This window comes from Schistocerca cancellata, chromosome 1, assembly GCF_023864275.1.
Source record: "Schistocerca cancellata isolate TAMUIC-IGC-003103 chromosome 1, iqSchCanc2.1, whole genome shotgun sequence".
In the NCBI taxonomy this organism is placed as follows: Eukaryota; Metazoa; Arthropoda; class Insecta; order Orthoptera; family Acrididae; genus Schistocerca; species Schistocerca cancellata.
In genome coordinates, this window is record NC_064626.1 from 951,292,304 (window position 1) to 951,580,661 (window position 288,358).

Sequence of the window (288,358 nt, forward strand, 5' to 3'; positions counted from 1 at the left end):
GCGCACGGAAGAGAGAGTATTCCTGCTAACGAGGCTCCCTGGCTGGCAGTTGACTGTTCGCTACTTTGGACGAGAGTGCATTAAATACGTGAGATGTATTCCGTGGCCAATATGAATTCAGCAAATATAGCTCGCGACTTCAATAAACACAGACACTAAACTTATTACAGTGAACAGAGACGTCAATGAACGAACGGACAGATCATAACTTTGCGAAAATAAAGGAAGCAAACTTTTCACTCGAGGGAAGACATGAACCAAGAACCTCTCGTTCCGCAGCTGCTTACACTAACCACGGGACCACGGCGCTCCTGAGTTCATAATATCCTTGATGTTGCCTATCTTGCGCATGGACTAAAAAATGGTTCAAATGGCTCTGAGCACTATGGGACTTAACATCTATGGTCATCAGTCCCCTAGAACTTAGAACGATTTAAACCTAACTAACCTAAGGACAGCACACAACACCCAGTCATCACGAGGCAGAGGAAATCCCTGACCCCGCCGGGAATCGAACCCGGGAACCCGGGCGTGGGAAGCGAGAACGCTTACGCACGACCACGAGCTGCGGACGCGCATGGACTACTCAGTTTGTATATTTTACTTATTTTTTTCATAGTTCCATATAACTTCTTCCTGTTTTCTCGATTGATCTGTTTTTCAAGGCCTATCCACTGTGCCAACTTATAAGAACAGCTGAGGGGGGTGCGATGAGGAGTTTCCCTTGTTAGAGTCGAAGGTACTGAGCATCGTTTTTCACCACTCTGCTTGTAGCGGGTTGTCTAAACTTTCATGAAGAAAACAAATGCTCTGAATTTGTAGACCTTCGCAGCACTTCTCTGAATGCTGAAGCCTCTGCTGGTGAGACAATATATGCAACTTATATTTCAGAAAACTGCATAATTGTCTTAATCGCTAGAATTTTAAGAAACATCCGAATGTAAACGCATCAAACACAAAATCTCCAGCTACCTGTGAGCATCAGCCAGGCTTACCAACAAAACTGACTAAATGGATGGGAGGAGGACTAGTAGCTCCTTTGAAGCATTCTCTCCGTAGTGTTTGATTCTTTGAAGCATCCTTTTAAAGTACAACCGAATGTCTCGTGTGAATTCGGGGAGCACCATCGAATGTTAGCACCTGGGGTGTTCCATAAACAATCATAGCATTGAAACAATAATTCCGGGATACGACAGTACAGTAACGGCCTATTAGTTCTGTTGTATGGTTAACACTTGTAAACTAAGTCTTCTGAGGTATTTCAGGAACAAAAGTTCTAAATGTAATGATGTATTTTCCTTAATATCGCTCAGGAACTACTGAACTAGTAGAAAAGTGTGTTAAATATTACTTAACTACCGAGGCTGTTAACATACTGCAGTTTCGCCTTAACTGATACGCAAACATCATGTAACAGCCCTTGGAGCTATGCATTGACCTGCCGTTAATATGTAAGTGTATTAAGTCAACGGAACCAACAGCCGTGCCACAGTGGTAACGCCGGTTCCCGTCGGATCACCGAAGTTAAGCGCTGTCGGGCTGGGCTAGTACTTGTATGGGTGACCATCCGGTCTGCTGACCGCTAATGGTAAGCGGGATGCACTTAGACCTTGTGAGACAACTGAGGAGCTACTTGACTGAGAAGCACCAAACTGACAAAATAGTCGGGAGAATGATGTGCTGATCACATGCCCCTCGATATCCTCATCCAGTAACGCCTGTGGCTGAGGGTGATATGGCGGCCGGTCGGTAACGTTGGGCATTCATTGTCCGTTCGGTAGAGTTTTTTAATTGAGCCAACGTAAGGATGAAAACACGAAACGTGCCATGGTATAAGTAAAGTTCTATAGAAAGTGTCTAGTTGCTATATTCAGCTAATGCTAAATATCGCACAATGGATTTTTCACTCTGCAGCGGAGTGTGCGTAATATGAAACTTATTAACACCTTAAAACAGTGTGTTTGGAAGGCAGGTGAGAAGGTACTGGCGGAATGAAACCTGTGATGCTGAATGTCCTGAGTCGTGCTTGGATAGCTCAGAGTTCTTGTTCGCGAAAGGCAAAGGTCCCAGTTTCGAGTCCCGGTCCGGCATATAGGTTTTGTCTGCCAAGAAGGCTCAGGTCAGCGAACACTCCGCTGCAGAGTGGAAATTCGTTCTGGAAACACTGGTCCAATCTGTTGCTAAGCCATTTCTAGGCCATATTCTTTGTTCCGGGAATAGTAAACCTGCAACGTATGCGACAGAACTGTGAAGTTTGGAAGATAGAAGAGATGGTACTGGAGGAAGTAATATGAGAGCGGCATATGAGCTGTGCTTCATAGTCGATTCGATCGAACAGTTGCCTGCGAAAAGCAAAGGTCCCAGGTCCTAGTTCTGGCCCACCAAATATAATTATAATTTGCCAGGAAGTTACCCTGGTGAATATTGTCGAAAGCTATAATTTGTGTACATAAAAGCGTGACGCGTACACAGATAACATTTAATACAATGAATCCGTTGTGAAAGACATCATGGCTATGTTACAGGTTTCACTGTTAAGAGTCTACATCTACGTCTACATCTATGTGACACGGAAGTGCCTGGCAAGGGGTTCATATAACGACCTTGAGATTATTTCTCAGCCGTTGCTCTCTAGAACTGTGTGCGGGAAAACGAACATTTAAATCTTACGGTGCAATCTCTGATTTATTTTATTACGAAGATCATTTCTCCGTATGTAGGTTGGTGTCAAGAAAATATTTTCGCATTCGGAAGAGAAGGTTGGTTATTGAAATTTCGTGAAAGCATTTCGCCACGACAACAAAGTCTTTGTTTTAATAATTGCCACTGCAGCTCGCATATCATATTCGTGACATCTCTCCCGTATTTTGCGATAATACAAAACTAGCTGCTCTGAACTTTTTCGGTGTCCTCCGTCAATCCTCTCTGACGCGGGTGCCATAAAGCCCAGTAGTACTCCAGAAGAGGACGTACAGGCGTGATGTAAACAGCCCCTCTTGTAGTCCTGTATGCGTCTTCTAAGTGTTCTGTCAGTAAAACTCATCCCTTGGTTCCCCTTCTCCAAAATCATTCCAGTTTAAGTTGATCATAAGTGTAACCCCTGGTCTACAGACGTTATATCACTGTTTTCATGAATTTTGTTAAAAGGATCTACATATTTGCCTTAAAAACCACTGTTTCTTGCATATTTTGGTAGATGAAATAAGAGCATTGACTGTATAGAAAAGCATTTACTTCTTGCTCTCTTCATGTCTGAGAATTGGTTTCTATAAAAGAAATCGTTGACAAAATAATGTGGAGGTGCATTATTTGTTAAATTTGTTTAGAAGATACCAGCTAGAGCTTTGTTTCTGGAAACATTTAGCGTAATTGCTGTTGGAGACGAATTTCGTATCTATTTACTTCAGCTGTACTTGACGTTGCTCAAATATATTTTTACTATTAGGCAAGGGACCCTTGTAAACATCCTGTTTCCCCTGGAGGAAATTATTATGAAAGATTCAGGAAATGCCCCACTAAGATAAATAATTATTCTGTTAATGATCACGTTTGTAATATTATATTTTGAGTCAAATAGAGCTGTACGTTTTTACAATATGGAAATGCGGGACGTTTCTGAAACTTCCTCCTCCGAAGTTCCCTACGTCTCTCCACTCAAGCTCTACCGATTTTCTGTTCTGAAAGGGGAATTTCATACGATGTCTGTTTAATGTTATCAATTCATTTAATAAGAAGTTATTCGTATTTTTTTATTTCGCTGTCTAATATTATTAAGTCATGCTTACTTACTTATCTGAAGATAACATCGTCTTTGATATCTCTGCCAAGTTTATTACTTTACAGTCGAGTACCGAATACCTAAGCTATCTTCGTGTCTCTGTCCACGTCGTGTCACCTATAAAGAAACGCAAAACGCCGTGACTGTAAGGACTGGAAAACACGTCGAGGATTTGCGAGAGTGCGAATATGGCTCGGCGTTTCACGTTGATATACTGTACTTGTGTCGGCCACAGTTTGGCGAGAGGGGGGGAGGAGGAGGGGGGTGGCTGAACGCTGTAGAGGTACATCTGCGCCAAGCCGCTGTTCCTGGGAGGGGGAGGGCTGTGGCCTCCTATGAATAAACCAACCGCGGGAATCCTACGGCTCCACTGGGGATATAGCTTTCCGAGCAGTCTTTATACAGCCCCGAACCACATACGGACGCATCATTCTTACGTTCCCGAACTGAATATTGTGCTTCGCTACCCCACAGCTCCGTCCTCAGAAAACCGCGGATGTTCCTGTTGTATTTCAGGAACATCTGCCATCCAATCTTGTAGTCAGTGCTAGTGCATAAAAGAACAAAATATTCAGTTTCAAAGCCTACGTCCATCTTTTACATCGAAATCCGATCTTGTATCAAAAATGCGGCGAAGATAGCTGCCAATGGGTCGAACAGATAGAGAAGATACGAGTAAACCGTACTGCTAGTCGACCCTAACGGGCTTAGGCGCTTAGCAGTAGTTCAGTTTTCGTAAATAGTGTGTCGTTAAGCTAATGTACAACTTTCTTGAGAGCAGTAATACACAGCAGGGATAAAGCTTACCTCTACGGAACTTTGAAAGAAAAGTAAGAAAGGTCAGAGTTTAACGGCGTGTAGACATTGCGGTCATTAGATGCTGATCACGGACTTTGAATGAGGGTGAAATCACCCGAATCATTGAAGGAACCATACCGATATTGATAGGCGAATTTTCTCTGGCAGATGTTTGAAATTCCGTTTTTGCAGTGTAGCTGGAATCACTCCAAACAAATAATGCTTATCACGTCTTTCAGGAGTCGCCCAGTATCAACGGATCGTCGACTTTGTTCCCATTACAAATTATTTTTAAATCTAAATTTTGCGTGTCCATTCGATGGAGCGGTCCCAAGTTAGTTTAGTGCGATATTCGTTTTATCGATGTATATTAAAATAGACTACAGGGAGAATGAAACACGCAGAACAGCCAGTACTTCAGAGGTAACTGAGCAACGCCCTGACCCTCGCTAACTGCTTCCACCGTGCATCAGCGTTGCTTACACCCGAACCTCGAGATGTCAGACACTCAGATCTGGAACAAACGTTGTAGAATAATCATCCAAACTCCGATTTAGTTCGTACTATGCGCTGTCGTCCAGCAGAACAGACGTAGGCGTTAATTACAAGTAACACCAGGACTATCACAAAACATGAAAACCATATCTGTAACAGCTTGTAAATGTAGCTTCCGTGGTTGAGTTGGTAGGGCGATAGTTCGTTGTCCCAAGTTCCTGGATTCAAATACCGATGGTGACAATATTTTTTTTTACTGTCTTACTTGTGAAAGTGTTATCTGGGACAACATTTTCCTGACATGTAAAAGGACTTTTTGGGGTTGACAGAAATGTTCTCTTGGCAGTCCGCTTTCGCTTTGTATCTTTGAAAGAAGTAAATCTGTAGAGTTCATTTGTAATTTCGCGGAATATACAATCAGAGCGCAAAAATACAGAAACAGTTACATCACACGTTCGAAAGTAATAGTAATCGTAATAATAATAATACACATAATAAAACTAACGGTAGTAAACATAAAAAAAATAATACATCTAGTGTACGCGGTGCTGCCATCTGCAGAGTATTACTATTATTATTATTACTCCCGCAAGTGTGATGCAATTGTTTCTTTATTCTAGTGTCCCATTGTTTCTGTTTATTCTGTGAAACTACAAAGGCACTAGCTGCTTTATCACGAGTGGTGTCAGTTCTGTTGCACATGTCCAACAGAACACCACATCTATCTATACAGATGTACTCTATAGGTTTAAAATGTTGTCCCATATAACACTTTCACACACAATACTGTAAAAAAAAAAGTAAGTCATTATTCCGATTTGAACTCAGGACCCTGGGTACAAGGATCTACCGCTCTACCAATTCACACACTGAAGCCACATGCTATATTTCTCATGGATATACTTTTCATGTGGTCTGGTAGTTCTGATGTTACTTTTAACTAATTTTTACGCCCTTTCTTCTAGACACGAGTACATAGTACGAACTAAATCGGGATTTTGGATGACATTCTACCGACATACAGCGTTTGATCCAGATACGAGTGTCTGACATCTGGAGGTTTGGATGTTGGCCACTGCTGGGGTACGGCTTATTCTTCATGTTTTACTGTCCCTCTCATTACACATTGATAACACGAATATCGGACTAGACTAATTTGGCACTCTTCTACCGAATGGGCACGTAAAATTGCGCATTAAAATTAATTTTGTTTGTAACTGGAAACAAACCGACGCTTTTCGTTGACACTGAGCGTCCTATAAAAGACGTGATGAGCGGTTGTTTGTTTGGGCTGACTACAGACACAAACCGCAAAAACGAATTTGTAGATACCTGTCGAAATACTAGAAAAAATGCGCCTTAAGAACGCTTACGAGAGAGACGCGGGGAGGGGAGAGAGAGTTTTTGAGATCTTGAAAATTTGCAGAGACTGAGGTTTTAAGACGAAGCCTCGCATATTTTTTATGTTTTTAATTTCGTAAGGTATTTCTCCTCCTCCTGGAGAAATTAGTTAAAGCTGACTGAAACACATTTGCAGATGTCTTTATTTTTCTTGAGCTGTGAAAAGCAGGACTGCGTTCCACTTACATTGCACGCTACACTTCGCGCTGCGAACACTTCTTACAGTGATTGTGGAATGAAGAGCCTCACAACGTAGTTTTACGTATTAAAAAGGGGCGCTGCAGGCTGAACTTTTTATCAGAACGTGCACTTCTCCCAAAATTCTATCTTCACTCACGTTCGAGGGGGTACCGTATTTCTTGATTGATTTTTCACAATAGATTGAGAAGCTTTCAACATCGAAACTTTTTTTCTTATTTTCTTGTGGGTTCCCGCTAAATACAGTTACTGTTTTGGAAACCACTTTTATATGGCCTTACTACACACGTTAATGGTTTTTTCTCTATTCGGCAGATCATTATTCTAAATACCCAATATAAACCTTAATGCAAAGATTTTGCAGTGGTGGGAAACAGAAGAAAGTTGTTGCTTTTTTTAACTCTATAAGTAATGCTTACCGCAGGAAGAACCACGCACAATTGTAAGTCTGATTTCCAAAATGTGAACCGTATGGAGATATTCATTCAATTCATGTTTGATCAGCTACTTCTCTCTACAACTGCTATGAAAAGAATGATGAAACAATACGAAGTTCACGCCTCCACAGGTTCTTCTCTATCATGCTGTTGGAGAAAACTTGCAGGCCGTTGTCGCCGCATACTTTCTGTAAATTAACACATTACTCTGCCACGAACCATGATGTAGCTTCTCACGCGCATAGTCAGGAGAGTGGTGCATAGACGGTATGTTTAACTTTCTACTGCTCACATCAGGTTGAGCTGAGTTAAAAGAAACTATTCCCCCTTCTTCCCAAAAATTTCTAGCGTAAGCTGAAAGAAAACCATTTTAAGAACCTGGGAACCCATTCTCCCCAACTATCACGAGACAAAGGATCATCACGTTATTCTTAATGACTACGTCCCATATGTATTAAGGTCGGTTAAGTGGTCGCCCGCAATTAGTTTTCAGGTTCGTACATGTTTGGCAGCAGTAAAAAGTGAGAACGTATCCATTATTTAAGTTTTATGTAATCGAAATACACAATATCCCTGATTGATACCGTCGTCAGTAACATGAAAAAGTAGGGAAAGTTAACGTAGTTATTTCCGTAGTTAGGAGCTGTGTTTCATGGCTCGTTGCCTCCTCTCCGAACCCGATGATGCAACAGGATATACTACTCCACTGTATATCTTACTCTTAGAGTTTACGCTTATTTGTTTTGTCGCAGAAAACCCCTGCTACCTCTCACCGCGTTTTGTGGAATGCTATACACAAGACACCTTCGATTGTGTTTCACACACAACTGCTGTAAAGGATCGTATGTGTACTTTCGATTCGAAGTTTTCAAGTGAACATAACATCATGTATAAGCCAGAGAATTTCCAAACGTCAGTTACATGTTCAGTGTGTATTTGCGAAAATAGACTGGTGAACAAGTCATGGTTTTGCCTTTCGTTTTACCGTTCCATCGTGACTTTGGAACATATCTCGTGATAAAAAGTGGCTGAATGAGGTGTAACAGTCCATGTAAACAGTCAAGGACTGACCGGGGTCTTCGTTCTACAACATGCATGCCCTCCAGGACTGAGAATGGACATAGGTTGCGGTGCTCATAATCGGTACCGAATAAACTTCTTCAGATGAAAAATGCAGAACCGCATGAAGAGAATACTTTCACTGAGTTAGATCTTGTATCTGAATATTGGCAGCGAACGTCCTCGTTGGAGCACTTCTGCGTCGACGAGGTTTAACTGGTTTTACAGTGTGGTGGAAACTCAGAATTTACGCAGCCAGATTATTTTATCGCTGAGCCCTAATGTAAACTTTTATGTTTGTGACGCGGCCGAGTGAATATACAGGGTAGGAAAAATAAAACATGCGTAAAAAGTTGTTTTCGGCATACCGTAAAAAACTAATGTAAACAACAAGAGCTCAACTAGTAATTTCTTGACATCTAGATTACAGTTTGAGACGCCACAGAAGGTAGGGGAGAGGATCACATACTAGACTTACAAAAACTTTCCCTGCAGTTCTGTCTATAGTACGAATCATCTTTCGTTTTTGCCGAAGTTTTCTAAATGTTTGTGTCAGACAACAGCTTTTAAATGGCACGGCTTTCATTTTGATAATGCGAAAAATCTTGACGGATCTCTCTATAATAAAAAATTTGACGGTGCTGCGGCAGCCAACATATCAATGTCCCTGCAGTTTTAGTGTAGTAGCTTCGTAAGGCTAAATGAATCTCCTCTACGACCTTCTTCTACAAGAAACATCTGAAGCAACCGCCGGCACTCGAGTAGTAATGGACAGATAAGACCTCCAGGAGGAACGAATTGTTTTCAGTAACCTCTGCCCGACTTCCTGTTGATTGTGACATTTTAACCTTTTGTCTTCGGAACAATGACTTAATAACTTTAAGAAGTCCTTAGCGCGATGAAATGTCTCTCCTGATTAATGGAATAATTCACGTCTGTCGCAACAGATTTATTCTCAAACTTTCACTTCATGTTTAATCATCTTGTAATGTAATTAATCTTACCGCTTGTTAAGACTGGATCAATTCTAAAATATGCTTTGTCTCTCATTTATAACACGAGAACTCGGAGTTTAAAAGTGCTGAAGTTTCTCCTTTTGTGTAATTATTTATTACTTCCAAGATTATCTTTCATTTCTCCTCCTTAATGAATTACGATCTTCAAGCGAAAAGTGGATTCGCTCTTTGCTACATTTGTCGTTGGAGCGTTACCTTCGTCCAAACCAAAATTCCTGGAATTTTCGCAGCCTCCTTTCTTGTAGAAGAGACAAGCAGCAATTGTTCTGTTAATAGAACAACAATGGCGGAATAAGGTAACTGCAGGAAAATCAGCGTGGAGTATTGCATTAGCTTTCTTAATGGAGAAAGAAAACTACTTCAGACATTCCGAGGACTCGATCTGAAGTATTGATTGCAGCATGGGGAGTTACTTTTGGTTAAACTGTCGCAGCAGCGTGAAGGATTGTCAGAAACTGACCTACATCTGTTACTCTGTTTGGAGAATGCTGCATTGACGGCGTCTGTGGAATAGATAACTTTTGAAAAGACTAAGTCGTGTCGGCGATGATAGTTACTGCCTCTATTATGATTCAGTTCATGTGATACTAGGTGAGGTTCTGGGAATTTAGACACTTTTGATACTGACATGGAGTACAAGTACCCAAGTGAATTTTACACCCGGAATATAGACACATCAAGAAAAGTTTTGCGTCACCTCGGATCCGAGAGTTCTGGAACCTGTACAGAAAATTGGAATAGAGATCAACATAAACATCATTTCTGCCCTTTTTATTGCTCATGAAAACCACACATTGCATGTTATACCACCATACAGGGAGACCTTCAGAGATGTGACCCATATTGCTGTACACACCGCTATCTCTAATACCCAGTATCACGTCCTCTTGCATTGATGCATGCCTGTATTCGTCATGGCATACTATCCACAAGTTCATTAAGGTACTGTTGGTCCAGATTGTCCCACTCCTCAACGGCGATTCGGCGTAGATTCCTCAGAGTGGTTGGTGGGTCAAGTCGTCCATAAACAGCCCATTTCAGTCTATCCCAGGCATGTTCGGTAGGGTTCATGTCTGGAGAACATACTGGCCACACTAGTCGAGCGATGTCGTTATCCTGAAGGAAGTCATTCACGTGAAGTGCACGACGGGGGCGAGATCTGTCGTCCATGAAGACGAATGCCTCGCCAATATGCTACCAATATGGTTGCACTATCGGTCGGAGGATGGCATTCACGTATCGTACGGCCGTTACGGCGCCGCCCATGACCACCAGCGGCGTGCGTCGGCCCCACGTATTGCCACCCCAAAACAGCTGGGTACCTCCACCTTGCTGCACTCGCTGGACAATGTTTCTAAGGCGTTCAGTGTGACCGGGTTGCCTCCAAACAAGTCTTTGGCGATTGTCTGGTTGACAGCATTTGCGACACTCATCGGTGAGGAGAGTAATAATGCCAATCCTGAGCGGTTCATTCTGCATATTGTTGGGCCCATTTGCACTCCGCTGCATGGTGTCGTGGTTGCAAAAATGGACCTCGCCATGGACGTCAGGAGTGAAGTTGCGCATCATGCAGCCTGTTGCGCACAGTTTGAGTCGTAACACGACGTCCTGTGGCTGCACGAAAAGCATTATTCAACATGGTGGCGTTGCTGTGAGGGTTCCTCCGAGCCATAATCCGGAGGTAACGGTCATCCACTGCAGTAGTACCCCTTGGGCGGCCTGAGCGAGGCATGTCATCGATAGTTCCTGTCTCTCTGTATCTCCTCCGTGTCCGAACAACATCGCTGTCGTTCAGTCCGAGACGCCGGGACACTTCCCTTGCTGAGAGCCCATCCTGGCACAAGGTAACAATGCGGACGTCACCGAACCGCGGTATTGACCGTCTAGGCACGGTTGAACTACAGACAACACGAGCCGTGTACCTCCTTCCTCATGGAATGACTGAAAATGATCGGCTGTCGGACCCCTCCGTCTAATAGGTGCTACTCATACATGGTTGTTTACATCTTTGGTGGGTGTTAGTCAAAGGGACTGCGTCTGTGATACAATATCCACAGTCAATGTCTATCTTCAGGAGTTCTGGGAACCGGGTGATCCAAAACTCTTTTTGATGTGTGTGTAAATGCAACTGTGAATGAAAATAACAACGGGCACCTAATGTTATTTTCTATCTTCATTGATGTATGAGGTATATTCTTGTGAAACGGTATGCACTATGTGAGCAAAAGTATCCGGACACCTGGCTGAAAATGACTTACAAGTTCATGACGCCCTTCATCGTTAATGCTGGAATTCAGTATGGTGTTGGCCCACATTTAGTCTTGATGACAGCTTCCACTCTCGCGCAAGCGTACGTTCAATCACGTGCTGGAAGGTTTCTCGAGGAATGGCAGCCCATTCTTCACGGAGTCCTGCACTGAGGAGAGGTATCGAGGTATCGATGTCGGTCGGTGAGGCCTGGCATGAAGTTGGCTTTCCAAAACATCCCAAAGGTCTTCTGTAGGATCCAGGTCAGGACTCTGTGCAGGCCAGTCCATTACAGACATGTTATTGTATTGTAACGACTCCGCACAGGTCATTCATTATGAACAGGTGCTCGATTGTGTTGAAAGATGCAATCGCCATCCACGAACTGCTCGTCAACAGTGGGAAGCAAGAAGGTGCTTAAAACATCAGTGTAGGCCTGTGCTGTGATAGAGCCACGCAGAACAACAAGGGGTGCAAACCGCCGCCATGAAAAACACGACCACACCATAACACCACCGCCTCAGTATTGGCACTACACACACTGACAGATGACGTTCACCGGGAGGAATTCGCCATACCCACACCCTGCCATCGGATCGCCACACTGTGTACCGTGATTCGTCACTCCACACAACGTTTTTCCACTGTTCAACCGTCCAATATTTACGCTCCTCACACAAAGAGAGGCGTCGTTTTTCATTTACCGGCGTGATGTGTGGCTCATGAGCAGCCGCTCGGCCGTGAAATCCAAGTTTTCGCACTTGCTGTCTAAATGTCATAGTACTTGTAGTGGATCCTCACGCAGTTTGGAATTCCTGTGTGATGGCCTGGATTGATGTGTGCCTATTAAACATTGCGACCCTCTTCAACTGTCGGCGGTCTCTGTCAGTCAACAGACGAGGTAGCCCTGTACGCTTTTGTGCTGCACGTGTCCCCTCACGTTTCCATTCGACTATCTCATCGGAAACAATGGACCTAGGGATGTTTAGGAGTGTGGAAATCTCGCGTACAGACTTACAAGTGACACCCAATCACCTGACCAAGTTCGTAGTCCGTGTGTTACGCGGAGCGCCCCATTCTACTCTCTGACGATGTCTAATGACTACTGAGGTCGCTGATATGCAGTATCTGGCAGTAGGTGGCAGCACAATGCACCTAATATGAAAAACGTATGTTTTTGGGGGTGTCCGGATACTTTCGATCACATAGTGTAAATCTTCTTAAAATGCCATGCATGTTTGTGGTTCGCGTTGCGACGCATCCAGTAGTGGTTTCTCCTCGTGAAAAGTACAATGGAAATGAAACAAACGCGCAGCGCACAGCTAAGCACTTTAATGTAAACATTTCATAACCTTTCTTCACTACTCAAAATTTTAGAAAGCATTCTGTGATTGGAGCTCAGTGGACGGTATAAAATGCTAAAAATCAAATGAAATCAGTCTCTATTATCTTTTCATATTTTTTATTTGTTAGCAATCTGTTCAGACCCTTTCCTGAAACCATCTTCAGGCGTTTCAGCGCCATTGTGGCTGCTGGTGGCGGCAGACGAAGCGAGATCTGTAGAAGTACGGTTGGTACTGCTGCAGTCAGGCAGTGCGCGTGCTGTGTCACGACAGTTGGACATCCTGTGGTCCACTGTACGGAAGGTGTTTCGAACCATTCTCAAATGGTATCCGTGCAAGATCCATATCGTAAAGCAGCTTGCACCACAGGACGAACAACGACGTGTTGACTTCGCCCTCGACTTAATGTTACGATGTACCGTATCAGCGCATTAAAAGTGTTTCAATTGAATTGATTCTGCATTATTTCTCTTCCTCATGTCCTTGACTATAATGCTACGGTAATTAGGTTCCGTGTAATAATGTGTTACATCAGGAAAGTTTACTTAAAACCACCCGGTAAATTAATCAACACTTTCTTACCTCAGAGTGATTGATGTCGTTTCTCTGAAGTAAAGTATTCTCTCGTGTTCGTATTACGCTTCATTACGGCTAGAGAATGTACTCCACTAAATCACTATAGCATTGTTCAATTAATCTAGAAACAGCTACGAATTTCGAACATTTCTATTGCAGCTCCTTTGCTATTACAAGAAACTGACAATTCACGTCAATTTTTAATGTGTGCATGAAAGAATGTATTCGTTTTGTCTTTGGTCTGAGCTATTAACACAATAACACTCATTCTCTAGGACTGAATCTCAACTTGACACGCAGAGTGCAACAAAAAGACGCTCGAGCACCTCAAAGTTCGCATACAACTGTAGTTTCTGTCCGTTCATTTGGAGATTTAGATCGCCTACCAGTTCCGTTTCTATTAGCAGCTCCGTGTGCGAGCAGCCTTCCCCTCTTTGCATGTTTTATTTTACTGAAACTGAGAGAAGTAAAAGTGATGTCAAAACGTTCAATAGCTGCCCAGTGTAAACGGGAACTGGAGAACCCACAAGTGAGTCCCTACGTGAGCTCCCTCGGTTGAGCGACATTCGCGCTCAGATATTTGCAGGTGAACAGCCCTCGAAGAGTCTGTTCCGCAGCCCCTGACGCGCGGAAGTTCCTTCGCCTCGTTTGATCGCCGGCACGGTGTTCGCAGCGACACATGGGGGACTGGCGGCAGCTCGACGAGGAGCGAGGAACGTGGACCGTAAACGGCGTTCATTAGACAGGCGTTAGGGCGGCTGGCGCCAGCCGGGGGAGGTGGCTGTAGGGGCGGGGGGTGTCTGCAACAGCCGGCAAAGCTGGGCCCTTCCTAACCCTCACCTAACAGGCTCTCCGTCTGGGCCACAGTGCTCCCAGTTCCTAACCAGCCGCATTTACTTGTTTGGCTTTACAAGGAAATTCGCCGTCGCGTGTTTCGCTAATTTAATTTACTGGGAAACTTGACGTTGCCTGACCACGATATCGACATTATGGATGTGGCGGTCTACTGTTTCCTCGTTTAAGAGGAGGGCGAAATTCTACTGTATTTCACTCAAAAGGTACAAAGTCACGACACACTTTAGGAATGGAGTGATACGCTATCGCGACAGAGGTACAGAAATTTATTGCCTGTTAATATAGCATGCCGCTATTGTAAGTCTCTGGACGCAGCTAACCTTAAAAACCAAAGAAGTCTCAGTTATTAAAATTATTTACGTAAACTATTACAGAACGTTTCCTCGTTGGACTGGTTTTGTAAATACAGGTTGACCCCAATTTGTAGAGACAGTATGAAACAGCTTGCACGGGCCCCTAAACTGAGTAATTCAAGATGGGCACAAATGAATACTTACTTTTTTATTGACAGAAATAACTTACACTTTCGCCAACATTTTAAGCTCAAAGCAGATGTTGAAAGTGACGACCACCAGTCTCAGTACACGGTTACACAGCACAAAAAAATTTACAGCGCTTGTAGACATCGCTACTGCCTGTTTCACAGTAGTACGGGCAGTTGCGACTGTGCTAGGCAGTTCTTCGTCGTTTCTACCGGGGTTTGTCTATCTCAAAACCGCTCATGTAAATAAATAAAGAATATCGTAACAGTATTTGGTGAATGATTGTTCACTCCCCTCTGGTTAGTGTACTAGTAGTAAGCAGCATGTTCTCAGACCCAGATGTAATTTTGCTGTAGAGATGTCTGAAATTATGTCGATACCCACTTTATATGATTTGAGATGTACTAGTAATCAATGACATCCTTATATCAGCAATATCTTAGATTTATCTAAATTATAAATATTCTTGGTAACCAAGGCCATAGTGCTCAGACCACCATTCCAAACTGTGGGCCGGCCGTAGTGGCCGTGCGGTTCTAGGCGCTACAGTCTGGAACCGCGTGACCGCTACGGTCGCAGGTTCGAATCCTGCCTCGGGCATGGATGTGTGTGATGTCCTTAGGTTAGTTAGGCTTAAGTAGTTCTAAGTTCTAGGGGACTGGTGACCTCAGAAGTTAAGTCCCATAGCGCTCAGAGCCACTTGAACCATTTGAACCAAACTGTGCTTTATTACCATTTCCACACATTCAACAAGCGTGTAAGTGATGTGACAGTGTAGAAGTTCCCCTTTCATTTCGGCCGGCCGGAGTGGCCGAGCGGTTAAAGGCGCTACAGTCTGGAACCGCACGACCGCTACGGTCGCAGGTTCTAATCCTGCCTCGGGCATGGATGTGTGTGATGTCCTTAGGTTAGTTAGGTTTAAGTAGTTCTAAGTTCTAGGGGACTTATGACCACAGCAGTTGAGTCCCATAGTGCTCAGAGCCATTTGAACCCCTTTCATTTCATTACAAATTACTTGTGCCACCTTAGGAATATCACTACAAGCACCGTAATAGGAGTTAGCACCCTTTTTCACTGACTAGTGTAATAACATAACGTAATAAATGTTTCGTAAATCGTAAGCCCCAAGTTTTATCCCAGAGTAGTTTGAGGATTAGCGCCCAAAATCTTCACCTCTCTAAATTCTGCGATGATCTACCGAATCGGAGGTGACGTTTGGAGCTTATCACTGAGAGTAGAGTGCAGCTGACGTCACACGCCCGTCACTGCCTTTCATTGTACGAATGCGTGGTGTCTGTTCTTTGGGACATGTCCGAAAGAACAGACACCACGCATTCAGTTAACTGATTCGCCTAGATGGGTAATGGATCCACCTTCTGCAGTGCGGATGCACAAGTACGTCTGACCTCCGACGGGAATCTCAGAGCAGCGAGCTCGACGAAATGGACAGCGACCGCGAACTGGTGGCGCTCGCTGTGAATATGGGTCGGCCGTGAGGCATGCAGATATAGTTCGCGCATTTGCGGTAACGCTGTTCCCTGGGTGGCGCAGTGGTCAATGCACCTGCCTAGTAAGCAGGACGTCCAGGGTTCGAATCCCGATCCGACCCACATTTTCACTCGTCGCCTCTGATTCCGCGTGTAGTCCCGATGCAGTGACATCAGTAGTCCCTTCCCTTTCATTTTCTTTCTCCCCCTTCCTCCTTCAATTTACGTATACTGTCTTTCATCTCGCTCCATATGTTCACCGAAGAAGTGCGCTGGGTAACTGAATTTCTGCCAATCCTGTTGTGCATTCGCCGTCACACAAAATCTGTGGAGCATTACTTTTTATGATCTGGTTTCAAGCTGCCACAGTTTCTTCAGTGAAGCCAGAAAGGTTTACATTCGCACTCTGTCAGTCATCGGATTACATCTGTTCACATGATGCATCTGTCTCCATTCAAACAAATCTGTCTCGGTTCCTAATGCTCTTCTTTGATTATGCCCGAGATTCTGATATGCATCCCAGGCGTTTCAGGAGTATTGCTGTAGAGATCCTGCAAGTGATTAATAAGTAATCTCTTCCGTAAACGAATTTTGATTTCCAGGTATTGCACCAGTGAATCGTACCGAGTCATTTGCCTTATGTATAACTGAGCGCCTGTAATCGTTCCACTTCATATCTACACGCTTGGTTAATCAGGAGGCGATACGAAATGTCCGGCCGCAGTTTTGATTCCATGACTGTAATGGGCTATTACTATAATATTTTTATGCTTCGTGAAGTGCACAACCATACATATTTATGCATTTAGGCCTGATTAGCAAGCTTCAGCGACTTTTTGTTCGTGTGTCACGATATGACTGAAAATAATTACTGCTGCTTGCGAGCATAGGCTGAATGTTCGAGCTTATATCAGTGCATCCACTTTCGAAGTCTTGAGGACATTCAGCGCCAATGCCATGCATGTACCATTAATATTACTTTGAAATATTTACCATCACCCTAACCAAATTGAACTGGTACTTCCGGCTGAACAATTGGCGTCTCTTCATCTTCTTACAAAACATGAAGTTGTTAGGTCAACATGTTTTACTCGTATATTTATTGTCCGTTACTTAGGTTGGTTAAGTCACTTGTGACCAAATTGTACTGTGGCCGTATTTGCCACTGAAAGGCTGTTTTTAGTGTCTGCTACATACGTTTCATTGATCTTCTCTGGTGACTTACTGCTATCGCTTCTTTAAATATTAGTTGCGCTGGCACTTTTTGAAACTGGTTCATATAGTGCACCAGGCTGTTGCATTTCAGAGCTCTTAAACCAAACGTGCCACGTTTACAACTGTAGATGTGTGATTTCTTTTTCGCTAATTGAGTAGCCACCAACTTGCCGACATACTGATACCGGGACGTTCTTGGAGAACGAAGGTTAGCTACTAACTGCTCGTAAACACAGAGAGGATTTTTTTTTCACTATGGGACTTAACTTTTGAGGTCATCAGTCCCCAAGAACTTAGAACTACTTAAACCTAACTAACCTAAGGACATCACACACATCCTTGCCCGAGGCAGGATTCGAACCTGCGGCCGTAGTGGTCGCGCGGTTCCAGACTGTAGTGCCTAGAACCGCTCGGCCACCACGGCCGGCACAGAGAGAATTAATGACGTGCCAGGTTTAGAGATGTAGAGGGCGAAGGAATCGAATATGGTTCGTTTGTAGAACTGCTCAAACTTTCCGCTGGAGTAGTCTCCGGCACTCTTTAATCTTAGTGGCTGGATAGCGCGTTGCTTCGCTTTCCTCTCAAATAAGAGTTCGTATCGTATCTTGTCCCCGATAGATCTTTCGATGCCTTCGCGATTTTTCAATGAGGGATCGCAAGAACTCCTGACTCCTTGGCCGAGATCAGTTACAGTGCCATGTAAAGTCTCTGTAAAGATGTGAGGGATATTCTTGTAATTTGTAAGAGCCACGTAACTTCACAGTTCCGTTCCATCGAACCCTAGTGATTTCCTATGCTTCGTGACTGTACTGAGGTGGAAGAAAATCAGACCACAAACAACGCCTTTGTCACCTCCTACACATTGCAAATTCTGAAATTCTATGACAGTCATAGCTAACTGCTCATGGTTAACTACCTCATTTTCCACATGTATTTAGTGTCATTGAGAGTTTTGAATGCGTGTGTGTCGTTCACCATGTTTACAAAATGATTCAAATGGCTCTGAGCACTATGGGACTTAACTTCTGAGGTCATCAGTCCCCTAGAACTTAGAACTACTTAAACCTAACTAACCTAAGGACATCACACACATCCATGCCCGAGGCAGGATTAGAACCTGCGACCGTCGCGGTCGCGCGATTCCAGACTGCAACGCCTAGAACCTCTCGGTCACGCCGGGCGGCTCACCATGTTTACATCCTCTCAGAATTATAAGACTGTCGTCACCAGGGGACAAGTACTTGTACATCCACACTCGGCAAACCACCTTACGGTGTATGACGCTAAGTTTCTCTGGTATCAGTAACATCCCCCGCCACTTTCCATTTGCGAATGATGCGTGAGAAGAATGACTGTCGATAAACATCTGTATTAGCTCTGATACCGAGGTGTTCACTTCACGAAACTTACGTTAGAGGAAGTAATATGGTGCCCAGCTCTTCTTAGAACGTACGCTCTCGGAATTTCAACAGTAAACTTCTCTATGTCAGACAACGACTCTCATGTGTCATCTGCCACTGAAGTTTCTTGAGCATCTCCGTAATGATCTCGCAGTTGTTAAACGATCCCGTGTCAATGCATACCCCTACTCTTTACATCTCCTCTAACTCCAACTGATAAGGGTCCCCGACTGATGAACACCACAAGAGTCGATGAAACAACTAGTAGTAAGTCCCAGAATTCGTTTTGTGTTGTCATTCCATTATCCGCAGTTTTTTCTGCGTTTCGATATCTTCCTGCGTTGCAACCTTCCTATCGACATCAACATCGCTGCGAACATCCTCACTGAGCCTGTCTACTATATGATTTACATATATTGCAAACTTATACTGTAACACTCCCTTGGGGTACTCCCAAAGTAACATTAAAGCTCTCTATTTTGTCCCGTTAAGAGCAACGTGTTGAGTTCTGTCTGTAAGGAAGTCATGAATCTGGGCACAAACACAGTCCAATACTCGGTAGGGTCGTATTTTGCTCAGTAAAGTACAGAACTGTAAGGAATGCCTTTCAGAAGTCGAAGAACACACCATCAACCTGGGCTCTATTACGGATGGCAGTGTGTATTTCATGAACGAACAGAGCGAGGTAAGTTTCGCAAGATCTCTGCTTATGGAATCCGCGTTCATCTTAACAATGAAGATATTAGTTCTCTAAAGGCGTCAAAGTGCATGAGCACAAAACACGTTCCGTAAGTAGAGCCAGGAACAGCACTGGCGTGCGGGCTCCTGCCGGGACTACTGCCTTAGCTCTGTTGGCTTTCTCGTGCCAGTAAGCTACGCATGCGCAGACGGTGAGCACGCAGCTCTTCTAGTGCGCATGCGCTCGGCCGACGGCGTGTGTTTCGCGTGCCGCATGCCGCGTGCTCAAAGTGCGTGCCCGCCTCGGTGGCAGTGCGTGGTAGACCGGAGGTGCGAGGTGCGTGGGTGCGTGGCGCGTGGTGTCTCGGAAGAGCGGCGAAGCGCGCGGCGCGCCGGCTGTGCTGCGGTCAGCATGGGAGGCGGCCATGGGAGCCCGGCTGTCCAAGTCCAGCCGCGTGAGTCCGCCTACACGCATCTGCTTGCAGTACAGTCAACAGTATACATTCTCGACTCGGCGAGAGTACCTCGACAGTGTTATGGTCGTGTTACAGAAACATAAAGCGTTACCAGGTGCACTCACACATGTTTACTCACCGACTGTCATTTGCAACAGAGCTGTTAACGAGCATGGAAAGTTACGATTTTCTCTTTGAAATCATATTCCACTAAACGTGGAAAGTGTAAAAAGGTCGGCTATAGTAATCAGAATACACATCTGTTAAACATAGGTCTTCTGCGTCATATAGCGTTGTTGTTGCTGTTGGTGGACGTTAAAGAGGAGGATGGAAAATGCACGTACGGAAATCTGCGTACGACGGACAAGTAGAAATTAACAATGTTTTACGCTGACACTGCGTAAATTTCTACGGAGCGCTTACCGATGCTAACGAGCCACCGGTCTCCGTACACAGTAACAGCAGCACATTTTTATTATTATTTGCAGCCACTCGTCCTCGGTTACCAGGTCAACGCTGCTTATCTGGTGCTTAAGAGTAACAGTTATTCGCCACTTGGCCGGCCCATGTGGCCGAGCGGTTATAGGCGCTTCAGTCTGGAACCGCGCGACCGCTACGGTCGCAAGTTCGAATCCTGCCTCGGCCATGGATGTGTCTGGTGTCCGTAGGTAGTTAGGTTTAAGTAGTACTAAGTTCTAGGGGACTGATGACCTCAGATGTTAAGTCCCATAGTGCTCAGAGCCATTTTTTTTTATTCGCCACTTGGAACTGAAAACATTTACTGAAGACGAGCAAGAGTTACACTTACGTACAAGATGGAAATTCAGTTCTTCTAATGAACCACAGAACCAGAAGTTTGCGGAATCATGCCGTACATATGGACCATAACGCTAGCCTCCGTTTGACCTCACCAAGCCCGGTAACACTTACACGTGTCGTCAAAACAACACTAACGCCCGATTCCATTAGTCAGAAATTTATTTTAACTCATGCAGCAGTTGGGAAAATTAACAGATTCGTTTTCGGAAGCCGGCCGCGGTGGTCTAGCGGTTCTGGCGCTGCAGTCCGGAACCGCGGGACTGCTACGGTCGCAGGTTCGAATCCTGCCTCGGGCATGGGTGTGTGTGACGTCCTTAGGTTAGTTAGGTTTAAGTAGTTCTAAGTTCTAGGGGACTTATGACCTAAGATGTTGAGTCCCATAGTGCTCAGAGCCGTTTTCGGATAATGCTGCTATATCTTCATTTAACCGCAAATTTAATGAATGAAGAATTAATTAGAGTTAAATGTTATCAAAGTATGCGTATCCACACACACACACACACACACACACACCACCTAGAATGTACGCGACGAATTAAAAGCTAAACCTTGAACTACGGTCTTCGTGTATGAGATGTGTCACGAAGTTCCATTTTGTGCTAATACTACACGAAATTGACAGTCTTGCAATTGTAAGAGCTATTCTACAATAATCTTGACGCAATGTTGCGTCTCTCACGGAGGCATTGCTACCGCCAGCATTCTAAAGGTAGAATCGAAAACTTCAGTTTATTGGTACTGAAAGCTTGTCTTCATGACGTGGCGCCACAGGACTTGCATTAAATTCCCCCCTTTAAGAGCGTTCTTGTTTTTCACGTGAATTACTCTAGTATGGCTTTGCATTTTGGAGGAGCGTAGATTGATCCCATTTGTAATCATCCACATTTAGTATCTTTATGGTCTTCTAAATCACTATAGGCGAATGTCATGAGTGTTTTGAAAGAAATGGCCAATTCTGTCCCCCAACGGGCCGGCCAGTGTGGCCGAGCGGTTCTAGGCGCTTCAGTCTGGGACCGCGCGACCGCTACGGTCGCAGGTTCGAATCCTGCCTCGGCCATGGATGTGTGTGATGTCCTTAGGTGAGTTAGGTTTAAGTAGTTCTAGGGGACTGATGACCTCAGACGTTAAATCCCATAGTGCTCAGAGCCTTTTGAACCATTTTTTTGTCCCCAACGTTTCCCAGCTAAAGTGGTGCTCCACCCGTGAAAACTAAGATGTCGACGCAACAAGATTGTTTATCCCGGCGAATTCAAATGTCATGTTGGGTGTTCGTCTTTATATGGCATGTGCTGGCTCTCGATTGTCGTGCTACTAAGGCCATTACTACTATTTCTGTAACCACCACCACAACTTACACTCCTACTGCTACCACTGCTACTACTTTTTGTAGTAATAATAATAATAATAATAATAATAATAATAATAATTATTATTATTATAATTATAATTATAATTATTATTATTATTATTATTATTATTTATTACTCTGATTGCCAATCAGCCGCTTGAATGTTGGAATATCCGAGAAAGCATGCTGTTAGCTGTTCTGCACGAAACGTCTACAGTTTACGCCGTAATAATTAAATTCAATTAATGATGAAATATCTGTTTGAGCGCAACACCAAAATAGAAGTACAGGGGATGAACATATCCTCCGTGTAAAGAATGGCAGCTTGCCTTAAATGTGGATTAATGCAGGATAATGCACGTGAGACTGAGGAAGAACTCAGTAGTTTCCGAGAATGATATTAACACTCGGCCGCGACAATCGATCATTTAGTGTAAATAGAGGTACGAACCGGTACGAAGTCGAATGAACATAGAGCAATTTGCAGGGAGAGTAAAATGATAACAGAGATTTATTGGAAGAATTATGGGAAAGGGTGGCGCCTGCACAAAGGGGACGGTGTACGATATCATCAGTGACCTATTCTTGGTGTACTGCTAGTGTATTTGGTATCCTTGCCAGCTCGAAATAGAGGAGGAAATCTGATCGTAGGAGTTGTGCGGCAATGTGCTTTGTTTATATCTGTCCGCACCAGCGAGCACGAGATTATTAGAGAGATGTTGACTGAGTTCGTATGCAAATCTTTGTGAGAGGCGACGTTCTTTCGTCAAAGTGCCATGGGACTCCATTAGGAAGATAAATGTTTCAGACAAACTGTACAGCAATTCTGCTGCCTCCATCGCAAATAGTGCGGAAGGAGCACACGCAAGCCGCTTCTTACCATATCCAGTTTTATGAGCCGTGTTCTACACGCAAGGGGGCGACGATTCTCGCTGATGACGTGTTATACCATCAGAGTTTTCGCGTATGCAAGGGGTAGACCAACGGCCAATCTGCACGAGAAATCGCGTGATATGCCACGGTAACTCCCGGTGTTTTGTTTAATAAATTACGGCAGCACGCCGTTCTTCATCATAGGAGACAGCACGGCAGCAAACTGTCATCATTGCCAACCTTCTGGCTCGTACACGCTGCCTCGTAAAGTTGCAGCCCACGGCTGAATGTGACACAGAGGTAAAATATTTTCTTCCTTTTGAGAAGGGTAACTTCTAAACATTTCTGTAACAAGACATCGATCGAGGTGACTAGGGGTAAGGCACTGGGTTCGCATTCTGGGGGACGGTAGTTCAAATACTCGTCGGGCAATCTAGGTTCAGATTTTCCCTAAACCATTTAAGGCGAATGCCAGGATGGCTCCTTTGTAAAAGACACGGCTGAGTTCCTTTCCCATCATACCCCACCTGTGCACGTGTTCCATCTGTAATGACATCGTCGCCGACAAGACGTTAAATATTACAACCGTGGTATTGATTTACATGTTAGTCTGATGGAAATCATGTAACCTTTCACCGAGTCGTTTAAGGCGGTGTGGTGCAACTCAGGGGCTATTCTAAGAAGGAGCACTGACTGTCGTTACGTTTTCCTTGCCAGATACTACAATTAACATACTCGTTGTTGACTACGGCAGCATGACATGAAGAATTTGACTGGCCAAGGAATGTAATCTAGATTTTTCCAGTGCACTGTCGGTAGGAGGCGACCGCTTCAGACGCTGTGAACTACCTGTTTCACTGATATTGTAAAGCTATAGCTGTAGTATGTAGAGTGCATGTACTAATTCAGTCACAACGTACGCTTCTCATCCAGACTGCGTAACTGACCTTGCGTTGACGTGACTGTATGGTAGACGTGACAAAAGGATTGCAATGTAATACCTGTTTCTAGGTCCGCAGCTCGTGGTCGTGCGGTAGCGTTCTCGCTTCCCGCGCCCGGGTTCCCGGGTTCGATTCCCGGCGGGGTCAGGGATTTTCTCTGCCTCGTGATGACTGGGTGTTGTGTGATGTCTTTAGGTTAGTTAGGTTTAAGTGGTTCTAAGTTCTAGGGGACTGATGACCATAGATGTTAAGTCCCATAGTGCTCAGAACCATTTGAACCTATTTCTAAACCTAAACTATAAATAACCATTTGAAATTATCTCGGTGTACGTCAAACAGCCTTTCAGTATCTATAAGCCAAAACATTACGACCTTTGCCCACCGTGACGTTGGATGCCGCCTGGTAGCGTTGCGGGCACGTGACGTGGTGACAAAAGTAAATAAGCGGACCAGACACGGACAGGGAATCACTCTAGCGAGGATACGGGCTCAAATGAGAGGTAAGCGACTTTGGCAAAGAGCAGATTATTATTACTCAGAGACTGCGAACGAGTATCTCCAGCCGCGCGGGATTAGCCGAACGGTTCGGGGTCCTGCAGTCATGGACTGTGCGGCTGGTCCTGGCGGAGGTTCGAGTCCTCCCTCGGGCATGGGTGTATGTGTTTGTCCTTATGATAATTTAGGTTAAGTAGTGTGTAAGCTTAGGGACTGATGACCTTAGCAGTTAAGTCCCATAAGATTTCACACACATTTGAACATTTGAGTATCTCGAAAACGGCGAAACTGGTCGAATGTTCACGTGCTACTGACGTAAGCGGAAAGAAGTAGGAGGACAGTGAAATTACCACTAGGCGCTAAATGGTTGAACGTCCACGACTCTTCACAGAACTTGAGAGGTCTGTAGCACTGTCCGCTCTGTAAAGTAGGAGACTTGCTGATGTTTGGCTTCTCTGCCAAAAGAGTACAATACTGGTGCACGCACAAGTGTTTCTGAGTACACCGTTCATCGTACATTGCTGAACATGGAGCTCCGCAGCAGACCACCCTTACATGTCCACATGTTGATCCAACGACGTCGTCAATTACGATTGCAGCGGGCACGGGGCCATCGGCATTCGACAGTCGATCAATGAAAACGTGTCGGCTCTTCGGGTGAATCACATTTATTCAACACTAGGTCGATGGTCGTCCCCACAAACACCGTCATCGAGGTGAGCGGCGGCTCGAAACGTGCAGCACGCACGGGCGCAGGTTGATGGGAGCAGTATCGCGCTATAGGAGCCATTGTCCTGCGCTCGCATAGGACCTGTCGTAATGAAAGACACACAGAGCTGCGAACCACCTGCATCCCTTCAGTTTGATGTATTCCCCGACGGCGAAGTCAACTTCCAGCGGTGTTGGATCAAATGGCTCTGAGCACTATGGGACTCAACATCTGAGGTCATCAGTCCCCTAGAACATAGAACCAGTTAAACCTAACTAACCTAAGGACATCACTCACATCCATGGCCGAGGCAGGATTCGAACCTGCGACCGTAGCAGTCGCGCGGTTCCGGACTGAGCGCCTAGAACCGCATAGCCACCGCGGCCGGCTCCAGCAGTGTAATTCTCCGTGTCTCCGAGCCAGAACCGTGCTACCGTGGGTTGAGAAGCATTATAGTCAACTCACGTTGATGTCTCGGCGACCAAATTCGCCTGATCTAAATATTGCGGAACTCATCTGGAGCGTTATCGTGCGCCATCACCGCGCACGCAAATCAGAGGACCTTATTTACGAGAATTACATGACCTGTTCGTAGGCATCCAATACCACATACCTCCACAAACATACCAACAAACTGACGGATCCCCGCTACGCACAATCAGTGATGTATTTCGTTCCAAAAACGGACAAACAAGCTATTAAGCAGGTGTTCGTAATCTTTTGGATCATCTGTGCGTAATTTTTAAATTATAACTGCTGAAGATAAGGTGGGTAGATCACGTAACTAATGAGGAGGTATTGAATAGGATTGGGGAGAAGAGAAGGTTGTGGCACAACTTGACTAGAAGAAGGGATCGGTTGGTAGGACATGTTTTGAGGCATCAAGGGATCACAAATTTAGCATTGGAGGGCAGTGTGGAGGGTAAAAATCGTAGAGGGAGACCAAGAGATGAATACACTAAGCAGATTCAGAAGGATGTAGGTTGCAGTAGATACTGGGAGATGAAGAAGCTTGCACAGGATAGAGTAGCATGGAGAGCTGCATCAAACCAGTCTCAGGACTGAAGACCACAACAACAACAACAACTGATTAAAAACGCTTTAGTGATGGTGGTGTAACCATTTGTTTTTTCGGTAACGACTTTGAACTTCTGACGTCTTTGTTAAGCAATAATGTGTAACTCAATACCTGGTTTATTGTATTTTGTATGTAGGTTCAAAAAATGGCTCAAATGGCTCTGAGCACTATGGGACTTAACATCTATGGTCATCAGTCCCCTAGAACTTAGAACTACTTAAACCTAACTAACCTAAGAACATCCCACACATCCATGCCCGAGGCAGGATTCGAACCTGCGACCGTAGCAGTCGCGCGGCTCCGGACTGAGCGCCTAGAACCGCTAGACCACCGCGGCCGGCTTGTATGTAGGAATTCACTGCTTATAATCCATGTACAGAGACTAAAGTTTGGAATTATTGCAACAGACTAAGCACCAAGTACATTTCGTGTACAGTGGAAAACAAGATTAGTTAGTAAATAGGTAGTTGAAGGCGACATGTTGAAAGTAATACGGTATCTATGATGTGTTTGTGAGAGATGTACGAGCGTCTCTCTCTCTCTCTCTCTCTCTCTCTGTCTCTCTCTCTCTCTGTGTGTGTGTGTGTGTGTGTGTGTGTGTGTGTGTGTTAGTGTGTGTTAGAGAGAGAGAGAGAGAGAGAGAGAGAGAGAGAGATAGAGAGAGGGGGGGGAGGGAGAGAGAGAGAGTGTGTTGAGCCTTCTTGAAATTTGACTTAAGCACTCCTGAGAGTAACTGAAGTCCTGTCTGGAACTTAAACCTGCGTCGTTAAACATCATGGAAAATGAAAGAGCTTGCTGCTTGAAAGGCTAGGGAAGGTAAACTGGCACTACGCATTTTTAGAAAGTCGCCCTATGCTCATGCTCGGCTTGAGTGGTTGAAGTATAGATTTTTCCTGCGAAAGCTAGAAGTAAGGGTTCCTATGTCCGTCCAACACACTTTAAAAAAATTTAACACAAAATATTCATTGTTTCATACGCTGCAATACAAAGAGAGATTTTCATTTAAGGACCTGTATATTTTATTTGTGTAGTTAACATTAAAAAAATGGTTCAAATGGCTCTGAGCACTATGGGACTCAACTGCTGTGGTCATAAGTCCCCTAGAACTTAGAACTACTTAAACCTAACTAACCTAAGGACAGCACACAACACCCAGCCATCACGAGGCAGAGAAAATCCCTGACCCCGCCGGGAATCGAACCCGGGAACCCGGGCGTGGGAAGCGAGAACGCTACCGCACGACCAAGAGATGCGGGCAGTTAACATCATTAATGATGTTAAGAGAGTGACAAGGAAACGTGTCACAAAAGTTCCCTGCATTTTGAGTAGATACAGCCTTTTTTCCGTTCTAATTACTGAGAGTGCATTTCACACGCAGGGAGACGCGTTCCGTGATAGGAGCGCATCGCTGGCCGGTGTTTGCGCTTGTCAGAGTGTTGACTGAAGCGGGAGACTGACGGGGTGGTATGGGCGCCAGGCGGGAAGCGGCGCCTACACCGCTGTGTCCTGTGTGCTCTGTGGCGCAGAGGAGGCACCTACTCTGCGGGGAGTAGTTCGTCCCAGCTCACTAGTTTTATGCGTATAAACTGGCGTCAGATGTATGTACCGCGATTTACCCATACTGGGTATGTATTCACACATTATTTTGTGCTTCACATAAGAACCATTTAAACTTTTCAAGAATGTTTTAATGTTACAGAAATCAGCATCGTGGGTTGGGGGAGGGGGGGTTACACGTAAAGAGTACCTTATAGTAAGGAAAGGCGTTTTATTTGTTTGTTTTACATAATGCCAAATTTAGCTGAAAGGAAAAACAGGTAGAAGCCAACCTCTGGGAAGATCGGATTCTGAAGATAAGCAGGAGCATGCGAGGCAATACTGAACCCACGACTTACCTCAGAGGATAGAATAATCAAACTTATGTTTAGAGTTTGTGGTCTTAGAGAAACCTTTTGACAGTGTTAACTGGAATCACCTATTTAGTATTGGAGGTAATTGTGAGGGGTAAAAATAGTAGAGGGAGACCAAGAGAGGAGTGTAGTAAGGAGATTCGGAAGGCTGTAGGTTGTAGGTGCTACTCGGAGATAGATCAGCATGGAGAGCAGCATGAAACCAATCTTGGGACTGAATACAACAACAGCATCTGAAATCGATACATGAAACAATATCACAAGTAAGATAAATAAGCTATAAGACTGATCGAGAACAAGAGAAGTTTAAGTTCTTGCGGTGCTCTTTCAACAGAAATGACTGAATTTGAAATCCTTACTCTGTGAAAAGGATTTATGTTTCACGTATTTTCTGAGAACCATTTGTGGCGAATTTTAAGATGGTTCAAACTTCACCCCTAATCTTTGTCATCTTTCCATCCCTAGCGACCCGCGTTTTGATGACACATGAACTTAAACTGAAAATAAAAATTCCTATTTTGCAAAGAGAACTTATAGATCGTGACACTACATCAAATGCAGTCCTACATGCAGATGAGATACTACTGACTGCGGAGACTGAAGATGATCTTCAAATGGGAGTCTATAATTTGCAGCAGATGGTATCAGAATATAACCTAAAATTGTCTGTAAATAAAACAAAACTGATGGCATTTCAGGACATACAACCAGTAAGATCGAAAGTAGTCTTGAATAACAAAATTTTGGAGCAAGTTAAATATTTTAAGTATCTAGGATGCGACATCGCATATGAGCACATCTATGACGTGGAGAAAACATTAAATGAATTGGAACGATTGCGAAAACACAGCAGAAGAAGCTCAGGATGTAAACCAAACATTTGAAAGCGAAGAATAGGTGACAACAAGATCCCAAGAAGGTAGAGTACAGGACTGTCACGTTGGCTTGAATGTCGATTTGCCGTCAAAGCACTGACATTTCGTGTGAATTTCTGCACTTAGTTTTTGTTAGCTTCGTATTGATACAACCAAGTTTTTGTCATTCGTGGTACTATTTTTAAAAAAAGAACTGTCGGCGCTTTGAATTTCAGTCAAGTCGCGGCAGACGTCCACCCGACGTTGCTTTTGTTCGGGCATCAAGATGTGCGGGTCAAATTTTTGAGGCACTTTCTTCTTCTTCAAAACATGCCGGAGAATGTCTTGAACACGATACAGGGATGTCGCTCCATTCCGACTGTGACACCAACGCTGGCACAGTACGGTCACACGTGCACTAGTTGAGACCGTCTGCTCACAACTGGCTGGTCGAATGCTCATCTGTTGTTTACAGTTGTCAGTTGTAGCTGCTGCCTAGTTGCGGCGGCGATATTACTTGTACGCCAGGAATAAAATCAGTCTCCGAACTTTTTGGACGAAACCTACGCAGAGATTGGGTCAAATGGCTCTGAGCACTATGCGACTTAACTTCTGAGGTCATCAGTCGCCTAGAACTTAGAACTAATTAAACCTAACTAACCTAAGGACATCACACACATCCATGCCCGAGGCAGGATTCGAACCTGTGACCGTAGCGGTCGCTCGGCTCCAGACTGTAGCGCCTAGAACCGCACGGCCACTCCGTCCGGCAACGCAGAAATGAAGAGGCTTTCACGGGAGAGTGTAGTGAGGAAAGATGCATCAAACCAGTATTTGGACTGAAGACCGCAGCTGCTAAAACAACACTTCTGTGACATAATGGCATTCCAGTCGACACATTATTTTCACTCTATGATAAGGAAGGGAAAATCATGTAAGCAACCTCTCTGCAGTTCGCATAGTTTTATTCGCGTTGTTCTAATTTATCCAGTGTTTTAACCGAGCAGGGTGGCACACTGGAAACGTAGTGGACTCGCATTCTGGATGATTTCAGTTCAAATCCCCCTGCAGTCATTCAGATCAGGGTTTTCGGTGGTTTACCTAAATCACTTCTGGCTAATTCTGAAATGTTTCCTTCGAAAAGGATGGGGATGATTGACCTCGTCCTCGACCGGATATTACACTAACTTTCTTCGTTCCAGCTTGTCGTCCTGATTAAGTTACACGTGTCTGGGCTCGTAGCTGCGCTGTTCATTTTCTAGATGAAAAGAATCCACCAAACGGCTACCGTTTCTTTCCGTACTTTATTTGCAGATCGATTTCGGAAAGTTTATTTCAGTTCTCAGTGTTTTGTGATGTATTTCGTTTCTGGTCTACGGTTAGGGAGCCGCCACATCATTTGTTCAGGTTGTTATGGGTGGTCAATGTACAAGAGTAGACATCGTTAATACCGCTGCGTAGACTTGACCCGGGAAGTTTGCTGCATTTCGCAGGTCTTTTCTCTATGGATTTTCCTGTACAAATTTCTAATCAGGCTGTTTGAAGCGTTGTCGCCGTACAACCCTGGAGGCTGTACAGCAATTTCATAGGAGGAACGTACTGTATAGTCACGGCTGCTGCCTTTTCCCTGTAACTCGTGGCAGCAGCAGCAGCCGTGCCCTCTTCAGTGATTGACGCGGTACGCTGTCTATGCCGCCGCCGCCGCCACCACCACCACAGGCTTTGATGAGGAGCCGGTGGCTCCTGTGCATAGCAGCCGCTTTCATGTCCTATCTTGGCAGCCTCCGGTCGCCGCCACACAGAGCCGACGCCCTTCCCTTTGTGTCAAACGCTGCCGGTTCGCGACCCCGCTAGCGATACCACTGTCTGCACTAGCCTACGCTGCGCGTCTACGCGCCCATCGAGAGGAAAACAGGACTTCATATCATCCTAGGTAGCTTTATTTCGTCCAGTCCGGTTTATTAACCGTCTGCCCCACGACGGCAACACGTGGCAACATTCTACTAGTAGCAAGTATCGTCGATCTATGTCATTGGAAGAACAGTAAGTCACCTGTAAAAAGGTAGGAGAGATGCAATTTGTGACTCGTAACCACCTATTAGTGTATCGGCGTCCTAGCTCAACACACAAAAGTCTTCTTAGTTTCCTGTAAAGTGAAGCATTAGAGTAAAGTTAGAGTTTACTGTTACATCCAGAGCGCAGTCATTTGAGAGGGAGCAGTACAGTAGTGCAACTGACTAGGATCGAGGAGGAACTTGATCCAAGGTTATTGATAGAAAGAAATTTTCGACATTGATGGAAAACGATATATGAAAAGTTTAAATGAAGATTCTGTTTTCAGTACAGAATGTTGCTCCATCCGAAAATAGGAAAAGGGAACTTCTTGTCATTAAGATTTTTGACTTCAGCGTATCGAATTCGTTTGCAGCTACGGTAACATACAGCGACTCTTTAACCTCTCGACTACAAAGAAATTCCACATATCATATATGTCGAAATTTAATTACTGAGTTCTAGCTTATGCAAAGTTTCAAAAATTGTTCAAATGGCTCTGAGCACTATGGGACTTAACATCTGAGGTCATCAGTCCCTTAGAACTTAGAACTACTTAAACCTAACTAACCTAAGGACATCACACACATCCATGCCCGAGGCAGGCAGGATTCTAACCTGCGACCGTAGCGATCGCGCGGTTCCAGACTGTAGCGCCTAGAACCGCTCGGCCACTCCGGCCGGCTATGCAGAGTTTATTGTTGATTATAGACCTTAGCTGTTATTTGTAAAAATAAACTGGTAAGAATGTACAACGCGCATAGTCTTGGCAAGCGCTATGGTCACAAGAACAAAGATGACCACACCACATGCCACCGGCATAGTTGTACTCTTTTGTTAAATGTTTTTGTACTGTCACTGTAGTCTGATGGTGAGGCCTATCCTCGAAAGGTGTTGCTAATTAAACGTTTTAAGTAGTCAACAAATTTTGTGACTGGTAGCGGTATTTATGAAACATTTCCATAATTTTTAAACACTCACAGTAGATTAACAGTTAGTATGTCTTTAAACTGATTCAGTTAACGCAGTCCAGTTGTTCGTCGAAAAATCTCTGTTCCGATTTATCGCGTACTGACTATCTGCACTCCGCCATTTTCCATCTCCCAGTTATGGTTGTAAGAGAAAAGATCTATAACCAATGCCGTTAATATCGACTCTTCTTTTACGGCACCACGAACTGTTATTGCTGACACCTCACATGTCTCACATACAAACCTCTCTCTTTCCCATCTTTAAAAGAAAAGTGGGAAAAGTAAACAATACAATAATGATAGACAAGACAACGTACGTACTAACCGTATGAAACACACGCCTACTTGGACTCACTGTGAATAAGACTATGAGAAAAATGGTAAAGAACATCAGGACAGTGAAGTTCCCTTAGTCGATATAACACAGTAGGCCAGCCAAGGTTATCAAATGTGACAGCATATCAGAGAGTGACTGTCGCCACAGGAACTCTAACATAGCCAACAGGTCGCTGTAATGTTCACCCGCCGGTGACCAAATCTCCGAGGCAGATTGGTTCTCCACAACCGGCCCTTAAACTGGACGGATTGTATTAAATACCTCGGACTCTTTCTAGAGCTAGATTTCCCAATGTTTGTTTCTGCTCGCCAACACACAACTACATACCAGAACTAAGCTATGACTGTGCTCAGCAACTTTCTACACGCGCCAATATAAGGTTGCTAAACGCGGGACACCGTCAGCCTCTTCAAACTACCCAGAGCAGGTGCTCCTGCATACTACTTTTATGTACCCAAGTGGGCCAGACTCTAGAGCTTCACTGGCCACTCATAAAGGAATGTATCCAAGCATCAACCAGAAGACTTCTCGACAAATTGAAGAACTTGGCCCAACATCAAGGCACTTGGAATACGCTGGCTCCGTGGCATCAAAACGGTGACACAGGGTAAAGGTACGTCGTGCTATAGCGAAGGACCCTCAGTAAACAAAAATAAAATAAGGATAAAGTAACCACCATCATGGTAGGGTCTAGGGACCTCTGAACCCAAGACCGTGTTCAAGAGCAAGTAAAGATGAGCCTGAATCATTCACCTACTTGCCCCAGAAATCGATCCACACAGGTGGTAGAGCTTTGAAGATTACACAAATAAGGTCCCCACCAACTACTGAGAACAGGATTGATCTCGCGAGTATACATAAGTACCAGCAATAATTTTCTTGACCTTTACTTCATGCACGTCATCTGTTAATGACATATATTTCATGTGAATCTAATCAGCTGTGAGACGTAGCAGCATCCAAGAAAGTACATCCGCTTTGAATCACTGCTGTAGATTTCCTGTGGTGGTCGTGCGATGATCACCTGTCACGGAGCACCTACACTGTTAATGACAATAGTTAGTTCAGGAACAGTGCCTTGCCGACTTAGCTGCGACGATAAAGGGCGCGCAGCTGGTCGGGCGGAGCTGCTACCCGGCTGTGCGGTGCGTACAAAAAGCGGGCGGATGCGCGCTTCCTTTTTGCCGCGCCTGGCCGCAGGAAGTGCGTGCACCGTGGACAACCCTGCGGCCTGCGCAGCCGTCTGTGACGTCACCCTTCGCCGAAGCATTGCCCTCGTAGCAGCCAGTCACTCGTGGTGCGGCCGCCGTTCGCTGAGCGCTAATGAAACGGGCCGTCGGATACACTATAAAGAAAGTGTACTTGCCTGACATTGTGTCCAAAGGCTTCCTTAGTTAAACGATAAAAATGCTGTCTCGTGGAAAGAAGTAACCAGTTTACGGGCTTGGCCCATTTACACTGCTTTGTGGTCGATAAATACTTCTATTGGCCACTGACATATTAGTATTTCATGACCGCTCATATACTTCATTAAAATTTCCCTAAAATTCTTGGATATTAAGACTGCAATAATGAACAGGGATACCACCCTTATAATATTGACAAAAATGGCGATGAATTTATTTTAAAACTAGGCAACAATATTTCCGTTACACTGCACAGCGAATTCTAGAGCACCAGACATTTGAGTAAATTTCTTGAGGATGATTCTGGACTGCGGAATGTCTTCATTACTGTTACTGTTAAGAAAAAAACCTCAAACACTAGAAAAATAAAATACACGTTCTGGAAAGGAACCACATGCTCCTCTTAATAAACTAGCACATGATAGTAATGGGTAAATTGGGAGGGTTGGACAAAAATATAGACACAAGAAAAACACGTTACAGTGTCTAATACGGCGGCTTTCAAAATCGTTTCCAGTCGTCTCGAAATGGTTGAACACAGGTGTTGCATGGTTTCCAAACGAATCTTATAGCATTCTTCCTTCAAAACAGTAGCAAGTTCAGGTAACGACGGTGGATGCAGATAGCGCACTATTCTCTCCAAATTAGATCACAAATGCTCAGTAATGCAGAGATCTGTTGACTGTGGAGGCTAGGGAAGATGCAACAGTTCCTTGTGTCCACAAAACCAGTCGTGGGAGATTTGAACTGCGTGAACAGGGGTTTTGTCGTCAGCGTCACCATAGCGGAACAAACATCGTACCATGTGTGTGTGTGAAATCTTATGGGACTTAACTGCTAAGGTCATCAGTTCCTAAGCTTACACACTACTTAACCTAAATTATCCTGAGGACAAACACACACACCCATGCCCGAGGGAGGACTCGAACCTCCGCCGGGACCAGCCGCACAGTCCATGACTGCAGCGCCTAAGACCGCTCGGCTAATCCCGCGCGGCTCATCGTACCATGGGATGGACTTGGATCAGCCAAAATGGACACATTGCAGAGTAACTACGGGGCCCATGGAATTCCACGATTTAGCCGCCCAAATCATCACCGAACTCCCTCCATGTTTCACTCTTGGGGGTCTGGTCGTGGGTCGTGCTCGGATAGCCTAATTGTAAGACGATCGCTCGCGATAAGGGGGAAATACGGGTTCGGAACCCTGTCCGGCACAAACTTTCACTGTCGGCATTCCATTATACAGTTGATGGTTGTCCACATTCGAAGCTGCGAACACATTCTGTGTGCCTCAAATTCACGTTACCTTAGATTGCCAATTATCACATTACTTCATGCATTGTAATAACCATGCAGCTATCTGGGCAAGAAGAGAACCACAGTTAAAACGTACACTCCACTATATTGCTACCATGACTCTGCTCAGTAACTTCTCCCAGCAGAAAGACCACGAGCAGCATGGGCCTTGTCACTTCTCGCGCCAGCTACTTGTGCCACAGTTACAATAGAGAAAGCAATTTTTCCAAAATTACAATAAATATACAAATTCCGCATTCTAAGATAGTCTTAAATGCTAAATGTAATTATTGTCAATAAAACACAATTAATTCTCTTTTACTCAAAATCTGTGACGCATTGACACCATTACGCTCACAAAACCTAAGATCTCAGAATTTCCAGAGGAGACAACTGACGTGCGCAACTAATACATTGAGATCTTCAGTCTCTAGAGGTGTCGCCTGCTAAAAGTTACCGATATTCTTGAAATGTTGTTGTGTGAAAGGTCGCATTTGCTTAGGAATTGAACAATTACCTTGCCTTATTGTGAGGTATAGGTATAGCTCATTTCTATTCTAAATTAGAACCTACTGCCTAATCAGCAGTCTATTAAATAACCGCTGATATTCTGAACACGAATTGCTCACGAACAGCAAACGCTACTGTTGAAAGTGTCTACATTGCGAAACATGTTTCATGCGTGTAAGTTCGTAACAGCCTAAGCGGAATGTGTGTCAGTGACAGTCGAAACTGAGCGCTACTGTTCTCACTGTGCACTGGCAATCAGCTGGTGAAACGCCCCGCTGTCGCTTCATGGTGCCCATCGCAGGGGCTAACTGGGCTGCGGAACAGCGTTTCGCTCATGACTGCAGATGGCGCCCCTGGCCGAGCATTTAATAGAGTTTTCACGTGTCACATGAAAAGTTCACAAAGCTTTCGTTTTTTAATCGTTATTTCCTTTAATAGTAGTGTTATGCTAAAATGGCCAGTGATGCCAAATGTGTAGCAATCGTCGCCTGCTCAATAGCATTTAACGTGTATGCATCTGGACAGCTTTTAACGCTGCACGTCGCTGTCGTGCCGGTAAAACCTGCCACAATACCAGTAAAATACTCACCATTAAAAGCAGTAATGTGTTTAGTCGTCGCTGCTTGTCCCAGCAGATACCTCTTCATTCGTTTAACGGATGTACAAAAGATTCTGAAATTCCCATTTTCTAAATATACAAAGAACTAAGTCAAGTAGAAGGAATGTCATACCTGTAGAAGTAAATTTGACAGACGACACACAATACGTATTATTTCCCAAAAGACTGAAGATTTTCAAGTGACTTTTTTTTGTTCGCCAGACTACTTTGATATCTAAAAGGTAATCAAGATAAATATATAACTAAGTAGTAACATATACTATTCAAATAATTATGGATGCCACCTTCTTTAACTTTTGAGCAGTGCTCATACCCTATTATGGTTCAGTCGTGCACATATCCAACAAAATGATAAAGTTATGAGTCCGTGCCAATAGCCAATTTGTGTGTCATTTCTCCCTTTTATCTAAGCAAATGCTGGGCCGGAGTTACACTCTAAACAAGCAACACTTGAAAAATTTAATTTTTAACAAACATTTAGCGTAGCCAGTCAAAGTTAAAAATAGAGAACAGGTGCTGATGGACACTTGCCATCATGAGAAAATGTTTTTGAGCCGGTCTCGTAATCCTCTACTAAAACTAGTTTAGGAGGATTAGGGCCGCTGCATCATCCGGCTGGAAGAATCCATCTTAACTCAGATACCGAGGACTGGCTCTAACGTACACAATAGCCACGGGACGCGCGCACTGGCCCTGATACGAAATGATGTGCAACAACTTTGCTCCGACAGAGATTCGGCTCACCAGTCAGCCAAAGAGACATCGCCAGAGTTGAAACTAAATTTTGGTACTACAAAAAAAATCTTGTGTACAACCGGAAGGCTTGCTCGCGAGGCAGTTTTTAGTATCTTTGCGCAGGGGAATCCCCAAGAGTGCAGCGTAGCGGGCCGTAGCGGTGGCGTACGGCGAACTGCCGTGACGAACGGCCATCCGTCTGACTCGACACGCAGGGCCGCCAACCCCCGACACCCGAGTTTCGTTTCCCGTTGTAATCGCCCGCGACCACGAGGGCTTTACCGTGTCACCCTGCGAGCGGGCGCTGCACTGGAATAATTTCTTCGACGTTATCTGATCTCGGTCCGCATTTAAGGCTCACAGACGCGACATTTCGGAATGCTGAACAGCATTTTTTACATCTCTTTTTATCGTGTAAGCCGACACCACTCTGATATTGGTACTTCAAACCTGCTGCGTTTCCTGCAACCATCTGCAACAGACTGTCGCATTAGGAAGTGAAGAGCACAGAAAAGTTTCTGTGGCCTAACTGCTAACATTGCTTCTGTCAGTTTACAACCTGTCCCCTTATGTGTAGCTACCATTTAGCATGTGACAGGGCGAAGAGACCATCCCGTCTGAGAGGATCAGAAATGTAAAAACCTGTGTACAGGGCTCACACGTAGCCTAAATTCAAATTAGGATGGATCAAATCAAATAACATTGCCCACTTCCGACTGAGCACCAAGACATAACCAGTCAGATTTCACAAACTTTGTTATTCATGAATAAGTGAAGATGGATAACTTGTATCTGAACAGGAAAAAAAACTAAAGACCACTGGATAATCGCGGTATCATAGGAATGCTCTGTGAAGTTGCTTCACCGCATAGTGTCTGGCAGGAGGGATTTCAGTCAATCGAAAACCACTCAAGTTACAGAATAAAACACATAACTTTTTTTTTATAAAAGACTTGTTGTGCACCGTGTGCTTCACTTTAAAAGTATTCAGTTGACAGACTGGTATTCGGCCACATACGCATAATCAGTGGCATCTGATACAGAAGACAAACAAACAACTATGTACGTATCAACGTCGACTACACAAGAACGTTTTGAACAGACTACAGTACGAATATGATGTTCGTTAGATTCTGTGTACGTTTATATCAAACGACGTGTGTGATATGTATGAATTCTTCTTGATAGTTAAATTGATGTAGGGCTAGTTATGGAAAACATGTAACCCTGAGGATATATACAATGTAATAATAATTATAACCTGTACATAACCATGTCTCTATGATCACGGTAGAATCCATTATCTGCCTTACCTCTGTGGTACACAGATCGTGGTGTGTACAAATGGTTCAAATGGCTCTGAGCACTATGGGACTTTACCCTCTGAGGTCATCAGTCCCCTAGAACTTAGAACTACTTAAACCTAACTAATCTAAGGACATCACACACATCCATGCCCGAGGCATGATCGAACCTGCGACCGTAGCGGTCGCGCGGTTGCAGACTGTAGCGCCTAGAACAGCTAGGCCACTGCGGCCGGCTAGTGTGTACAGGTCACAGCTGTGAAACGCTAAAGGGTCACATTTGTAAGTCATTCAGACAGTTCCGTCACAGGATGAAACCGTGGAACTAGTGGTCGGGGCAAAGAGTCTCATAGTACAGTGTCCTATTATCCGTGAGACCATACCTAGATACATCTGTGGCCTGCACCCACTATGTACATTGAATATGACGTTTGGAAAAATAATATATAACACCAGAATATATAAATAATACATCCATTATAGACTATATTGAGAGGACAGTATGTTGTGGAGACTGTGATTGTCAATTAAAATAAACAGGTACGAGGGGCGTTCAATAAGTAAGGCATCACAATTTTTTCTCGGCCAGTTTCGATTGAAAAAATGGAGAATTTGTCGTGGAACATCGCGAAATATTCCCGCTTGAGCCCCTATAGCTTCGTGAAGTTACGATTAGTGGCGGCGCTCTACGTAGCCTTCAAAATTGTGTCTGTAACGAAGGTGTGTTCCAAGCAGAGTTGTTATTGAGTTCTTGCGGCGGAAAACCACACATTCGCAGATATTCTTGGGCGCTTGCAGAATGTCTACGAAGATCTGGCAATGAACAAAAGCACGGTGAGTCGTTGGACGAAGCGTCTATCATCACGGCAATAAGGTTGCGCAAACCTGTCCGATCTCCCGCGTGCAGACCGGACGCAAACAGCGGAGACAATTTAATGTTGGCACGTGCTGACACTCTCACTGGAGATGATCGAAGGATCACAAACACCTCGCTGCACAAATGAACGTCTCTGTTGGTGGTGCTCACATACTCGTCAACCATTTGGGGTACTCAAAGATATGTGCCAGCTGGGGTCCACCCTACAGTCCGGATCTCGCACCTTCTTATTTATGTCTGTCTGGTCAATGAAGGATGTACCCTGCGGGAAGCAGTACGTGGATGATGAGGAAGTTATTTATGCAGCAAGACGTTGTCTCGACGTCGAATACTAGAGTGGTACCGTGCGGGTATACGACCCGTCCCAGTAAGGTAGTGTAATGCTATTGCATTGAACCGAGATTACACGGAAAAATGGTGGTTTGCAGCCAAAAGAGTTGGGAATAATATGGTGTAATGTAATTTTCAATAAAACCAAACTGCTTTCAGAAGAAATAGTGTTGCACTATTTACTGAAAGTCCCTCGTATTATTTCTGCACCAGTCACAAGATTTTTATTTCATCCACTACAGGCTTCAGTGGTTAACTGTCGTCATGAGGTGTGAGGCTCGGCTTTTCTTAGTGGTAATAATTGGTGAGTTCTTGCTGCGGCATGTGAAGTGGGCAAGAGATTAGGTTTTTAGATTTACTATGAGTGTTAAGAAATTCGCGATTCTGAATTACTATACCAACTCGCATAAACTGAGAGCGTGACCAGATTAAGGTGATTTGAAACGATCAGAGTCCTAGAAAGAAGTGTACCAGCAATAGAATCACGGATGAGACAGCTGATGTAGCCACAAATGTGACGCACAAGAGCATTGATAGGTGCTTATGAGAACAATTCTGCACTGATTTAATATGTTCATCCGTGGAAGAAAAAGTGTGCGTCATGCCCACACGAGCAAAAACGAAGGAAACAATAACAAGCTTGCGTAGGTTATGCGGCAGCCACACAGCTGATAGCAGCGGGGGTTGGCCTAACAGGCCGGATTGGCGGCTCCTTTTGATCCTATTTCTGCTTTGTAACTGCACATTCAGTGGGGGCGCGTTCGCCATTCAGCGGCGCCATCCGATCGCATAAGCCGACAGACGCGAGGCCGAACATGTCAGTCACCATGGCAACGGCGGCGCCGCCGAGGAGGCGAAACGAAGCCACCTTACGCGGCTGGCTTAACTTCAAAGGCGCCCTAAGCAGCTGGGTGCGGCACGCAGTAATGAAGGCGGCGAGGCCCGCGGGAGCGCCGTCCCTGCCCGGCTGCGTCACGTTACAGCGACAACGAGCGCCTTCCGCAGTGCACGCCGGCCGGCGGAGAGGAGAGGAGAGGGCAGCGGAGTAGGCCCACCTCACATGCCGAGCGTCTGGAATAGAACAATTGTTACAGTACTGCAGTACCTCCTTGTTCAGAAATACGATGTGGTGCTCGGATCGCCTAATGGTAAGGCGAGAGCTCGCGATAAGCGGGAACTCTGGGTGCGAGTCATTCCATTGTACAGCTCGCGGTTGTCCATATTCGCAACTGCGAATACGTTTCATGTAGTCCAACTATTGCTTCGGTGGGAAAGCGCTTCAGATCCCTCTCTGGCAATCCTGACATACACTACTGGCAATTAAAATTGCTAGACTAAGAAGAAATGCATATGATAAACGGGTATTCATTGGAAAAATATATTATACTAGAACTGACATGTGATTACATTTTCACGCAATTTGGGTGCATAGATCCTCAGAAATCAGTACCCAGAACAACCACCTCTGGCCGTAATAACGGCCCTGATACGCCTCGACATTGAGTAAAACAGAGCTTGGATGACGTGTGCAGGTACAGTTGCCCATGCAGCTTCAACACGATACCACAGTTCATCAAGAGTAGTGACTGGCGTATTGTGACGAGCCAGTTGCTCGGCCACCATTGGCCAGACGTTTCCAATTGGCGAGAGATCTGGAGAAAGTACTGGCCAGAGCAGCAGTCGAGCATTTACTGTATCCAGAAAGACCCATACAGTATCTGCAACATGCGGTCGTTCATTATCCTGCTGAAATGTAGGGTTTCGCAGGGATCGAATGAAGGGTAGAGTCACTATCGTAACACATCTGAAATGTAACGTCCACTGTTCAAAGTGCCGTCAATGCGGAGAAGAGGTGGCCGAGACGTGTAACCAATGGCACCCCAGTATTTCGATGACGAATACACGCTTCCAATGTGCGTTCACCGCGATGTCGCCAAACACGGATGTGACCATCATGACGCTGTAAACAGAAAATCCGAAAAAATGACATTTTGCCTTTCGTGCACCCAGGTTCGTCGTTGAGTACACCATCGCAGGCGCTCCTGTCTGTGATGCAACGTCAAGGGTAACCGCAGCCACGGTCTCCGAGCTAATAGTCCATACTGCTGCAAACGTCGTCGAACTGTTCGTGCAGATGGTTGTTGTCTTGCAAACGTCCCCGTCTGTTGACTCAGGGATCGAGACGTGGCTGCACGATCCGTTACAGCCATGCGGATAAGATTCCTGTCATCTCGACTGCTAGTGATACGAGGCCGTTGGATCCAGCACGGCGTTCCGTATTACCCTCCTGAACCCACAGATTCCATATTCTGCTAACAATCATTGGATCTCGACTAACGCGAGCAGCAATGTCGCGATACGATAAACCGCAATCGCGACAGGCTACAATCCGACCTTTATCAAAGTCGGAAACGAGATGGTACGCATTTCTCCTCCTTACACGAGGCATCACTAGAACGATTCACCAGGCGACGCCGGTCAACTGCTGTTTGTGTATGAGAAATCGGTTGGAAACTTCCTCATGTCAGCACGTTGTAGGTGTTGCCACCGGCGCCAACCTTGTGTGAATGCTCTAAAAAGCTAATCATTTGCATATCACAGCATCTTCTTCCTGTCGGTTAAATTTCGCGTCCGTAGCACGTCATCTTCGTGGTGTAGCAATTTTAATGGCCAGTAGTGTAGTTTGCGCTACGGAAATCTAGCTGAGTGGTACTACGACAACTTTTGTTTAAAACGACATAACAACTGAATTTTGCGGGACCATGACTAAGAGTACCACGACGTGTAGCTAGGTGCCTTCTCAAAGATATTTAGCGAAAGGCACCGACCAGAGCGGTTCGAGTTTTCTTTGGTGAAGGTATTTCAGCTTTTGGGTTCGTAAATTTACTATGTTGCCAGGGACGAGTTGAAAAAAAGATCAAGTCCGTTTTGTTTTAATAATAAGTCTGCGACTGAAAATACTAAGTGTGGTAGTAAAATAACGGGACGATTATCGTAAAACATTTTATTTCAAAAACATACATATTTAATTACTTTCACTCACAAGAAAAAGTGTGCGTCATCCTCACACGAGCAAAAACGCAGAAAACAATAACAAGCTTGCGTAGGTTTCTGCGGCAGCCGCACAGCTGTTATCAGCGGGGGTTGGCTTAACAGGCCATGCGAATTTTCCCTTGATGGAAACACTGCTGGAAGTCTTTTTCTGTGAGCTCCTTGATGATGCGTGCCGCTTTTTCTTTCACTACATCAACGGACCGAAATCTAGTTCCTTTTAACGAAGATTTGACCTCGGGGAATAGATAAGTCACATGGTGCTAGGTTAGGCGAATAAGGTGGGTGGTCCGACACTGGAATGCTGTACGTCAATAGGAACATCTAATTCGGTACTTACTGATGCGTTGTCTTGGTGCAGAACGCATTACTTACTCCAAAGTTCAGGTCGTTTATTTTTCTTATTTTCTCACGGAGTTGAGCAAGAACCTCAAGATACTAATGTTAATTGATAGTTTGACGTCCGCAGCTCGTGGTCGTTTGGTAGCGTTCTCGCTTCCCACGCACGGGTTCCCGGGTTCGATTCCCGGCGGGTCAGGGATTTTCTCTGCCTCGTGATGACTGGGTGTTGTGTGATGTCCTTAGGTTAGTTAGGTTTAAGTAGTTCTAAGTTCTAGGGGACTGATGACCATAGATGTTAAGTCCCATAGTGCTCAGAGCCATTTTTAATAGTTTGACCTCCAGAAATCCACTGGAGATTCACAATTCATCATCGCTTTGTATATTAATTTGCTCATACGAGCTTTTTTTGCTCTCGGCGAAGTTGGGCCCTTCCGTAGCGTGGATTGGCGCTTAGTCTGGATTATAAGTGAAAAACCAAGTTTCGTCACATGTTATCACTTTTTCCACGAAATTAGGATCGTTTTTCATCGTATTCAAAGTGTCAGTACAAACATTTTTAGGAGCTCTTTTTTTGTTCGATCGTGAGAATTTTCTGAATCTGTTTCGCAAATACTTTTTTGATGTTAAAGTGGTTGCGTAAAAATTGCCTTAAGCACTCTTGGTCAATTGCTACAGTTTCAGCAGTCGATCGAGTACTCAACCGACGTTCAAATCGCATCAGATTACCTACTTTTTCCATATTTTCATCCTTTTTTATGTTGAGATCGAGACTATATGGAAGATGTGCAAGGGCTTCCCAGTGAAATTTCTGCAGCGTACTCGAAACAACCTTGACAGTATGTGGCAGAAGCAACCGCAAACATTTTTCCATGAGGGTATTGACTGTCCTGTCTCACAGTGGATACATGTCTTAACAATTATGGTGGTTACTTTTGAAATAATGAACAGTTCACTTTCTTTTTTTCCATCCGTCTCGTTTTTACTTGACTGCTCCTTATATTACTCGAGATGAGCAATATTTTATATCGCCAAGAAACACAAATTAAACGTCTGCCGCCTCATAAATTTCATTTTGTTGATGTGTAGACTAAGGGTGATTGTGCCTCCTTTATCCACGAGCCTATGTTTATGCCGCCGCCGCCGTCGTCGTCGTCGTCGTTATCATCGCAGTTGCTGTTTCTGTCGACGACTACGTAACAAATACTCGAGCACCAACAGGCTGATGACGATGGTGTTATAAAGTTATCAACAGACGGATGTAAGCTCTGTTACCACGTTTCTTTTTTTTAAAAAAATGGTTGGGCAGTTTACGCTACTATAACTGCCGTTAGCTAAATCATAACGCGTTAGTTTCACACAGTAGTCCTTTGATTACCGATGACTTTGTTTACCTGGTTTGAAATATTTTCGATTCTTACCCTGAGTGGATCACAAAGATTTGTTTGCTTAAAGTTTGATGGAGACAGCCCGATCTGGAAACAGACTCACGTTCTGTAAGGCTCCTCTCGCGAGTAACACTCTGCGGTGGGAAGCGGCGACTCGTGGGCTGCGGCAACTGCTGCTCAGGTAATAAAGCGTAGATAAAAATTCATTCTTTGCGTATGCAAATTTTTACGGCAATGGAAGTTGCGAACGGCGAGCTGTTATCCATGCAAAACCTCGGTCGCGCGCTGGGGCGCACGAATTACCGGAAATCATATTAAACCTGGTGCCTCCCAAAGGCGCTCTGCCGCGTTAGCCTACGTGTGCGTCTGCGACTGCGGGGTAGCGCGCCGCTGTTAGGACTGCTCCTCCACTGGACTGCGTTATCGTCCATCTCTACTTATGCGGCGCTGTTTTACCTAACTGAGGCTCATAAAGCAGTTTTCCAGTCGCCGCTCTACCTCAGGTGCTCCCCAAGCTTATTGCTTAAAAACCAGCATATCTCACGAGGATGTTAATCTCAGTATTACCTTCGTTCCGAGAACGGCTTTGCTTATTCTACTATAATTCACATCTTAAAGTTGATATTTCAGTGTTTCGTTTAATATGCGCTGTGGCGTAGTTAAACGGATGCAGAACCATGTCATTTAACTGGTTTTTACTGTTTTCTGCTAGCTGTATTGAAACTCCACTCGCTCCTTGTCCCATTTTTCAGTTGTACTGAATGTCTTCGTGAATTTACTACTTGGTAAAATTTACTCTTCTTGTGTCGATATGTTATGGCTGTGAGACATGGAGTATCTGGAAACAGGACTTCCATAAGCTCCTTGTTTTTGAGAGAAAAGTGCTTCGGAAGATCTTCGGTCCGGTTCTGGATGCAGATACAGGGGAATGGAGGATCAGATACAACCTAGAGCCTGAGGAGCTATACCAGCGTCGGCCGGTGTGGTCGACCGGTTCTAGGCGCTTCAGTATGGAACCGCGCGACCGCTACGGTCGCAGGTTCGAATCCTGCGTCGGGCTTGGATGTGTGTGATGTCCTTAGGTTAGTTAGGTTTAAGTAGTTCTAAGTTCTAGGGGACTGATAACCTCAGATGTTAAGTCCCATAGTGCTCAGAGCCAACTATACCAGCAGCCCAACATAGCAGGAACTTTCAAAGCCAAACGAATGCAGTGGGCCGGCCATGTGACCCGGATGGAGGATCACAGATGGCCTCGGAAGCTCCTGGATTTCACACCTAGAGGAAAGAGGTCGCCAGGGAGACCCAAGAATCGTTGGAGGGAAGGACTCCATGAAGATTTAAACCAAATGTGAATAGATGTGAACGGATGGCGGATAGCAGCAATGGACAGAATACAGTGGAGGAGGAAACTTGTAGATGCGTGCGGTCCACTGGGCCTGATCACGTAGTAGTAGTAGTAGTAGTAGTAATAGTAGTAGTGTCAATATGTGGTTCTCGTCCGTTATAAGCCCTGTTCTTGCAGCAGAATAATCCTCTATATAGTTCCCCATTTATCCGCTCGTCGAAACGATTTTAATTTTGTCGCGACAGTGACAATTCGAAGGTTAGCGCAATGTAGAAAATCGTTTCAGTAACATAGTTACTGGCTTCACAGTGTGTTTCAAAGTCTTTGCATCAAAAGTCTATTGAATTCGCCGGTCCAGGCATGACAAGATTACGTTGAACTAGCAGGGCCTACTAACAAGGCGTGCTGCATCCGCATGTTACCTACCCCAGAAAAATTTATCGAATAATTTTCAACAGGGAAACCGGAAGAATAAGTGCGTATAATCGGAGAACGATATTTTGGAAGCCAATCAGGAACTCGACCTATCCCCTTTTACGTGGAGCAGATCACTGGATCATAGGCAACACACACTGCATACAGGGTGCGTACGTTCTTCCGCTTCTCAGGAGCATAATCAGTAATAAGACGCCTAGCGTCAATAGGAAGGGTCAGCGGACACTTTGTTCCCAACAAAAGTTGTTCCCCTTGACGTGGTCTATCAGCCCTAGACGTTTGAAGCAATAACTTCGAATCACCCTGTGTAGTGTACTTTCATTCGGCACACACACACCATCATGGAGGTACGGAATATTGAATCATTTTCGATAGCGTTATGTTAAAATTTTTCATAGGCAGATTTGCCACATTGCATTTATATTAGTGAATTCGCGCCCTCTCCTCCCCTTGTTACAACACACTTTTCAGGAGCGTTATTATTTCGACTCACGTTGCTTTAATCAGTCTCTCCCTCTTTTGTTGAAACCGACCGAGATAGTTCTGGACTGGGATTCGGGATGAGCAAGTTTAAAAGAGCCATCACTGTATCAGTCGAATCTCAGGATACTTGGTCAATAAGATTACGACAAGTTTACGCACACAATCCTTGCACAACTACCGTGACCTCTTCTTCGACGACGTGTTGAAATGGTTGTTAAAAAGAGATCCAGCAAAAGGAGGTGAAATGTACGATACGCTAACTCCAGCCGTTCCATCGCATGCTGATCTGTACACCGTTGAGTGAAATACGGTGCTTCGTCGAAAGCGGATATATGCCTTCACTTACTAGCAAATTCGTTGAGTCTGTTCTGTTAATATATGATGAACACAGTGACTTCATTCACTTTTATATACATAAAAACATAGATTTATACGGGATGTTAAGCTACTTCAAAAAAATCATGACCCGCGTTTTGTCTTCTGATGCTGGAGATATAATCAGAGATTATTAATATGGCTCTGAGCACTATGGGACTCAACTGCTGTGGTCATCAGTCCCCTAGAACTTAGAACTCCTTAAACCTAACTAACCTAAGGACATCACACACACCCATGCCCGAGGCAGGATTCGAACCTGCGACCGTAGCAGCAGCGCGGCTCCGGACTGGAGCGCCTAGAACCGCACGGCCACCGCGGTCGGCGGGTCGGCTGGTACAGCATCACAAGAGAGACAGAGCTCTCTTTGAATATTTCTGTATTGCGAACAATTCCGTATACGAACAACAACAACGGAGATCACCGTAGATTTATGTCGACTTAGCTGCACCTGATAATCTTCATTTCTGGAAAATCTTACTGGTAGCCGCCGTGGCCAGGGAGATACGTGTATCTGAAAGTCAAACACAGTTGTTAGTGTCACAGCATGGGTCGACACACTGCAGGCTCAAACGCAGACATGTCGTTCAGCCATCTCCGAAAGCTTCTAGAAGACTACCGGCACTTGGGTCAACATTTCGTTACTCCAGTTTGGGAATGTTACTGACTCCGCTTCCCAGTCGTATTCGGTCGCGACTGCGCCAGTTCGCTGCGCGGCTGTAAAGGAAGCCATTTGGCGAGATGTTACGTCCTGAGTTATCCGCACCTCTGCCTGTCCTCTTCCAGACACTCCTGCGTCCACGTTGTTCCTGGAAACGCGCTATACTTTGCTTTCATTTCACATTCCCCCGCATGGCTAGTCTGTAACCAAGAGGCTCTGTTTCCGTGCGCAAAAAACTCAGGCGTTACTATACTCAACAGCTACCACACGCAATGCGCTCGGTTGCACGGCAGCGTTTTCGTCTTCCCAGCTGAATGCCACGTTAGAACAGAGAAATATTTCAAAGCTGAACATACCTAAGCCGTCTTGAACGACACACACACACACACACACACACACACACACACACACACACACACACACGAACGAATGAACATAAACACAAGCCAAGTACTTTCTACTACTAATTCTTCCACCCTTGTCCTTCTTAAGTACTCAAGCACTCTTTCTACATAGCATTTCTTCGTACTGTTACATCATAGGCTTTTGCTGGTACATTTTCGCGTTTAGCGAAGTTTTAAAAATAACCGTACATTGGAAAGTCTTCATAAACTATTAGCTAATACGTCTTCAATAAGACGTTCTTGCGATCCAGATAGCTGTTCAGATCTGTATATAGACTACTGGCCATTAAAATTTCTACTCCAAGAACAAATGCAGATGATAAACAAGTATTCATTGGCCAAACATATTATACAGAAAGGCCCGTACAGGACCTGTAACATGCGGTCGTGCATTATCCTGCTGAAATGTAGGGTTTCGCAAAGATTGAATGAAGGGTACAGCCCCGGGTCGTAACACATCTGAAATGTAACATCCACTGTTCAAAGTGCCGTCAATGCGGAGAAGAGGTGGCCGAGACGTGTGAACAATCGCACCCCATACCATCACGCCGGGTGATACGCCAGTAAGGCGATGACGAATACACGCTTCCAATGTCCGTTCACCGCGATGTCGCCAAACACGGATGCGACCATCATGATGCTGTAAACAGCACCTGGATTCTCCGAAAAAATGACATTTTGCCATTCGTGCACCCAGGTTCGTCGCTGAGTACACCATCGCAGGTGCTGCTGGCTGTGATGCAGCGTCAAGGGTAACTGCAGCCATGGTCTCACAGCTGATAGTCCGTGCTGCTGCAAACGTCGTCGAACTGTTCGTGCAGATGGTTGTTGCCTGCAAACTTCCCCCTCGTACGTGGCTGCACGGTCCTTTACAGCCATGCGGATAAGATGCCTGTCATCTCGACTGCTAGTGATACGAGGCCGTTGGGATCCAGCACGGCGCTCCGTATTACCCTCCTGAACCCACATATTCCATATTCTGCTAACAGTCATTGGATCTCGACCAACGCGAGCAGCAATGTCGCGATACGATAAACCGCAATCGGAACAGGCTACAATCCGACCTTTATCAAAGTCGGAAACGTGATGGTACGCATTTCTCCTCCTTACACGAGGCATCACAACAACGTTTCACCAGGCAACACCGGTCAACTGCTGTTTGTGTATGGGAAATCAGTTGGAAACTTTCCTCGTGTCAGCACCGGCTGCGAAACTTGTGTGAATGCTCTAAAAAGCTAATCATTTGCATATCACAGCATCTTCTTCCTGTCTGTTTAATTTCGCGTCTGTAGCACGTCATCTTCGTGGTGCAGCAATTTTAATGGCCAGTAGTGTGTTATTCGCGGTTCAGACGGCCCCATCAAGGTGTCGATTAGTACCTTGTGTACTCGTAATTTTGGGAACCCTTATGTAAACATTACCAGTGTGTTTGCCGTAGTGGTCACACCGGTTCCCGTCAGACCATCGAAATTATGCGCTGTCGGGCTTGGTTAGCACTTGGATGGGTGACCGTTCAGGTCTGCCGAGCGCTGTTGGCAACCGGGCTGTACACAGCCCTTGTGAAGCCAATTGACGAGCTACTTTATTGAGAAGTAGCGGCTTCGGACACGAAAGCTCAGAACGTACGGAGACCGGTGTGCTGACCACATGCCCCTCCATGTCCATCAACCAGTGGCGCCTTCAGCTGAGAATGGCACGGCGGTCGGTTGATACCTTTGGGCCCTGTGAGGTCTGCTCGGACGGAGTTTTAGATACAGTTCGCGCAGAGCGTTGAGGTAACTTACAATGCAGTTAACCGTGTCTTCAAAATCACTCATATTTACACACCAATTTTTGAAGTGAGACAGCAACGAGGCGTGATATAAGCAATTAAAAGGAACACTTCCGATGATTTTTGATAGTGAGAAAAGATCGAATTTCCATAGACGACACTGAAGCAAGAACTTGTTAATACTAAAACATCAGAATGGAGTAGCGTTTTGTATGTATCTGAGCTGCTACCGCACTAAGGAGATAGTTTTGATGAGAATCTACTGAGGGAAACGGTGCAGTGATTATCACGATGGACTTTCATTCATAAAGAGCAGGGTTCAAATAATCGGCCGGCCATCCTGATGTAGACTATCTTTGGTTTCTCTAAACAGATTAAGGTGAAATATGGATTGGTTCCTTCGAATAAAATGCTACAGATTTCCCTCGCCACCTTTGTCCTCTCCTAGGTCGTGCTCCATCTCTAAACTCATCGGCTACGTTCTTCATTTCTTTCAGTCCGATACGCTTCTGAACAATAAATAGTCTACTATAAAATAAATTATTTTGCGCGTAAGTCTTAGGCCAATTTGCAGGTCAAGGAAGAAGCTACATGTGCTGAGCTACATTGGCACCTTCCAGATTCCGGTCAACTTGGGTTCGGTTCTCTTTCTTGCATAGAGCTGCAGAAAGGGTTGAGTATGTCTTCTGAAACTTCGCAAATGAGGAACAGCCTCACGTTATGAAAATTTATCCCGGAAAATCATCAAACTTCGACGAGGGCGCTTTAGAAGTAAGTTTGCACATTATTATGGCAGGCTAATACTGCACTACACCACATAGTGACACAGATACTTGACTATTTGTCAACATAGCCACCAAGCCTTTGTAAACAATAGTCGAAACAATCTGTCAATCGTACAATTCTTCTACGACATAAATCCACGCCTTGGTCACGGAACCATTCGAGAATCGCTTTATGAACGTCCTCACAGTTGGGAAACCTCTCCCCCCACCCCCTCCTCCCCATCCCCAATCTCAGACGTTCTTCCAGCTGGCCGAAAAGACCGATTAATCGTGCAACGACTCGGAAAACGCCCGAAAGCACACTATTAATCGATCGCACCGAGAAAACCTGAGGTGGAAATCGTATGGTGCGAGGTTTGGAATTCCCGATGTGCATTAATCACGTCTGTACCGCCTTGGTCAAATTGTTGGCACCATTTCGTACAGGTGGATGCGATATTGAATTTGGTCCACATACCGCCAGAATTTCACAGTGAGTCTGTGTGAAATTTAGACGTTTCACCCACAAGAATTATTCCGGCCCGCGTACCTCAACTTTGGAGTGAGTTTCCAATTACCGCGCCACTTCAGTCGCACACTGTGCGCCCATGTTATCCGTACCGCAGCAGAACTGCCTATGCACCAAACCCGGAACACGTACTCTCTTCTGGCAATGCTCCACTCCTGTTGCGCTATGGTTTTAGTGTAGGACGATATGCGTAACTAGCTTTCTGAAGTCTCTAACTACACTCCTGGAAATTGAAATAAGAACACCGTGAATTCATTGTCCCAGGAAGGGGAAACTTTATTGACACATTCCTGGGGTCAGATACGTCACATGATCACACTGACAGAACCACAGGCACATAGACACAGGCAACAGAGCATGCACAATGTCGGCACTAGTACAGTGTATATCCACCTTTCGCAGCAATGCAGGCTGCTATTCTCCCATGGAGACGATCGTAGAGATGCTGGATGTAGTCCTGTGGAACGGCTTGCCATGCCATTTCCACCTGGCGCCTCAGTTGGACCAGCGTTCGTGCTGGACGTGCAGACCGCGTGAGACGACGCTTCATCCAGTCCCAAACATGCTCAATGGGGGACAGATCCGGAGAGCTTGCTGGCCAGGGTAGTTGACTTACACCTTCTAGAGCACGTTGGGTGGCACGGGATACATGCGGACGTGCATTGTCCTGTTGGAACAGCAAGTTCCCTTGCCGGTCTAGGAATGGTAGAACCATGGGTTCGATGACGGTTTGGATGTACCGTGCACTATTTAGTGTCCGCTCGACGATCACCAGTGGTGTACGGCCAGTGTAGGAGATCGCTCCCCACACCATGATGCCGGGTGTTGGCCCTGTGTGCCTCGGTCGTATGCAGTCCTGATTGTGGCGCTCACCTGCACGGCGCCAAACACGCATACGACCATCATTGGCACCAAGGCAGAAGCGACTCTCATCGCTGAAGACGACACGTCTCCATTCGTCCCTCCATTCACGCCTGTCGCGACACCACTGGAGGCGGGCTGCACGATGTTGGGGCGTGAGCGGAAGACGGCCTAACGGTGTGCGGGACCGTAGCCCAGCTTCATGGAGACGGTTGCGAATGGTCCTCGCCGATACCCCAGGAGCAACAGTGTCCCTAATTTGCTGGGAAGTGGCGGTGCGGTCCCCTACGGCACTGCGTAGGATCCTACGGTCTTGGTGTGCATCCGTGCGTCGCTGCGGTCCGGTACCAGGTCGACGGGCACGTGCACCTTCCGCCGACCACTGGCGACAACATCGATGTACTGTGGAGACCTCACGCCCCACGTGTTGAGCAATTCGGCGGTACGTCCACCCGGCCTCCCGCATGCCCACTATACGCCCTCGCTCAAAGTCCGTCAGCTGCACATACGGTTCACGTCCACGCTGTCGCGGCATGCTACCAGTGTTAAAGACTGCGATGGAGCTCCGTATGCCACGGAAAACTGGCTGACACTGACGGCGGCGGTGCACAAATGCTGCGCAGCTAGCGCCATTCGACGGCCAACACCGCGGTTCCTGGTGTGTCCGCTGTGCCGTGCGTGTGATCATTGCTTGTACAGCCCTCTCGCGGTGTCCGGAGCAAGTATGGTGGGTCTGACACACCTGTATCAATGTGTTCTTTTTTCCATTTCCAGGAGTGTATATTCACCCTGCGCTATTGTCGATAATCATTTGACGAAATTCGGATATTACAAATACGAAAGGAACTTGAGCAGGAAAAGCCGTACGCTTGTCTCAGCATAGACGTGCAAGCAGGCTTCTCTACTACTCTTACACGTAGCGAATGTGATGTCGCACATCATAGTTATGAGTCATAGTATGTTTCAACCTTAGTTTGATTGTGTATTGGTACGTATGCACTACCACGTCATTTGATGCTCGATAGTTTACACAGTCGTCTTTTGAGGTGGAACAGGGCGAGAAAAATAATGCTGCTGGTTAAAATTACTGAAGCTGTCGTAATATAGTTTCTCATTGTCCACGTTGGTTAGACAACAAAAGAGAATACCAAATATTGTGCATCGCTCAACGAATCTCTGGCTTGTGCGCTAGCACTCAAATTTGGACTCAAATATGTTCGATCTTTATGTATTGGTAGTTACTCTTCAGTCAATCGAAGTACAATAACTTTCGTGCACATTCAGTCAGTATATCACTCTGTCTTCAAAAACACCACATACCCTTTCGGAAATATATATTGGCGATCTATTTCACAGCAAAGACACCACTCATACTCCTTTGCTACTTTTCTTTTTAAATGTCTCTCTTCTCTGCTTTTCATGTAAGTAAGCAGATGATTAAATATTTATCAAGCCACAATTTAAAATAAATTTCTTGATAAATAATTCAGGAAACCTGTTACCGGTATTAATTTTTACCTGCACAATCACTTCAGACTGATTTATTTAATGTCCAAGCCGGCCGTGGTGGCCAAGCGGTTAAAGGCGCTACAGTCTGGAACCGCGCGACCGCTACGGTCGCAGGTTCGAATCCTGCCTCGGGCATGGATGTGTGTGATGTCTTTAGGTTAGTTAGGTTTAAGTAGTTCTAAGTTCTAGGGGACTGATGACCTTAGAAGTTGAGTCCCATATTGCTCCGAGCCATTTGAACCATTTCATTTGCTGCGCGAAGAACACCCCTCAGTACACACCTGGTCACCGCGACCCAGAAAAAAAATTCTAGTTTCACTTTAAGCCATTATTACTATGAAGAAAAGTCATTCATGTCAATATACAACGTATCATAGATCGTACTTTAACATATATCGTATAGACACAAAAGCTGTGTCACTACACTCCCAGAAATAAAACTGCCGAGCACATGGTGATTACAGCGTAAGTCACTATGTATGTGATAACGCGTATGGCTTTTTGTGATTCCTTAGATGCCACCTCAGTACCTCATCAGTATCAACGAGCTATGAACTGAGGCCAATATAGTTGATACGCGCACAAATTAGTGAGTACTAGTTTAACGCCGTATTTTAGTCACGTTATGGAGTGTCCTTCGTCATAATTGAACTTTAGAGAAAGACTTCAGACCGAAAAGAATTTTTAGTAAGATAGCGAACGAAATGGCTCTGAGCACTATGGGACTTAACTTCTGAGGTCATCAGTCCCCTAGAACTTAGAACTACTTAAACCTAACGAACCTAAGGACATCACACACATCCATACCCGAGGCAGGATTCGAACCTGCGACCGTAGCGGTCGCGCGGTTCCAGACTGTAGCGCCTAGAACCGCTCGGCCACTGCGGCTGGCAGATTGTGAACGAGGGACTCATAAAGTGAAAAGGAATGCGTGTATCCCCATTGCTGAATTCGGTGCTTTGAGAAAGGGCTGAGCGTGGTGGAAACCTTGCGTCGGACGCCGTAGACTGTGACAGGCAGTGTCCGCAGATGCGAGCTGTTGTCACGCCCCAGCTGTACGCCACGCCACGCCTACGCAATACGACTGCAGCGCAGCGTCGCTTCCGCCGTGAGTCACGTGTTATCGTCCGGCTCTCAGCGGCAATTATCGGTCGTTGACGCCGAGGGCGCTGTCTGCCAATGTCGACTCATGTCTGCCTTCTTTCCGCGGTGGTAGTTGCTTTTCTTGTTTTCTCTCTCTCCTTACCTGCAAAGAGGTCATTTACCCCTTTCGACCCTTATTTCTTTCGTTCAGAACTAGCGGATAAGTGCTACACGTTATCGCGTATATAAGTCGTAGTTCGCGGAGGAAACCAGTATTACAACTTAGCGAATACGAGCCGCATGTGAACAAGTTCGGTGAACTGGTCTGCACATAACTGCATGCAATGTATGTGCAAGGAGAGAGATGTCGAGAATCGCCACCCGGTTAGAGACAGGACTGGTGTCGTGATGGAAAGTGAACACAATCTCTAACTAGCTAATGGCTATACGCTCTTCCTACGGAATACTTGCAAAGTCACCTATAGGTAACAATCGTCTAGAGAAACTGAAAAAGGACTAAACAGAATTCCATGCCCGCGCACGGGGACGCCCTTCCGACTCTTGTAATCTTTCCGGATTTAAAAAACGACTTTGTTTACCACGGATGATCAGTTAAACACCTTAAAATACCAGCTCCTTCCGACAGTGCACACGATTTGTAATCTCAACTCCGTGAGGACTGTCGGTCGTCCACTATCAATTTCTCGAGCTGCAAACCACTCTATTTTCAGGCCCTTCTGCCAGCCATACTCCATAGACACATACAGGCAATTTCGTCGGTCATTTAGCACTCGCACTAATAACACGCCACTAAAAATTCTGTTTCCCTCCGGGGCCTTTCAGCTTGATTTCCAGCAGGTGTTGGACAACAGCTGCGCCGGCCGATGTGGCCGAGCGGTTCTAGGCCCTTCAGTCCGGAACCGCGCTGCTGCTAAGGTCGCAGATTCGAATCCTCCCTCGTCATGGATGTGTGTGATATCCTTAGGTTAGTTAGGTTTAATAGTTCTAAGTCTAGGGAACTAATGACCTCAGATGTTAAGTCTCATAGTGCTCATAGCCTTAGATTAGGGAGTCACCGGCGCATAATCTCAGAGACGGAGAAAGCCTCGTTCCCTCAGATACTACATACCGGCGCTATCAAGAGAACAGTCACGGGGTGAGGACACAGATGGCGCCAGAAAATAATAGGTATGTAATAACTTTCCGACATTGGCACAAAAATTTGTTCGGCTTTGACTGAAAGAAACTTTTTCATTTCGTTAAGTATAACATCTCAGCCGAAAATCAGCTCTATAATAGTGGCGTTAATTGTGGACACTTTGTAGAAATTCATTGAAAATTGCGTTCAGGACTTTATTTTAGTTGAAATATACAATACAATCCACTACAAATTTTCATAAGACGGGCCTTATTGTCCGATATTTGAAAATTAAAGTTTAAATATAAAAAATCATTAAAGGTTTTCAAAAAATCAAACAATATTTTCATAATCCAACAATTTCAGAAAGCTACAAATTACGTGGCACAAAAGTTGCTACAATATTTCTTAGTATTTTGTTGGATGTCGAAGGTCTTCTCGTCTGATCTCTCTGCTCCACGAACTGACGATAGCTTCTAGGTACTCCCTCTTGTTACTGGGATTCCGTTGTCAAACGACGTGTCTGAGCACTATGGGTACTTAACATCTGAGGTAATCAGTCCCCTAGAACTTAGAACTACTTAAACCTAACTAACCTAAGGACTTCACACACATCCATGCCCGAGGGAGGATTCGAACCTGCGACCGTAGCGGTCGCGCGGTTCCAGACTCAAGCGCCTAGAATCGCTCGGACACACCGTCCGGCGTCAAACCACGATTTTAAGCCTTGACTACAAGTGTTTAATTGGATTGAGGTCGGGACTGCTGACAGGTCAAGGCAACACGCTAATCTGCTGCCCGTCGAACCATTTCTTATCGATTTTCGCGGTATGACATGGCGCACTGTCTTGCTGAAAGATGCAGTGGTGGTTGTTGCCTTCAAATTGCGGGTAGAGGGCAGCAATTTAAACACTAAGGCTTCGTCTTGCGATAGTGCTGCCTTGTAACACTGCCAGACGCCCAGTGCCATGACTTGCCGTGCAGCCCCGCACCGTGACACCGATGAGACGCTTCATATTGGCAGTGGCGTACTGGGTTAGTAAGTCTTCACCTGGTCGACGCCGAAAGAACTTAACTCCACCATATTCAAAGATGCTGTGTTTACCAAAAGATTCTGGGCCAGTCTGCATTCATCCATTCCTTGTGTGCTAATGCCCACTGCACACGTTTCTCCCTCTGCATTTTGTTCAGATAAGGCTTCTTCCTTGGAGTTCTCGCTAGCAAACCATTTTCGAAAAGTTTCTGTCTGGCGGTTTTAGATCAGAATGTTTAACCCTTGAAGTCTTCATGACTACATTTATGCACTTCGCGGTACGCCAACGATCCTGCAGAGAAAGACAGTAGATTCTACGACCGTGTTGATTAGTCAGTTTTCGTTTTCTGCCTGTTTTTGGAGCAGTTTTGATTGACTCAGTTTCTTCATACCGGCTACAAACTTTCCTCACACCCGACTTTGTAGCGTTGTTTCTGCAAACGTATAACCTTCTTCGCGGAATGTTACTGCGTTTTGCCGTTAACTTGACCAATCAGAACGTTTCAGTGCAAGAGACATTATTTTCAATCCCTCATCCATCTCAACTAAGCTCACACAAAGAGAACCTTACATTTTAATAACAACAACAACAGTGCATTGCTGCTACTGGAGTTACAGCAATGATTAGAACCCTTTTTCTCAGCGGATAAGGCAACAATAACACGCTTCTCTTGATTGATTTGTTGGAACAGACCAAATTACAAACAGCTGCACAAGCATATAAAACAGAGAAATTCTTTAATCGTTTTCAGTTAAGCCTGTTTGTCCATTTTTAATAAAAAATATAGCATCACATTCTCTAAAAATGACAAATATTCAGTAGGACGTATCGTAACAAAAAATAAAAGCATAATTTATTAATTTAGTATACCAAAAATTACTAACATATCTCGTGATATTAAAATGAATGAACATTTCATCCAAGTGCCCAGAACTAATGCCAATACTGCAGTAAGAGTTTGAGTGCCACTGTGTAGTTTCTTGCGTGTGAAAACCTCTCCCCGCATTGCGAGAGGCAGTGAGGGCTGGGCGACGTCAGTCCCGTTAAAGACGTGGCTGCTCAGTCCGGCCGGGGCTTTCAATGTAAGAGGGCCCGGACGCCCAGGGCCGATAATTTAGTGCGGCCGGCGAGGTAGCGCATTACCGAGGTCGTACATCACCCGCTCCGCCCGATCCGCCGAACTGCGGAAACCCACAGGGCGCCGCTGGTGCGCTGAGATACAGTGGAAAGGCGGGCGACCGGCTTGTAGGCGCCCAGCGAAGGCGTCACATCGCGACACCCACAACTGTTTTCAGCGTATGGCAGTTCGGAGCAAGTGCAGCATTGTAAACAAAAGGGTACTGGCTGTTATTAAACCTGGATCATGAATGCCGGTGAAGTACACTACTGGTCATTAAAATTGCTACACCAAGAAGAAATGCAGATGATAAACGGATATTCGTTGGACAAATATATTATACTAGAACTGACTTGTGATTATATTTTCACGCAATTTGGGTGCATAGATCCTGAGAAATCAGTACCCAGAACAACCACCTCTGGCGTTAATAACGGCCTTGATATGCCTGGGCATTGAGCTTGGATGGCGTGTACACCTACAGCTGCCCATGCAGCCACAGTTCATCAAGAGTAGTGACTGGCGTATTGTGACGAGCCAGTTGCTCGGCCACCATTGACCAGACGTTTTCAATTGGTGAGAGATCTGGAGAATGTGCTGGCCAGAGCAGCAGTCGAACATTTTCTGTATCCAGAAAGGCCCGTACGGGACCTGCAACATGCGGTCGTGCATTATCCTGCTGAAATGTAGGGATTCGCAGGGATCGAATGAAGGGTAGAGCCACGGGTCGTAACATATCTGAAATGTAACGTCCACTGTTCAAAATGCCGTCAATGCGAACAAGAGGTGACCGAGATGTGTAACCAAAGGCACTCCAAACCATCACGCCAGGTGATACGCCAGTATGGCGATAACGAATACACGCTTCCAATGTGCGTTCACCGTGATGTCGCCAAACACGGATGCGACCATCATGATGGTGTACACAGAACCTGGATTCATCCGAAAAAATGACGTTTTGCCATTGGTGCACGCTGGTTCGTCGTTGAGTACACCAGCGCAGGCGCTCCTGTCTGTGATGCAACGTCAAGGGTAACCGCAGCCATCGTCTCCGAGCTGATAGTCCATGCTGCTGCAAACTACGTCGAACTGTTCGTGCAGATGGTTGTTGTCTTGCAAATGTCCCCATCTGTTGACTCAGGGATCGAGACGTGGCTGCACGATCCGTTACAGCCATGCGGATAAGATGCCTGTCATCTCGACTGCTAGTGATACGAGGCCTTCATCAAAGTCGGAAACGTGATGGTACGCATTTCTCCTCCTTACACGAGGCATCACAACAACGTTTCACCAGGCAACGCCGGTCAACTGCCGTTTGTGTATGAGAAATCGGTTGGAAACTTTCCTCATGTCAGCACGTTGTAGGTTTCGCCACCGGCGCCAACCTTGTGTGAATGCTCTGAAAAGCTAATCATTTGCATATCACGGCATCTTCTTCCTGTCGGATAAATTTCGTGTCTGTAGTACTTCATCTTCGTGGTGTAGCAATTTTAATGGCCAGTAGTGTAGTTAATTGCCTTGCCGATGAATTACCGTGGCTTTTCATACGTACACACGTCTGTGTGGTCTGTAATAGGGTAACAATTTGCTTTAAGTGAACGTCTTACGAGTACTTGTTATAAAGAGCGAGGTAACGCATCATGAAGACAGAGGACTCGTATTCGGGCGTAACTGGTATCAAATCTCAGTCTGACAATTCATATTTAGTTTTTCCGTTATCTTCCAAAATAGCTTGAGGCAATACCAGGGTGGTTCCCTTGAAACGTACATAGTCGATATTCTTCCGTGTCCTTCCTAGTCCGAGTTTCTGATCCATCTCTAATGAACACATTACCAACGATATGTGATACCCTAATCGTTCTTCTTCCGTATAGTTGTGTTCTTACGGCATCAGTCCATGATATGTGCTTTACAGTGCAGCGAAAGTACTTGAGAACAATGTTATAACAATTCGCTAGTGATACTGTTCATAGGTAACGAGTTTTGGGACATTATGAAATAGCTGACTGAACGAGTCAAAAGTACTTCTTAAATTTTTGTTTTAGTGACGTAACCGGTTTCTAGCTACGTTACTCATCTTTAGATGGCTAATATTTTCAGTTACATAGATGTTTTCATCCACAGCATGTAGTCTACTCCTACACTGCACAAGTATATTAGAATATTTAGTGGCACTTCGTAACTTGTTTCATGAATAAAAACAAGGAGAAGTGCTTGCATCTATTTAGATGTAATTTGAAATAGTTGTATTCACTTACGTAAGTTCCAGTAGATGGCGTTTTGTTTTGTTGTGGTCTTCTTTGGTGCAGATAGACAGCGGAGCAGCCATGATTAACAGTACGGCAGCGATAACAAAACTAACCTAACAGCTTCAAAATTGCAAAGATATAACAGCAAATAAACAAAGCATGCGTCATTAACGTAAAATGACAGTACTACCAAAATAAACAAAAATATAACTAAATTGATTGCAATACAATTTTATATATACTTTGCGGATAATAATTGACTTACCGTCGTATAATGTTCTTGTGCAGTGTATGAGCAGATGACATGCTGTTGACTAAAATATCTGTGTAACTGAAAATATTAACCATCTGAAGATGGGTATCGTAGCCCTAAACCGATTATGGCGCTAAAATAAAACATTTAAGCCGTTTTTGTGGCTGGTTGTGAAATTCACCTACTATCATTAACGACAGCGCAGTTCACAAGATTCAACAGGGATAAAATAAAATTATGCAATAGTATTTGGAAACTCTATGGTTACTTCTCATGTATGATTACTTTTAGTCAAAATGTTTTCCTGTTACCAACCATTTTTATGTATCTATATTGCGCTAACAAAAAGGCATTTCCAGAACTTACTCTATTTGACGCATACTTCTAGAAATTCCTACGCAAACACCGTCTGCGTAAATTACAGACTCCCCTGAAATTATTTATCAAATCCCGACATGACACTGCTCAGGCACACGGGGTAAAACTTGTTTGGATTTAGTATAATTCAAAAATATCCTTAAACCCGATCAGCGCAGCGTTGAACAGGTTCTCACAAGTGGAGATGACGTGAATTAGTGCGGATTGCTGGTGACAGTTTTAGAAAATGAATCTCTAAGCGATTCTGAACGATTGGGGGGAGTAGTACTAATTGAATATAGTTGAAATTAAGAGGATCTGTATGTGTTAGAAACGCCCTTAGAGATTTCGTAATTTGCTGTATTAATATAGATATGATTGAAATCGAAATTAAAGAAAAAAGAAATGAGAAGCAGTCTCCACACATTTCATCAACATCAACATACATACTCCGCAATCCACCATACGGCGCGTGGCGGAGGGTACCTCGTACCACAATTAGCATCTTCTCTCCCTGTTCCACACCCAAACAGAACGATGGAAAAATGACTGCCTATATGCCTCTGTACGAGCCCTAATCTCTCTTATCTTATCTTTGTAATCTTTCCGCGAAATGTAAGTTGGCGACAGTAAAATTGTACTGCAGTCAGCCTCAAATGCTGGTTCTCTAAATTTCCTCCGTAGCGATTCACGAAAAGAACGCCTCCTTTCCTCCAGAGACTCCCACCCGAGTTCCTGAAGCATTTCCGTAACACTCGCGTGATGATCAAACCTACCAGTAACAAATCTAGCAGCCCGCCTCTGAATTGCTTCTATGTCCTCCCTGAGTCCGACCTGATAGGGGTCCCAAACGCTGGAGCAGTACTCAAGAATAGGTCGTATTAGTGTTTTATAAGCGGTCTCCTTTACAGATGACCCACATCTTCCCAAAATTCTACCAATGAACCGAAGACAACTATCCGCCTTCCGCACAACTGTCATTGCATGCTTGTCCCACTTCATATCGCTTTGCAATGTTACGCCCAAATATTTAATCAACGTGACTGTGTCAATCGCTACACTACTAATGGAATATTCAACATTACGGGAGTCTTTTCCCTATTCATCTGCATTAATTTACATTTATCTATATTTAGAGTTAGCTGCCATTGTTTACACCAATCACAAATCCTGTTAAAGTCATCTTGTATTCTCCTACAGTCACTCAACGATGACACCTTCCCGTACGCCACAGCATCATCAGCAAACAGCCGCACATTGCTATCCACCCAATCCAAAAGATGATTTATGTGGATAGAAAACAATAGCGGACCTACCACACTTCCCTGGGGCACTCAAATGGTTCAAATGGCTCTGAGCACTATGGGACTTAACAGCTCAGGTCATCAGTCCCCTAGAACTTAGAACTACTTAAACTTAACTAACGTAAGGACATCACACACACCCATGCCCGAGGCAGGATTTGAACCTGCGATCGTAGCGGTCGCGCGGTGCCTGACTGAAGCGCCTAGAACCGCTCGGCCACTCCGGCCGGCCTGGGGCACTCTAGATGATACCCTCACCTCCGATGAGCACATTTAAAAACATATTCGTTCCCTACATGTTCGCGGAATGGACAGGTGCTAAACTTATGTCGTCTAATATATAACCGAGGAAGGGTCGGACCTCACTTTGTCGCACCGTTAAAGTTTGAGCGAATATCAGGAACATTACGTGAGGCAAACAAGGGCCGCCCTTCCTTCCTCTGTATATTGGATACACTGGCTGTGTTTAAGATCGGCTGACGGAGCGGCGCTCAGATCTCAGCTGGTGGCTCGAGGAGGAGCCGGACGCGCCTTGTAGGAGGCGCGGGAGCGTAACCGTAGCCGCCCTTTGATGGCCTTTGTGGTTATCTGCCAGCGGCACCAAGTTGCAGCGGAAGCCGCCGCCTGCAGAGAGGCCGTGCCGCGCAGCTCATCCCCACCCGTCCACATCACAGGGCGCCCCGGCCGGCTCCGGTTCCCTGCAGGCGGCGGGCTGCTGGCCGTCTCGCCAGACACTTATCCTATCCTTAAGTACTGGCGCTTTGTTTTAGTGGCTTACAGTCAGCACACTTTTTCCAACAGCGATTAAGTGTGCGGCTAGCAGAGAACACGCGACCAGAGAGTCAGTGCGCTCTGTGTAGACACAGGTAGAATACTGCTCAAGTGAGAAAGACCCGCATCAAACAGGACTAACGAGAGACATCGAACGAATACAGAAGAGTACAGCACAAATGGTCGTAGGTTTGTTTGACCCGTGGAAGAGTGTCACGGATGTGCTGAAAGAATTGAACTGGCCGTCTTTTGAAGACAAGAGAAAACTATCGCGAGAAATTCTCTTTAAAAAGATTTAAGAACAGGAATATACTGCAACCCCGTACGTGAGGACAAGATTAGATTAATTCGGCACGGACAGAAGCATTCAGACACTCATTTTTCGAACGCTCGACAAGTGAATGGAAAGGGAGAAAGCTCTAAAAACTGGTACAATGGAATGTACCCTCTGCCACATGCTTCTCAGTGGTTTGCAGAGTATACGTGTGGATGGAGAGTATGGCTTCTTCATGGAATGCCGTTGTCCCAGCACAAGAGTAGTACATTGCTCTTGGTACGTTGCTCTTTATGAGAGGTTTTTATGGAATTTCAATGAAACAGCTTTTCTGTCGTCTATATATTGAAGTTGATAAGTCGTAGGAATTTTTGTTATGAATATATTGCTTTAGGGAAATATGGATTCTACAACGTTACGCAACCATACATACGCTTATCACGTTCATACAATTAACAACTGTTCATTCGTACTAGTCTAAATTCAGTCGCTTATCACTTTCTAACATATCACAATACAAATTAAACATCTCTGAACTCATAACATAATTTGCTTTGCTCGTAGATGGCCGAGCTTAACCGCACACTTTCTATATATTATGCCACCACAGTTAACACAAGCTAGTAGGACAAACCACTTCGCCGAGCTGTCATTCGTTACACTGCCGATGTCGCACGAAGTGAGTCGTTTCTCCGTGGTATATCATGTATTTATCTAAATTTACTGTAAAATGATATTTCAACTGCTTCATAATACTAAAGTGCTGAGAAGGCCTTCTATGATTGCCGGCCGGGGTGGCCGACCGGTTCTAGGCGCTTCAGTCTGGAACCGTGCGCCCGCTACGATCGCAGGTTCGAATCCTGCCTCGGGCATGGATGTGTGAGATGTCGTTAGGTTAGTTAGGTTTAAGTAGTTCTAACTTCTAGGGGACTGATGACCTCAGAAATTAAGTCCCGTAGTGCTCAGAGCCATTTGAACAATTTTTGAACCTCCTTTACACCCTTCTTAACACGCTTTTTTTGACCTTTCATCATTGTTACTCGTACTTGTGTAGTGTAGATTCCGATTATTCACTATTTGTGTTTTCGCATTCTCTCTACAAAGAATTGTGAAACTCTAACTTGTAACCTCCCCCTCACTTACCGACCTTAATGACAGTGAAAGATGAAACCGAGTGTACCTAATGGGAGTTTCGTAAAAGCAATCGTCACCGAAGTTAAGCTGTCGATAAAGAGGGAGGAAAGGGTTACATCTAAATGAAAGGAAATGTGCTAATGAAACTGGTGGAAATTAATTTTGAAAAGGGGTAAAGTTAATAAAGAAAGTAAATGTGCAGCCGTTACGTTAACAATTAACTAGCGGTAATTAGGTATTTGAGATTTGGGGGAAATCACGGTCGCCAGTCCTATGGACAATTACTATAGTAACTGAAAAAGAAAGGTTATTACACATATAATTAGCACTAGAAGCGTGGCAACTGAAGGTTGACACGTGTAGTGTGAAAGCTGAAAGTTTGTCAGAAGTAATAAATTTCGCTACACCCTGACTTAATTTAGCAAAGAATTAATAAATCCGGAAAATCGAAAGTTAATTTAGTGACTGAAGTTAATAGTGAGCTTTCTTTCTGAAGCACATCGAAATTCAGTAAAATACGGTTAGTCTTGGACTACCTCAACAATCATTTCAAAAAACTACTTGAATCTACGCAATTTGGAAATAAGAGATTTAACTTTGAACTTGACTTAAATGATTCTGAACAATTAACAATAGTAAAATTTAGTACGTACCAAGCTGAGCTGCAGTCACAGGTAAGCAAAAATACGATAACAAAACTCGCACTCTTAATTTGTGCTTGTGTAATCTGAATATTGTAGCCAGCTAACTGAACTTTGAAATTAAAGCAGTGAAATAGAATTAGCTATATTACTTTAGTGCTGGCGTTTAAATTTCAACGACACTCGGGTTCATTTCGGAAAAGGAAGGGACCCTGCTTGGTAATGCAATTGGGACAATGAGCAACAAAGGTTCATGCTAAGTTGCTGTTATTATAGTTACGAAAATGGTACAGTTTGAAAAGCTGAGGTCTGCCATACAGTTCTAAAACTTTACTTGCTTCCAGTCTTCCTTGATGGTTGATTGAAGGTTTGAAGCCGTCGATCGAGGAGGTGGCGACAGTCACTCATTGTCGGCCGTCGCTGTTGCAGAAGCTGGATGTTGGCGCGCCTTCTTCTCGACACGGTCACCAGACGAAACGGGCTCTTGATGTGCGCTAGTTAATGTTTCCCGTCCGCGACACCATGTCAGAAACTATCATCGCAAGTCGAGCGCAATTACATGCTGCCAAACCCCGAAAGCGCGGCAACTCGCGGGAGCTTCACACAACACACCTGCTCCACTCGCTACTCCCGCCAGACTCCTTCCCTCAGCCCGCGCTCCACGCGGCAGAGTCAACACTACCAAAGATCCTACACACTTTGATTCTTCACACGACCTATCGACGTAATCGTTCGATAGCAGTTTTCCCTAGGCAAGACCCAGCGTAAAAATACAAATAATATTTACGAAACAAACCAATTATACATCGACATAAATGCATAAATATACAAATAGTAAAACAATTACAATATACAAAGAGACAGAAATGTCATATCTTGAGGTAACAAAGCAAGAAAAAAAAATAGTACAATAGATGGAAATAGGAGGATATGCATTTCCGGCGTTACAAACTTTCCATCTCATCACGAATTTTGATATGCTGAAGACACCTTTGCTCTTTTCATTACGTTACTTCAAATGATTAACAGAATTTGTTTCGGTTCCTCATGATGAATGTATTTCCTAACTAATGACTAAAAACTGTTATTAACTCGAAATATAGTTTTTTAGATTGACTCAGACGTTTCGTTCTTCAGTGTTCGTAAATATAGCCATGTGACGGAACTAGAGTGGACCTCTTATGAGAAATTAGTTATCACTCTTAGTCAACAAAGAAATATGACAGCGTGGAGCAGCTGTAAAGCCAGGAATTTCATTTGTGTCGTAAACCGTACGTCGCGTCAATGGAGCAGCGTGGCGCGGCGAGTTAAGGCAGACGGCCTTAATTTGTCGTGATATAGCCGCTGTCATTTGTGGCTGCTCGGTAATCCCGGCAGGCCAGCGGCGCTGCCTGCTAAATGAAATTCTGCGCGTCGCGCGCGGGTCCGGCTGCCGCCGTCTCCCGCGTCCTGCGCCTTGCGCCCGCCCGCCTTCCTTTTTAATATTGGGCACAGTTATGAAAAGTTGCCGGCGAGACGAGTTTTGTCGCAGCCTCGCACGCTTGAAAATACTTTCGCACCGTCCCGGCGTGTTGCTTCAGTACCGCGTGGAACTGCTCAGCGAAACCTGGCCGTTTTCATTTACTGCGAGAGGACTGTTGACTTGAAATTTACAATCATTTTCTAGTGCCTGATCAAAATGTGTTTGTTGAAATAACAATATTTGCCCTGTAACTATTGTTTGGTATGAAAAGATGTGTACACACAAAAATGGTTCAAATGGCTCTGAGCACTATGGGACTCAACATCTGAGGTCATCAGTCCCCTAGAACTTAGAAATAATTAAACCTAAGTAACCTAAGGACATCACACAGATCCATGCCCGAGGCAGGATTCGAACCCGCGAAAGTAGCGATCCCGCGGTTCCAGACTGAAGCGCCTAGAACCCCTCGGCCACACCTGCCGCCATTATCTGAGAACTTTAGTGGTGTTAGGACCTCGTCTGCATTGAATTTTTGTTTATAATCCAATCTTAGCATCGTTGTATTTGGCCCGATCTGAGCTGTAACAAGTTTGTGTTTCTGTTCCAAACATGTTCTGTGTGTCTTTTTGTTGACTGTGAGTATCGGTAAAAATTTGTTACGCTTAAGTATGGAGAACTATTACGTGCAGTTCGTTAATGATGGATCATTTTCCGTATTTTGATAGTGTTTACTCACGTTATCTTTACTATGATTTGTGAACACAACGTATTGTTAGATTGTTGGGGCTTGTACACACGGTTCGCTGCACACATTTACGTTTCTGATGCGATTCCGACTGTCGTTTGTTTACTGTTTTGTTTTGGACGTCAAAACTTCCTAACATCCCCCGTTTTAGCAGACGACTGATTTCAGTTGGCGGCCACAGGACACTGAAAATGTAAAATAAACGGTAAAGTGCACGTATAATTTAAATAACAACAAAATATCATGTAACATATTTCGTAACCTAAACATAATCATAATGCGTGCATGTATGTGCTTCAGGAAAATAAAAGGAAAAAAAAACACTGAGGATGCCACAAGTGTGATGAAAGATGGTTGTTGTTAAAACAAAACAATAATTTCTTGTACCTGCAAAAAGGCGAAACCATCCTAATTCAGCATTATTTTGTACAAGCACGGAAACAGATTTCAGAACTCCGATATCAGTTTGAAAATGGAGGAGGAAGAAATACACACTAAGCGAAAAATGTGTCTGGGAGAAGGAAAACTGCTGATTTAGAGGGCGCGGTAAATATGGGAAGAAATGGAGCGAGCAGCCAGCCCTGACACTGGCCGCTGGCTGCCCCATGCCCCGTGCCGCGACCCTCGCTGGCTGCATTTTACGGCCGCTTTACGCGCGCGCCATCGATACCGCCTGCCGCCACAACTGCAGGCGCCAGGCAGCGACCCCTCTCCCCAAATCTCTGCCTCGCCATGCTCTCTTCAACGCTCCAGGTAATAACTTCTCCAGTGCTCATCGAATAGGAAGTCTAACACACCAGTGGAAAGACAGCAAAAATGAATGTCTTACAAATTGACATCATCAGCAGTAACTAGGTCTATGTTTATTTCGTCATTATCAGCGTCAATCGTGGGCGAAGCCCCAGTCTGCACTTAAGTCTATACTCTGCAAAACTTCTGCAATACGAGTGAGAAGAATCCAGACGTTATGCTTTTTTCTCCTCTTTTTCTTCTTTCGTTGGCATTATTTGCTTATGCAGTTATGAATTGGGATTTGTCAGATTTTGTTCACTTGTGTTATTGCTAAGGCCGGTATTACACTACCAAATTTCTTTGTCAAAGATTTGATCAAAGATGTGATCAAATACTCAGTCAAATATATTTGACAAAGATCTTTGACGTAGCGCTAGAAGGCGTATTACACTGTCATCATATTTTTCGTCAAAGTTCAAGATGGCTGACAACAACAACTTGTTATTAACAGCAGCAGTTGCATGTACCACAATTGCACTGTGTGCACATGCGGAAGAGAAGCGGGGGAAAAAAGGAAACATACCTGGGTGAAGCCGTGGGTTTTACGACACGATAAAAGCATTCAACAAAACTTGTTACGTGAGCTTATAGTGGCGGACGTAAAGTCGTACATAAATTACTTAAGAATGGATGAGGATACATTTCTGTATGTGCTCAATGAAGCGTATCCTAATATCACAAAGAACAATATTCACTTAACAACTGCTACATCTGCAGAAGACAGGCTCACTGTAACACATTACAGTAGAGGGTTAGGTTAGGTTAGGACAGGTCTCCAATCTTCGTAATCTATTTTTGTATTCAGAGTGCCTCACGTTGTAAAGCGCCCCATCAGCTTCATACATCTCTATTAATTTTGTAGTTGTCGGCACACACCAATTGTATTTGCCGGCAATGCTTATAAAAACACTACAGACGACAGAATGCAGCGATGCTAGCGCCACATGTGGTAACATGACACATTGCAGTGAACAGAAGACAAGCGACTTCTTTGATCAAATCTACAGCGAGGCCCTAGATTTGATCAAATACTGGACGACATTTGACAAAGTTCCCTATTACACCATCAAATATGTTTGACAAAGATATTTCACAAAGAAATTTGATAGTGTAATACCGGCCTAATGTGTACCGCAGCAATCGATACGTAAACTTGGAAATAATAGGTATTCAGTACATTGAGGTGAAAAAAAAAGTTAGCTGGCCGCGGTGGCCGAGCGGTTCTACGTGCTTCAGTCCGGAACCGCGCGACTGCTACGGTCGCAGGTTCGAGTCCTGCCTCGGGCATGGATGTGTGTGATGTCCTTAGGTTAGTTAGGTGTAAGTAGTTCTAAGTTCTAGGGTACTGATGAGCTCAGATGTTAAGTCCCATAGGGCTCAGAGCCATTTGAACCATTTGAAAAAAGTTATGCGATACCTCCTAATATCATGTCGGTCCTCCTTTTGCCCGACGTAGTGCAGTAACTTGGCTATCATGGACTCTGTTCATTAGGCCGTGCTGTTCCTAATCTAAATTGCAAAGAGGATCGGTCTAGACCGAGGTGATCTCTCAGACCGAGGTGATCTCTCAGATTTTCTTGACGTGATTGATTAATGGCTTCTGGGTATACATCCGAGATACTTCCGTCTTATTTCCAGTATTTGGACAACCAAACCACTCAGTCTTCCTCAATGCTGCGAGTTCTGCTGTCCTGCGTTCTCCCGCCTGTACTCCGACCAGAAAGGCCGGCGTACACGTAGATATTATGCAAGAAGATATGCACGCTATTGGTCTATAACTGCCTGTGGCAAGAATATTTTGTCCATCCGGATGTACGTCATTGCTATTCCACACTTCAATAATGCAACAACACTTTCTAGTTAACGTCTGGCATTAGCTGATACTACCACACATCATTTTTTCCTGCGTAGTTACACAAATAGCGTTGAGACTCGGTATTCTCTCATCTCATTGCAGATTATGAAAATAGCAGAAAGGACAGCATGCAAATGAGAATGTTCATCTGCCTGCGTGTGCGACGTCGCTAACTGACCGTTCCTCAGTGACGCGTGACCGGGAAGCAGCTGTTTCGAACGTTAGTCATGTAAGCTAATTTATTCGTCGCAGTTCGTGTGACAGAGAAAGGGGAGACTGTTCGCCAGAAATTGCGTCAACGTCGTGGAGTAAACTCCACTCTACTATTTTTTCAGAGTAAAGGATAAAGCCCTGCCACTGATGTTACAAGACACTAACTAAGAAGTTAATTTGGTACCGATTCGAGCACCATGCAATGTGAAGATTTTTTACATTTAAATGTAGCTACATGTAGTGAGCTTAGTAGCCCGTTAATATGCAAATGTATAAATTCATTTGGCACTTCCATTCTTGTCCTCAGAAGTAAGCAAAAATATTTCTTGTTCTTAAAAGTTTACAAAACTATTTTTCGGTAATATAATTGGTTCGAAGAAAATGCATTTTCAGTTGATGGAAGTACGAGGATGCATTGGTAAGTCTGATAAATTTCCATGAAAGAATGCTAGTAACCTTCATTATTCCGAGGATCGTATACAGAATGTCAACAATGTACAGCATGCAGTTCATTGTTCACAGCTATCCGAATCGGTCAGTGTGTCGACTATGATTGAAAACAGAGAAAACTGAGTTTTGCTCTGTTATTAAACCTTTCAATTTGAAGGTCTGGACTGCCGCACAAATCAAAATAGAATGCGATAAAGTTCACGTGGACTCTGCACCATCATTGAAGATCATTTACTTTTGGATTAATGAATTTAAAAGTGGTCGGACAAGCCCCGAAGACGAACCGCGCTCCGCCCGTCCAGATGAGGTCACAACTAAGGAAACCATTGACAGAATCAACGACATGCTAATGCAAGACCGCCGAATAAAAGTTTGTGAGATTGCAAGTATCTCAACCGAGCGAGTGCATAATATCCTGCACGGAGAATTGGATATGAAGAACCTGTGTGCGAGGTTGATGCCACGGTCGCTCACAATCGACGCATCCGGTTCAGCATTTCAACAAAAAGGTCTGGTCATGTTTAACAGCAATCCGCAAGACGTTTTGGCCATTTGTGACAGTTGACAAAACTTGGATTCATCATTACGCAAACAGCAGCCAAAACAATGGACAACGTCTGGTGAAAGTGTACCGAAGAAGGCAGAAACAGTTTTGTCATCCAGTAAAGTGATGGCCACTGTTTTTGAGAAATTCCCAGGAGATAATCCTCATGGATTACTTGGAAAAGAGAGAGCCGTAACTGGATCCCATTATGCTTCTCTGTTGCATCGTTTGAAACTTGGATTGGCCGAAAAAAAGACAAGGATGAACGGAAAAAGTGCTCTTTCACCAGGATAATGTACCAACCCACACATCAGGGGCAGAAACGTTGAAAGTACATGCACTGGGCTTTGAATTGTTTCTTCATCCACCGTTCTTCATCCACCTTATTCACCAGACTTAGCTCCAAGTGACTTCTTCCTGTTTCCTACCTTGATACTTGGGCTTGCTGGGAATAAATTTTCATCGAATGAGGAAGTGGTAGTTGCAATCAACGAGTGTTTTTTCAGTCTGAAAATGGCTCTGAGCACTATGGGACTCAACTTCTGAGGTCATTAGTCTCCTAGAACTTAGAACTAGTTAAACCTAACTAACCTAAGGACATCACACACATCTACGCCCGAGGCAGGATTCGAACCTGCGGCCGTAGCGGTCTCGCGGTTCCAGACAGCAGCGCCTAGAACCGCACGGCCATTTCGGCCGGCTTTTCAGTCTGACAGAAGCTCTTTTTCCGATGGGATGAATAAGCTTGAGGATTGATGGACCGAGAGTATATCTCTCAGAGGAGACAATGTCGAGAAGTAGGGTGAGTTGTTCGCGATACAAACTTTTTTCTTCCTTTTTTACCAGACTTTTCAAACCACACTCGTATGTAATAGGTATTTCAGGAAGCAGAGCGAGAAATGATCAGAAGGAATGTAAACAATGTCTCCTCTACAGATTTTGCTGACAATCACTCCGTTTCAATTACATTAAGAGATCTGATCTTCATTACCCCACCTCACTTACTCCTTTCACTTTCTTTGTTCGTGTTTACCTAATCCTCTTCGTTGAAGTCACTGTGCGCAGAATAATTTCGGACTGTGTATGCCACCAGAAGCGTGTTTATGTGATATGAAGGGAGAAAATCATAAGCAGAATGGTAGTGTTTACGGAAGAACGCTGCATTATTGGCAAAAAGCAGTTAGGAGGCATGAGGCGGCTGCATCAACAACGGATGCTGCGCGTCAAGACAAGAAGGTGGTGAGTCAGCGCCTCGCCGCACGTGACGGCCACTTGGTCGTGCCTCCGCCTGGGATTGTCGGACACCGTTCTGTAGCCTAACGGCTAAAACCGAAAACAATGGAGCCGTCGCCGGCTGATAAAGGCGGCGTATCTCCTCGTTAGCTGGCATGATTGCAGCAGCCGGCTGCCGGCGATGAATATTTATGCGGTGCTCGGGGCCCAGCTGTCCTCTCGCGGAGGAACTGCGCAATAGCGGCCAGTCGGTTAACGGGACAATCACCGAGGCGCCTGCCTGTCTTCTCGAGATCGCATAAACACACGGTCACGCGCGCACGTACGAGAACAAGGCACGCAATTTCTCCTCGGTCAGGCGTTAACAGCCAAAGCCACTAAAGGCCACGTACTGAGAGCACTCCATTCGGAGTGATGTTATCTGACAGCTTCTCCGGCTTTGTAATATGCTACATTACGTGACATGTCCTTACCTAAGATAGAAAAAATACACTCTCAATTAAAATTACTGCACATTTCCGTGGTTGTGAAAAGCAAGATTAGAAATAAGATATTCGTTACAGGAAAACTGCCTTTCGGGGACCCGCTTGACTCGTTAGGAGATAGTATTTACTTCGACGTTTTCCTATGTTACCTAACGTGTTCGGGTAACTTTCAGTAGGAACCAAGCCCGTACATTTTGTGGTATTTCGCATTTGAAAATCCACTACCAATGACTGCCAGGGACTCGCATTAGCATGTCTGAACCAGATTGAATTGCTAGGGCAACAGTGTGGTAAATTCGCCGACAACGACCAAGCATGCTCCGTGGACATAAAATGAGATAGAACATCGGCTTCGCGTTCTGGATTCTAGGGTTTCAAATGCCCTCCAGGCCAATGTTAATTGTAATTAGGATTTTCCGTACTTTTCCTCAGTCCAATAAGGTGAACAGGGAATGGGTTCTTAGAAACAGACTCGGTCGATTCCATTAACCATCCTTCTCGTATTTTTGCACGTGCTCCGCCTCCAATGACCTCATCGTCGCCGGCCTTGGTGGCCGAGTGGTTCTAGGCGCTACAGTCTGGAACCGCGCGACCGCTGCGGTTGCAGGTTCGAATCCGGCCTCGGGTATGGATGTGTGTGACGTCCTTCGGTTAATTAGGTTTAAGTAGTTCTAAGTTCTAGGGCACTGATGACCTCAGCAGTTAAGTCCCATAGTGCTCAGAGCCATCTGAACCATTTTTGAACCTCATCTTCCAGGGGACGATATACCTCAGTTCTTTCGTATTCGGTCGAATCACGGTTACAATTGTCGGCACGTCGTGTTTTAGGTGCTTTCCCAAAACCTCTTGACCTAGTTCCAGGATGATATATTAACTCGTCAAGTTCGGTTCCCTTCCTCATACGAGCTTGTGATTTGTACCAACCTAAGACCTTGTGCTTTGTACATAATATCTTCATCAATTCTCTCTCTCTCTCTCTCGCTCTCTCCCCCCTGTGAAAACAGTAAAGACAACAAATATTTTGTGTGTCAGATGTGGAATATAAGCTTTTGTTTCTTCTAGTCACGGGTATCCTTTCGCATTTATTTCGAATAACGCACGTTTTTATGTACCAGATAATGTGAACATATGATATGTAATGACTGGAGATAGTAAAACTTTTGGTTCAGTTGCTGGGAGAATCTCTTTTGGTTCAGTTGCTGGGAGAATCTCGCAGAAGATTAATGTGGTCTGAATATGTGTAGCAGAAACTTTCAGTTAAAACTGGAAATCCTAACCTTCAAATGTAAGAAATTAATGATTCCTTCCAGTCCAGTGCAGAAAGGTCCGAATTACTTTACTTTCGTGAAATCTGATGTCCTACTGTATTTCTGACTGCAGAAGACCAGGTGAAGGCAGCCCTACCTGTAGTCTCTCATGTCACCACAGCTCCCTCGCAATATTTTTGTCTATGGATTTCCGCGGTCCAGTCATATTAATGTGACCACCGCCCATGACCGACATCAGCGTAGAATAACGACTCGCAGATGGCACAACTAGCATTGGAGGGTATATAAAGCGTATCGCGCGGAAAATAGCGCAGGCTTTCGGGCTAACGGTAGAAGCATTTCCGAAACGGCTGAGACTGCACTCTGTTTCCTTGTTGCCATAGTTAAAGCATATCGTCCATGGCAAAATGGCGCTATACAAAACCGGCGCCGACGCAACTATTGTGCAGTACGGGCCATAGGTAACAGGGGTGAACGACGGCTGCGAAGATGTCTCGGGTGAATAGACGTGCAACTGTTGAGCAACTGACCGCCTGGATGAACCAAAGGCTACCAACGCTGTCTCAACGAACTTCCAGCGAACCTTGATACGTATGGGACACTGCAGCAGGCGGTTGGTTCAAGCACACGTGCTTACTACTGTTCTTCGGGAACGAAGGTTGGAATTTGCACGTCGATGCCACAACCGGACGTCGACTGAATAGCTACAGGTGGGCTTTCGACAAGAATCACGTTTTATGCTCCATGGGACAAATGACCTTTGGCGTGTACAGCCCTACAAAAATCTTCAGATGGGTCCAGGCCGATGAGGGAGCTTGTAAGGTGCCTCTTACGTGAGGGAGACATTTTTAACAGTTTTAATAAATTCTTATTGATGTATTCACGATAGTTTGGAAGTGCTGTAGTCCGTAGCCGGCCATGAGTCGGAGAGCATTTCCCCCGCTGGCTGGCTAGGTGACGAAGTGACCATATGTCGCGCGTAGTGGGGTGGGGCTCGGCGCTGGACCGTAGCAACAAGCGTCAGCCTGGGAAATATACATGACGGGAAGTACTACCATCTTGGCGCAAAATTCACTGATTTTGTTTATTTATATTGAATAATTAGTCATTTATGACAACATGAATACTAGGACGAGCCTCTGGATGTTTAAAACTATTTATCATAATTTTGCCTCGTTAAAATTCACATCCGTTCATTAACAAATGCATATCATAGTAAGTACGAACTTGATCGGAAATCCACGAACTGTGACGAAACTAGTAAGAGATACGGATTGCGCGCCAAAGTCGGCAGTCGGCGTTAAGAGCTCTTCCTGTCTTGCTCAATGGTAGCTATGCTCTCGGTTACGAGTAGTTTGTGACACGAGTGTTTCATTATTGATTTAATAGGAATAAAAGTGATATTACGACATTCTGAATATTAATTTTGAGTAAATAGGTACCCCAAAGTTGATTGACAGCAATTTCAGATAATTAGCTTCCACCGACAGAGACATCCAATGCGCCAATGAAGAATCTGCACGGGCACATTTACGAGAGCTGTACCGCGCACAGGTAGGAGGAAATTCGACGACACGATCCACCAAGGCGCATTAAGGAAGGTCCGACTTACACTCGCAAATTCCGGGTGGAAATGCTGACCAGTTATACTGTACGTCACATATACCACCCTCTACGGACTCGCGGCTAAGCTGAGTAATAACAGTATCAGTTTAGAAGCGAGGGGATCTTGCAAGCTCTATAGTGTGGAGAATGTTTTCGTGGCATTCCCTGGGAGATTTCGTAATTGTGGACGGCACAGTGGATCAACACAAGTATGCAAGTATCTTTGGGGACCACGTCCACCTCTACTTGCAGTTTGTTTCTCCTCGGTACGATGACATGTAACAGCAGGACAATGTAAGGTGTCACACAGCTCGCAGAGTTCGTGCGTGAATGAGTTTAGCCTACTCTCCTGACCACAAACCCCCGGATTTTCAGCCAATCGAGAATTTGCGGGACCAGTTCGATCGGGCTGTTCGCGGCATGGTTCCTCCGTAGCGCACTGGCCACGGCGCTGCAGTCGGCATAGCTACACTCCCCTATGGGGTCGGCCGGTGTGGCCGTGCGGTTCTAGGCGCTTCAGTTTGGAACCGCGTGACCGCTACGGTCGCAGGTTCGAATCCTGCCTCGGGCATGGATGTGTATGATGTCCTTAGGTTAGTTAGGTTTAAGTAGTTCTAAGTTCTAGGGGACTGATGACCACAGATGTTAAGTCCCATAGTGCTCAGAGCCATTTGTACACTCCCCTATGGGCACGGGTCGCGTACGTTTCACACTACTTTTTGCAAGAACTGACGTAATCGTGACGTAGTGGCGCTGTGATGGCAACCAGAAATGGGGCTATCGATTTGTCGACCGCTATAGCACCGAGTTGAGGTCTATGGATATGTTAGTGAGAGGAGAATCGCACAGTTGTAGCGATAACTGTTTACAGGAATGTGTTTGTGGTTGTACAACATGAGGAATATTTGTGACGAGGAAGAATATGACTGTTACTGCTCGTCCTTTCACTCGCAGCAATTTAAACTGTCCTCTTAGGTTCCTACGTAACCACACACTCGAAAATCACTACATATTCGGTAATAAACACCCAAATACAGAGTGCATTCCTTAAGTAATGCGACCAATTTTTTTCTGACGCAGCGGTACACCACAGCGTGTTGTAACCGGCTGGGCTAAACGCTCTTTGTCTCATTTGGCTGCGAGCTGCCTGACAGTCAGGACGAGCGTTTCTGTCAACCCCGTTTTGAGTTTATGTAACACGGCACAATGGATCATTCTGTAGAGCAACGGTGCGCTATCAAATTTTGCGTTAAACGTGGGAAGTCCGCCACCGAAACGTTTCCATTACTTCAGCGTGCCTTTGAGGCTGATTGCTTGTCCAAGTCACAAGTTTTCCGATGGCACAAGCCGTTCATGGTGGGCCGAGAGGAGATCACCGACGAACCTCTCACGAGTCGACGAAGGTGTGACGCGCGTGAGCGATTGTTTGAACTCTGACAGACGGCTGAGCCTTCAATTGAAAGCACAAGCTCTAACCTTGTCAAAAACAACAGTTTTCCTCATTCTGACCCAAGATTTGAACATGAGAAACGTGTGTGCCAAACTCGTCCCAAAAGTGTTGGCCGACGAACACAAGCACATGCGAGTGCTTCTGTGCCGAGAAACGTTGGAAATGTGTGAAAATGATCCTTATTTTTTAAACTCAGTTATCACTGGTGATGAGTCGTGGATTTTTGAGTACGACCCTAAGACAAAAAGGCAGTGTTCAGAGTGGCACACCCTATCGTCGCCCCGTTCCAAGAAGGCACGCATGAGCAAGTCCAGGATCAAAACCGTGCTCATTGTCTTCTTTGACGTCAGAGGCATTGTCCACCACGAATTCGTACCTACCGGGACTACAGTGAACTCAGCTTTCTACTTGGAAGTGCTCAAAAGACTGAAAAGGAGGGTCTCGCACTGCCGAAGCGACATCAAGGACACGTGGGAAGTTCACCATGACAACGCGTAGAGTCACAGCGCCTTCATTGGCATCTACTTCCTGGCCAGGACGAAGATCCCATTGGTTCCCCAGCCTTCCTACAGTCCTGACCTGGCTCCCACTGACATTTTTTTGTTTACTCGATTAAAAGGAGTCATGAAACGACTAGTGTCTCAAGTCGTATTTATCATTTTTTCAAACCTTGTATGGTTGCTGCATTATTAGCTGACATTTAATGATAAAGATGACGTGTATATCATACCTTTTCATTGCGCCATTGTTTCGAAACAGCGCACTGCAGGGCACATACACTACTAAGTAAATGAATAATCGAAATGCTTACATTTCACACAGGGGTCGTTGACAGGCGCTCGCAAAAGTGATAGACGAAAGCTCCAAAACAGTAAAAAGTGGTGGGAAGTTTATTCGACCCCTGCTGGTACCTCTCACAACCTCACTGACTCTCTTTCTTCATGTCTGCTTTGCTAAAAGTGGTTATTCAGGCATACGGCGGGTGGTCACGTTAATGTGCATGGACCATGTGTGTGAATGGTGAGGTGTTTGTCGAATATAGTAAGTGATGATGATGATGATGTTTGGTTTGTGGGGCGCTCAACTGCGTGGTTATCAGCGCCCGTACAATTATCCAATCTTTGCTCAGTCCAATTTCGCCACTTTCCTGGATGATGATGAAATGATGAGGACAACACAAACACCCAGTCATCTCGAGGCAGGTGAAAATCCCTGACCCCGCCGGGAATCGAACCCGGGACCCCGTGCTCGGGAAGCGAGAACGCTACCGCGAGACCACGAGCGGCGGACTCGAATGTAGTAAGTGTAGAGATATTCGAATTAATGCGTAAGGTATTGAACACGCTTGCGTAGATTGCTTTAATTCACAAGAGGTGCCTCCTACCAATCCATACTCAAATTTTACTTGTAAAACATTTACGTATTTAATAAAATAAAAAAAAACTGTATTTGTTGGTTGATATAAATATTTATTTGTATGGTGTTACTTTTTATAAAGCACAATCCGAGCGTGAGATAAGAAGTCGAATGGTGCAAGGTATTGATTTAGTATCGTATTTCATTATTACAAATTATTAATGAATGTAAACTGAGAATAACTTTCATAAAGAAACACGTAGGCTACAAATGTACTTATGTGAACTATCATTCGTACTCAGGAAGTTTTCAAACTATTCCATTAGTGAACATGTCTGTACTATATGCTGTATTGTCCAACTTTCTCCTCCACAGTCGGAGTTGAAGATGTGCTTAGTTTCCATTTACATAACAGATCCGCTCATTTGCCGTGGTTGGATCTCTTTCGGTTTAGAGTTGTCCACGATTTTCTAGGGAGATCAAAGACTGTCGGGTTTTCAGAGATAAGTAGAAATTTTTTGAGATTCACAGATATAGTATCTTCGCAGGTTTTCTTCAGTATTGCACAATTGAGTTACTATTTTCTGAGCATATAGATGGTTTTCTAGAGCAGAATCATTTAACATTTATATAGTAGGAGAACGAATGAAGGGAAGTAGTTGATTGCTATGAATTTTTTCTAAATTCTCTAAGCAGTGTACATGGCCTTCACATTGGAGGTACATGACTTAGGAATGGTAGCCAGAAGGTGGGAGTACTCTTAATTGCACCAAAAATCATTCTCGTAACGTAATTTGGTTTCTTCGATGTCTATTTTCTTGGTGTGGAAGCTGTTAAGCAAGACGAGACAGCAGTAGCCTGCTACATAATAAACAAGAGTCAAACTTGCTCGCATCGTAGACGTCAAAGACGTGGTACCACATAGCTTCTCTTTGAGGTTTTTCTTTTTGCTGAGTTTTGCAGCTGTCTTTGTCACGTGTACCTTATAGCTTAATATTCTGCCTAAAGTAACTCCGAGACAAAGGAATTTCATTGTGAGCTACTGTGACATTGTTAAAAGGAATTCTGTATTCCATGTTTGCAAATTTATTTTCAGGTGAAAGCATGTAACCTCCGTCTTAGTTGAACAAGGCTGGAGCCTCCATTTATGGAAATAGGTACCCACTGCAACAAATCATTTGTCAAAATATACGGTTTTTTTAATCTCCTTCTGTTGTGTAGCTAGTTCCCACTCATCAGCTTATTGGTATCAGAGATGTTGTTGCAGGCATATCAGCAATATACATGCTAAAGAGTAGAGGTATTAAGACGGAGCCTTGAGGAAGACTGTTATTCAGTTTCATTTGATTGCTTCACGTATTCCCAGTAGTCAGTTGGAACTCTATATTACTAAGCATATTACCTAGCAGTCTTGCAGTCTCACAACAGCGAATAATACGAAGGAACTTACATATTAATCCCTTATTACATGCAGCTTTTAAATCTAAAAAGTCACAGATGATTCCAGTTGCATTTAGAACCAATTTCAACAAGAAGTAGTTAAAGAGAGAACCTGGCGTGAACAGGTTCGGTTTACTCGGCAGCTGGTTTGCTTAAGCGGAATTTATTCCCGTATTTTATTGATAATACTATTGAGGGTGATCCTTTATTACAAGTTGTACGTTATGCTGAGCACGGTAACTGGACGATAGCTTTGATGCCTTTTACTTTCTCTCCCAGGTTTTAATAAGGCTATAATTTTCGACTTTTTAATTTGATGTGGTATGTTCCTGTTAGCAGTATATCGAAAAGAATGCAGGGAATCATTTTTTCCCTCTGAATGAATGAGCCTTAGAGAGCAGCATTTCCTCCAGAATATTTTCTAACAATTCATGTGTGAGCAGCACCTATAAAGGCTATATTATATACTAGTAGCCCCTACAAAGGCTGCAATATAATATCATGTTGTTGTGGTTGTTGTTGTTGTTGTTGTTAGTCCAAAGACCGATTTGATGGAGCTCTTCAAGCTATCCTATTCTATACAAGCCTTTTCATCTCTGAATAACTGCTGCAGCCTACATGAATTTCAACCTTTTTACTTTATTCATTCCTCGGTCTCTCTCTACAGCTTACCCCCCCCCCCCCCCTATACTTCCCTCCAATACCAAACTGATGATTTCTTGATGCCTCAGAATGTTTCCTATCAACCGGCCCCTTATTTTAACCAAGTTGCGCCATGAATGTTCTTTCTCTTGTATGCGACTCAGCGCCTCCTCGTCACTTAACCGATTTCCCCATCTAATCTAGAGCATTCTTCACTAGTATCACATTTCAGAAACTTCTGTTCTCTTTTTGTCTGAACTTTTTATCATTCCTGTTTCGCTTCCCTACAAGGTCACTCTCCAGACTCATACCTTGGGGAAACACTTCTTAATACTTACATTTATATCAGTGCGGCCTTGGTGGTCTAACGGGTAGGGCACTCATCACTGATCCTAATGGTCCTGGGTTGAATCCAGAATAGGGGCGGGGATTGTTCCTCGTTCCAGTACCTCCAGGACGGCCCCAGACCCACTCATCCGGTTGTCAGATAAGTATCGCTGGTCTTTTCATGGGGTGGAAGGCGACTGGAGCGATGGGCGCCCCAGCCTCCCCCTCCGAGTGACGAAGAAAGGCTGCACTCTGCCTGAGTCAATCAATAGACCGATCACGTGCTTGCGCCACAGATTTAATGCTTTGCTAAGTTTATATGTTAACGAGTTCGTCCTTTCCAGAAATTCTTTTTTGGCTATTGCCAGTCTGCAGTCAACAATTATTTCACTGTACAAAACGCATATACCACCTTTAGTGGCTCATTAGCTAATCTACTTCCCTAAGCATCACTTGATATCATTCAAGTACATTCCACTACTCTTGCTTTAATTTGGTTGATGTTCGTCTTATAATATTTTTGCAAGATACGATCCATTCCATTCAACTACTCTTCCAATTCCATTGCCGTCTGTGACAAACTTACGATGTCATAAGCAAATTTCAAAGGTTTTATTTCTTCTCCCTGAACTTTAATGCCCTTTACAAACTTCTCCTTGGTTTTATTCACTGCTTACTCAGTGTACAAATTAAATAACGTCAAGGACAGGCTACACTCTGTCTCACTCCCTACCCAACCACTGCTTCTCTTTAATGGCCCTCGACTCTTTTAATTGCAGTCTGCTTACTGCGCAAGTTGTAAATAAGCTTTCGTTTCCTCTATTTTATCCCTTGTACCTTCAAATCTTGTAGTATAGTCAAAATTGTCGACAGATTTCTCTAAATCTACAAATGCTCTAAACGTATCTTGTAAAATAAGTCGTAGGGTGAGCATTACATAGTGTGCTCCCGAGATTTCTCCGGAACCAAAACTGATCTTCCCCGAGTTTAACTTCTACCAGTTCTTCCATTCTTTTATAAAGAATTCGTGTTAGTATTTTGCAAACATGACATAGTAAACTGATATTCTGTAATGTCCACACTTGTCAACACTTGCTTTGGAATTGGAATTATTATAGGCTTCTTGAAGTCTGAGCGCATTTCTGCTGTCTCATACAACTTGCACACCAGATGGAATAGTTTCGCCATGGTCGGCTCTCTCAGGATCTCAATAATTCTGATGGAATGTCGTCAGGTGTTTTGTTTCCACTTAGTTCTTACAGTGTTCTCGCACTATTGTATGACCTACCTATTCCCCCTTTCCTTTCTATAACGTTGTCATCAAGTTTATCTCCTTTGTGTAGCCCCTCTATACACCCCTTCCACCTCTTCAGCTTTCTTTGTTTAGTATTGGCTTGCTATATGAGCTCTTTATATTCATACTGTTGCTTCTCATTTCTCCAAAAGTCCTCTTAATCTTGCTAAAGGCTGTATCTATCTTTTCGCTACCTATACTTGCTTCTACAGCTTTGAATTTGTCCTGTAGCCAGTCGTCCTTAACCATATTGCACTTTCTCTCCATCTCATTTGTAGACGTATATATTCCCTCTAATTTGCTTCATTTGCTGCGTTTTTATTTTTCTTCCTTTCCTGTGTTATCCAAGGATTCCTGCAAGGCCTTGCCACTGTACCTGCTTGATCCTCTGCTAGCTTCCCTATATAAAAATGGTTCAAATGGCTCTGAGCACTATGGGACTTAACTTCTGAGGTCATCACTCCCCTAGAACTTAGAACTACTTAAACCTAACTAACCTAAGGACATCACACACATCCATGCCCGAGGCAGGATTCGAATCTGCGACCGTAGCAGCAGCGCGGTCCCGCACTGAAGCGCCTAGAACCGCTCGGCCACAACGACCGGTGCGGAGCTAGTTGAGAGATAATTTATTATACTGTGGTGGATATTGGACTCGTGTCTACCTTGGGGCATATATATCGCTTTAGTCGAAATGAGTGGCCACTAAATGTCTATTTTGGTCAGACGAAAAGCAGTCTAAACCGGACGTGTGTCAGCGAACTGTTTATTTGTGGCAGTAATTCACGTACCCCATCTCGCCTGTCACGTGGATCGGTGATTGTCCAGTCGGCCGTCACAACGTGGCATCAGTATTCCGTTTGATTCGCAGTTATCAGTTATTTGCTTTTTCGCTGGCGTTGACGTTAATGAGATCGTCAACAACCGCAAGTGACACGCAGGGGAAACGCTGTATGAGTTCCAGCGCGCTGCGTGCCCACAGATAATTACAGCCTGTCCGGCGCGAAGAGCCGTCCTGCGGTGCGCGACCTCAGGCCGCGGCCGCAATAAGTTTTATCATTTCGACTAGTGTGAAGAGTTTGCACCGTAACACAGGAACGCTAATAGCAACCTCATATTTTTCACCTACACTCAGCTAAGAGTGCTATTGCAAGATTGGTAATCATTTTATCAGTGTCTATAATTGCTGAAGTAATTTTCAAGATCTGTATGCGCATTACCAGTGGCGGATTTACCAGCAGACTAGGGCCTAGCAGACTGCCTAGGGCGGCAGATTTTAGGGGCGCCAAATTTAGTGTCAATTTTTTTTATGGCTTACAGAAATTAAAAGGATTCATGTTTATACAGGGTGAAGAGTATTTAAACCGACAAATTCTGGGAGGTTGTAGGGGACACCAAAACAAATATTTTTCCCTAATGTCATTTTTCCCTATGAGGATTATTTAAATCGGTGCAGCCCGTATTACGCTCTTCAGTTGTTAGAGGCCATTTTAAGATCTTCAGTTGTTAGAGGGCGTATTACGCTCTTCAGTTGTAGGCAACTGCTGTCCAGTGTAGTAGTGCATTGTCTCTGTTTACTTGTGGAGCGATACACCTGGAGTGAATGCACTGATATGGTTAGTGCGTACTACGTAGCGCACCACAACGGACGAGCTGCACAGTGGGTTTATCAACAACAATATCCTAATCGCCGTATCCCGCATCATACGACCTTTGCTGCTGTTTACCAACGTCTGCGTGAGACCAGGTCATTTAGCAGATTACCTGGACAGGGACGCCGTCGCACGGTAAGAACGCTGCAATTTGAGGAAGCTGTCTTGCAGCATGTGGAGCGGGATCCTTCAGTCAGCACTTGTGCAATTGCCGTAACATGGGGACGAATCAGACGAATGTAAGAACAGTCCTTCGAGAGCAGTCGTTACGTCCATTTCACTTACAGCGTGTCCACAACCTGGAACCAGTTGATTATCCACCCAGAGCATTGCCAGAATTGCTGGAAGACATCCCGCTCCCTACAAGACAACGCTTGTGGTTCCAACATGACGGGGCGCCGGCACATTTCAGCCGTCGTGTCCGTCGATTCCTGGACCGACGGTTCCCAGAAACGTGGATTGGCAGAGGTGGTCCTGTGCCATGGCCTGCTCGACCCGCAGATATGTCCCCTCTGGACTTTCTTTGGGGGGAGAGATGCGCAACCTTGTTTACGCAACTCCTGTTGCATCAGAAGAGGTTCTGGTTGCCCGGATAGCAGCAGCAGCAGGAACAATTCAGTATACTCCTGGGGTTTTTGTCCGTGTCAGACAGAACATGATCCGACGGTGTAACCTTTGTTTAAGTGTCAATGGAGGCATTCTTGAAAATCTACTGTAATAGAAATTGGGTTGTGTTAATGTGTTGTCTCTTAGTCATAAAAAAAATGGAAAAGTGTTTCTTGGTTTAATTAATTTGCCGTCAGAGAAATCTTCAAAAAAATGGCTCTGAGCACTATGGGACTAAACATCTTAGGTCATAAGTCCCCTAGAACTTAGAACTACTTAAACCTAACTAACCTAAGGACATCACATACACCCATGCCCGAGGCAGGATTCGAACCTGCGACCGAAGCAGTCCCGCGGTTCCGGACTGCAGCGCCAGAACCGCTAGACCACCGCGGCCGGCAGAAATCTTCCTCTACCGGTTTAAATACTCCTCATAGGAAAAAATGACAATAGGGAAAAATATTTGTTTTGATGTCCCCTACAACCCAGTATACCTAATGTCATTAGGTCTGCACAAACAATTCAACATTTAAGATGTTTCACCAACTAGTTAACTTTTTCTACAATTTGCGTAGTCGCGTCACGTTTTATGGCGGCCCGGGAACGAGTGACCTGACCGTGCGCTAAGTGTGTCTAGGCGAATTGACGGCTGACTGCACGAGCGCGGGGGGGGGGGGGGAGGGAGGGCTGGGGGGGCGACCGCCGCGGGGAGCCGAAGCGGGCTCGTGCCGTTGTAGGTACCCGCCGGATAGTGGCACTGAGTACGATTGGGATGGATGTAGAGCGGCTATACAAACGGGGAAGTCCTGTCCCGTATTTACTTAAAAAAAAAAAAAAAGCCTCGTCAGTTGGTTGCATCCTGCAACTTCTGATGCTATCTGACCATGATAACGTGACGATTTGCGCGGTGGCTGCTGGGAACTGCCTTGCCTCCACATTAAAGCTGTCGGGTGGAGAGGAACGGTGAGGGGAAGGCAGCGTCTGCTGCTTGCAACAATGCTACCACCATTATCCTTAACAATATGTACAATACCACTTCGCTTCCACTGGCAGATTAAAGTTGGCAGCGCTCGGAGGCTAATGAATATCTTTCATCTAGTGTCGATTTTCTCTGCATGCGCCAGCAGAAGCGCAATCGTCAAGTTATCGCGGCCAAATAATAAGTCCGAATATTTCTCTGGCACATTGGTTGTGTGCTGTAATTTTTCAAAATGCTTCGTGGATTGTATGAATAACTTAATAAAATAACATCACCGGAGCGTACAAATTTGTAGTAGGTAAGTATGCATAGTATATTACAATTAAACATCTGTAACGAATCAGTAAGACATAATTTAACTTGATAAATAGCTGTTTCGGAAGCTAAGCTAGAAATTTAGATTTTTTTAAAGTTATATCGTACATAAATAAATTTCTTGTACTTATGTTAGGTAATTATTCAATATCTGAACTCTGAACAAAGGATACTGATAATTACGTACGAGAAATAAAACTTGCAATGTAAAATTGTGTATTAAAGTTCTTGGATCAAAAACTGTTGGAATGAGTGATGGAATGCCGCGAACGTGTCTGTTGTATGCAATAGCGTACAGGCTAAAATTCAAAGCCAAGCACTTTTTGCTTTTTTCGTTTCTTGCTCTGCCCACTCTTTAAATTTAGTGGCAGCTACAGCTGCGAAATCTTGCATAGAAGTTTGTTGCTTCAGGAAATTACGCTTTTTTTGTAAGTTCGACACGAAGCTGGGAAAAATTAATGACTGAAATCGAGAAAGATAAAACGCTAAAGAGAGTAAATCTGACACGTTGGTCAGCTAGACAGGACGCATGTAAGAGCCTGAGACATTCTTGGTAGGAAGTTCTTAAAACTTTGGAATTAATCAAGGATGATTGTACAGAAAAACCTGTAACGCGAAACGAAGCGACGGGAATACATTTGAATTTATAAAAATTGGAAACGGCGATAATGGTTGTTACCTGAATTTTTTTGTTTGTTTTTGTTTTGAAAAAAAAAAAAAAATGGGTCTGAGCACTATGCAACTTAACTTCTGAGGTCATCAGTCGCCTAGAACTTAGAACTAATTAAACCTAACTAACCTAAGGACATCACACACATCCATGCCCGAGGCAGGATTCGAACCTGCGACCGTAGCGGTCGCTCGGCTCCAGACTGTAGCGCCTAGAACCGCAAGGCCACTCCCGCCGGCTTGTTTTGAAAAAATAAACAAAGTCAGTGTTCAGATTCAGGCTTCTACCGCAGGTTTGATCACTGTTGTCGATCTTTCCGAATCTTTCTGCAAGTTTTACGTAGCTCAACGAGAAAATTTTAAGTATTTCGAAGAAAAACGATAGAATTAAGCGTGTCGAAGCAATATACAAAAGACGTGGCAAAAAGAATACCGAAAAGGAAAGAAAATTATAACGTAACACCTGATGAGGAAATGAGAATGACTGCGAGTGATGCAGCCGGCCGGAGTGGCCGAGCGCTTAAAGGCGCTACAGTCTGGAACCGCACGACCGCTACGGTCGCAGGTTCGAATCCTGCCTCGGGCATGGATGTGTGTGATGTCCTTAGGTTAGTTAGATTTAAGTAGTTCTAAGTTCTAGGGGACTTATGACCACAGCAGTTGAGTCCCATAGTGCTCAGAGCCATTTGAACCATTTTGCGAGTGATGCTTTCAGGATTGACACATTTCTCGTTCTTATTGACAGAATCATATCCGAATTAAAAAAGAAAAAAAAAGGCAGAAGACCTGCAAAAGATTCAATGAAAAGTTTTTATTTCCGACTAAAATGTGTGAATTGTCATCATCAACCCTAACGTAAAAGCCTTTTTCATGAAAGAAATGTATCTTGGCGATTTAGAGACTGTCTTATTTCAAGTACGCGTATATTTTCAATGCTACCATTCTTCTGAAAGAATTTTAGTAAAATTAGATTCTGGATCACTGAAAAGTCTATCGTCTTCCCTGCGAAAACAGAGTTTGTAAAACGTTTATCCAAAGTTATATATAGCAGTTTGCATGGCTCTATGTATTCAAGCGACGAACCAGAACTAATGAACAAGATTTCATACGACGAAATAATTGATGTTTTTGCGAATATACAATCGCGTAAAAAGGTATTGTAAAACTTTCATATCTCAGTTAATTGAATTTCCTTTTAATATCTCAGAGAAATACGCAAAACTTTATCTTGCGCAATCTTAACTAAATCTATGGGTTGTAAAAAAATCTAGGAACTGACGCCTCGATCCACTAAGTTCACAGTCACACTAATTTCGGGAAACACGTGGTGTAATTAATATGATTGTGGTGTAGGGTATCGAACTGTAGAGGTCGTTAGGGGCGTCAAAATTTGAATAGCCTACTGGGGGCAAATGTGTAAATCAGGCAGTGTATATTGTGCATTATACTTGAAGTTACTTATTTTGAATTGATAACTTCTCGCTGCGTAGATAAAAATTCGAGTTTGAGATAGGATTTTATTTTTCAATCTTTTAGACTGTATTGTGAATTTGGTTGAGATCCTTCACTCGGCTCCAAACCAAAGGATTACGACCAAGTCTGGGAACAATGCTGAAAACTGAGAGCTCTGCTTGCACCCCGCATGCCAGGCCAGCAGCCTTCACCACCTCCGCTAGCCGTCTGTATGAACTGAGGTTGGCCTCAGAACGCATGCGATAGGTATCGTTGGTGCGAACGTTAGCCACAACTTGCTGACAACTGCACCCTGCAAGCTGGACGGCCGCAGGCAGGACCGCCTCCTCATCTCGGATGAAGCCCTTTGCAGACATACCGAGTGCACATTGGCATAGTTTCCAGCCTTGACAGGTGTCTGTCTAAGGTCTTCATAATGCGCCTAATGTTGGAGCCCCTGATAACTAGGAAACCCCATCCCTCGTGTACCTGTTCGGACCCTGCTGAAACATCGGTCACATGTCCACTTACAGGGTCAACGACTAACGACAGATGGCCAGTCTCCACATTGGCCCTCTGCCACAAGCGACGAGAACGTGTTACCATCCGCCGCTCACTCTGCTGTGAGGGCGGATCCGCTGCGTTGAGTACACTGGGAGGTAAGTGCCTCGGCAGCGAAGCCCGTGGGCGATACAAGCGACGTCTGGGGTATCCCATGCAACGCGCCAAATTTTCTACCACCGCTAAACCCCAGTCAGCAGCCTGAAAGCTTCTGACCGTAACCAAAGCGCATTCAGCTGTTCGTGAACTGCGGCCAGCTCCTCCAGCGTCCACAAACAGCATGCTCACATCCTATCAAGCCTAGCAAGACCAAAGAAGTAAAGTGCAAAACCAGACAGAAATCTAGATATGCAAATTTCTACCCTCCTGATGTGTCACCAATGGACGCTGATGCCTTAACGAGCTATGCAGCTGACTGTTCAAACGAAATGAAATCTACGCTACAGACTGGCTGAATTTACACTTACAAAACGCGAGCTTAAAGCTTTTAAATAGAAAAACAAGCACGAAATTTATGAAACACATACCGTACATTGAATGGACAGCAGAAGATAAACACATGGCATGCCGCTATGGAGATGTTTATCAGCTGGAAGGTGGGGCCTGTAGGCGGCTCGCGCATGCGCTGCTGATGCGCTGGCGTAACGGAATGTTCTTTGGTTTATTGGGAGAACGCATGAGTGGTGAATGAGAACAAGGAATATTTGGATATCCAGTTACAAAACATTTTGAAAAAAAAATAGGTAGTAGCTAATAGTTACAGCTGACATTTATTTTCATTATTAAGGCCTTTGGATTACGATAACCTAAATGAAACTCTTAAACCATGGGTGTTTAATGACTTAAAAGAGCAGCACCGGATGCGTGTATTACGGAAAGCTTCAAAAGATTTTTAAAAAACTTTTTAAAGATCTTAAAATATTTTTAGAAAATTATCGTATCTGTAGATGTCTTAGGGTTGTTATTCCTTCTTTATTTATTGTGATGGATATGCTCATCTGAAGGTGTGACGCCTAGTGCGACGAAACCAGTAGTGATCAAAAAATAAAGGACTAAACACAGCTGAAGCGGTTTGTTAAACCGAATATCTTACGTAGATATTTATAATTTAATTTTTCGTGCAGTGTGGTCAACCCAATCAGAATTATTAGACTAATAACGAAAATTGTCCATTAACGTCAACTCTTCGACATAATATGCCCCTATTTCTGAAGAAAATGCATGAGTAGCTGAAACCAAAAGTCTTGTCGCAGAATTAAGTTAACGGATCTTAAAGTCTCTGCTGAAATTCTGTGCAGTTCTATAGAAGACAAAGAAATTCTTTAGAGACTGACGTAAAACTGACGTAAAACTGACGTAAAACTGACGTCAGTTGCTTTTGTGATATAAATGGTGTCCCAGAAATGTTGCGAAAAACTTTGAGGGGTTGTAGAGGGTGTCTTGAGGAACAAAGCGAGGACAGGAAGCCGCGTCTGGAAACGTCATACAACGACGCTACATTGCGTTGATGTTACAGGCTTCGGCGCCCGCCGCTAGGCCATTCCTTCGGCGGTAAAAGTGACTTCGTTCGCTGACGGACCGTATGCGGAACATCTCGTAATTTTGTCTGTTATTCAGTTGTCGCGACTGATTGCCACGATCGAAGTCGGAGCCTAGTCTGATATGAATGCAATGCTCCGTTGCCTCGGTTTTTGACGGTTTTTGAAACTGGTTCCCATCTACAGTTTATTTTTCTGCTGGAACCTCTCCTGTCTCCAAGGTTTTTCGGTATACAGGAACAAAATAAACTGCATATGGAAACCCGTGTCCCAAACGATCATCCCAGAGCAACGAGCATGGCATTCATAGGAGACAAGGTGTTTCAAAGCAGCTACTAACTCCATCTTCTCCATTGGCGATCGTGGCAATTAGTCGCGATCACTGAATAATAAATAACACTGCAAGACGTTCCGCCTACGGGCTTCCAGGGTACAAAGTCACGTTTGCTGCTGAAGGAGTGGCGCCATTCTCTATAACTTCGGCACTCTGTAGCGTCGTTGGATGTCGTTTATGAACACGGGTTCCTATCCTCGATTTGTTCCTCAAGACACCCTGTACGGCGCCTCGAAGTTGACCTCAACAGTTCCGAGACAACCTGTATACGAACACTGTTTTTTCGGAATCTTCGGTTCATTTCAGTTTTCCTCACCACAGATGCTCGGTAACATCGTTTTCTTTGAGTAACTGATTGCACTAAAGGTCTCTACGTACCCTGTTCTACCAATTAATGAGTTCGACAACTGATCGATTGGAGCATCTAGCAATAACAATGTGGTGACACATTAATTGATCCTCACGCATTTTACATAGTGCTGCTACATCAGAAAAATGGATAAAAGCTAACTTATGATTACACAAATAAGTCTGCACAGAGATTGCCACACATTTCTTATGAATGAATAATAATTTACTAAGTGTTTAAAAAGTAAGCTTTCTGTCAGCTGTTCATCCTATTCACGGTGCACGTTTTTTTTTTTTTTTTTCTTTTTTGTCAGAGCGTATAAACGAAACATGCAAACAGTCTGTTTACCGAACAGCTGGTCATGGTATCGGGCAGGGACTGTGCGGCGCGACATGTGCAGCAGGGTGGTGGCCGGCTTCCGTGTGGAGGTGAGCCGCGTGGCGTGTCGAGCGCACACGCGGTGATTCACTGCTGGGGCTGCGGGCTTACCGCGTGCGAGGGGCTGCCTGTCTCCCGAGGGCGCGGCTCATGCGGAAGCAGCGCACACGGTGCCAACTGCGAGAGGTGACTCCAAAACCCGCCCTCACTCAACGTGCTTCAGCGTGTGTGGCACAGTAGCTACGTTCATCCGATACGTACAGTTTGCCTTAGTGGAAGTACAGTCTGTACCCTTCAGAAAAATTCCAGTGAAGCGTTTTATGCTGAAAGAATAGTCAAGCCACTTCAGGAAAGCGTGAAAGATCGTTGACACACAAACTGATAGGAAATGTGGAAACTTGGACATACCTAAAGACGTGACGTAGAAACATAATATTCTGTCCAACAAAACTAGGGAAGCATGCAGAAGTGGAGCAGGAAATGAAATGAAACTTCACGGCTTGCGATAGTATGTGATATTATTTCGGTGATTCCAAAATCAAGCCAGTCGGGTGAAACAGCGATTTTAGCAGACGAGTTATCCGTCGGGGAGAAATAGGAACCGTTCTATTCTACTGTGTATCCGTGCGCAGTAGTGGAAGGAGGTATAGGCTCGCAAGCGCTAAACCCAGCGTTTCTAGTCGTCTTTCAGCTTGTCACTATTTTCACTTGTGCTCAGCAGACCAGCAATGCGTGAGCTCGTGAGGACTCTTCTGGCTGTTGCACGAAATATTGTGCACTTTCTTCAGTGAGTATTTTTGTTTGTTTGTAAATACAGTAATAAAATACACATGAAAATTTTGTTTTTTGTTTTGCCGTTGAGAAAAGTTGTGTATGTAATGATAGTTCCTTATTGTAGAAATGGAATGTAACAAAGAAAACAGAAACTTGCTTATTGAACCTTACAACAAGTAAAAGTGTGTCTGTAATCCATATGATACGCTGTACCATAATAAAGCACGTCTACAAATGTTTACTTATTAGTTTATATGTTTTACGTTAATGTGCAGATAATTTTACTCTCGATATGAGTACGTGTCACCTAAATTAGTGAAAGCACCGCACATGCCTCATATAATTGCATCTTTTGCGTTATGTCAGAATGCTAGAAATAATAGCGTTGAGAGAATAGCCACAGGCGCCACAGCAGTTGTGCCGGCCGTGACCACTGGCGACTGTATGAGCCGTTTGGTATCTTTGCGGTCGCACTGTTGTGAAATACCTTTCCTCATTACTGTCACTTGTGCGAATCGCTTCACGTACTATCAACAGCAGCCTGTCAAAAGAAGTCACATCCATTCTGACGAAGTTCTTAGATTTCTGTGTCTCCTTGGGCCTCAACTCCTTCATTAACAGGAAATTTTTACCCCTGCCATCACCCCTTCTTCCTAGCCACATCGAACCCAATTTCTGTTCCTGACGCTACGTCGTCGTTCTGCCCTTCTCCTAATAACGAAAGCGAACATAGTCACGGCAAATGTTGCAACACAATAGCGTCCTCCAAGTTAAAAATGCTGCGACACACAAACATAGATAACCATTTGGTTGTCCAACATGACATAAAATGAACACTTTAATCCAGCTGCAAGGTAACAATAACTGCTTGAGAAATACGAACCTGGAGCTCTCAGAAGGTTCATTGCGAGTGACTAGCAGCTTTACAAAAATATTAACTTTCACACTCAACGACGTAAACAAGGAATATAAGCCAGCAGTTCCGATTACAATGAGATGACGAAAGTCATGGGATAACGACATGCACATATACAGGCGTTGCGTACACATGGTATAAGATGGCAATGCATTGGCAGAGCTGTCATTCGTTCTTAGGTAGTTCATGTGTAAGGATTTCCGACGCGATTAGGGCCGCACGCTGGGAATTAACGGACTTTGAACGCGGGATGGTAGTTGACACTTGACACATGGAACATTCCATTTCGGAAATCTTTAGGGAATTCAATATTCCGAGATCCACAGTGTCAAGAGTATGCCGAGAATACCAAGTTTCAGGCATTGGCTGTCACCACGGACAACGCTGTGGCCGACGGCCTCCACTTAACGACCGAGAGCAGCGGTCAGTTCAAAAAGACAAGCAACGCTACGGAAGTAATCGCAGAGATAAATGTGGAACGTGCGACGAAAGTATTCGTTAGGACAGTGCGGCGAAATTTGGCGTTAATGGGCTTTGGCAGCAGACGACCAACGCGAGTGCCTTTGCTAACAGCACGACATCGCCTGCACGTCTCTCCTGGGCTCTTAACCGTAACGGACTAGGCGGCTGGAAAACCGTGGGCTGGTCAGGTGAGTCCCGATTTCACTTGGTAAGAGTTGATGGTAGGTTTCGAGTGTGGCGTAGAGCACACGAAGCCATGGACCCAAGTTGTCAACAAGGCACTGTGCAAGCTGGTGGTAGCTCCTTAATAGTATGGGCTTTGCTTACATGAAATGGACTGGGTCCTCTGATCCAACTGAACCGATCATTGACTGGAAATGGTTATGTTCGGCTACTTGGAGATCATTTGTGGCCATCAATGGACTTTATGTTCCCAGACAAAGATGGAATTCTTATGAACGACGGTGCGCCATGTAATTAGGCCACAATTGTTGGCGACTGGTTTCAAGAACATTCTGGACAAATCGAGAGAATGATTTAGCCACCCATCTGAAGTTTATGGGATATAATCGATAAATCAGTTTTTGCGCAAAATGCTGCGCCGGCACACTTTCGCAGTTATGGACGGCTACAGAAGCAGCATGGCTCAATATCTCTGCAGGGGAAAGCCAAAGATTTGTTGAGTCCATACCACGGCGAGCTACTGCACTCACCAGGCAAAAAGAGGTCCCAGACACTAGTAGGAGGTAGCCCATGGCTTCTGTCAGTCAATGTATGTGCCCTTCGGGTGCTGGTGCAGAGTTGTGTAGGACAGACGTGTTGCGTAACACCAGCTTAATACATGAGTTATTGATTTTGTTAGCTTTGACCAGCGTATCTGGAATCAGAAGCCTGGCTGGACCAGTTACACTGATCCGACCTTCGCTTATTCTTAGATTCACAAATTTGTATTCGCGTCTGGAAGAGTGTCCTCGGAATGTGGATCCTATTTCACTGCGCTCTACGCTCTACTACATCCGCGCCGCTACCGTCCTGCGCTTTACGTGACTGTGTCGGACTGCACGGCAGGCGAGCAGGAAGACGCTGCCACTTGAGGAGATGGACGGAGCTGCTGCTGCCGCCTTATCTGAGAGCGCCGGTGGCACTGCCTCCACCGTCGGCGGGGATTGCCGGCGGAAATGGAACGATTTAGTGGTGGCGCGCGTCCCCGCTGTATCCGCTCGCGCGATCGGACGCCTGCCACTCCTGCCGCAGCGCCAGCTGCCCCGCCCTCTCTCCTCCTATTCTCGCAGACACACTCGCCCAAAATTCCAGGCACCGACCCCATCTTGCGGAACATCCTCTTGCTTCCTCCGCTGCAGGACTTTCACCGTTTCCGGGCTTAATCCTCTGTTAATTAACGCGGATTCCGCGCAGCTCTTCCACTTTTGCCGACTGGGCGAGCAGGGCGCTTTAGACTCGATCTTCTTTGCACTGAGATATCTGGTGCTTCAGTAACTTCATTTGCAGAAACTTTACACTTCATTCTTACGCGACCCAGCCTGTCAAAACGCTATTCGCCCAGTGTCGTTAACAATACAGCGACCAAATGGAAATGTAGTTATCGCTCTTAAATTCATTACGACCATCCTTTAATTACTGAATTTCTTATCTAAGTTTAATACACAAAGGTTACTGCTTCTAAACCAGAGTCTGAAGTTCACCTTCCCATCCTGTTAAGTCTGATTCTGATTATAATTAACCTTCTGTCGACTGAGAATTCGGGTAGCGGCAGCTCTACCCTTAAATATTATTATATTGGCCCTAACAGGTATCACCGTTCAGATCGCCGTAACAGCGGAGCCCAGTTAGTGCAGACCACTAACCCCACCCCCGATTCTTTAAAGCATCCAGCACTAGATAAGTACAGTCTGAGTAATTTGCGCTCCGTTTTAAGAGAACCTAGTTTTTCACACACCTCAATGTTTATGACGTCATATCTCACGAACCGTGTATCGTACAGTGATACAAAGGGCGTTCAATAACTAATGCAAAACATACTTTTTCTATGCCAATTTCCGCTGGAAAAGAGCAGAATTTGTCGTGGCACATGGTGGAATAATTTCCGCTTCAGCTCTTATAGTTTCATGAAGTTCCAACAGGTGGCGACGCTTTACATAGCCTTCAAAATGGCCTCTGTAACGGAGGTGAGTTCCAAACAGAAATCTGTCATTGAGTTTCTTTTAGCGAAAACCCAGAGCATCGAAGATATTCATATACATTTGAATAATGTCTACAGAGACTTGGCCAGTCAACAAAAGTACAGGAAGTCGTTAGGCGAGGCATCTGACACCATCGCAACAAGGTTGCGCCAACGCTTCCGATCTCCCGCTTGCTGGCCGGCTGCAGCAACTGTGACTCCTGCAATGTTGGAACGTGCGGGCACATTCATTCGTGGTGATCGACATATTGCAATAAAACACCTCGCTGTTCAACTGGACGTCTCTGCTGGCAGTGCTCACACACTCGTCAACTGGCTGAGGCACTCAAAGGTGTGTGCCCGCTGGGGCTCCCACCGCCTGACAGAAGACCATAGATAGCAACGAAGGCCCATCTGTGCAGAATTGCTTGCGCACTAGGAAGCTAATCGTGATAATTTTTTGTCGAACATCGTCACAGGCGATCAGACATATGGTCATCATTTCGAACCGAGAAAAAACGGCAATCCATGGAGTGATGCCACACCGCCTCTCCTTCGAAGATAAAGTTCAAAGCCACACACTCAGCCGGTGATGTTATGGCGACGGTATTCCGGAGGAGTGGGGAATAATATAGTGTATTGGAGTCTCGAATGAAACTAACCTGCTTTCAGGTAAAAGATGTTACATTACTTACTGAACGCCCCTCGTATAATTTTGCAGGTAGATTAAGATATATATGTCGATGCTGTCGGCAGAGTATATTGCGAATGGAGTTAGTAATAAAAAGAAGGTAATAAATTAAAACGTCATGACTGACACTGAAGTTTTGCTACATGAACAGCGAAAATTTAGTAACAAACATTTTTCCTTTCGTTATTTTGTATGTTTGTGGGGGGAGGGGGTCGTCATTTGAGAAAAAGTTGCGCCTACCTCGTACCGTATGAATACAAGTGATACTGCAGTCGCTGAAGTAGTATCGGTATGACGAATTCACTTTCTTGAATGTTATGTTATTTCTCTTAAAATTATTGAAGAAGCTAAATGACTGCTCGATCGCTGTAATATAGCAATTTCTGGAAATCTAATATATGTGGAACGTTTCAAGGTAGAAAGCGTAGACGGGATGGAGATTAAACGCTGAGACAGTGGTTTCATTAATGTAAGATCTCATAGTCGGTGAATGGCTGATCCTTTCTTAACTGTAACAAGTTAGACGTACTATGCCCTCACACTGTTATTATTTATATACTCATCCTTCCACAGCACTATTTACATAATGGACTTCTCAAACTGTAACATACTTTCCCTGTAGCACATACTTCAAACATTTTCAACTCGACCTTCAACAGTCTGCGTCCGTTTTACACCACTTTGCACACAGATAATTAATTATTATAATTCGTTACTATTGCCTTACTGTTTCTCCTACATCATGCCACTAAATAAGCCAACAAACGACGTGACGTTACTGTCCACTCAACTATCCTTCAGCTGTCTCCTCTCCCTGTTCCTCTTATTTTACATTCATTTTAATTTGTCCGCACTTCTCCAACAGAAGAAATTCAACATATACATCATTTTACATGTATTTACTAATGTTACATAACATAGACTGTATAAATGAAAGAAAGGAAAAAATCAATAACCAAAGAAAATTCCGCTGCAGTAAAGTGTCACGTTGTGCTCTACCAAAATATGGTTCAGTAGTTTTGGTATGCACTACATAAATGGCGCAGTAAATGGTAGGATTACCGGATATATTGGTAAAACTGGTAGGGAAAGAAACATAAATGAATTTGTATGAAGGAAAATGAGAATCAAAGACTTTTCTTTGTTTTGTTGTTTGTTTGGTTGTTTTTCTTTTAGAACTGCACATTATTCAGTGTTAGTCCATTTTGCATTTTATATCCTTACCGGATAAAAATTAGTTGCTCGCTTAACTTCTGCACTTTTATATAATCAAAGCAATTACTTTTGATGTGTGGACAGTTTACATGCAGAAACATAAAATTATATACAATTATTGTTGTTATTTTGTACTCAATAGAACGTTCTTCATCATGAGCAGAGGCAGGAGTTTCATGTAATAATTGATAAGTGCGAAAGTTTTTTTATGAATAACAGCAACATGTTTTATATACCGGGTGATCAAAAAGTCAGAATAAATTTGAAAACTTAATAAACCACGGAGTTATGTAGATAGAGAGGTAAAAAATTGACACACATGCTTGGAATGACATGGGGTTTTATTAGAACAAAAAAAAAAACACCCCATATTGCTAGACGCGTGAAAGATCTCTTGCGCGCTTCGTTTGGTGATGATCGTGTGCTCAGCCGCCACTTCCGTCATTCTTGGCCTCATAGGTTCCCAGACCTCAGTCCGTGCGATTATTGACTTTGGGGTTACGTGAAGTCGCAAGTGTATTGTGATCGACCGACATCTCTAGGGATGCTGAAAGACAACATCCGACGCCAATGCCTCACCATAACTCCGGACATGCTTAACAGTACTGTTCACAACATTATTCCTCGACTACAGCTATTGTTGAGGAATGACGGTGGACATATTGAGCATTTCCTGTAAAGAACATCATCTTTGCTTTGTCTTACTTTGTTATGCTAATTACTGCTATTCTGATCAGATGAAGCGCCATCTATCAGACATTTTTTGAACGTTTGTATTTTTTTGGTTCTAATAAAACCCCATGTCATTCCAAGCATGTGTGTCAGTTTGTACCTCTCTATCTACATTATTCCGTGATTTATTCAGTTTTCAAAATTATGCTTACTTTTTGATCACCCGGTAAGTTCAACGAAGTATTGAAGCGTTCTTTGGTATATTTTTATTTTAGCCTTTTGTTGATGAAGCTGCGTTTTCTTGCGATATATGATAAAACTGTATTGTTTTTTTATTTTTACTGCAAAATCGCTGTGTTTCACGTTAAAAATCAACAATGTTCACTGATCGCATATGTAATAGATGCGATCGTCACGATGTAACGCCTGGTAAGTACGCAACACGCTTAACGTATAGGTAATGCTGGTACGATCTTAACTGGCCAAAGCTGCTAGGAAAACTACCGTAGTCTACGCTAACTTCTGGTAGTTTACGGTAGCCTGCGGTAGTTTTACAACTCTAATAAAGTGTATTCTCTGTGATTGCCCAACATCTTGTGTTGATTTATAGCACCCAACGAACAACAGCAGAGCATGTTGAACTGGCGTGTGTATACGATAGGGTTGAATTTACGATAGCAGAAGTATAGCCGCAGTAAGTGTATCGCCTAGCGCGTACCCGGCTTCGTGTTTCAGCGGGAGGTCCTGCAGCGGGATGTGGACCGGGAGCGGCGGCTGCGCCTGGACAGCGAGGCGCGCCTGCGGGACTGCACGGCAGAGGCTGAGCGCTGCCGCGCGCGCCTGCACGCCCTCCAGAGGGAGCTCTCCCGGTAAGCCCGGCCGACCACCGTACTGCGCACCGCCTTCTCGGCGCACCGTCTGGGTTCCACCACATATTCATTACACTGCGTGTGCATCGCATCCGAGCTACTCTCGCTGATACAATATCATGCAGTTGAAGTTTCATTGATTTCATCTCCATTGTCCATAAATTTCATTATAACAAATCTGGTTCAATTGGCCGTTTTTTGGCAATGTGTAGCTGATGCGGCTCTGTCCAGTAGACATGCAAAAATACACTACAACATCTCTATTCGTCATTACTGCGGAAAACGTGATGATGTGATCCAGTTGTATCAGCTGGACATTTCACACGGCCATTCCAAGTAGCCTTTGCAGCTTCTATACATGTGTCCCCTATGCAGAATGTATCGGTCTTAGATCCATTGATAGCTCTCATTTTGGCTACAGTGAGGATCCCTACAAATGATTAATATAGAAAAGCCCTTTTATTTGGCATCAGATGCACATAAAGGCTGATTCAGCTGCCCCTGCTCATGGGTTTTACGCAACCCGCGACGCCTTAAAATACCACATGCAAGATTTTCATTTTCCCTGGCTCACTATATGTAAACAGTCCTACAGAAATTATGAATAGGATCTTTTTTTAAGAAATTTAATGTAGCTAAATTTTGTACTGGGATTTATTTTTGCTAGAGGCCATAATTTTCGAATTAGTCAAGAGAAACGCGCAAAAGTGACTTTTAAACGCGTTTTTCTTGAATAACTCGAGAAACCATGGCACCCAGCGCAAACATATCCCAGTACAAAATTTAACTACATTACCTTTCCTATGAAAAGGTCCTGTAAATTTCTTTTAGGACCAAGAGTTTGCATGTAATCGGTGAAGAAATACGAAAATCTGGCGCATGGTTTTTGAAGGCATTGCGGGCTGCATAAAACCTACTGTTAGGAGAAGCAGCATCGCCCTCTGTTGCATATATATATATATATATATATATATATATATATATATATATATATATATATATATATATATATATATATATAATGTGTGTACCATTTCTATTTGCATCCACTTTGCTTTATAATCATATGTAATTGTAACAAAAGTAAATAAAATCAGTTACTATTTACAGCACATGTCCGTTGTTTCTCCATGCACATTCACCCTCAGACACGCCTTAGAGTTTGGTAGTTCTGGAGTCTATAAATACTTGGAATAAGTATAACATATACAGCTGATACCAAATAAAAAAGCTTTTCTATAAATGAATTGATATTTAAATCAAGACCCTAAGCTGTCGACAGGCTTTGATATACATCAACGGGGACGGTTGAAAATGTGTGACCCAGCCGGGACTCGAACCCGGGATCTCCTGCTTACATGGCAGACGCTCTATCCATCTTTATTTTTTGCATTTTGTTCCTTATTGTTCATTGTGTTTCGCCGTAGCGGACGTCACATGACATCCGTTGAAGTTCGTTGTTTATCCCTTCACTCAGTTTTTATTTATTACAGAGAGCAGTTAGCTCTTTGACCGGGCACGCTGAGCAAACGTGCCGGCATCAATCTGAGCCACCGAGGGCACAGAAGATTTTGCGAATGCAGGGATTTATCCCTTGCACGCTCCCCGTGAGACCCACATTCCCAACTTAATGTGCATACACTACGTTCGTAGTGCCCCTGCTCATTACACTCATTACTCGCGGCAGACAATCATACCGAGTCCCGTAAGAGCTCGGGCAATGCGTGTCCGAAAGAACAGATACCATCTTCATATACAGTTAAAGCTAACCGGTCACTGACCTTCTTCTTCTGTGCTGGATGCACACGCATTGACCGAACTCTTACGGGACCCGGTATGATTGCCGCGAATAATGAGTGTAATGGGCAGAGGCACCACGAATGTAGTGTGTGGACATTAAGCTGGGAACGTGGGTCTCACAGGGAGCGTGCAAGGGATAAATCAGTGCAGTCGCAATATCCTCTGTGCCCACGGTGGCTGAGATGGATAGAGCGTCTGCCATATAAGCAGGAGATCCCGGGTTCGAGTCCCGGTCGGGGCACACATTTTCGACTGTTCCCGTTGATGTATATCAACGTCTGTTGACAGCTTAGGGTCTTGATTTAATTATCATTTGATTCTAAGAGAGCCGCATGGTAACCATGTCCAAAAGAACAGATACCATCTTCATACATCTTCTATGAATGTCTCTCAGCTGTAGCTAGTTACCTACACAATTTTTTTATTTTTTAATGTGTAATGGGCTGCTTGCCTTTTGGCAATGAGTATTCAGATATTTTTTAAGAGTGCCAACACACGTTATATTTATCACGAGAATTGTAATATAAATAAAAAAAAGTACTATTTACAGCTTGCACACCCTCTTTCTCCATGCGCGTTCACTCTCACACCTTAGACAAGCCGTCGTGTCTTGCGGTTCTAGTGTCTATATTTTCGAGTGTTAGTCACAGCCTAGAAAGGCAACGTTTCCTTGTAGCGAGTATTCTGAGAGACGAGAAACGTATTTTCCATGGACCTAGTGCCTGATCACGAACCAATAAGTGTCGTGCAATTGAATTTATCTCATATTGCATTTTCCATGTACCACATGGCTGGAATGACTTTCTCGCAATAAACCAGCATCAAGCTTCAGATTTAGCAAGTATCAGCATAAGACCAGTTAGCGACAAATATTAAAACAGTTTAAATGATGGCTTGCTTGTAATGAGAACCAACCATTTTCCCGTCGACAGGAAGCATCGCATTTAACACCAATTTAACAATTTTTGTGCCGCGCGGGATTAGCCGAGCGGTCTTGGGCGCTGCAGTCATGGACTGTGCGGCTGGTTCCGGCGGAGGTTCGAAAGAAAAGATGTTATGTGGACATGTATCCGGAAACGATTAATTTACATGTTAGAGCTCATTTTAGTTTCGTCAGTATGTACTGTACTTCCTCGATTCACCACCAGTTCGCCCAATTGAAGGAAGGTAATGTTGACTTCGGTGCCTTTACAAGTACGACACAACATGTGGTTCATGTACGATGGAGCTCCTGCACATTTCAGTCGAAGTGTTCGTACGCTTCTCAACAACAGATTCGGTGACCGATGGATTGGTAGAGGCGGACCAATTCCATGACCTCCACGCTCTCCTGACCTCAACCCTCTTGACTTTCATTTATGGGGGCATTTGAAAGCTCTTGTCTACGCAATCCCGGTACCAAATGTAGAGACTCTTCGTGCTCGTATTGTGGACGGCTGTGATACAATACGCCAATCTCCAGGGCTGCATCAGCGCATCAGGGATTCCATGCGACGGAGGGTGGATGCATGTATCCTCACTAACGGAGGACATTTTGAACATTTCCTGTTACAAAGTGTTTGAAGTCACGCTGGTACGTTCTGTTGCTGTGTGTTTCCATTCCATGATTAATGTGATTTGAAGAGAAGTAATAAAATGAGCTCTAACATGGAAAGTAAGCGTTTCCGGACACATGTCCACATAACATATTTTCTTTCTTTGTGTGTGAGGAATGTTTCCTGAAAGTTTGGCCGTACCTTTTTGTAACACCATATATATATAGTTGTTATTACTCTCAGTATACTCTCTTCCTCTGTACCTACAACGCTCCATGCGAAGTTTCCCTTAATGGAAACGGTGCTGGAAGCCTTTGTCTACGAGCTCCTTGACGACTCATGCCTTTTTTTCTTTCACTCCTTCAGCGGACTGAAATCTTGTTCCTTTTAATGCACATTTGACCTAGGTGAATATATAATTGACATGTGCTGGTTCAATAGAATGAGGTGGGTGGTCTAGCGCTGGGATGATGTACTTCGCTAGAAACCTCTTAACAGACAACGCGATATGGGCAGGTGCGTTGTCTGGATGCAGAACCCATTATTTGTTCTTCAACAGTTCGGGTCTTTTTTTTCTAATTTTCTCACGGAGTTGAGCAAGAACCTGACGGTAGTAATGTTGGTTAACTGTCTCGCCTTCAGGAAGCCAGGGAAGATAAACAATTACATGAATATAGAAAGAAAAATCATCATAGAATCTTGATTTTTTTTTTCATGTGAGTTTTTTTCGGTCTCTGTGAAGATTGTCAATTCAAATGCATCGATTGGTTCTTATTTCCTGGATCATAAGTGAAAGGACCAGGATTAGTCACATATTGTCATTCTTTTTAAGAAATTAGGATCATTTCCAGGGATATACAAAGTGTTAGTACAAACATTTTTACGATCTTCTTTTCGTTCGACCGTGGTAATTTTCGGCACCGGTTTTGCAAACACTTTACGATGTTTCAGCAATCAATCGAATACTCAGCTGATGGTCAGACAGAATCATTTTACTTGTTTTTTCGACATTTTCATCCGGTTTTTTAGCCGGCCGGTGTGGCCGTGCGGTTCTAGGTGCTTCAGTCTGGAACCGCATGACCGTTACCGTCTCAGGTTCGAATCCTGCCTCGGGCACGGATGGGTGTGATGTCCTTAGGTTAGTTAGGTTTAAGTAGTTCTAAGTTCTAGGGGACTGATGACCACAGATGTTAAGTCTTATAGTGCTCAGAGCCATTTGAACCATCCGGTTTTGATGTTGAGGGGACTTCCTGGCAAAGGTCATCTTCGACTTCATCTCGGCCGTCTAGGAAACACTTGAACCACTCAAAACTCGCGTACACGATAAACAGTCTTCGCCATCGCTTCTTTTAGTAAAAGATAATTTTCAATAGCAGTTGTTTTCGCGTTTCACGTGAAACTTCGCGACAGTTCGTTGTTCTGATATTACACTTACTATTTTTCCGAAAAAAAAACAACTCTTAGGCAAACGAAGGCCTCGGCCTCACTGATCTGTCTCCAGACACCGGAGAGGCAATATTCGATTGAGGAGGCTTCACAATTATTGGTCGTTTATCTTCCGTTCATACATCTTAATACATAATCTGCGACAAAATGAGTCCCATTGTTTTATAGCCAAACCTCGGAAGTCGCCAGTGATTCTCTTCTAGCAGTAGTTTATCGTTGCTTATAGTAGCTGTGCCATTGGTTGTAAGGGCAGAGACTGTCCGATGCTTGAGAAGTGTTTCCCGTGGTGGATGTCTCCTGTTTTCTCTTGAGACCGAGGCTACACAAACGAAATAAATTGCTTACGAGAATTCTAACTCTTGCCGTGCCTTCTTTGTGTAAATGAACTATTCGATATTGCACTTGGCCCTTGCACTTGTACCGAGCGAGGTGGCGCGGTGGTTAGCACACTGGACTCGCATTCGGGAGGACGACGGTTCAATCCCGCGTCCGGCCATCCTGAATTAGGTTTTTCGTGATTTCCCTAAATCGCTTCAGGCAAATGCTGGGATGGTTCCTTTGAAAGGGCACGGCCGACTTCCTTCCCATCCTTCCCTAATCCGATGATACCGATGACCTTGAAGTTTGGTCTCCTTCCCCCACATCAACCAACCAACCTAGCACTTGTAAGTTTCCTTGAACTGCTTAAACAGAACACAAGTCTAAAGAAAGGTATCGCAAATAACACTTGAATGCAACAAAAAAATTTCCCCTCAAAGTACTATCATTTGTCACAAACGCTTTACCAAAAACTAAATCGATCAGCACAACTTCCTGTTATACTTTCTCGGTTCATAATAAGAACAAACAGTTTCGTTGGCAAGTTGTTCCGTGGCTTCCTACAGAATTCTTCGAGACAAACAAGGACATTTGAGTTGTTCCGACGTAGTAGATCTTGAAACTGCGCAAAAAGTTTGACGGATATTTTTCATTTCTTTCCTCACTGAAGTTGTGATTCTTTCCTTTCGAGCTGGGTCGACAGCTCTGTCTGAGCCGGCGGAGAAGACCTACAGGTTCGTCGGGCAAGTGGGATCAGGGGTAATGCTTTCACGTACACCAAGAAAGCTTGGCCATAACTAACTTTTGTTCACTGAGCGGTGTGGTACACCGGCTTAGCACACTGGAATTGTATAGGAGGCAGTGTAGTTCAAATTCTCTCCTGGGCATGCAAATTTAGGTTTCCGTGGTTTCCGTAAGTCACTTCGATATGATTTCTTTGGATAGGCCACGGGCGATTTTTCGTTTCCGCCTAAATGAACAACTGATCACCCTCCAGTGATTACGCAGTCGGGAGGATATTTATTTTCAACATTTCTTTCTCCTTTTAAAGTTTGTTCCTAAGCCTTTCGTTATCTAGTCTGACAGATGTTAAGGGACGCAGAAATATCGCAGTACGTTTGTTGCTACTAATGCTTCCACGACTTCGTTATTGTTCATGACGCAAACGTTATTGCAATTCTCTTTACTTTCATTGTGCTTCCTAAGGAAAATGTGCTACTCTCTGGCGTCGCTTTGCGGAATATCTGTGTCAGTGTCCAGTTAATTCTCGAAATCTGCTTTTCCACACATTCGACGCGTTCTTGTTAGCATGCTTCTATGGTTCGCAAATGCCACGCCTGTCCTCTAACAGGTTAAATGCCTAGAAGAAACCTTTCATCGGAATACGTTGATATTTATGCTAACGTGAAAATTTGCTCCCCTTTTGACTTACACTGTAACAGTGTGATGGCTGGGCTCCAGTATATTGATCATTGGTTGCTGTTAACTTCATTTGGCTGGAACACTCATTCTTCTATGGGGAACCGTCGGAATTGTAGCTCCAAAACTGCGAGTAAAATAACGAAAAACTTCGCTGGCGAACACAGATGTCAGTACAATCGCCTAGTTTCAGTCATTAGGTAACAGGCTTGGTTGAATGATACGATATTTCACAAAATAGATTACTTACGAAATGATGATCTGTTCTGGAAAACCTTACGATGTTTGTGGGTCCTTCATCATATTGGAATCACGGTATATAAGAATCGTTTGATATTCTGTTATATAGGACTTAGGGACCAGCATTGGGATGAGTGAAACAAAGAACATGGTAAGGAAGACAGGAATGGTAATAGTGGTGTCTTTCGGTGCACATGACTGCTGATGTTATTACATCCATTAATTGCTTGAATCAACGCAGATGTCGTTTCTATTCATCTCTGAAAGTTTTAGATAGGAGTTTACATCATCTATAAGAGGAGGAGCGCCGTACTACACAGAGAACTCTGGTGGCGCGGCTCGTGATGGTAGTGGTCGTGGCAGTTCTTCGAATACTCGAGTGTATTAACCGAACTGCCGTGGCTTAGAGACGTAAAAGTTTTTAAAACTGGTTTCTATGAATTATGGCATAGTATCAAAGAAATACTGGAAGGTAAAGTGATATCGTGGTTTAAATTTTCGTTGATGTCGAGGTAAGTGATATCGTGGTTTAAATTTTCGTTGATGTCGAGGTTATTACAGATGGAGGACAAACTCGGATTGGGGGATGGGGAAGGGAATTGGCTACGTTCCTTTCAAAGGAACCACCTCAGGTGTTCGCCTTAAGTGATCTAGAGAAATCTAAATCTCGATGGCTGGATAGGTATTTGGAACATCAGTCCTCAGAATGCGAGTCCAGTGTCTCACCATTTGGCCACCTTTTTCGACAGAAATGTTAGAGTGTATCTACTAGCAGATAATTTCGATGAAAGAAGTTCATATATTGTTGAACTATGGCTCAAAAATTTCACTTATCTGATTTTGCTGAGTACCTCAGGTCGATTCTGAATATTTACGATGGTACTTCACGCAGAGGGATATTAATTGTGCCCTATCACCAATCGTAAACAGGATAAGGACAATCGAAACATATACTGAAAGAAAAGTTCCCTATGTCAATCACGTTCCAGCACGTCCATGAAGATATAGAATATTAAGATCCCACAATCTGAGCTTTTAGCAGCTTTACAAAATTATACACTTAACCACTTAAAGACGAGATACGACACTTTACACTTGTACACTGAATCTGGTTTTGTTTACAGGTACGTAATTGTTCTGGGCTGGAAAATATTTTCTGGGCGTCTGTCTCGCTACTCAGGCAACAAGACGCTGGGATACGTTGCGAACTGATTTTGCAGTCGCTGTGCAGTGGAATCTGCAAGTCTGATAGCCGCCAGTTAGGCTGTCTGCTGTATTTTTGCTTGCAGATGCTACCTGGTTATTTAGCTGAATATTCCGTTTTTAAGTAAATATTAGCTAGCGCCCACACCCCAGGAAACACAGGGGCTCTGCTGTATTGAGAGAAAACACAAGATCCTCCGTTTTGTCTATTGTTGAAAACAGACATGTAAAAACAGAACGCACAAGTTCGTATTTTGGACGGAAAAAAACACAGCAGCTAAACAGCGTTTTCACTAGAGAATTCTGTGCTATAACTTTTTGGTACAACTGACGAATTTCAGTACCGACTCTTTTTCGACTCTATAATTTTATGTCACGCGCGGAAGCGTGTGATTTTATGGCTCTTCTAAACTTTTCCATGCAATCGACGGATGTGAAGTTCGAGTAAAATAACTTTGGGATTAAGGCATTGCAGCGACGAGGGAGGGTATAGTGTTGCTATCATACCGATCTTCTCTCTTCCTTTTAATCCCAACAAGTAAGGTTCCCACATTCACGAAAAATACTTAAGCCTCAGTCACTACATTACACTAAAATCGGATTCTGTTTTTCTTGTAACTAGATTTACGTGATCGATAGACTTTTGGTTGCTCTGAATGGATGTTATCAGATATATCGTAGTTGTTACTGTCTTCAGTGATTTATCACCAAGAGCGTAATCGAATGATAATTGGGATTTCTGTTTGTTTATGTGAAATGGAATTATTTATGTTGAGGTTCAACTGCCAGTTGCTGCACCAGGCGTCGACCATCGGCAAATCTTTCTCCTTTTCGGTACAACTTCCATACATAGAACTGCTTATACGCGAATAGCTTCACGGAGTTGCCTTAGTAATCCGTCACATCTATTGTGTACATAGTGAAGAGAACGGTTCTACAGTGCTCATTTCGTGCGCGTTTGGAGCTACACTTGCACCTAATCGGTTCTCGCCTTTACGGACGACGCGTTGAGTTCTGTCTACTGCGACCCTCTGAATGGAACCTAGAAGTCGAAGAACTTATTTCACTAAGCGTCAGTGTGGATCCGTCTGGAATACTGCAAGGAACACTGAATCAACTTGGACATTATTATTTACGTTCCCCAGGTTGTCATATCTCTCACAAAGAGAGAGACCATAGTTTCACAAGATCTCTGTTTTCGGAAACCATATTGATTCCCTCATGAAGATTTTCATTCTCCAAAAAGGCCGGTAATACGCATGCATGAAAAGTGACCCATAATTCTATAATAGAACGGTCAGTGATAATAGGCCTACAACTATGCCACTTATTGAACACGAGAATTATCTTTGGTTTGGTGATTCATGATACTGCTGTTTTACATAACATTGCGTAACGTTTCTGGCAGACAAGGAGAGTCGACAGTGGAGTATTATGTGGCGATATCGATTTATCTTGAGTCGTTCTTAGCCGTCCAGTTATCTTCTGCCCAACAAGAAGACACGATGAAAAACTATCCACGCTATAAATAACACACTTGGCACTAATTACATGAGTAGCATAAGCAAAATGGCCAAAATGATTTTGTACCTTTGTTACTGTGGTACATATTATACGGCACCGCTCATGTTTTGATACAGAACTTGAAAAATATTGGATGCTTTCTCAACGGACTCACGCAACAATTTTTGAATAACTACTGTTAGCTGAATACATGTCACGCGCACATTCCTTTTAGCGTGACGGAACCCTTCAAAAAAAAAAAAAAAAAAAAAAAAAAAAATGTTCAAATGTGTGTGAAATCTTATGGGACTTAACTGCTAAGGTCATCAGCCCCTAAGCTTACACACTACTTAACCTAAATTATCCTAAGTACAAACACACACATCCATGCCCGAGGGAGAACTCGAAACTCCGCCGGGACCAGCCGCACAGTCCATGACTGCAGCGCCCTAGACCGCCCGGCTAACCCTTCATTAGCTCGATAGTGAAACGAGTGTCGTAATCGGAGAGGAGAACAGATCAGCAGAATCAGAAAAAACATACGTCCTTGCAGATCCGAAGAAGAAAATGTTAATGTGGTATTAGTTAACTGCAGGAGCGTGCGCCGTGAAGTCTGAGAATTAGTCTTACTATTGGCAGTATTATACCCAACCCTGACTGAAATCAGTAGTGAATAGCAGGGAAATTTTAAATTCCGATTAGATTGTATAAGACTAGACTGAATTCCGGTAGTGGCTGCTTATGTATTGCCGCAAAGAACTCAGTAATATTTAGTGGGATTAATACATATTTCGGATGCAAAGTAATCTGGATGAAGGTGAGAGGCTAAGGTAGGTTAAACATGGTGAAAGTATTCTTTATCGGCCACCTGCCTCAGATGGTAGAACATTTCAAAGAAAACTTGGGGAATATCGCGAGAAAATTTTCTGTTCGTGGCTTTTAATAGGGGAGCAATTTCAGCTACCCAGCTATGTAATGGGAGAGTCATGCTCCTAGAAAGAGTACCAAAAACTGGAATTGTGTGACATTGTTCTGAACGTCGTTTATGAAAATTACCTTGTACGATGTCTTAGAGAACTGATTCAAGAGAGTAATACCTAGGCATCCTGCTAACCAACAGACCGAAACCTTTGGATTTAGTTACCGTACAGGAGAGAATCAGTGGCCATTGGATTTGTAAGTGTAAATGTGAATGTTATGCTTAGCAAGTATGGAAATACACAAGTGACATATTACGACTAGCTTCCTCGGGACTTAGCTGATGAGTATTTGTTGACAAAATTCGGAAGCACTCTACAGTAGACTTTAGAAATATGTGTTGATAAATACTGCAAGGGACCTCGTAGCGTGGATCAATAGTCGTATTATAAAGTTACTACGAAAGGAATGAGAGTTTTATCATAGATATAAACTAAATAAAATTCTTGTTAGGAAACAAAAGCCAAAACAACAGTACGGATGCCATGCAAGAAGCCTTCGGTTAGTACCAAAGTAAAATTTTGCAGTCTGAACTGGCGAAAAATCACTAAAAGTTTTGGTCTTACTTAAAGACAATAAACAGATAAAAAACCACATATTGTTTCACAATTCCTATTACAGTCTTCTAAGTGTTACAGAGGGGATTTTGTGGATAAAGTTTCGATCAGGAACCCATGTCCGGAAATGACCCTATGTCCGGAAATAACCCTTTTGGATATAAAATAATTTTGAAGATCGGATCTCTTTCAGATCGGTACGCACGCAAACGGATCCCCGTTGTAATTATGACATCGCGTGCCATTTTCGTCCCACTACTACAATGGCTGCGAGCAACTGGTATGTTGACCACTACCAGGGTTGACGTGGTGCTCCATGGACACGCCGTTCTCTCCACATGAGGAGGGCGTCCTTCGTGTCGCAGAAGAGAAACCGACGATGAGTAATCGAGACATTGCCCATGCCACCGATTTCTGTAGAGCACACAGCTCAGAGCTCATTGCTTCCTTTATGTAATTACCGCGGAGGGGAAGATTTGAAAGTGATCTTATCTTCACATTTATTTTATATTCAAACGATGCGTTACAAGACATAGGTTCTCTGTCAAAATTTTCTCTGTTAAGTCTCCTCTACAACCCCTAGAAGCCAATAGTAAGAATTGCGAAACACCCTGTACACAGTCACTCTTTGATCTTTCTGGCACCAAAACGAAAAATAATAGATCGTTTTATTGAATTCAGTCTACCAAAATTACATCACCTGTGAAGATCGTAATACGGGTCATTCTTTCACCCAGGCATTTTTCCGTGGGGGTTTTAGGGAAGACACAGCAAACATGAACCTGGATAGCCGGTCAGCGATTTCAATCAGCGTCGTCCTCTCTCGAAGGCGCATCAAAGAAAAAGCAAATGGATCTGACCAGATTCCAGTACGATTTTTTATCGATTATACGAAAGAACTTGCTCTTTTTTTAACAGCGCTGAAGAAACCAAGTGTTCCAAGTGATTGGAAAAGCCACAGATCATTCTTGTTTTTTAAGAGGTTCGTCTGGACAGACGTCAATGATAGGCCTATATAAGTGGGAGAGATATGTAGTGTCAAAATTCCTAGGGCAGACATTCGAAGATGTGAAACTTCTTGGCAGATTAAAACTGTGTGCCGGACCGAGACTCGAACTTGCCTTTCGCGGGCAAGTGCTCTACCAACTGAGCTGCCCAAGCACGACTCACGCCCCGTCCTCAGTTGGTAGAGCACTTGCCCGCGAAAGGCAAACGTCCCGAGTTCGAGTCTCGGTCCGGCACACAGTTTTAATCTCCCAGGAAGTTTCATATCAGCGCACACTCCACTGCAGAGTGAAAATCTCATTTTGGATTTGAAGATGTGTTAGGCAATTATTACTTCCTCCAACATACACCCAGCGAAATGACCATGGCGAGATAAATCACACGAACCTGATCCCAAAAGAAGTTTTCCAAACAGTCGTTTTTCCCACGTTAACATTCGCTGTCGCTGTCGTCCGCTACACGCGGAATGTTGGCTTACGAAATGCAGACGAATTGCTTCTGCAAATTTTCACTATATTCATTACATTTCAAACATCGTTGGTTCAGACTGTCAATGGAGATGAAATTATTGATTTTAGTATTTGTAGTATTGAAAAAGTCTCTTACTAGGAATCATTATTTTAAGAGGGAGTCGTACTGCAGGTAAAAGGCTATTTTAATTTTCTCTTGCGAGCAGCTCTCGTCTACGTAGAGAGGAAATTACGTTCTGCGCTGAAACCAAACGCAGCCAGCCTCGTTTGGGAGTGGAGTTCAGCTATCAGAAGCAAACTCTCCTGTTTGTTTATTCCTTCGCGAAGTAGCGTTGAGTGTTCCGAGTTGACAGACAACAGCGAGGAGTGATGTTACATCGGGATCACTACCGGTGGCAAACAGCGCCACTCTCTGCGTTACCCGACACTCAGAACTGGCTAATTAAAGTCTTTCTAGCCCTCTACAGTTTCTTCGTAGCAAAAGCAGTTTGTAACGGTAGAATGTCTGTCGGCTACAGTTTATGGAACTTTAAACATGTCTAAAACAGTAGTGCCTACATTGGTAATTAATTAAAAAATACTGGTCTAGACAACAAAGACTTCATTCTAGAGATCTTTTCGATTATTCAGTGCCTGTATCCATTAGTGCTTGCTTTCTCATTTTTCGAATGAAAGTTAAGGAAAATAAAACAGAATGTTCGTGAAATACGTATAATTATAACAATTTCGGAACCCGAATACATTCCTTGTCTTTCCGTTCAAGAAGATTGCATATTTAACATACAGAACGAAACCACACAGTTATGATGAACTCCATTTGAAATACTATATCTCCATCACCATTCCGCAGTTCACACGTTGTGCCAGCCAGAGTGTTCATCGAACTACCTTGTTCAAATGTGTGTGAAATCTTATGGGACTTAACTGCTAAGGTCATCAGTCCCTAAGCTTACACACTACGTAAACTAAATCATCCTAAGGACAAACACACACACCCATGCCCGGGGGAGGACTCGAACCTCAGCCGGGACCAGCCGCACAGTCCATGACTGCAGCGCCTAAGACCGCTCGGCTAATCCCGCGCAGCTGAATTACCTTCACACTATTTATCTACCATTCCACTCTTGAACAGCAAGGAGGGGTGAAACCAACACTGAAATCTCGCCCTGCGACATCTGAGTTTCGTATTTTATTTCGATGATCATTTCTCCCTATGCAGGTTGATGACAATAAAATATTTTTGTATTCAGGGGAGAATGTTGGTGACTGAAATTTCGTGAAAAGATCTCTCTGCAACTATGAACACCTTTTTTTTTAATGATTGCCACCCCCAACTCGCTTATCATATTCTGTGACACTCTCTCCCCTATTTCGCGATAGCATAAAACGAGCTACCAGTCTTTGGACTTTCGCAATGTCCTCCGCCAGTTCTACGTGGTAAGGACCCCACACCGCACATCAATACTATAGCACAGTACGGACAAGCGTAGTGTAGGCAGTCTCCTTAGTGACCTATTGCATCTTCTAAGTGTGCTGCCAATGAGACGCACTCTTTGTTCGCCTTCTCCTACAAAATTTTCTACGCGATCGTTCCTGTTTAAGTTCCCCAAATGTTTAGTTGAATGCAGTCTTGTGATAGTGTGACTTATCGTTAACCGAAATTTAACAGATTCCTTTTAGTACTCGTATGGATGACCTCACACTTTTTATTGTTTAGCCAACTTCTATAAAGCTATCTTATCTAAATCATTCTGCAATTGGTTTTGATCTTCTGACGACTCTGCAAGACGGTAAATGACAGCATCATCTGCAAACAATGTAAGACATCTGCTCAGATTGTCTCCTAAGTCGTTTACATGTGTTAGGGTCCGGAGAGGACCTACAACACTTCCTTTGGGAACGCCAGATGGCACATCGTTCTATGATTTTCGGTCAATTACTACGAATTTCCTGATATTACTGCAATCGGCGGTATATCATCAGTGTTTCCGGCTTGCAGTAAGGAATCTAAGAGTCAGTAAGCAAAATTAATGGCAACACAGTCATAGATTGTCCCATTTATTCACAGTAACAACGTTTTTATTGTTGTTCTTATAGTCAAATATAAAAGTATTTTTTACTTTCGCCTTTATTTTTAATAACTCTACTTTCATTCAATTTTATCTCACGAAATACATTAAGCCGCTAAGAGGAGTACTTTGAGTAACCTTGCCAACAGCTGTTCAGGAATAACGGTGAATGAAATTATTACCTGTGATTTTGCATTTCGGCAATATGACGACTGTGTTCTGTTTCACCATTGTCTCTCTGTTACTCTGACCATTTGTAATACAGACCGTGGCTGACATCATTGTATTGGAACCAGAGTCACGATTAACTGATCAGTGGTGACATCTATTTGAAGACGACTTCTCGGATGCCATACATTCTTATATACATACTTCGCAAGCCATGGTACGGTGTATGGCAGATATACGGTTTACCACATAAGTCATTCCGTTTCCTGTTCCACTCGCAAATGGAATGAGGGAGAAGTATCTTTATCTTCATAGTATTATCTTAAGCATTGTTCAGTTACATCGAAAGATATGTGAAAGGAAGTAATATGTCGTTCCCCACGTAAAGTTGTTTGAAGAATACGAAAAAAATGTGCGAACAGGTTTTGAAAGTTAGAATTTATATTTATGCCCATATTTAAAGCTAAATGAATGATGAAGATTTTGAGACAGTTGAGTATCAATACAGAGGCCTAATTCACTACAAGAGTTTTCAGTTTAACCATTGTTTCCGAATACAGGGTCTACGACAAGATAGTTTACACTTTTTCAACTTTAATAACTATCAAAAGTAACAGAAACTATGGTTTTTTAGGTTACGTAGATTGTCGCGATATTATTGATGATTTTTACTGTTAATTTTCCATAGTCAACCTTCGACAGCAATACAGCGTCTTCAAGCTGCGGAACAGATCGACACCCATGTGTTATGCTTGCCACTGGAATGGATTCACAGGTAGTCGTAGTCGCCTCATCATGTCATCAAGCGCACGTGGCTTTGTGGCGTAGACGGTGTCCAGAGTTCCCCACAGAAAGTAGTCTAAAGGCACTAGATCATGAGATGTGTGTGGGAACACGACACTTCGTTGTCGAGCTGTCTACCTCCAAAAAAATGTTTCATACAGGAATTGCCGCATGTCACGATGGCAGTGTGACGGTGCTCCGTCCTGATGAAAATAAGGTCTTCAAATCGATGCAGTTGGTGAACAGCTGGTGCAATGCTTTCATGGAACATGGTAACGTATTTTAGACGTATCACTGTGCTTCAAAAAAGAATGGCCCTACAAGTCATCTGCCAGACATACCACATCATACTGTTAAGCCAGAAAGCTCGTTCTTCCGTAACATGGGGATGATCTCTTGCCCAGTACATACAATTACGGCAATTGACGATTCCATCCAGCTTAACCGTCGCCTCATCAGACCAAATAATGACACCAGTGAACTATTCTTTATCGCAAATCTATTCACAAAATTCGAAGGCACCTATCCGGATCGTCCTCATTCATCGCGTGAAGCTACCTGGGAATGTACGGGTTCTACTTTGCTTGCTTTAACATGCGGTAAAAGCTTGTTTTACTTATGCCTGATCCACGCGCAGCTTACCGTAGGCCTACGGACTTCTTTGGGGATCCCGTGAAAGCGTGTACCACTGCGTCCACCGCTCCTCTTTCGTCTGCAACTTCAAATTACTTTCCTTCAAATTACGCACACGTCCTTCACTTTCAAATTTGACGCATAATTTCGTTACTGTCATACGTAACGGTGGTGCAGTACTAAACTCTGCCAGCCATGATCTCTGCACTTCTTTCATGTTTTCACATCTCCAATAACACTTTAAAATCCAGAGAGCACCAAATAATCACAGTTGGATCGGGTTATCATTGATACCTCATTAGTTATTAAAGTTCAAGCAGCATAAATGTAATTTGAACCCATATTGATCATTAATCGACAGTTACTGTTTCAAAAATATGAAAAGGTTTTCAAATATTGCTACGAGTCACAAGATTTATTGACTACTAAATTATTTATTTAGAGACATGTATGTAAGTGATAAGCCATCATCAGGCTACAATGGCACCATAGAAACATTAAAACATAAATGTTTACAGATATTAAAGTTGCTTTATATAACTGCTGTGATTATCACGTGGAGAAAGAGAGGAATAGGGAAGCTCCAGACACAGTACCCCTAGAATTTGATGTTAAATTAAAATGACAACTTAGATATTCTGAAACGCTTACTCTCTCAAAAGTAAGTTTCGTAAGGGATATTTCTAAAGTTCTTTAAAAATAAATACGGGCGTAAGACAAGGAGATGACTTATCTCTAATCGTCTTCAGTTTCAAATTAAAAATAGTAAGAAATTGGAATGGAAAATTAAAAGAATATCATGTACCACCAATAAAACTGCGAAGAAACAAACAATGTATTAAGATAAACTGCCTAGCATTTGCAGACGATTTTCCTATACTATCAGAAAATCTAGCAGATACAGATATTCAAGTCGATTTCTTAGAATAGGCAGTCAGTAGAACAAGTTTAAGAATTACTACAGACAAATCATTAACAAAAAAAGCTTAGAATTTTTTTACAGTCGATTAAATAGAAAACATCGAAAAGTTAAAAGCGTCTAGGAGAGATAATTCAAGAAAATGGATTAGAAAAAAATTGCCATAAACGATAAGATACACAAAAAAAACATATAGAATGACAAAAAATATTTATAATAATAAGTACATATCAAAAAATGCAAAAGTAATTTATTACAACACAGTAATGAAACCAGAATTCTTCTATACCAGTGACAGCCAAGCACTGAATTACACTCCTGGAAATTGAAATAAGAACACCCTGAATTCATTGTCCCAGGAAGGGGAAACTTTATTGACACATTCCTGGGGTCAGATACATCACATGATCACACTGACAGAACCACAGGCACATAGACACAGGCAACAGAGCATGCACAATGTCGGCACTAGTACAGTGTATATCCACCTTTCGCAGCAATGCAGGCTGCTATTCTCCTATGGAGACGATCGTAGTAGAGATGCTGGATGTAGTCCTGTGGAACGGCTTGCCATGCCATTTCCACCTGGCGCCTCAGTTGGACCAGCGTTCGTGCTGGACGTGCAGACCGCGTGAGACGACGCTTCATCCAGTCCCAAACATGCTCAATGGGGGACAGATCCGGAGATCTTGCTGGCCAGGATAGTTGACTTACACCTTCTAGAGCACGTTGGGTGGCACGGGATACATGCGGACGTGCATTGTCCTGTTGGAACAGCAAGTTACCTTGCCGGTCTAGGAATGGTAGAAAGATGGGTTCAATGACGGTTTGGATGTATCGTGCACTATTCAGTGTCCCCTCGACGATCACCAGTGGTGTACGGCCAGTGTAGGAGATCGCTCCCCACACCATGATGCCGGGTGTTGGCCCTGTGTGCCTCGGTCGTACGCAGTCCTGATTGTGGCGCTCACCTGCACGGCGCCAAACACGTATACGACCATCATTGGCACCAAGGCAGAAGCGACTCTCATCGCTGAAGACGACACGTCTCCATTCGTCCCTCCATTCACGCCTGTCGCGACACCACTGGAGGCGGGCTGCACGATGTTGGGGCGTGAGCGGAAGACGGCCTAACGGTGTGCGGGACCGTAGCCCAGCTTCATGGAGACGGTTGCGAATGGTCCTCGCCGATACCCCAGGAGCAACAGTGTCCCTAATTTGCTGGGAAGTGGCGGTGCGGTCCCCTACGGCACTGCGTAGGATTCTACGGTCTTGGCGTGCATCCGTGCGTCGCTGCGGTCCGGTCCCAGGTCGACGGGCACGTGCACCTTCCGCCGACCACTGGCGACAACATCGATGTACTGTGGAGACCTCACGCCCCACGTGTTGAGCAATTCGGCGGTACGTCCACCCGGCCTCCCGCATGCCCACTATACGCCCTCGCTCAAAGTCCGTCAACTGCACATACGGTTCACGTCCACGCTGTCGCGGCATGCTACCAGTGTTAAAGACTGCGATGGAGCTCCGTATGCCACGGCAAACTGGCTGACACTGACGGCGGCGGTGCACAAATGCTGCGCAGCTAGCGCCATTCGACGGCCAACACCGCGGTTCCTGGTGTGTCCGCTGTGCCGTGCGTGTGATCATTGCTTGTACAGCCCTCTCGCAGTGTCCGGAGCAAGTATGGTGGGTCTGACACACCGGTGTCAATGTGTTCTTTTTTCCATTTCCAGGAGTGTATAAGTTAGAGCAACTTGAAATATTACAGAGAACAATTATGAGGAAAATCTTAGATACAATATTAATCAAAGCAGTCTTGAAATATATGAAAATATAGGTAAAAACAACAGAAACAACAAGGAAAAGAAATTTGGGGGGGGGGTTACATACAGGGCGAAAATATGGTGACAAAACAGTTATTCAAATATCTCTGTGAGAAGATATTTACAAGTTGGATCCGAGAAGTCGAGAAGTTACAAAATATTCAGAAATACACAACGTGAAGGCAGGAGATGCAGCAGAAAGAATTACGTTCAGAACTAAAGTGCTACAGTTAGAACACTTCAGAGACAAAAGCAGAAAGAAAATAGGTGTGAAGTGGTCTGAAGAAAGAAAAGAAAGACTTCGTGGAAAAAAAGAAAAGGAAAGAGAAGAGCGAATGGGTGGGGAGGGAAGGAAAATAATAAAAATATAATAGTAGTAATAACAATAATAATAATAATTATATTTATTATTATTAGGCTGGGCGCTCAGTATGGTAATAATGTTGCAGGCTCTATCGGTTTGCACGGCCCTAAGTACACAGCCCCCACCCCCCACCCCCACCCCTCGTCACCGTCACCCGACCACCGACCACTATCTCTTCTTGACCGGAAGTCCGCGCACGCAGCAGAAAAGCTCCGGACTTCCCTTACTACTTCCTAGCTTTGCATAAACCGAGTAGCACTTTGAGCAAAGACCAATAATCAAGTTTACTGTGATAAGTAATTACGAACACATCAGTCGAATTTCGTGAGTGAATGCGCAGCGGAACCTGTTACATAGTGGATATTACAAAAATTTACATAACGAACCGTAACTTTGTCTAGTCCCTTTACGGAACGCTTTAAAGGAGGAACTTTGAATGCAGTCTGTTAGAGCGTCTCGAGGAAGCAGATAAAGAAATTACGTACATTAATGAGTAGTGTTATTAGTTTGATCGTAAGAAGCATGCTTAAAAGGCGACACTATAACGCTTGTTAGTATTGTTAGTAACTTCCACGAGAAATATTTTATATATGAATATTAATGTACACGTAACTCAGCAACGTGTTATTTAATTATTAGACAATTGAAACTTTGACAGAACTGCATCAACTTTGAATTACTAAACAAAGAGAGCGCTGATCTTCCAGCACCTACGGCCTGGCATTAAAACCAGTAGAAGTCGCTGATTAATTCCTTGGTCAGAAGTTATCCTCGTGCATCGAAGCATAATGGCAGTACACAAGAGCAGGCTTTCATTTTTTGTGACGATTGTGCGTTTTTCAGAAGAATTTCTGTGGTCCGTTTTTCCATTTATTGCGTGAAGAACCACCGGTGGTTTCATTAAGGCAGGCAGACTTTTAAGGCAGCTGGTCGCACTTTTCTCCGTAGGTTTGTCTTTCGGACATTATGTCTATTGCCTGCAGTAATTGCTACTACGCAGGCAGGAATGCGTAATCGACATGCCTGAGAACTTACGGAGAAAGAGGTGAGTCAGAAAGGGATCAATTCGTCGTGCCAGATTAACGACAGTTGTCTGCTACCATGGTCAGTCTGGACGTGATTTTTAGGCAGTTTCGGCAAACGACGGTTTGATAGCCTATTTAACCCGCAGAAATACAATATTGAATCAACGAAATGACGAAAACACGCAGGCCAAACTTGACAGATACCGTTCACTACTGTCCCTTCTGTCTTTTGTTTAGGCCACAGGAGCAGTACCTGTACTAGAATTAAGATGACAAAATACAAGAATTAAAATGACTAAATGCAGAAAGGCCGAATACTCATCATATGTGGAACCAAGAAGAGACGTGTTTCGCAGCAAATGGTTCAAATGGCTCTAAGCACTATGGGAACATCGGAGGTCATCAGTCTCCTAGACTTAGAACTACATAAACCTAACCAACCTAAGGACATGACACACATCCATGCCCGAAGCAGGATTCGAACCTGCGACCGTAGCAGCAGCGCGGTTCCGGACTGAAGCGCCTACAACCGTTCGGCCACAGCGGCCGGCTGTTTCGCAGCAGCAAAGATGAAAAAGTTCTTATAGACTTTCAGGTATACACTTCAGAGCCCATGTTCGCGGGACAATTTTTTGTTTTGGTCCATAGTACCACCTCTCAAAATATGGAAAAAAGAGCTTGCAATAGAAGACATTTGTTTCACAGTATCGAAGACGAACAATGTTCATAGCTCTTAGAACCCGTGCTTATTAGAATTTTTTGCCTCGAAGGACAGTTCCCGTTATATCCCTGAATATCGATCATTCCTCCTGGGACACACTCTATAGTACATTAACATTAGTTGGGCTATAACATATGACTCACGCATCGCAAATATATTCTAAGCTCTGGCATATATTCTATGCTTGGAACTATTTTTTCTTCGTTTATTTAAGCTCTATCTTCTGTCTTTCATTGTGATTAAGTTAGATACTGTTTTTCTTGATTTGCGGGAACCGTTGTGCCCTAGTCTCCCGATAACGCGCGGAAGAGTGAGAACGTTTGTGACGTAAAGACACGTGTCCACCGAGGAATGAGGGGCACTTGGTGGTCGGCGACTGCGACCGTCAGCTGTAGCAGGCGGATCCTCAGGAGGGCGCCGGCAGATTTACGGGCATTCTTTTACGAGCGGCGCCGGCTTGATCTCGCGTGTTACGGCCCGCTGATGTCGCTGCCTTCCTTCCCGGGGCCAGGGCAGCTTCGCGCAATTAAAGACCGCCGTAAAGCGAATGGCGCCGCTTCAACTTTTATTCCCGTTCTTTGTGCCCTTTGCGGCGGAATAGCCGGCGCCAGCGGAAAATGTTCTGCGCCGCCGCATAGGCGGTCACGGAGGCGGCGCAAGGGCGGCCTCATAGCCCGAAGCCGCTCGCGGGAGGACACTTGCCTCTACGCAAACACAGACGACACCACGGTAGCACTTTGCATCACCGCCTCTAGTCTTGTTAATGGTCTCATTTCGGCAAAGCAGAATAAATGTAAGTTTCTTCAGTTATGCCAGTCATTGATAATTGGATCCTGCAAAATAACCTAATTACCGGGATGTTAACTGCTAAGTTTAACCTGGTCTTCTAAATGTCTCACACGCTGTTCTTAGTGTGTGTTTCGCCCACCAAGGGACGTAGGCGTGCAGCTCTGTGAATTTCCGAAGAAATTCTGGTCGTATGTAAAGTACACAAGCGGCAAGACGCAGTCAATACCTTCGCTACGCAGTGCCGATGGTACTGTTACCGACGACTGTGCCGCTAAAGCGGAGTTATTGAACGCAGTTTTCCGAAATTCCTTCACCAGGGAAGACGAATGGAATATTGCAGAATTTGAAACACGAACAGTTGCTAGCATGAGTTTCTGAGAAGTAGATACCTTAGAGGTTGCGAAGCAACTCAAATCGCTTGATACGGGCAAGTCTTCAGGTCCAGATTGTATACCGATTAGGTTCCTTTCAGATTACGCTGATACAATAGCTCCCTACTTAGCAATCATATATAACCGCTGGCTCACCGATAGATCTGTATCTACAGATTGGAAAATTGCGCAGGTCGCACCAGTGTTTAAGAAAGGTAGTAGGAGTAATCCATCGAACTACAGACCTATATCATTGACGTCGGTTTGCAATAGGGTTTTGGAGCATATATTGTATTCAAGCATTATGAATCACCTCGAAGGGAACGATCTATTGATACGTAATCAGCATGGTTTCAGAAAACATCGTTCTTGTGCAACGCAGCTAGCTCTTTATTCGCACGAAGTAATGGCCGCTATCGACAGGGGATCTCAAGTGGATTCCGTATTTCTAGATTTCCAGAAAGCTTTTGACACCGTTCCTCACAAGCGACTTCTAATCAAGCTGCGGGCCTATGGGGTATCGTCTCAGTTGTGCGACTGGATTTGTGATATCCTGTCAGTAAGATCGCAGTTCGTAGTAATAGACGGCAAATCATCGAGTAAAACTGAAGTGATATCAGGTGTTCCCCAGGGAAGCGTCGTGGGACCTCTGCTGTTCCTGATCTATATAAATGACCTGGGTGACAATCTGAGCAGTTCTCTTAGGTTGTTCGCAGATGATGCTGTAATTTATCGTCTAGTAAGGTCATCCGAAGACCAGTATCAGTTGCAAAGCGATTTAGAAAAGATTGCTGTATGGTGTGGCAGGTGGCAGTTGACGCTAAATAACGAAAAGTGTGAGGTGATCCACATGAGTTCCAAAAGAAATCCGTTGGAATTCGATTACTCGATAAATAGTACGATTCTCAAGGCTGCCAATTCAACTAAGTACCTGGGTGTTAAAATTACGAACAACTTCAGTTGGAAAGACCACATAGATAATATTGTGGGGAAGGCGAGCCAAAGGTTGCGTTTCATTGGCAGGACACTTACAAGATGCAACAGGTCAACTAAAGAGACAGCTTACACTACACTCGTTCGTCCTCTGTTAGAATATTGCTCTGTTAGAATATCCTTACCAGGTGAGATTGACGGAGGACATCGAAAGGGTGCAAAAAAGGGCAGCTCGTTTTGTATTATCACGTAATAGGGGAGAGAGTGTGGCACATATGATACGCGAGTTGGGATGGAAGTCATTAAAGCAAAGACGTTTTTCGTCACGGCGAGATCTATTTACGAAATTTCAGTCACCAACTTTCTCTTCCGAATGCGAAAATATCTTGTTGAGCCTAACCTACATAGGTAGGAATGATCATCAAAATAAAATAAGAGAAATCAGAGCTCGAACAGAAAGGTTTAGGTGTTCGTTTTCCCCGCGCGCCGTTCGGGAGTGGAATGGTAGAGAGATGGTATGATTGTGGTTCGATGAACCCTCTGCCAAGCACTTAGATGTGAATTGCAGAGTAATCATATAGATGTAGATGTACGGCTGTCGTCATCTTGAAGAGGGCATGATCCGCAGCATAGTCATCGTGAAGACATGGAAGGAAGGTTGACACTCTAGTCATCGAGAATACTGAAATGTAAGTCGTCGTTCATATGAGGTGTGGCTGTTAAATAACGGAACTACTGCTATAAAACGTTTTATTTCAAAAAATACATACTTAGTTATTGTCACTCTTAATAAGCTCCCCTCCTCTGTCCCTACAATGCTCCATGCGAATTTTCCATTGATGGAAACATCGGTGGAAGTCTTCCTCTGTGAGCTCCTTGGTGACGCGCACTGCTTTTTCTTTCACTGCTTCAACGGACTAAAATGTAGTTACTTTTAATGCTGATTCGACCTCGAGGAATAGAAAAAAGTCACACGGTGCTAAGTGAGACGAATATGGTGGATGGTCTAACATTGGAATGCTATACTTCGCTAGAAAACAGACCGTCCATTATGAGTCGGTACGTTGTCTTGATACAGAATCCATTACTTGTTTTTCCATAAGTGGAATCTCTTTTTTTTTCTTTTCTTATTTTCTGCCGGAGTTGAACAATAGCCACAGGGTAGGAATTTTGGTTAATAATTTGGCCTTCAGGAACCCAACGAGGATACACAATTCCATGAAAATTGAAAAAATAGATCAGCATCGCTTTGAGTCTTGATTGGCTCATTCGAGATTTTTTTTCTCTCTCGGTGAAGTTGGTTCCTTCCTCTGCATGGATTATCGCTTTTTTTCTCGATCATAAGCGAAAAACCAAGATCCGTCACATATTGTCACTCTTTCCAAGAAATTAGGATCATTGTCAGTGGTATTCGAAGTGTGAGTACAAACATTTTCACAAGCTTCTTTTTGTTCGATCGTGAGAATTTTCGGGACCAGTTTTGCACACATTTTTCTCATGTTAAACTGGTTACGTAAAATTTGCCTTGCTCATTCTTTGTCAGTTCCCTCTGTTTCAGCAATCGATCGAATAGTCAACCGACGGACAGTTCGAGTTGGATTAAATACTTTTTCCATAATTTCGCGCACTTTCGATAGTGAAGGGCGTCCCGGACGTGAGTCATCTTCGACTTTTCCTCGGCCATCTCGGAAACGCTTGAACCCATCAAAAACTCGCGTAGTGATAAACAGTCTTCGCCATCACTTCTTTTTAGTAAAAGATAGGCTTCAGTAGCAGTTTTTCCAAGTTTCATGTGAAATTTCACGACAGTTCTTTGCTCTTCTGTTACACATCATTTTTCCAGCGAAACAAAATAACGGCTTTTACACAAACGAAGGCCACTTCCACACTGATTTCTCTATAGACATCAGAGATGCCGAATTCTTCTGAGAAAGCTTCACGCTTCACAGGTATTGACTGCTCCTCTTTGGCGTATCCATACTTACTCTGTGACAGCATCAGTCCCATTATTTTATAGCCACATTTCTTATTCAGTGTAACGTGAATGAGCAGGCCTAAGTCTTGGTACGAGGTAAGAGGTACGTGGTTCACGCCCGATAACCACCAGCAGCCTGAACGACACCCTCAACACACTTCGGTTTAAACGCCTAATTGGTCCGTCAGTGCACGAAGGCGAAAAGGAGAAAAATCGCTACCCGTCTCATCACAGAACGCGCTTCCAGTCAGCTACTGTCCAGCTTCTGTATTGTTTGCCCCATTGAAGATGTGCAGCTTCATATGCCGCTGTGACCAAAGTCCTTTTGTGAGGTACGCGATTCTAAATGTCCATTGCATGCAATTCTCTTCACAACGCTCGCTCGGAAACTAATTGAGACTGCCTTGGTTCATAGACAGCAACAATTTCTGTCGGGTGTGAAACCAGCTGTCTCTGATGAGGCGTCACATAGTCTCCGGTTCCTGGCGGTTAGGATGTCTTGTGTGATCACTGGTCTTGCGCCGCGTTACACGGCTGCAAGTGGCACACCATTCCTTGTAGACACGATGGACACTGCGCGTTGACACACAAACAAGCCAGACAACGTCAGTCACGGTGTGGTCATGGGCAAGTCCAAACAGGAGAGTCATTTCTGTCATTCTGTCACGTCTACACGTCTACCCACCTTTCTGCGCTGGCACGTACACTCGTAGGACAAAAAGAAAAAGCACCACGAAGGAATTTTTCGATTGGGACGGTAATCAGTAGATGTGATGTACAAGTACAGACAAACCAATGATTACAATTTCGGAAGAATGGATGAGTTATTCGAGAGAAAGAGCTTCAAAAATTGAGAAAGTTATTAACGCGTTGGTCCACTTCTGGCCCATATGCGAGCAACTATCCGCCTTGGCATTGGTACAGATTCTGGGTTCCTCCTGAGGGGTATCGTGCTAAATTCTGTTCAATTGACGCGGTAGCACAAGCTTGTTGGAGTGCTCTGCCTATAATGTCCCAAACATTCTCAAATGTTCAATTGTCCGTGGTACCAAACTGCTGAGGTCACCGGTCCCTATACTTACACACTACTTAAATTAACTTTAACTTATATTAAGAACCACACACGCACACCCATGCCCGAGGGACGACTCGAACCTCCGACGGGAAGGGCTGCGCAATCCGTGACATGGCGCCTCAGGCCGCGCGGGCACTCCGCGCGGCGACATTCTCATTTGGAGAGAGATCCGGCTACTTTGCTGGGCAAGTTAGGGTTGAGCAAACACGAAGACTAGCAGTAGTAATTCTCGCCATGTGCGTTGCGGGCATCATCTTGGTGAAATGTAAGCCCAGGATGGCTTGCCTAGAATGGCAGCAAAGTAGCAAAATGGGACGTAGATTATCGTCGACGTACCGCTGTGCCGAAGGTGACAACCAAAGGAGTCCTGCTATGACTTGAAATTGCACTCACACCCTCACTGGTGGCTGTCGGGCCGCATAGCGGGCGACAGTCAGGTTGATAGCCCACCGCTGTCCAGGACATCTCCAGATACGCCTTCGTTGATCACAGGGGCTCAGTTCGAAGCGGGATCATAACTGAAGACAACTATACTCCAGACAATGAGATTCCAGGTTTATGTGCCCGACGCCGCGGCGATCGGGTTTCCTGGTGTACAGTGGTAAATGGTGGTCGGCGCAGGGGGCGCCGTATACTCAACCCCGTTTCTGTGAGCCGCCTATTAGGAGTAATGGTCCTTGTGGTCACTAAAGCACAGCTTACACGTCGCATCGATGATAACGATGAATCCGGGGATCTGAGTGCCTCTCCGACGATTGCTCGGTCATCGCGTTCTGTCGTCTCTCTAGGTCGACCGCTTGACCCATTCCTGTCAACATCGTCCAATAGTGACATCACTCCTGTTCAAACGTCGAGTGATTCTCTGGTTACCCGAACCGGCTTCCTTAAGCCCAACTACACGTCCTCTCTCAAATGCCGACATCTGCGTGAATTGTTCACCCGCCTGCCTGCGAGGCATAGCTACTGTACAAGTGGGTTCACGTAATGTGATTCGCAAAGACTTCATGCCATGTCATCGACAGGTCCCCTGTTTACTATCGTTACCACATGGCTAGAACATATATATATATGGCGTGTGACGAGGGCCTCCTGTCGGGTAGACCGCCCGCCTGGTCCAAGTATTTCGATTTGACGCCACTTCGGCGACTTGATCGTCGATGGGGATGAAATGATGATGATTAGGACAACACAACACCCAGTCCCTGAGCGGAGAAAATCTCCGACCCAGCCGGGAATCGAACCCGGGCCCTTAGGATTGACGGTCTGTAGCGCTCACCACTCAGCTACCAGAGGCGGACGCTATAAGACTTCACTGTATAGTATTTACTGCCAGTAACTTGTGTCACAGGTCGTCCAAAGTAAGTTGTAGGATATCTGATCATTTGTATGTGATAGAGAGAGCTTTCCTGCAGTTATTCAGCCTGTCGCTACCTCTCTTTGGTTTCCAAAGAGTATGCAAGCTACACGCCGCTCCCCTTCTTTGCAAGAGAGTTGCGAACAGTGCACCAAAGTGTAACGGTGGTGTTGACCCCGTTGCAGACTGCAGACGTGCAAGAGACTCGAAGTGACGTCAGGTCTATAGGTGGGTAATATACCATTTAATCTGAGTATCATACAAGAGTCTTCTTGCATTTGCAGGATTACCAATTTCGACACTTCCCATAAAGACAATGCTTGGCCTATAGCAGCCCCAGTATGGTGATCAAAACACAGGCAGTTTCTCCGGTCTTTGTGATCGGATGGTACATCGAAGGCCAACGTCTGGCAACTCCAGCATTAAATTCTAATGTCTCACAAGCCGTCGCGGTTCTCGAGTATTTTGAATAATTCTTAGCAGTTTTCGCTGGTCTCTACCTTGAAGCTGGCGTGATACTTCGCTTATCTGTCCACCCTTTCCTTTCATACGTGACACAGTGGATTCAGAAATGTAGAGCAACTGGGAAGGATTCGTTCGTTCGTAAGCTGTAGAAAGGCGAAGCCCAACACTTCGACTGTTCTCTGCCATTTGAACTGTGCTACCTTTCGCAGCCTAAGTACCTTCACCTATCCTCTGCTTCTTTCTTACTTCATTATTATTAAAAGTCAACTATCCTGATGCCTTTACTTTGGTGGTCGTGATTTGTGCTGAGACACATACGTGTAGCTTTCGGATACAAGCTGGAACTGATGCTACCATTTTTCTTTTCCTTACGATGAAAATTCCGAACTCGCATTTCTCCGAGTCGCAGGCTTCAGTACAAGCGAGGTAGCGACCGTGGCTATCGAGGCGCATTCGGTTACTTTCTATTGAGGAGTAATTCATTTGTGAAAGAACTTCCGTGTCTAGCTAATCATGGCGAACTAAATGCAATTATACAATCAGTGAAAGGCATTGTGGACAGTATACAGTTTTTAGACGTAAAGCAGCACTGTTGTCTGTCTTCCAAAAGTGTTTTTCAAATAGGCGGACTGTAACTATACTTCTCGTTTTGTTTCTTTGTCGTTTTGCGTCAAGCTCATTCTCTGATGAATGAAGTCTTTGTTAAATGTCTGGTTGTAGATATGACAACAGCATATCATTTAATTAGACGAATTGAAAGCTCATGACTGCAGCAATATCTCTACTTACAGTCACTTCGTAAAATTTCGTGCTGCGATGAAGAAAACTATTATCTCTGACCTTTGCTACGCAAGTGTTGTTACTGTAAGATAAGAAATAAGTTTTATTAAATACAGAGTTAACTGTCTTGAAGAGTGATGCTGCAGTTAAAAATGGGTCAAATGGCTCTGAGCACTATGGGACTTAACGTCTGTGATCATCAGTCCCCTAGAACTTAGAACTACTTAAACCTAACTAACCGAAGGACATCACACACATCCATGCCCGAGACAGGATTCGAACCTGCGACCGTAGCGGTCACGCGGTTCCAGACTGAAGATGCTGCAGTTAATGTGAAATTTAGAAGAACGATTTTCAGTTCAATAGTCTGTTACGTGTCAATATAGAACAGTTCCTCTGTTCCTTGGAATTATAATTATTCTTTGTATTATGGTGTCGACGTGACTTCTGCTGTTCGAAGAACCACGCCGACATGCAGGTGTTACAAAAACATTCCAAGGTAATTAATTTTAGATGACTGTTTACAGATATTATACATCATTTGCGTTTCTCGTAACATACTGACGTTAGTGACTGTACACATGACTGTTCCCGACGGCTAAGGAAAATACGTAACTTCACTCGTTAACAGACTATATTGTTCAAGTCAGTTAAACAACCAACAATGATAGCTAAGTTTCTCTTGGTAGACTATGTGTTGCCAGATTCTAAGTTTATAGACCTGTCGAGACCAAAGGGGAAACAAATGAGCGCAGTCAGTCTGAAGCGAAGTATCTCGTAAAAAATCATTGGTAACTTGGTGCTATCAGTTAATTGTTGGTAAATGAAAGTATCCATTGTGCTGTTTCTCGTATTAAAACTTATATTCGTATTATTTTTGTAGAGCGCGTCCCCTAATGTAACTATAGTACTTGGTTCGCTTTCAAAGTATTATCCGTTCATAAGTGTTTTACGGCTGAATTCCACTATTAATCTTTGCCCAGATGGTAATTTCCAAAAACGTTTGCCTATCGAAGCGGCGGGCTCCAAACGGTAGATTTCGAACGTGAGATTCTAAATCGATCACGCCACTGTGTCCTCTGCGACGCTACACTACAAGCAAAGAGCATGATCGATATTTGCAGTTCAAGTGTTGCTACTGTGTGCGGAACTCAACTGTTCTTATTTTCCTGAACGTAAATCGTGAAATAGCAAGGAATATATAATTACTGCGGTGACTCATGCAGTAAATGTTATAGAACTGTCTATTTGTACATGGACATGAATTCGCTGGTCATGAATAGAGGAGATAAAGAATTAATGTTGACCAACTTCCGAACAATCATATAAATTCATTTCTGTGAATAACCTGAAAAGCACAACATGAAATAGTCGATTCGTCTGTGCATATGAATTCTCTTTGTCATGAATATATCAGACAAAGGACCAGTGTCTATCAGCCTCCGGACGATCGGCTGACTTAACTTTTGCGAACAGCGTGGAAAGCAACATTAAATAGTTCACTCAAATTGAAGCTTCATTTTCAACTAAGGACTAAATTTTTTCTTCCTCTTACAGCATTAGGACCCTTAGCGCAAATCGTAAAAACGTAACTTCCGTACACAGAAATAAACTGTTGAAATGCTCAGTCGTTTTTGAAAATTGCAAACTCTTGAAGGAATGGGCCAATATTTGTGAAGACACATACATGGTGTGTAGAGTCGTATACTAGCAATATGTGATTAAAACGGAGAGAAAAGTAAAGTATATGCAGGAACAGCAGCCACGACGTGTCTACAATGAATGGTGTTCTTCACGCAGCCACGTAGCAAGGCGTAAGAACAGTGGTCGTGGGAAAATCCTGGCCGACAGACAACAGAAGCGAGTATCACGTGTCATGTTAATAGCAGTCATTTAAAGATCGACGAGAATTGCCGCTATCAGTGAATGCAGGTCAATATCAATCAGCTTTGTAGCGAACGTTGCAGAGGGAAATGGATGCCATGGGCACTTGGAATCTGGTACTTCGCGAAGGCTATTGGTCACAGCGGTACATAAATCTGCACGTGTTCAGTTGGCAAAACAACACAGAAACTGGACAATATGGCACTGGAGGTGCATGGTCTGGTCTGTCGAGTCATGATTTGGCCTCTTATCAAATGACGTAAGTAACTGAGTGCGACAGCCTGTTGAAGCATTCGATTCTGTGTCTGAAGGACGTTTTTGGGGGGAAAATTATCGTATGATGACTTCGACCCACTCATTCCGGCTACCGTGAACCGGGTTTTTTATTTCAACATTCTCGGGTAACAAGCGTGGTCCTTTCTTCTCCGTCTTCGTAATTAGTGTCCTGTGGACACTTCCGTCTTCAAAGATGAAAAAAGCAGCGTTATCGGAGCTGCACGCATACGTTCCTAGTTTGACTCGACCAGCCCGCCAAGTCACACGATCTTAATACAATAGAAAATATCTGGGGCTATTTGGAACAGCTGATGAAACGTAGCTTACATGATACAAACATCAATGAATAGCTTGAGGTATATATGGCATACCTGAAAAACGTTGTGGGCCCTCCCCATTGCCGAACTGTGGCCAGTGTCAGGTCTAGCGGTGGTGTTACGCGGTGTTATTGTGATATCTTCTGGGGGGTGACTAAATTGTTTGTACGCCATGTTTGCTTTACCGTTAGCATGAAGGGTTATAGGACCGCCCACACACCTATCAACAGAAGTCTTATCGTAATACACTGATTTAGAAATAAAGTGCATTATGAAGAAATTCTGATCGATAGTAATAATTGCATAGGCGAATCATCGTGTATTTTCTGTGTTGATAGGGTGGTTCTGTGTTGTAGGATGGAAGATTCGATGCGGAGCATGCTGCAGTACAAGGCACGCAGCGAGCAGCTGAAGCAGGAGAAGACGAGCCTCACCGTGGCGTACGAGGTAAGCGTCGTCCTCGCACTGCGTTGTTTGCTTGTTCGAAGGTTTGCCCTAACTTTGCAGACGCGCACAGTGTGTATCAACATGGTAAGTTCACCCCAGGAACTAATCAAGGGCGTACTCAGCGAGGGCACGGAATGGCATATGCCTCCCCCCCCCCCCCCCCAAACATTTTCTTACAAAAAAGGTTATGATCGCGAACCGACCTTAGATCCTACCCCGACTCACAGACGGACGTATGAGTTCAACATGCGTCTGAAGAAAACAAAACATGTAAAGGGTATTGACTTCCGTAGTAGCAAGTGTATTCAGCGCCATTTGTCACGAAATCTCGAAATCAAAAATGATCAAATGCGTGTGAAATCTTATGGGACTTAACTGCTAAGGTCATCAGTCCCAAAGCTTACACACTACTTAACCTAAAGTATCCTAAGGACAAACACACACACCCATTCCCGAGGAAGGACTCGAACCTTCCATGACTGCAGCGCCTAAGATCGCTCGGCTAATCCCGCGCGGCATCTCGAAATCATTTCTCGTTAACTCTACTTTCCTTCCAACAGAAAATGTCCGATGACGCTCGCCTGAAAGATTCCAGCAGCATGTTACGTTCAGTACACCATGTTTTCGTGTTAACCAGTTGTGACCAAAGTTACAAAAAATGTGGATATAAAAATAATTGACAGGAAAATAATACGTACTAATGTCATATAAGCTACTCTCTCGGCTACGTAAATTGTAGATAGTAGATACGTGCTGTAAAGTGGTGACATTAGTATGTCTGGTGACTGTCAAATACAGTTCTGAGTTTTATTTTGTAAGACACTGCGCTTCGTTTACTCCCAGTCTTCCCACTTCCACGAAAGATAATGAGCTGGTCCCCATCATAGCTCGGATCCATGTACGCCCTTGGGAATGTTTGCTTACACACAGAGAGTAGTGTGCGAGTCTGCTCTGTAGTCGGAGTACCGAATGACGCGATGCAGTGGTTAAGATGCTGGACGTGGCTTATTGAGAAGATGGGTTCAAATTCCTCTGTGGAAATCCAGCGTTAAGTCTTAACGTAGTTCTCCCAATTAATGCTACTGGCGAATCGTGGTCACCCGTTGTTCGATATCCGCGTCATTGCAGGAGAAGAGACCTGGTTCCACCAATACCATCGGGAGACCAGTCGCCATTCAGTGCCATAGTGTTCATTGTCTTCCCCGCCCTTCAAAAAGCGATCTGACGAAACTCAAGACGGTGTTGATCTCCTTTTTCGATAGCATATGCTCGATCCGTCGTGTATTTCTACCCAACGGAGGCGGAGAAGACGATGAACACCTTTCCATTGACTGTCGCTTGGTCTCCTGCCGTTGGTAGTATCTGGTCTCATCTCCTGCAATGATACGGATACCTAACAAAGCTTGACCACAGTGCTCCTAGCGATTCCACAACAGGCGTACGATGGCAGTTCCCATCAGCTTTACAACCGATGTCAGAAGCGTGTTGTAGCTAATGGCGATTACTTTTAAGGTCAGTAAGGATATTTTGTTTGTAACTCTTGTTTCCTTTATTTTATGATACTATTCACCGACTTTCCAGACGCACCTTCTAGAAGTATGCGAAATAAAGAACCTAAATCACAGACTATTGCCGAAATCACAAACAGACGAGGACCAAATTTGCTGTAAGGTCGGAACACCGTCACCGATTTATAAAAAAAAAAAAAAAAAAAAAAAAAAAAAAAAAAAAAAAAAAAAAAAAAAAAAAAACCAAGAAGGTTCAAATGGCTCTGAGCACGATGGGACTTTACACTTGAGGTCGTCAGCCCCTAGAACTTAGAACTACTTAAACCTAACTAACCTGAGGATATCACACATATCCATGCCCGAGGCAGGATTCGAACCTGCGACCGTAGCGGTTGTGCGGTTTCAGACTGAAGCGCCTAGAACCGCTCGGCCACACCGACCGGCCACTGACAAAAATTTGCGTTGTATTAACGATCTTGTTTGAAGTTACGTCCTTTAAATAAAGTCTGTATCCCCTGTCTTTTGCGTTGTGTTAAGGTACCGCTGCATTGCCTCTGCGACATGGCTATCGACGCCGTTGGCGGCGCAGTGTTTCTGTGTACAAGTCTTTGAAAGCAATAGGCACTGACTTGGCTGGACAATTCAGTAAGGAGCAGCTTATTGGTGGCTCAAATGTGTTTCGTGGACTAAGAATGCAGTCCACGTGTGATGTTTCTGCTGTGTTTGGAGGCAGTACATGGCTAACCTTGGCTGTTGCATGGGGGAATCATGCTGACTACGATGGCATGAAGCTTTCCCTGATGCGAACATCTTGGCTTGGAAGTAATGGAGTATAGCCGAGAGTAGAGATCTACTGGCTAAGATTTCCCTCGTAGTAAATGGTTTCTCATCAACTCTCACCTCTCAATTACATGTGTCTTCATGAGCGCTGCTCGGGCTACGTATCTGGAATGCCTTTCTGCATTTCTCGAGTGAGGCGAGGTCGTTATTGAAAGGGCCCACCCGAGGTGTTGTTGAGCCAGCTAATATCCGTGCTGTAGAACTGCCATTAGTTGCTGTTCCGGAACAGCGTCTCTCTGGGCAATGAGATTATCCAATCAGCGTCGGTTATTAAGCCCTCACAGTGCACTTCTCCCACAGCTTCCGACGGGAGGGTGGGAGTCCCTTCGTGTTAGCCTGAAGGGGGCGAAGCAACCTCGCCCGGTCGTCCGGTTTGCAGTTTTTGATGATGGAGGGAATGCGATACGGTACTACATACTGCTTTCGTTTTAATTCTGATGAAGGCCGAAGCCGATAAAATTGTATAAGGTGCTTAAACGAAATTGCTATAGAGACTGAACATTGGTTAAAGAGGTAATAAGATCGTTGAACTTCACATGGACTATTTATTCTGCATTGTCATCGGGATAGCGCTTTTAGAGCAGTACACGTCAAAACTATGTCTTCGTCAGTTCTTCAGAGAAGTTCGGCTCGCAGCCATTCCTTAGGAGCGCTGATACTGATGATTATTACAAACGACATCGTATTATATTTTTCATTGTTGCCAGAGGAATTCAGATCATCATAATTTGCATACAGTTCGCATCTCAGTACCTTCACTAATTATTTTTGTACTACATGCTTATCTACATTATGCTGGAAACTGTGTGTAGCACCGATAAAGGATAGCAAATCAGTGCTTAGTTGAATGGCACTTTTTCTGCAACATTCGAGCAATATCAGACACTGACTTTATGATACCTGAAGCTGCTTATCGTTCTTATTCAGCGTCGCACTTCCTATACAGAATGCACTGCTCCGATGGACAACGGTTACAATTGGATCTTCACCTAAAATTAGAAGATAACTATCTCCAGAGGCAAATGATATATTCCTGTGTCTGTGGATCTGTACCATTTTGAAGCAGTGCTTAACTAATAATGCATTTCAAACACGACTATTGTAAACCTAAAGGAGCTGTCCTCGAAATTTGATGAGTTTGCGTTTATTTTGTTTCGGAGGCTGCTGGGCGTTTGCATAATGCCAGCACTGTCTTATTTATGGCCAAGGAGAAAGAGACGGCGATAGAAAAAGTGTACCCTCCAAGATTCCGTAGAAATTCGGATTACACACTACGGCTCAAAATCTGGTCAAGTTAGCGTAAGTGCCCACATCGATGCAGCAGACATGCAGTATGGATGATACAAACTTCCACTGGTAGTGGTAATAACTACAATAGAGCTGCAAACAATCTTGGAGGTGCTTAAACACGCAAAAAAACGCGTCAGAAGATGCAATGGTCGTGCTGTTCTACTCCAGGCAGCCTTGTCCCTGCTGAACAACTGCTCAAGAATAATCGTAATAAAACTGATATGTGGATTATTTCGAAACTCATAAGGTAAATTGTAAGCTACGTCCGCGGTTTGCAGTAAATGTTTCCGCCACTTACCCGTAGGCTGTGCTGACGGCACCGCAGACCTAGTCCTGGCAGCCACGGCGCAGATGGAGCTACTGACTGGACAATACCTGGCATCGGTCACTCCCTGCCTGTTAACTGCAGTCCTGTTCGTGTATCGTGGTTAGAAATCATTAGAAATATACATAGGTATCCACCTGAATTAAAATTAAAATAATAAACAAAATCTGTGGCACGTGGTGACAGGAAGTGTAATAAAACATCCCAAAACAAAGGCATCTGTAATATATTGTCATTGAACATTCCAGGTGTCAAATAGAGCTTCAGGATTGATATTTATCTTGAACAAGAAAGTTTTTTTAACTGTCACGCGTGCTCAGTATTCGTTGTGGAGTTACGGTCAGAGAAGATAAAATGGTAGGATGTCACCTGAGACTCGGCGGCACGCATATTTTTGCAATGCGGACGGCCGTCAAACTGGTTTTCGTAACGTACTTATTCCAGTGGAATTGGCGCTAGACCCATCAGTATGCAGAAAGACTGTCATCGGTGTGAGGTTGTCATTGAAATTTTTGGAATAAGAAGTGTCTTACAATCCATAAGACATAGGCAGTGCAGTTAGCGTACAATGGAATAAAATACAATGCTGCAACTACTCGTCATACATGTGAGATCTTATCGACAACATTGCGTAAGACATAACACAATCCTGGAATAGTTTTAATTAAAACCAGCGGTTGATGTGAAGCAGGATGAATAGGGCAAAGATATCGTTAGAGTTTAACGCCCCTTTCTCATCCGACTACTGTGTTTAGACACAGAGCAGTAATCATTTGAAATAGGTGGATAGGTGAAGGAAACAGCCTTTACTATTTGAAGAAAAATCTAACGAGGAAAGCGTGTGACCTCGAAGGTTCAGAACTGCACGAAAATGTGCTTAGAATACAACCCTCTCATCCCAAAACCGGATGTATGAACCATTCTTATACAAGATGCAGCTCTCGTTTGCTAACGTCTTGCAACGGTCGCAACACGATAGCAAGATCGTACTCTGTCAGGATTTTACGCTCAAAATGTTACCAAGGGAAACGGGAAATATGGCCAACCTCTTAATGTGTCTTCTTTAGACAGTACGAATTCTACATGAGAAGGATCGTTGATTTTGTAAGACCGCAGTGTGAACAACCACAATTAAGATTACACGTTCGTTATTTCCTCATCAGACTATACCCTCTGCTACACAATCAATCTTTTTGTACTGAAGTACAAGCCTATGTTACAGTATGCCTGGCAAAAAGCAAGTTTTGAAAATGTACTTAGGGTGGCATTTAATATTCGACTGCTTCAATGCAGAAGAGATGGTGAATGTGTAAAGGAGGGTTCAGTCAGATGTGAACAATGTCTTGTTTCACTTCGTTTTGACGACTTCACTGAAATCCCATACCTACCCTTTGAAAACTTAATAGCTTTGTGGTACAATCAGGTCAGTAAACAAGTCTGTTGCTTTAATTATTTCAAGCAGAGGGAAGTAAAGCAGAAAGTCGTAACAGTTAAATATGTCTGTCTTTGGTCCTGTTATATGATCACTTTGTTTCTTCGCGTTACCAGAGGTCCTCTTTTAGACCCTAAGTAGGTGATACTTCAAATGTATCTCGTAGTAAGACGCTCAGTTTTGCATGCGGACGGCTCATAACACGAGCGATTTATATTCTAAGCTTATTTTCGTGCGGTTCTAAGCGTTTGAGGTGGCGCACTACACTCGTAGGCATCGTCTGAAACAAAAACAACTTCGAATGAGTCGACAGGGATTTTAACCTGGCTTTCCTTTTTTGCTTGGGTGTTTTTTTCCTTTATATATATATGTGTGACGAGGGCCTCCCGTCGGGTAGACCGTTCGCCTGGTGCCACTTCGGCGACCTGCGCGTCGATGGGGATGAAAGGATGATGATTAGGACAACACAACACCCGGTCCCTGAGCGGAGAAAATCTCCGACCCAGCGGGGAATCGAACCCGGGCCTTTTGGATTGACAGTCCGTCGCACTGACCACTTTTTTTTTTTTTTTGTTATTGATCGTTGTGTTTGGTCGTTGCGGACGTCGCAAGACATCCTGTTCAAGTTCGGTGGTTGATCCCTCCACTCAGTTTTTTATTACAGAGGCCAATCGGCTCTCTGACCGAACGCTGAGCTACCGTGCCGGCTGACCACTCAGCTACCGGGGGCGGACTTTAAACTTTGTAAAGAAGAGAGTCTGAGACACTGACAGAGACTACGATATGAAAATTCATGTACCAGTTAATGATTGCTGGAACTGTATCGTGGCGTAGATATGGGAAAGTGCTGTCAACAACTTTCTTTGGAAAAAAACAGCGTTTTGCGTTTTAATGGCTGAAATGGCTCTAAGCACTATGGGACTTAACATCTGAGATCATCAGTCCCCTAGACTTAGAACTACTTAAACCTAACTAACCTAAGGACGTCACACAGGTCCATGCCCGAGACAGGATTCGAACCTGCGACCGTAGCAGCAGCGCGGTTCCGGACTGAAGTGCCTAGAACCGCTCGGCCACAGCGGCCGACTGTGTTTAAATAAAATACACTAATAAGACAGCAGATTCGTTTGAATATCCGCAAAAATAATTTGCCATTACGACAGTAGTATCCACGTAGGAGAAGGGGCAAGGTAGCTCATTACCTTCGAAATTGCTTTTGTGTCCAGTTAGGACTACGTTAACGTTCGGTCCCGCACCGTTAATTGGTAAGGAGACGGCGATAGGCGAGACGTTGCGGGAATATCGCCATAAACGACTGGCGCGGGCTCTGCGCAATTAGGCTGTGCCGCCCCCACCTCGCTAAGCGGTAATAATCGATGGGGGCTGCCGGGGGCAGGGATTCCCGCTGAGCATCGGCGTTGCCAAGCCAAGCCAAGCCGGGTTGTGCCGCAGCCGGAGGGCGATGGGCGCCAGGCGCCGCGCCGCTACCATCACGACACGACACGACACGACACAGCAACCACTGTTCTTTTCCTAGAAGGCACAGTCAGACAATTCAGAAACGCTACTCATGCAGCTGCACCTTTGAGAGTCTACGCCACACACACACACACACACACACACACAGACCTCTTTTTGCGCGTTGTTCTCTTTCATAGGAGCGTCTTGGATCCGTTTCTGATCCCTGTAGTCACGTCTGTTTAAATTCGGATAACATTAATATGGCAGGAAACAAGTTGGGGTAAAGCAGACAACGCTCTAGTACAAACTCTATATATAAAAGGCATTGTCCCGACTGACTGACTCACTCACTCACTGACTCATCACTGCCCAGCGCAAACCACTAACGATACTTACTCGAGATTTGCAGAGGGTTCTTATACTGTAGGCATCGTTTAAGAAGACATTGTTCGAGATTACACTCCTAAAGGGGCGACTTAGGGGACGGAAGACTATCTTGAAACTATGTCGCTATTAAGGAAATTTTGAAGCTAGAACAACGAAAATTGGTATTTGGTTTCTCAGTTAGAAATAAATAAAAAAGGCATGTTTCACCGTCTTTGGAAATTTAGGGACTAAAGAACCTCTACCAAAATTAGTATTGACTTCTCATTCAGAAATAAAAACAAACTTGTTTCAGTATTTTTGGAAATTCAGCTCCTAAGGGGGAGAAATAGGGCATGAAAACTTTCGCGAAAATATGTCATTATGAAATCAGAATCGGTTTTTTGTCAGAAACACATTCAGAAAAGACCTTGCTCCTATGGCCTTAATTAGCGCGAATAATTGGGGAGAAGAGGAGTTTGTGGCACAACTTGACTAGAAGAAGGGATTGGTTGGTAGGACATGTTCTGAGGCATCAAGGGACCACCAATTTAGTACTGGAGGGCAGCGTGGAGGGTAAAAATCGTATAGGGAGACCAAGAGATGAATACACTAAGCAGATTCAAAAGGATATAGACTGCAGTAGGTACTGGGAGATGAAGAAGCCTGCACAGGATAGAGTAGCATGGAGAGCTGCATCAAACCAGTCTCAGGACTGAAGATCACAACAACGACAGTTTAAAAAGTGTTACTGTTTGTGAACCAAATAAAAAAAAGCTATTTATCAGACACCACAAGAAATCTGCTTTACTCCGTCGTCCTTTGCCAGCTCCGCATCCGTCATCCTTGGCTGACTCCCGGTCACCTCCTACGGCGCGAGGACCCACCGCACTGTCGCTGTAGTCCCCATTATACTGTGATACGCATCTTGTTGGACTGCCCAGTTTTAGCCGCCCTGAGGCGGGCTTTTAACATTCCCACCACACTGCCTACGGTGTTAGGAGACAATGCCTCAACGGCTGATCTAGTTTTACGTTTTCTTCGACAGAGAGATTTTCATCACTCAATCTAAGGGTGGGCATCTGATCTTCACCCTTCCTCTTTCTTTGCTGTTTATTCGGCTTGATGTTCGTCTTTTCTCTGTTTGTGTTCCTCTAGCGTTGTGATTTTTGTCTGGAGATTTTAACGTGTTCCAGAGTGAAGGGCTCATTCTTCTCTATTCTTGCGATCAGCCCAGGCCATCTGCTGTGTCATTTTAATACCTTCCTCTGATTTTTTCCTTTTATGGCACGTTTTCCCCATTTGGTTCACTTTTTTTCTTTCAGTGTGTTTCCCAGTTAATTTTACAGCTTTTTACTTTCCCCGTCTCCTTTTGGGAACGGTTTCACCCCGAGACCTGTTTGCGTGAGCAAAAATGGACTGATAACCATGTAGTTTGGTCCCTTTACTCCCCAAACCAACCAACCAACCAGATCGGCTTTGTCAGAATTGAACAGAAAAGTAATGTATTTAATACATTAATTTTTCAGTGTGCATAGTACATCTTTATAAAATTAGTTTTATTGTAGTTACTATGTAAACTAATCATTACTGATAACAAAACAGATACAACGTTCAAATGCGATCCCATGTACAGAAATATCCATTTGAGATGAGAGAATTCTCTAAGACTAGCGCTAATAACTAAAACTTATCCGATTTGTCATTTATTTTTTAATTCCCTTTACTAAAGTAAATTGAGCTCTTTGGAACACTTTAATTATGCAAAGAGTGGCAGCCATGTGAATGGTCACTAACTCTTCTGTAGTGTGTAGATTTACACATGAGCAAGGGGGGACAACGTACAAATTCGATTAAAGAAAAAAAGTGTGCAGATCACATAGTCTACGCGAGCGAACCAGCGGTCGCTAAGATAGTGTCTTTACAACTTTTAGAAATGGAGATCAACTGCACCATGAGGATCGTGCACCGCTCTGCTCGTATACAACAGACTTTAATGTGGCACACTGTAATTAATTAATCAGCCAATCAACCACAATGACGGTGACCCACATTGAGTGAGGACTTCTTTTAAATTAGAGAAGTGCGATAGTTAAAGTGGGCACCTAAGTGTAGCAACATCAGCTAGCTTCAGGAATATGACTAGGCGGGCCAGCTGCAAGGCATACCTCGAAACAAGTTTTTTAATTTTTTTGTATCGATTATCTCTGTTTCTATCTTGCTTTCAGATCTAAATGAGAATTATTAGACCAGTACGCAATATTTAAAGTGAACTGGCGTGTGATTACAATGCACGTTTTACTTGAATATCTCGTGGTCCTTTTACGTAGCTATGTGAAATCTATCCATCTTCGGTGCACTTTCTGAACAGTGCATGCTGCAGGTGAAATTACTATTTGCTGAACATTTTTAATCAATTTCCCTCCTCAATCGCTCCTCTTTCACAAGTATCCAAAATGTATCACACAAATTGCCTACAGAGTCTCTACATAAGTAGTAATCTTGACGGAAAGAGTAGATGGAGTATTGAAATCTGTCATAGATCTGATCCCTTGTTTTCACCAGCGTTCTGTAAACGACCACCTGCCTAGACTTACATGCGTCCGGAATTAGCCCGGACAGTCAGGTTTTTAGTTGTGTCCGAGGTTGCAAAAATGTCCGCGGTTTTACAATTTTATGACTGACGAGGATTTTTTTTTAAATTTTAGACCTATACCTTCGACATTGCGTTTTTAAACATTCTCTTACGACCGTGCCTCTCACAGCCGAACTTGGAGCAGAAGCTTACTTCAATTGAAAAGCGTCCAGTTCGCCACAGCTTTTCATTCAAACGTTTAACAACACAACAGGGGTGACGTATTTATGCTGTTTTCGTGTGTCATACAACTGGTCTATACGCTTTTGATCATTGTATTTCTACTGTTTTCTGTCTCATCATTTATCAATGAGCAAAAGAAAGTGAGAGTTAAATGTTAACCTGCGATAGGAATACAAATTTCTGAAAGTATGTAATGACAGTAACAATAAACATCTTTATTGGGCTCTATGTTCTGGAGACTTTTTTGTTACGCATAAAGGTAGAGGTAATATTGAAGACCACGTGAAAACAGCTAAATATAGTATTACTGTTAATGCTACTGCTTCACCAAACATTAGCGATTTTTTTAAAGCTAGTGAAAAATACGACTGAATAAATAAAGTTTAATGTTTCAGTAAACTATTAAGACTTTCAAGTAATTGAAAAAAAATATGTCCTGTGTTGCGCCCAGAAAAATCTGGTTATTTATCCTGGGTTGGAACCAAGAAAAATATGGTAAGCCTATACCTGCCATGTTTCTCGTTCCAATTAACAACAATGTGTTTATTTCTCTACGAATCCAAATGTTTGCGCAAGGCTTTAACGTGCCGTGTGCATTTAGAACAGCAGAACGTAATTACCATTTTCCCCTAAGGATAATATGCTGTCAATTCATTACTCAATACATTTCGTACATTGTTTCCCTTACCAACCCTGCCCCCCCCTCCCCCCCCCCCCCAATATCAAACATACTATTACACTCACTGTCTTGTACATCAGGTAAAGATGGAGTTCTAAGGAGAAGCGGCCTACACTTTTATGTGGTGTACTTACTGCCTCTCTCTTGGGCCTTAGTACTGAAATGTGAATCGTCATTTGATTAAGCATGACAACATGTATTACACACATGGTTCTGATTTTATATGAGCACTCATTCAAGCTGTTTAATGTTATGACCAACACTTAAGTTAATGGAAAGTGTGTATTGATGACGGTAGTAGTGTCAAAAAACGAATACTAAGATATAGTGTTCGATATCTTCTCGGTCATAGGATTTTCTGGCTCTCAGAGTGCAAAAAATTAAAGTTGCACCTTGTTCTTCACTGTTTCCGATATGAAGACGAAGTATGAAATCTGAAAGGCCTGCATAATTGTAACTTTAAAAAAATCGTTAATTTATGTACTCATGTTGTACGACATTGCTAAAAAATTCGAGAGATTGGTATCTGACATTCAGGTGTTTGTTTTGGGAACGCAGTTTCAGTTTCTTGTGTTTCAAGCTCTAGTTACAAAACACTTAATTACACTTGGTGCATGGAGCTTTCCCTTCATTCTTCGCCACACCAAATAAATTCAATATGGAATAACTCTTGTTTCTTGGTGAGTGGTTAGTGGCTGTTCTGTGTCGCTCTAGCTTCTCTGTATCTACTGCGACTTTTTTATTGTACATAGAGGACACACCTCCACTGTCTAATTGCATCACAGTAATTTTAAGTTCCACAGGCAGTTTTTACATCAACATACCTGTCGTATATGTGAGCAATTTTCACTTCTGCAATCTAATTCCAAATAAACTATTCGAAATAAAATGTATACATCAGCGTTCGTGGACTCCTATATGTTAGAAACGATTGTGGTTGATGCTGATTTTCTTACACACGATTCAAGGGATGATTTTTTCCTCAAATGCGTACACAACACTCATAAGATGTAGAAAAAGGGTTATAAATACTACGTTGATAAAGCACAAAAGGTCAAGAAAGGGTTATAAATACCGTGTTGATAAAGCACAAAAGGTCAAAGTTTTATCACAAATCAAGTTAGAAAACACACACACGCACGCACACACACACACACACACACACACACACACACACACACACACACACACACAGAGAGAGAGAGAGAGAGAGAGAGAGAGAGAGAGAGAGAGAGAGAGAGAAGAGGGGGGAGAGTCACTTTCCACGCTGTCATTCAATATTTTATTTGAAATACATCGAGTAGCATCATCTTGCGTCTGTTTTTGGTGTAATGTTATATGTGGAGAGCTAAATCAATGTGGACAGATATAAGAACGAAGGGGAGTCTGAATGCATTGAACCGTACCGTATACACAATAACGTTTCATGTAACTCGATGAAGACTACTGTGAGTGGCAAAAAGTCGATGGACTTCCTCTTTCCACAATGGAACTTTTACTCCACAGCGAAGTACGCGCTGTGGCGGAGCGAGATTGGAACACAGAATATTGACTTTCAGGGACAATGTTCTTAGCAACTGATCTATCCAGGCACTACCCGCCCTCGCAGATCACTTGTGCCAATACCTCCTCCTGCTCCCCAAAGTTCACGGCGGAACTGTTGCGTGTCTTGTAAGAGACAGGGAATGGTACCTGAGTGATCTTGTCAATCCGTCTGAGCTTACAGATCTGCTGCTGTACGTTTCTCCAGCCAAAAGATTAGGTATTCGAATATGTTTTCGAAAATAGTCCACCATAAAATAGCCTAAAACGAGATTAAAAAAGACTTAGATCATCTGGCGTGCTATACAGGATGGTCGGTAACAATCTGTAAAGCTTGTAAGGATGTTGCAGGATGGGTAGTGCTGGGAAGTAATTGTTAAGAAAAAAATCGATACGTTTCACCGTTTCCTAGTTAACTAGTATTGAAGTGAGCCAGTCAGGCCGTCGTGCGCACAAATTCAAGGGACACGCCAGATACAATTAGTGCCAGTTATTGGCTCTGGTTCAAATGGCTCTGAGCACTATGCGACTTAACTTCTGAGGTCATCAGTTCCCTAGAATTTCGAACTACTGAAACCTAACTAACCTAAGGACATCACACACATCCATGCCCGAGACAGGATTCGAACCTGCGACCGTAGCGGTCGCTCGGTTCCAGACTGTAGCGCCTAGAACCGCACGGCCACTCCGGCCGGCGCCAGTTATTCTCAGAGCGTAAGTGATACCGCACGAGACTGCTCAACCTTTGGCTTGAGTTCGATACTTAGTAGCGTCTCACGTCCAACTTTTGTGTCATTCCCTTGTTCGGTTTTAAGAAACCAAACGAAGAACAGCGACAGCGTCTCTGGCGGGACACTTGAAAATGCGCGCGCAACGTCCTGAGTGGCTAGCTTAAATGCTAATTAACTCAGAAACGGCGCAATGTATCGAATGCTTTGGTAATAATTGTTGCTCAACACAACCTGCCCTGCAACACCCTGGCAAGGTTTCCACACTGTTTTTGAGCACCCTGTATAGGATGGACGTCGCGAGTACGCTAAGTGTGCGATTGTGTGTATGGTAGGACGGTTATGAAAGCGAAGAACAGAGGCGGCTAAATCTTTGTGCAGGGATATTCGTTATGTGTAACTCATTGTTTAACACATTTCACTGTAATAAGAGTGGGGTAATAAGAATGATGTAGTAAGAGTGATAATTTTCTCGGAGATTTATTGTCGTATTCGTGACAGTTAACCTATTTTGTAGTGTGTTAAATTGGTTTCTATTGAAACAGACTACCTTATGCACTGACGAACGAGTCTTTTTACTTGGTTTATTTTATCCATACTCATATTTATTTCTCTTGGATGTTATAGAAACGGTTTTGTGGTAGTTATTCAAGTGATTTACGATATCCAATTACGTCTAGATCTAAGGAAAAATATGAACATGATTCAGTTGTAATGTTAAGAGGTCAATCGTGCAACGTTTATATTATCATTTGTGGTTAATTTTTTTCTTAAAGGGACGTCAAAAAATCCGAGAGCTTTTAACCGGAGCTAAAAGTAAAGTGTAGAAATGGTTAGCGTTATAGACAGGATTTAGCATGGCAGCGTGCCTTTAAGACAGATTAAAATTTATTTTGACAGAAGACCAGGGCGTATACATTATCTAAAATTAATCCCTGTCAATAAAAGTCAACTTTTCCGTAAATTGTTGCGATAAATATGAATCTCTCTATAACAGCCACAGCGAAAGGGAGTGAAATAGAAACCTTGGAATGAGTTTGTAACATTGGTAATGTCTTAAGAAGTGGTGTTGTTTTCATAATGAATTAAGTAACACCTTGACACCTTGCTGGAAATTGTTAATGATGGAATTGCAGCAATTGCTTCCTCAGTACCGTCTGATTTTTATAAAATTCTAGGAACATCTCATTCTGACTCTCTTATTGATCTGAGTTGTAATTTTCGTCTATATCTGGAATTCATATTTTTTCCATTGATATGCATTCCGTACCGCTCTTGGTAAATCATCAGTCTTACGACTAGGTTAACGCCATGCGTAACAGTCGTGTGCTGATACTCGTATCTTATATCTGCATGCTTCCTATACAACGCGTCCTTTTTTGCAAAATTTGACCCGATAACTTGTGCCTTCTGCTGCTCTTCTGCCGAACTAACTTGTTTCGGAAACCTTAAGCGACGACATACTAAACAGCTCATTCTTCAGATAAGGGTTTCCATTCTCATTTTCTCGCATGTTATGTCTGGTATATCTTCATTGCCCGCATCTCGTGGTCGTGCGGTAGCGTTCTCGCTTCCCACGCCCGGGTTCCCGGGTTCGATTCCCGGCGGGGTCAGGGATTTTTTCTGCCTCGTGATGGCTGGGTGTTGTGTGCTGTCCTTAGGTTAGTTAGGTTTAAGTAGTTCTAAGTTCTAGGGGACTTATAACCACAGCAGTTGAGTCCCATAGTGCTCATAGCCATATATCTTCATTTCGTACATTGTCGACTTAATTTTTAGCATCCCATTGTAGCAATACATTAGCTGCTAGGACATGAAGGGTTGGCAACCCTTAGTCTCAGTTTACTCTTGTTACTTATTCCACCCAGATTTCCCAGTCGGAGCTGAATACAGTATTTCGAATTCCAATGAAACAAGACACAGAAAAGAATGCGTAAGGATAAGTTCACTTTTCTTGGGATTCATTTCGACAGATTTTGACAGTTTCCTTTCTATGGGCCTTATTAGCATCAGTATTAAATTTTCGATACCTGAACTAAAATCGTAAACACGCAAATTAATAATGAAACGAACAAAACTTCAGCGTTGTTCGCTGTACCCGAACCGCAGGGCACGAGCTGCGTTTTAAGTATATGGCGCATAATGGAAATGAGAAGGGTGGGTTTTTGGTTGAGCATCCATGGGCCTGAAAGCGTAAAGAAATTTGTTGTAGAACTTTCCAAAATTTAAATGAGAAGATTTTGAAGATGTTCTCAACATACCGTAATGAACGTTACTAACTACAAAGAGAAAGGAAATCATAAAATGAGAAAGAGTACGTCACTGGAACTGTCCCTGGCCTCGCTTTCTGATTTCTTTCCCACTCGGCTTCGCTGCCTCGACGCCGTAGCGTCGGTGTGGAGCTGCAGGCAAGGCTCGTTTGGCTGTTAGCTGGACGCGGCAACCTCGCTCCCTTGCTTACAAACAAGGGTACGTCCCGACCCTCGCAGCGCAGGCCGGCCACAATTTGCATGACGCCTGTCTGCTACCTCGTCTCGCTATTGGCCACGCGTTCGAGTGCTTTGGAAACGGCTGTCTCAGTGGCTCGTCTCCAGGGCTGACAATGGGTCACCTATGGAGACAGCTGTGGTCTTGATGATGCCTTGACGGGGGATAAACGTTATCGGACTTCGCAAAACTCAGGAACGTTGTATTCTACGGCAACGTAAATGCGTCATGACTGCACCAGGCACCTCTTAGAAATACCTGGGTGTAACAGTTTGTAAGGATATGAAATGGACTGATCACGTAGGTTCAGTCGCAGATAAGACAGGTCGCAGACTTCGAATCATTGGCAGGATAAAGGGAAAAATGCAATTTACAAAGGAGACTACTTGCAAATCACTTGTGCGTACCATCTTAGAATACTGCTCACATGCCTGGGACCCATACCAAACAGGTCTAACACAGAATAATCAATACATACAGAGAAGGGCAACACAGATAATCGTAAACTTGTTTGAACCTCGAGAGAGAATCCGATATGGTGGTAAATCTGAATTGGCAGATGCTTGAAGATAGACGCCAATAATCCAGCAAAACCATATTTACAAAGTTTCAGCCAGCGGTATTAAGCGAAATACCCCCCCCCCCCCCCCGCCCCCGCTCCCCTTCGTATCACTCGCGTAGGAAGGGATCCTGCTGGCCTGTGTGGCCGAGCGGTTCTAGGCGCTTCAGTCTGGAACCGCGAGACCGCTACGTCGCAGGTTCGAATCCTGCCTCGGGCATGGATGTGTGTGATGTCCTTAGGTTAGATAGGTTTAAGGGGCTCCGGAACGCCCTATACTTGCAATGTTAAAATAACGCTTATAAATTACATCTTTCCTCACAAAGTATTTGAGGTAGGAAGTTGAACTTTTTACAGATTATTTATTGGAATATGGGCTACAACTTAACACAGGGATTTTACAAAATTTTAGTTCAGTTATTAAAGATGATTTTTTTTTAATTGTAATGAAAATTCACAACTTTTTTTGCAATTTTTTATTTATATATTCAAAAATATACAGTTTTTTGGAAAAAGGCTGTGTTAAATTATGCAGAAGGTACTGTGTAACATTTACTGAAAGTTTGAAACAAATATGTTTGGAAGATCCTTAGAAAACATGTAATTAGTATGAGAAAATAAAAGTTTTGGGAATCGAGCGACAAAGATTGGATTAACTTTTTAGTGCATTCCAGGTCCATAGGATGGATTATCTTCATCCTCTGCAAACTCCTCCTCCAGCTTCCTCTTGTTCCTCCTCCTGTTTACTCTTGCTTGTATTTCTAGACTCTTTACAGCCCTGTCTGCAGCCCGAAGGCGTTCCTTGTCTAAAGCAAGCATCGCTCGTACCATGTTAGAACATATCTTCATTCCCATGTTTCTAAATACCTTACAATGTTGCCATCATTGAAAGTCGCAACAGCATCATACGCACCAAAGTGAAGTGTTTCTATTCCAACAAATACAGTCTTGGGGATTCTCGACCATATAACACTATTTACACTTTCATTGGGGTTTTGAGTTTTTCCGTGAATACACTTTTTCAACAGTTCAGGTGCTGCTAATTCTCTGAAAATAGGTTTAGCCACAACACATACTTTATCTCACATCACTAAAATGTACCTGATGAACACGGACGTTAATAATAACACCATTTGACAGCAGTTTAACAGCGCCACAGTGGGTCACGCCTATGTAGAACACATTTCAAAAAAAATTTAAAAATAGTTGTTGTCTTCGGAATTGAATAAATTACATATCTATTAAAAGGTAATACTCTGCAGATTCAGAAAACTCAAAAAAGTAAAAATTGAACTTTTCATGATTTTGAGCCTTTCCGGAGCCCCTTAAGTAGTTCTAAGTTCTAGGGGACTGATGACCTCAGATGTTAAGTCTCATAGTGCTCAGAGCCATTTTTGAAGAGATCCTATGGTACAATGCTAAAACCCCTCTGCCCTGCACTTCACAAAATATGTGTGTACGTAGATGTTTCATCCGACGACAGTTCCTGCTGCTGTCGTACTTTCCCCGTTATGATTTTAAGATGATGGTACAGCGTGTAGCAAACGGAGCTCCAGTTACCAGGTGGACGATTAAAATTGGTGTTACATGGTGTGTTCCACAGCCTTCAATTATTTCAGGGAAGACACTTTAAAAGTGAGCAAAAGCTTCTATTTGAATCTTTCTATCAGTTCCACAGCTAGTTTCGATCGATACCTGCATACTTGGTTTCATTCAGAATTCCACTGCACCATATTATTCGGCTCTATTTTGGCTACAAAACCCTATTTTCAACATAATTTCCTTTCAATACGACGGCCTTGCGCCACCCTTCTGGGAGGGCCTGTATGCCCGCATGTATCACTCTCCTGGTCGACGTTGGAACCGCCATCTTGCGGCATGAATAACTCCCCTCCCCCCCCCCCCCCCATTATGCACGTACTGTTTCCTGCGGAGTGCATGTTTCATTGGGCCAAACAGAAGTAAATCGGAAGGTACGAGATCTAAGCTGTAGGGTGGATGAGGAATAATAGTCCAATGAAGTTTTGTGAGTTCCTCTCGGGAACGCTGACGTGTGTGAGGCTTTGCGTTGTCATGGAGAAGGAGAAGTTCGCTTGCTTTTTTTTCAATTTTTCCCATATTGCAGGAGTCACATCTATGTGCGGCCGGCTGGCACATGGTACATCGGACAGATTTGCCGCAACCTTGTTGAGATGATGACAACGCGTCGCCCAACGACTCACTGTGCTTTTGTTCACTGCCAGGACTCCGTAGACATTTCGCCTATGAATATCTGCGGTGCTCTGGTTTTCCGCCAAAAGAAACTCAATGACAACTCTCTGCTTGGAACGCACTTTCGTTACAGACGCCAATTTGACTGCTATTTATCGCGCAGCCACCTATCGGAACTTCGTAAAACTATAGGGCTGAAGCGGGAATATTCCACAATGTTCCACAACAAATTCCTAACTCTTTTGCAGCCGAAATTGGCCGATAAAAATTACTTCCTGACCGCCCCTCGTATGATAAGCTACATATACACAAAATACCTTTATGCAGTCACCAAATACAGGGTCCAAGTGCAGATATTTTTATACGTAATACCTTAGTATATACACACACCAGTGTGCTGCTGGTTTTTTCTCTATGTCAAAGTCTTCCTCCAAACACATAACGTAATGTAGAGGTAGATAATTTACTGTCTGATGTTTTCTGCATGGTTGTAACTGCACCGCTAAGTGGACTATGCCTGTCAGTATAGACTAACAATTTTGCTTCGAAGCATCCACACTTCAACTACTTACCTACTGCCCAGGAGAAAATAAACATTAATTGCTTGCTCTTGCCACATGTACTTGGAGGTACTAATCAACTTAAAAATGTATGACTTCTAATAGCTATAATCATTAGTCTGCAAGTGACATAAATACTGATGTAATGTTGTTCACTACGCGGTCCTCAGCCACCAACAGCAATATCCGCATTTGTACGCGTTACTTGTACTTGTACGCGTTACACCCTCAATGTTTGCTAAGGAAAATAAGGACCGGACTAATGTACAATAGAACCAGGCATGCAAGATGCGAAGCATGGCTTCAGAAATGGAGAACTGTACTCAAGATCGAACAGTAGATCACATTATTAGTGAATGCCCAATCAGATTATTTCAAAGGGATCTGAACGAAGGCCTCTAAAAAGCTATTGCAAGGTTGAGTTCCGTGCCGTAGACTTCTGACGCCTTGGAATATCCACTCTCGGAATTTAAGAGCAAAAATTTTCGTGTCACTCGACTTCTTTCTAATTGCTTGTCCCACTGGACTTGTTGATAATGTCTGTGACACTCTCTCACTAAATAATAAATAGACCTGTGATGAAGAGAGAGAGAGAGAGAGAGAGGGAGAGAGAACGAGGAAGGAAGAGGAATGGGGAGAGCTGGTAACAGATACCTATTCTGGATGTGCAGGGCACTTACATTCCACTAGTTTTTTAAATTAATTTCTCACTTACACTGGCCATAGACAGCTGCTGCAGTTACAAGCTTCTGTATTCTCAATACAGCTTCCGACCGACATACTGTCAGTCTGTGTGTTGTATTTATTGTTTATTTAACTTGACCAGATTAGGATCTTCCAGGAGTAACACATGCAAACACAGAAACATACACTTACAATAATTCGCATACGATAATAATAATAACTGACATTAATAATAATAATAATAATAATAATAATAATAATAATAATAATAATAATAATATAATAACAATAATAAATAGAATCAAGGATAACAATAATATTGATTAATGACAACGCGGGATGAACACATATAGGGAAAAGCCGACCACCAAGACAAACAAATGCAAAGAAAGTGCGACAGAGTTAAAATGGAGGGAGGGTGGCGGCCTCTGAGAGAGGACTAAATGCCCACCCTTAGATGGTACGATAAAAACCCCCATCACGAATAAAACGTAACACTAAATCTGCTGTTGTCTCCCAACAACGAATGTAGGGTGCTGCGAAAGTTAAGAGTCCGCCGCAGAGGGGCTAAAAGTGGGCATTGGAGCAAGATGTGGACGACAGTCATATGTGAGCTACAGTGACACCGAGGTGAGTCATCCCGAAGGAGGAGGTATCCATGTGTTAGCCACGAAGGCCAATGCGGAGCCGGCAGAGAACCACAGAGTCCCTGCGAGAGGCCCACATGGAGGACTTCCACACATTCGTAGTCTCCTTAATGGCACACATTATGTTGGGCATACTGGGATTATACCATTCCGTCTCCAAAAGCTGGAAAGCCTTGCGGCGTAATAATGATCGCAGGTCAGTTACGGGGATGCTGATCTCTAGAAACGGTTTCTTTGTTGCGACTGGGCCGTTCCAGGGCATAGATGGACTCCTGGATGGTCACTTCCAAACGATGGCGGGGGTAGCACTGGTCGACAGTTTGTAGGCTGCTCAAGGAGTCAGTACAGAGAAGAAACGACTCGCCAGGGCATAGGCGGATGCACTCAAGAGCACGAGAAATAATGTCAGCTTTGCCATGAAAACACTGCAGCCGTCTAGCAAGGAGTGCTGGTCAATATGTCCTCCAGGAGCATACGCGAAACCAACGTGACCATCAGCCATCGAGCCGACGGTGTAAACCACTTCATGGTCCCGGTAAATGTCAAGAATCGAGAGGAAGTGTCAGCGGAGAGCCGCGGGGTTAACTGAGTCCTTAGGAGGTGTACGTGAATGGACCTCGAGTATAGGTGGTAAAGGCAAGGACTCCACTTCAGACAGAAGAGATCGGACGCGAACCGCAATCGTAAGCCCTGACCTGGGCCTCTGATGCGGGAGATGAACCGCCATGTGTGGGGAAAATGAAACGGTAATTCGGATGCTCCGGAGAATACGAATGTCTGCAACGTAACTGACGAGCAGTTGTGCACGCCTAAACTTCAATGGGGGGACTCCGGCCTCCACCAGGACGCTGGTCAGCGTCCAAAAAGCTCCCGTTGTCAGTCTAATGCCACAGTGGTGAACTAGGTCGAGTAAACGCAACGCTGAGGGCGCCGCCAAACCACAAACCAGATTCCCATAGTCAAGGCGGGATTGGAAAAGGGCTCTGTAGAGCTGTAGTAGCGTAGAGCGATCTGCACCCCAGTTGGTGTTGCTTAGGCAGCGGAAGGCATTGAGGTGCTGCCAGCACTTCCGCTTAAACTGACGAAGGTGAGGAAGCCAAGTCAATCGGACTTCGAAAACCACTCCTAAGAATCGATATGTCTCCACTACAGTGAGTGGATCGTCATTAAGGAAACCATTGTTTGCTCTGATCTTAAGGATTTGGGAGTATGAAATGATTCCACAAGACTGGAAAGATGCTTGTATTTCCAAGATCTATAAAGGCAAGGGTGACATATCAGACTGCAGCTCCCACAGGGGCATTTCTCTTCTCTCAGCAGCGGGAAAAGTCCTTGCCCACATAATTAACACCCGGTTAACACACTTTGCAGAAAAACTGCTACCAGAGACCCAGTGCGGCTTTCGCCCAAACAGAGGCACAGTGGATGCCATATTTGTTGTAAAACAAATGCAAGAGAAAAGCTTAGAGCAACATCGGCCTTTGTTCATGTGCTTTGTAGACCTGGAAAAAGCTTTTGATCGTGTCCCACGGGAAGCTCTCTGGATCATACTAAAGAAAACTGGGTGCCCTGACAAAATTGTCAGTTTGATTCGGCAGTTTCATGAAAACATGATGGCAAAAATCCGCCATGAGGACAAGTTCTCAGAACAGTTTCCCGTGACATGTGGTGTAAAACAAGGCTGTGTTCTGGCTCCCACACTCTTCTCACTTTACTTCGCAGTTGTTATGAGAGACGCGACCAAAGCCTGTAGTAATCAAATTAGTCTCGACACAAGGACAGACAAAAGTGTCTTCAACATCTCTCGCCTCAGAACAAAAAGTCGCGTAACCAAACTATCCATCTTAGAGATTCTCTACGCGGATAATGTATGCATGATGGCTAATTCTTGCGAAACTCTTCAGACTTACATAAACCTGCTAAATGCCTCCTGCAGAAGATTTGGCTTAGCCATTAGCATCACTAAGACGCAAGTTCTCAAAAAGCCACTTAGAGGTCTTAATGCAGATGACTCTAGTATTGAGATAAATAACAAACCCTTGCAAAATGTGTCAAAGTTCAAATACCTGGGAAGCCAAATTAGAAGTGACAACAGCCTGACAACGGAAATCGCAGCGCGTATAGCCAGCGCAGCCTCAGCCTTCGGTAAGCTTAATGACCGAGTATGGAAATCACATGATCTCAAACTACAAACAAAAATTGCAGCGTACAAAGCAGTAGTATTATCCACCTTACTCTATCCCTCGGAAACCTGGTGCTGTTACAAAGCTGACATTAAGAAGCTAGATAAATTTCATCTTCGGTGTCTGAGATCAATTCTGCGCATCAAATGGGAAGACCGTGTCCCAAACACGGAGATTTTGCGCCGCGTGAAACTGGCTGGTATTGAAGCTTTAATAATGAAACATCAACTGAGATGGAGTGGTCACATAGTACGCATGGATGACAGTAGGCTACCTAAAGCGGTGTTCTACTCGCAGCTCTCGTGCGGGAAGAGGAGGAAAGGTGGTCAACACCTGCGATATAAAGACACCATTAAACGCCACCTTGCAGCCTGTGGCATCCCAAGCAACCGTTGGGAGGAGCTAGCATTGCGCCGATCGGAGTGGCGATCAACTGTACATAAGAGCATCGATCAATTCGAGCAAAAGCGTCTAATAGACCTGGATGCTAAAAGAGAGCTCCGAAAATCTCAGCTCAAGCCTGTCTACACGTATACTTACAACTCTGCTGGTCAACTTCACTGTGCTCCATGCAACAGGATATTCAAAGCGAAATTCGGATTCGCGAGCCACATCCGAGCCTACCACAACAAGGACAGAGAAGACTGACGGAGTCGCTGTCGCCGGACACGGCGAGGAGGACATCACAGTGAGTGGATCGTCATTAAGGTAAAGATCTCGTTCCGGATGAACGATACGACGCCGACAGAAGTGTATGACACACGACTTTGCGGCTGAAAACTGGAAGCCGTGGGCTAAAGCCCATGACTGCGCCTTGTGGATGGCTCCCTGCAGGCGCCGTTCAGCAACACCAGTACTGGAGGAGCAGTAAGAAATGCAGAAGTCGTCTGCATACAGAGAAGGTGAGACGGACGGCCGACAGCTGCTGCTAGACCGTTAATGGCCACTAAAAATAGAGATACACTCAATACAGAGAGCCCTGCGAGACCTCATTCTCCTGGACATGGGGGGGGGGGGGGGGGGGGAACTATGGGAGGCACCGACTTGAACTACGGTGCGATAGGAAATTGTGGAAGGATATGATGTCGCCAGGTCGTGTCGTAAGCTTTTCGTAAATTAAAAAGACGGCAACCAGGTGTTGGCGTCTGGATAAGGCTGTTCGGATGGCAGACTTGAGGGCCACAAGATTATCAGTGATGGAGCGACCCTGGCGGAAACCGCCGTGGCATGGAGCCAGTAGGCCACGTGACTCCAGGATCCAACACAACTGCGACTTACCATACGTTCTAACTGCTTACAAAGAACGTTAGTGAGGCTGATGGGTCGATAGCTATCCACAACAAGCGGGTATTTGCCGGGTTTGTGCACTGGAATGAAGGGGGATGGTAAAGTGGAGGGAATAGGGTGGGGGAGGGGGGGGGAGTGTTAACGAGAGTGAGCTGCCCACAAGTACAGGGTGGTTATCATTAAACTTTTGTACTTGAGAGAGCTCCCGTGAAAAAGGAGTGATCGTAGGATAATGAAACTTCGTGGAAACATTAAGTGAGGACTCGTGGAAGAAAAATAAACGACTGAAAGAAACACATTTCAATTTCCACATGAGACGATAACATTTTTAAATGACATAACCATACTTACGTTCCAGATTAGAAACGTTGCTCAACGTGACGACCGTCTTGCATCCACGACAGCCTGGAACCGCACTAAAAATATCATTCCACAGTTCTTCGCAGCACGTACCGAAAACGGTGGACCGTGGAGTGTTTAGCTGTCGTGACAGTTCGTGAACTGCTTGAAGATTGCACATCGCGTCCAGCATTTTCAGCCATGGCAACAGTAACTTCTGCAACAATTTGTGGGGCAAACAGTCGTTGGCCTCTCCAAATCGCCAGTAACTTCGAACTTCCGAATCATGTTCTTCAGCCCCGGAGCGCAAAGAGGACCTCTACGCATTCCTCTGATGCATTGATGCTGGCGAAGAGCACAGCACTGTTGCTGTTGTTTTGATAAAACAGTTTTACGAGTAAAGCCCTGCTCACCCACTGTGACTGCAACTGTAATGCAATCGCTAATTCGCCGTACTGGTACGGAGTACTTTACGGCAATTCATGACACTAACACTCCTAACAAAACAAATCCTGCAGAACACGTCCCGAACATATGTAAGTTAGGAACCCACACGGTAAATAACTTTCCGCCTACACTGGCTCAAATATCGGAAAGTCAAATTCTAACCATCCTGTATAGGGAAGATGCAGGTGTTGTGATAGAAGCTGACCATTAGCTATCTATTGAAGAAGTTTGAAAAGAATTTAGTTTCTCTGTTATTTTGCGTAAGATAGTTCCGAAGTCTGTATCCTGATACACAAAATTATTTTGAGATGATGGTTGTGTTATGTAGTGGTGTAGGGAGGGTTGCTGAGAGCGAGTATTTCTGGTGTGCTGTTCAGATATAAGTGTGGTGTTGAAGATAACTAAGAGTGAGTCGAACGATTGAGAAGATGATAAAGAACAAACATAGGATATGATAGTCTCTATGGCAGTCATCAGAAAGCTGTGAGGGTCTTCAACTCTGGACATCATGCAGGTCGCCAGAGGTCGACGATGAATACGCTGGCCTTCTTAGTAGACGTTCAGTGTCTCCCATTAATAACATTTGGCGTGGATCCCATGTATTTAAACAGTATTCTAAAATGGGACGCACAGGTGCTTTGAAAGCACTCTCCTTTGTAGCCGCCCCTTTCATAGTTTTAGGGGCACGCTGCTTTACGAATCTGGAATTAGCTTCCTTTTCGATTTGAGTTTTGTTTTTCGAAGGTTGCACTGTCTAACTTCAAACTTTTATCTGCAAATTGGACATAATTTGTTTCTTTCACAGGCGTTGGCCTTCTAATGCAAATAAATAAATAAATAAATAACAATAAAAATGCTGCTTTAGTATACGCTTACCTGAAAAAAAGCGAAAATTTTTCAACGCTTTTAACACTAACTTACGAAATCCATTTTTGAAAACTACTGCTACGAATTTTCCTTTTGTAGAGCCTGAACTTAATTAGCATTATTCGCGTAGAGAAATAACAATCTAATATTATACAGCGAGACTGAACGTGAGACATCTAGGTTCATGGCAGCAGCACTCAACGGACACAGCCACGGTGCGCGACGAAGTGCATTGCATTAACATATGAAACTAATACATCATTAGAGAGCTCCTGTTATTACTTTTCGTAACACATTTGTAAATAATAATATAAACTTGACTGTAGTTAGCTGAAAATACAGCGAGACGCTGCTTTAACTCGTCTTCCAGTACGCCTACCGCAATAAGACCACAGTTCAGGGTTGCCAACAGTAGAACGTCTTTCGTCGTACATAAACAACTAAAAATCTTGTACTTTGGCTTTCAAATGTCGTACATTTATCAAGCATTTAAATTGTTATAAAACCAAAAATATAACGTGTTAAATGAGTGTGAATTTAGCAGGCATTTGATAATTTACAAATTTTAAGTTAAACAAGTAAAATGTTACGGTGGCCATATTTTCTAGACCCAAATTCTGGACACATTACTAGTTTCGGCTGTTTGGACCAGGGGGGCAGTGAGACGTACAGGTATGTGTTAATGCTTAATATCGATTAACAACTATGAAATAATTTTATTTCACTCTCGGAAGTAACAAGGATTCGAAAAACGCATTATACATTGAGGTTAAATGAGAATGCATGTTAATAAATAATTTCACAGCGAGATATGACGATTATGTGATAATTTATTAGTTTATAAAATTACTCCGATACATGATATACACTCCTGGAAATTGAAATAAGAACATCGTGAATTCATTGTCCCAGGAAGGGGAAACTTTATTGACACATTCCTGGGGTCAGATACATCACATGATCACACTGACAGAACCACAGGCACATAGACACAGGCAACAGAGCATGCACAATGTCGGCACTAGTACAGTGTATATCCACCTTTCGCAGCAATGCAGGCTGCTATTCTCCTATGGAGACGATCGTAGTAGAGATGCTGGATGTAGTCCTGTGGAACGGCTTGCCATGCCATTTCCACCTGGCGCCTCAGTTGGACCAGCGTTCGTGCTGGACGTGCAGACCGCGTGAGACGACGCTTCATCCAGTCCCAAACATGCTCAATGGGGGACAGATCCGGAGATCTTGCTGGCCAGGGTAGTTGACTTACACCTTCTAGAGCACGTTGGGTGGCACGGGATACATGCGGACGTGCATTGTCCTGTTGGAACAGCAAGTTCCCTTGCCGGTCTAGGAATGATAGAACGATGGGTTCGATGACGGTTTGGATGTACCGTGCACTATTCAGTGTCCTCTCGACGATCACCAGTGGTGTACGGCCAGTGCAGGAGCTCGCTGCCCACACCATGATGCCGGGTGTTGGCCCTGTGTGCCTCGGTCGTATGCAGTCCTGATTGTGGCGCTCACCTGCACGGCGCCAAACACGCATACGACCATCATTGGCACCAAGGCAGAAGCGACTCTCATCGCTGAAGACGACACGTCTCCATTCGTCCCTCCATTCACGCCTGTCGCGACACCACTGGAGGCGGGCTGCACGATGTTGGGGCGTGAGCGGAAGACGGCCTAACGGTGTGCGGGACCGTAGCCCAGCTTCATGGAGACGGTTGCGAATGGTCCTCGCCGATACCCCAGGAGCAACAGTGTCCCTAATTTGCTGGGAAGTGGCGGTGCGGTCCCCTACGGCACTGCGTAGGATCCTACGGTCTTGGCGTGCATCCGTGCGTCGCTGCGGTCCGGTCCCAGGTCAACGGGCACGTGCACCTTCCGCCGACCACTGGCGACAACATCGATATACTGTGGAGACCTCACGCCCCACGTGTTGAGCAATTCGGCGGTACGTCCACCCGGCCTCCCGCATGCCCACTATACGCCCTCGCTCAAAGTCCGTCAACCGCACATACGGTTCACGTCCACGCTGTCGCGGCATGCTACCAGTGTTAAAGACTGCGATGGAGCTCCGTATGCCACGGCAAACTGGCTGACACTGACGGCGGCGGTGCACAAATGCTGCGCAGCTAGCGCCATTCGACGGCCAACACCGCGGTTCCTGGTGTGTCCGCTGTGCCGTGCGTGTGATCATTGCTTGTACAGCCCTCTCGCAGTGTCCGGAGCAAGTATGGTGGGTCTGACACACCGGTGTCAATGTGTTCTTTTTTCCATTTCCAGGAGTGTATTATTATTTAGACGATCTTTAAGGCACTTCAGTTAACTTTGTTATTAGCTGAATGGAATATATTCCGCTCTCACTGGCGGGATAAACCCCTTCGTTGCTTTGGCAAATGTTTGGTGACGTTGAAGCGTTTTTCGTTCTTGGTCTGCCATTAGAGGTGCGACTTACGCCACTACACCGCCACAGCTCATTCAACTGTGTCACCATCTAACCTACATTTGCGTACAACTATGATTTTTTGTGGTATTTTCTAGTCTTAGTTTATGTCTCCAAATATAATATCATGTACATCCTCAGCCTCACTGACATCATTCTTATTTATGTTGCCGTATAATTTTTCCCTAGTCATGCGGATGTACATGTCTCTTTTCGGTTCAAAATTGACGCAATTTCCAGTACGTGTTGGTCCTTTTAAGCTCTCTGGAGCAGGAAGTGTCCCGTTCACACTTCCCACAGTTAGCCGGTTTCCTATGTCTGTTTTTATCAAATTAACCTTACTGAAAACTCGCTCGCACTCAGCATTTGTATGAGGTGGTGACAGTGCATTTGGAGCAAAAAGAGCCCGCTCAGAAAAATATCCAGTTTTCAGTAGAAGATCCAAAAACTTACCTGGCACAGTAATTCAGTTCAATCATTTAAGATCCCGAGCATGTGCGATTGGCAGCCATCTCCATTGATCGTCTATTATTTGCTTTTTTTGTGTGTGTGTGATCATCTGGTGCAATTATAAGCGGAACCACTTCTATAAGAGGCATCAGTGTTGGGAAACGGCTTCTGAAATTGTGGGAGGGTGCTAATTCTGGTTTGAAAACTTATAACTTTGACAAAACAGGGTCCTCCATGTTGTATCGTTTTTTTTTTTATCTCTGTGGCAGGAACTTTCTAGAAATTTTTGCAACATGAGAAGAATTGTTCAATATTTACAGGACGTCTGACCACATCTAAATGTTTTAAGAGCTCTTACACTTTGACGCCAAGATACAGTTCAGTGTTATGAAGCAGTCGCAGACTTTCAGGGTCTCTTTCACCTAGGTTTGGCCTCATGACATATCCACGTTGTAAATAAAGCAATAGGATTTCCTGGTAGAGTTCACGTATTTTCTGATGTAGGTTGTGAATAACTGCTTTCTCGTTTTGAAATTCCAGATTGAATTTATTAAATAAAGGGAGGGACCATTCAAGAAAACAAAAATAAAGTTTGTAGAATGGGTTGCTGAGTTTTTCAGAAATAAATACTGCCCGATTTCGCACATCGGCTTTGGCTTTATGTGCACGATTTGTAGTGAAATCGATAAAGAATTGTCGTAGGGCTTCCCACTGCTGTAATATTCTTTCAGCCACTGCTAACAATGAAAGCCATCTTGTCTGAGATGGCTTAAGATCAACAAATGACTGGAAGTTACGAAAATCAAACTGGCATTTATCATTGTGTTCAAAAACGTTATAAATATCACTAACTAGTTGCTCTACATTTTCAGGTAACTGTTTACATGCTTCGCTGGCACACAAATGGGCTGAGTGACAACACATTTCACTATTATGATTCCTTTAAAATCACCTTGTAATCTAGTTTTTACTGAGTCGTTTTCACCCCTCATGAAGTTACACTCATCTGAGACAAAGCCTATAACATATTTCAGTGGGACATTACAGCTGGTGAATGAATCGATAAGAGATGTGTATAAAATCTCGGCACTGGCTGTGGGAATATCATCAGCATCGGTTCTTTCCGTAAAAACTTTGTGCAGCTCCCAAAATGTGATACATACACTCCTGGAAATGGAAAAAAGAACACATTGACACCGGTGTGTCAGACCCACCATACTTGCTCCGGACACTGCGAGAGGGCTGTACAAGCAATGATCACACGCACGGCACAGCGGACACACCAGGAACCGCGGTGTTGGCCGTCGAATGGCGCTAGCTGCGCAGCATTTGTGCACCGCCGCCGTCAGTGTCAGCCAGTTTGCCGTGGCATACGGAGCTCCATCGCAGTCTTTAACACTGGTAGCATGCCGCGACAGCGTGGACGTGAACCGTATGTGCAGTTGACGGACTTTGAGCGAGGGCGTATAGTGGGCATGCGGGAGGCCGGGTGGACATACCGCCGAATTGCTCAACACGTGGGGCGTGAGGTCTCCACAGTACATCGATGTTGTCGCCAGTGGTCGGCGGAAGGTGCACGTGCCCGTCGACCTGAGACCGGACCGCAGCGACGCACGGATGCACGCCAAGACCGTAGGATCCTACACAGTGCCGTAGGGGACCGCACCGCCACTTCCCAGCAAATTAGGGACACTGTTGCGCCTGGGGTATCGGCGAGGACCATTCGCAACCGTCTCCATGAAGCTGGGCTACGGTCCCGCACACCGTTAGACCGTCTTCCGCTCACGCCCCAACATCGTGCAGCCCGCCTCCAGTGGTGTCGCGACAGGCGTGAATGGAGGGACGAATGGAGACGTGTCGTCTTCAGCGATGAGAGTCGCTTCTGCCTTGGTGCCAATGATGGTCGTATGTGTGTTTGGCACCGTGCAGGTGAGCGCCACAATCAGGACTGCATACGACCGAGGCACACAGGGCCAACACCCGGCATCATGGTGTGGGGAGCGATCTCCTACACTGGCCGTACACCACTGGTGATCGTCGAGGGGACACTGAATAGTGCACGGTACATCCAAACCGTCATCGAACCCATCGTTCTATCATTCCTCGACCGGCAAGGGAACTTGCTGTTCCAACAGGACAATGCACGTCCGCATGTATCCCGTGCCACCCAACGTGCTCTAGAAGGTGTAAGTCAACTACCCTGGCCAGCAAGATCTCCGGATCTGTCCCCCATTGAGCATGTTTGGGACTGGATGAAGCGTCGTCTCACGCGGTCTGCACGTCCAGCACGAACGCTGGTCCAACTGAGGCGCCAGGTGGAAATGGCATTGCAAGCCGTTCCACAGGACTACATCCAGCATCTCTACGATCGTCTCCATTGGAGAATAGCAGCCTGCATTGCTGCGAAAGGTGGATATAGACTGTACTAGTGCCGACATTGTGCATGCTCTGTTGCCTGTGTCTATGTGCCTGTGGTTCTGTCAGTGTGATCATGTGATGTATCTGACCCCAGGAATGTGTCAATAAAGTTTCCCCTTCCTGGGACAATGAATTCACGGTGTTCTTATTTCAATTTCCAGTAGTGTATTTTTTCAGCATCTTGATCAAAGCAGCGTACCACAACGCAAACAGTTTTGACCCTTGAAATGTCGGTTGTCTCGTCCGTCATGACCGAAAATTTATTATTTTATAGTTTTTGGGCTAATTCTACTTTATGACCTTCTCCAAGAACGTTCTTCACCACTCCCGTTACTTCAGTTCGTTTGAGCTGTATTTCCTTAATTAATGTAGAACCGGTCACAACTTCTTTTTTTAAAAAAAAGGTGTTAAATGGTCAGCAACCGAAAATGCAATGTTATGCTCCGCGAAAAAAGCAGCAAGTTTAATTTATGCATGTGCTTCTTCTTTATTTTGTGGAGTTACACTTTTTTGGAATCCCAGCGATGTTAATGTTTGCGTTTTTACACTAGAACTAGGTTTTTTATTTATATGTTTTTTGGTAGTTGCGTGAGTCTTCAAATTAGATATTTCAGCTACCAGTCCTTTAAAGCCGGATCCTTTAACCACTGATGTCTAAAATTCTGTGAGCCATGCTGCGATTACTTACCATTTTTTTTTTGTCCAGCCGCCTTTTTTGGGTGTTTTTCGTGGTGGATAAGAGTACACGACCGGTCACTGTCTCCCTCACAATCACTCATAATTATAGGTAAATAGGTAGAAACAAACAACTACACAAGAGACACAATACTGCACGTATGGAACAGAGAAAAAGTAGATACTACATACGGCGAAGCGGGCTATTGTCAGTGCCGGAATCACACCTGCGCTGAACTATTGATGGCGTGTTTATTTAGGGATAGCTTACAAGTTAGACTAGACTTTCAGTATACGATTGAAAGTGTTCGTCAATTTTTGTGTGACTGAAGGTCACTGAAACGAAAATTAATATCAATGAGAAAAAAATGATTTTACTTCCATTGGACTTTCTTGTGCTCATTGTCACGTACTCTAGTCTGAAAATTCGAAACTTAATTAAAATGAATTCCAGCGATAGGCTTTATCAAGTAATTATTTTTTATAAATTGCAAATAAATAAAGATTGATTAATGTCATTATTACAATAAAATATTTAATTTCTCGAGTAATAGGAAAGTCACAGGCATGTTGCGTTTATGTCAAAATTTTAGAAATTTAAATTTTAACTAAAAAGTACAAAAATCTACCAACAGAAGCGCTAATTTGAGAGAACACTGCTCCATATTGAGGAAACGAACGAGTCTAATGTATTACCATGGAGAAAATAGATCTATTCTCCATGAGTATTGCATTTAACAGTTTTTGAATTACTGAGTAACATTCTGTTGCGCAGGTGTCATTTCCATACAAATTAGAAGTATAAGTTATAATATGCATGGGCATGGGCCACTATTCCCTGTAAAGTTTTTCTAATTTCCTGGGATGAGGGGGAAGCGTGGCAAGGAGGTACGTCAGCAAAAGCCAGCTTGCCACAGCGGAATGGCTTCTTCGCAATATCGCCAACGGCACACAGTCCTCCCTTATTGTGGCGTAAACAGCACGAAAGTAAACACATTTGCTGAAAGAGCGTATTTATGCAAGTTTATATTAAGCTACGGTACTTTTTTATATCAATGAATATGAAATACAGAAAAAAGTATATCATGATGTGACAATTATTCAATGAGTGAGATACGAATTACATTGAAAACAATGTAAAAATTTATTTTAATACTCAGAACGCATATAATCATTAACACGTCAGTCGCAGGCGCTGCATTCTTCTGGACTCTAGATTTCTGGACACTGAACTTCTGTTCATTGTAGTGCCGCACATTGCAAATCGCATTCGTTGGCAGCAGTGCGCAAAACTACGGAAAGATCCGAATTCTGCCGACGAGCTCCGAAGAAAACTGAGAGAGCTAAGGGAACTAGGAGAACTTTAAAAGGTACATTAAAATGAAAAAAAAATCCGAGAACATACCCAATACGTCTACTTTTCATGTAGCAGACCCAATGTAGTCAAAGTGTATAGACCCATTTACGCTATAAATTGTTGCCCACAATAACAAATCATGTTATAAAATTTCCTGTGTCAAAAATCTCCTACATAACTGTACGAACCTGACCGTGTCCTCGTACCTCTACAGCAGACCACAAATCTCGTATTTGTCCGAGGAACCTCGTACGTTTGGCAACCCTGCCACAGTTACACCGTGATTACTGCTGCAGTTTAGGATCAAAGGATACCTAGATAACAGAGACATCTATCGGTGCATTCCTTTCTGCAGGGTGCCCGGTTCTGCTGGAGCTAGACGCCTTTACATATGATGACAGCAGTGCTGGCAGAAAACTTGAGATTGAACCGCAGTCACTGAACTATGACAATGTACGGATGGACGAAGTAAAGGACACGACTTGCGAGCTGCCATACAATTCAGAAAACAATACTTTGTTGTGAGTAAAGGTAATAAAGGAAGCCACAGTGAAAGTTTTATTTATGTATTTGCGGCTCTGTCTCTTAAGAACCGCTCTCACGGATTCCTAAGAGGTCTACGACTCTTGAAACACCGATAAACTAGCCGGTATACGTTGCTTTGCTTACTTTGAAGTTCTTTGTCAGACATAATTAAATTAGTTCTTATGTATTTATTGTTTTTTACATCGATTCTGAAGATAACAACCACAGGTTCACACTAAATGACTGTTATTTATCCTCAACTCTGATTTTAACCCAAAAATCATAAGAAAAGGATTGGAATTCGGCGTCCCATTAACATTACAGCCATAAGAGATTGTGCACTAGCTATTCCTTTGTTATTTAGCTAGTCCTTTGTTTTTGTTATTAACAGATAACCTGGTCTTAGTGGACCGAAATGGATTTTGGTGTCATTCCTTCAGAACGAAAATTCTAGTGGCTACCATCTGCGTCATATCATCTGCTGCTGTAATGTAGGTGGTGATGTACATGACAACAATCACACTGACGTGGGTAGTTATCAGTTGGTTAGTTTAATAATTGAACGTTTTTGGTTCATATTTTAACAATGAGTGGGACCTGTTGCAGAACATCTAAAAGAATTAGAAATATGGCAGATCCTACTGTCAGTTTAACAGGCATTTATTTGGTAATCTTATTTATAAACATACCTTGTTCTCAGAGTTAAATAATTAGACATTTTTATGGTGTGGTTAAAAACTGTTGGGAGGGGGAATGACAATTAGTACGGTATTTAATATTCTGTCGATGATGAGGTCATTGGAGTCGGAGTGCAAGCTCGTACTGGGAAAGGAAATAGGGTGTCTCCTTTTCAGAGGAACCATTTTGTCATTCGTCTAAGTGATTTAGGGAAACAACATAAAACCCAAATGTGAATCGAAGAATATGTATTTGAAACGCCTTCATTCTGAATGTGAGTGAAGCGTCTTCAAAACTGTGCCAGGGAAGGTATGGGAAGGGGAAGTTGGCAAAGCTTATAGGTGACAGTATAGGTGGGGTGGGTGGGATCACTCATGGGAAAATTAGTGCAGTAGTGGGTGTTAGAGCTGCACCTTTTTTAGATTGAAGTCAGCTGATAGGTATTCCCGCTTAAGGGAAGTCTCTTTAACAAAGGAACCACTTTTGACAAAGCTTAGGTATCCGAGTAATGAGGGAATTAGTATATTTCATCGAAATATACAAGATATTAGAGATAAAGTTAGTGAACTGCTTATAGATGTTGACTCTGAAATTATTGGTATATCTGAACACTTCTTAAATAAGGAGATAATTCAGAGGCTTCCTTTACCAGGATACGGGTTGGCTGGCAGCTTTTCGAGGAGCTCTTTGCGGTGTGGGGGAGTAGCCATGTATGTGAAAAACGGCATCCCATTTGAGTCAATTGATGTTTCAAAGTACTGCACTGAAAAGGTGTTTGAATGTTGTGCAGGTGTGGTTAAATTTAACGCAGCTAAACTTCTAACTGTTGTTATTTATAGATCCCCAGACCCCGATTTCACAACATTTTTGCTAAAGCTAGAGGAGGTTCTTGGTTCACTTTATAGGAAATACAAAAAGTTAGTTATATGTGGTGACTTCAATATTAATTGTATAAGTGATTGTGCAAGGAAGAGGATGCTGGTAGACCTCCTTAATTCATATAATCTTATGCAAACCGTATTCTTTCCGACGAGAGTGCAAGGGAACAACCATAGACTACATTTTTGTTCATTCCTCATTACTAGAAGGGCATTCTGTTAGCAAAAAGGTGAATGGCCTTTCAGATCATGATGCACAAATTTTAACTCTAAAAGATTTTTGTGCTGCAACACGTGTTAAATATAGTCATCAGCTGTTTAGGAAAGCTGATCCAGTTGCTGTAGAGACCTTTGTAAATCTTATCAAGGAACAAGAGTGGCAAGATGTTTATAGCGCTGATACAGTAGACGATAAATATAATGCTTTTCTCAAGACTTTTCTCGTAGGTACTCTTTGAAAGTTACTTTCCGTTAGAACGTTCAAAACAGGGTACTAGCACAAACAGGCAGCCTGGGTGGTTGACTAGAGGGATAAGAATATCTTGTAGAACAAAATGGCAATTATATCAGAACGTTAGAAACAGTCAAAATCTAAATGCAGCAGCCCATTACAAACAGTATTGTAAGGTGCTTAAAAATGTTATTAGGAAGGCAAAAAGTATGTGGTATGCAGGTAGAATAGCTAAGTCTCAGGATAAAATTAAAACCATATGGTCAGTCGTAAAGGAAGTGGCTGGAATGCAGAGACAGGTCGAGGATACAGAATCAGTGCGTAGTGGGAATGTCCGTGTTACTCATAAGTCGCATATATGTACAGTATTTAATAATCACTTTCTGAATATAGCAGGTGAACTAAATAGAAACCTAGTCCCAACAGGGAATCATATAGCGCTCTTAGAAAAAAGTATTTCGAGACTGTTACCTGAAATGCTCCTCCATGATACTGACAAGAGGGAGATTGAGTTAATAATTAAATCACTAAAGACCAAGAACTCTCATGGATATGACGGGGTATCTAGCAGAATACTGAAGTATTGTTGTATGTTAGCCCAGTACTTAGCCAAATCTGTAACTTTTCCTTTAGGAGTGGTCGGTTTCCTGACCGATTAAAGTACTCGGTAGTGAAGCCACTTTATAAAAAGGGAGACATTGATAATGTTGACAATTTTAGACCTATTTCTATGCCTTCGGTGTTTGCTAAAGTTATCGAGAAGGTTGTATATAGAAGGTTACTGGAGCATTTAAATTCACATAATTTGCTGTCAAATGTTCAGTTTGGTTTTAGAAATGGTTTAACAACTGAAAATGCTATATTCTCTTTTCTCTGTGAGGTTTTGGACTGATTAAATAAAAGGTTGCGAACGCTAGGTGTTTTCTTTGATTTAACGAAGACTTTTGACTGTGTTGACCACAAAATGTTACTGCAGAAATTGGACCATTATGGAGTAAGGGGAGTAGCTTACAATTGGTTCGCCTCCTACCTTAAGAACAGAAAGCAGAAGGTAATTCTCCGCAATATTGAGAGTGGTAGTGATGTTCAGTCCCAATGGGGCACTGTTAAGTGGGGCGTTCCCCAAGGGTCGGTGCTGGGGCCACTGCTGTTTCTTATTTATATAAATGATATGCCTTCTAGTATTACAGGTGATTCAAAAATATTTCTGTTTGCTGATCACACCAGCTTGATAGTGAAGGATCTTGTGTGTAATATTGAAACAGTATCAAATAATGTAGTTCATGAAATAAGTTCCTGGCTTGTGGAAAATAATTTGATGCTAAATCACAGTAAGACTCAGTTTTTACAGTTTCTAACTCACAATTCAACAAGAACCGATATTTTGATCAGACAGAATGGGCATATTATAAGCGAGACGGAACAGTTCAAGTTCCTAGGCGTTCGGATAGATAGTAAACTGTTGTGGAAAGCCCATGTTCAGGATCTTGTTCAGAAACTAAATGCTGCTTTATTTACCACTAGAACAGTGTCTGAAATAAGTGACACTTCAACACGAAAAGTAGTCTACTTCGCATATTTCCATACGCTTATGTCGTATGGTATGGTTTTTTGGGGTAATTCTTTTGATTCAAAAAGGGTATTTTTGGCTCAAAAACGGGCTGTTCGAGCTATATGTGGTGTAAGTTCGAGAACCTCTTGTCGACCCCTATTCAATAGTCTGGGAATTCTGACATTACCCTCACAATATGTATTTTCTTTAATGTCGTTTGTTGTTAGCAATATTAGCCTATTCCCAAGAGTTAGCAGCTTTCACTCAGTTAATACTAGGCAGAAATCCAATCTGCATGTGGAATGCACGTCCTTGACTCTTGTGCAGAAAGGAGTGCAGTATTCTGCTGCATCCATTTTCAATAAGCTACCACAAGAACTCAAAAATCTTAGCAGTAGCCCAAACTCTTTTAAGTCTAAACTGAAGAGTTTCCTCATGGCTCACTCCTTCTATTCTGTCGAGGAGCTCCTGGAAGAGCTAAAAAATTAAGCAAATTCCAGTGTTACATTGTTGATTTTCCTTATTTAAACTTACGACTTGTCACCTGAATATGTTTTTTTATATTTCATTTTATCTGTTTCTAATATCGTGTTATAATTTCATGTACTGACTCGTTCCATGACCATGGAGACTTCTCCTTAATTTGGTCCCACGGAACAATAAATAAATAAGCTTCCTTGGTTTGCGGTGTAGCATCATGGACGAGACACATTTTGCACACAGTATGAAAGCGTTAGATCAGCAAAGTCTTACTTTATATCATTGTTGGGTCATTTTGTAGCAACAATGTCAGTACTTTGGTTGCCTCTAAGTCACAATTATTCTAAAATCAGGACAGCTGTACTTTTTGCGATAAAACAGTCTGTACAAGCATTATGTTGTAGAATCGTGAAGCATTATGTTGTAGACTCGTGATGCCAACAACTTTCTAACGACATCACCTTACCCGAGCCTTTAATTGTGTGGAACATAAAACTGTATTTGAGAGACATAGAACGTAAGTACCAACGACATTGCTCTTACATGCATTCCTCTTGCAAGCATACTTCTGGTAATTAGCTATGCAAGTAGTTTCTCACAGTATCAGTAACACTCAGATGCAAACCATGCTGTTTATGATGTGATCTAGTGAGTGCTGACTCTTTAATTTCACCTATGTGTGACCATTTCTATCTCCTGACTAATTTTCAAGCTCTACTTTAGCATGTTGCATCTAGATTTATCCAAATGCTCAATGAGAGTGCTTGTATATGGAGCATTCTTGGCAATGTGCCCAGTGTCATTCACAGTTACATGAGAGGCATTCAATACCTAATGCAACACTTTTTTCTGAAAGAAAGTTGATTTTATTCAGGATTTCGGTATAACATATTATTTCCCACTCTTTTGGCTATGAAACTCTATTTTTCAACGTTGTCATTGTTCAATCAGATAGCCATATGCCACCTTACTTGGAGGGCTGTCATGCCTGCATGGTACCTCTCTACTGGTCGACGTTCGAGCCAACAACTCCATGCATCAATAACTTTCCAATCTTCCATAATCACTAATAAGATTGAAGGTTCAAGATTGTGGCTGTAAAGTGGATGAGGAAAAACAATCTGATGGAATTTTGTGAGATCCTCTCAGGCACCCAGACTTGTGTTAGGCCTTGTGCTTGATTGTTATCTGTCATTCATCTTGAATCAGAGTGTCTGCATGTTCCAACATTGCAGAAGTCACAGTTGTGTGTGGCCAGCTGGCTTGTGGGAGATTGGACAGGTTTGCATGACCTTGTTGCGATGATGACAGCCACCTCATTGTGTTTTTGTTCTCCGCCAGGTCTCTGTAGACAACAAACACCTATGAATATCAGCAGTGCTCTGCTTTTCTGCCAAAAGAAATTCAGTGACAGCTCTTCACTTGGAACACACCTCTGTAACACATGCAACTTTGAATGTTACATATAATGCCGCCACGTGAATTTCTGCATTACTTATTGAATTCTCCTTGTATAATTCGCAGTGGCACTCTAAACTTATGCCTGCACCTCCATCTATTTGTATGTGATCTTCCTTTCCAAGATCTTTCATCAAAGTGCATGTTTCACAGGTGACTTATGAACCCTGCACCTGGCTTCAGATTTTTTAAAAACTTATGATCACTTCCCAATGAGTTCTACACTGCTTCTGACATTCTCCTTCCATGGCTACTAGGGAGCAGTAAGGCCTTGCTTCTGGTAATTAGCTGTGCGTGTTGCAGCACACAGTTGTGCCTGCGAAATCAGCTCAGAGTGTAAGACCGGATACTTAGTTCCATGTACACAAAGTGTACATATGTTGTGCATGCTATTAACATGGCAGGGAAAGAAGTCTGTGACCACTGGAAGACAGGACCACAAGTTATACAGAAGTTGTATTGTGCATCAGTTCATCCACACATTAACTGATGTAAATCCACCTGGTGATGGAGATTTAACTTTCTCAGACATGTAGCAGATATAAAAATAAATTTTGACTGGTTATGTCCATAGTTTCAACTGGTTTTCATTGCCATTTTTATTTATTGATTTTTCATTTGTAATTTTCCCAGTGATTTTACAGGCACATCTTATTTAATTTATAGAACTGTGCACATAACATTGAACTGTTGCTAAATTTTTGTGATTTTGACCTTCATTGCCATCTCTAGTTTGAAATGAGACAGTTAATGCTAAAATGATTGCACATGGCTCTGCTGCCTGGCTGACCAAATTAAGAGAATTTTTTTTGAAAAGATCATTTGTAGTTCAAAGCTGCTGTAGCAACACATTGTATTAAAACAGTGTACCAGACTGCCAAACCTAATCTTATGTGGCAAAGGTTCAGATAAAAAGAATTTTTATGTTTTTTCTGAATAAACCTACATTGTTAGAAGAATAATGTACCTACACTGTTTTTGATGGGTTACTGATGTGGCCTCAGTTATTCCAACTTGTCTATCCTATATTAGGTAAGAAAGGGAAATTTAACTTCTAATGGAATTAAATGTAACTGTTTGAATCAGAAGATGATTTTATTCAAATCGCTGATGTAGGATTAAGATATTTAAGATATTTTTATAATAAAACTATTGACCTGCCCAGGCTTTGCATGGCTAGCACTAAGTAATCTGCAGCCAGGCCACTTTTCTGGTGTAACGATAATAAAATACATACATAAATATTCCTCATGAATCAATCTATCTATTAGTGAAAACTCTATCAAAAGCCCTGCAGTAGTTGACGAGATTATCCTTCATATACAGACAGAAAAACGTGGTGGGAGACTTTAATTTAGTAATATATATGGACAGAGCATGTGTACCTAAATTTATGAAGCAATAATTTTTAAGGTACATGTTTGAGTTTCAGGTCTTACAATTACACTTATTTGAAGACTGGAAAAGATTTTAAAGTATGGTGTGCACAAGGGCCATGTTTTATCTTATTTTTTTCTAATATTATTTATTGATTTTTGGTTTCAGAATCGCATACATCAGTTCCAGAATACATTGGTTAAGTTAGGAAATGAAAATGAAGCTCTGAGGAAACAACTGCGGGCACTGGAAGCAGCTGTAAGTTGTTGTGGTATTAAAAACATGACTTTCCTATCAATATTTTGATATTAATCCCGATTAAATGGAGTGAAAAAATAGTTATGAAGACAAAAAAAATTGCTATTTGTATCACATAATACTTCAGCCATAGACTTTTTGCTATATGGCCAACATTCCTATTCAATTTTTCAGCACTAAGGAAAATACATGAAATAAATTTGTTTTGTTAAAACTAAAATTTAAAAAAATTGTGAAGATAGATATGTCATGCCGTTATTCTTCTTATGTATGTCCTGGAATTCATTTGATTTGGTCATAGTACTTGGTAGTGATGAACTAAAAGAAAAGCTGTATGCTAAAATATACACTGAATGATATATTCCAAAATCTTCATTGTGATCCCTCTAAATGCTACTGACTGATCAAAACAGAAAGAAACTAAGCCTTGTGGTTTTTAAGATACCTTTCTGACTTTGTACATTATAGGAACAGTTTGACTCGAGATTTAAACAACCTGAGTCAAGCTAATTCTCAGTCACTAGATTATTTGAAAATCAAAATACAAAACCTGACATATATTGTAGTTTCACATTCATAGCGACATATTGGCACGATCTAAGTACACATTTATATGTTATTCACTATTCATTCAAATTAGGCTGTGAATGTCAAACTTGTAGCATGTATCCCCATCTATAGAGATGCTAATTTTATTTCAGTTCACAGTTTTTGTGTTTTCTTTTCTTCTAGCTTCTCTCCCTCCTTTGTACAGATATTTTAGCCTGACTCAGACATTCACTGCATTGTGTGTACCCATTTAATTTTTACAGTCTTTTTTCAGTGCCCTTTGTGGACATTTTTACAAATGATAATATTCACAAATAATGATCTCAGGAGAGAAAAATAGTTTAAGAATAGCAAATTTATTTTACTGCACTTAAAACTGGATTGCTGCTGTTAACAGATATTTCATTACTTCACTTTTTTTCTAAAATTGTTGACGCATCATTCACTTCTATGCTGTTGTCTTTTCAGGGAGCAGGTGAAGTGCAAACTGCTCTTCTAGAGAGGCTACGTGTACTAGAAAATGATAACTGTTCACTCAGCCATGATGCAGAAGTACAGAGACGTCAGTATGAGCGTTGTCTTGATGATGTGGCAAATCAAGTGGTGCGAGCTCTTCTGTCTCAGAAAGTAAGGACAGTAGATGACATGCTATATTTACAAATTATTTATCATGAAACAGAATTCATTTTATAGTATTTAAAATAAAATTAAATTTCACTAGCATATTTTATCAGAAATAATGTGATTTATTAGAAGAATAATGTTTATGGTTCCCTTTTTCTGTAGTGTTACTTTAAGTGTCCTTGTAGTAAATTGACTGTGACCATGAGGAAATGAAGTGAGACCTTCATAAATCACCACTGATACATTTTCTTGTGTGATTAACTTCCAGTGTTTTTCTGTCTTGCACTTGTCCACATTGACTCTCATAGCTGAGGCCAGTTTCTTGCAGAAAGTTAGTAATGTAGTATATGAAACATATGCATGGCTGAATTATTTCAGTGTTCTAATCCATAGGTGACATTTCTTTAAGTGTAATATATTCTTTCACTCATAGCAATGGTTTTTGACTGCAAATTTGCATTATGGTTCTCAGTGCACAGTAGATATTCCTGTAAATGGATAGGTGGATCAGCTATCAGGCTTGAGGTAGGTAAGAGCATAGCATGAGCAATGTGCCCAAGCCTATGAAAAGGGAAATACGGAAGCGTCCAATTCCACCTGTCTGCTTTGACCCATGACGTCACAAATATGGCGGAAACGACCATAAACCACGAATCCAATATGGCGCTTAAGACGTCATTACGTAAACATTATAAACATGAAAATACATTGAAAAACAAACACACACACATTCCACAAAAAGCCTAATGACACTAATGGGACAAGCGCAGGAAATTGGGGTTTTTTGGGTGGGGACAAACTAAATATAAACAAATTTAGACACACAACCCCATACAAAACCAAACAAAATGACGAAAAAACCGACAACACAAAACTCCCCAAATTCCATTAAACACATCATCTGGAATCGGACACTTCCCTTGACCTACATAGCTCAACAGCAGCTCCCGATCCCACAAGTTAGAATCTACCGCTTCCCTTGCCTGTATAGCTAAACAGCAGCTCTCGATCACAAAAATTGGGATCAAACACTTCCCTTGACCTATATAGTTCAACAACAACTCCCGAAACTGGAACACCAACAGCCGCAACGACACATTGTAATGGAACACTTCCCTCGACCCCAACACACAACAAATACACTAAAACAAAAAAAAATATAAAAACTTACTACAACATAGTTCCGGCGCCACAACCAAGGTCAGCCACCACAATCACGCGCGCATGCACACACACACGCGCACACACACACACACACACACACACACACACACACACACACAAAAATACACAACCAAAAGAAAGACCCAACCCTCCCACACCCCACCCCTTCAACCCAACCACCCCCCTCACCCCAAAATAAAAAACCCATAAACAAAAGCCAAATGCAAAATAAAAAAAAATCTCAATCACACACTACAACTCAGTAAAAACTTCAACAAAATAGATCCTCCACAACTAAATCACAAACCAACCCCCCCCCCCTTCCCCCGTGCCGCAGCCACCCACCCACCCACCCACCCAAACTAACCACTTTCGGCCTATACATTTTACTAATAGCCCTGAAAAAAACAATAGCCCTCAGGGACGCTCTTCTGCCAACAGTACTCATCTAAATGAGACTGAAGCTTGGAAGAGTGCCTCTTCCCCCTCCCAAGAACTAACTTAACGTCTCCCCACATCCCCTCTATAGTATCTGTACAAGCCCCCGTCTCATAATTTTTAAACTCTAAGCTATGATTAACAACTAAATGATTGTACCCCCTCTCACCCAACCCCCTATAGGAAGAAAATGTTGCATCTGAAGCTACTGTGGAACCCGGTTCTATATACTCCTCAATTAACCCCACTAATTCCACCTTAGACCTCCCCTCCACAACCCTGAAAACACATTCGGAACACCCACCCCCGGAACAACAGCCCCCCACACCCAGACACCAACCACAGACTTACCCCTCCCATACTTCCTTTTCCCAAACTGTGACTTGTCCAACTCCACAACCACCCCAGGCCCACCCAACTTACCCCTGTACTTAATAAACTCAGAACATACTTCACAACAAAATGAAAACCAATCAAGCACACTCCTCTCACTCACACCAGTCTCATGCGCGCAAAAACTATGTGAAGGATCTATAACAAAAATAATACATCATCAATACAATCTCGTGCATGCCCAACCGAGACTTCTTGAACTAGGAACTGCGCCATATGGAGCGCCAAATGCCATCCTTACGGCAATACCACATGTAACAGTCCCTGGTCCAAGATGTTGGAACTATGGCCAATTTCATTTATTGCTCACAAATAGAGCACTACACAATCTCCGCTAACAAACTAAAGATCTGTCAGAACTTAATAAGCTCCAACGGAGTATTGTCCATCATTGCATGCAGGTGAGTGCTGTTGATTTTATCCTTCGTATTCATACCTGACCAAAAACAGCAACCAATTAATTTACTCAAATTAACACATGACCTACAGTGAACAGCACTACAATAACTTTCACAAAAAACCACTAAATCGTTAACTCACTAAAACGAATTCCGCTAGAAACACAGCCAAAACTTGAACAACTCAGTACAATGAGCAAGACCAAACTGAACCCATTACATCACACAACACAAAACCCCTAAACACACCACCAGAGGGCATAACGGACCACAACACGACGACACCTACAAACACGCCACACTCACAAATCAAACTCCACGCCATCATGACATCATACACCACAACAGCCTTACCTCATGGGTCAAAGCCGACGGGTGGGATTGGACGCTTCGGTCGACCCATAAAAAGTACCGTGCTGTCTAAACGAGCCATCATGATAACAATTTGTCTTTCAAATTTTTTTTGTAGTTTTTGGTAATTATATTGAATAGGAAATGTGATTTTCTCATTAAAATGACACCAGGAATGATGGAAGTGAACCATTATCACACAATGTTGAAAAAGTCTGGCAAAGGCCCATCAGCTGAGCCTTCTGCTCATGCAGTAACTTCAACATGTGTGCGAGTGAAATCACATAAGCCAAAGCCTAGCATGTGGATGTTACTCACAAATGTGGAAGTGTGTACACCTTGCACACAGTATCCAAATAAAAGTGTTCCTGTAGCCCACTACGGAATTATATTGTAATCATAACCCAAAATGACATATTACCTGCAGAAAACACTTTGGAATAATAGTGCTCCAGTCATCATAGCTATCAACTGTACAAAACTGACATTTCATCAAGTAACACGAAATAATGTGCTTGAAAATCTTTTCAACCTCCATTTTCCTCTTGGGTGGGAATAAAATGTCATCTGTTATTTAAAAATTTGTACTGGCTTTACCTGTATCTGAACCTGTTGAGTACCAACTGATATAAAATGTTGTATGATACTGTGGCAGTTCATTAAATTATTTGCTGATAACTTGTGTTTTGGACATTAGGTATTGTTAGTATACTTCATGACATCAGTTATGGACTGTTAGTAATTCTTTTGTAATTTATGTTCTTTAACTGAAATCCATGTTAACACTAGGAATCTTTTCCAGGGCTTGCGAGAAGAAATAGGCACTCTGCAACGACGTATTAAAGATCTTGAAGCTCAGAACCGAGCACTTACAGCAGTTTTAGTGCAGCAGTTGCAGCCTCAACCCACTCCATCTCCTGCTTCCATGGTTAGTTTCTTGTAAAATTCCTGACTTTTTAATGTGAAGTTTAGAGAAAACCATTAACTCCACATATTACTGATTTGATTCTAGTTAAAGACAATAACCTCATTTAGTAAAATAAAATGTATTGATTTAATGTTGTATGATAAACCGAAAACAGGTGTATATATTAGTAAGATGTGGAAAGCTTTACAAGAATATAAATAATTTGTAAATAAAGGTAACAACTTGCAGAACAGTGGAAGTGTTGAGTCGTCAACAGGCACACAAACAATACAGGAAATATTTATTTACCAGCCATCAAAATAGGAACATGAGGTACAGGACAGATACACTATTCTTATGCAATAGAACTGCCAACTGTTACCTCTTTGTTTTAGGTTTTAAGTCTGTTTTTATTTGTCATTCAATTTTAGATTAAAATAATTCAGTTTTATTTTACTTGGACTTAGAAATCGCAAAATTATTCTTATTAGAACATTTTTGTTATTTATTTATGGTGTTCAGAATCATTTTTAAGCCTTGGCATTTATTTATTTATTGACACTTCTTTTTGCATGTAATCATCAATTGTTGGCTCTGATAATGTCACATTTATGTATAAAGGTTAATACATATTGTTTTTGATTATGATGATGACGATGATGATGGTGATGATGACGTCGATATCTGGGCAGCACTAACCAGCACAGTGTACAACAAACGGCATTACAGAGATTTGTTTGACCTTTCCATAGTGCCCAAATTTCTCTCATTCTCTCAGAATGTACACTTCTCCTATTATCATGTTAGGTTGTTCTGGTTTTCTTAAGTTTTTCTGTCAGGTCAACAGTTCAGTGGTGAATCTTCCATGTAAAAAGCTTTTTGTGTGGCATATTTTGTTGTGTTTTTGCTGCATTTTTCAGGTCTACTTTTACTGCACCAATCCATTTTACTGTACCAATTTTAGCTTTACTGTGACTTCTACATCTAAATCCATACTCTACACAGACTGTTCCAAAGTACATGGTTGAGGGTACCCCTCTCAATTCCATTCAGATATGGAGTGTGGGAAGAATGATTTTCAATGCCTCTGTGTGTGCTGTAATTAATAATTGATCTAATTTTGACCACATGTCCTCTACAGAAAGATAGGGGCTACAGTATATTCCTAGATTTATCATTTAAAGCTTGTTTTCGAATCGGACTATCGGCACAGGGAATTGAAGCCCAACTGACAGACATAAACAACACTGACAATTAGCAGACAGACCATTCCATCAGAAAGGCTATTTGCCAAAATATCATGGGACTTCAACGATGCAACCGGCTGGACACCCAAGAGCCCAGGAAACTGCATGTCCATGTTTTTTTTTGAACAATTGTAACAAGGGAGGATCCAGACATATTATTGTCATTGGAACAAATTGGCGCAGACTTGTTTGCAATATTTGCAGTGTTGAATGTTGATCCTTGACCTACGTGAATGAAGTCTCTGAATTATCTATACAGAGAACTTTGAAAACTTAGCCATCTTTTCCTGCTCTAGTGTTGTGTGTTTTGGTTATGGCTGATGCGGCACTTGCTGTCATGTTCATAAAAGTTTATTTAATATCTGAGGTAGGTGTATAAACAAAATACCTTGTTCACCAAGTGGTGGCAGGAGTAAACACATAAAAGTCAGCAAAATGCGCAAGCTTTCAGAGCCAATGGCTCCTTATTTAGGTTTAAGGATTGAAAAGGAAGGAAGAGGTATGAAGGGAAAGCCTTGTTGAGGTTTAGGAAATTTGGAGAATTATGGAAAAGTCACCCAGAACTGCAGGTTAAGGGCAACTTACCAGACAGAATGAGAAGCAAAGACAGTCTGTTGGGGACTGCTCCAATGTCGTACAGCCTCTCTCCTAGGGCTGATGTAGTCAAAGCTGATTCTACTGAATAATCTCATGTACAGATGATCAATTTGTGTGCCTTCACTGCTCTTACCTAACACATCTATGCCATAGGCTGCACAGTTTGGAGCAATAATTATAAATATGATATAGTTATAATAGAAGGAAACATTCCACGTAGGAAAAATATACCTAAAAACAAAGATGATGTGACTTACCAAATGAAAGTGCTGGCAGGTCGACAGACACACAAACAAACACAAACATACACACAAAATTCAAGCTTTCGCAACAAACTGTTGCCTCATCAGGAAAGAGGGAAGGAGAGGGAAAGACGAAAGGATGTGGGTTTTAAGGGAGAGAGTAAGGAGTCATTCCAGTCCCGGGAGCAGAAGTCTTTCCACTCCCGGGACTGGAATGACTCCTTACCCTCTCCCTTAAAACCCACATCCTTTCATCTTTCCCTCTCCTTCCCTCTTTCCTGATGAGGCAACAGTTTGTTGCGAAAGCTTGAATTTTGTGTGTATGTTTGTGTTCGTTTGTGTGTCTGTCGACCTGCCAGCACTTTCATTTGGTAAGTCACATCATCTTTGTTTTTAGGTATATAAATATGATATAGTATAGACACTACCCACAGCTCTTGTCTTTTGTTAAGTTTTCATCACTTTGCTGATCACATGTGCATATGTAAACAAATTATTTTAGTTTAACGGAATTCACGATGATCAATTTTGAAAACTGAAGATAATTTGATGCTGCATGTACATAGTTATGAAAAGTGATGTGTGAACTGTACTCAGGGCCTGAAGATGGTATAATGTAACACCAAAATTGATTGTAAATAACATAAGACCTATAAGTGTGGTGAAAATGTCATTCCCACTCCAAGAGGTCGTGTTGGAGATTGTATACCCTTGCCTCCCTCCGATCTTAGAACAGACTTACCCAGTCAACTATTAAGGGGACCTGAATAGTAATAATGGACTCATGTGACGTGGTGTAACTGAACATTTCTCACATTAACAAATCATTGGAACAGATGGAAAAGAAGTGTTAAAGGGAAAAAAAAGCTCCAAGCTGAACTGGGAATTGAACTCTAGATATTTGGATTTTTAGTCAGGCACTACTCACCGAGCACACTGTTTTGATGTAACTAAACATAATTTATTTTACGATTATGCAATGCAGCCATATTCTGACAGAAAAGTGCTTCTCTATGGGACACACGAAGTATTCAACACAAACTATGGGGAAGGGACAGGGCAAATCTGCTCTAGCTTTATAGGGATTTTGTTTGATTGCGGCTGGAGTTATAAGTGCACAGTGTACGGATCAGCAAGATCTTTGTACCTGAAAGTCATTATGCTGTACACCATGACGGAATTAGGCTGGACATGGGTGCCTGCAGGACCAGCCCCATACCCATTGAGAGGCTGGTGAACTGCTACTAACCATCCAGCAGCAGCTTATCATCGTTCGTCAGATGTGTCAGCTACTCATGCTCCCACTTCCGCACCGTACCTTACCATTGCTCATCCTGCAGTGGAATGCCTCTTTATGAATCGCCCACAGGTAATGAGGCCATTTTGGGTCTGTGCGAAATGTGTAGGAGTCCCTTCGTGTGGGATATGTACAGGCTCAAATCCTTAGTTTTAACTGACTGCCATCCTCATTACTGCAGAAGCCGAGAGCAGTTTTAGATTTAGTACAGCACAAGAGAGATTGCATTTCTGATTATGTTTTTAATGTGATGTTTTCTGACGTTTTAAATGGGCACCACAAACATGTAGCTGTATTTACAGATGGGGCTACCTAAACAGGGGACTCTGTTGGTTGTTTTGTTGTTTTTGCTGATCATTGTCTCCTCAAGATTTGGTTGTCTTCAGAGATCACCGTCTTTGATACCAAATTATCTGTGCTCTTCAGGGCACTGGAGCAGATGAGGTGTGCCATATCTGCTAAATTTTTTATCTGTTCCAACTCCATGAGTGCCCTTCAGTCACTGCAACACTTGTATCCAGCTCAGAAAATTACCCTCCTCTGGCTACAATGGCTGGGGAAGGAGGTGTGTTTCTGCTGTGAGCATAGGGCTATTGCGAGGAACGAAAGGACAGATGTAGCAGACAAGGAGGCATGTCTTGATCCTTGGTTAGATCAGTGTGCACTCTCTCGTCTAACTGTTGAGTTACAGCATTATGTGCTGATGGGAAGATGAGTGGCTGGAAGTGATGGACAATAAGCTCTGTCTAGCAAAACCTACAGTGCAGCAGTGGTGTACCTCTTTTCAGCCATGTGGATGGGACAAGATTCTCCTTATTGTCTTCACATAGGCCACAGCCATATGATGTATGGTTTCTTGTACCCTCCAATGTGTAGTGCTTGTTGTGTACATATCATTGTGCACCACATTATATGAGACTGTGGTTTATTTTCTGACCAGAAGGCAGCAGCAGATTTGCCAGCACATCTGCTCTTTATTTCAGGTAACATACACACAGATGTGGTGAGAGTTTTAAGGTTCTGTGATATGTCCAACTTGTTTCCTAAATTTTTGGGGAGATGTTCTTAATGTGTTAATGGGGAGACTGGCTCACCCATGCAGTTTCTAAGTGGTCAGCCACTCAAATTTCCCTTCCCCCCTTTTTATTATTATTTTTTGATTGTTGTGTGATATTACATTGTTTTAATCACAGGCTTAGCACCTTTCACCCTTTCTCAGTTGTCTTCAGGCATATGAGATAAGAGTGATTGTGTGGCTCAGTGCGAGCGAGGTGAGAGTGAGTGAATGAGTATCATTTTATGGATTTCCACTTTGCTGTATGAAACAATTTTGGATACTTTATCCACATTTGTTTGTTTCAATGACGGTAAGGGTGCTGACATGCTTGCCGTTGAGTGCCCATAAGCTCTGAAGACACACACACACACACACACCAAAACAAACTAGATAAAAAAGTTAGTAGGGCCATATCTTAGTGAGGAGCTTAAAACTTTTACCACAGGACACAAATATGTAGTGGAACTGTGGATCAAGTTTGAAAGAATAGTTGACCACAAACTGCATAGATATATATCCAGTAGAACAGTTCATAACGGGAAGGATCCGACATGGTATACAATCACTGTAAAGAAAATTCAGAGAAACAGGGACTGCTGTATAGTAGATGGAAAATAAGGCATAGAGCTATAGGTAGAAAGATGGTAAATGAAATGTGTTTTGGCTGTCAAGAACGCAACATGTGAAGCCTTCAGTGACTACCATAGCAGAAGACACTGAAATGATCTGTCACAAAATCCCAAAGAAATTCTGGTGAAATGTAAAGGCTGTTAATTGGCACTGAAATTAGTGTCCATTCACTTGTGAATGAGACAGGAACTGAAATTGAAAGTAGCAAAGCAAAAGCATTTACAAAGAAAAAAAACCAGTAAAATTGCTCCACTTTGATCTTCGTACCACTGAAAAGATGAGTGAAATAAGTTTTAGCGTCAGTGGTATTGAGAAACAGCTGCAATAGTTAATGTTGAATGAAGCTCCAGGTCCCAATGGAATCCCTATCAGATTCTATCTTGAGTTTGTGGCTGAGTTAGCACCCTTCATTAACTACATCATCTCACAGATCTCTCAAACAAAAACCTGTGCCCAGTAGTTGGAAGAAAGCACAGGTCATGCTCATTTACATGAAGAGTAGTAAAAGTGATCAACAAAACTAGTGTCCAGTGTCCTTGGCATCAGTGTCTTGTAGAATCTAAGAACATGTTCTAAGCTCAAACACAATGATATATATCAAACAGAATGACCTCCTCAATGCCAACATAATGGATTCTGGAAGTATTGGTCATGTGAAACCCAACTCACACTTTCCTCACATGACACACTGAAAACTTTGGATCAAAGAAGCCAAGTAAATGCAGTATTTCTTGATTTCTCAAAGTACTTGACTGTGTACCACATCTATACTTCATACGCCGACCGCCGTGGTCGAGCGGTTCTAGGTGCTTCAGTCCGGAACCACGTGGCTGCTACGGTCGCAGGTTCGAATCCTGCCTCGTGCATGGATGTGTGTGATGTCCTTAGGTTTAAGTAGTTCTAAGTCTAGGGGACTGATGACCTCAGATGTTAAGTCCCGTAGTGCTTAGAGCCATTTTTTATACTTCGTATCAAAAGTGGAATTGTATGTGGTATTGAGGGAAATATGTGACCAGATTGAAGATTTTTTTATTGGGAAAACACAGCATGTTATGCTGGATGGAGAGTCATCAACAGATGTAGAAGTGACTTTGGATGTGCCCCAGGGATGGGTGTTGAGATTGTTGTTGTTCATGTTTTATATTAATGACCTTGTGGACAATATTAATAGTAACCTCAGACTTTTTGCAGAGGATGGAACTATCTATAATGAAGTACTGCCTGAAAGAAACTGGATAAATATTCAGTCAAACCTTGATAAGATTTCAAAGTGTTGCAAAGATTAGCTTTAAATGCAGGGAAACGTAAAATTGTGCACATCACAAAAAAAAAAAAATAATAATAATAAATAAAATAAATAAATAAATAAATAAAAATAAAAAAAATAAAAAAAATAAAAAAAAATAATAATTATAATGTCCTATGACTATAACATCAACGAGTCATAGTCAGAATCCATCATCCTATACAAATACTGCGTGTAACTATTTCTGTGGATATGAAATGGAACAAGCACACAGGCTCACTTGTAGGTAAAGTAAGTGGTAGACTTTGGTGTGGTAGTAGAATACTGGAGAAATGTAATCAGTCTACAAAGGTGATAGCTTACAAATCACTCTTGCACTTCTAATAAGAAGCTCTGATATACTACAGTGTGTAGGACCTGTGCCAAATAGGACTAACAGGGGCATTGAACAATTATAGAGAAGGGAAGCACGAATGGTCACAGGTTTGCATGATCCGTGAGAGAGTGTCACGAGATCCTGAAGAAACTGAATTGGCAGACTCTTGAAGACAAATGTCTACATATCACTCCCATAAGGATTTTGAGACAAGATTAGATTAATTACAGCACATATGAAGGCATTTAAGCAATCATTCTTCCTGCACTCTATACATGAATGGAATGGGGAGAAAACCCTAATGACTGATACAATGGGACATACCCTCTGCCATGCACTTCACAGTGATTTGTTGAGTGTAGATGTACACATAGATAGATATGAAAGTCCCGTTGTTGTTTTTTGTCAGATGAGTGTTGCCTCTGTTTTCTGATAACATCCTATTATCTTCTATGATAGCAATAGAAATAAGTTTTCAGAGTGCAGTAGTCAGTATCTCGGAATCCCCTGACTGGCTCTGCTTTTGTTAAGTGAGTGCTTCCTGCATTTTCTCTGGCTAGTCCCCTGTTTGCTCTTCACCTCCTGTGATTGTACTTGAAATAACTGGAGGGGATGAACTAATTAGAAGCTCTGATCTACTCACCAGTTAATCAGATTTGTTGATCATCTTTAATGAACTGAGGCAGTGTGTTGATGCGCTGTTTATAGCTAATAGAGTGGTTTTCTGTCATGAATGCTTTTTGTGATTTGCATTTCATATTGACTGAGTACTGCTCTTATAAGTACCTGTTTTGCATTTCAGAATGTACTGCTTCCTGGCTTGTGCTCAGCTACTCCATCACCTGACACACCTGCCACTTCTCTTTCAACTCCAAGCAGTGGGGCACTTTGGGAAGACATGTCAGTGGAACCTTTGCTCTGGTTACCAGTGACACGTCCAAGATCACTTCCATTGGGTGTTGGAACCAGCTCTGGAACTGTGTCACTGGCTAACAGTACCACAAAATGCTGTCAGCATAGACGTTCGCGTCCTCTTCTTGGTGAGTGTTAGATTATTTGAAGCTGACTGAACAAAGTAATGCATATAAATGTTGGCAGCCACTTTCTTAGGGAATATGTGCTAGCTTGCAAAATCACACAAGGTTTCTGAGAGCTTGCATTCAGAATTGATCACTCGCTCCCACAACTACTCAAATGTTTGTGTGCATCGTATCACTTTTTTATCTCATTTTATTTATTTTGCAATTTGTAACTGTCTGGATGAGCCAGTATTTGAAATGCAGTTTTGTTTTTCAACGATAATGGTAGAGCTTTTACTGACTCTGCAATTAAGGGAAGTATTTTAAAATTAGTAATTTTATGAAAAACTATGAAAGAGAGAAGAAAAGTCTCTTTTGTATAGCCCATATTTGCAATCCACCACTGTGCAAACTAGTATAGTTTGAATGAAGCAGAAAAACATGGGACAATATGAGGACAAAAGATAAGAGGCAGTGTGAATATTTTGATCAAAACTGTTGTTGTTATCTTGAAGGCAGGAAGCATTGCTGCACTGTCTGAGAGACACGATGAAATAAGCAAGAAAGCATATGAAATTTCCTGGCAGATTAAATCTGTGTGCTGTACTGGAACCTGAACCTGGAATCTTGCCTTTCATGGGCAATGCTGTTACTGACTGAGTTATGCAGGCATGACCCACGACTTGTCCTCACGCCCTTACTTCTACTAGCACTTTTACTCTACCTTTGAAACATGGTATAAGCTCTCTTGCATAACTCGCAGGACAAGCATTCATGTAAGAAACGAAGTTGTGGAGAAACGGCTTAGTCACAGCCAAGTAATTGTTTCCAGAATGAATAATTTCAGAAATAGTATCTATTTTAGAGCTCATGTAGTGTGCATACTGTAATATAAAATTGTTAAAGATCTCTCATAGATGTAAGAGATGGCTTGAAGGCTGTAATCTTACCAGGGCAAATAAAGATAAGGCAAAAATTCCACTGTGCTGCTACTAAATATGATTTGCTTTACAGACCAGTTTCAAACAATTATCACATGGTTTAAAGTCAAAAAGAAAAGAAAAAAATGTTTGGGCTTGTTCAACTAGTGCACATCCACCAATCAGACTAACATCCTTTTGACATTAATAAAAAAAAAGTACAAATGCCATTTAAAGGCTTATTATTATTCATGCAGATTACTCTGTCCTAGTGTATACTCATCCTTGAAAAATCATTCTTATCTACGTTAAGAGTGTTTTTCCCCTCCACTGTGGAGAACTATGTTGTGGCATATATGCATGACTTGTGCAACCCCAAATGAATTATTAGTGTTTGAAATGAAGCTCTTATAGGTAGAAATTGACATATATAATAAACACATTTACAAAATATGTGGTGGAATTTCCTTTTAGAAAATGTGTGTCAGAATTTCTCTTTATTCTACAAAGTCTCTTTTGTCTTAACTTCCTGGTCTTATCTTACACAGTACCACCAGTACTTGAGAAAATTAGAAATACGTAAATCTGTTCAGACTTAGTAAAACTCTCACCACAGTTGAGTACAGTTGAAGTTATCATGGCATTGTAGTTTTATGTAACAGTCTTTCAGTGTACATTATACAAATAATTATTGATTTACACTGAAAACTGAGAAAGCAGCATTGCTTTTCAAAGCACTGTCATCTCTGTTAATTTCAGTACATTACATTTATCTTCACTAAGCACAGTTTCACAACATTTTATGGGCAGTTGATTATTAAGACATTTCACATGATCGATATATATGTTGGCTCACTCCACATTCCTGAGGTTACTGTCTTCTGAGGGGTCTAAAGAAGACTATACATCAATAAATTAATGAAAAATGTAATTAGTGAGTTTTTAGTTCATACTGAATAAAATACACTGACAGAAAAAATTGCAATACAAAAAAAATTTAGTGTAATGAAATTTCAGGAATATATTTGTCTAGGTAAAATATTTAAGTGATTAACATTGCAAGGTCACAGGTTGATGAAAGTGCGAGATAAGCTATTGCGAATGTTGAATGAAATCATTAAAACGTGCATGCATTGTGTTGTGCAGGTGCCAGATGTCAGTTTTCAGGTTGTTGTTCCATGCCTGTTGCACTTGGTCAGTCAACATAGGGACAGTTAATGCTGTTTGTGGATGACACTGGAGTTGTCATCCTATGATGTCACGTATGTGCTCAACTGGAGACAGATCTGGTAATTGAGCAGGCCAAGGCATGTAGACACTCTGTAGACCATGTTGGGTTGCAACAGTGGTATGTGGGCAAGTGTTATTCTCTTAGAAAATACCCCTGGACTGCTTTTCATGAATGGCAGCACAACCGGTCATATCATGAGATTGATGTGCAAATTTGCAGTCGGGGTGCAAGGGATAACCACGAGAGTGCTCCTGCTGTGATATGAAATCACACACCAACTCCTGGTGTAGGTCCAGTGTTTCTAGAATGCAGATAAGTTGGTTGCAGACCCTCAACTGCCCTCCACCTAACCAACACACGGTCATCACTGGCATCAAGGCAGAACCACCTTTCATCAGAAAATACAATAGAGCTCCACCCTGCCCTTCAATTAGCTCTTACTTGAAACCATTGAAGTCACAAATGGCAGTGGTTTGGGATCATTAGAATGCATGCTACAGGGTTTCTGGCTCTGAGCTGTCTTTGCAGTACCTAATTTGTAATAGCTAAAGTTGCTGCTGCCCATGCAGTCTGATGCGCCAGAGCTGTACACTGAACAAGATCATCTTTCCTCTCAGTAGTGCCACATGGCTGTCCAAAGCCTAGTCTTCTTGTGACTGTACATTCTCGTGACCACTGCTGCCAGCAATCATGTACAGTGGTTGCATTCTGCCAAGTCTTTCTGCAGTATCACAGAAGGAACATTCAGCTTCTTGTAACCCTAATATACGACCTCATTCAAAATCGGTAAGATGATGACAGTGGTATCTTTGTTGCTTTAAATCAAAGGTAACTAAATCTGTCGAGTGTTTCAGTGTTTACTGAAAGCAAACCTAATTTGCATCCTCATAGTGGTGCTACTAAAACCACTTTTATGCAGCTGGCTTGGAATTAATCACACCTGTCAGAAGTGGAAACTAGCCTATCCACTTTTGTTTATTTCGCACAACTCCTCCTTAGGCTTGCTACCTTTTCTTCTATCAGTCTATGATGCAATTAGTTTATATCATAAATACATAGAAAAAAATTTTAGTTGCCACTGTTTTGTAGACTTCAAACTCTTCAGATGAGTTAAATTTTATAGTGTGTAGAAAATGGTCGTTAATGCTATCCTCACTGTCATTTTATGTTAAACTAGCTGAGAAACCAGTATTGCCTGAGTATTTGTTTATAGTTGGGCTTGAGACTTCACATGCTTGGAATTTATTTTTGATTTGTGCAGCTTCTTTGGATGCAGTGGGGACAGAACCAGATTGTTTACTTCACTAATATGGGAGGGAGCTACATAGAGCTGTCCAGTTCACTCTGGCAACATGCATTATCTGGTCTTGTGCTTTGTTTATGGTTGTGGCATAACTTACGCTCATAAGGAATTGTACATGTTCAAAATGAAATGGTAAATTGTTAGGAATAAATGGGATTTAGGGTACAAAAACTCGCTTGCCTGCACCACTTCACATCAGAATTTCTGCTTCTGTGATGTTACTTTGGAGAATCTCTATGACTGAAGGGTTCAGAAAAGCAGATAATGCATGACACTGTCGATCAGAGTTGCATCACACATCATTTTTGGAAAGTGTTTTCAAAGAGTGAGTTGAAGCCTGTGAGACAAGACTTGCTGCAGCTTGAGAAAATCGTTGGATTCTTGTTACCACATAGTCCTTGGCCTCTTAGTCACTCTGATGTATTCAGGAAGACTCAACCATTTTCTAGGTAATATTATTCGTAAACAAAACAAAATCAAAATGTAATGAGTAGGCAGACAAATCACAAAGCAAACATGATATATTTGTTTCTTCCAGCAAAGAATAAAAATAAAACCATTTGAGAAAAGCAAGGCAATGTTGTTACATTTTTAATACACAAAGAGAAATCACTAATTCTTTATATCCTAGCCCAAGTAAAGTCATTGTTAGTTCCTTTTTGTAAAGATCATATTGTGGAGCCTCATACTATCACTGATGTAAACTATCAAAACTGCATCTGTAACTGAGTTAAAAAAAACCAACAGTGCCATTTGGTGGTTCTTTGATGTACTATGTCATGATGATTAAGTATCCAAACTATTAAGCTGAGTTGACCATTTTAGATAAAACTTTAAACTACAATATCTCTGCTTTTTTGTGATCCAATTTTGATGGAGTAAAGCATATTTGTTGCCCCCAAGCTACACTCAAGTTACCTGTGAAAAGCTTATGAAAATTCGTCCAGTAGTTTTGGAGATTAGCATGTTTCGACTGACAGACATGACAGTTTTTACCCGTTTATTATTAGTGTAGATTTGACTGATAGCATGTAGTGATATTCATTGCATCTGATGTATAATTTTGTTGCTGTATGAGATTAATACTCCAACAATCATAAAAATAATATGAAATTACACAATTCTTTGACACTGTGAATTGTATAGAAAATATTGCAACACTGAATCACTGTTGCACCTGAGAACAGCAATAACTTTGTGAAAACAGGTACATTAAATGACATAATAATTGTTATGGCAACGGTCTGTACCTTTTAGCCTGAGCATATGTTCTTTTTTATGTTTCTTTTGCATTACATGTTATACTGTCCAATAAGATCTTACACATCTCTCTGTTCCTCAACAGTATCAATATACATTTGGCCCATTTACACGACAATAATGTAAATAATTTTGAAAGGGGTCCCCACATTGTTGTTGGATATATAATTTTGTTTCTAAGTTTCTTACAAGTTAATAAATAGGAATGCCTTTCAGGCATCTATGATGACAAAGCCTTATGTCATAGTCATCTTAAATTGTTTATTTCTAAGTACAATATATACAGTATCTGCAGTAAAATGTAAAACACATATTAAACAGAATAACAGCTTTTTCTGGCTAGCCGTTTCCTGTGTTGAGAAATTTTTCAGATAGCTATGTACAGACTTAATATAAATATAGGAGGAAAATTTTAAATTGGACATTTACAATGCCAGCGCATGAGTTCTATAAAGAGTCAGCCATCAGATACTCATAGTTTTCTAACTGTGAGATCTGACACTTTACAATCACTGTTTGTATTCTTGCAAGTTGTGTGTAAAGGATTTTGTTGTAAATTTGTTTGCCATAATGTTATTAAAATGAATTAGCCCACATGCAGTCCTTTGATTTTCTTAATTATGTATATATATAATTTATCACATTACACTCAGTAATCAAATTGATCTTTTTCCAGCTACTGCAACTTCTGCAAAAAAGACAGAAGATGTCGGGAGTGAAAGTCCTGAGAGTGGAAATAGGGATGAAGGTTATTCAACCATGTCAAGTGATGTTCAAGCAGAAGCAGCACCAAAGCCTCTGGAAGCAGCTGGTGCCGGTTTAGAAGACGTGAAAGAAGCTTCTGATGAAACAGAAACTGTGACAGATGTCCGGCCCATCAATTCTGGTGGCTGCCTGCTGGTTGTAGAAGATGCTTGTGATCCTGATGTACTGTACATTCCACTTGGTCTAACGGTTGGCATTAATCCAAGACACAGCTTTCCCCCAGCAAAGGATCTCCTCCCATATCAACATATAATGCGCAGCTTCTCGGATTCTCATCTCTGTCTCAAAATTACCCCATGTTCACCTTGTGCCCCATTCTCAGCTTGTTCCCTGGCCTCCAGTGCTTCCTCTTCGCCCTCAGTTCTAGCACTAGAAGCTGCCACACCAGCCAGCAACTTAGCTGCAACAACTGCTCACCCTCTCCGTCGAACAAAGGCGACTGTCAGCCTCAGCTCAGCAGCGGCGACATCTTCACAAAACAATGAAATTGCAGATGATGATGAGGCTGGAGTGTGGTGGGATTCTGATTATGTGCAGCATTGGCTAAAACTGGATGAAACACGTGGTGCTCTACAGCAACAGCATCGAGATATGCTGGAACTTGAATATGATCAGGCTGAACTAGAAGACTGGAGTATGTCTTGTGATGACTTTGCACCAGTTGTTGAAGGAAACACAGGAAACATGTGGAGAAGAGATCTGCCACAAGCTTTGCCAAGTATACAAGAAAATAACCAACTGGAATTGGAGGAAGACACAAATGATTATCAGTGGAATAGCTCTAGCCATCTGTCTAGCACTGAGCTAATGACATTACTTCTCGATGTTGACCAGAAAAATTATTGGCAAAATAACAACTATGGGCTGTCTTCACCTGGTGGAAGCTGGTCAAGCAATTCTGAGGACTGCTGTCACTCATATGACTGTTCTTATGCAGCTGGCTGTGAAAGCTCCTCAAAACGTTCATCAGCAGCAATGAGTGGTTGCAGTGATGACGCAGTGAGCTCAGAATCACCCGCAGTGGGGACAGATTTCACAAGGGACTTTTATCGTCTAGTCAAATTTGAAAGTACCAAAAGTTTGGCATCAACATCATCACGAAGTCTTGTCGATAATGGAGGCTCACTAAAAAGAAATCAGGAACTATTACAAACAGCTCCCGACAGAGAGCAGGCTCTTCAGAGTGTTCTCACATTCATTGCTGAACAGCAACAGTACTGCACTTCAAGGGAGGAAGAAGATTTGGAAGTCACTGTTCAACCAACACCACTTTTACAAGATGAGAATCAGAACACTGTTAGCAAGGGCAGTGACGATGATGATCTTAATGAAGAAAATTGTGCAAGTGAGATGAATGATTCAAATTCTCATGAAGCTGATCATGAATCATGCTGCAGTAAGCCATCATTGGATTTAGAAACATCAACAAATGATGAAGATGATATTATATCTGTCGTTTCAAACCCTGGTGCTACCAAGCCAAGAACTGATGAGGCCATTTCAGTTTCTCCAGAACACTGTATTGACAATGAAAACAGCATTGTGGTTGCAAATGAAAGTTGTAGTCAAGGCTGTGCAGAAGCAGAAACCTTTCAAGATAGAAACTATTTTAAGACAAAGCAACAAAATGTAGAAATAAGTGTACAGAATGGCCACTCAGGTGATTTTATTGATGGTGAGATAGATAAGGCATCTGAAAATGTATATAGCCAAGCTTCAGGTGCAGTGAGCCTTGGAGCAAGAGAAAGAAATTGTGCTATTCTCTTGGGTGAGAACGATATAGCAAAATCATCTAACAGGAAGCAAAAGTGCCCTGAATCACTGCTTAATCAACAAAATGACACTGCCCACAAAAATATGTTGAATTCTTTGAAAGATGAGGCAAAGTCTGAAGTGGACAGCTTTGATCTCAACAGAAAATCAATGTGTACTACAGCGAAAGAGGACAGTTCTTTGTCTTGTAACACAAATTCAGGTTCGGAACAGTTCTCAAATATTAAAGACTGTAATTCATATGACATAATTGCCTCAAATTCCCAATCCTTACCAAATTTCCCCATTCATCATCTGCTGCCTAGCAGTGCTGATGATTCAGTAAAGACCAAAAGTAGCCAGGATGGTGCTTTTGGAAGGGAAGGCTGCACTGGTGATGACGAATATAATGTTCCTGCTCCAAAGGAAGTGATGTTAAAAGACATGAATATTGCTTCGTATGATTACAGTAGGGCTGTGCACTCTTCAGGTAGGGTAGATACACTGATGACTGTGATAGAAGAAGATGAGCAGACTGGTGGAATGTGTCGAGAGATGTCAGAGTCCTTGACATCCACTGTTTCGACTCCTGACACTGTAGTGAACCGTTTGCAGTGTGACAATAGTCCAAACAGTGTTCTTATTATGGATGCTAGTGCTGTTAGTTTTCATGAACATGCTACGTCAAAGGATGTTATTGAAGAACTGAACCGCATGATCCGAAAAGGTGAAGATGGAATATCTGGTAGTGAAAATGATGTCACTGCAGTTGGTGCTTCGAAGCTGGATGTTGCCTGTTGTTGCCCAACAGGTTGGGTTCATGTTGAAAGAGATATTGACTTCACAGATCCAAAGGTACAATAAACTATTCACTGTTTTCTTTAATCATTAAATGTATTTATGCAACATCAGCAGTTCAACAAGTTTTAATTATTTATGGAAGTTTGTTCTGGGAAGTGGTCTGTGTAGCATAATGTAAAAATCTAACAAAATGAAAGTATAGTTTTTAACCATGTATTTTAATCTCATAATTTCATTACTCTTCAGTTTCTGTCCATGGTGGATGTTACTAAACTGCAGTGAAGTTCATATACTAGTTATTTGGCTGATACAATAGGAGAAATGCTTGGATGCAATTCCAAAGCATGTCTTTACCTCCCACACATCTCTGGAATGTAGTACGGTAGAGGACATTAGGTACTGCTGATGGTAGTTTGCAAACTAGACAGGGATGTTATGGTTGGTGGACACCCCCCCCCCCCCCCCTTTCCTCCTCCTGACAAAGAACGTATGTCTGCAGGTACACTACAGTTGACATTGTTCACTCTTGTTCATTAGTGAAGTAGCTCTTTAGATTTGAACAGTAAGAGACATGGTGTTCACATGTGCATGAAAATTTGTTCAGCAGCATTGTGTGACTATAAGACACATTTACATACAAAACATAAACAGAGGTTGTGATGTCCTCACATGGTAATATAAGATAGGCAATAATTCCCCAGACTGTGGATCAGAATCTCTGATGTGGTATGCAGAAATGCCCCACTTTTGAGGAAAAATAGACTTCTTATAGTCAGTAGTGGTCCATTGTGCCAGTGCTAGGGCACCAGTCATTTGGCCTAGACTGTTCTACATATATTCTAGAAGATGTAAGTCCAGTGAGAGGGTGAACAGTTCTTATATAGCATGTACTCATCCACCAAGCCAGCCCCTGCATTCTTTAAGATTACCATCCTCCAGGTGGCACATAGCTTTATATCCTTAGCAAGAAAGGTGAAAATAGCCTCAGCAATGATCCATACCAATGTTGGGCTGGTGCCTGCTTTCATGCGGCATGATCAGCCCCAGTTGAACCACTCTGTCGGGAGGGTAAATATGGAGTTGGATCAGTTGCGTAGGGCAGCCACTCTGTCAGACATTGGATTGGTTCCTGTCGAGGCTATTGATAGGGGAGATTTCACAAGGCATGGCCTACATCTCAATAGGAAAGGGAAGGGTAAACTGTCAGGGTTGTTAGCGAAATCCATAAGGGGAGACACTAGTACTCCTGGATGTACCTCTTTTTTAGACTAATATCAGTGTCCAATGAGAAGTTCAGGCAGGCAGGTGCTGAAGAGGTCAAAAACTCACAAAAATCTCACTACAGGAAAGTAAATAATAATGTTACCATATTTAACCAAAATACTGGTGGATTAAAGAAAAAAGTAGGTTCTCACAAAAGTAAAGTAAAAAATAATGTTACCATTTTTCACCAAAATATACCGGGATTGGAGAATAAAGTAGATGAGCTCCTGGTTTGTTTAGATGACATTAAATCTGATAATGTAATAGATATACTATGCCTGTCTGAGCATCACATTGTGTCTGATATGGAAAAGGTAAATATCAGTGGTTATAAACTAGCTGCACATATGAGTAGAGAGAGTAAGGTGGGAGGAGGAGTTTCCATATATGTCAAAAGTTATCACTTAGATACAAGAAAGTTTTGTCTAGAGCAACATATAGAAGAATGTGCCTGTCAACTTAAACTGAAGGAGGGCTCTTTTATAATTGTAACAGTATACAGGTCTCCTTCAGGAAACTTTCATTTATTCCTGGAAAACTTGGATGCCTTGTTGTGCTATCTGTCAGACAGGGGAAAGCAAATTATTATTTGTGGGGACTTCAGTGTTGATTCACTGAAAGAGTGTAATGGGAAGAATGACCTGGAAGTCTTGCTCAGTTCTTTCAATTTGTCATCTGTCATTAATTTTCCTACTCAGGTAGTAAAGGACAGCAGCACATTGATAGATAACATTTTTATAGACCAAGATAGGTTTAAAAACATGAATTCTTGTCCTGTTGAGAATGGGCTTTCTGATCATGATGCTCAGCTAGTTACATTATATGACATAGCTCCATTCAGTAATTCAAAACTACCCTCCAAAGTTGTGTGTTCAATTAATGACTCATCAATTAGAAATTTCTGAGAAAATCTTCAGAGGTTAGACTGGGATGAGGTGTACAGGGAACCCGATGCTAATTTAAAATATAACTTATTTCATGATACACTTGTAAGAGAATTTGAAAACTGTTTCCCCAAGAAAGTAGTTAAATCTAATTATAAGAAACCATGCAAAAAACCTTGGCTTACTAAAGGAATAAAAATATCTTGTAACCACAAAAGGGAACTGTATCTAACAACAAGAAAGAGTAATGACCCAGAAACAGCCAAGTATTATAAAAACTACTGTGCTACATTAAGAAAGGTTATTAAAAAGTCCAGAAGAATGTTCATCATGTCGGAGATTAATACCTCTGATAACAAAATCAAAACAATTTGGAATATTATTACAAGGGACACAGGGCAACCAAGAGTACAGGATGACGGCATCACCATCAAAGCAAATGGAAACTTGATAAACAACAAGCCGGAAGGTGAAAACATTTTGAATAATCATTTTTTAAATGTTGTAGAGAAAATAGGATATAAATGTTCATTAGAAGAAGCAAGGCAGTTAATGGAAGAGGCCTTACCCACACTATTTGATACAATTGAAATTCCACCCACCTCTCCTTCTGAAATTAAGAAGATAATGAACTCTCTCAAGAATAAAAGCTCACATGGAATTGACGGCATTTCCAGCAGGATAATAAAAGCTTGTTCCCAAGAAATAAGTGGAATTCTTAGCCACATACGTAATGTCTCTTTGAAGCAGGGTATTTTCCCAGATAGACTGAAGTGTGCCATTGTTAAACCACTGCATAAAAAAGGGGATACGTCTGATGTCAACAACTACCACCCAATCTCTCTTCTGACTGCCTTATCCAAAATTCTTACCGAGTGAGGTGGCGCAGTGGTTAGCACACTGGACTCGCATTCGGGAGGACGACGGTTCAATCCCGTCTCCAACCATCCCGATTTAGGTTTTCCGTGATTTCCCTAAATCGTTTCAGGCAAATGCCGGGATGGTTCCTTTGAAAGGGCACGGCCGATTTCCTTCCCAATCCTTCCCTAACCCGAGCTTGGGCTCTGTCTCTAATGACCTCGTTGTCGACGGGACGTTAAACACTAACCACCACCACCAAAATTCTTGAAAAAGTAATGTATTGTAGAGTAGTTTCACACCTTTGTAAAAATAAAGTTTTAACAAAATGTCAGTTTGGTTTCAAGAAGGGTTTTTCAACGGAAAATGCTATATATACTTTCACTAATGAAATATTAAATGCTCTGAGTAACCGGAAGTCACCTGTTGGGATTTTTTGTGATCTATCAAAGGCTTTTGACTGTGTAAATCATGGAATACTTCTAGATAAGCTCAAGTACTGTGGTATGAACGTGACAGTGCTCAAATGGTTTAAATCATACCTAACTGGAAGAGTGCAGAAAGTTGAAATAAACTGTTCACATAATATGCAAAAAACTGGTGATTTCTCAAACTGGGGAACAATCAAGAATGGGGTGCCACGAGGTTCGGTCTTGGGTCCTCTGCTGTTCTTAATATATATTAATGACTGGCCATTCTATATTCACAAAGATGCAAAGCTGGTACTTTTTGCCGATGATACAAGTATAGCTATCACACCCAATAGACAAGAATTAACTGGTGAAATTGTAAATGATGTTTTTCAGACAATCATTAAGTGGTTCTTTGCAAATGGGCTTTCATTAAACTTTGACAGAACACAGTATATACAATTCCACACAGTAAATGGAATGACACCATTCATAAATATAGACTTCAATGAGAAATCAGTAGCTAAGGTAGAATATTCAAAATTTCTAGGTGTATGCATTGATGAGGGGTTGAACTGGAAAAAACACACTGAGGATCTGCTGAAACGTTTGAGTTCAGCTGCTTATGCTATTAGGGTCATTGCAAATTTTGGAGATATACATCTGAGTAAATTAGCTTACCACACCTATTTTCATTCTCTGCTTTCGTATGGCATCATATTCTGGGGTAACTCATCATTGAGTAAAAGAGTATTCATTGCACAAAAGTGTGTAATCAGAATAATTGCTGGAGCTCATCCAAGATCATCCTGCTGACACTTATTTAAAGAGCTAGAGATCTTCACTGTAACCTCACAATATATATATTCACTTATGAAATTTGTTATTAACAATCCGAACTAATTCAAAAGTAATAGCAGTGTACATGGCTACAACACTAGGAGAAAGAATGATCTTCACTGCTCAAGGTTAAATGTAACTCTGGCTCAGAAGGGGGTAAATTATGCTGCCACAAAAGTCTTTGGTCACTTACCTAATAGCATCAAATGTCTGACAGATAGCCATATAGCATTTAAAAGGAAATTAAAAGATTTTCTTAATGGCAACTCCTTCTACTCATTAGATGAATTTTTGGATATAGTAAGTGGGTAATTCCCCCCCCCCCCCAAAAAAAAAATAAAAATAAAAATAAAAATTAAGTGTCATGTAATATTTTGTGTAATTTAATATCTTGTATATTACACTGACACATTCCACATCATTACGAAGTGTTGTATTCATGATCTATGGAATAAGTACTAATCTAATCTGTGCACACCATTGCAAGCTGTTATCCTTATAAACTCCAACCTTCAAAGTCTCCACAGAAAACACATGAAATGATGCACATGTTCCTAATTTGATGGTGCACTTCAAAAAGTACAATGATACCTCCATATTGAGCTCTTTCCACAATATTGACAAGACTTTAACATGTCCATGGGTGATGGGTGATCTAGATGCAGCAGTCAGCAATAATCACCCTTCAGGCTGTGAACAGGACTCTATCTCTCTGTCCTTGGGTCCATACAAAGGGGACAAGATCTATATTCACCAAGCTGTATGGTTGGCATCTTTGTGTGAAGAAAATGCCTTTGGCAGATTGCCAAGCTTGTAGGCCACCAGTACATCCCTAACCATGGCAGATGTTGTACTGATTGAATATCTTTAGGGGTTTATGACAAGATAAAAATCCAGGCACCAGGTTGTGGCATGTGGTTTACTTTGCTCATTCTGCTGGTAAATGTTTTCTCCCACTGCAGAGTTAACGAACTTTTTCTGAGTGTTGAAGATTCTTTATCTTTCTCCACCCTGACTAACACCCATAGTGCTTCATACATTAAGTTGGGTTCAATAAATGACTATCATGACTTGTGACAAAGTCACAGTAAAATTGCACAGCAATCCAGAAGAGGGTTTTTAAATGTTTTTCATTTATGGACCACAATAATTTGCATCAGGTAATTAATTGTGGAGTATGATGACCATCTTTAGACCTGAGTACAAACAGATTGTCAACCACATCAAGCCAACATATCTAAATGCAATACAGTCAAATATCACAGTATAAGGAAAAGATAAATTGCTAATCATCACAAAGATGCCATGTTGAGTTGCTGGAAAGTACAATGAAAAGATACTTATACATTTTTTTCAGAAAAGGAAACACACACACACACACACACACACACACACACACACACACACACAGAAGCAAGCACACCTCACACACACACTTTACCACAATCTGCAGCAGCTTGGACAGGAATGCAGCTGTTACCTAGAACGGAAGCTGCAGTCTGGAGGGGGTGAATAAAGGGAAGGGATAGCAGAGTATGGATGGTGGAAGAGAAGAGCACTGTTTGGCAGGGCGTGCAGGGACTAGGCTGCCAGCAGGCACAGTGTTGGGGGGCTGTGGAACAGAGGGGTGGGGGGCAGGAAGCAGAAAAGGAAAGGAATTTGGGGGGGGGGGATGATGGATAAGTGCATTGGCAGGGGGAGGGCGGCACACAAAGAGGGTGAGGGGATGAGAATAGGGAGGAGGTGATTGACAGAGCAGGGGGGGGGGGGGGGCGGGGGGAATTTTTTTGTGTGGAAGGGATGGCAGCTGTTAAAATGCAGATAATGTTGGTGATTGGTAGGTTTAATGTGGACAGAGGTGTAGATGGAGCCATCAGAGAGGAGGGGGTCAACATCCTGGAATGTGGCTTGCTGAATTGAGGAGGACCAAGTGAAGTGGATGGGAGAGAAGGTGTCGAGTTTATGAAGGAATGAAGATAGGGTGTCTTTGTCCTAAGCCCAGATCATGAAGATATAGTCAGTGAACATGAACCATACTAGAGGTTTGGCATTTAAGGAGGCCAGGAAGGTCCCCCCCCCCCCTCCCCCCCAAGGTGGGCCATAAACAGGTTGGCGTAGGAGGATGCCATGTGGATGCCCATAGCTGTGCTGCAGACTAGTATACCTTCCCCTCAAAGAAGAAGTAGATGTGAGTTAGTACAAAGTTAGTAAGGTGTATAAGGAATGAGATAGTCTGAAGGACGTTCAGAAAGGTAGTGTTCAGTAGCAATAAGACTCTGGGTATGAGGAATGTTGGTGTGTAGAGACGTGGCATCAGCAGTTACCAGTAGGGATCTGCTGGGTCAGGGGATGGGGGTAGTGGAGAGTTGGTGAAGGAAGTAGTTGGTATCTTTGATGCAGGAGGCTAGATTACAGGCAATTCGTTGGAGGTGTTGGTCAATGAGTGCTGAATTACTTTCAGTGAGGGCACAATAAACAACTACAGTGGGGTATCCAGTATTGTTGAGTTGGTGGATTTTGGGTAGCATCTAGAAGGTGGGTGTGTGGGGTGTCATAGTGGTGAGGGGAAAAGGGGGTTCAAGGGAGAGGTTCTGGAAAGAGCCTAAGGCTTTAAACAGGATTACGTTGGACTTCTGCAATAGGATGACATTGGCAGAGTCTATAGGCGGAAGAATCAGATAATTGGCAAAAGCCTTCCAACAGGTAGTCAGTGCAATTTTTAACAACAGTGGTGAAACCTTTGTTTGCAGATCTTCATGATCAGGACTCAAGACCAAGACATCCTATCCTCATTCCTTCACAAACTCAACACCTTTTCTCCCATACACTTCGCCAGCTCCTCTTCAATCCAGCATGTCTCCTTATCTCTGATGGCTCTATCTACACCTCTGTCTTCATTAAACTAACCGACCACCACCACCACCACCAGTACCTGCATTTCAACAGCTCTTATCTGTTCCACACCAAGAATCCCTTCCATATGGCCTGGCTACCTAGGGAAGGCACATGTACAACAAGAACTCCTTTGTCCAGTATGCTGAAAGTTTCACCATGGCCTTCACAGACAAGCACTATCCTCCAGACCTCATCTGCAAACAGATCTCCTAAGTTATTTCCCCACACACCCCCAATCCCCTACTATCCCCAAAGACCAGCTTCAAAGAAGTACTCCCTTCATCACCCAGTACCACTCTGGAATGGAACAGCTGAACCACTTCCTTTGTTCGGGTTTTGATTATCTCTCATTATGCTATGAAATGAGGGATATCCTACCCCTCCTAAAGTGGTGTTCTGTTGCCTACCCAACCCCCATAACATCTTCTTCTATCCCTGTGCCACTCCCAATCCCAACCCCCTTCCACAGGGGTCATACCCCTGTGGAAGACCTAGGTGCAAGACCTGCCCAATCCATCCATCTAGCACTTCCTATTCCATTCCTCTCACAGAATTATCCTACCCCACCAGAGCCCAGGCCACCTGTGAAAGCAGCCATGTCATATACAGGTTCTCTTGCAATAGTTGCACAACTTTTCATATTGGTATGATTACCAATCAGCTGTGCACCAGGATTAATGGCCACTGGCAAATTGTGGCCAAGAGCAAAGTGGTCCATCCTGTGGCACCGCAAGCATCTGAACATAACATGCTTGATATCAATGGCTACTCTTCACTACCTAAGCCACCTGATCCTCCCCTTTTCTTAATTGCACAGATGGGACTTATCCTTAACAACACGTTCTCTGCTCCCAAAATGATGCCTGCCTCAACTTGCAGTAACCTGCTGTCTCCACACCCTTCATCCAAAAGTTTCACACCCTCTATCCTATTAACTCCTCCCTATTCTTGTCCCCTCACTCTCTTTATGTGCCACATTCTGTCAATGCACCTGACCATCTTTCACCTTTCCCACTCCTTCTCCTTTCTCGCTCCCCATTTCCTACCCCCATCATGTCCCCACCTCCCTCTTCCACAGCCTCCTGATGCTTTGCCTGTTAGCAGTCTAGTCCCTGCATGCTTCCCCAGACAGTGCACTTCTTTCCTTGTCATCTGTACCCTGCTATCCCTTCGCCTTCTAGATTGCTGCTTCCGTTCTGCTTGACAGCTGCATTCTGGTCTGAGCTTCCAGAGGTGACAGTAATGTGTGTATGAGTTGTGCTTGTTTGTGTGAATATGTGTGTGTGTCTGTGTGTTTCCTTTTCTGATAAAGGCTTTGGGCAAAAGCTGATGCGTAAGTGTCTTTTTGTTATGGCTTTCTGCACCCCACATGCCATCTTTCCAGTGAGTAGTAGTCTATCTTTTCCTTAAAGTGTTGATATTCCAACCAGAAGTTTCTGTTGTTTGATACAGTCAAAGTAATAAGCCAAAACAGCTTGTTTGTACTCAGGTCTTAAGATGGTCATTGTAGACCAAAATTATAACTTGGGGTAATATCAAGCATCCCATAACTATAATGTAAAAAAAAAAAAAAAAAAAAAAAAATCATGTGCACCTATATGACATATTAATGACTGAAACAAATTATTAACTTCTTCTGGATTATTAACTCACTGTGATAGTCCTTTGTGTGGTTGCAACCTCTTTCTCCTGTACATGTTCATGGCCATTTAAGAGCTAAAGTTACATCTGTAAAGCCTGACACTTGATCTTCATTAGTTTTAATAACATTCACGGTGTCCTGGTTGGACAATCCAAATGAATGTGTCCTTGAAATATACTACTCGGAAGTTCGTGAATGTTACACATTTCATGATATCTCAGTGGAGTGAAATAAAAAGTATACATGCAGTGTGTGTGTGTGTGTGTGTGTGTGGGTGTGTGTGTGGGTGGGTGGGTGTGGGTGGGTGGGTGGGTGTGGGTGTGTTTGTAATATAAAAACTAACATTGTGTATATACACATAAATCAGTACTGATAAAGTGTCTAAACATACAACATTTTTGTTTAAATAGGCCCGGGCTAATTTACTTGATGTGATGTTAGCATCAAGTGGTTCATCTGGTGGTAGCAGTAACAGTGGTAACAGCAGCAACAGCAGTAGCTGCAGTGAAAGTGGTGATGAACCTGCAGATTATCAGCACTTGCACAGGTTGCATCGTTTTCGTCGACAAAAGAAAGGTAAATTAAGTTCTTCCATAATTTAAAACATCCGTCATACTTAGTAATCATTATCTGACTGTAGCCATAATAGCATGTCTTGACATAGGTAAATGGTTATTATGCACATTTACAAACCATATTAAATGACAGTTCCATGGTGATGTACACTACATGAACTACAACACTGAAACCAAAAACATTAAAAATAGGCAACATACTATGAGAAGCAACAGAATTTGCTGCTATTGATATTGTAGAGTCTCAATTAATGACTTTTTGACATTTGCCAGTGGGCAGTCAAAAGTTTCGCATGTAAATAAATGAATGTTAAATATCTGAAACAATATTTGTTGTGACACAAGGTGGACCTTGTCATGGATGACAAATCTGAAAATGGGGAAAAAATATCAAGTCCAAACACATGCTCTGTAACTGTACTGTGAAGAAGAAGGAAAGTGAGGTCTTGCATGACATTTTTGAATGTCACTGCGATCGTGAATTGTCCTTTGAATTTGTTATATGCCTGGCTAGCTGTGGATTGAAGAGGCCATGGGCACTCCCAGCTGGAGGTACATTTCAAAGTTTAACAGGAATTCAGATGCGCTGGTATCAACCTGTAGCTGAACTGGCGGAATTAAAGCTGTGAGGACAGGTTGTGAGTCGTGCTTGGGTAGCTCATTTGGTAGAGCACTTGCCTGCGGAAGGCAAAGGTACTGAGTTCGAGTCTCGGTCCGGCACAATTTTAATCTGCCAGGAAGTTTCATATCAGTGCACACTCCACTGCAGAGTGAAAATCTCATTCTGTAGCTGAACTAGTTTGCTGCACAAAGTCAGCGAGCATGATGAATAGTTCCTTAGTAGACATCAGTATGGTCTGAGACTGTGATGAAATCAAATTACTGTCCATTAGGTCCTATCTACATGAGTGCTTTTAGTCCAGAGTGTGGCAGACAGCGTGACTTGCACTGAGCTCACCTGTTGGGCTTCTGTGGAATGTGTTCAAAAACAGTCCAGCCATGATGGAAACAAGTGTGGTCAGGAGGTGGAACCTTCTTTCCTTGTTTACGAGATGGTGCTGGAGTGCGACAGTGTTTGTGCTCTGCTGTTCCCACATTTGCTGTGTCCGCAAAGTTGAATCCCTTTCTCGAGTCTGATACTGAGGAACTTTTGAAGGATTGGGCAAATTTTAAAACATTCTCCAAAGTAGTGTCCTCAGATTGTAAAGCTTTCTACTGCACCTCCTTTTATGGAGCTGCCAGCCTTGTTGCATCCCTAATCACCACATCTGCATATCACTGGACTCGCATTCGAGAGGACGACAGTTCAATCCCGTGTCCAGCCATCCTGATTTAGGTTTTCCGTGATTTCCCTAAATCGCTCCAGGCAAATGCCAGGATGGTTCCTTTGAAAGGGCACGGCCAACTTCCTTCCCTAATCCGATGAGACCGATGACCTCGCTGTTTGGTCTCCTCCCTCAAACAACCGAACTGAACCAAACATCTGCATATGATTCCTTATTTTCTGCAATCACAAAATGTCATTTCCTACTGAAACCATGCAGTTCAGCTGCCCATGTGCAGTATAACTAATTAGTCTATTTACTACACTGATAAAAGCCCATGCAGAATGCGAAGACATGGCAATGTAGGTGGAAGTAGGTAGTTAATTTAACCGGTTCATGAGAGGGACCAGTCTACACAAAAGCTGGTATATACTGGGTGAGATCCATGACAGAAATAGTAATTTTATCATGGCTGGATTCATTACCTCGAATGCAGAAAAGTGCTACTGAAGGCACTACTTGTTTGCTTCCCAGTCTTCGGCTGCCTCATCTTAAGGCCTGAACAGTGGCAGATTTGTAGCTGATGACCAGGAGAGCAAAGTGGACAATAAGGCTTCCAGATGTTTGTGTCCCTCTAATTGCAGTTGCAGAAATGGCTCTAACATCACATCCATCAACACACAAAACCTGTAAGGTGGCCTGTTTTTCAGGATCCATGGTCATGCGAACATGAAAAATTCCCATGATAATCACCAATTATGTTGTAACTCATGGCATATAAAACATAAGATGACATCTCCAGAACAAGTATACTTAATGATCTCACAAGACAGTGGTTCACGGTGGGTACAATGCATGGCATAGCCACATGATAAGACAGATTCAGTACAGTTATAGCTAGCTTAGTAAATATATCTAAAAACAAAGATGATGTAACTTACCAAACGAAAGCACTGGCATATTGATAGACACACAAACAAACACAAACATACACACAAAATTCAAGCTTTCACAACCAACGGTTGCTTCATCAGGAAAGAGGGAAGGAGAGGGAAAGACGAAAGGATGTGGGTTTTAAGGGAGAGGGTAAGGAGTCATTCCAATCCCGGGAGCGGAAAGACTTACCTTTTTCCCCGTAAGGTAGGTCTTTCCGCTCCCGGGATTGGAATGACTCCTTACCCTCTCCCTTAAAACCCACATCCTTTCGTCTTTCCCTCTCCTTCCCTCTTTCCTGGTGAAGCAACCGTTGGTTGCGAAAGCTTGAATTTTGTGTGTATGTTTGTGTTTGTTTGTGTGTCTATCAACATGCCAGTGCTTTCGTTTGGTAAGTTACATCATCTTTGTTTTTAGATATATTTTTCCCACGTGGAATGTTTCCCTCTATTATATTCATAACTTAGTAAATAGCATGATAAACAAGAGCAGAGTTAGGATGATTGCTTGGCAGTAATCAAAAATGTAGACAATGCATCACAAGTGGTGCTAGAGGTCCCTGCACAGCCATCATGCACAGTTTCTTGGCTGTGGTGTCTGCCCCCGGTGGCCACACACAAAAGTGGTGGACACAGAGTAACTGTTGTGTCATATGTTGGCAGTTGTAAACATTTAGAATATAGGTAGAGGTCCTGAACTTACACAAGTGGTGGTTTTTATTATTATTATTATTATTATTATTGTTGTTGTTGTTGTTGTTGTTATTCTTGGGGTTCCTTACCATATTTGATCATGTAGAAAACAAAATCATGTCCTTGCTATGTGATACTGAAAAATATAAAAGTGTTTGTAACTGCTACTTTACAATGGTCCATACTGGCAGTTGAGAAAATTTTAATGAACAGGTTTGATGCCCTATAGGCTGTCAGACAGAAAGAGATTATTATTAGGTGTTAGAGATTTTAATATCAGTTTCTTAACAAAGTTACTGATTAATGACATAACAATAGAAAATGTCAAGAAAAAATAAAAATTCTGACTAGGATGAAGTTTACAATAAGTTGAATGTTAGTTGTAATTCCGCCATATTTGTTCATAAATCATTATTTGTTTTTGTAGACAATTGCATGCAATAATACCACTGTCAGTTTGTGTGTCTTACTTGTAGGAAAAGATTATGTCAAAATGAGAAATGATTCAAAAGTACTTTTTTATTAAAAAGAAACTATAAAGTATTAGGAAAAGTAATTAAGGAGAATGCATATCTTTTCTGAGACTGACATCTCAAACGATAAAGTGAAGCAACTTTAGACTATTGATGAAGAGAGTTGTATCAAATCTTCTTAGTCACCCATGTAATATTTGTAATACATAATAAACTCTGTATTTTTTTAGACAGTCTAAAATATAGAATTGCCAAACTTCCATACAAGAAGAGTGACTACATACATGTTAGTCTCTAAAAGGTTAGCCCCATAACATAATTTACTCCAATTTTTAAAGAGATAATTTACTCATGAGTTGTTACCCATCTCTGCAATAATGGGAATTTGGCCAATCACAGTTTGTATTTCACTATTATTATTTTGCAATGACAGCTGTTTATACATTGAATGACCACATAATAAAACTTATCAATAATAAAATTGATTAATTCATGCATTGATTGATGCTGTTCCGTAGATCCCATCATAAAAGAGAACTTCCATCGATGTGGAACAATTCATTGTATACAACAACAGATTTGTTAGAAATTAATTTTGTGTTTGATAAAAGCTGCTACTCCCTCAGGTGCTAAGTAGATGTTGTTTAGTCATTAGCGGTTGTATAATACAGTGAAATCTCTGTACAACATTTTTTAAGGGACTGCAAATTCTGAACACCATATGTGGGGAAACACTATAAAGAGGAAGACTTCCAATTGACAATTATAAAAGTAGAGTCAAATTTTACTGATGACATACAACAGAAAAACACAGTAAATGATAAAAATTAAAATAAGAATTAGCAGCTATGAATTCCTTGAATAATGAAGTAAAATCTATGAAATAGCATAACTTTAACATCACATACCTAGGATTTTTGAAGTAGTCAAGCAAACATGTTTGCTTCCTGTTTCTTCTGGATTGTATCAGAACCAAATGAATGACTTTGCAAAAAATCACTCATTCCTCTTCCATTTTCAAGTGTTATTCCATCTAGCGTGTGTGCATGGATTTGCACCAGGAATAACCTATGAGTATTGTGTAATCGATCAACATGAACCAGTCTGCTGTTCTAAACACGCACTTGGGGCATACCTCAGGTGTATCATGTAGTAGGGGTACAGTGTTAAACACACTGTGCAGATGTTCACCATTTGCTCACATGAAAAACAAAAAAATACAGTAGCACCAATGAGACAAATGACAAGCATGATGTGAGTTATATCTCATGTGGCTTGGGCACTGACGCTGACGTGTGACTCACGCAGAGCACGGCCTTCTGAGCCTGTGTAGATGAAGCATCTACAACAGTGACTTAAATGCTATAAAGAGGGAAATAATTGGTTAGAGTTACAAAAATACAAGTTTTACCTGGAGGAAATTATTGTGTAGAGTAAACGTACTAAAGAGGAAACTTCAGCATAGTGCGTATGGGCTTTTGGTTGGGACCAGAAAAGATGGATGTAATATTGAGGAAAACATTATATGGAGGAATGTTATAAAGAGGTTTCACTGTATTAATGTAACTGGGATCTTCTAGTAACTTACTGTGTACATTTGATTGTGCCAATTGCAATATTGTCAGAGACAACAAAGGAAGTAATTAGAATTATGCACACTGTTCACATCTACACATCTTGTGGGCACCTCTTGAAGCAGTTCAGGGTATTAACTACAGCCTCTATGAATCAGGACAAGGAAATCAATGTGTCTTAATTCACTGTAACTGCTAGATCAAATGTCCAACACCATATGTATATTGTAACTGCATAGATAAAAAATCTGCTCACCAAGCTGTGGCAGGAGAACACACAAATAAAAAAAAGGTTTTACTTAAGCAGGCTTTTTGAGCCAGTGGCTCTTTCGTCTGGCAGAAGGATTGAAGAGGAAGGAAGAGGTGTGAAGGGAAAGGAACTGGAGAACTTCAGGAAAAGGAGTAGAGTTTGGAAAAGTCAACCAAACTCCTGTGTCAGGGGAGACTTATCAGATGGGATGAGAAGGAAAGGCTGATTGTTGGGGACTGCACCAGATGACATTTGAAAACCCGAGAGCTTAAAGGTGGAAGACATGTTAACATGCAGCACAGATATTAGTATCTGGTGCAGTCTCCAACAATTATTCTTTCCTTCTCATCCTGTCGTGTAACTCTCCTCAATCCAGGGTTCTGGAGGACTTTTTCTGAACTCTACCCCATTTCCTAAAGCTCTTTAGTTCCTTTTTCTTCCTTCCACATCAACTATTCTGCCAGAAGAAGGAGCCACTGGCTCCAAAAGCTTGCATACGTAAAACCTTTGTCTCTATGTGTATTCCCCTGCTGCCGCTTGCTAAGTAGATATTTTTATCTATACAATTACATTATATTGTCAAAAATTGATTATTATGTTGTTATAGACACCACAATCCTTAGAATTAAGATACAGAGGACCCTAAACTGAGAATTTTGAGATAAGGAGTCAGTTACAGGATATGAAAAAAGGGCCTGGGTGGATAATGTGCTTGAGACGTGTTTTTTGACTGCCTATGTTTCATAACAGATAACTGCCTTCTGCGTTGACATTGGTGAGACCAATTTGAAAAACAGTACTCTATTGTTCATGATGTGTCTGTGCCAGTGTTTACCACTTTTAACCATTCATGTCTGGTTTCAATGATGGATGATTACTGTTAACAGTAACTTGCAGGCATCCGTGTAAGCTATAGTGCATTTGGATGCAGTGCCTAGAAAGATAAATGAATGTACAGAGAAAAAACTTGTAACGGTCATTATCCTAATTGTGAGAAATTAATCACCATGGATACAAATTTATGAGAAATTGTGCCATTCAAGTGAAGGGTTTCAATAAGGAGGGTTCTCAATAAAGAAATATTCACACATTAGAATTTGAGGAGATGGTGTTGGACCGCGAGCGATAATTTATAAATAAGGTCTAGTGAACTTGCCTGTGGAATACATCTTCAAAAAAATACAGTGTAGAGAGTACTGGTGAAACAGCAGTAGCACTCCAGCGATTAGCAACGTGTACAAACAATAAGGCTAATTGATTGAGAACACAGAGTTCTGTGATCTCATTGGATTGTGTTTAAGGCATATGTTTAGATTTTTTTGTCACCACTTAGAACACCTTCAGTGAGGTTACTTATGAAGAAATGCCTGAATACTTATTTATGGCTATCAGTTCTTTACCATACAGTTTAGCAATTTCTATGATATGTATAATTTTGACCCAATTTTCAGTCTGTTGTGATCATCAATAGTCATAATTGATTCTGAGTGTAATTTATAGAAATAGTCTGCTGTTGCTGTTTCTCCCTGTTAATGTATAACTTGATGTTATTGAAGACTCTGCTTCATGATTGGAATATATGGAATACTATATGTGAATAAATGAATGCAGATGAGTTTTATTCTTGTAAGAAATGTAATGATGTTGTATATTCATTGTTCTGAGAGATGATGCTGGTAACTTCTTTGGCAACCATTCAGGTGAATGGGGTACATATTTTGAAGAAATATCCTGAGCAAAATTTGGCAAACTGTTTGACATACCAAAATGAAATTTTCTCTCAGCAGCAGAGTGCGCACTGTATAAAACGCCCTGCAGATTAAAACTGTGTGCCGGACCGAGACTCAAACTTGGGACCGTTGCCTTTCGCGGGCAAGTGCTCTACTAACTGAGCTAACCAAGCATGACTTGTGAACTGCCCTCAGAGCTTCACTTCCACCAGTACCTCATCTCCTACCTTCCATACTTCACAGAAGCTCTCCTGCGAACTTTGCAGAGCTAGCCCTCGCGGAAGAAAAGATATTATGGATGGCTTAGCCAGAGCCTTGGGGGATGTTTCCAGAACGAAATTTTCACTTTGCAGTGGGGAGCTTCTGTGAATTTTGGAAGGTAGTATTCACAGAAGTGAAGCTGTGAAGGTGGGTCATGAATCTGCGTGGGTAGCTCAGTTGGTAGAGCACCTGCCTGCGAAAGGCAGAGATCCCGAGTTTGAGTCTCGGTCCAGCACACAGTTTTAATCTGCCAGGAAGTTTCATATGTGATGTAGATCTTCTGTCACCTCTATGAATGGTTGATCAGTAATGAATGGATGGATCAGTAATTTAGTTTATGTTGCTAATTTGTCCTGCATTTGATATCCCGTATATGAAGCAGATGAAAATTATACCAAAGAACAAAAAGCAACAAAATTTTTGACCCAACTGTTCATGGGTATACTGTTGGTTCTTATTGTTCAGTGGGCACGATATTTTGGTGAACAGGCATGTTACCATCATCAGGTGCACTAATGAACTGCCCTCCTAGGGGCTCATGGCCCACTGATATTGCGTCCTCCCTCAGGGTGCTCCATATGCAATCTGTGCCCTGTATGCAATCTGTGCCCTGTCAGCAGCAGAAGAGCTGGTTGTATCAGCTACTGTGGCTGGAAACGCCCACTGGGGTGTCATAGTTGTGCCAGCATGATTGTAAGCACTCCTTCTGTCCTGGCTGTCAGCTTGTTGTGTTTTCTGACTGTCTTCTCCTTATTAGACCGAGTACTGGTTCCCAAGCCTTGCTGAGACCACAGCTGCAGTCTCGGCTGATAAGATTGTTCCTGCTGCATATGTTGATGGTATTTCTATTGATGCTGTGTCAGTACTTAGATGCTTGTGCTAAAATGGTGGTGTGTTCATATTCTATTGCATGAGTCTCAGATAAACATTGCTCTGCAACCACTGACCTGTCAGAATACATTATTCTAGTGTGCCACTGGCAGTGATATTTTATGGTGTAAACTGTTTATTCATTATATATCTTGCTAGAGCAGTATTGCTCTGTGTACACCTGTTATTAGTATGTTTGTTGTATATTGATATTCGATACATGCTGTACACATTATTTAAGTAATGACAAATGTAACTCGTTGCTTAAGCCTTTTTAACTTTTATCCATGAAGATGGTCCATGACTGAAACTGGTCAATATTTGGGTTTAAAATAAAAGCAGCTGATGGTTAAACATGCATTTTATACATTACTTGACAGCTGTTATAATCACCTTCCAAAAATGTTTAAAAGTTCTATTGAGTTGTAGAGACATGCTGATCAGTACAGAAATAACATCAAAGCTCACCAGGATGTGTGAATGCTTGAGCCTGAAGTTGCCGAGATGTTTTAGAACAAATATGGAGGCGGCATGATGTTGGCGACAGTATGGCGTAATGGATCCACTTCCTTGTGAGAGAGTCTATAAAGTCTTGGTGGGTAGGCCTTTGTAGTAATAATTTCTTGGTCACCTCTTTGAGTAAATTAAGGACCTTTATATTTTTCATGATGTCAGCATTGATCTTCCTGGACAACTAATTATCAAGCAGGCCCCTTATCTTTACCGACCACCGTTACCTATGCAGCCTCCTTTGCACCTGTCAGCATACACTCTCAGGCATAGACCTTGTACAGAATGGCTGTATGTGTGAGTGTTGAAATTTAGGCCTGTCTGTCACTATGAACCAGCAGTACACCCAAGGGCTGTTTGAGAAACTAATTTGTTGTGAGAAACAGAAGAATCACAACAAAATTTCTGAGTTTTTTCATTTATAACTAAGTGAATATTACAATTATAAAGATACTGTATGGACTGAATTCTAAAGATAACAGTATGAAATTGAAACAGTGAACCTCTGACAAGTAATTTGATCACTACAAACAACAATACATTCCTTGAAGGATCACTGTATACTCTTGATATGTCTGATATTGTAATGTATGTTGAGTGTCAGCTGATAGTGCATCATATATCCTATATAACACTAACGTCTATTGACCTTGTTTGGTCACTTTGTTCCTCAGATTACGTGTTCTTTCAAGTACTGGCCTAGACCTAGCTTGGTCAATTTGTTCCTCAGATTGTGTGTCATTTCAAGTACTAGCCTAATATAGTTTTTACCATAAAGAAATAAGTCTCCTTGTTCTTGAATGAACTAACATAAGAACCAAATGTCATCCCTAACATCTCTGAACTGTCTGTAAACTCTCAGTCCATAATCTTAAGAGATCTACCATGATCTTAATGGTTGGCTATCAGATTATATGGAGAGAGACTGACTTCAGCCACAGTCACACAGGGAACTAAACTGTAGCCTAACTGTACTTATCAAAACTACAAAATAACCATGAGAGCTGGTAAGATGCTTCTGAAATAAAAGATGACATCCTTTAACTTAATTTACTCATCGTAAAACAATGGGAAACGTACCTAACTGTATTGCATTAATTCCTTTCATGATACTGACAAATTTTAAAAGTAATTCACCCAATGTGCTGTTAAACACTTTATAATTCAGCTTCACGTATTTCAACTCTTAGCTCTTTCACTCAGTTGAGTCTGCACCACTACTGCCTCATGCACTCACTAGTAACTTTCACTGGTGTTGCAACACAACAATGCACTGTTGCCAGAAAAGGCAAAAGGCTACAGAAACTTCTAGAAGCTAGGTTCACCAGCTGCTAGGTAGTTCACCTGGCAAGAATGTCAATCATGGATATCAATCATAGTGTCCTTGCATTCCAACCCTTAATTGATGTGAAAACTGGCAACTGAGGCCACAGTTGCCTAAGACTGCAGTCATGTATGTGTGAGTTGCATTTGTGTGAGTGTGTATGTGAGTGTTTGTCATCTAATTTTGCTATATTTGTGAAAGTGTTTTTGTTGTGCCTATCTGTGACTCAGCATCTCCACTATATCGTGAGTAGCAATTTTTCTTTTCACAGTATTGTTACATTCCATCCTGTATTTTCCATTATTTGAATTTTGCCTGATGGCTTTTCTTCGATCCTAGTGTAATCACTGGTCACCTTTAATGGCAATCGATGCTAACTTTATATCTCTGTGAGGAATTTTTGAGATGTGACTGTGAGATAACCTAATGGAAACAGAATAATCAAACTGGGATTCATATCCAACACACTCCAGCAGAGTACAAACAGTAGTAAACAGTGTGTCTGGAACAGATGTTCTCCCAGCACAAAAGCAAGTTGTAACATTATATATTAAAACTGGTTGCCAGCCTAATTAGGCATTCTTGTGTCAAGCAAAATAATAAAGCAGAAGGCAGTGCTAAGGCTAACCTAACCTTCCTTGACTCACACTAAACTCTTACCTTATTACTGTTCATACTATCATACTATGATACAGTAACCTAAAGTTGTAGATAAATGTGCTACTAACTAGTAAGTCAGATAAACAAATAGTCAATGAGATATTAAACAGCTACATATGCCTCTCAACAACACGTGCCTTAAATGAAGTAGCTGCAACAGTTTATAAAACCAATTTCTGTCTCACATGAAAGTAATAGCAATACTTAACAGGGAAAAGCTTGAAATGGTTCTGAATTTAAATCAGTGGGTCTGATAATAATCATAATGTATAACTTCATTGCTTAGTACAGGGTCTACAAGCCTGTGCATTAACCAACTTGCATTACAATAGATAATACAATAAATAGTTCTTTCTCAAATGTGACTTGAAGCAACCAAACAGAATACAGATCTAACTACACTGGCTCTGAAGGAGCCTTTCATTTCTTCATTAACTAACTAACTTAGTACACGAGGAACATTAAACTTCCATGGTTTGAAGAACCATGCTCACTAACAAGACTACACCAGTATGTATGAGAAATGATAAGTATTCATATCATTAATTATTCATTATGGAAAGCACAACAAACTATAACTCTTTAAATAACAAATGTGCTTTCTTAGGCAGTCTTTTGACCTTATCAAAAATATAACTGGCTGTCAAACTGATAACACAACATTGAATTCAAGTTCAACCACATTCTCCTAATAAATTAGGACATTCAGAATTAAATTCACTAGGATAGGATTCCTGTCCAGGTTTGTGATTTGGGATAATCATGGGAGTAAGATGGAGTGTTTAGCAACACCACTGTTATTACCAGAGTCAACCAAATTTCACAAATACCTGGTCCATTTACAGAGCGCCAAATAGAAAAAATTTAGTTGGAGGCTGGTGGCACTGGTGGCATAATTTGCAGTGGCCGTTAACCTGGCGGCAATGCAGTCATGACAGTACTGTTTGCCTCACACTGTTACATAACTTCTTGGTGTCGGAGTTATTTTTATAGGACGATTTCATGATAATGGTATTACCAACTGGAGCATCCGAGGCCCTTGAATACTGCCCTTATGCTCTTCTGGCCTCGAAACTCCAGGAATATGAGCCACAGTGATCCGCTACTGCTAGTGAGGTGTTAACCACAGCACTGCTCATACCAGACTCCTTACCCCTCACAAAGGTTGAAGTTCCACTTGCACGCCAACCACATCTCCACTTGCATGCCAATGACATCTTTTCCACTCCGCCAGGCTACTTCCGAAACTGCGGGGCTTCCCCAAATCTTTTACATTCAACCCTATGTTCTCTAATTATGGAGCAAGTTATTGATAGTACATTATATAACAATCATTTCATTAGTTATTTACATTCACAAGCATAATTTAAACATCATCATTCAAAAATTCACATAAGTGAAACATGTATACGTAGTCAAAGAATTTCCATGACAGATACGTTATACATACAGAATACTACAAATTGACAAGAAATATCAGTACAGGTACAAAATAAGTCAAAAATAGGTGTTACACTAGCCCAGTGCTGTTTTCCTTTGTTGCTATTTTCTGATGCAGCACTATACTCAATGTCTGTCCTTCTTTCTTGTGTTTCTCTTGTCACCTTACAAACCATACCGCATGCTCTACTTATGAGCCACACTGTATCAACCATCTCGATCACTGACAACAGATGGCTACAAGACCATGCTGATTGTTGGTGCAGCATCTTAGGTCCCACATCACTCTCACCGATACCATTAATCCATACCTTCTAATTGATCACTCTTCCTGCATCACTCTCCCGTATTTTTGCATGTTAGTTCCTGCACCTTTTCAGTGCCACATGATCTTGTATCTCATTGTACGAATCTCTCCATCCCAGACCTGCTGCCTGCAATTAAATAATGTATATTTATATATTATATAATCTTTTCTTTGATCTCATCGTGACTTCTCACCAATTTTACTGAGTTTTCACCGTTTGCTATTTTTGACTCCCTCAGATTTCATCTTGTTTCCCCCTTTTGCCTCCGTTTCATCCTTCTCATGATTTTTCACACATATTTGAGTGTATTTTTGGGAATTTTTTTAGATGTAATTCTATTTACTTTACATATTTTTTTGCATTTTTTCCACCACCTTGGATCCTTGGTCTTCCTATCTGCATCAATACAGAAAAGTTTCCTTATCCCTAGGCAGAACCAAGTCCCACATACTGGTTCCTGCTTTGTTGCTTGGCTCATGCAATCCCCCAGGTGGCGTCACCATCAAATTACCTTCTCCAGCTGCCACCCCTCCTTCCATAATGACCTCCACCTGTTCAGATTCTGCCAATTCTTAGGCCTCACCAACACAGTCCTGCAGAACCATATCAACCAAGCCCAAATCTCCTTGCAGTACCTTCTCTGCCTCTGCAAAATTCTCCTGCTATGTAATCCCCAATTCCTGAAACCCATAACACACATTGAAACTCGTGCAGTCCCTCACTTGCTACTTCTGCCTTCGAGTACGACTGTCCACCCCATCTACAACAACCTTCAAACCTCCTCAACATTCCTCATAGCTGACAAACCCTGTCTCGCAGACCTACTACATTTACCACACCCTCCAAAACTCTCTCCCACCACCACACATAATCCAGAACTTAAACAGACTCATAACACAGTCATGAACCTTTCCTCTTTAAGCCTTAGCACCACAGAAATATCAGTCCTTTCCAAAGGTCTTACCTTTTGCCTGACTCCCAACTGCAATCATGAAGGACTTGCTAAAGACCACCTCTCTTTCCCACGGTCCTTACAGTGGAAACACTTTTTTGCCATCAACCCTACCAATCAGACTCAACCATAGACTTATGGTGAACCCTGGCTAACTCAGTTTATTCCTCCATCCAACTGTGATCCATCCCCACTGCCCTCAGATCACCCCTTGTTAACTTTCCAGAATTTCTTAACCTCGAACCTTGCCTCACCATTATTCCCCAATTCCCTCAGAATGTAGATTAACCTTACATCTGCAGAAAGAACTGCAGTCCACCATCTAAAAACTGATCCTGACATTATAATCCTACCTGTGGATAAAGGCTCCACCACTGTTGTTTTGAACCACAGATGTTATCTGGCAGAAGGATTCCACCAGCTGTCAGGGACATCCATTTGCAGACCTTGCTGCAGTGACCCTATTCCAGAAATCCAGCAGGATCTGCAGTCACTCCTCATATCCTTAGGACCATCCTGGAACCTCTCCCCAGAGTCCATCTCTCTGCTCATCCCTACCACTCCCCGCACTCTTACGTTCTACATGCTTCGTTAAGTCCATAAAACCAACCACCCAGGACACCTCATTGTGGCCAGCTACTGTGCCCCCACTGAGAGAATCTCTGCTCTTGTAGACCAACACCTTCAACCTATTACCTGGGATCTACCCTCCTATATAAAAGATATTAACCATTTCCTCCACCGCCTCTCCACAGTTCCTGTCCGTTTACCACACAGTGCCCTGCTCGTCATATTGATGCCACCTCCCTTTACACTAACATCCCTAATGCCCATGGCCTTATCACTATTGAACACTACCTTTCCAAATGCCTGACAGATTCCAAACCAACAACCTCCTTTCTAGTCACCGTAACCAATTAAGCCTCACCCACAATTACTTCTCATTTGAAGGCAATACCTACAAACAAATCCAGGGAACAGCTATGGACATGTGCATGGCATCATCCTATGCCAACCTTTTCATGGGCCATTTAGAGGAACCCTTCACAAACACCCAGAATCTGAAACCCCTCACCTGGTTCAGATTCATTGATGATACCTTCGCAATTTGGATTGAGAGTAAGGACACCTTATCCACATTCCTCCAGTACTTCAACAACTTCTCCCCCATTTGCTTCACCTGGTCCTACTCAACCCAGCAAGCCACCTTCCTAGATGTTGACCTCCACCTCAAAGATGGCTACATCAGTACTTCCATCCGTATGAAACTTACTAACCACCAGCAATACCTCCACTTCAACAGCTGCCACCTGTTCCATACCAAGAAGTCCCTTCTATACAGCCTGCCACCTGTAGTCGTTGCATCTGCAGTGACAAGTGGTCCCTCTCTTAATATACTGAGGGTATCACTGAAGCCTTCACATACTGTAATTATCCTCCCAACCTCATACAAAAGCAAATCTCCTGTGCCTTATCTTTCTAGTCTCCCACCGCCTCACAAAGTCCCACTGCCTGGCTACAGAGGAGCATTCCCCTAGTTACTCAGTACCACCCAGGACTGGAACAACTGAATTACATTCTGTGCCAGGGTTTTAACTACCTCTTGTCATGCTCTCAAATGAGAAATGTCCTGCCCGCTATCCTTCCCAATCCTCCCACAGTGATATTCCACCATCCACTGAACCTACACAATATACTTGTCCATCCCTACACAGCCTCTGCTCCCAACCCCTTACCTCATGGCTCATACCCCTGTAATGGACCTAGATGCAAGACCTGCCCTATACATTCTCCCAACACCACCTACTCCAGTCTGGTCACAAACATGTGCTATCCCTGTGTGTGTTTGTCATCTAATTTTGATAGAGGCCTTATTGGATGAAATCTGTATTTGTTGCGGTCTTTTTGTTGTGCCTATCTGCGACTCAGCATCTCCGCTATATAGTGAGTAGCACCTCTCTTTTTCACAATATTGTTATATTTCATCCTGGATTTTCCATTGTTTGATTTTCATGTAAAATCCATGACACAGTGCATTTTTTTAATTCATATTTATTCCGATCTGTTTCAGTCTTAAACCATCATCCAAGGTAAACGAAAGGTAAAAATGCTCTCACATGTTATTTGTTATACATGTTCAATTTGCCTTTTGCCTCTGAATCAGCCACATAATCTTGTTGAATGCTGTGATATTATGTTGTGAACAATAGTCGTGGTTCCAGTAAGGATGGTAATCTTGTGTTGTAACATGTATGACACACATGAGCTTTTTACTTTTTCTTTTTTCTTGAATGATGGTTTGGGACTGAAACTGGTCGGACTAAATACCAAATTAAAAACAACACTATGTTATGCATTTTATTCAATATATTTTGGTTACTGTCTGTCACACAAAGAAGTATTGAATATGTAAAATTGCGGAAAGGCGATCACTCCCCTATAGTGGATTGATGTGTGGAGCACAGTAACACTTAACAGAAAACAGGTCATACCAGCTTTCAAGCTTTTCCCAGAACAATACACACACACACACACACACACACACACAAACGCACATTCCTGTGGCCATGGCAAGACTAGGTATTGACACTTAATTATTGAAAGTAGTTGGTCGAGCAAATAGAGGTGGGGATGGCATAGAGAAGGACACAAAGATGGGCTAGTGAGAAAGGGGCAGGCCTTCGGACAGATGAATTCATGGCTGCACAACAAGACAAGAAAAGAGATGTAGGAAGAGGGGGTAGGGAGGAGAGGGAGGGGGAGAGAGAGAGAGAGAGAGAGAGAGAGAGAGAGAGAGAGAGAGAGAGAGAGAGAGAGAGAGAGAGAGAGAACGGCCTCATGGGGGGAGTGGGGATGGCAAGAAGAGTAGTAATAGTGAGAGAAGGTAGTGCATGATCTATCTGGACAGAGGAGGAGTGGTATGGACAGAAGAGTGAATGGAAAAGACAAGGTGAGACAGTGGAAACATGTTAGGAGGTTTAGGCCAGGGGGATTGTGAAAGTGCAGAATGTGTTGGAGAGACAAGTCCCACCTGTGTGGTTCAGAGAATCTTCTCCTAGAAGGGAGTATCCAATTGGCCCACATAGTAAAGCACCTGCTGAAAGCATATGTGTTGTGGTATGCAGCTCAAACGGCAACTTGATGGTCAAATTTTCAGTTTGCCATGGTTCGGTGGTCGTCGTTCCTGTGAGCAGACATTTTGTTACTTGTCATGCCCATATAGATTGCTATACAGTAACTGCAGCATAGCTGGTGTATAACATGGCTGCTTTCACCTGTGGCCCTTTCTTTTACTGGGTAGGAATTACCTGTTACAAGACTGAGGTTGGAGGTGGTGGATGGGTGCGTGTATGGGAACGATCTTGCACCTAGGCTAACAAGGAAATGATCTTTGGTGTGCAGAATTGGGAGTACGAGTGGAAAAGGGATGGAGAAGGGTATTCTGTAGGTTGGGTGGATGGCAGAACAGTACTCTTGGGGGATGTGGGTAGGTATCCCTCATCTCTGGACACAGTGTGAGGTAGTTGAAGCATTGGTGGAGGCTTGATTGAGCTTTGCAAGGCCAAGGTGATAACAGGTGGTCAGAGGAGTACTGATTGGTGCTTGGTTAAAAGCTTTACTAGTGTCAGAGGAGCATATGGCATAGGAGACTTCTTTATGGATGAGCTGAATAGGATACTGTCTGCCAGTAAATGTTCTGGTAAGGTTGTTGGTAAATTTTGTAGCTTCAACTTTCCTCTGCAGGTGCGGCATCCCCAGATGGAGAGGATGGAACAAAGAGACTTTTTGACATGGAATGGGTGACAGCTATCATAGTGGAGTTACTGTTGATGATTGGTGAGCCTGATATGGACAGATGTACTTTTGGTGGAGATTGAGATTTAGGGAGGTGGCTTGACGAGTTGAGAAGGGCCAGGTGAAGCAGCTTTGGGAATAGGTGTTGAGGTTATGGAGGAAACAGCAAAGGTTGTCCAGATCAAGAAAATATCATCACTGACTGTGAACCAGGCAAGAGATTTTAGGCATTGACAGGATAGAAAGTATTCCTTCAGATGGCCCCTAAATAAGTCGGCATAGGATGGTGCCATGCAAGTACACATGGCAGCACCACAGACTTGTATATAGATTTGGCCTTCAAAAGTGAATTAGGTGCGGGTCTGGATGTGGTTGGCTAGGAGGATTAGGAAAGAGCTGATAGATTTGGTATCAGGAGGAAAATACCTTTTCTTTGAACTTAAATATTAGTTTGGAATGAACTTTTTACACCTGATGCAATATGTCATTGTTTATATTTCCTTTGAATTTCTCCATAATCTATTTGGAGTCAAAGGACTTTAGATTTTCTGTAATATTGCAAATAGATGTCCCACTTTTTTTTGCTGTTGCTAGGAAACCTGATATTCAGAAATCTTCTTCATAACAATATATATATCGTCCCATTTGATACTGAAATATTTTATCTTTTGGATGTAGCTCCTTCTTTTCTCTGGATATTGCTAATACAGCGCTAACACTGCCTTTGTTAACATATTTCACTAAGTTGCAATACTCCACATTTATGTGCACTTGAAATAGTTTTGAGAGGAACAGATTGTATGGCATCACTTATTGAATATCTACTTCTGTCACTTGGCTCCTTGCATTTGTGTATTGGCAGTGTAACCAGCATTTGTTGGAGATTGTCTTTTGCATTACCATAACCATATTTTCCCATGTATGTCTCATATATGTATGCTCTTGGATATCTATTTGTGCACTTGCCTTGAGGCAAACCTAGTGAATTCAAATTTAATCTTCCACATTTGTCATGAATCATGTTTTCACTATTATTTTATATAAATCTGGATTGTCTAGTGGGTTCAGAAATCCAGCTCCTACTTGGTCAATTTGATTTGGATGGATTTTTTCATGTAACTAAGTTAAATTGTATGATTCCTTTTGGTGACAACCATGAAACTCTATTGTTTCTGTTGAAAAACTTGAGCTTGTCAATAAATCATATCTTCTTTGTCTCTGGCCATGACGAACTGCAAATAAATTGTATGAATAAATCAAGGGATCATATTTTCTCACATAGGTCATAGCATCTTGTGTGCATTCATGCATGTGACATAGACTTCCTATTTAGGTTGGTGATACAGTCACCAGTCTTCTAACATCAAGAATATTGCTGTTATTCATGATTGCATCTCTCAAATGAATGTATTCTTTTTGCACAATTTCTTTTGGTTTTCTCATGTAATATCATTTATTCTGCCTCTACTTTTGAATACAGATCAGCTAAAAACTGTAAAAATAAAAGACAGGAACTGGTATGCATACCTCCTTGTTTCTGATCATGAGGTGACATGCATAAAATTTGTTTGAAGCTACAGTAATATGTTTCTGCACCTTATTTTGGGTCATTTGTTTGACACTGAAATTCTAACCATTTTCTTCTCTTGTAAAAATTAATGGATATTGAAGTGCATTGTAAGAATGATGTGTTTCCATGATATATTGTACTCCTCATCTTTGTTGAATAATTGTGATTTGTGTACACACTGTTCACAATTACATTGACAATTTCATTGATTCTAGGTGCACTGAATCAACATTCATGTTCTCCAACTTGTCTTTGTTCAACCAGATCACATTTTTTTAGTCATTGGATATGGTATCATTTGAGCCATTACTGTTCTGAATACATGAATGAACTGATTATACCTGAGTTCTTCAAGGATTTCCTGTCTTAATCCACTTATATTTGTGCAACATTGATTTACTTCAGTTTGTTCATTGCCAGTCAAACACACCAACAAAAACTTATAAGATTTATTTGACAATGGTGACAATGAACCCATTCCACGACAGACTTGTCCTTTAATGAAAAACACATGACTGAATTAATGCTCTTCATTGCTCACAGAAGTAACACTAAATAATGTCATTCAGAAGCAAGCATGTATGCTCCAATATTTCATACAAAATAGATACCCTCCTCATCTACATTTCAGCATCCTCTTAAATGTTATTAGTTAATACACTAAAGTTCCTCTTAATATACTGTTCACTAATTTAAGCAGTTCACTTCTCTTTTTCTTGATTCACTGTAATCCATTTCCAGACGTATGTTGCTGCATGTGTCTCATCATCATCTCCATATATCCCTCAGAGCTGGAATGTATCCCCACCACATTATAATGGAACATTCTTGAACAATCTTGTACACTTTGGAAAGTTCTTGAATATTTTTGAAATTTATGGAATATTCTTTAACATTCTGGAATGTTATTGTACCTTTTGGAAGATTCTCTGACATTCTCTAGCATTCTTGAACATTCTGGAAGGAACATTCTGGTTAGTCTGGGCCCGGTCGGGAGTAGCCCACAGCTGATTCATTGACTTCCCATAAGAAGTCCATGGGTGCAGTACCCTCTTCTGACACCCAAATCTTCTAACCCAACCCCCAGCAGTTTGAAACTGAAGCCTTCTTCATGGATGGGGGCTGGAGGGCTATCATACTGTGTAACCCCTATGAGGCTGTGGGAGTGGGTGCAGAGTTATAGCAGTATGCACAGACTGACCACATTTACATATATTATGTATATTGATTTACAAAAATGTAAATGCTTTCTTCTGTGTTGGATATGTAAATAATATACACAGATGAACAAAAGCATTGTGGCCACCCAGACAATAGCATTGGGTCCAACTATCATCATGCAGAATGGCTGCAATTTATTGTACTGTGGTACCTGTTCAATATTGATATGTAGCTGGAAGTACTCCATATGAAGTGTCCATTTAATAGTCATCTGATTTACAGTAGATTTTGAAGTGGTGGTCATTGAATTTTTTATTTTTTTATGAACTTTAAGATTTGACCAGATTGATACCAAATAAATATGAATACAAGGACATCAAATAGAATTTACCACCCAAACTAGACACCAGTATTTCGGCTTTGTAACACAGAATTTGATCAGGTGTGAATGGCGCAGTTGTCCACAAACAGGCAACACAATTCCTGTAGATGATGAAGAGATGGCTGGCACAGAATTAAAACTCTAATGATTAAATATCTAATAAGGTAATAAGTGGCGAATTTGAAAGCCATGAAATTAGTTGAATTTATTATCCTCTCAAACAATTGTAATAAAATTCTAACTTATGGCATTGGACAATGATTCTAAAGAATTGAGTAGACATCACACTAATGAGATACTTGTAAAGCAATAATCCTGAAATATCGACACACAAGTCACCGAAGTGGCATCAAATCTAAAGACTTGCACCCGGCTAACGTCTTAGTCACACGACATTTCTTTTTTTCATCCTGACATAGTGGACATCTTCTGTGGCACCTTTGATAATGATAATAAATCTCAAAGAAGCCTATGTGGAAGATGACACACTGAGCCCTGCATGGCTTGTATGAACATACAAGCAAATTATGTTGTTCATGGATACTGAAAATGTATTGTATGATGTCTGACCAAGTGAGTTGGCACAGTGGTTAATGCGCTGAACACACATATGGGAAAAAAGGAATTAAAGGACACTGATATGGGTGTAGTTTTCTATGGTTTTTCCAAATCGCTTGGAGTGACTGTTAGGATTGTTTCCTTAAGAGGGCTGCAGCCAGTTGCCTGTCCTATCCTTGACCTAGCTAAGCAGTAACTTCATTTCTAATGGCCACATCATCAACAGAACAGAAAAATCCAATCCTGATATTCTGACTGATAGTGTAACTGGTTAAAAAATGACACCTTTAGTACATTTTATGTGTCATAAACCCCCATATACAACCTCAAGGAATCATATACTCTCAAACACTTGTTCCTTCCCCAGCATTCGACTATATCAGCTGCACCAGTAATATATGTACAGTATGTTTACTCTCAAACTGAGAGGTGTGTTAGAACTCATTTAAATCATCTTCCTGGAATACAGCTGATTGTCTGGCACATGATGTAGCATAAAATTGATTTTCAGTTTACCGCTGTTTGGTGACATTCTTATTTAGTATATGAACTAAATGTTTTTTGCCATGTTTCACAAAACTTTGTTTTCATACAACATAGGTGTCGCATTGTAAGCCCCCTTTCCAATACATAATGGACTGCAAAGATGGTATCCAAGCATAGATGAACAGATGTCAACTCCTTCAATCTATTGCTTCTCTACTTAAACCATAAAAGTTATCTCTGTTGACTATCTCAGTTATGAAACAGCTTCATCTGTGAATTGAAGGTGGAAGGGGGAGAAAGCAAAGGGAAGGAACTGATGACATCAGCTGCATCCTGATTTTATACAGATTGGTGACAGTGAGTAAAAAGTATACCAGACTGGTACTCGAACCTGTGATCCCTTGCCTGCTAGGCAGTTGCATTAACCACTGCGCTATCTGGACACAGTATTTATTGCAAATGCATGGACTATCTTGTCATGCTCAGCATTTAACGCACATTCCCACCTAGTTCCACCTATCTGTAGTCTCTGTCCATGTTCTCCATGCTCACTAATTTTAGATTCCCACTGGAGGTGGAACGATTTTGTGCATCCACGCTGACAGTTGTGGGTTCATTGCTCATCAAGGAGCCAAATCAATTACATCTGTATTGTACAACCTCACAACATTCATTAGAATAAAATTTACCCTATTACTAAACATACACTGGACTAGAGCGATGTACACAGGAGTAACAATGTCAGATACGTCAATGGTCATGTGTGCAATTACCTATTTATAGTGATGGCTCCATTTACATAAGCAACACCGCATTTCCCGTGCACCTAACTCTGTTCCACTGTATGTTTAGGAACAGTTAGAGTAAATGTTATCCTAATGAATGTTATGAGATTGTACAGTACAGAAGTAACTGTTTCATTTTTAAAATAGTCAGCACAGGGAACTTTTATAGTTTTAAGTCAAGAAGTGATAGAGTAAAAGAATTGACATGGGTTGTCTGTGCTAAGATGCCAACTTTGAAATCAGTTGGGTGCTGGAAAATAGACTTATGACTGGATGCTTAGGTCATACAACAATAATGTTTTGTGAAACCAGGCAAGAAAATGCTTCATTTAGCTTATGCAATATAAATGTTTCCCAAGAACCCACGGGTGAATCTGTTAAAGTTCGTATGTATTCTTTCACGAGTGCAGCAACAGCAACAGAAAAGAATGAAGACAGACCACTAGCAATTAGCATAAGTTAATACAAGGCAAGTTTGAGCAGAGCAATTTATTAGGATTGACAGGCCAGTAATTTTAGATACTGAAGATAAAGATTAGGAAATATAAGTCCAAAATTATTAAGTATTTCAATACTGATTTAAACCAAATAATACATTATTTCTAATATTTCTGTTTATGCCCAAGTGATTTTCTTAAAAGTAGAAGGTACATCTGTATTATGGATTATATTTTAAACCATACCCCCAACACTGTGTCAGTAGTGGTAACTGAAATTAAAATATGGGTTTGAGTTTGTTGGAAAGTGGTAAATAAATGACTGATGTGATGTGGAATTTACATGCACATGCACGCACACACAGGCACGCATGCACGCACACACGCGCCACACACACACACACACACACACACACACACACACACACACACACATGTGTGTGAGAGAGAGAGATTAGGGGGGGGGGGGGGGAAAGGGGGAGTTATAGGATTCATTCGGTATTGTTGATAATATGCAAAGTGGTACACTAAAATTTAACTCATAAATAATAAATATTTTTTGCAAAATGAGAATCAGCTGAAATTTTATCAGACTCATGGGCAGTTTCTTTTGTATGTGCATTGTTTATTTTTTAACCAAGAACTCATGTCTTACTGTAATTAATTTACTTTCTTATTTTGTGTTTATGTTAACTCATTGGTATGTATTTGTTGTATTTTGAAACATGGCAATAAAATCACTAATGCACATTAAATTTCAGCGTCGGCAACCCGTGACCAGCTGGGTGTACTTCGTTACCCTGCATCAGCACCTAGACCTTCCATCATAGGCAGAGATGATTTCTTTGTTCGATATGGTGAGAAAGAACGTGAAGCTGTGGCAAGTTTCGATTTTTTGGAAGAGATGTCTACTACTTCTGTGAGTGGGGCTTCTTCATGTGACACTTTGGGATCACGCAAACAGCTGCCTGCTGCCTCTGGTCAACATGCAACGACTCCAACCCCAAATGTGTCACCCACTAGTGATGAAAGTGATGAAAAAGTTGGAGGGCCAATCTCCTTTAGTGATTCTTGTGCAGCTAGCTTTTCTGGATCATCTAACAGCCTTGAAACATCAGGACAATAGAAAATCACGTGTATCAACTTTATTTCTCAGTACCTGCTCACCAAAACCTGTTACATCAATAAAAGGCAGCCAAGTCCATTACTAAACTGATATCATGTCAATGTAGGTCCATTTATTTTCTGTGTCTGGCTCTTTTTATGCACAATAAGGTCATAATGCTAATTCAAGGAAATACTCAAGTCTTACTTTGTTTATCATAACATATGAATTAAAAATGTTTTCTGTAAATTAAGCATGAGAGACAAAAGTATTTTGTTCCTATGAGTGATGAAAATAGACATCTCTCAGTTGTAGGAGGAAGAGAAGTGTGTTTGACAACAAAGGTAACTCAGTCTCATCAACAGAGCAATAAAAGACTTCAATTTATTCATAGCAATATTTTGTTCATTATCAAAATGAGTTGTTTTATGTAAGTTTATTATACATTGCCACACAATGTGATTTGTGTTAATTCTGCGTGAGAACCATTTCTTTCATTATTCCCCCCCCCCCCCCCCCCCCCCCCCCTTGTGAAGATATTTTGTTGAAATGAAGATTGTTTATGCTAGAAATAAACAGTGTACACCAATGAGTCAAACATCCAGAAACTTACATAACCATAGATTAATATTCATGTGGTGGATATTAAGCTCTGGGTGATTTGCAGTAATGTTTTATGCAACTGCTCACTTGTTGATTCTCTCTCTCTCTCTCTCTCTCTCTCTCTCTCTCTCTCTGTAAATTGTAGTATTTGTTATTCCAGATAAATGACTATTATTTTCCAAATTCTTTCAACATCTTCTGACTCAATAATCTGACAGATGAACTGCAGATGTGGGATTTACCTACAACTGTTATTCGTTTTTAAATACAATTGCATTTTGAATTTCTATGGAAACAATTCCATCCATGAAACCAGAGAATAAAAAGTCAGAAAATTCACAGGAACATAAAGACAGTATATTCTCTGAAAATATGTTGATACTTTTTATAATAGTATAAGTGTAACATGGGAAGCACTTATAACTTAAGACAGCATCTGGGTATCTGTTATTTCCAAATTTATTGTAGAAAGAATGCAATTTGTCCCAAAATGTCAACTTATATCTACATTTTTGTTTTAATATTTATGGCAAGCAAAATTTATTTGAATGAGTTATTTGAATAATATGAAAACAACAAACTGCACTTTTGAAAAAGTATAAAGGTGCTGAGGTTGCTGGTTACATTATTAAACACTTACCACTAGCTAGAGATAGATGAACTATCTGAAAATAATAGAAAACACTAGTTAGGAAAGAACTTATATGAGGCTCACACTGACAAAATAAAGTTTCAGTTAGCAAAGCTCACTGATTTTCACTTCTGAATGTTCTGCAGAATTGAAGTGTGACCTCTTGAAAGGGGATTTCAGGGAAGATACATGCATATAATAATGATCTTGTTTATTGGCTGTCATTCAAGATTTATGTTTTAATCAAGTCCTCATTTAGTTACCACATTCATAAGTTAGCTTTCTGAAACACTAAACCACCAACTGTTATTGTTGCCCCTGTGATCCATCTCTGTACCTTTCTGCAGATAACACTGACACTGCATATGCTTACTTTTCTCTGCAATGGAAATAAATTAGTGAGAGTGGCTTTTCCTTTCTGTTCTTTGGACACTTTCATTTTGTATGGAGCCCAAAACTATTCAACATTTTTGTCTCCTGAATATTGAAATGAGCTACTATGTTAAAAGCACCAAATAGCAGCAGCTTTTCAGTTCAAAAATGTTTGTCATGTGCTAGAACTACATTAAGTTCTCGAGATGGGTGAAATGTATAAATCACAGTATTTTCTGAATATTTAGATTACTGATATATTTACAATATTTATCATTTGCCAGTGTTAAAATGGCAGTTGTCCAAACTATTTTGGTGTTTTTCATAACAAAATGTTGTTGTAAATGTCTCCTATATGCAAAGTGGTACACTAAAATTTAACTCATAAATAATAAATATTTTTTGCAAAATGAGAATCAGCTGAAATTTTATCAGACTCATGGGCAGTTTCTTTTGTGTGTGCATTGTTTATTTTTTAACCAAGAACTCATGTCTTACTGTAATTAATTTACTTTCTTATTTTGTGTTTATTTTAACTCATTGGTATATATTATGTAAAACAATGGATTCCCTATAACAATGAAAGAATCTGTTGGCCTAAAAGCAGTGAGCTTATGTGGAAAAAGACTGTATGGTAAGAGTACAAGAATTCAGGAACCATAGAACTATATTAGTATCTAAGTTCACTTACATTAAAATAGTATTTTTTGAGGAATTTTGTTTTAAAAGCTCATACAACAACAAAGCTGTGTCATTCAATTAACATTATTCTGTACGATGCAATGTTTAAGATATCATGTTTGATGACTCTTCCTTGCACACAACAGATTCTAGTAATACTGATGGTGTAATCTGTCTGAGATTCATAAAAGTAATGTTTAGAACCTATGGGTAATATAGGCACAGTAATAGTTGTTTGAGCATAATTTTTCTGCCAACTCATGAAAGTGGATATTTTATCAGTAAAAAGACAGTTGTCAGAATTAGTAATCAAGTGATAGAATCAGCAAAACTTAGCTATAGTTGCAGAAGTAGGACGAGTATAACTGCTGACACAGAGGATGGAAATATGTTGCAGATACCATTTTGTAGACTAGGCTGAAGTGCAATTTTAATGTCTGTGTGACTCTTGTCAACACAGTGTGTATTTTCAGATGTAAATAGTGTTTATAATAGAATGAATATGTAGTTGTACATGTCCTTCAATAATTAGATATTTCCTGATTGCTAGTGATTCTGAGAGTGAAAAAAAAATTGTATGAATGAACCGAAGAATGAGTTTGTTATTTATTTTATTGTGACATTATTTTTAATTGTAATGTTGTCAATGTACATGATCTGTAATTCTTAACCTACCATGTTTATATGTTTATAAATATTCACACCAGAATATTATATTTGTTTGTTTATTTTTCACCCAGAAACATCCTAAAGAGGAACAAGAGCTATTTTTTGCTTGAATTGGGAATTTAGATAGGGATGAATGAACAAATGGAAAGTTTTATTTTATTCTTCAGTAGTTTGATACAATGTATCTAACCCATTATTGAATGGTTAGTGGGTTTATAATAATTACTAAAAGTTGAAATGATAATTTCCTGATATACAACAAGCTATTTATACCAAGCTGTTCTAAAACTGTCATATTAGTTGATAAAACAAATTTTATTGATCAAGGACACAAACTCAACCTAGTCATATGTTTTCCTCACAAAATTTGATAGCACGTGATGTTAAGTGAATAAAAATGATTCACCAGTACCAGAAATAGATATTAAAAGCCATTCACTAAATAAAGTGATATGTGTGTCATTTCTTCATATCATGCTGAATTATTAACACAGTGGAGAAGCACTCAGGTAAATCATCAGGAAGCTCAATTCACCATGGTTTGCAGTCAGAAGGCTTGTTGATTGGTTTTCTTGTCTTCTATTATCCACACATTCTCTCCACATTGTATTGTGGTCATACCTTCTGGGGTGTACAACCAAAGTACATCAGTTATTTACTCAGCACAAGCAAACTGTAAGAATATTATTTAACAACAGAAACAATCAATTTTTGACAACATAATGTAATTAGATAGATAAAAATATCTACTCACCATGCGGCAGCAGAACACACACATAAAAGAAAGTTACAATTAGGCCAGCTTTTGAAGTCAGTGGCTTCTTCCGGCATAAGGGTTGAAGGGGAAGGAAAAGGGGTGAAGGAAAAGGACTGGAGAGGTCTAGGGAAATAGGTAGATTTCAGAAAAGTCACCCAGAACTGTCAGTGTGGGAAGACTTGCTGGACCGGATGAGAAGGGAAGACCCATAAGCCTCCCCTGACCTTCAATTCTGGGTGACTTTTCTGAAATACACCGCTTTCCCAAGACCTCTCCAGTTCTTTTCCTTCACCCCTCTTCATTTGCCTTCAACCCTTCTGCCAGGAGAAGGGGCCACTGGCTCAGGAAGCATGCCTAATTATAACCTTTTATGTTTGTGGATTTTTTATCTATCCAATTACAGAATATTATGTAAACCACATAGCAAGTGAACTTTGCTTCTGTGGAAGAAAAAACACACACTAAAGTTAAGTATATTCTGCAACAATTGTAATCTGCTTACAAACCAGTTTTTGGTTCCTTGGGAAAAAAGGGTTCAATGAATTAAAACAAATTGTTGCATTTCAACAAAAGCACTTTTTCTTTTGAAATTTCAACACAGTTTTGCCTCTTGGCATAAGGTCAAACAATGGTTCTGTATGTCAGTGTGGAGATCATTAAGTAGTTGCCAGTGGTGAAAAAAGGAAATTGGAGATCTCTGCAAATTTAAAAACAATTAAGAAATTATTTATCAGTCTCTCTTCCTACATATTATATGGTTACTGATATTTGAAGATTGAAAAATTATAGTTGTAGTTGACTGATTGAATGTTCATAGTGTGGTCAGATTGTTCATGCTCCAATACAAGAGCGAAGCGATAATTTTTTGCCATATTAATGATCTGTTTATTCAGAAAATGTTATTTCTTCCCATAGCACCCTTTCAGGTTGATAGATTTTTTTTCCAGTGCTTTTTCATTTACAAATTGCTCTTTCTGAAGGTCTGAAAAATGATCATCTCCAGTGGCAAAATTCATTGTAATAAAAATGTTTTTTGATAGAAAATTTCTTGTGTGAATTGGTGAAAGTCAGTGGATACTAAATCTGATGAATGGGTGGATGTCTGAAGATATGTATCCCTCAATTTCCCATTGCCAAACTACCTTAGGGATACATACAGTCTTATGAACAGGACAGATTCCAACTTATCATATAGTGGAGATATTGAGTCACAGACAGGCACAACAAAAAGACTGCTAAACAAGGAAGCTTTCAGTCAAAAGGCCTTCTTCTGAAGTAGACAAGATACACACACACACACAAAACTGTCTCTGGCCACCAAGGCAACCGTGCATGATGGAAAAAGTGATCTGCATTGTGGGGATAAGGAGAAGATGGGCAGTGAGGAGGAGGGATACCAAGATATGGCCAGGGTCAGTAAAGTACAGCTTGTAGAAGCTTGCAGAGACATGGTGGGGAGAGGATAGGGAGCTATGAGCAGTCAGAAGGTTAGACTGAGGGCTGTGGCGAGGGGGGGGGGGGGGGATGGAGGAAGGGAGCAGAAAAGGAGTGAAGCAAGAAGACTCTGGGTGCACTGCTGGGGTAGAAAGCTGTGCAGTACTGTAGTGGGAATGAGAAACACAATTCGGTAAAGCTGGATTTGGTAGGAAGCGTCCTGGTGGCTTAGGCTGTGAAGCAATTATTTAAGTGAAGAATGTTATGACGGGCAGCATGCTTAGCAACTGAGTGGTCCCACTGTTTCGTAGCCATAGTTTGTTGATGCCCATTCATGCAGACAGACAGATTGTTGGTGTCATGCCCACACAGCATGCAACACAGTAGTTGCAGCATAGCTTGTAGTTCACTTGACTGCTTTACAAGTACCGTATTTGCTCAAATCTAACCTGCACTTTTTTTCCAGTTTTTGTAATCCAAAAAACTGCCTGCGGCTTAGAATTGAGTGCAAAGCAAGCGGAAGTTCTGACAAATGTTGGTAGGTGCCACCACAACTAACTTCTGCTGTCGAATATATGTAGCGCTACACAGGCATGCTTTGTAGGCACAAAGATAAATACTGGCGCCAAAACCTCTGCGTCAGTAAATAAATTTAAAAAAAAAGTGGAAGACAAGCTTTTTTTCTCCGCCCCGAGTTTCGACCACTGCATTTTCATACATTATCCAACGAAGTAAATATAAATTCCGTATTGTTCACCTTCGAATGTAGCAGCATTTCAATGTGCTATGAAAATCCGACTGGCAAGACTGTTTGGGATGTTTGTCAATATGGTCAACTCTACGTTCTGAATTTTTTCCTACCTGTGAGAAGAGATGGTTGCTAATAGGAACTTTTATGAATTGTGAATCACATGCAGTATTCTGTTCACCATAAGAATAACACGAATATAAACATTTTGTCATGTATTGTTTCGTGTTTGCTGCTATCTCATTTAAATCCTGTCTGCCTAATAAACTACGAAACTACAGTGAGACAACAGCAAACGTGGAAGAATATACATATCATGTCATGTTTATATTCGTATTATTCATATGCCTAATAGTGATACAGTCAGAAATGAAGCACGGCAATTTACTAGATTTTTAAATCTAAGATGACTAATTTCTGTGCAGAATGTAATGTACTAAAGAGGCGCCTGCAAAGATTTTCGCCCGCATCTCGTGGTCGTGCGGTAGCGTTCTCGCTTCCCATGCCCGGGTTCCCGGGTTCGATTCCCGGCGGGGTCAGGGATTTTCTCTGCCTCGTGATGGCTGGGTGTTGTGTGCTGTCCTTAGGTTAGTTAGGTTTAAGTAGTTCTAAGTTCGAGGGGACTTATGACCACAGCAGTTGAGTCCCATAGTGCTCAGAGCCATTTTTTGCAAAGATTTTCAAATGGAGAAAATTTTCGCTAAACTCTCGTACAGAACGTCTTTTATCATACGCAGTCTATTATTTGGTTCTTGTTATTAAAGAAAGCAGCAGTGTAAGTAACAACAAATAGCAGTCTCTTGCCATTGTTTCGCTGATGAGATGATTCAGCCATGCCGTGAGCGGCGGTAGGTCGTAAACATGCACTATCGGAATGCGACAAACAATGCATGACACAGTACAGTAATGCATTTTCAGCTTAGAGTGACATAAATACCTATAACAAAGAAAACGGCACTTATCAGATCATAGAAAATAAGCAATCAATTCAAATCAGACGAAGCCCGTGAAAAAGGAAGGGTCCCGTATAAGTACGGACGGAGCACATGATGCATAGCAATGGCTACCTGGTAAAGCTTAACTGCTAAGCTTATGACTCGAACCAAACTACTGTAGCTGTATTGCCATTCATTCGACCTAAATTGTGTCTCATATTACAATGGACCAACTTTGTTTTGATTTGGAGGTGCCGCCTAAAACTTTTCTCTCCCCTTGAATTTCGAGTCTCAAATTTCAGGTGCGGCTTAGATTCGGGAAATTTTTTTTTCCTTGATTTTGAGTCTCATTTTTCAGGTTCGGCTTAGATTCGAGTAAATACGGTAGTTCTGTCTTTGGTGGGATAGGTGATGCTGTTGACCAAACTGGTTTAGGTGGTGGTGGTGGTGGTGGTGGTGGTGGTGGTGATTGTGGTGGAAGGATGTGTGGGACAGGTTTTGCATCTAGATCTATTACAGGGATATGAGCCATGAGGCAAGGGGTTTGGGGCAGGGTTGGAGTAGAAATGGATGACAAATTGTGTAGATTAAGTGGCTGGCGGAGTATTGCAGTGAGAGAGGTGGGAAGGATAGTGGGTAGGACATTCCTAATTTCAGGGCACAGCAAGAGGCAGTCAAAACACAAGCAGAAAATGTGATTCTGTTGCTCCAGTCCTGGGTAGTACTGAGTCATGAGAGGAATGTCTCTTTGTTTCCAGACGGTGGGACTTTGAGAGGTGGTGGGTGACGTGAGGGAGAAGACTTGGATGATCAGTTTCTGTACATAGTTGAGAGGGTAATTTTGGTCTGTGAAGACCTCAGTAAATCCCTTGGTATGCTTTGAGATGGCTGTTTGTAACTAAAGATGTGACAGCCAAGGATGGCTAGGCAGTATGGAATAGACTTATTGGTATGGAACGGGTGGCAGACGTCTAAGTGGAGATATTGCTGGTGGTTAATAAGTCAGGGGAGAGTTTCTGGGATGGTCCTAAGGATTTGAGGGAAGACTGGAGATCCTGTTGGATTTCTAGAATGGGGTCACTAGCAGGGTTTGTAGGTGGATAAATATGACAGTTGGTAAGAGGCCTACTGTCAGGTAATCCTTGTGGTTCAAAACAACAGTGGTGGAGCCCTTATCAGCAGGTAGGAATAAAAGGTTGGGATCAAAAAAATTCAAATGGCTCTGAGCACTATGGGACTTAACTGCTGAGGTCCTCAGTCCCCTAGAACTTAGAACTACTTAAACCTAACTAACCTAAGGACATCACACACATCCATGCCCGAGGCAGGATTCGAACCCGTGACCTTGGTGGTTGCGGGGTTCCAGGCTGTAGCACCTAGAACCGCTCAGCCACTCCAGCTGGCGGTTGGGATCAATTCTTAGGTGTTGGATTGCAGTTATTTCTGTTGATGTAAAGTTAGCTTGCATGGTGAGGGACTTATGGAGTGATGGTGAGGGAAGGTTTGAGGTTAAGAAATTCTGGAAAGGTAACAGAAGGTGACTGGGGGGCAGTAGGCATGGATCGCAGTTGGTTGGATGAGTGAACTGAGTCAGATAGGATTCAACATTGGTTTTTGGTTGAGTCTATTTTATAGGTAGAGTTGGTGGTGGAAAAAGTGTTTCCTCTGTAAGGACTGGGAGAAGGAGAGAAATTCTTTAACAATTCCGGGTTGATTGAATTTGGGAGTGGGGCAAAAAACAAGGCCTTTTGAAAGGACTGATACTTCCATAGGACTAAGGCTTTTGGAGGAAAGGTTCACGACCGTGTTTCACGTCTGTACAGATTCTGGATTCTTTATGGTAGTGGAAGGAGTCTTTGAGGGTGTGGCAAATGTAGTAGGTCTGTGAGGCAGGGTTTGTCAGCTATGAATGGATTTGGAGGCTATTGTAGGAGAGGTGGATTGTGCAAGTCCAAGGTGGGAGTAGGAGGTGAATAGATTGAAGAGTTTCTTGAGGTGGCATTGTGCATGTTGCTGTAGTACCTGGAGGGCAAAACTTTCAATGTGAAAGGAGGAGACATACACTGACCTGAAGTTTACTGCCTGACAAAACAAGGGAAACACCCAGAAGACATGGCTGAATGTCAGTGTAACTTTGTACATGTACACACTGTCAGCAGTTATGTAAACGATTAGGGTTGGAATACTCTGTGACAGAATGACCACCAGAGTGCAGTAGTGCTGTTTGCACTTAGTGTTGTGACTAGTCCTGGTAGGATATGTAAGGGGCATGAACAGGACTAATGTTAAGTGATCATTATGAAGGAGATGAGTATGCCACATACTTGAGTGACACACAGTTATTGGCACCTCACAGTGTTTGAAATGGGCTTCATTGTGGATTTCCATTTGGCCAGCTGGTTGAATTGTGCAGTATCCAGATTTATAGGACATTCAAATATGGCAGTGGCCTGATGATGGACTGTGTGGAATGTGAGAACAGGTATATGCATTGTCAATTTTGTGACTGATGATGTCTGATCACCACAAGGAACACTGTAACATCTTCATGTCTGCATCTGCCATCCGGAAACAAGTAATGAACTTCCTGCAACTTTTTGTGTCATGCTGCACCATTGCTTGAAGACTAGCAGCAGCCAGACTAGGGAATTATCACCCTATGTGTAGGCTGCCATAAATACCATAACACAAATGGGTATGTTTGGGTGCCCTGAACTGGAAGCACAGACTGCTGGTGGATGGCATCACACTTTGCTGAGTTGTGAATCACAATTTGATATTACCCAAGATGACCACTGTCAATGAGTATGGTGATGAATTGGGGAGAGGTCCATTACCATTGTCGGTGAGTATTGTGGAAAGCTAGGGAGAGGTCCCGTTATATCAATGGCATTACTCCTGATGTTGTGATGTTTGGAGTCATTGGGTATGACAACAAATCATGGCTGGTAGTGATTGAGGGATCTCTGATGACAAGTGAATGTATCCTGCATCCTCATGCATTACCTCTTGAATGACAGAATTACGTTACCATTTTTCAATGTGCCAATGCCCATCCATCTCTGGCACACATCTCTATGAACTGATAGCGTAATGTTGAGGTACTCCTATGGCTAGCAAGATCTAGATGTGTCCCCAATAGAACATGTGGGACCAGTTTGGATGTCAACTCTGTGCTGTTACCAGTATGCAGGATCAATATCAAGGACCAGTTGTGCTCAAAGTGTCATGCAAGGTGTTGAAAGCTAATCTATGACTGGTTTTAGCTTCCCCACGATTACCTTAGTTGTGTTATGCCAGTCTGTGAGAATCAGAGCCTCTACTTTTCGTGGAACTCATTTTTACTTCATAGTGAGGTGGTTTGACACTTTTTCATTCAGACTGTGCCACCTAACGATTGTGTCATATCATGGTGCATTGTTACCATACACTTCCAACAACTCAGAATTATTTATTTTAATGTTGTTCCCCTTCCAATGCAGAAAATAAAATACCACACAACATCCCACTTTATCAGTGGGCTGCACCATTTTGTTCTGTTTCCTTTAGTGGCATGCTATGGTACTGTGGAACAAGGATTTCATTGTGTACCAGTACTACAGACATTACCTGCAACCAAAGAATAATAATTATATGACTCTTTCTGTAAGGTGAGGATTAAAACTTCTTAACTAGTCCTCTTAAGAAGAGGTGGAAACTGTTTAATGTGTAGTAGGTAAGTGGCCTTCATCATACATCACAAGCAGCCACTGTTTTGTTCAAATAGGCAAACTTTGATATGGTGAGTGGACAGGTTTGTTGTGGGAGAACTGAGACAAGTAGAGGATAGGAAATGTGGATATGCTTGCCAGCAGTAACATAGAAAAGAAAAATGGGGGAAGGATATATATTAGGAGAAATAGCTAATGCATAACAAAAGGTTTTAAGGAAGGAGCTTGGATAAGTAGAACAGAAAATAAAAAGAGGGCCTGATCCTGGTGCAAAGACAAGGGGCAGACTGATGCGGACCAAGTTGAGGGCAAAGGGGAAGGTGAAGGGGATGGCTGAGAGCAATGTACATGTTTCAGGGAGAATTCTGCCTGTTGAATTGCAAGTGACACAGGCCATGAAGTACCTATTCACTCAGCTGTCAATAAAACATACCCCTACAGTTACATCTTCAATGCACATGGTATCACTGCCTTTAACTGTTGCTTCTCCCAGTGCCCAGTACTCCATACCCATAAGTTCCCTCCTGGTAATAATCACTCACCCACAGTTACCTCTTCTTTGAAGGTTCCTCCTACAAACAACAGTGTGGCACTGCCATGGGGCTCTGAAGACATTTTACTGCATCGACCTGTTCATGGGCCATCCTGAGGAATATTTTTTAGCCACTGAGTATGCCAAAACTGGCAGCAGATTCAGATTTATTGATGACATTTTCTTGACCTAGAGCCATTTCTTATTCCCCCTGAACCACAACACCTTCTCCCAAATTAATATCATCTGGAACTCCTTCCTGCATGTTAAATACCTATTCCTAAGAACCTCTGTTTGTATAATTTTCATTAATCATAAGAAGTACCTTCACTTAGACAACTGCCATCCATTTCACACCAAAGAAGCCACCTAATACTGCTTGGCCGCCCACATTTTCAGTGAACATCAATCTGTCTTCTTAGGGTCTTGCTGAGAACTTTACAGGCTGGAACAATCCTTCCAACCATGCCCAAAATCAAATATTGTGTGTGCTGTATCCTAATACATCTCACACTTTATTTATTATTTATTTATTTTATTTATCCATCCATTGACAATAAATATTGTATGGATGTTGTCAACGGTACATGTAAGCCATTTCAAAGAAATGGGACACAAACAATATATACGTATAAAAGTAAAAAACAAAATAATACAATGAAGTTAATAATAATACAATGAAATTAATATAGCCTATATACATCCCTGCTTGTTATTTTGAATGCATAGTCTGTTTTTCATAAGGCTTTAGTTTTGTCCTCCCTAAACGGCAAGTCCTTATATACACAACACTGCTTAAGTATATATTTACATCACAAAACAGCTGTCCTTTAAGTATGTAAATGTAATGAATGATTAGGTACAGATAGAGTATTTTCCATTTTGCCTTTATAAATATCATCAGAAAAAATTTATTGACCTACATGGTCATTTACAGAATAAAAATATTGTTCTACTAGAAATTTTTTAAATTCTGTTTTAAATTTGTTATCATCTTCTAACTGCCTTATGTTGACCGGCAGTGCGTTGTACAGTTTTGCACCGATATGGCTCACATGCCTTTGTGTATTCGTTCTTTTTGTTCACTGAGTATGGAGTGCTGCGCTATTACAGGTATTGTAGTTATGAAAGTCGGCATTTCTGAAAATCTGCAATGTGGGTCCTGACATACAATACACATTTATATATGTATAATGATGGTATAGTAAGTATTCTCAGCTTTTTGAGTATGGGTTTGCAGCATGTCTATGGATGACTGTGAGTTATTATTCGGATGGCCCTCTTCTGCAACAAAAAAATTTGTTTTAGGCACCCTATGTGTGCAAAGGGCTTTGCGATTTGTGGTGCTGTCCTTGTTATGATTGACACAGGCACCTCATCTATGCCAGCCGACATTTTGGGTTTCAAGCTTTCAACACTTCACCGTCATTTGTTGGCTCCACCCTCATCCTACAAGCTGTTTTTGGATATTCAGGTTTTTCTTCATTTGTAAATTTTAAGCTCAACGAAGTTGTTGCATTTATGAAATAATTGTTAATATAATTTGGCAAATCTTATTTATTAATATTGACATTTTTTTAAAATTTTTGAGGCTAATGTCCTGGTTTTCACAACTCTTCCCCATTTCAGTCTTCACAATACCCCATATGGCTTTTGATTTGTTTTCAGACTGCCTTATAAAACTATCATTACTCATGAATTTTGCTTTAGCAATTACTTTTCTATATACCCTCTTGTAATTCCTGACATATTCTATGAATTGTGGGTCTGTGGATGTTTTCATTTTAGAAATTAGTCTCTTTAGTGTTCCACAGGAAGTTTTGATGCCAGCTGTGATCCAAGAACTTGGCTTTGTATTGCCATGTGACCTGATTTTTGACAGCTTTGGAAAACACATTTCAAAATATCCAATGAAAATGGAAGAAAATGTGTTATATGCATCATGTGTATTTGTTAGGGATAGTACTTCTGCCCAAGCCTCATTAGTTAGCATATTTATGAATTCTACACAGTTTTCTGTAAAATCCTACATCTGCTGATCAACTTGAAATGAGGCAAGCCAGAAAAAAACCCACCTGCTATTATTGCACCCCTAATAATAATCAACTTTTTTCTTGCGATCATTTCTTATTTTCAGTCTATTCATACACATTGCAGATAAGTGGTGTGTGCCCACATCTGCCATAATATTATTCAGACCAAATTTCGTACAAGTTCATTATTCAGATGCTAAGTTTCGGTATGCTTATTGTAGTAATGTGTTTAGTTTTCCTAGAAACCATATTGATTAAAAGCAACTAATAATTAAAATTATTGCCATAGAACATAATGGTAAATTTAACTGAGCTAATCAGTAATTTTGAGAGTACTGGCACCTACCATTAGAATGCTAGGATTGCAGATATTGCAGAACCTAACACATTTTAATTTTTGAAAAATAAATTGACAGATATTAGTATTACATCCAAAATTATTGTTGCTTGTTTCATTCCCGAGTTTACAACTATAGTTTTATTGTCTAGACTTTTTTGGGGGGGCAAATGACACATTTCATTAATCAAGTATGCCACTAATTAAGAAATTACATAATCTGTAATAATTACAAATATTCCAACTGTACTCATAAATAGGTAATTTCAACTCTAGACATACAAAATAGTTCAGTCATATTTTGTGCTTTACTGTTTAACTGTGTGGTGGTAGTTAAGGTGGTGTGGGGTTGAGGGATGTACAACAACATTTAGGTAACATCTTTATTAAAAACTTAAAAAAATCTCAAATGACAGATCAAAATCAAGAAACTGATTCCTACCTCACAATTCAGTACACAATTTCTAATAACCTCAATGTAGCACACATTCATGCAAGTAAGTTAGGTACCTTTTCACAATTACTAGTACACGGCACAGTCTTTGTTACTCCAAGCAGTCAGATCATTATGACTTCAAATCCAATTTGGTTATTCTAAAATAAATCATCTCCAAACAGTAATCACCAGAGGTTTGAGGGAACATTTTTTAATCTAAATGGTGCTGCACAAAATACAGAATAGCCAAAACGTTAGCAATAAAGACAGCTACAAATTATCACAGAGCCCTCTATGAAAACCACAACTGCCAATTGGCAACATGAACTACCATGGAACCTGTGACTATTAGTTAATAATGTGTAAAAAGCCACATGTACAAATTAACTAGAAATGCAGTTACATATGAGCTTGACAGCAGCACCCACATGGGCATGTATCTTTGTCTGGATCACGGTACATCTTTCTACAATCACCTTTTAACAAATTTTTTAGAGTGCCTGCAACCCATTTCTGCTGCAATGTAACAGGTTCCCAAGACAATATGTTTGTGGTGAACCCACTTGATGAGTCCAATTTCTCATAATGTTGAGGCATGTGGCACTAAATCCATTCACCAGCAGTGTGATGGTAGATGATATTTCCTTCTTGACAGATTAACTGGGAAGACCTGATCAGCTGAAGCAAGTCCTGGAGCCCCTTCACCAATTACAGCCAGCATATGTACTTCTCCAACAGTGTGTGCATGATCTGCCGGAATTGTTTGGTGTGTTGAGACAGGTCCACATCCAGCCATTACGCAAGCAGTTATTCTGCTTGGTATTGGCTAATAGAGTTTTTGGATGATCTCCTGAGGGACATCATGCTAAATTCTGTCCATATAGTGCATTAGATCATCAAAATCATGAGCTAGTTGGAGGGCTCTGCCCATAATACTTGAAACATTCTCAGCATTTTCACATCTGCGGACTGGAGTCTCATTGACTGGAGTGTAATTGTCTTCAGTGATGAGTCCTGCTTCGAACTGAGGCATGATGAGTAGTGAAGATGTGTCTGGAGACAACATGGACAGCGGTGAGATACCAACCTGCCTGTCGCCTGCCACTTGGTGCTACAATCAGGAGTGATGGTCTACGGTGGCAATCCTTTTCATGGCGGGACCCCTTTGGTTGTCATCCTCAGAACCCCTATAGCACGGTAGTACATCAGTGATATTCTAACGCCCATTTTGTTCCCTTCATGGCAAGCCAACCTGGGCTTACATTTCAGTAAGAAAATGCCCACCTGCACATGATAAAGAGTTTCTACTGCTTGTCTTCATGCTTGCAGACTCCTACCTTCGCCAGAAAAGCCACTGGATCTCTCCAATTGAGAATGTTTGTAGCATTATGGGAATGGTCCTCCAACTATCTCAGGATTTTCATGATCTAGTGCTCAAGTTGAACAGAATCTGGCATGATATCCCTCCTCAGGAGGCCACTTATCAGTCAGAGCCAAGTCAAATAACTATTTGGATGAGGTCCAGTGCCTTATTAGCTTGCTCAGTTTTTGATACCCATTTCTTAAATAAATCATCCAGTTTTCTGGAATTGTAATCAATGTATATGCCACATCCATTTTATTTGGATAATTCCTTTGTCATGTGTCTTTTTTTTTCTGTCTTGGAATGTGTATACAATGGGATTGGTTAATCATTTCAGATGAGAATTTTATTATTGTATGCCAATGGAGAGACCACTGGTTGCTCTTGTGGATTGTTCATCAGTTAATATAGACACTTAATATCCTAATTTACAATAATTAGGTATACGAGCTATAATCACTATAACAAGGAAGACTCACCACCATAATTTACAACAAAAAGTTTTGGAAGGGTGCCCTTTTAGCACGTAATTTAATGAACTTTGTGCTTATTTGGAAGAGCCATCCTTTTGAAATGGTTTGGTTCTGGAAGCATGGACCCTAAAGATTTGCCTGATCTGAAAGTTTTGGACAAGCAAGGTGGACAACATCACAAAGCAGAGGACCTGGGATGGGCCATAAACTTGGGCGAAAGGTTCCCCATTACCTTATCCATTCCCTGGCTTACTGCCCCAAAATTCTTTACCCATATCCTGTCACTCAGCTTTAATGAGATCAGCCGCCTCCCAGCATTATAGCAGTGCTCCAATTTTGTATGAGTGAGTTTTAGGTTATTTTTGCATGTGTCCAGTCAGAACTAATCTGCGTAGTATCAACTTTCTCCAAAGAAGATCGTTCAGTGACCACAGTTTGGACAAGGGAGAGTTCAGGCTGCAGGCAAACATAAGGGTGGCAAATGTTTACTGACAAGCCTCATGTACAGCCATATTGAAGGCATACCTCAACCATGGGAGGGAGCTATCTCAGCAGCTATGGTCTTTGATGGACTGCAGTAAGGGCAGCACATAAATTCTACATCTACATCTAAATCAATACTTTGCAAGACACCTAATGTTGCGGGCAGTGGAAGGTACTTCTGGTACCACTAAGTGATACCCCTTTCCCTATTCTGCTCAAAAAAGGTGTGTGCGAAAAATGATTGTCAGTAAGCCTCTTCATTAGTTCCAATTCTCAAATTTTTGCAGTGTGGTCATTTTGTGACACATTTATGAGAGGAGGTATGTTGTCTGTTCCTGGAAAGCACTCTCTCGAAGTTTCAATAGTGAAGCTCTCCATCATTCACTATACCTCTCTTGTAGCATCTGCCACTGAGGTTGTTGAGAAACTCTGTAATGCTTTTGCACTGACCAAACAACCCTGAGATGAAATGTGCAGCTCTTCATTGTATGTATCCTCTCTCTCTCTCTCTCTCTCTCTCTCTCTACTTCCCCTGTCTCTCTTCTAACAGTCCTAACTGGTAATGGTCTTGGATTGATGAACAACATTCAAGAATTAGTCAAAGAAGCTCCCTGTAAGCCACTTCTTTAGAGTGTGAATTACATTTCCTTAAGATTCTTCCCATAAACCCTAGTCCAGCATCTGCTCTTCCTACTATTTATTTTATTTAGTCATTCCACTTAAGGTCACTCTTCTGGATAGTAACTCCTAGATATCTCACAGTGGTTATTGTTTCCAGCAATTTCTCATCACTAGTGTAGTTATACAGTATGCATGTGTGCAATATTTACATTTATTTACATTGAGGGTCAGCTGCCAGAGCCTTCACCATTTATCAGTCCTCTGAAGGTTGTCCTGCAAATTTATATTGTCTTTATTGTCTTTTGGTGTTGCTACTTCCTTATAGACAAGTGCATCTTCTGTGAACAGTCTTAAAGAGCTTCAAATGCTTTCTGCTAAAACATTATTTACCTTGTGAACAGTAATGGTTATACCACATTTCCTCGGCATACACTGGAAATTACCTCTACATTTGTAAATTTTGTTTCATTAAGAGTGACATATTCCATTCTGTCTGTAAGGAAGTCTTGAATCCAGTCATAAATCTGGTCTGGCACTCTGTAAGCTTGTATATTTTTCACTATACAGCAGAGCGAGATGGTGTCATATGCCTTCCTGAAGTCATAGAACACAGCGTCAACCTGATTGCCATAGTTTACAGTGCTATGGATCTCATGGAGGAACACAGCAAGCTGAGGTTTGCAAGTTCTCTGTTGTGGAATCCATATTGATTTGTATAGAGTAAATTTTCACTCTCCAAAAACATCATAATTCTTGAGCATTAAACATGTTCCATAATTTTACGACAGATTGAGGTCAGTGACAGAGATCTCCTTTGTCCCTTCTAGAAAATGGGAATGACCTGTGCTTTTTTCCAGTTGATAGGTACTGTTCATTGCTCCAGCAAACTATGATAAACTGCTGCCATGAGGGGTGCAAGTTCTTTTGTATAGTCTCTGTAGAAACTGATAGATATCTCGTCTGGTTCTGATGTTTTTCAACTACTAAGTGACTGTAACTGCTTTTCTACGCTATGATTGGTTATTGAATATCCACCATTTCAACATTCATTTGATGGTTGAAAGGAGGGACTTGTGAGAGTTCAGTTATATTTTAAGTTACCTCATTGTGATCTTTAGATTGGAGTAGTCTGCAAAACACCAACTTCTTAAATATTATTCTTATCCACAGAATAACTTAATTTTTACTAAAAGCCAGTACTTGTCAACTCCTATCTCTTAAGGCTTCTATTAAACTTTTAAATACAACACATATTTGATGGTAAGTATCTTGTTACAGGAAGCCTTCTGGGTAATGAGTAATATGTACATATATACACTATTGACATAAACCCCTGCTCATTGGTATTCCTTGACAGCGTGGCTGGCAAAGAAGGCTCTTTTTTCCCCCTTTGACTACTTTGCCCATCAAGACTCCAAGTGCCTCTTCAACTGTCTTGGAAAGGCAGAATACCTCATACAAATAATAAAATGCACAAAACAGTACCTGTGCCATAATAAATCTTCTTACAGAATAATTAAAACTTTATATTTTGAATAATTATTCTGGATAACAAAAATGCATATAATTCTAGTAATAAAGCTTGTTCATTTATATTCAAAATTAACATGAGATTTCACTTCCACTCAATGAAATTATTTATTTCTAAATTTGGCTACAGAATATCTGGATAATCTCATACTCTTACTGACCATATTATGATCTCCTGCAGTGAAACAATTTCAGAAGGCCAAATTCAGTATTTCGGCCTCCTCTCTGTTACCTTCAATGTTGATGCCAGTATGGTCATTGAATGACTGAATAGATGTTTTCTAAACACTTACTGATTTTCTGCAAGACAAACACCTCTAAGTGTCTCTGGTCAGATCGGTTGACAAAATTTTTTAATTTCAAAGTCATTGAACACTTCTCTCATTGCTCTCCTTACTCTAATTTTTGCTTTGTTCAGCTTTTGTTTGTCTGTTTTGTAATGTTCACCTGCTTTATTTCTTTGTTGATAGTCTTTGGTGTCAAAGTACTGCAGTGTTATAATGGCTGAAAAATGAGGGGAGGAAGTTCAGCACTGACTACCGTAAATAATGTAGCCAACAGTTGCACAGTTGCGTTTCACAGTGTAGATAGAATGTTTCTGGTTCACTTATAAACTACCAGGAGAAGAGAGTGACTGTCTCGGGAAACACAAAAATGAGAGAGACAGCTGGGGTAAAAACTATTGCCACATAATTAATCCAACACAGAATGTTGAGCCCCCCTATTTGCTCATAGGTCTTACTTCTAATTCAATGCATGCTCCATTCTCCTAACAAAATCAATACTACCCAAGCTTAGAAACGTTTTTAACTGTCATGGATTGATATTCAAGCTTCTAATTAGTGATAAATAGGGTTTCAGGTCAATCTTTAATCCAAAAATCCAGCCAATTCATAAGAGTTGTCATGGGCAATGCATACCACTCTGAAAGGACCATGATACACATGCAAAAATTTCTTTATCTCATCATTTACTTTGCAAGATTTTTCTTTCATTTTGACAAGGACAAGGTCATCTATTCTGAAGCTAGTCAGACTCACTCCTTTGCCGTGCCTTCTCTTCCTTCTTGCTGCTTTCTTTTTTCATCATCTCTTTAGCCATCTGATCTTTCCGTCCTGTGCTACTTCACTTTCCTGAGGGAAATCCACTTCTTATCTGATGATGTTGCTGGGTCTCTCATTGAACATAAGCTTACACAGGGCATATCCTGTTGATCTGTTTTTCAAGTTGTTGATAATATTTTCAAAATGTCGAATATGACCCGCCCAAGCAGTGTGTTTCTTACTACAATAAGCCCTGCACAGGCTATTAATCTCCTTCATAACCCTTTCACTCATAGATGTGGAAAATAGATAGAAATCTTTATGTGTTTTATCTTGTGTATTCCCATACAATACTCAAACCTCTCAGAAACAAATTGTGGACAATTGTCAGACAGAAGTGATTTTGGTGCCCCTCCAACGCAAAAATCAGATGTCAGCTTCTCAACTATAGTAGTAGTATTTGTCTTCTTGACTGGATACAGTTTTAGATATTTTGAGAATGTGTCCAAAACAACAAAAATATATTTATAACCTCATGTAGACGCTGGCAACAATCCTAGAATATCAACTTCTATAAGCTCTTTAGGTTCACTGGGAAGGACAGAATGCATTAAGCCTTTTGATAGCACACCAGTTGTCTTTACTCTCTGTCTGCTGTATCTTAGCTACTATTTTCCTGGTCCCATAATGTCCATAACTCTCATGCAAGTAGTCAATAAATGTATCAACGTATTGGTCAAGGAAGCATAACTTCCAGTCCTGATCACTCAAAATTTTTCTCTGAAACAACAACCCTTTATGTATAGTATAGTACTGTTTCACCTTTGGCATGTTATCTGAATTGTAATACTGCTTTTAAACCAACCTTAAATTTGGATCGTCATCCTGCTCTCTTCTCATTTGATTGCAAATTTTCTTAACCCTCGGTTACTCGCACAGAGTACAAATGTACTCCATTGTCATTCTAAACATTATTTTCTTATTGTTGGCAAGAGTGGTGGGGCTAAAATTCTCAGTCTGGGGTTCTTGTTCTAACCTGTACCTTGTAATTGTCGTCTAGTCGTTGTTGTTGTTGTGGTCTTCAGTCATGAGACTGGTTTGATGCAGCTCTCCATGCTACTCTATCCTGTGCAAGCTTCTTAATCTCCCAGTATCTACTGCAACCTACATCCTTCTGAATCTGCTTAGTGTATTCATCTCTTGGTCTCCCTCTACGATTTTTACCCTCCACACTGCCCTCCAATGCTAAATTTGTGATCCCTTGATGCCTCAAAACATGTCCTACCAACTGATCCCTTCTTCTAGTCAAGTTGTGCCACAAACTTCTCTTCTCCCCAATCCTATTCAATACCTCCTCATTAGCTACGTGATCTACCCACCTTATCTTCAGCATTCTTCTGTAGCACCACATTTCGAAAGCTTCTATTCTCTTCTTGTCCAAACTAGTTATCGTCCACGTTTCACTTCCATACATGGCTACACTCCATACAAATACTTTCAGAAACGACTTCCTGACACTTAAATCTATAGTCGATGTTAACAAATTCCTCTTCTTGAGAAACACTTTCCTTGCCATTGCCAGTCTACATTTTATATCCTCTCTACTTCGACCATCATCGGTTATTTTACTCCCTAAATAGCAAAACTCCTTTACTACTTTAAGTGTCTCATTTCCTAATCTAATTCCCTCAGCATCACCCGACTTAATTTGACTACATTCCATTATCCTCATTTTGCTTTTGTTGATGTTCATCTTATATCCTCCTTTCAAGACACTGTCCATTCCGTTCAACTGCTCTTCCAAGTCCTTTGCTGTCTCTGACAGAATTACAATGTCATCGGCGAACCTCAAAGTTTTTACTTCTTCTCCATGAATTTTAATACCTACTCTGAATTTTTCTTTTGTTTCCTTTACTGCTTGCTCAATATACAGATTGAATAACATCGGGGAGAGGCTACATCCCTGTCTTACTCCTTTCCCAACCACTGCTTCCCTTTCATGCCCCTCGACTCTTATAACTGCTATCTGGTTTCTGTACAAACTGTAAATAGCCTTTCGCTCCCTGTATTTTACCCCTGCCACCTTCAGAATTTGAAAGAGAGTATTCCAGTTAACATTGTCAAAAGCTTTCTCTAAGTCTACAAATGCTAGAAACATAGGTTTGCCTTTTCTTAATCTTTCTTCTAAGATAAGTCGTAAGGTCAGTATTGCCTCACGTGTTCCAACATTTCTACGGAATCCAAACTGATCTTCCCCGAGGTCGGCCTCTACCAGTTTTTCCATTCGTCTGTAAAGAATTCGCGTTAGTATTTTGCAGCTGTGACTTATTAAACTGATAGTTCGGTAATTTTCACATCTGTCAACACCTGCTATCTTTGAGATTGGAATTATTATATTCTTCTTGAAGTCTGAGGGTATTTCGCCTGTCTCATACATCGTGCTCACCAGATGGTAGAGTTTTGTCATGACTGGCTCTCCCGAGGCCATCAGTAGTTCAAATGGAATGTTGTCTACTCCCGGGGACTTGTTTCGACTCAGGTCTTTCAGTGCTCTGTCAAACTCTTCACGCAGTATCTTATCTCCCATTTCGTCTTCATCTACATCCTCTTCCATTTCCATAATATTGTCCTCAAGTACATCTCCCTTGTATAAACCCTCTATATACTCCTTCCACCTTTCTGCCTTCCCTTCTTTCCTTAGAACTGGGTTTCCATCTGAGCTCTTGATATTCATACAAGTGGTTCTCTTCTCTCCAAAGGTCTCTTTAATTTTCCTGTAGACAGTATCTATCTTACCCCTAGTGAGGCAAGCCTCTACATCCTTACATTTGTCCTCTAGCCATCCCTGCTTAGCCATTTTGCACTTCCTGTCGATATCATTTTTGAGACGTTTGTATTCCTTTTTGCCTGCTTCATTTACTGCATTTTTATATTTTCTCCTTTCATCAATTAAATTCGATATTTCTTCTGTTACCCAAGCATTTCTATTAGCCCTCTTCTTTTTACCTACTTGATCCTCTGCTGCCTTCACTACCTACTGCCTAGTTGTAGACATAGCTAATTGCTATAATCGCACTATTTCACTCCCATTTACGGAGCTTGTTAGCACTTGATGTTAGGTTGGCGCCATTAAAATGCATTGTGTTGTGGTAATCGCAGCTGCTTGCTGGATCGCTGCTGTGTCTCGATGCTGATGCTGGCTCCAAATCTGGTTGTCTAGGGTTAAAAACATGAGGTCCCGTGTTTTTTATGTGCTTTTGATGATAAAGAACGAGCGAAACCAACAAATATGTAAACTTCAAATATTTATTACTCTGGTGGCCATCTTAATTCCACTGTCCACCAAAGACCATGACTCAACACAAAGTAGTACTTCTGTTACATGTTCTTTGCATTGTTTATCCACCTCAAACAATAACACACAAACACACTTTACCAAAGTGACATTCCGACTGCCTCCCGACCGTTCTTGCTGCTTGTATTTATAACATTGTCAAAGAACTACTAAAAAGAGATATAGTTTACAAGTCACATGTACATCTGTTATCATAATTTGTGCAGAAAAGTTATTAATTTGCATCGAGTGACATAATTTAACATGTTATTAAAATGACAGACAGATTTGTTGACTTGACAGAATAATTCTTTGTTACAAAAAGGCCGTTTTTTAGAAGTTTGTCAATTGACTTCTCTAATTTGCATAAATAAGTAAATAACATGAATTATTAAGAATTACATTGGTTTTCGTCTAAAATAGGATTGATTTCGTGAATACTGAGTGAAACCGCTCCTAGTGAACAAATAGGTTTCACTGGGTGAGTTTTATTTAAGGAGATCTAAAATACCAAAGTTGGCCACTATTTTCCGTACTTCATATTAATTATTTAAGATGAACTCAGTGTTTTTACATGATGACATTTGCTGTATCAGTGATCAAGTGATATAAACTTTTGTGTGGGCCAGTTACTCAGTATAATTTAATGGGTTGACTGTTTATGGAGACATGTTATGCAATCATTGTTAACATACACAATACCTTTGCTATAATCATAAATACTCGTTAAACTGGTTGAATTTGGAGGGTATTGCATACTTCGGTACAGTAAAGCCTTTAATATGTTCCGTTACAATACCCCCCTCGGGTAATATCATTTACAGAATGTTAATGATATTAGCCGACTAGGACAAATGTGTCAAATGATTAAAATTTGGAAAAGTACTACTTTAATAATTTTTTTTTGTTTTACTATGCATAATGTGTATGTATGCAATGACCGTTACACCATTTCAAAATGACTTTTTCCTGCAAATATTTTAGTTGTGTTGTTTCAAATGCACATTGTGTTATGGCTCTCAGTATGACAGCATAAAAAAACTGTTAATCTTTGCTCCCAGTGAGCCACATGGAAAATGATCAAAAACAGACACAAATATATCACATGCAATTTTAAGATATATAAAAAAATATGTAAATTATTTCAAAGTCAGTTCTCATTGAGTCACAGATTAATCAAGATAATAGAAGGAACATAAATATATTACATAGATGGACAGGTCATATGTCCATAGGAAAATATTGCAACTGTCTGCTCTTTTTGAGCCACATAAAAGAAATGAAAACAAAGAACATAATTATACGTATCGACATGATATATAAACACAAACATTAGAGTAGTCACATGTATGAGTATAATATGCATTTGCAAAAAAAAGAAGAGTTTTTTTAAACATTGTCTCCCATTGAGACACAGTCAAGATAGTACAAGAACATATGAATACCAAAATTGGACACTTAAATTGGTCACAACATAACACAAACATCAAACTTGGTGAACATCTGATTAGCTGTAGAAAATTGTACACAAATCTTATGCCTAAGAAAAGAATAGTAACAAAATGATGGGTCTTGCACAACAATTTTTTTACATTGTTTTTTATTTGGTGCAAGTATGTCCCATATTCAACAATACAAAAGGAAAGTAATAAATGTTTGTCACCTTCTTGCCCGTTGCAAGTAAAGAAGATGTCTCAAAATTTAATATTCAATAGTGACAATAAAAATATAAAAACATTCTCTCAGAGATCTGGAACTTTTCCAGGGTCTGTAGGATGAGTGGTAGTTGCTATTTGACACACCCAGTAAAATCTTTGATGATAACATGCTTTACGGAAAATGGGTAAGTAACTGTATTCAAACAGGGAAATGTGCTTAATCATGTTTATATGGTTTCAATTCAGTGATGTTTCTTAATCCAAATAACCTTCTTGATCTGGGAAAGATAAGTCTATACGCATTAGGATGTGGGCTTTCTTTTATTTCAAATGGACAAATGTCAATGTTTACTTTAACATATGGACAACCTAGCTCAACATCTTTGTCTATTTCAGTATTTTCAAACAATAGATCATTTTCAATTTCTTTAGTTCCTAAGTCTAATGTCTCTTTCCTACACTTAGACACACCCCTCTCTGTTTGCAAAGCATTGACATTTAAACATAAACCTTTGTTTTCATCTGTTCCTTTTAACACTGTGTTGTCACTTAACAAACTACTGTTTTCACCCCCTTTTTTATAAAGTCCACTACGGATTCTTGTCCACCATGTAGGATACAAGGTTGCACTTACCTTTGCTAATTCTTTCCAAAAGGCATCTTTGTTTATACAGTTTCCATAGTTGTTCCACAAAACTTCTAAAAACTTTTTCCCTTTTTCTTGAAAACATACATTTACATTCCATCCCTTTATATTTTCTTTAATATTATTATTATTACCATTCTCATAGATTATTGTTTCATGGTTCCCAATAGGCAATAGCTTGTCCTCAGATACACATTCCCTAGTCTGCATTTCACTTAAATTAACCTCATTATTACCTATGTTTGTCACATCACTTACCTTTCCCACATAATCACTTTTCAATTCTACAAATACTTTTATTTCTTCCTCCACACTCTCATCAATAACATCACTTGATTTAGGATCATTATTTAAATGTCCCTCTATTACTTCTTCCTCCTACTCCACAACAACCCCATCTTCTGTTTCCCCCCTATGTATCTGAATCTCAGCAATTGAGTCTTTGGCTCCATTAAACACTTCGTCATCCCCCTTCTTATCAAATAAACCCCCCAAAATAGATTCTATTTGTGGTGTGTCTGACTTGTTATTAACACCAGTATCTTTTTCAGCCCAACTATGGAACTCTGCAATACCTTCAACTTCTGCACTTTCACTAACTACCTGTGCTTGAACACTGTTTTTATTAACTGTATCACTTTTACTCATAGTATCCCAAAACCTTTTATTAAATTCTAATTTATTCATTCTAACAACATCAGTATTTTCATGGTACTTACTCTTTACATTGTATCTTCTCCTTCTCCAGTTTCGGTTATGTGTTGTCCTGTCATAATATTGTCTAGCCCCAAAATTACGGGCATCTGGTGGGACTGTCCACCGTTTCCCGGCTGGTTCCCTTGGTCTGTCCGTTTGTAGTTGTCATTTTGTTCACTAGTTTCAACAAACCCCCTTCTATCTTGTTCTCTTCCCCAATACCTATTTCTATCATTCCTGTTATCTCTCCTCCATCCTCCCTCCTGTGTATTGTTTCTGAAATCATTTTCATATCTCCCATCTCCCCTATTTGGAGCATTATTTCCAGAATTTTCAAAGTCTCTCCTCCCATAATAATCTCTATTTACATTCCTGTTCCACCCCCCATACTGGTTGTTGCCAGAGCCAAAACTTTGGTTATTTTCTCTTTCCAAGGCCCTATCTAATCTATCTACAAATTTCAGGAACTCTTCCATTGAATCATCTGGTCCATTTAGAAATTCTGACTTTAATCTGGCTTGTATGGATTGTGACCAAAATTTGCAAATAAACTTAGCTTCAAACTCTTCAAAAGTATTCCAAGAATCATTATTCTCATTTGCCCAGGATAGGGCCTCCCCTTCGAGAAACCGTTTTACTAACTTAATTTTTATGTTATCTGACATTCCTACAACAAACATATCCTTACATTGGTGAATAAAGTCAATAGGGTGCAGATTTTCACCAGGAAAGCATTTCACTTGGATGTGCCCATACATTGTATTTTGATTGTAAAACATTTGTTTTGACATCAGTGCATCTTCCAATTGTGTATATTTAGTGTGTATATTTTCTACTTTTGTATCTACATTAGTGGTATACAGGTTGTATTCTTGTTTAAGGTTTTCTGATGTTTTGTCTATTCTCTGATCTAATCTTTTAGCTTCAGTATCTACTCTGTTATAGATGACAGCAATGCTGTCTGTGTTAGCTTGCATGTTTTCATTTAAACTTTCAACTTCAACTTGAAATTCTTTTCTGAAGTGTATCAACTGTTCTCTAGTGTCCTTACTGAGGGTAGTTTTAATTTCCTCACACTTCTCATTGAGATGAGTATTTAATAGATCAAAATTCAAACTTAACTTATCCAGTCTATCTGTGTTTTCTTTAAGTTTCAAACTTACTTGTTCACTTGATTGTTTAAGTTGCGAGCTTATTTGAGTTACAAACTCTGCTAGCCACTCTGTTAAGTTTAATTGTTCACCATCCCCTGGTTCAATTTTTACATTTCCTACGATCTCATCACTCTCAGGTAGATACACGTTAACTATTAATTATTTTAAATGACAACAACAAAATACCTTGCTTTATGTACCTATGCTATGATGTCGTGATCGGTGTTCTTGCGGGCTTTCTTCACTTATATTTGGTTTTATCGTAGCTGAAGTCTTGATTGATGAATTCCATTGACATAATCCAGACATTAATCTTCCGAGCGGTGTGATGATGGTTTTTGGTAGTCGCACACACACACACGTTTTTTTTTTTTTTTTTTTTTTTTTTTTTTTTTTTTTTTTTTTTTTTTTTTTTTTTTTTTTTTTGTCTTTCACTTTGACATATTTCACTGTTGCCACACTGCACAAATAAACTTTTTTGGAATGGTAAGCACTTACGAAATTTATTGCTCCACTATTATCATCGATGCACTTAAAGATCCCGGGCGAGCCCCCACTTTTGTAATGGTCGCCTAGTCGTAGATATAACTAATTGCTATAATCGCACTATTTCACTCCCATTTACGGAGCTTGTTAGCACTTGATGTTAGGTTGGCGCCATTAAAATGCATTGTGTTGTGGTAATCGCTGCTACTTGCTGGATCACTGCTGTGTCTCGATGCTGATGCTGGCTCTAAATCTGGTTGTCTAGGGTTAAAAACATGAGGTCCCGTGTTTTTTATGTGCTTTTGATGATAAAGAACGAGTGAAACCAACAGATATGTAAACTTCAAATATTTATTACTCTGGTGGCCATCTTAATTCCACTGTCCACCAAAGACCATGACTCAACACAAAGTAGTACTTCTGTTACATGTTCTTTGCATTGTTTATCCACCTCAAACAATAACACACAAACACACTTTACCAAAGTGACATTCCGACTGCCTCTCGACCGTTCTTGCTGCTTGTATTTATAACATTGTCAAAGAACTACTAAAAAGAGATATAGTTTACAAGTCACATGTACATCTGTTATCATAATTTGTGCAGAAAAGTTATTAATTTGCATCGAGTGACATAATTTAACATGTTATTAAAATGACAGACAGATTTGTTGACTTGACAGAATAATTCTTTGTTACAAAAAGGCTGTTTTTTAGAAGTTTGTCAATTGACTTCTCTAATTTGCATAAATAAGTAAATAACATGAATTATTAAGAATTACATTGGTTTTCATCTAAAATAGGATTGATTTCGTGAATACTGAGTGAAACCGCTCCTAGTGAACAAATAGGTTTCACTGGGTGAGTTTTATTTAAGGAGATCTAAAATACCAAAGTTGGCCACTATTTTCCGTACTTCATATTAATTATTTAAGATGAACTCAGTGTTTTTACATGATGACATTTGCTGTATCAGTGATCAAGTGATATAAACTTTTGTGTGGGTCAGTTACTCAGTATAATTTAATTGGTTGACTGTTTATGGAGACATGTTATGCAATCATTGTTAACATACACAATACCTTTGCTATAATCATAAATACTCGTTAAACTGGTTGAATTTGGAGGGTATCGCATACTTCGGTACAGTAAAGACTTTAATATGTTCCGTTACAACCTACAGTAAGGGCATATGTCGTCCTGCATGGATTTTCTCATAGGAAAGTCTTCAGTGTTCCCTGTCATGTTTGGCGCACACATGTACTCCACACAAGCCTCAAACTACCAGCACATATTTTATACGGTAAGTAAAAGTTTTGGTTTCCATTATATTTAAAATATGTTTGGATTGCTATTGTAGTATTAATTTGTCATTATTATTTAGGTATAATGGCAGATCACACTTCTGATGAAAGGATTTGGATCCAATGGCTAGAGAAAGAACTGCAGACTGACGAGCCTTCCAACTGAGATTGTAGTCCGTGTGATGGATATACAAGCGAGGGTGATGATTGAACCGATGAGCAAACTGGAAACAATGTCATGGAAGTATCAGAAGAAGAAAATGTGGAGGACATGGAAGAGAGCTTCAGCAAGGCAAGTGAATAAAAATTGGAAGAAGGTGTGGCGTTGATAGGTCATATCGACCACAAACAACATAATCTTTGGGACTCAGATCGCTCATCTTAGCTGCCATGTTAATTCAGTCTGTTCTTGCACCTTGTACTGTGTGCATGTGTATGATCATTGTCAAAATATATGTATGTGCAGATATTAAAGGGGACAGTTTATTCCATACACTGATACTCGTATCCTGTTCCCATAAAGATAATGTTGACAAGGAAGAGAACTTCAACAAGGCAAGTGAAGAATCTGATTTTTATTTTGGAAAAGATATAATAAAATGGAATAAATTACCTCCTTGTCCTAATGTTAAAACAAAGTCCAGCAACATCGTTCTTCATGTTCCTGGTCCAAAAGGAGAGGCAAAAAATGCAAAATCTGAAATCGATTGCTTTAACTTGATTATTGATGACAATAATAAAGTTAATCATGAAAAGTACGAATATTTATACAGAAACAATCATGCATATAATTTCTAGAGAAGGAGATGCAAAATTTACAGATCAATGTGAAATGAGTGCCCTTTCTGGTATACTTTTTTTTCACTGGTATGCTAAAGTCTTCCAAGTTTAATACTTGCAAAATATGGAACAATGAGAAAGGTAGTGGTACTGAAAGAGTCTGCTTGACTATGTTGAGAAACAGATTTCATTTCTTGCATCGTTGCCTCAGATATGATGGCGTAAGCACCAGAAATGAGAGAAAAAAGCTCAACAAATTGGAACTAACACAAGAACTTATGGATTTGGTGTTAGAAAACTTTCAGAAGTACTATAGTCCCAGGGAGTACCTCACAATTGATGAGCAGCTGGTTGGTTTTCATGGAAGATGTACATTCAGACAGTTTATACCTAGTAAACCTGCTCATTATGGCCTGAAGGTGTTTGTGTTAGTGGATTGTAGAATAATGTATACTGTGAATATAGAAATTTATTGTGGAAAACAGCAGGCAGGGGCTTTTGATGTAAGCAGTTCAGGGAAGGAGGTCTTCATGAGAATTGTGAAACCAATTTTAGGAACAGGATGTAACATCACAGGCAATAATTGGTTTACTGGCTATCCACCGCTTCAAGAACTGCTTGAGAAAAAAACAACTTGTGTTGGAACAAGCAGACACAACAAGAAAGAAATACCTCAGGAATTTTTACACAGCAAATCTTGAGAAATAAACGCCTCTGTTTTCGGCTTTAGACATGATGCAACACTTGTATCCTACTGCGAAAGGAAAAAGAAAGGTGTAATTTTACTTTCAAGTATGCACAATGATGCAGTGGTTGATGAATCCACCAGTTCAAAAAACATACCAGAGATTGTTACATTCTACAATCACACAAAAGGTGGAGTTGATGTACTCTGTTCAAATTATGATACAGCAAGACCTACTAAAAGATGGCCGACAACAATTTTTAACAATATTTTAAATATCACCACTATCAATGCTTTATGCATTTATTCAGCAAACAAAAACTACATCAAAGTGAAACAAGCTGATTTCCTTGATGAAATTAGTTGGCAAATTGTGAAACCAAAGATTCATGAAACCATGAAACAGTCCTTGATACCTAGACAACTAAAAATTCGAGGACTGATGTTGTTAGGAGAGGACTCAGAAGAAAAAATGGAAATAGCTAAACCAAAAAAAAAAAGAGGGCAAAGGACATTGTAAACTATGTGGCAGATCAAGAAATAAACTAATATGAAGAGTGTGTGCAAAATTTAATGAATGGGTGAGTGTTGAACAGTCAACAACTAGTGTTGTTTGTAAGAATTGTACATGATTTCCTATTGTACGTATCTATTGTGATTACTTTATTGTGTATTATGAACTTCTTCATTAAAGTTATTTTGAATAGTTTAATTAATTCTTGTGTAATGTAGCATGTTGTGAGTAATAAATGGGTGAAATGACAAAAACTCGTTTTGCGTTTAAAAAATGAAATGTTTAATTCTTACCCTCATTTCAAACGTATTAGTAACGAAAAGAAACTTCCTGGCAGATTAAAACTGTGTGCCCGACCGAGACTTGAACTCGGGACCTTTGCCTTTCGCGGACAAGTGCTCTACCAACTGAGCTACCGAAGCACAACTCACGCCTGGTACTCACAGCTGTACTTCTGCCAGTATCTCGTCTCCTACCTTTTCCTGTAAAGTTTGGAAGGTAGGAGATGAGATACTGGCAGAAGTAAAGCTGTGAATACTGGGCGTGAGTCGTGCTTCGGTAGCTCAGTTGGTAGAGCACTTGCCCGCAAAAGGCAAAGGTCCCGAGTTTGAGTCTCGGTCAGGCACACAGTTTTAATCTGCCAGGAAGTTTCATATCAGTGCACACTCCACTGCAGAGTGAAAATCTCATTCTGGTATTAGTAACGAATTTACTCATGCACCACAAAGGATATAAAAAACAAATAAAATAATTAAATAGAGAAGAAACATATTTGTAACAAAAAAGGTGGTGGAGTACATTTGTACTCCATGCAAGTATCTGTGTCCTTAAAACCTGTATGAATAGTGGAGGGATAATAATCTTCTCATCCTTCACTCCCTGTAAATAAAACAACCTTCTTCATGGTTCTCACTACAGTCAGTATCCTTCTTCCCTTCTGGCATCCTATATAATGCATCAGCTGCAATATTGTCTTTTTCTTTTGCATACCTTACCTCCAATTCAAATTGCTGCAAATACAAAGCCCAGCTAGTTAACCTGGTGTGTTTCAGCCTGCATTTCTGAAGGGAACTCAAAGCCTTATGATCCACATACACTATGGTCTTATGTCCAAGCAAATAGTACTCAACTTTTGAAATCCAAAAATAATTGCCAAAGCCTCTAATTCTGAAATGTAATAGTTCTTTTCATGTGGCTATAATGTTCTACTAGCAAAAGCAATAGTTTTGAGTTTAACCCCCATCTCAGCAGGTACTAATTGGAAAATTTCTACCACCAAACCAGAAAAACTTGCATCAGTACTCATACAGAAAGGCAGTGAAAAATTTGGATGTCCTAATATTTTACTATTTACTATTTCTTTTTTCAGACTCTGAAATGCCTCTTCACACTTCTCTGTCCAAATCCACACCACATTCTTTTCCAACAAATTACCAAGGCAAGGATGGTTAAATGACTGATCTGATATGAACTTTTGGTAGAAGCCAAACAGCCAAACATAGCTTTAACATCCTTGGGGGGGGGGGGGGGGGATCCGCAATAGCAGCAAGCTTTTCTGCATCAGGCTGTACACCTTCCTCGTTAATCCTGTGACCCAAAAATGAAATTTCCTTCTTTGCAGATTCAGATTTACTTAATTTTAGTTTCATAGTTCCTCTATACATAGTTCTCAGTACTTCATTCAGAATCTTAACAGCGCTTAAACCATTCTGCACTTGCTACTAGGATATCATCTATATAGACCATTATTGTATTGATTAATATCTCACCTAGCACCTCGTCAATAGTTCTGATAAACACTCACACAGATAAGTTCAGACCAAATGGCACCACACAGTATTGGTAACACTTACCTTCATGTAAAAATGTTGTACATGGCCTAGATTTCTTAGCCAAACTGATATTCCAATTACCATAAGACGCATCAAAAGATGTCAGAAACTTACATCCATGGAACTTTTGCAAAATTTCATCTATATTAGCTGGTCTTCCATCCTCCCCTACTACAATTTCATTTAACTTCCTGGCATCCAGAACCAACCTGACACCACCATCCTTCCTCTTTACAACCACAAGTGGGTTATTATACCTGCTGGTTGACCTTTCAATAATCCCCCCATGAGACCATCTTTTCAATTGCTTTCCTCACCACTACCTTTTTTGAAAATAGAATAATATAAGGTTTCTTGAAAAACAGTTCATGATCCTTAAATTTTAATTTGCACTCAATAACTTTTACTAAACCTGACCTGTTTGAAAATGCCTTACAGTTGCTCAAGAGAATACCTTTTAATTTCTCTCTTTGATTATTTCTAATACCTTCGATATCCCCAACTCTCTTTATTATTTTCAAACTTACTTCTCCTACTATTCTTTCTCAGTAACCTGCCCAGTGGTCAAAACTCCTAATGCCAAATCTAGTTCAGTTTGCTAACACTTGTCCATACCTTCCAAAAATGATACTTTGTACTTACTTCTGTTGTACTTACAACTAAACTTACTACTATCAAAATCATTATTTATGCACCATTTGCACAAGAAATTAATCCCAAATATTACATCAATGCTGTGATTTTGAATCACCAAGAAATTGCACCATAACAGCTGTCTTGCCAATTCCACAGTTAATAGTACCTCTTGTTTCACACTCTTTGATAGCTTACCAGTAGCAGCAATAATTTTTATTCCAGAAACATTCATCACTAATATACATTCTGTGTATATAACAGATTCAAAAAATGCATGTGAAATGCCATTCAAATCACCACCACTGTCCAGTAAACACTCAACATGTGTACCTTGTACATTTGCTGTTATTATAGGTTGTCACACTTCCTTTTTAGTTACCATGTGATCTTCTTCACACAACAGATCCTCATTAATCCTTTTCCTGGAAAAACTATCATCCTGCTTACCAAAACAATTATCAGACACAGTTAAATGACAGATAGCATGGCCCCCTTCCTCGGTACTGCTCTCAAACTCTAACTCTAACTCTTCATTAGGCCTAAAGTTATTATCCTTTATTTTTTCTTTACTTAACACATTGCCACCATTATCAATTATAAATTAAAATATCTCATTCTCATCACTACTGGAGTCATCACTGCTCTCATCACTACAACTACTGTCAGAATTAGACCCATTGTCACTTTCACTTTCCTCAAATACTTCTACATATCTACATCTACATATATACTCCACTAGCCACCAAGCAGTGTGTGGCGGAGGGCACAATTCACACCAAAGTCATATCCCCCCCCCCCCCCCCCCCCCCCCCCCTCTGTTCCACTCACGGACCGCGCGAGGGAAAAACGACTCTCTGAACACCTCAGTACAAGCTCTTATTTCCCTTATCTTTGAATGATGATCATAACGCGATGCGAAAGTTGGTGGTAATAATATATGCTCTACATCCTCAGTGAAGATTGGATTTCAGAATTTAGTGGGCAGCCCCTTCCGTTTAGTGCGTCATCTATCTGCAAGTGTGTCCCACTTCAAACTTATGAGATTTGTAATGCTCTCGCGATGGCTAAATGTGCCAGTCACTAATCTTGCCGCTCTTCTTTGGACCTTCTCAATCTCTTGAATCAGACCCAACTGGTAAGGGTCCCATACAGATGAACAATAGTCTAAGACTGGATGAACTAACGTATTGTACGCTGTTTCCTTTGTTGAAGGACTGCATCACTTCAGGATTCTACCAATAGGCTGCAATCTAGAGTTTGCCTTACCCGTTACTTGTGTAATCTGATCATTCCATTTGAGATCATTTCGAATAGTCACACTCAGATACTTCACTGATGTTATTGCTTCCAAAGACTGATCATTTATTTTGTACTCATACATTAATGGGAATTTTTGCCGTGTTATACGCAGTAGGTTACACTTACTAATATTGAGAGATAACTGCCAGTCATTATACCACACATTTATTTTCTGCATATCCTCATTGATTTGTTCACAACTTTCATGTGATACTACTTTCCTGTAGATGACAGCATCATCGGCAAACAGTCTAAGGCCGCTGTCAATGCCATCAACCAGATCATTTATGTAAATCGTAAAAAGCAGAGGACCCATTACGCTGCCTGGGGCACACCTGAAGTTATTCTTGTTTCTGTTGAAGTTACCCCATTCAGGACGACATACTGCTCCCTGTCTGTTAGAAAACTTTCTATCCAACTGCATATGTTACTGGATAGGCTGTAAGTGCACACTTTTTGTAGCAAGCGACAGTGTGGAATTGAGTTGGATGCCTTTCAAAAGTTGAGAAATATGGCATCAACCTAGGAGCCGGTATCTAGAGCCTGTTGTATATCATGCACAAAGAGTGCCAGCTGTGTCTCGCATGACCACTGTTTCCTAAACCCATGCTTGTTTCTGCAGATGAGCTTCTCAGAGTCTAGAAAGGTCATAATGTCTGAACACAAAATATGTTCCATGATTCTACAACAAATCGATGTCAGTGAAATTGGCCGGTAATTAGGTGCATCTGATTTTTTACCCTTTTTATAGATTGCTATGACCTGGGCCTTCTACCAGTCCCGTGGAACTTTCCACCGTTCCAATGATCTCTGATAGATGACGGATAAGAATGGTGCTATATTTGTAGCATAGTTAGCATAAAATCTTACGGGGATATCGTCTGAGCCAGATGTCTTTCTGGTGTTTAAGGATCTTACCTGTTTTACAATCCCAGATACACTAAACACTATGTCAGCCATCCTTTCATTCGTTTGATAATTGAAAGGGTGATTGGTGCTGCAGTCCTCTATCGTAAATGAGTTTTTGGAAGCTTGGCTAATTAGTTGGCTAATTAGTTGATCCTTGTTCCCAGTATTAGACCACAAAGCAAAACATCTGAATTCCTTATGTTCACTTAAAAATATACCATCCATTATGGCACTTTGGACATCCTGTGCAACAGCAACACACTCTGTTTCATCACTTAATTTTTTTATGGTAACTTCCTCCTCTCTCTTTACAGGATAAACATTGCTACACTCACCATCATTCAACATCTCATTAGAATTAGAATTTACACTAGTCTTACTACTATCATTTACATTACCCTTACCTGTGATTACAGCACATTTGTATATGCATGGCTCTCCATTGCTACCTGCTCTAGTGTGAGCCAAAACTGGAGCATTATCTACCTAACTCTCCCCTGATTGATTATTGTCATCAAAATTCCTCCTACAATCTTCTACTGAGGGCTTCACCCTCTTCACTGTATCAATATAACTCAAGAAATCACTAATATTACCCCTAGGGGCAGGTACAAGCAATTCTCTAACTTTCTGAGGCAACTTAGTTTCTGAACCCATAATTACTGATACACTACCTAGTTGTTTGTCCATAATTTCAGTTTTTTTATCCAAAGGTGACAGAAACTGCTGTGTTCGGATGCAGGCTGAGTTGGCATCCCTTCCCTCCCAGCTTCAGGCAGTGTTGGCTTCGGTCACACAGCTTGAGGCTGTTGCCAATGGGCATCACTGTAGGGGGCCGGATGGGGGTTTGTCAGGGACGGACAGCTTGTCCCACACATCTCCCGATCGGACTACAACTGTGGCTGCCCGGGATACTGCCCACATTGAGGCTGATCCCTCACATGTGGTAGAGTGGGAGGTCGTCTCGAGGTGTGGCAGGGGGCAAAAGACATTCCGGAGGGCTGAACGGAAAGTCTCTCCAGTTTGTCTGACGAACCAGTTTCAGGCTCTGTCTCAGGCTGATACTGATCTTCGGCTGGACATGGCTGCATGTCCTGTTCCAGAGGTTGCCCCTCAGTCTGCAAGATCCAGGCGGTCGCAGAGGGCGGGCTTACTGGTAGTTGGTAGCTCCAACGTCAGGCACGTAATGGTGCCCCTTAGGGATTTGGCAGCAAGGGAGGGGAAGAAAACCAATGTGCACTCCGTGTGCATACCGGGGGAAGTCATTCCAGATGTGGAAAGGGTCCTTCAGGATGCCATGAAGGGTACAGGGTGCACCCATCTGCAGGTGGTTGCTCATGTCGGCACCAATGATGTGTGTCGCTATGGATCGGAGGAAATCCTCTCTGGCTTCCGGCGGCTATCTGATTTGGTGAAGACTGCCAGTCTCGCTAGCGGGATGAAAGCAGAGCTCACCATCTGCAGCATCGTTGACAGGACTGACTGTGGACCTTTGGTACAGAGCCGAGTGGAGGGTCTGAATCAGAGGCTGAGACGCTTCTGCGACCGTGTGGGCTGCAGATTCCTCGACTTGCACCATAGGGTGGTGGGTTTTTGGGTTCTGCTGGATAGGTCAGGAGTCCACTACATGCAGCAAGCAGCTACACGGGTAGCAGGGGTTGTGTGGCATGGACTGGGTGGTTTTTTAGGTTAGATGGCCTCGGGCAAGTACAGAAAGGGCAACAGCCTCAAAGGGTGCAGGGCAAAGTCAGGACATGTGGGGACCAAGCAGCAATCGGTATTGTAATTGTAAACTGTCGAAGCTGCATTGGTAAAGTACCGGAACTTCAAGCACTGATAGAAAGCACTGAAGCTCAAATCGTTACGGGTACAGAAAGCTGGCTGAAGCCAGAGATAAATGCTGCCGAAATTTTTACAAAGGCACAGATGGTGTTTAGAAAGATAGATTGCATGCAACCGGTGGTGGCGTGTTTGTCGCTGTTAGTAGTAGTTTATCCTGTAGTGAGGTAGAAGTGGATAGTTCCTGTGAATTATTATGGGTGGAGGTTACACTCAACAACCGAGCTAGGTTAATAGTTGGCTCCTTTTACCGACCTCCCGACCCAGCAGCATTAGTGGCAGAACAACTGAGAGAAAATTTGGAATACATTTCACATAAATTTTCTCAGCATTTTATAGTCTTAGGTGGAGATTTCAATTTACCAGATATAGACTGGGACACTCAGATGTTTAGGACGGGTGGTAGGTACAGAGCATCGAGTGACATTATACTGAGTGCACTATCTGAAAATTACCTCGAGCAATTAAACATGGAGATAACATCTTGGACCTACTGATAACAAACAGACCCGAACTTTTCGACTCTGTAAGTGAAGAACAGGAAATCAGTGATCATAAGACCGTTGGAGCATCCCTGAATATGGAAGTTAATAGGAATATATAAAAAAAGGGAGGAAGGTTTATCTGTTTAGCAAGAGTAATAGAAGGTAGATTTCAGACTACCTAACAGATCAAAATGAAAATTTCTGTTCTGACACTGACAATGTTGAGCGTTTATGGAAAAAGTTCAAGGCAATCATAAAATGTGTTTTAACAACAAAGTTAGGAAACTACTGCAAAAGCAAAGAGAGCTGCACTCCAAGTTTAAACACAGCCAAAACCTCTCAGACAAAGAGATGATAAACGATGTCAAAGTTAGCGTAAGGAGGGCTATGCGTGAAGCGTTCAGTGATTTCAAAAGTAAAATTCTATGTACCGACTTGACAGAAAATCCTAGGAAGTTCTGGTCTTATGTTAAACCAGTAAGTGGCTCGAAACAGCATATCCAGACACTCTGGGATGATGATGGCACTGAAACAGAGGATGACACGCATAAAGCCGAAATACTAAACACCTTTTTCCAAAGCTGTTTCACAGAGGAAGACCGCACTGCAGTTCCTTCTCTAAATTCTCACACAAACGAAAAAATGGCTGACATCAAAATAAGTGTCCAAGGAATAGAAAAGCAACTGGAATCACTCAACAGAGGGAAGTCCACTGGACCTGACGGGATACCAATTCGATTCTACACAGAGTACGCGAAAGAACTGGCCCCCCTTTTAACAGCCATGTACCGCAAGTCTCTAGAGGAACGGAATGTTCCAAATGATTGGAAAAGAGCACAGGTAGTCCCAGTCTTTGAGAAGGGTCGTCGAGCAGATGCGCAAAACTATATCTCTGACGTCGATCTGTTGTAGAATTTTAGAACATGTTTTTTGCTTGCGTATCATGTCGTTTTTGGAAACCCAGAATCTACTCTGTAGGAATCAATATGGATTCTGGAAACAGCAATCGTGTGAGACCCAACACGCTTTATTTGATCATGAGACCCAGAAAATATTAGATACAGGCTCCCAGGTAGATGCTATTTTCCTTAACTTCCGGAAGGCGTTCGATACAGTTCCGCACTGTCGCCTGCTAAACAAAGTAAGAGCCTACGGAATATCAGACCAGCTGTGTGGCTGGATTGAAGAGTTTTTAGCAAACAGAACACAGCATGTTGTTATCAATGGAGAGATGTCTACAGACATTAAGGTAACCTCTGGCGTGACACAGGGGAGTGTTATGGGACCATTGCTTTTCACAATATATATAAATGACCTAGTAGATAGTGTCAGAAGTTCCATGCAGATTTTTGCGGATGATGCTGTAGTATACAGAGAAGTTGCAGCATTAGAAAATTGTAGCGAAATGCAGGAAGATCTGCAGCGGATAGGCACTTGGTGCAGGGAGTGGCAACTGACCCTTAACATAGATAAATGTAATGTATTGTGAATACATAGAAAGAAGGATCCTTTATTGTATGATTATATGATAGCGGAACAAACACTGGTAGCAGTTACTTCTGTAAAATATCTGGGATTATGTGTGCGGAACAATTTGAAGTGGAATGATCATATAAAATTAATTGTTGGTAAGGCGGGTACCAGGTTGAGATTCATTGGGAGAATCCTTAGAAAATGTAGTCCATCAACAAAGGAGGTGGCTTACAAAACACTCGTTCAACCTATACTTGAGTATTGCTCATCAGTGTGGGATCTGAACCAGATCGGGTTGACGGAGGAGATAGAGAAGATCCAAAGAAGAGCAGCGCGTTTCGTCACAGGGTTATTTGGTAACTGTGATAGCATTACGGAGATGTTTAGCATACTCATGTGGCAGACTCTGCAAGAGAGGCGCTCTGAATCACAGTGTAGCTTGCTCGCCAGGTTTCGAGAGGGTGTGTTTCTGGATGAGGTATCGAATATATTGCTTCCCCCTACTTACACCTCCTGAGGAGATCACGAATGTAAAATTAGAGAGATTCGAGCGCGCACGGAGGCTTTCATACAGTCGTTCTTCCCGCGAACCACATGCGACTGGAACAGAAAAGGGAGATACTGACAGTGGCACGTAAAGTTCCCTCCGCCACACACTGTTGGGTGGCTTGTGGAGTATAAATGTTGATGTACATGTAGATGTAGAGAAACCTTTCACAGTACCCTTCCTAGAGTTAAAATCTCTCCCCTCCCAAAAATTCACTCAAAATTCTCTGCTGCTTCTCTTTAGACCAATATTCCAAAGAATATGCGGTGGGCTACCTCCTACTGGCATCATCCTATAGTGCGGCCATAACATCTGCTATCAATGCCTCGGTCGGGGTAATAAATTCTCTATCAAAGTTGGACACTGCCAACTCAGGGGCACTCACCAAAGCTACCTCAAGGCTTTGAATGCTGCATACTGGGAAGAGCCTCATTCAAATTTCCTCCCCCTTTTCCTGGGATTATTAGGAGGTAATGTGAGCCAAGTGTACTACTTACTTTGTATTCTTCAGAAGTCAGCATGACTGGATGGCCTCAGTTTGGCTCTGATCTTCTCTGACACCCTGAGCAGAGACTAGGGGACCTGTATAGGAAATCTTGGCTTGTGCATTATTCAGCTATGATGGCTTAACAGTGAACCCAGCATTGCAAACATGCTGAAGGTCTTTGCTGGTATGCTCAAGATGTTTGTCAACACTTTCACTAAAAACTACCAAGTCATCAAGGTAGTAAATGCACCAAGATTTCAGATCTGAAAATTTGTCCAAAATTCTAAAAAGGATGGCAGATCCTTTACACAGCTGAAATGGCACTTGATCATATTTGGAAAGATTACAATCTGTGGTAAAAGTTGTGGCGGGTTTTGATTCTTTGGCTAATGGAATCTGGTAATATGTCTGATTATGGTTGAGAGTAATGAAAATTTTCACCTTCTGAAACAAGTTGAAGCACAAGTGAAACTTAGTTAATGGTACTCACTGAAGAACAACCTTTTTCTTTGAAGTTTGATAATCCACAATGGGACATATCATATCCTCCACATTGGATCAACAAATATGGGAGAAGAATAGGGTGATTCATGTGGCCTAATAATCCCCTCTGTCAACATTTTATCTCATAATGGTCTTAATCTGAGGTGGAGGCAACTGATAAGGTGAGTATCTTATAGGGATATTGTCTGTAAGCCCTATTTTATGTTCATCCCCTTTCTATTCACGCAGAGGGTCAACAAGATGTCACTAAACAAAGTACACATCTGGTGTGGATGATGCCCTTGTTTAGGAGATAAATGACTAAAATCATTATTATACTCTTTAGCAATATTCATTGTGACTGCTCTCATTTGATATCTTGGCTCTCTTCGTGACAATCAATTAAGAAAGTCATAGCCAGGTTTCTTGTCAAGGTCAAAAGAAAACTTGCCTCTCCTCCAATCTAGAATTAGCCTAGCCTCACATGTGGGATAAAGCCTGCCTCCAAAATAGTGGAAACTGACAAATTCCTAGACACCTTGGCTTTAAACGCCCTGGTAAAATTCCGGATCTGAACCTCAATGAGAATTTCTGCCAGTAGTTGCAATTCCATGGACTTTGCTACCCTACAGAACTCTAACCCCCCAGCAAGTGCAGGAAATTTCTATAATGGGTGCTCTGCCAAATATCGGTCTTCATTGACCAGGCTCAGAGAATTTCTGTAATACAAAGGTGTGCACATGGGTTTTTCATTGACACTCCCACACATGTTGGGACTCTTGAACTGGATGTTGCCAAGATCCATTTACAAAATGAAATTCAAGGTAAGATACCCTTCACCTCTTGTCATTTACCAGCTTGCTGCCTAAACTGTGGGTAATTCCTTGCCAGCTGTCCCTTAAACTGGCACCTATAACATCTCTTATATAATAAAATCTGTCTATTATCTACCACCCCACTCTCATGCAGTTGCCTATTCCTTAACTTACTCTCCACACAAGTGCCAGCAGTATGTTGTATGGACTCCTCCACCAAAGTCAACTTTCCAGCTGCTGGAACCTCCTAGGTTTTTCATTAAAAGGTACTCTAGACTGGTTGCTGGGACATGTTCTCTCCAAAATATTACAAATGCTATCATACTTCTGAAAATCTAAGCACATACTTCTAACGGTGTCATTCACTTTTTTTAGTACTTCTCCAGCAGATCATCATGCTATGGTATGTCAAATTAACTTTTTTCTATCAAATGATGGTATACCCATGTGGACAAATGGACCCTACATACTGACTGCCTGCATTCAGAAAGGAATGACTTATTCCGTATCACCTCCTTCAAAGGTTGTTCCAAATGCCCAGTAACCATCAGGCACAAAAGTTGGTAAAATTGTTTTTCACTTAGACCAAACACTTCACCATGAACCTGCAAATACAAGAGAAAATTAAGCGACCATTTGGCATACTCTCTGCATATCACAGACGATACTCCCTTTCTGCACCAATCACACTGGAGGATTAAGAAATTTAGCAAAAAGCCCAGAAAAACCCGAACACAATTTTTGGCTAGTTTGCTCATTATATACAAATTCCACAGGTAAAGCTGCCTCCTCTGCCATAGATTCAGTGGTACAACTGATTAACCTCCGGGTTCTCCCAAGAAATCTATCAACTTGCTCCTGTAGCTGTTTACAATGCATATAGGTTGTGCTGAAGCTATGCAAATCTTGAACCCTCTTAGCATAATGCACCACTTGGGGCCTGGTTCCACTAATTTCTGAGCATGATGGCTGACTAGTTAAAAAAAAAAAACACTAATGATATAAGCTCCTCTAGCACACACTGAATGATGGTGATGGTGTTGCTTATCTCAGCTGGGCCCCGGCAGGGCCATGCTGCAGTCACTTGCCTCCCTCAGCCAGCATGCCAACTCAGCCATGCTCCCAGAAACATGGTGATATCAACAAACAATTTGTGCAGAGGAGGTTTGTTTTGCTTAGAACAGCTCAGTGTCGGTTAGATTGTCAGTGACAGAGCTGCTCGGTTCCTGCTGCTAATAAGGCGAGTACACTGTTTTGTTTATTACATATTTTTATGAGTGTCAAGCAGGAGCAACTGAGTTTCATTTACCTGTGTAGTTACTAGTATATTTTTGTAATTTCTTGTGTGTTTGAGTGCTTACTAGGAACAACCTTTTATTTTAATAACAGTGTAGAGTAGAGTACCACCAATGCTATTGACCCTTGTATCATACAGGCTTTTGTTTGTTTTGCTTAGAACAGTTCAATGTCGGTTAGACCATCAGTGACATAGCTACTTGAGTTCCTGATGCTAATAACAAGAGTACACCATTTCTTTTGTTACATATTTTTACGAGTTTCAAACAGGGGAGACTTCAGAAATGGATAGGCACTCTGATTGCTGTGTACAGATGCAAGCTGAGTTGGTGACCCTTCACTCACAGCTCCAGGCAGTGTTAGGTTTCATCACACAGCTTGAGGCTGCTGCCAAGGGGCATCACTGTGGTGGGGTTGGATGCAGGGATGCAAAGAACATCAAGCACGAACCTCTTGTCCCCAAATTGGTTCACTGCTGTGGCCGGCCCTAGTACTGCCTACACTGAGGTAGACCCCTCACCTGTGATCAAGTGGGATATCATTCCTAAGACTGGCAGACAGTAAAAGACTTTCCAAGGGACCAATTGTAGGGCCTCCCTAATTTGTTTGATGAACAGGTTTTGGGCGTTATCTGTGGCTGACAAAGTCTCTGAGCCAGATGCTGTCCTCCACCCTATTCCAGAGGAAGCTTCTCAGCCCACAAGGTCTGGGCATTCATAGAGGGTGGATTTGCAGGTAGTTGGGAACTCCAATGTTAGGTGTGTAATGGGGCCCCTTAGGAACATGGCTGCCAAGGAGGGGAAGGAATCCAGTGTGCATTCCATGTGTATACCAGGGGGAGCCATTCTAGATGTGGAAAGGGTGCTTCCAGATGCCATGAAGGGTGCAGCCAACTGCAGCTGGTGGCCCATGTTGGTACCAATGATGTGTGTTGCATTGGATGAGAGGAGATTCTCTCTGGTTTCAGGTGGCTAGTGGAAATGGTAAAGACTGCCTGTCTTGCTTGCGAGATTAGGGTGGAGCTCACCATATTCAGCATCGTTGACAAAACGGACTGTGGTCCTTTGGTGCAGAGCCGAGTGGAGGGTCTGAATCAGAGGCTCAGGCAGTTCTGTGACCATGTAGACTGCAGATTCCTTGACTTGCACCATCAGGTGGTGGGTTTCCAGGTTCTGCTTAATAGGTCAGGAGTCCATTACACACAGGAAGTGTTTACAGGGATAGTGGGGTCTCTGTGGAAGAGACTGGGCGGTTTTTTAGGTTACAGGGTCTCAGGACACCACAGGAAGGACATCTTTCTAAAAGGGAACATGTAAAACACAGTAAGGTAGTTGTAGAAATGATCAGTATTGTAATTGTAAATTGTCGTAACGGTGTTGGGAAAGAACAAGAGCTCCAAGCCCTAATAGAAAGCACTGAAGCTCAAATAGTTATAGGTATGGAAAGCTGGCTAAAGGAGGAAATAAGTTCAGCTTAAATTTTTTCAAACAGCCTATCAGGAAAGGATAGATTAAATACAGTTGGTGGTGGAGTATTTATTGCTGTCAGAACTAGTTTCACTACAGTGAAATTGAATTAGATAGTTCCTGTGAAATAGTATGGGTAGAGGTTATACTTGACAAATTGGAATGAACTATTAATTGAATTGTTTTACTGACCCGCTGACTTAGAAGATATAGATGCCGAACATTTTAAAGAAAACTTGAGTCTCATTTCAAGTAGGTGCCCCACTTATACAATTATATTCATTAGTGACTTCAATCTACCCTCGATATGCTGGAAAAGTTATACATTTAAAGCTAGCGACATGCATAAAATCTCATCCAAAATAGTACTGAATGCTTTCTCAGAAAATTATTTTGAACAATTAGTTCATGAGCCCACACAAAGCATAAATGGTTACAAAAGCATACTTGACATCTTAGCAACAAATAATCCTGGACAAAAAGGAAGTATCATGACGAATACAGGGATTAGCAACCACAAATGAGTTGCTGCTGGGCTGAATACCATAACACCAACAACCATCAAAAGGAAACGCGAAGTACGTCTATTTAAAAAAGCTGGTTGTTTGCAGATGATGCTGTAATTTTCTGTCTAGTAAGGTCATCTGAAGACTAGTATCAGTTGCAAAGTGATTTAGAAAAGATTGCTCTATGGTGTGGCAGATGGCAGTTGACGCTAAATAACGAAAAGTGTGAGGTGATCCACATGAGTTCCAAATGAAATCCGTTGGAATTCGATTACTCGGTAAATAGTACAATTCTGAAGGCTGTCAATTCAACTAAGTACCTGGGTGTTAAAATTATGAACAACTTCAGTTGGAAAGACCACATAGATAATATTGTGGGGAAGGTTAGCCAAAGGTTGCATTTCATTGGCAGGACACTTAGAAGATGCAACAAGTCCACTAAAGAGACAGCTTACACTACACTCGTTCATCCTCTGTTAGAATATTGCTGCATAGTGTGGGATCCTTACCAGATGGGATTGACGGAGGACATTGAAAGGGTGCAAAAAAGGGCAGCTCATTTTGTATTATCACATAATAGGGGAGAGAGTGTGGCAGATATGATACACGAGTTGGGATGGAAGTCATTAAAGCAAAGACATTTTTCGTCGCGGCGAGATCTATTTACGAAATTTCAGTCAGCAACTTTCTCTTCCGAATGCGAAAATGTTTTGTTGAGCCCAACCTACATAGGTAGGAATGACCATCAAAATAAAATAATAGAAATCAGAACTCGAAGAGGAAGGTTTAGGTGTTCGTTTTTCCCATGCGCTGTTCGGGAGTGGAATGGTAGAGAGATAGTATGATTGTGGTTCGGTGAACCCTCTGCCAAGCACTTAAATGTGAATTGCAGAGTAATCATGTAGATGTAGATGTAGATGTAGAAAATGCTCTTAATGCCTTTTTAAGAGACAGTCTCCATGCTTTTTGATGTGATCACATTAGCATAGAAAAGACGTGAAATGATTTCAAAGAGATAGTATCAACAGCAATTGAGCAATATATACCACATAAATTATAAGTGATGGTACTGATCCGCCATGGTACACAAAATGGGTCAGATCACTGTTGCAGAAGCAACGAAAATGCATGCCAAATTTAAAAGAATGCAAAATCCCCAAGATTGGCAAAGTTTTGCATAAGTTCGAAATATAGTGCGAGCTTCAATGCGAGATACTTTTAATAATTTTCACAATGAAACTCTGTCTCAGAATCTAGTAGAAAACCCAAAGAGATTCTGGTCATATATAAAGCACACCAGTGGCAAGACCTTCACTGCATGATAACAATGGCGAAGTCACTGATGACAGTGCCACTAAAGCAGAGTTTTCTGAAACTCTTCACCAAAGAAGACAAAGTAAATACTCCTGAATTCTAATCAAGAACAACTGCCAAGATAAGAAACATAGAAGTAGATATCCTCAGTGTAGCAAAGCAGCTTAAGTAATAAAGGCAAGGCCTCTGGTCCAGATTGTATACCAATCAGGTTCCTCTCAGAGTATGCTGATACAATAGCTCCATATTTAGCAATTATATACAACTGCTCACTCACAGAAAGATCTGTACGTAAAGACTGGACAATTTGCTCAAGTCACACCAATACCCAAAACGGGGTGTAGGAGTAATCTGCTGAATTACGGGCCCATATCACTAACATTGATTTGCAGTAGGGTTTTGGAACATATACTGTATTCTAACATTATGAAAGAGCTCAAAGAAAATTATTTATTGACACATAGTCAACACACATTCAGAAAATATTGATCTTGCAAAACACAACTAGCTCCTTATACTCATGAAGTAATGAGTGCTATCAACAGGGGATGTCAAATTGATTCCATATTTTTAGATTTCCAGAAGGCTTTCAACAACATTCCTCACAAGCATCTTCTAACCAAATTGCGCGTCTGGAATATCACCTCAGTTGTGTGACCGGATTCATGATTTCCTGTCAGAAAGGTCAGAGTTCGTAGTAATAGACAAAAAGTCAATGAGTAAAACAGAAGCAATTTCCGACATTCCCCATGGAAGTATTATAGGCCTGTTCCTGTTCTATATTAATGACATAGAAGACAATCTGAGTAGCCCTCTTAGATTATTTGCAGATGATGCTGTCATTTACTGCCTTGTAAAGTCATCAGATGACCAAAACAAATTGCAAAATGATTTAGATAAGATATCTGTATGGTGCAAAAAATGGCAATTGACCCTGAATAAAGAGAAGTGTGAAGTTATTCACATGAGTACGGAAAGAAATCTGCTAAATTTTGATTACCTGATAAGTTACACAAAATTCAACTAAATGCTTAGGGATTACAGTTACAAATATCCTAAACTGGAATGATCACATAGACAATGTTTTGGGTGGAGCAAACCAAAGACTGTGGTTCATTGGCAGAATGCTTAGAAGGTGCAACAGATCTTCTACAGAGACTGCTTACACTAAACTTGTCCGCCCTGTTCTGCAGTATTGGTGTGCGGTGTGGGATCGCATCAGGTGGGACTGATGGATGACATCAAAAACATTCAAAGAAGGGCATCTTGTTTCATATTATTGTGAAATAGGGGAGATAGGGCCACAGACATGGTACGTGAATTGGAGTGGCAATCATTAAAACAAAAGTGTTTTCTCGTTGGGATGGATCTTCTCATGAAATTTCAATCACCAGTTTTCTCCTCCAACTGTGACAACATTCCGTTGGCACCCACCTACATAGGGAAAAATGATCACCATGATAAAATAAGAGAAATTGGGGCTCGCACAGAAAAATTTAAGTTCTCATTTTTCCCTCTGCCAGGCACTTAATTGTGAATAGCAGAGTAATCACGTACATGTAAATGTAGATGAGAGATCTCATCATTCTGCAACTGCACAATACCAGGCCCCTCCCTGGCAAACATTCTGAAACACAGTTATTCACAAATAGTTTTTAATAGACCAAGTAATGACAAAGGAAAATCCCCTTATTAAAACTCTAAAAATTTCATTGTTTTGAAAATTAATACCCCTTCTTCTACTGATTTTTGTTGTGCACACCAATCACCAAACCTGTAACTCGAATCTGCTACATCTACGTCTACATACATAGTCCACAAACCACTGTATGAGGAGTGGTGGAGGGTACCTTGTACCACTACTAGTTATTTCCTTTCCTGTTCCACTCACAAATAGAGTGAGGGAAAAGTGGCTGTCTACATGCCTCTGTATGAGCCCTAATTTCTCTTGTCTTTGTGGCCCTTACGGAAAATGTTCATCGGCAGCAGTAGAATCATCCAGCAGTTAGCTTCAAGTTCTGGTTCTCTAAATTTTTTCAACAGTGTTCCTCAAAAGAAACATCACCTTCCCTCCAGGAATTCCCATCTGAGTTCCCGAAAAATACTTTCATGTCGATTAAAAGTGCCAGTAACGAATCTAGCAGCCCCCTCTGAATTGCTTCAGTGTCTTCCTTTAATCTGACGTGGTTGAGATCCCAAACACTCAAGTAATATACAAGAATGGGTCTTACTAGTATTCTATAAATTGTCTCCTTTGCAGATGATCCTCAATTTTCTAAACCCCCCCCCTCCCCCCCACCCCTGCCCCTCGCCCCCAGTAAATGGAAGTTGACTATTTGCTTTCCCTACTACAGTGCTTACATGCTCATTCCATTTCATATTGCTTTGAATTGATATGCCTCGATATTTAATTGATGTGACTGTGTAAAGCAATCTATTACTATTAATATATTTGAACATTACAGGATTGTTTTTCCAACTCATCTGCTTTAACTTACATTTAGAGCTATCGGCCATTCATTACAACAACTATAAATTTTGTCTAAGTCATCTTGCACATTTATACAGACACTAAATGACAACACCTTCTCATACACCACAGCATCATCAGCAAACAGTTGCAGATTACTGCTCGCCCTGTCCGTCAGGTCATTCATGTATATTACGAGTAACAGCATTCCTATCACACTTCCCTGGGGCCCTCCTGATGACGCCCCTGTCTCTGATGAACACTTATGGTTGATGACAAAGTACTATCAGTGTATGGTGGGAGTTAGGAGTGGTGGTGACAGGTTGAGGGGTGTGCAGTTATGTTTAGGTAACATCTTTATCAACAAAAAATCTCACTAACATATCAAAATCAAGAGGCAGTAGCCCAGGTCACATTTACAATTTGGTACACAACTTGTAGTAACCACAATGTACAGGTAATAAAAAAAGAAAATATAGCACAGCATGAGTTCTACTGAAATTTGCAACATTTCATTCTCACAGTACCCAGCTCCCAATGCTACACATAAAATAAATGCTATAAAGATATCAGATCTGTGACACTTTTTTAATTTTTTTTTTAGTCACATAGCACGCATTCATGTGAGTATGTTAACCACCTACTCACAGGTATTAGTACGCTGGACAACATTTGTTGCTCCAAGCAATCAAACTATTATGACATCTGACTAACACATACATACATGATAGTAATAGTTGTTGTTCTACATAAAAGGGTGGCAGATAGGTTTTTGGTAACTGCAACAGAAATGTTATTTCAACAGTACTTAATGTCTTCGAAGCAAAATCATCTGTCGTTGCTCTACTGATTCATCCAAATAAAGCAAGCAAATCTGAAAATCATCAAATTCTAATGCATAAACTATGGTACTACGGCATTTGAGATTTAGAAATCTGTTTAGTAGAATCATATTTTAGTCATGAATATAGGGAGGTACAGTTTTACGGTAAGAGCTATGACTTACTACGTATTTCAAGAGACATAGCACAAGCTTCTGTGCTTGAACCCTTATTGTTTATAATTTATGTTAGCAACTTGCATAATATCATGCCACTCAAATCTGTTCTTTATGCTGATGATGCCAAATTTGTTGCAATTTTAAGTGACATACAGGACCCAAAGGAACACAGCAGAGCCAACTTTAAAATACACTCCTTCACGCGCACGCGCGCACACACACACACACACACACACACATACACACACACACACACACACACACACACCAGAAACTTTTTGAGGACCAGAAGGAATTTTCATTATTATGTATGTTATTATTATATGTGTAGTGGCCAAAGATTTTTATGGCTAAATATCTGTCTGTTCTGCATCAAACTAAGGATGAGTGATGTATAGTGCAAGTCATTTGTCTTCCTAGTATTATTATTATTATAAATGTTACTATTGTTCTCAAACTGTGATTGACTGTTGGCAACAAATTTCATGAGGGAGGAAATGCACTATGAGTCTGTTGTCAGTATGGTCAACTATTTAAAGAGCTGTCCAAAAGAGGTTCTGGAGTGAACAGTAACATTATCCTTATTAGGCACTTCTGTTCTAGAAACAATGTTTTCCTCAATGATAAGTGAACAGTTAACCTACAATATGGTCCCATAACACATTAGTGAATGAAAATAGGATAAGTCAGTCAATATTATGAATTTTCATTTTCAAAATCTGATATAAGACATTTAAGTAGTTCTGTAACACGTAACCTTATTTTGGGCTCTAACCAATGTAAACACACAATAATTTAGAATATAGTTTCATTTATCAATTTACCATTATGTATTGTGTAATATCCACAACAATATGTTCTAGCCACAAGATGTTAAAATGAACTAAGTGTATGAACTTCAACAAATATTATCAATACTATGTATAAAAAAAGACTGTATCATGTAAAAATGATGATAAATATTTCATTATTTCTGTAATAATTTAATTTCTGTGTGAATTAAAATAATCATCAGAGAACTACATTCATAGACAATGACAATTATAATTTTTTTTTATTATCTGTGATAATTGTGGTTCAGTTGTTCTTCCGGTGCTAACCAATGAACTCTTTGGACGTGAGACATGTGAGATCTGCAAAAAGAAAACCTGTAACTATATTGTTAATTATTATTTGAAAAATAGAGTCGCTATTGTCCAGACATGGATTTGTATTTATTTCAATTGTAATCCAATCTAATTTATGTTTTTAAGTGTTAATTTTCAGCTCTGCAATTAGGAGCACAGCCATTAGCGCTAGTAACTTACAGCGGAGTTTACTAGTAGCTGGTATAAAAAATATGAAACATTTTTCATTGAGAATAATTGTAAGTGCTAAAGAATAGAGAGCAAAGGGCTTAAAGACATTTATCTGAATATATTAACTTGATATAAAAGGAATCGAGAATAACAATAGACAAATTGACTATCATCTGTCTGCCGCCATCTTAGGAATAATACCTCTGCAGCAGAATTGAATCGAGAATTTTAGCAAATGAATGGCAATAAATGTGCACTGGTGGTTCCGAATCTACTTTAAAAGACAGAATTCAACTCAGATTGAATCTTTAAAAATAGTGCTCACCGCATGTTACATAATATCAATAGAGAAAAGCTTCCATCTTAATAACAGTTGTGTCAAGTCGATAAATGATAAGCAATTTAGTGCCATTCACACAACTTTACAGACAACATTTCTACACAATGTCAAGTGGCAATTTCTTTAGCAGAGTGACAAATATTAGCCAGGATAATCATTTTTGAGATCAAACGAATTGTAACACTGACAACAGGTACTGGTTTTTTATATTTTTGATCTACCCGAAATATCTTTTCTAAGTAATTAAAGTCACAAAATACTATAAACTGGCCCTGCCACAATTGTTTCTAATAGCATGGTCACACATTGTGCAGTACCACATGGCATGTATTTATTTTTTTCTTAATTTAATGACTCCCATTTGTAGAGAACCAATTATTAGTTTAAAAAAAATATTATTTATATTTTCATGCAGTTTAGTTACTCCATTATGCTTGATTATAATACTTGCAAAAAAAAATTATTTCTGCTACTCAGATACCTGACTGAAAATAATATATAAGAAGACCAAGAGCGGACCAAATATTCCCAATACTGAAGACGTTGTTTCATTGTGAACATTCCTTGAGTTTCTCACTGGAACACTCTGCATCCCTTTTGTTAGACAGGCTGAAAACCAGTTACAAGCAATATCTCTTTTAATGGTTTTATTTATGACATTAAAATCAAATATTCATCGAAACCTGCCCCTGCACGGTTGATCAAAATAACAATAAAGGAAGACAGATGTAGGGCTTCACAGTATGATGCAGAATGTTAACACAGCAGGGGCGACAAGCTGGCTCAGTGTGTAACCCACCCTACAGGCCTGTGCAGCAGGGGAAAACCAACCTTACATGCCTGTGTAGTGGGGGTGGGAGGTAGAGAGGGAGGGGGACAGTCGGGAACCTCAACCCAGCCAAGCTATAGTTCACCAGGATGTGATCATCTGCACAGACCTAAGTCATCCAACAGGCTGGCCCATGCACAGTCCAAGCCAGGCAGCAAGGCACTGGTTTGGAAGGCTGAAACCAGAACCATGTATATAACTCTAGTTACAAAACAACTGCATCAAGATAGATGGGTCCATACAGTTTGCTTGGGATCTCCTGGAGCATTTACAGCCATCACTGAACTGTCTGGGCACACTCTTACATAAATTCTGCAGCACAGAATCATGTAATGATAACCTGAATCACTTTTCTCACCATCTGATAAAATCATAGTGCCCTACATTACAACTTGGACTCAACTTTTTGAGAGAAAAAGTTTTAATATATAAAGGAACAATTCCATATATTGTGAAGAAGATGACTTTATGTAGGAAGTAGTTAGTGTTATTTCATGAAGGAATGATGTGACAGAGACGTCTTCCATTACAGTTAGTATAGTATCCTTTATTCATGATTCAAGATTTTAATACATGTTCAAATCTACTACATTTTTTAATTCTTTTTTGGTATAGAAATGCTATTTGTGTATGTATGTTCATTGTATTATATGTTGATCAAATGTAAAATTCTATTAAGTAGAAAGCACTATGACCCAGTATGGTAATTTAAAACAATGATGAGCAAACAGTTGAAAGTTGGAACCCAGAGGGAGAGGAAGTATGGCTTTGTTATGACTTGCATTTGTGGGAGTTCTTGTGTTTGTAAATTATGGAATGAAAAGTTAATTTCACATAAAGAAACAGACAGTGAGGAGTATATTAGATCCAGAAGGAGGAATAATTTGAAGAAGGAATTAGACTGGAACAGTTCTCTGAAGATTATCACAAGGGCAATGAAGAATTTTCAACAGACTCATAGCATCTTTGTTGTAATGAGTCATTAAATTTTAAGAAAAAACAATAAGTTATTCAAGTTTTCATATGTGAAGAGAGCCTAGCAAAGGAGAAGACAGAAGAGAGAAGACAGAAGACTGAGAACCAAGAAACTGAAGATTTATTAAGAAGATCAATGCAAAAAAACTACAAAACCATGAAGAATTTAATACATCAAAAGAATGAGAATTGTGTGAGTTCACTCAAAGAAGTTGTGGTCTACAGAACCACAGCAGTGACTCTGTACGGAGGAAACAAATACTATTGTTTTTAGACTGAGGGAAGGAGGGAGCCAGTGAATTAAAGAGAGAGTGGGTGGTACAAAAGAAAACGATTGTTTAGCTGTTTCTGGTAGTAGTAGTAGTAGTTTTATCTATCCACTGGTCTCTTTTACAAGGCTGATGGACATGTCTTGGTATTACAATTTAAGAACAACAAAAATAAAGTTATTCAAATAAGCAGACCTTTATAAACCTACAGGTGTAGAAAACAATGATGGCACAGGAAATCAGCTGTGGCCTTAAAGTAGGGACTATCCTGCATTATCCTGAAATAATTTAGGGAAAACACAAACAATGTAAATCAGGATAGTTGGATGAAGGCTGAAGTCTCCACTTGCTCAAATAGAAAGCCACAGTGCTACCTCATTCAGTTTATACCAAGTGTTTAGGGAAAGTGAACTGAGAATGATGTAATCATTATCAGAACATTTATGGTGGAGGCCAAGCACACATTAATTCAAATGTGGAGGTTTTGGATAAATTGATTCCACATTACTCAAATAAATTATTACATAAGAATGCATTGCAACTGTTATCAAATTTTGTTCATGAATTAATACAGCAAACCCCAATTACATCACCTTTCTAAATTATTTAAAGGAATTTTGGCAGCAGGACAGTGTGAATTTAATAAAGCATCACTGATGGTGTTTAATGGCAACACTCAGTGGCTTTGCATGAGTTGAACCACAATCCATCCTACATAATAACACAAAGATTTTTTTTTATAGTGTGTGTGTGAATTCTGACTTCTGTTCAGTTCTGATTTATTTGACAAAACATTACAGGAACAAGTGTGGAGACAGATACTCAAGTCTTAATTAAAGAATTGCAGTTGAATAATTGCAATATTGCAATTAAGAACAGTGACTATCCGTCATTCATACACACACAGTGGAAGGATAATTTTCTCGTATTAGGCAAATTAGTGGTTTCTTAACTATGGAAAATGATGAAAAAACTGGGTTGAGAAGACAATCTTTCTGAAGAGAAAGGCCAGGCTGTATGGGTAGAGTTGAAGACCCCTCTTTCTGAGAAAATTGAAGTAAACCTATTCTCAGAGTGAAAATTTAAAATAAAGGCATCTGACTCCAGAACACAAAATTGATAAAAGATGGCTTTATTGGTGAAGACAACTATCCGCAATAAACAAGATATCAGTTACACATCAGGGCACACATTTCTGAATGGATGTGGTATCATTTCCTGCCATTGCATTTCACCCCGGAGAAATGCTGATGAGGCCATTAATGGTTTTAATATGTGTAAACAATCTAGTGAATAATGCCTGATGCTCAATGAGGCTGTTTGCTGATGAACCAATTGTCCCTATGAAGGTAGAAATGCCAGAAGACAAGTGAATTGGAGGAATAACTTCAGAGGATTGATGAGTGGAGCAAGGGCTGGCAGTTGACCCTGAACTGGGCAGATCCATATAGTTTGGTTCTGAGGGAGAGGAAGAATCAGTGTCACTGTCTCTCCCCCTCCCCAGCAAATATTAACTGTAGTCACCCATGCTCACCCTAACTTGGCACAGATGCCTCCAGTTTTAATAATATTAAGAACATAATACACTAGAACATTTTAATATAACAATAATAATAATAATAATAATAATAATAATAATAATTTGTGCACCTGTGGTGCAACTGAATGTACTTCAGTACTCAGCCTAACCTCAGAAATAGGGGTATGACACAAGCAACAAATAGGAGCAAGAGAAATGATTTAATGAAGCTTGGAAAGTTGCTGCCTCACATGTTAGAGGAATTGCTCTTACTTTACTTTTTTACTTTACATGTGGCAAGAGCCTTATCAACCATACACCTGCTCTATGAGCCTCTTCCACTTCTGCCTGTCCAATGTGCTGTTTGTCCAGTTGCTGTTGATGTTCATCCTAGTTGTGTCCTCCCGAATGTTATCCCGCCATCTGATTCTGCATTCACATTTGTAAAATACCTCCCTTCCTTGATCAAGAATATATCTAATTGCATACTCCTCAGATGAGTTCGCAATATACACATAATGACTTCAGATTCAGAGGCTGAATTCAATATCATCCAGTATGTATTCCAAATAGTATCTTCACTCATAGTATGAATTCTTTCTCTGTAAATCGATAAATTATCATAGACTCAGTTCTCCTCAAGCCACTGGAAGCATCTGGCTAGTTCAGGTTTCAGTCACTAGGACTGCTAGTGAGCCCAATATGTTCAACACCCATTGGTTTACGCTGAGATCATGTGATGCTACATCATATAGGGAATTGCTCTCCAACCGTCTTTCTCACTCGTACTTAGTTGGTCTGTGTTCGTTCGTGTGTGTGTATCTCTGTGTTCAGTAGTTTTTTTTATCGTCACAAGATGAAGAGGAGTGGAAATCGTCTTGCTCATGGTACTGACAAGCTCAAACGTGTCCGTTCATCCGAGACCCAGCGTAAGTTATGATTATCTTTTTTTGTGTGTGATCAATCTTCAGCACTTCTAACTGAAAATTGTTTCAGTTCTTGTGCATTCGTCTAACTCAAATTTTATTTCTCTCTCTCCTACACTATATTCTCTCCTTTCGTTTCAGCATTCAGGCTAGAGATTTCTACATAAATAAATCCGAAGGTTGTGGAGGAGATGATGGAACAACAAAATTGTTCATCACTTCAAAATCGTTAGTCTGAATTTCTTTATATTGTGATATTGTCATTCTGTCTGTGCATCCTACTTTAGAGTATATGTACAGACATCTGATGTAGACAGTATTACCTTGCACAGTTATTGTTTAGATCATGTTTGTTTAATGAAGTTCCTTTGCTTAATTCATGCACTTCATGTCACAGAGTCTGTAGATCCACGTCCATTCTCCCCCCCCCCCCCCCCCCCCCCCCGCCCCAGTGTCTGAATGGGTGCATGAAATGGCCAGGGAGCAGGGATATACAGCACCCAACTGCACTCAAGACATACTCTTTGACACAGGTATTTGGGAGGAGATGCAGTCCTGGCAGCAGGGCGAATTAGGTAATTATCATTATTATTATTATTACTAATTATTATTGCTATTATATCAAAAAGTGTTCTATTCCAAATATAATATCGATCTGACTACTTGTTGTTTCCGTCCTATCTTTACAGACCCACTTCAGCGCATGGTGCGCACTCCTGATGCCTCCCCAGATGCACACGGTGCTGCTAAAGCAACAGGTCGCCACTGGCACGTGTTGCCGGCTTGCACCCCTTTGTTGGCTGCTCGTCAGAGGTTGCAGGTGGCTGGGGTTGCCTCTACAAGTGGCTGCTGGATCAACTCCACCAAAAAGAGCTATCATCTGCTATGCTCCACCTGCACATGCACCCAGCCTGGGCTGTTCTCACTGGGAAGCAGTCGCCGCAGCCATCCCTACCACAGCCGCCGCTGCTGCCGCTGTCCCAGGTCCCGTCCCAGCCACCGCAACTTCCACAGCATCGCTCTGGCATCCATGGGTCGCCCTCTTGCAGTGGCTCGATTCCGCAGTGTCTCCTCCTGCACCGTCACATGAGGTACAGCGCACACCCCTATCCACCTCACCAACTCCATCGACTAGTTATAGTTACAGTATATTAGTAATAGAGAGGATCCTGTGGCTAGTGCCAGTTCCTTACCCCCTACTTATAGTGAAGGACATCAGGTCAGTGATATCATACCTCACAGTACTCTGTGATTGCTGACGCCTTTGAGGAGCGAATATTGGTCACAAAGGATCAACAACCCGGCAGGAGGGTACTGCAACCCTGCTGGATTTCTAACCACGTATCTTCCTGTCATGCAAACAGAGCTCCTCAAGGTAGTCAATAATTCGTGGTATCCCGCCATTGAATGCAGTGCTGTGCTTTGCCCCCCGCCCCAAAGTTGTGTCTGGTGTTGAAGAGATGACTATTCATTATCTTTGAGGGGAAAAATGGCGTGATAAGTGATAACGCAGAGCACATCAATCGCCGAGTGGTTTCGTAAATCCACCTTGAGTGCTATATTTGGACCGGTTACCTGAGATGGAAGTGAGAGGCTCAGCTAAAGCAAATTCTACACCTGGGCATCCATACACAAGTCTACGATCCAGTAAATGGAGGGTCGAGCTATCAAACTCCCTAAAGATACAGCTAATAAACAGGCATGCATTAATGTCGAAAATAGAAAGGATCAGGCTTGTTTTGCATCGTCAATCCTGGTTTGCAGAAGAAAGTGCGATCGAAGGGATCATCCTGAGCACCCCAGTACATACCATGTAGGTGATTATATTCATTCATGTTATAACTTTGATGGTATAGAGTTCCCCGTCAAGATCCAGGACATACCTAAATCTGAGGTGCAGAATGATGGCATATCCGTTCATGTTTATGGCCTGGAGAAGAAAACCAAGTCAGATGTGCAAGACAAGCATATCGTTTGTCGGACCCCTACTTTTTTCAAAATTTGCTCCTGATCGTGAACTGCATGTAAACATGCTGCTCTTCTCTGAATGTGATAATTATCACCATGTTTGGATCAAAGACATGTCCTGACTCCTTTCTGCCCCACTATCATCTAATCATCGTGTAAAACATATTTGCTTAAGGTGCCTCAAGTATTTCCCCTCAGACAAGTTATTATCCGCGCATCTAGTAGAATGCACTTCCAAGGATACGGTATGTGTTATTGTGCCTACTGAGGACAACAAATTCATAAAGTTTAAGAATGCTCACCACCAGGAGCGATGCTCTTTTGTAGTACGCCGACTTTGAATGCCTCTTCGCTCCTGTGACCTGCTGTAAAGGTGACCCTACAGTCTCACATACCACCTTTGCAGAAAAATACAAGTATCATATGCAGGAGCATACCAAATTGCATCGACATATGATTCCAGCCTTAACAACTACAAATCTTACGTCAGGTACAGCCCTGCAGTTTGGTTGCTCACTGAGCTCGAAAAATTTTCACGGAAGGTTGATAAGCTTTACAGCGGCAACGATCCCATGACCAAATCGAGGGAGAATAAAGATTTGTATAATAATGCGACTGATTGTCATTATGTGGGCTGCCGTTAGATAGAAAAGCACAAACTCCTCGTAGGGACCACTGTCATCTTACGAGGAAGTTCCGTGGCACATCTCACAACACGTGCAATTTGAAGTACCAGCTACCTAGACACATACCCGTTTTCTTCCGCAGTATAAGTGGGTATGACGCTCACTTTCTATTTGAGCACTTGGTTAATTTCGGTTGGGAGAAAAATCAGGTCAGTGTCCTACCTGAGAGCGTGGACAAGTATATTTCTTTGTCCAAATGAACGACACCGAGAATTACACTCTGCATCCTTGATACGCTACGTTTTATGCGGGAAACACTCCAGGAACTCGTTGAAAACTCTACCTCAGGGGGATATGCATACCACTGTACCTGCATTTCCCGATGATGAAAAGTTTCAACGTGTGACTAGGAAAGGGGTTTTCCCATATGAGTATGTGGATAGTATGGTGAAACTCAACGAAACTAGGCTACCCGACATAACTGCATTCTCGAACAACCTTACAGGCGATGTCATAATGGATGCAGAGTTGAGCATGCCGTGAATGACTGGTGGGAATTCAATATTTCCACTTTAGGAGAGTATGCATGGCTTTACATGGACACAGACGTGTGCTTGCTTGCGGACGTTTTCGAGAACTTCCAGAGTCTATGTATGACCACATATTCTCTGGTTCCCGCCTTTTATTACACAGCACCTGGGTTGTCTTGGGACGCAATGCTCAAGAAAATGAACTGCAGCATCGAATTATTGACGAATCCTGACGTGCTTCTTTTCTTTGAGCGAGAGATGTGTGGGGGACTTTGCCAATGTATTCAGAGGCACACAAAGGCAAATAACCCACAGATGGGTGACATGTTCAATGCTTCCCTTAATTCGAGTTATATAACGTACCTCGACATGAATAACTTATACAGGCATGCCGTGCAGCAATCACTGCTGATTGGCGAGTTTCGATGGGTGCCCGAAGATGAATGCAAGGGATTAGGTGGAAAAATCATGGAGGGTATGGCAGCTGATTCTGATGTAGGGTATGTGGTAGAGGGAGAACTCACATACCCTATTAGTTTGCATGATGCACATACCGATTTGCCACTTTGTCCGAGTAACTAGATCCGTGAGGAGGCTCCATACCAAAATTGATGACAACGCTGGGGGATAAGCGGAGATACATTATTCACTATCTTAACCTCCAGCAATGCCTCAGCTTGGGTATGGAGCTGGTTAGAATCACCCGGGCTATCTCCTTCAAGCAGTCCCCCAGCTTGAAGTAGTGTATTGATTTGAATATGAGACAGAGAGCTTCCGTGACGTATGACTTGGGAAAGATTTTTATTAAATTAATGAATAATTCAATTTTCGGCGAAACAATGGAAAATTTCAGAGGGCGACGTGAAATTTTTATTAGAACCGTATGGGAGCGCGTTATGGAGTAAGAAACTGCATTGCCAGACCAAATTTTAAGCAGGTCACCATATTCAATAAGAATTTTGTTGCTGTGGAAATGGCGAAACTGCAGTAGAGTTTACAAAACCTGTTTATGTGGGGATGTGCATACTAGACCTATCCAAACTCCACATGAACCGGTTTCATTATGAGTTTGGGAAAAATCATTTTGCAGATCCTAAATTACTTTATATGGATACAGGTAGCTTCATCTATTGGGTGAAGAACTGCAATTCATGTGAAGTAATTAGGTGCCACGGTAATGAATTCGACACATCCTCATACATAGCTGATAGTCCTTATGCTCTTATTCCACAGAACAAGAAGGTTATCGGTGTTATGTAGGATGAGTCGAATGGATTGCCGAATATATGCGTATTGCACATTGGAAGGTGCCACCCAGAGGCGGGCTAAGGGTGCGTGTTGCATGGCACCGAGAGCCCTCTCTATCGAAAACTACTTGCAGTGCCTGTGCAGTGGTGTTCACGGTGCTGCACCACAACCACCGCGTATGGTACAGCAGACCAGAATTCGATCGAGAGGACACGAGGTGTACACTGTACTAGTCTAAAATCGGTCTGTCGCCTGATGACGATAAAATGGTAATTTATGATGACAGGATTGAAACTCGCCCATACTCACACACTTATGAAGGACGAGTCACACTACTCACTTGTAGAGAGAGATGGGGTGGGGATCTCTGACAGAGAGAGAGAGAGAGAAAAGAGAGAGAGAGAGAGAGAGAGAGAGAGAGAGAGAAAGAGAGAGCGTCTGCCAAGTAGTAGTATGACCCTTTTACCATAGTGTAATTAATTTTGTGTGTGTGTGTGTGTGTGGTGTAAATATTTTTGTGTACTATGTACACGTGTATATATACATGCTTAGAGAGAGAGAGAGAGAGAGAGAGAGAATGCGTGGAAAACAAAGGATAAACTGGAAAAAAAATTAAATACACATCCAACGTGTGTGTAAGAAAGAAAGAAAAAAGCACAAAAAGTATTTAAAAAAAACAAAAAATAGAAAAAATTACATATTCATTTATTTGTTGATAGACAACATATGTGTAGGCTGTGTATATATCTACGCACCATGTGCGTGTTTTAAATAAAATAGCTTTTAAGTTTTTCACTTACAACTAGCCATCCAAGACAGAATCGTTTTTAAGTGTATATATAGCTCCCAGTCCATCAGAATTGTTATTGTAAAAACCTTTGCTATTGTGTACTCTTGAAATTAGATTCTAAGCGTGCACAGTCCATCAGAATTATTGTAAAAGCTGTGACACTGGGGCTGTCTAATATAGTTATAGTAGTAAAGAAAGAATCTCCACTTTAGTTTTTAGCATAGATTTATATAAAAAAAATATTTTCCTACCAATGTTACTGTTGTAGCGTGTAAGTTAAAAGTATTTCTACATTGTAAGAGCAGAGTCAATTTGTACCTCAAGAATACTATATTATACCTCAACAAGACGAGATACTGCCAGAAGTAAAGCTGTGAGGACGGGGCGTCAGTCGTGCTTTGGTAGCTCAATTGGTAGAGCACTTGCCCGCGAAAGGCAATGGTCCCGAGTTCGAGTCTCGGTCGGCCACACAGTTTTAATCTGCCAGGAAGTTTCATTTTTGTTATTATTTATATAAACCTTGTCCTTATTGCATTATGTGTCTATATGTATATATAAAGACTGTGCGTGTCTCAAATGAGATAAGTTTTGCTGAAGATGAGTGCTATTAAGGAGGTGAAGTTTAACATGGAAGATAACAAAATATATAGAATGGTTAAATGGAATTATGCCTGTCATACAGCACGAATTGTTATGGGAGCAGGAGGCTCGTGACTGTGTCCGCTTCCAAAGATATATAGCAGATATGTCTAAAATTATATCCCTTGTGCTTGAAGAAAAGCACAGAACTGTTTGTTGTCACTGCGGGAACAGGGTTGAGAAAGAACACAGAGGTTGTGAGGCAAAAATTCATTTATTTCTTATCCAACTTAAAAGCAATTTAACATTTTTATACGCACATACAGCAACACTTTTTTCATACATGTTCTTGTGTCAATAGACAGAAGGGCACCTATAGAAATCCTGGTCTCGAATAGCAACAAACTAAAAGATTCGATGCATCCATGAGATCTTCTCCTTCCCCTTCACATAGACGATGGTATCCGTGTGATCGAATAACTTAAGCCCAGTCACCATATCTTTATAGGGTATGCCAGGATCATCCCAGTGAATTCCATGGTAGAAATGTGTTAACCACTTTGTACTCTTCTGTGTCTTAGCACACCTCACATACTTGAAAGACCTTGGTGATGCAATGTTTGCTGAGAAGATCTCTATTATTCCAACATCTTGTGCGTACGCTACAAACGCAACATCTTTAAATATGAACTGTCTACACTCACCATCATAGAGACCCTGAGCATCCGCAATGGTGTTCACACCTTAGGACGTTGTTGTGAAATGCTCAAGGTATCGTGCAGCACCTATTCATTTATACAGATCGTTGCACAACACCGGCGAGTGGGCAGTAGTTGATCACACGGTCATTTAGAACTAGAGCATACACCCGTAGTGTGTTCTGGGAAATTTGTCCATGATTCAAATTCAATTCGCACATCCTATATGTTCAGACTTAATTATCTCATTCTGTTTCGAGCAGTCTAGTACGATGACTGGTGAAAGCTCCTTGAATTTACATCTACATCTACACTTATACTCCGCAAGCCACCCAACGGTGTGTGGTGGAGGGCACTTTACGTGCCACTGTCATTACCTCCCTTTTCTATTCCCGTCGCGTATTGTTCGCGGGAAGAACGACTGTCTGAAAGCCTCCATCCGCGCTCGAATCTCTCTAATTTTACATTCGTGATCTCCTCGGGAGGTGTAGGGGGAAGCAATATATTCGATACCTCATCCAGAAACGCACCCTCTCGAAACCTGGCGAGCAAGGTACACCGCGATGCAGAGCGCCTCTCTTGCAGAGTCTGCCACTTGAGTTTGCTAAACATCTCCGTAACGCTATCACGGTTACCAAATAACCCTGTGACGAAACGCGCTGCTCTTCTTTGGATCTTCTCTATCTCCTCCGTCAACCCGATCTGGTACGGATCACACACTGATTAGCAATACTCAAGTATAGGTCGAACGAGTGTTCTGTAAGCCACCTCCTTTGTTGATGGACTACATTTTCTAAGGACTCTCCCAATGAATCTCAACCTGGTACCCACCTTACCAACAATTAATTTTATATGATCATTCCACTTCAAATCGTTCCGCACGCATACTCCCAGATATTTTTGCAGAAGTAACTGCTACCAGCGGTTGTTCCGCTATCATATAATCATACAATAAAGGATCCTTCTTTCTATGCATTCGCAATACATTACATTTATCTATGTTAAGGGTCAGTTGCCACTCCCTGCACCAAGTGCCTATCCGCTGCAGATCTTCCTGCATTTCGCTACAATTTTCTAATGCTGCAACTTCTCTGTATACTACAACATCATCCGCGAAAAGCCGCATGGAACTTCCGACACTATCTACTAGGTCATTTATATGTATTGTGAAAAGCAATGGTCCCATAACACTCCCCTGTGGCACGCCAGAGGTTACCTTAACGTCTGTAGACGTCTCTCCATTGATAACAACATGTGTGTTCTGTTTGCTAAAAACTCTTCAATCCAGCCACACAGCTGGTCTGATATTCCGTAGGCTCTTACTTTGTTTAGCAGGCGACAGTGCGGAACTGTATCGAATGCCTTCCGGAAGTCAAGGAAAATAGCATCTACCTGGGAGCCTGTATCTAATATTTTCTGGGTCTCATGATCAAATAAAGCATGTTGGGTCTCACACAATCGCTGTTTCCGGAGTCCATGTTGATTCCTACAGAGTAGATTCTGAGTTTCCAGAAACTACATGATACGCGAGCAAAAAACATGTTCTAAAATTCTACAACAGATCGACGTCAGATATATAGGTCTATAGTTTTGCGCATCTGCTCGACGACCCTTCTTGAAGACTGGGACTACCTGTGCTTTTTCCAATCATCTGGAACCTTCCGTTCCTCTAGAGACTTGCGGTACACGGCTGTTAAAAGGGGGGCCAGTTCTTTCGCGTACTCTGTGTAGAATCGAATTGCTATCCCGTCAGGTCCAGTGAACTTCCCTCTGTTGAGTGATTCCAGTTGCTTTTCTATTCCTTGGACACTTATTTCGATGTCAGCCATTTTTTCGTTTGTGCGAGAATTTAGAGAAGGAACTGCAGTGCGGTCTTCCTCTGTGAAACAGCTTTGGAAAAAGGTGTTTAGTATTTCAGCTTTACGCGTGTCATCCTCTGTTTCAATGCCATCATCATCCCGGAGTGTCTGAATATGCTGTTTCGAGCCATTTACTTATTTAACGTAAGACCAGAACTTCCTAGGATTTTCTGTCAAGTCGGTTCATAGAATTTTACTTTCGAATTTACTGAACGCTTCACGCATAGCCCTCCTTACGCTAACTTTGACATCGTTTAGCTTCCGTTTGTCTGAGAGGTTTTGGCTGCGTTTAAATTTGGAGTGAAGCTCTCTTTGCTTTCGCAGTAGTTTCCTAACTTTGTTGTTGAACCACGGTGGGTTTTTCCCGTCCCTCATAGTTTTACTCGGCACGTACCTGTCTAAAACGCATTTTACGATTGCCTTGAACTCTTTCTATAAACACTCAACATTGTCAGTGTCGGAACAGAAATTTTCGTTTTGATCTGTAGTCTGAAATCTGCCTTCTATTACTCTTTCTAAACAGATAAACCTTCCTCCCTTTTTTTATATTCCTATTAACTTCTATATTCAGGGATGCTCCAACGGTCTTATGATCACTGATTGCCTGTTCTGCGC

General features: G+C 41.9%; 1 protein-coding gene across 1 annotated transcript; it reads left to right on the forward strand.

Annotated features, from left to right (window-relative positions):
- Positions 1-19,808: 19,808 nt before the first annotated feature.
- LOC126088246 (uncharacterized) lies at positions 19,809-226,786 on the forward strand. Its single transcript, XM_049906379.1, has 10 exons — positions 19,809-19,920; positions 98,295-98,428; positions 129,983-130,073; positions 170,241-170,330; positions 171,348-171,506; positions 175,050-175,175; positions 182,649-182,886; positions 188,256-190,951; positions 200,100-200,265; positions 223,442-226,786. The coding sequence occupies exons 1-10, from the start codon at positions 19,891-19,893 to the stop codon at positions 223,804-223,806; spliced, it is 4,095 nt and encodes a 1,364-aa protein (XP_049762336.1). The 5' UTR covers positions 19,809-19,890; the 3' UTR covers positions 223,807-226,786.
- The last annotated feature ends 61,572 nt before the right edge of the window (positions 226,787-288,358 follow it).

Coding starts and splice junctions, on each gene's coding strand:
- LOC126088246 (XM_049906379.1), top strand. CDS start 19,891: ATGGGAGCCCGGCTGTCCAAGTCCAGCCGC. Junction 19,921..98,294: donor GGCTGTCCAAGTCCAGCCGC/GTGAGTCCGCCT, acceptor TTCGTGTTTCAG/CGGGAGGTCCTGCAGCGGGA. Junction 170,331..171,347: donor TGCGGGCACTGGAAGCAGCT/GTAAGTTGTTGT, acceptor TTGTCTTTTCAG/GGAGCAGGTGAAGTGCAAAC.